The sequence below is a fragment of the Pholcus phalangioides genome, unplaced genomic scaffold (genome assembly GCF_987345545.1).
Source record: "Pholcus phalangioides strain wild (caught in Gottingen) unplaced genomic scaffold, Ppha-v1.0 ptg000039l_1, whole genome shotgun sequence".
NCBI classification, from domain to species: Eukaryota; Metazoa; Arthropoda; class Arachnida; order Araneae; family Pholcidae; genus Pholcus; species Pholcus phalangioides.
The window spans coordinates 20,195,410-20,417,198 of record NW_028301625.1 but is presented as its reverse complement, the minus strand read 5'-3'; the positions used below and the strand labels follow the sequence as shown (position 1 = coordinate 20,417,198).

Below are 221,789 nucleotides of genomic sequence, written 5' to 3'. Positions count from 1 at the left end.
GCGCCGTCCTCTTATCAGACGCGGGGCCCGGTGCGAGAACAATTTTGGGGCACCTTAACCCGGATTTCGTATATGATGTGGGGGGGGGGGGAGAAATTGGCATCCATAGATTCATGCATTATCACAAAATATTCAGAAATGCTGAAAAATATCCACTCAAAAAAAGAATATACATATATACATACATTAGACACAATTAAATATAAATTAACCCAAAAATTAATGAGAATTTTGAATCGATGAAAATTTAGAACTGAAGAAAATTTTAAATTGATACTAGAAATTATTTCAAAACAAATGAAAATTAGGGCCTAATGATTTGCGAACTGTAATGATAGTTTAAAACTGATGAATTAAAAATGAGAATTAATTCTAGCACCAATGAAAATTCAGGATTAGTCGAAAAAAATATCCCAAAATTGATGGAAATATAGAATTAATGAAAGAAAAACAATTAAGAATTAATGGAATGAAAAACAATTAAGAATTAATGAAAGAAAAACAATTAAGAATTATTGAAAGAAAAACAATTAAGAATTATTGAAAGAAAAAATTTCGGACTTGATCAAAATTCAGAATTTATGAAAAAAAATCCCAGGGTTGATTGAAAACTTTTTAATTAATGACAGAATAAGTCTCAGTATTGATCAAATTTCAGAAATAATGAGAGGGAAAAACCTCAGAATTGATGAAAATGCAGTTATAGTATAAAAAAAGAAAAATTCTAGAATCGATGAAAATACAGAATTAATGAGAGAAATTATTTCAGAATGGATATAAATTAAGAATTTATGAAAGAAATAATTCCGGAATTAATGAAAGAAGCAGTACCAGAATGAAATCAGTGGAAATTCGGGTGCCTTATTTTGTACAAAGAAATGCATTTTTTTGAGAGAGATATGCGTATATTTTTTCACCTCTACTACCGTTAGTGCAGGGGGCCCTAACCGCGGGGTCCGGTGCCACCGCACCCGTCCCACACCCCTAAGGGAGGCTCTGTATGTAATTTATTATTTTTAAATTTTTTAAATCATATTGTGTGCTGATTATGATTATAAATATGAATATTCATCCAACATATTTGTCACGTTTAGGCCAGGATTACACTATAAAAGTTTAATAAAAATACTTTTATAAAAACGTTTGTGTTTCTTTTCTTAGAATTTGTTTAAATTTACTGCAATTTGCAGTGTTTGTTATTTGCCACTATTGGTGATTTTTTGACTATTTCAGCAATAATTTCCAAATTTGCTTTGCGAACTCGTTGTCTTTTCAGCGACAATTGGGGATTTTTCCGCATTTAGAATCTAAATAACCCATTTTTTTTGGAGGAAACATGGTCATAATTGTGGAACAAAGCATTTATAAACTGAATGACCATGCGACCCGCATTTTTTCTCGGCAGTCTTTACCGTTGAGTTATAGGGAAACTTATACACAGGGCATGGCCTAGAAATTTTGCAGCCTGGAGTAAATAATTTTTGGCCGCCCGTTGAATACAACAGTCTGAAAAGTTTTCATTCTTTATGTCTATTACCCTGTATTGGGGAGGAGAGAACAACACTGATGATTTTTAGAGTAGTGGTTCTCAAATTTTTCCACTCGTGGCTCCCTTGCTGTGACCATTTATCCGTGGCTCCTCAGAATAGTCTAAAAAAGAATCACTTCAAAGAACTAAATCGTTTCTGGTGATATATATTTTTGGCTATCAAATTACAACAGGGCAATAAGTCGGATCAAAACAAGGAAACTGTGATATCATTTTTGAAGCATCACATAGATCGCCGCAGAAAAATTGACAAAAAACTAGCGGCTTTTTTATGGCACTTTGTTTGCAAGAAGAGGAGACGTCAGACAATTCTTATAACAGACTAAAGGAGAACAGAGATATACACATGCAGCAGTGGATCTCGAACTTTTTTTGCCCTAGCCTAATCAACGTTTATTCATGGCTCCCCAGAGCGGCCTAACAAAGAACCACTTCGAAGCAACGAACAGGCACATATGAATATCGCTAGTTCACCGCGACGCTCCTAAGAGCCACAATGTTCACTTTAAGAACCACTGGTATATAAAAACGAGCAATCAAATCCTAAGCCGCACCAGAAATAGGCCTATCTCCTGTATGGTGTTAGCCGGAAGGGGCATTTGTCGGAGGATGAACGAGGAATCCAAACTTGCCAAGGTATTCGGCCAAAAGGAAAGTCAACTGGAAAATTGTTGATAAAGAGTGAAGATCCTTTACAAAGAAGAGAAGGAATCAAAATTTTCAAAAAAATTAACTTCTGTAGAAACCTGAACCTAAAGAACCAGACGCACCCAAGTTCCCAAGAAGTTGATGCACGCAAATTTTCTAAAAAAGCGATTTTCGAATTTTCAATTTTCAGATAATATGAAATTTTTTGCGTCTAACTGTGTTCAAGTTTTTGTTCTACTTGTACTAGAAATATTTTTAAAATATTTTAATATAAACTGCTGGCAGGTATATATGCTAATATTTTCCACTAAAGTGCTCTCTCTCAAAACTAAGTTTTTTTTAGATAAGGAACATTTTTTTGAACAGCACTCATTCAAATGTCCCTCAACACTATGGTGTTATATATAGGGTTGTTTTGAAAAAAATCACCCGATTTGAAATGCGTATATTACGAAAAATATTGAACTTACGATTAATTTTATATTACATGGAGATAATCATAAAGTTTTTACAAACCATATTAAAGGTGCTCAATATGTCCACCTTGGGATGCACGGCGTATGCCTATACGGTAGTCAAATTTGTCCTAAACCTTTGCGAGCATGTTTGCATCCACTGCGAGTGGATTTCTGTGGACTACGTGCGAAACTCTGTCGGATGCCCTCCACATTTTCGTCTAACATGAGGGGACGGCCGATGGATTTCCCTTCACACAGACAACCCGTGTCTCGGAATTGTTTATACCATCGCCTAATGCCCTGAGCGGTAGGAAGTTCAACACCAGGGTATTTTCGACGAAAAGCACGATGAACAGTTGTTATGGACTCACACTTCGCGAAGCTTAGAACACAAAACGATTTCTGTTGTGCAGTCGCCATCTTGATAAACACTGAAGTGGTGGCCGAAAGAAGAGTGTTTGCGTTATCTGTCGGCAACTGCGTGTGAAACTCGATATTTCCTTTTTCTACCTATGCATTATTCGATCAAAACGGATTAAAAGCTGAATAGTTGTGATTTTTTTAAATCGGATGATTCTTTTTGAAACACCCTGTACTTTAACACAGGGCAGTAACTAGGATTTTTGCCGCCCCACACCTTTAAAATTATATAATTTTGTAACGGTGTTCTCTGTTCCCACCTAAACCTGCCGCACCCTAAATTTTGCCACCCCGGGCAGTTGCCCCTGTCCCCTCCAGTTACAGCCCTGCTTTAATACGAGGATTTTTTATAAAATTATTTAAAAAATTTTTATAGCACAAAATATGGGTAAATTATGGTGATTTTTGAAGTAGTTGCATGTTGTTGAAGTTAAAATTAGAGAAAAAATAACCAACAATTAAAATCCTAAATGAGTGCCTAAAGTGAATAGAAAATTTTTAAATGTTCCTTAAAAGAAGATTTTTCAGGTAGGAAATCATGGGAAGCCAAGATCATGCACGAACCCCCTTATGCGATTTCGAACTTTATCGAAGGATGGATGCAATTAGAAAAGATATAGTCCTACTGTGTGTCTATCTGTCCGACCTATCTGTAGAGACCGGCGGTATTTTTGTAAGTGCAGTAAAGGAAGTGCATTGAAATGAATTGAGCATTGAATAGCAGAGTTGAATAGCATTTCAAAAGTATTGTATTTACTCGAGATTTTTTTTATTTTATTTACTTATTCGCACTTTCCCCTCAAAATGATTTCGATGTGTAAAAATCTGGCAAGACAGAAAAAAAAAAAAAACACGCATCGTTATAACAAACCTCTCATAAAAAAATGCCACCCTAGGAGGCTGCCTCTTTACGTCATGCCTGGCACCGGACTTGCCTATACAGTGGCTCAATGGTTTGGTCGTTACTGATGTGACTATATGACCCGTATTTCCCGGTACTTTCCGTATTTTCACGTACTTGTGTCTAACCCGACATATCCGTAAAAATATTACGTTTTTTCTCGTATTTTCACAACGAGAGAGAGAGATGCTTAATTTTTCTTCTCTCTCTCTTAATTGAAATCGCTGATTAAAATTATTTTTCAAACTTACAAATAATATTATGATAACAATGACTATAAATAGTAATACATACTTAACTTACATATTTACCTCCTCGCGAAGGGGGGGGGGGAGCAGAGGGGTGCAGCCAAGTGGTTAGGGAGCTAGCTTCTGACTGTACAGGTCGGTGTTCGAATCCCGGTTCGGGCATGGATGTCTACTAACACTAAAATTTAGTGTTTCCCAAAGTGGGCAATATCGCCCCTTTGTGGGTGATGGAATGGTCCTGGGCTGGGGGCAATAGCAGCTACGGGTATATCATAGGATCCTATGGGTTCGCTTGAGTTGGGGGCGATGAGAGAAAAATTTCTGAAGAAGGGGGTGATGGAACAAAAAGTTTGGGACACTACGCACTAAATGAATATTCATGTTTATAAGTTGTTGAAGACAGCTGAGATGAGTGATTTTTGTTAAATTTCTTCACCAATATAAGGTTACCCGGGGCGGCTCGATACAAAATTTTCCCTTGTATGAGAAAACGTTTCGGTGCCTCTCCGGTGTGTGTAAGCCGCACCAGTACAACGAAAACTCGCAGCTGTTTTTTTCTGCTAGATGAAATGCACCAAGAACTACGCAGTTTTCTCGGCGAATTATTCTATCCATACATTCATAGTTCGAATTTTTACTGAAAACATTTCTTTCAGAAATTTTCTGCAATTTTTTTTACCTCTGATCTGGCCCTCCTCTTGCCGCAGCAACCTATACGGCCGCACGGATCGTACAGCTATACAGCCGTCCCTAGGGTCAAGGCGGGAACTACAGGGGGGGACGAACGAGGAGGGCAACTGACTAAAAATTTGCACTCTCTGCGAAATATAAATCTCTTTTTTAACACTGTGTGCTTATATAGTTTTTCCTAATATGCTTTGATGTAGTGGTACCAGATTCGAATACTGAGAAAGGAGGACGTCTGCGCGCATATCGTTAATGACGTCACTTATCATAATTTCAACAATAGATGTCGCCACTATTCCGACCAATAAAACTGGCCACACAACGATAATTTTTCCCAACACTAAAACAGAACCACTAAAAAAGCAGAAACAGAAAAAATTCAGGGAATTTCGGTGACTGTTGATGAATGCGTATGGGGAAAAAAAGCACTCATATTATCAATAAAGAAATATATGTTTGAAAGTGGAGAAAAAAAAAATTCCCAGAAAAAAAAAAATTCTGGAAACATGAAAAGGAGGACAAAAAAACAAATTTTTGGAAATGTAGGAAGACACTTGAAATGACATCAAAAAGGAGGACGGTTGGCAACCCTACTTTGATCTCGACATTGGCTTCAATCTCAAGATTGATTAAATGGAAAACTATAAATTGATTCGTAATTTACAGGCGTAAGAGATAAATATATCAATAGAATGTGGCACGCCTGATGGTCAAAAATAGGAATAGCAGTTCTAGTCTTGTTGGAAAATTATTGTTGCGTTTCAGAATAGTGTCGCCATCTGTTGTAGACAGAGGAAGTGAGTCTTTGCCAACAGGGTATGAGCGTGCATCCTCATTTCGGAGTTTCCGAATCTGGTAACCAAGAGCCAAGACTATGACGAAAGATTGCTTTCTACGCTGCTATATTTCAAGTTGACAGCTGTCCAGGAATATGTGTGTTATATTTGATTTTTGAAATACGTACAGCAAATCAGGCGTGATAGATAAGAGTTTTCTCTAACATTTTAACTGGTAAAAGAATATAATTGGTTCGTACGAGCTCTAGTTAATTGAATATTTTCTAGGGTTTAGAAATAAATTACATTTTCTTTCAACGGTTGCCCCGGTCACAGAGACATCGAAATTATTGAAATTTTTATTGACATTCATATTTTTATATACAAAGTAAGCTCGGGCTCACTTGAACTCAAAAGATTGCAAATCGGAAAAGAGTAATAAAATCTTTTTTCTCTTTTTGAATAACAATGCCCATCAAAAATTACGACAGGTGCTGCCATCTATCGAATCTCTCCTTGACTGCCAGTCCTTCCAGGTTATTCAATGGCAACAACAGCCAGAAAGAGATAAAAAATATGGATGTCAAAATACATTCAAAATAGCAACCACAAAATAAAAGCAATTTTCACGAAAAAAACTAAAAGCTATGAAAAAAATAGGAAATACGGCTCTTATAAAAATTGTGGTTGTCTTCAATCCAGGTATGGATTGCTTCTCGATTTATCCCAGCATGATCCTATTTCCTTCTAAGTGTGTTTATTAATTGTGGTAGAATATACGACACCAGAAGATAATCTATTCCATGCATTTAAAATCCTGTCAGAAAATAACTCCTTACGATACAAAAACATTAAATAGTCCCTTATCAATAAAACGCGGGGCCAGGTGCATGGGCGGAGATACGAGGGTGCATGGGGGGACATTGCCGCCAGCGCCAAAAGCGGGCCGACTGATCTAATGTATATGCCAGAAATCTTCAACCCGTTGCTCGCGAGCACCACGGAGCTCCCTTGAAAGTGTTCGATGCTAATGTCCGATTTCGTGCTCGCGAGCACTTGATCAACGTTCCAATTAAATACCTTGGAGGAATCGCATCTAAGGATTGGAATCACCATTTCATGCATTCGTATGTTAAACTTGCCGTAAGGTGCTCTTCTTTTGATGATGGGTACAGGCAGGGCTGGACTCAGTCATTTAGCGGCCCGGTGCAAGAGAACAGTTTTTTGCGACCCTCTTTAATTTTTATATGGGCTTTTACACACACAGATTAACTAATTGTTTCTTACACATTTACCGAAAGTTAGTTTATGGTCATAGGGCCGCAACTAGATGCTTCGTCAGCCGTGGCAAGCACGCATTTTGGCACACCTTAATTCCTGGAATGTTGGAAGAGAGGTTGGGGGTGATATTTGCGCTCCCTCTGATCCTGTACCCGGGGCAACAGACCCACCTGCTTCCCCCGCCCCCAGTTGCGGCTCTGTGTATGGGGCCCTCTAAAGGACTTTAAATTCGGGTCCGTCAAAGAACATTTCCCAGGAAGTTCCAGAGTACATGGCCGGACTTTAGCAGGTGCGAAGGGTGCCGCCACTAAATTTTAGGGGCCACAAAACGAGATAAAAATACTTTGATTGCATTTTAACTTAAACTTCTTAACAAAGTAAGCAGTATCTTGAATCTCTGCCAAGACAGGAAACCCTTAATATTCAGACGTTGAACCCTCAGGACTAGGGTATCGATAATTCCCCTCAATATTATGCTAAGAGATTTTTTTTTTGGGGGGGGGGGGTTGCAGAGGGACCTGATGTCCCGGGTGCTCACCTACGGGGGCACTGAATTCTTCTAATCAGTTATCAAAATTTTTCTCGTGGGGTAGGGGTTAAAATGTGTACTTACTCCAACTGAAAGAATATCCAGTTGTGTGTGGTCGTAAGTAGATTATCGGTTCTCTATCCTCGACAACCCTTCCACTATTTCCACTATGGTTTCCTGCGTACAGATGTTGTAGAGTAATGGTCCTAGAGGACACGCTGGCAATTTTTTCACTGGGCAGTGGGCATTATTGTACAAATTTATTGCCAAATGGCTTTTTATCACCATGGAAAAAATGATAGTTTGATAGTCATCCTCGGGTGCCAGTGAAAACCTGGCGTGCACCAAGGTGTCCATGGATCATAGGCGCCAGAACCTGGGGGTGAGGCTATTTGAGCCATTTGATTCCATAATTTCTGGAAAAAAAACATAGCAATGCACCTTCCTCCTCCTGTGTACGCGTTTGTGTTCAGTATATACTTTCAGCCCTCAAATGTTTTCTTCATGTCGTTGCCTCTGCCATGGGCACTGAAGGAAATGGGAAAACCAGTTTTAAAGGGCAGCAAAATGCTTAAGTCCGTACTTGTGCATAGGCCCACTGGGTCTTTCAGGTGGATAGGGAGAGTCATGTTAACAAAAAATATTATGTCTAATAAATGAAGAAATATTTGAATTGGGGTGACTGGCACCTCAAATCTGAAAGGGAGACGTGCACAGAAAATCCCTTGTCCCGAGGACTCATCATGTATATATTATACATAGGAAAATGTACATTATGTTGCAAGATTAATTCATTTTTGTCGAAACTCATCAATACCAGTGCCATAGGTAGCTGAAATATGCAGTGTAGTGTGAAACATTGTAAAAAATTCATTGTTTATAAATGAAAAATTGAAAAAAAGCATTATATATGAAAAATTGAAAAAAAGCATTATATATGAAAATTGAAAGCTGCTTTCAATTTTCATATATATATATATATATATATATATATATATATAATGCTTTCAAATTCTCTCTCTATATACAGAGAGAGAAACAATTCCCGAACCTAATGAAAATTTTAGAATTAATGAAAAAAATAATTCCAGAGTTAATGAAAATTTAAAACTAACGAAAAAAATAATTCAAGAATTGATGAAAATTCAGAATTAATGAAATTAATAATCATGCAATTGATGAAAATTCAAAATTAACGGCATAAAGAAATTTCAGAACTGATGAAAATTCAGAATTAATGCGAGAAATAAATTATGAACTGGTAAAAAAAGCTCCAATAATTTACCGTAAGTGCGGGGTTCGGTGAGACCGCATCTGTCGCACACCCCTAAGGATGGCTCTGTATCAATCGATGCTGGTATTCTCTTGTCGACGTACTCGATTGACGGTGTATAAATAACTCATGTTCGTGGTCCAGTATTGTATAGGGCCGCAAGGGAGAGTGAAGAAAGCTGTTATGTGGGTTAAAATAACCAGGAAAAGAAAATTGTTTAAATTAAATCTGCGAAGCTCAAGGCCTTGTTTGCTCCCATGTAGGGCCACTAAGATTGTGATGATTCACATAAAATACAGACATTACGGTAAATGTGATAAATCCGGATATTACGAATAATATAACCGATTTATCACTGATTATAAAATCTCTAACGTGCTAAAAAATGTTGAATGTTTTTCAGAATATGTATAAATATGTGATTCATATTTTACATGTGAGTAATTTTGAGGTTACACTTTTTAAATAGCTTTGGAAGCTGTCAAATAGATTTTTCAGAATCAGCTTTCATAATTTACACATGTCAGAAATCATTCAATTTGGTGATTTTCGAGAAACTGCTGATGAGCTCGTCTGCCGGACGCACAAAACAAATTCCATCCTGTTCTAAGAAGACAGTGCTGTGTTACAAATGATGCGCAGATAGGGCCGTCTTAACCAATTACATATATGCCAATACTCTATTTATTTACTTTTTCAAAAATAATAATAAATGAAAGGAAATAATAACATGGATAAAATATGAAAGAAAAAAATGTTTTGAAGTTTTATTAAATTAATTATTATTAACTATATTAATTAATTAGATATTATTAATTAAAACTGTAAAAATTACTGTTTTTGAGCTTGTAACTGTTATAGTAATCGGTTCAACATTTAGGCACAGCAATTAGAAATTAAAAGCTCCACTGCTTAGGCAGAAATAAATAAAAAACAAGTGCCCAAAAAAAGGATAATTGTAAATAATGGGTTAAGAACATTATATATGGGCTCACAGAAACAGAATGTAGCATAAGAATTCATACAGGACAATAGATACTCATTTAGACTATTAGGTACAAACACTTCTGGCAAACTCATTTGGTACTAAATTGCTCATGAGAGATAGACCGGAGTTGTGCTTGGTTTGAAATAAAGAAAGGAACAATAGAGAGAACACAGTCAATGAACTGTGTTGCAGTTTATGTATATGTCGTGGACAATGTCCAAAGTCTGGGTAAATCGCCCATTGTCCGTAACGCAATATAAATATTTTGTTCCATAGGTTCTTCACCTTGACTTTGTGTTCCAGGGACCCTCTGTGTCAATAAGACGGAGGCCAGGAACCCCTTTGACAACAATATGAAGGCCACAAACCCCTTTACGGAATAATATTCAGCATATAATAATGTAAAACAATGAGTTATAATTGTTTTCTCATCAAATCTCACGGACCCCCTGGAAACACTCCAAGGATCCTTGTTGAAAACCACTGTTCTACAGTGTGTAACAGTATTCTACCGTCTGAATGAGAGGGATGATGGTACCCATCAAGACAAACGACTTTTTAAATGGAACTTAAAGCTGCAACTCAACACTCACTTATTCGTGGGGGGGGGGGGGAAAGAACGTACATTACTTCATTATTTCAGAAGCCACCAAAACATGACAACCTGCTCTCATCATGAGGTGTGCGGCTTGCGGCTGGGAAATTTATTCTTTATCGAGTCAGACCAAGGGGAAATAGTGGTATTACTAAGGGCAAAAATATCGTCCCTTTTTTTCCTCTCTATAACGGTGTTATGTGTGTGGGGAAAAATATTTTATTCCTCTCACTTCCAGGGGTTACTTTAGGAGGACCTTTCTTCCCCCTCCCTTTTTATGCTATTGGTTTTAATCCCGTGTTAACACGCGATGAACACAAAAGTCATTTACGACCGTAGGTCCAATTGTAAATGTTTTTTGTCTCGATGTTTACTATCACCTCTCTCATTTTGGCGATATAGTTCTGTATCGTATGTTAGTGTGGGGTCGAATTTCTAAATAAATTTGTGGTATGTCCTAAAAATCTGCAGCTAGAATTAATTTTTTTATTAAGCATTTTCCTGATACTGCTTTTTTAAAAACAGTTTTTTATTTTAGAACATCATGTAGCAGGATTCGATACAAAAATGTGCAATAAATCAATTATACGAGTAGTTTTTATCGCAGTATGAGGCAAAAATATATTTCTGCTATTACTTTAAAGTAATGTAATACAATAGTTAAAAATTATGTTTCTATTTATCGTAATTCTTTCTTTTTTTTGCTCAGAAAGTGAATCAGAAAATGTTCTTTGAATTGCATTGTAGTGGTATCTGGTAAAAATATCTGTTATGGAGAGATAAACGACTAATTTTTCTCCGCTCAAGATATAAAGGAAATATTTTTTTTCTGGATATTATACAGAGGTGATCTCGGAAAGAAAAGTCACCTCAGAAAGAACGTCAGTTGAATTTTCTTTCCGAGTTCAGACTCGGCATAATATCCAGGAAATATCTATTTCCTTGATATCTTGGGCCGAGAAGAAAGCCACATATACATATCTCCCTCTCTTTATTTCCCCCCCGGAGGCTATTTGCTGGAAGTTGAAAGAGGCTACTAATGCCTCTACTTAATTACCTCACGCCATAGTGTGTGAACTAAGGAAGGCAGGGTCGTGTCTCCAGTGGTGTAGATGGTAACATGCTTACCCGGTTTGCAATAGGGGCATGTCCCGGCGGAGACCTGATGCGTTTTCTTTCCGAATTCACCTCGGCATAATATCCAGGAAATATCTGTTTTCTTTATATCTGTTATTATTTCAAACTTCTCACCGGCATGGACGAGATATCTCGCCTTCTTAAAAGTGTTTTATTTTAGCAATGTCCAGTTGTTTTGTAAAGTTGATTTCTCAATGGAACACATTTTTCTGTCCTTCCTTACTTTGTACCTGCTAAAAATCAGAAGAAAGCATATTTTATGAAAAAAGATATAGCATTTTAAAGAAGGGTTAGTGATTTCTGCTATGCTAGATCTCTTCTTAGATCCGAGAACATTGCCAGCGTTTGCTAGCGGTAGGTGTTACTCGTAATTATCTGTAAAAAAATGAAAATAATAGAACCAATGACTGATGTCATGAAATTCGAAAAGACACCATAAAGTATCATATTAAACACAGTTTATATATACCAAATTATGTATGAAATTACGGTACATTGCAGTACATATATTATTATTTTTGCATTTAAAGTCTGTTCTAAAATCACTTTGGTACACATTCGAATAAACCACAAGCACCATTACACTGTGTAATACTGCATCACCAGAAGGTGTTGCTTTACGAAATAAGATAACGTAATTTCCTGCGTATAATCCGCAGATACGAATTTTGCTACGTCAAGAAAAAAATGCTGTGCCAAATTTCAAGGCTTAAACCATGCTGCATAGTTTGCTAATACCACATTGATCTTACACCGAAGTATTCAACAAGTGAAGCTACAGATTTGAATATCCGTTAATTCAAGTTTAAAATTAAATTGGCTTGAAGGTGCAAGATGAGACTGTGCCCGTCATAACGGATGGTAACTCTTTGTAGCAGTATGCATTAGTTTACGACGATGGAATCAAACCATAAGTGGATTTATTTGCTCACTCTAAGTTATTCATTCAGAACAGCAAAAAATTCGGAAGTCAAAACATATACTACTATTCACGTTATTTTCTTCCTCTGCTTTTTATATATATGCCTCCTTTTTTCCCTTCATTTTAACATTCATTGATATAGGTATTTTTTATGTGTGTGTCTAGCTTTTTCTTATTTCGAGTTTTTTACCCCCTTTCGCCATTATTGAAACCCATATCGAACAGAAAGCACTTTCCTTGACATCGCTGACGGTTACATACGACCACGTGGATAGTCGAAGCTATCTAGGTCTACAACGTAGTGGTCTGCAGCATTGTCAAAGCGACATTGAACTACGGATGATAATGGCCTATTTTTTTTCTGGTAGAGATTTATAGCCGCGGGTAATTTGCAGGGCCACTGTAAGTATACTATCACAATACGTAGAACAGTAGCGATTCGCTACTTCCACACTTTGTACGACTGAAGTGCCATGCTGACAAACATAAATTCGAAGTAGTATACTACTGGAAATGTATTGCAGAGAAATCATTCTCGTAATTTTTTGTCTTTGGAGCAAAATGTTTTTCGAAACTTCTGCTTCTCAAAACTTTTTCGAACCATCCACATTGTGAATCACACCAGGTTCTGATCATCATGATAAGCACTCAATTACACCAGATCATGGTTAGACAAAAACTGCATAAGATTAAATGGGTCTACAACCTTCAACAAAACAGAGTTTACATATTTGAGCTTCAATAGAAATATCGAACACGTTGCATAAAAAGAGTAAAAGTTCAATATTGTTTGTAAGAACAACCCTATTCTTGAAATTTCGAGGCTTTATTGCGTAAGTTGAATGACAAGGCTGCAATGTAAAATTTTTCCTGTAAGTATATTGATAAAGACATCAACTGTATTCCAAGCTAATTTGAAACAATTCGTGAATAACTCAAGAATTCATGAATGCACTAATAACATTTCCGATTCAGACTTACAAATCATTCAATATTTGGTTATATTCTCGACACAATCTTCAATTTCGAATTCAGCTTTTTATTAACAAGACTACCAGAACAAACTGGAAAAAAAAACTGAAGGAGTGGCGCTTAGTTTTGCAGTAAATGCTAGAACGAAATTCAAACTACCACACCTATAAACAGTAATCAGCCTGTGTGGTCTTTAACACTATTACGAGATACCGTCATACCGATTGAATCTTATTCATGGTGGTTCGTTCCAATGACTTTAGAGATTATTCAGATTTCACGCTAGTTTTTCTCCCAATTTTGCTCCCTTAGGGCACTAACGAGGCTTTCTTAGAACCCCTCCCTATTATTTTATTTCTTTTTTTTAGAATACCTGCAATTAAATATTGGCATACCAAATATTATGAAAAATTTCTTAATCATTGGAAAAAGATTAGCATCCGAAGTTAACGGAAGCATTGTGTAAGTTAGGGTTTTATTCTTATTGGAAATGAAAAAATTCCCGTGTATCACGGAAATGAGACGAATAATTATTGTTCAAGAAACTTTACTACATTGCATGTCATCCCAAATTGGCCCGATAGGTTTGAGATATGTTGATGCACTTTTGAGTGTCTTTAAAACCCATGTTTGGATGGCTAGATTTGTGTTGTAGCACATTGCCTTGTTGTGTTGGAAACAGTTGAATACACTAATACACACATACTAAGAATGGATTTAGGATATCAATGGGTGTAACTCGTTAGAGAAAAGGCGCCCAAATATTTTACCAGGCACAAATATTTGCAGGTGTTCGAAACTTACTGAATGTATACTCTATACCACATTAAGTCAGCACCGCTTGTAATGTTCTCTGCCAATATGTGAGACTTGGAACTCTCTTTATTCGGTCTTCTTTACGCACGGTTTTTTTTTATCTGCCGAAAGTAGTTTCAAACTAATATATATTCACTCCCTCCGTCTTTTCTCTATCTTTAAGAATTGGTTGCAAAACACGACAATATGCCTGAATAGTTCAGATAATTTTCCCTTGTCTAATTTTAGCCTCTCCCTCGCCTTTTTCAGCTTCCAGTGCCCTAGGTACATGGTTTGGGTGTTGGCTGTTAAAATCCAAATTATCGAGCAAACTTTCCGTAGTGGTCTCACCGATGGCTGTTGAAACCGTAACATTGAAACTTGATGTTATTTGATGCAGTGCTGCGCTTGTATCTATGGAGCAAAATAATTCTTGCAGTCCACAATGGTCAAGTTCATTTAAAGTTTTTTACGACAAAACTATTATTGAATGTTCAATGTTTTTCTGGATTGTTTTTCACACACGGTGCACCCTTGAAATGTGTGTGGTCATTCATAAAAATCCAACCTTCCGTCCCCTCAGAAATGCTGTGACAATAGCCGTATTTTGGCATGAGCAACGTGTGAAGATGCGCGGTGCGGTGAAATTTGAAGGCAGGCAAGTTTTCTGTGGTAATTTTTTTTCAATACTTTTGAGGCTGGATTAAATGATCAGTTCATCTTGAGGCATTATTCTGGATCGGGATAGGGGAAAGAAGACGCAAAATATTTGATTGTGCAAGAGCATAAGGCACTTCAAATACGGTTTTGGCTGTGATCTGTCTCGTAAGTTCCAACAACCAAATCAAGTCAGAAGTCACTTCAATGGAAACAACCCGATACTTTATTGGCAGAAACAGATGGAAAAAAATGGCATCATACATATCTATCATATTCTATAAAAAAAAAAGGAAACAATCAATGACGTTATAGGGTTACGTTGCGGAGGAATTTGGCTAATTTGGTGGTTGATTTTGGTTGAGCAAAACACTGATGGTGATGGAAATATTCAAATCTGTAACTTATTCGTAATTGGCGTATCATGCATCACTTCCCTCAGCTGTTTTCCTTGCCACCCGCAGTTGTGATAATATCCTCTAATGGGTCAAACAAGCTTCATCAGCTTCAAGTAGGCGCAATTTGATCGCCTCTAGCGATTCCTGTTGTAATGCTATACATCAAACGGTGTAAGGCGGTCAGACATTGACCATCTGATTGAGGGTCAGTGGATTTCGCTTCACATGTGCATGCTCACAGTTTAAAGAGCAATGGGTATGATTTTTCCAACGTTTTATCGGAACATAGATAATGTCTTTTTTTTTAATTTATTGTATGAAAAATTGTGTAATAACTTGGTAACTTGGATATTACATTTGAAATGCATACCGCTGTTGTTTTGAATAAAGCGAAAATGCATGTATTGTGTTCATTTATTTTGCATGTCATGAGAGAAGATTCTCGTGTCAAAAATCGAGGACGTTGTCTAGCAAACTGGAAAAAAAGATTCGTCAAGCAGTTCGACGACCTCTTGACTTCGTAGCATTGTGCCAGAGAAGCCTGTCAAGAATATGTCCAAAAGTTACATGTGTGGTTACAATACAATTTCCAAGAGGTATAATTTCTTATTTAACATAGGTAGAGCTCGGATTATATGCACTAAAAAAAGTGGGGAAATATGCACTAAAAAACATTATGCAAATATGCTCTTTCAAATATGCCAAAATATGCATTGAAAAGCCCAAAATATCACTAAAAAAATCCCGAACAAGTTATATATTTCAAAATCTTTGCCAAAAATGAGAAAATATGAATGCAAAATTCACCATGCAAAAAATAAAAGCAGATATGTTCTTAAAATACATATTTTCTATTTCTCAGTGCATATTCATTTACAAAAAATATCCCCACATATGTATGTAGTCTCTGCATATGCAAAAAAAAACTTCTACATATTTTTTATTTAAGCATTTTTCATTTCCAGTGAGTCGTAGCTGCTCATTAACGAAATACCTGCAACAAAAAAATTTCGACACGTTATTTCTAAAACAATTCAACCCTTTCGACACTATCTCTAGAAATAGCGTTACAATAAAACGGTTGATATTTGGATAATATTACATCTATATTAATTCACTATATTCCATTCGGGGATGTTATGAAAATATTATGAGCAATATTCATTTGAAAAATTATAAAAAAAAGTGCTCGAGCTTTAACAAACATTCAAAAATATGCACTTCTACTGAAAATGCTTTGATATTATGCATTTATATGCATTAATACTAAAAAAAAAAGGCCAAAATATGTAAATGCATATGCACATATGCATTTGTATATTTGTCCTCTTAGCAGAGACGAACTTCAAGCTCTTGCTGTCCTAAGCACTACTGATTTTTCCGCCCCTTTCACATGCTTCTATATATTTCGTTTCTTAATTTTTTTACGAATAATCATTTCCTTTCCCTCTTAGCTCTCAATTTTCAAAATAAAAGCCATCTCTTACTGTTTTTTCTGTTCTAAATATGGTTTTGAATGTTGTTTCATGCACACACACTCATAACATAAATGAGATGCCGTTAACATTTTGAAATGTATTTGTTAGACTTCATCGCGACAATTTGTAACTATGATGGATTTCATTCAACAAACTTATTGTGTTAATCAAGTAAAATGCGTTGCAGAATTAAAATCAAAAGCCGTGTTGCAACATGCAAATCTTTCGAAACTTCTGCATTGGAACTGGAAAAAAAAAATCTCATCGCAAAATTGTTGGTGAAATCATTCATTTAAGAGGCCTTTCACACGGAGCGGATGCGGACGCGGGTCCGGTAGAAGTTTTAGCAATTGGAATATACTGCGCCTTTCAGACGAGCCGAAAAATCTCCGCACCTAGGAAATGTTCGTGCGGGTCCGGACGTCGTCCGCATGTGTCAAAACCTAAGTGCGGGCTCCGCATCCGCACATAGAAGTTTTGACAATAGGTTTATTCGGAGCTATTCACACGATGCGGATGCGGAGCGAATTCGCCCGCATCTTTGGCTACTTTTTGAAGGTGATTTTTCACGGAATTTTTTTAATTATTTTCCATAAATACCCTTAAAAACACCATATGATGGTCCCTGCTCATTAATATAATGTACCTACATACGTCTATCCCTCCGTTTTCTTCTGAGGTGGAGATATAGCAACTTTAACTGCCTTTTGTCCATATTTCACAATTTTATATAATAAAACCTGCCAACAACGGCCACTGACGGAACCAAAATTATAAGCCGTTCTGTTCATTACGAATATTTAATTGACTACATACTTTAATAACTTTTAAATTTAATTTAAAAATTTTAATTTTTTTCTTTTTAAATTTTTAAAATTATTTAAAAATATAAATATCTGAAATATTATTTTAAATATTTGTAATTTTTTAAAATTTTTAATCTTAATTTTTTTAAATTTTTAATCTTAATTTTTTTAAATTTTTAATCTTAATTTTTTTAAACTTTAGAAAAAATACTTTTATTAAACAACGTTATCCACGTACGGTGTTCACTCAGGGCCGGATTAAGTCGTTTGAAGACACTAGCACTTGAATATTTTTGGTGGTTCCTCCGATACCTACAAGTTTATTTTACTCGATATAAGTCTATAAACTTAAAAAAATTAAATTTTATATTTCAGAAGTGAGACTAATCTAAGGATGGGATTTCACTCTAAAAGGTTTATGAAAGTTATTTTATAAAACTTGAAAAATGCAACCAACAAACACATCTGTTACATTCGAGAGAACTTAACTGATCCGCCTATTGGTTGCATTTTTCAAGTTTTATAAACGAACTTTTATAGTGTAATCCCGGCCTAAGACAGAATTGTGATGTGAATATTTCTAAGCACAGGCATTCTGAAAGTCTCTACCCCTCCCCCTTTTTACTACTTGGAAATTCTTTGATATCTCCTGAATTTTTTTTTTCTTTTTTTTGGAACATCGAATGTTTTGGATGTTTTTGGATTTGATTTTTCGAACATTGGATGTTTTTGGAATTTTTCTTCCATATTTTTCCGAAAAGACGGATTTTTTTTTTCAAAATATTTTGAAAATATTTGAAGACATTTTCTCCCATCGACTACTTGTGAGGATCAGAATGAAGACATCTTTATTCCCATATTCTATGTGGCTCTAGATTAAACCACCAAAGAATGCCTCTAGGCTGCCTATGGCCACTGAATCAGGGGTGAAGGAGAAAAATAATTACAAAAATTGCGAAAAAACAGTTTTTATGCACGAATTTCGAACTAAAGATGCGGGCGATTCGTCCGTATCTTCAGCGCTCGTGTGAAAGGGTATGCGGACCCGCGTCCGCATCCGCATCCGTTCCGTGTGAAAGGGGCCTAAACGAGACAAATAAAATGAACACAGACGTTGTGCAACTTTGATCAAAACAAAAACATTTTTATTTTTGGGGGTATATATAGAAACTTTGTAAAAATGTAAAAAGTGCACACACACAAGGAAAAAATATGGTTTGCTTTCTCGATTTGTCTTAAAGTTAATATAATTATTAACAGCTTCAAAAACACCAAGTTATACGTTCGGTGAATTTCGCAGGATTATTGAAGTGACGTAATCAATTTTTTAAGCGTTATAACTCCATAATTATTTGTCAAATCAAAAAAACGGAAAATACTTTTCGAAATTAGTTTTTCACAAGGAATCACGTGCGCAATTATTAAGCAGTTGATAGCATTCACCCTGTGTGGACGAAATTTTCACTGAAATGACATTAGAATATTTACTTTATAAAATACCAAAAAAATTGAAAAAGTGGTGGGATAGGTTTTTTTGACTATGTATTTGCCATGTATATTCAACTATATACCGAAACATAAAGGGTTATAGCCTATATCTTGATACATGCATGAGATGCTTAAGATTAAATTCAATATCATTTATAGAATTATCATGCAATAATGGCTTTAAACATTATATAAAACTTTTACATCCTACAGCAAACGCGATAAAATTTATTCACAGAAGATTAAGCTACCTTTAGTAAAGGGACTCGACGATTGCATCAATAAATCAGTAAAGAACAGGAATATTGATAACGATTTGTGTTTGATAAAGAAACTTGGGAAGTAATTAACAATTGCGTGATACACGCTCAATGATTTCTGTAGCTAATTGTTATAAATATAGCACTGAACACATGAACGTACGAAATGATTTAACGGAAATACATTGGAGATGCTTTTTTTTCTTTTAACACAGTGACCGCTTTTTTTGTTGTGTACTTGCTATTTCACTGCCAAGGCAACTAGGCCATTGAAAATAATTCCAAGTCTCTTACCTTTAGTATAAAGTTAGTTGATGAGGAGAGATGGGGGGGGGGGAAGGAAGAGGCAGAGGTGTCCATATCTTTTCTATAGGACTATCACTTTATTTTTCTTCTCTTCTATTATATTGAGAGAGAGTTCAGCTGCCGTCAAACAGGTTAAAATGCCCTTCTTTCATTCTCTGAAAGTTTTATTGACTCATCAATAACGAATTTGATAACTGATCTTGTTTATGGCGGTAAACACAATTACCGTAATTTACCGTAATGGCCCATATAGCTTGAAAAGTTAATTTTTAGCGATTTTATAGCCGATTCGAAGCCGCGTCCTGTCCAATTTTTTGTCTGACGTTCTAACTTCAAGGAATGTTAACGGATTTTTAAATTTTTATAAACATTTTTTACCTATTCTTTTAAAACAGAAAAAAATGATTATTTTCATAGTCCATTATAATGTCTAAATATCGGTAATACTCTTAGTCTTGAAGAAAATAGAGGGTAAGTAAAAAGTAGAAAGTTTAAGTGATATTCAGTTTTTTTTTTAGTTTTTGAATGAAAATCACGTGTGACTTATGCAAAGCTGCTGCGTGTAAAAGCCACGCTGGTTCAATGGAAACATTTTTGCTCTGGTCGTTTTTCCGAAAGCAGATTATTTACTAGAAATTACAGTAATTCCAAATCTTCTGAATCGTAAACGTCATTGATATGACATATTACCTTTCCCCCCCCCCCTTTTATTATTTTTGTATCTTTATGTAGTTGATGTTTATCGCAATTTATTCACTAGTTTCATCTCATTTACATTGCATTTGCCACCATTTATCTTCCTGTAATTGTTTATTTTTCTGTCAGCTTTCGATAAATATGTTATATATACAAAGCATGAAATTACTCATGTGGGAGGAAAGCACTCAAGCGTTTTCCACAAATATGCTAAACCTTTTTCAACACTCAATCGCATTTAATATAATTAATTTTAATTCTCTTGTGCAGAAAATGACCGTAGTGCGACAAAAATGATCAAATGATTATAATTAATTTACATATAATTTTATTTAGGCTTGATAAATGTGCTAATATTCAAATCAACTGGTGAATACAGCGTCCTTTAACTTTTTCCGAAATGCAGAAAGAATGAAATATTTTGGTTGACTGGATTGGATTCCTTCCAACTCGTGTGAACACGTCATCAAGACTAATATGGGTTATTCGGACAGTGAAATGCAAGGAAATACAGAATATCACTTTATCAAAACCAATCATTATCAATCATTGCTCCTAAAACTGCCAAAATATTCTAACGATCAAATCCAAAAAAAAAATCGTCAATCAACTGGAAATGCCCATGACTCCATCTAAATTCAAACCTACAGCAGAAAAATCAGTGAGAAAATCTGCAGTGAATTAGAACGCACATTTCATAGGAAGAAGTTGAATATTTATGTTCTCAATTATAAGATTATACGTATTATCTACAGTGAGATGTGAATCTCTTGGCCTCACGGAATATGTGGTCGAATATGAAGCTTTGAACTGTATTGTAATAAGACACTAACAGCTTCGAAAAACCCTGTATACCCACAATTACAGTGAAGATGGAGAATTGTAGTAAGATATTGCAAATGCTTGAGGCAAACGTTTACAATTCAGAGATTGTAACGTAAAAACTGTCTGTGAATGAGAAGAAATGTTCTTTTGCTGCCACTTGACAGGACTATTAGCCTTGTGTTGTATTGAATTGCACTTTGTCGAATGATATCTATAATTTAATTTTAAAAAACCTATAAAAAATATATTATTCGATTCAAGCTATTATAGCGCAAAGGGTATTGAACTGGTGAAGAATTTTATACGTTTAAAAGCAAAATGAATGAATATATGCATTGAAGCTTTTCGGATAAATTTTTCTTAAGCACGATTTCTCGTATTCAAATGTATAAATATTTTTCATTTTATTGGATGCACGACAAAAATAAGGTTAATTCCGTGATTGACCTTTTAGCAAAGGCCTATTGGCCAAGTTCGTTTTTTTTTTCAATCTTTCTCAGTACTTCACTAATTAGAAAAGGCCACGGTTATGATTTACGGAACAAACGGATAAAAGAAACAAACCCGGATGACAATACCCGGAACGTGCATATAATTCGAAAGAGGTTCAAAACCCTATTGGATGCGCTGTCGTAAATGGCTGCCTAATACAAGAGGAAGAAGAAAGGGAAAGTAAATTGTAGGCAATGACTTTGGAATATAGAATGCAACATACATGCCGTACTAGAAGAGGATATCGGCTTATCGAGAATGTCTAGTGACCCAGAGGCAAAGTAAGGGAAAAAGTGAAAAAACAAGCCAACCAACAGTAAATCCTTTTTCCTATTTTTAGTTGATTTGAAGTTACAACTAATGAGAAAGTTCTTTTCTACCCAGTTATCGAAACCATATTCTTGTTCAAGATATGAAAAGTTATCAAATCCAAGTTTCTTAGTTATTCGTTACTGAACGCCGACACTGAATAATCTGAAAAAATGAGGTATTCCCGCTGGGATTCATGTCCATTTATCGAAATTTTATGTTCAATAATTTTGTAACCGAGAAGAGTTTTTGAGAGCTTTTTTCCTACTGCTTCCTTCACAAGGATTTTTTTTTCGTGCAGAACTTCGTAACGTCAGCCTCAGGCGTCTGGACCGTCCTATATTCTACAACTTCGCTAAGTGCGGAAACTAGGGTAACGGGCGGAACACTCTCTACAGAGAACTGATATATAAAGCATTTTAGCGCTCAGGACCGCTGTTTGCCGGCTGTCGATTTCAGGCCACGTTTAGAGAAAGCCATTGAACGGAGAACAATTAAACACTTTAGAAGAAAAAATAGTATAAGTGAAACTTACAAAATTGAACTCTGGAATTTTACGGAAGATATCTATTTGATCAATATAAGTGTGAAAGACTTCTGGTGAATAGCTGTTGCATGAGTTCCCTTTGCCATAATCACATTACTGATTTGGGTTACTTATAGGAGAATGCTGCTCAGGTATGTGTATATTTTTGATACTGTTATTTATCTTTCAATGTCATTCTTATTTTATAGAAAATATGTCATGTTTTCACTTATAATAATATCTGATGTGTTCTTAGCCCTTAGTTCAACCCTATAAAAACGAATTAAAAAAAAACACTAATGCAAATTAGTGCTATTAGCATATTTTTAATTGAAACAATACATCAACACAGCAGTTTAGTTGATTAGAGTGAATTTAACAATTAAACTAAAATGGTAAATTAAAGGGGAAATGTAGTTTTCCTTTATTTTACTGTTATCTATAATGACAACCGCGACTCCTTTACTCAATTCATGATTCATCTGCGGTCCCCACACAAATCAATAGCAGTCGGCACACAAATCAATATCTCTAGCTCACCGCGACGTTTCTGACAAAAGTTGGCGAAGTCCCTTGGAGCTGCGACGACCCTTTTAGAAACACTGCTATAAACAGATAAAATCTTGCTCAGCAATTTTGAACTGTTTGTTATCACCTTGAATTTTATTTCCTTCAAGTCGGTGCGATTTTAGAAATCTCTGAGTACGTTAAATTTCAGCAGCTCTCAAAAAATGACACTGACAAGAAATCAACTCTTATCATATCCGTGTTTTGTACTGAAATGACACTAAAATATGTACTTTCTAAAATACCAAAAAACCCTGTTTAGTAGGTTTTTTATCATGCATTCACCATATACAGTCAAACCCCGTTGTAGCACCTCCCCCACGATTTAGCGCCAACCCCACTTAGCGCCAAAATTTTTCACTCAACAAATCTCCCATGTATAAAGATTACACACGTTAATTTGTTATTCGATTTAACGCCAATCTTGTTATAGTGCCAGAAATCTGAGAGCAAATTGTGGTGTTACATCGGGATTCGACTGTATATTAAAATATATACGAGCCCATACAAGGTTAAGTACCGTTGGAATTAAAATTTCATGTCAAATCAGGATCAAATTCGTGTACTGTATTTTCCTGCGTATATAACCCGCGGATTTTTATACGTTGAACAAACTTCGGAACTTTTTAACGCTGCATCATAATCTGCAGCTTTTTTTTGAGATGTTGGGATAGAAATAAATATTTTTGAAATTAATTTGTAATAAATAGTTTTTTTAAAGATTAATAGATGGCATAGATGTGAGTAGAAAAAACGACATTGTTTCTCCATAAATGTGACAAACAATCCCCTCCCATTGCTTATGATGTCATTATTGATGAAAGAAATTTTCACATGCGAATTATATGCCGCTGCGAAGTAAATGCAGGAAAATAAGGTAATCAAAATTTCATCAAATATGAAATACTTTATTTTAAACAATTTGAAAAGTTTATCCTGTGTATACACTTATATTTAATCGCACATAGACGATATAAATTTGAAAGAAAAATTATAAATAAAATTATTCCAAGAGTTGTATTTAAAGAGTTGGTAAAGTCTGATATTTTTGAAATTTTTTTATTTCATTAACACCTACAATTAAATACAGTAAATTTAATGATTTTTTAAATAATTGTGTGTGTGATTCAGTCTTACGATGGATATTCAATTAAGACAGAAATTGTTGTAATTCGTTGAACTAATTTGTATTCCATGTTTTTGACAAGGAATACAAAAATACAAGGAATACAAAAACGATTTTTACAATTCGTTCATTATTCAGCTAATCGTATTCTTTGTTTTTGAGAATATGATCATCCAATTTGGGATCTAAAGTAACACAAATATCTTCAATTAAATAACAATTTCAAATATTAATTCGCATAAATAATAGTGTAGCTTATAATGATCAATTTAGATAATTTTGAGCTTTTAATGAGAGTTATACACGTTTTTTTTAGTATGCCATTTTTTTCTTGAACATGGAAGGAAAAGCATTTGCTGACCAATATTTATAAAATTCGATTTCATTGCTACCGTGTTTATAGAAATTTCTTTCATTTTTGGGAATTAAAAAAGTTTCTACCTCTCCATAAACACTGTATTTTTGCTTGATTTGAGGATTTGAGTAGCGGTTCTTTTACAATAAGAATAGTTGAAAAAAAAGTTATAAACACGATTACTTCCAGATTTTTCGATGAATTACATTAACTTTCACAAAAGTTTAGGGAAAGTCAATTTTTGAAGATTAATCCGATCTTTGAAGCGTTACAAAGCTAGAATATACGCTTATTTCCTTACTAGCATTCTATACTTAATCTTGGGATTTCCCATTTGTCTTTTCAACACGTAGCCATACTGTTTAGATGGTGGCGATGAATACAGCAGTTGAAATATGGCGTATCCGAAATATTTAACAACTTTCGTGATTCGATCTCGCGTTCTTTTTCCAAATGTTTTTTTTTTAAATATACTTTTTACTGTAAGAATATTGTTATTTCGTTGTTTCCGGGATAAATTGAAATATCAATACTTTCTAGTGATACGTACAAGGGTAAATCCAAAACTCAATTTAAAGATGTCAAATGTGCTATCGATGACTTGGCACGCCTCGTCGGCTACTCACAATAGTATAACATCTGAAATACATACTCCGACATGTTCGTGATAGAGAGAGAGAGAGAGAGATGTGAAAAATTCGTGACTCACATATCTTTGTGGCCACTTGATACAAATTCAGATGACTACACGATATATCATGATCTATCACGTCACAGAGGAAAACAACTTTACCTTGACAAAAAAGAAATAAAAGATCATGGAACACGAGAACACAGTGGTTTTTTTTTGACAATTTACATATTGACTGTATAAAAAACACATTTTTACTGATTTCAAAACGAAACATATTGACAGAAAAAAAAATAAAATTAAGGAAAAAAACTGTTCAAAAACAAAATCTCCTTCGTTTTCCATATAATATTAGTTTTTGGGCTATCTGTAAAACTGAATTATATGATTTTCATGGATATTTTTCTTGTGAAAATTTCCTTGCAGAAAGATTTGCATTGAAAATGGCATGACAAAGAGTGTATTCATGGTTTAGGATACTTTGAATTTGATGGTGCCATTGCTGTTGTGCATGTATAAGTAATAACTTATGTTGTCGAAACTTTCAGACAATAATCGTCTGTCGTGACTTCGCCGGTGTAAGATACGTTTTGTAGCAAGATAATGCTTCGATTCGTATAGAAAAATATTGGTGAATGTACTTATATACACATTTGTAGTTATAGATGCGTGTCGTTATCCTCGTCAGACTTGCCCCATGTAAATTTTAAGAACACTATCTAAAATATGCGTCCAAATTTCTCATGTCACACTTCACTTTTTTTATGTACTGTAATAATATTAGTACCGCATCTTCGTGGATAACCATAATTATGAATTGAAAAATATTCGTTCTCTGACTAAAGTCATGGTTCACATTAAAGCCTGTGTTTTGGAGTGCTATTTTAATCACTATGATTTTTGACAAAATACTTTGCCAAAAACATAGTTTGAGAGAAAGTACAGACGTACAAGTTATTAGAAAATTGTAGTTTGTTAAATCAAGAAATATGAATACGCAAAAACTATCTCTGTACAGGTTTTCACTCCATTCCTCAGAAAACTGGCTTTTCAGAGATATGTATGTATAAAAAAAGAGCAATAAACGTTAAATAGGTAGAATAACAGAAAGACATATAATTATAAATCTTGTGGATTACACAATAAATTAACTCCTTATCTGTGAAATGTGTTTCGGAAAATGCATAAAAATGGAAGTGTATTTTTTTCAATGAAAAGGTGAGCAAACTCAATTTGGCCTTCAAGGTGAAAAGAAAAACTAATTTTTCTCGTCAAAAAAAAAAATGTCTGATCACAAACATTGTACTTTTCAGTTGCACGAACCCAGTTCGGGTGACACAGGTAAGGGGGTTAAGTTTTAATATAGATGAATATCATAGCTCAGTGATGAATAATATTTAAATTTTTTTTAAACACGTGTTTACTTTGATTTCGATCATTTTTATGGGACAGTTTGTTGAAAATCGTAATAAGAATTAAAATCAGGAAAAATTATAATTATCTATACTGAATAATATAATTATCTATACTGAATAATATAATTATCTATACTGAACTATAATTATCTATACCACGTTGGGAATCACTGATCTATATCAGTGATTCCCAACGTGGGCGTTAACGCCCCCTTGGGGGCGACGGAAAGTTCAGGGACGGTAGAAGCTACGGGTATAACATGAGATCCTATGGGTTAGATTGCGTTGGGAGGGAATGGGAGAAAAAAAATTTCTGAAGAAGGGGGCGATGGGACAAAAAAAAGATTGGGAAACTATGCTCTATATGGACCAAAAAATATATGTAAGCATAAAAATTATTCCAAAATGTTTCAAATACAAATACAAATACAACGCCACAACAGGCAAAATGCCCAAAGAGGTGGCTGAGAAAAAGATGTCCATAAATGAATGCCCATAAAAAAAAAAATGTCATTCTAAAGTTCTTTGTACTGCCCGTATTGTGGTGACAATATGATTGAACTCATTGAGGATGATCGCATAGAATACTCCAGGGCCTAACTAAAATTTTTGCCGCCGGGGCAAACATGATTCAGCCACCCCCTCAACTTTAAAATTCGATAATTTTGTAATGGTATTCTTTGTTCCCACCTAAAACTGCAGCCTCCCGAAATTTCGCCGTTCGGGGCAGTTGTCAACCCCGCCCTCCTCTAGTTACGGCCCTGAACGATTGCAATGACACTAATCTCGTAGTGATCTACTATATGGTTAGCATTAATTCACTTTAATATTCACTTTTATAGAGGGCTTTTAGTCTGATTGGTCTATCCTCATTTTTCGTGTTTAAATATACCAGTTACTCAATACGTTTTGAGAATCTCATCTATACCTACGATCATGGCCCCCACAAGGGGTGGGCTGACAAGGCTCCGGCCCTGGGGCCCGGGAGGATTTTAATTATGTTTTTGTTTTTTCACGCTATAAATTCATCATAAAGGAGGCCCCGTGAAAGTCTGGTCGGGGGGCCCGTAAAAGATCCAAGCCTAGGGGCCCTGCTTCAGGATGTGGGGGCCATGCCTACGATCTAGATGACCCAAATGTGAAGATGATTTGAGTGCGAGTGAGAGAATAGGTATAAGCTGAATTTGGAGCCTACATCTACAAACTATATTCAGTTTGGTAGTGCTTTGATCTAAGGTTTTAGATTAAGAGAGAGAGAGAGAGAGAGAGAGAGAGAAAGCGAGAGAGTTTGTTTTAGGTCTTCGTAGTATTAAGGGCTGTGAAATATTTAATTGGAATATAAATTAAAAAAATATTTGGAAATACTGTATCCATATTTGTTCGGGCTCCGTGGAACATTCTCGTAACCACCAAGAATTCCAGATGAACTAAAACGTTGGGAACCTCAACCCTAGGCAGCTACAATGTATTTTCCCGGCCAGTTCCATCAAATCGTCTTGACCTAAGTAATATACTGTACTTTATTTACTGCAACCCGTAGTTTTCTGTCACGTGTAGATGTCTTTTAAACATTCTCTTATTATTAAAACATTATTTGTTTCTTGTCAATGCCTATGACAAATTCAAAATTTAAACTATTTTCAAATACTTATTCGGTTTTACTACTATTTTTTTTTTCAATCTGGAACTTTTGTATCAATTTCTCTCATTCCACGTAATAGTTATGAAAATTTAATGCGAATAAACTGAATTTAAACAATGGTGATAGGTTGGTTTAAATATTAAAGCCATCTTATGCTAGAAAAATGAATAATGATCCGTTTAGTATAGCGTCATAATTTGATTACAACTGAGAGTCTAGCTGAATATGACGAACTGAAAAAAAAAAGAAAATTAAATAATATATATTTATTATAAATAACTTGATTTTGATGAAAGTAAATACTGAAATAGAAAAAAAAGTAAAAGTCGCATGGAAGAAAAAACTTGATTCATATTCACCGATATCGTTTCAATATCAAATTCTACGCTATTTTTCCATTGTTGGAAGAGTAGGCGCTCGAGTTCAAGGCCCACGAGACCATAAGAGGTATGGTCCGTGACACTAGGCGTGGTTGATTGTACCATAGCGATGACGACGACAATCGTTCAAAATGAAAAATGTATTATCTGGGTGGAATAGTCGAAATGAGAAGCTGACGCCCAGAATACCAAATTTGTAAATGTTGGTTTTTCGACATTGACACTATATTACCATTGCACTTACAAAATCTCTCATTCCAGTGGGAAAACCTACCAGTTTTGATCTTATGAAAATGATTCGTGTTTCCCCTCAAGCCATCAATATGATAACAATGAATAAGCGTGATGTAAATCTTTTACACTACGAAGGTTTTCTCGAATTTTTTTAAAATACAGTACATGCATGGCATGTTTGAAAAATGTTGTAATGGCGATATTAAAATACATTTCGATCAACAGCACTTCACCAAAAGCAAATAACATTTTTGCGACGGATTTGCTGCAATATGTGCTATCAACCATTTGAGGGTGCATATGCAAATTTGGATTAGATTTGAGTTGGTTTTTAATTGGTGCAAGGACCATCAAGGTTATGCAGATCCAAACAATGATCAAGCGATATAATGACTTGCGGTAGAATTTGCGTTACCCAGGTTGCACCACGAGAAGGCCTACTACATTACAATACCCTGCTCCCTCGAATGCCTGATTGCACTTATTGCAGCAAATCCATCAGAAAAATATGATATTTGCTTTTGGTTAAGTGATGGTGTGCAATCTCTAAAAACATCCTCTACCACTTTTGCTACTGCGATTCGACAGCTCATTCTACGATCAAAAATGCTTGTTTAGGAGTCTTATATCGCCTCTTAAAGTTTGTCCCATGAATTCAAAATGACCCTGTATTAAGAAGAAAATTCGGATTGAAAACTTCAAGGTAAAAAAAATATGAACAAAACATTTTAACAAATTTGTGAAATCACAACCGCACATACTCCGCAACAAAAAGAGAAGAACATCTGTCACAGCAAATGAAAAATATAAAATGCAAAGAATATGACCTCACCTTATGTGCAAAGGTGATTCTGAATTTTTACCTTCAAACTGACTGCAGTAATGAGCGTTTAACAAACCCTATGCACACACGGAAAGCTGGGCATTAAGGATTAAGTATTTCTCGAATAAAATTTAAAAAAAATATGCCGATTATGTTTCGAAAATTATTTTTTTCTTGAAACCCCTTATGACTGTTTTTTTTGTTAAAAAAATTAGTCTTTTCTCATGGGATTGATGGAACAAGTAATTTTTTTGAGACATCTGATGTGAAAAACCCATAGATTAACCACAAACATTTCGCAATCAGTTTTAAGACAATAGTTGGGCTAGATAACTCAGGAGATCTGGTATCACAATCTGGAGAGGTTGGCACATTCAACTTGAAAGTCATCCGTGACAACAAAAGTTGTTTAAGCGTAGATTACACTATAAAAGTTTGATAAAATACCTTTTGCAAAACTTGAAAAAAAACAACCAATGTAACCGATACTCTTAATGCTTGTATTTTTCAGGTTTTATAAATGAAATTTTACAAAACTTTTATAGCGCAATCTCGGCTTTAGACAGCACCATCTATAGCAGAAGGCCTACGAGAAGCTCGCGACGTCACTGAAGAAAGAAGGTAATCTCGCCTATAGCCGTTGGATATACTACGAAAAAGGTTAAAAATGGCGCATGCTTTGCCCTGCTATATCCAATGGCTATAGGTGAGATGACCTTCTTCAGTGACATAATGAGCTTCGCGCGGAGGCCTTCTGCTAGAGATGGTGTTGCCTTATAGCAACTGAAAATGCTGGATTATCTTTTATTGTACATTTGATCACATTCCACATCTACATCGATCACATATTTATCTAATTCTATAGTACGCTTAATTATTTCAAGAGTAATACCTAATATTTCCGATAGCTCACATCCAAGGCCAGGATTACACTATGAAAGTTTGATAAAATATCCTTTATAAAACATTAAAAAAAAAAAACAAACATTAAGTATATTGTTTACATTCGCTCGAATGTACCGATACGCTTATTGGTTGCATTTTTCAAGTTTTATGAAAGATCTTTAATAAAACTTTTATAGTGTAATCCCGGCCTTAGTGTAACCATATTGCTCACTAGCATATTTTTGATGCCGTAATCATAAACATGCGCTCTTTTCCGGTACTCTTTTCCGCGTTTTACCCTTATTTATGCACTTTTTTTCCCCCAACTTATCTCTATTTTTGAATTCAGATATCTCAGTGAATATTGCACTTAAAGGAGAAATGCAACCAATCAACGTAACTCGAAGCGATCAGCAGCGCCTATATTAGACAACACGTAGCTAGGGAAGCTTTTAGATCGGTTTCTGCTTTCTAAAATTGCAGGTTATCACGATTTAACAACTTTACGATCAAGGACGTCATACCCCGTGGAATAAACTCAAACAAGCTCTCCCTGTTTTCTTTCTTCTCTCCTTATAATCACAAAGATTTGTTATAACTCTACGAAGTTGTTCTTTTTACCCTTTTATATTTCTATACAATTATTAGTGACTCCCCCCCCCCCACACATGATGTATCCTTCTACTATATACACATGAGAACAAAAGAGAACAGGTTAGGCGAGGGTGAAAAGAGAAATCTATACTTCCGTATATCTACTCTCTCTTATCTGTACGTATCTATTATACTGTTTTCCTCTCATTCGTTTTTTCCCCTTCCTTTTCTTCTACTTTCCCCCCCACTTCTTTCCGTTTCTCTAACGTACGGTCAGGGTAGTACAAGGTTACCATATTTATCGCCCATTCGTCAAATAGAGATCATCCGAATTTCTCATCCATACCTTGTAAGCGAAGGGGTTAAGTGACTTTGAACGTGGCTTAGTAGTCGGCACTTGAACGACGGGTGACAGAATTTATAGCGGTCATATGTCAGTGGTAAGTCAGAGCATCAAACATGTAATAATTTTTTTTTCAAAGTTACGTATAGATAGAACAACAGACGAACATTCCCTAGATGTGATCAACCTTAATCTTAGGAATTTCTTGGGGAAACGTCATCGGAACGAAAACAAAAGTGACGAAAAATCTGTCATTAAAATCGAGGTGGGTTGCTTTTCTTTGACATTATTCTCAAGAGTTAGAATCAGTCCGGACCGGCAATTATTGACGTTATAGCAAAGGTGTTGTTACAACTGAGGTCTTTATAACCGAGCTTAAAAACTTACCAATCTTAGTTAATTTGTTTAGTTCTTGTGGTTTTACGCCATATAGAAGTTAAGTCTATCGGGAGAGACTGTTATATGTTATGTGTGTACTTCACCCCTGACCCAGCCTTTTGGCCATACAGGATAATTCTTAAATCAGACGTCACCATCCCGCCCATCACTCATTTAGACCGACGGGCGAAACGGGAAATAATTCCCCGAATCGAGAGCCGGCGAGAATCTGATTCGAGGTGTGGTGCCAACACTCTTAATGTCCGTCGCGTGGTTTTTAACTATGGCTACAGAGCCAAAGTCGCTGACCCCCAGGGCTTAGTACACCAAGCTGAAGCCTCATCCCACTGTATGGATGTGGAAAGCCCAGCCTGTCAACAGTAGGGTAAAACTAACCTATCTCAGTCGGTCAACTGTTATATATTATACTGCCAAAGCCTGAAATCGGCCCGTTTGCGAACTAGCTGACCCTCTCTCTTTCCTTTCAAACCGAGCACAACTCCGTTCTATCGCCATGGGCAATTTACTACCGAGTGAGTTGTGCAGGAAGTGTGTACTATCTGACTTCGTACATAGTGTTGTGTCTGATTTTTCTCTCAATGCTGCTATCTATATTTCAGAACTAAAGTGAGTGAAGTGTGATGATTGAATTTGTGCAATTGCAATCCTGTTGTTCTCTGAGGCGAGTCTTTTAACGGGGAGATCGGCTCGCATTCGCGCCTTGAAGATGGGTACCACAGAGAACCAACTTCAGCCTACCACCACTGTGGTGACGGTGGGGTTCGAGCCCGGGCCTCGCGATGCGAGTCCATCACTATGACTACTCGACCACCACAGCGGCGGCCCAGTTGACCCTGCCAATGTCCGAATTTCGGGCTTTCGTCGGTCCCTATATATCCCAAAATATCGACCTCTATGATTCGGGGTCATCACCACGTTGGCGTATTTTTTTGTTATAATTATGGTTAGCTATGGCAACCCTAATGATCAAAGGAATCGGAATATCGATATCTTAGAGATCAATGTATAGGGGCCGGCGAAAGCCCCAAATTCTTACATTGGATGAATCAACTGGAACTGGCTGATTTCGGGCTTTGGTAGTAACATGTATATACATATTAATGGTGTTGCCAAAACATATCTTCGAATAAGTAACTGGCAATGAGTGATCGCGTAAAAATGCTGCGAGCGATATTTCGTGGTTTAAATAGAAACAGTTTCCTTGATGCTTTTTGAAAAAAAAAAAAAACCGCTTGCATAAAAAAGAAGCTTTTTTCTTTCATTTCTTTTCCTTGGTTTTTGTTTTCACTGAGTGTCTTGGGTCACTGCTGTCGAAGGTCGCCCTTGTTTTAGTCACCCCAACGTCGGGCTCTAACCTCGAATTGGATAACAAGCGTTCGGGCCACACCTCACTTGTGTATGAACTTGGCGTTATATGCGTATAATTACTACTGACCGATATAGGTCGCTGCAGGTTTTACTTGTGCCGAAAGGGATGATATAAAGATAATAGTTGGATCGTTTTCAGTTACTTTTTCTTCAGTCACGCATATGTTTCTTCTTTCACGCTTATGAAAACATTAAATTTGGTATTTGTTTCGAAACGGTTTCCTGTTTAAATTGTATTCTATAAAATCGTTACCAATCTCTATTCACTTAAATAATAGTAAATATAAATATATATATATAAAGAAAAGAAGTTCAACTATATAATTGGGTATGCAATTTTAAAGAAGCAGTTATTTTTTGAAAACGTTCATTCTGTTCCAGTAGTGAACATTTTTGGCCCTAATTTTGCACGTTGGCATTTAGGTAGATAGGTTCAAGGCCAAGTTTATTTCAAACCTGGTGTGTGTGAGTGCGGTATATCTATCTGCTTTCTACGTTCGATGTTGTTCACCTATTTTAGATTTTATAGACAACTTAATAAATAGACAACTTATTTTTATCCATCTTGTTTCTTGTAAAAATATTTATGATGATTGTCACGGAGAATGTTTCACTTTAATATAAGACTGGATTAATTAATTTATCTTTGGCTATACTGAAGGTTTTTTTTAAAGTAAAACAAAAGCTATATTGGCAATTTATGTATAACTGGAAGGCATTCTATTTGCGTTCAAATTTCTAATTGTTTTTTTTTTCCTGCGATGAACTTACCTTAATATTTAATTTCGTATAATTTTCACTTGACGGATGGACAATATGGAAGCATGACATGGAGTTCAATTATAGTTCTTCGGTTTAATTACCTTTAAAACAAAATATATTTTATTGCAACTTCTTTTTTCAAAGAAATCATAACTGTCTTAATTAAACAAAATTGAGCAGGGTTGATGTTTCGGACCGTAAGAAACTAATTTTGATCTATCTAAACCAAGAAACACTGTAATGTTATCGTTTTTGAACATGGTTATTAGTATACGATTAAAATTCACTTATAACCTGGAAATTTTCTACGCTAGTAACGCTTTCAAAATAAAGCCAGCGATAGATTAAAGTTTTGAACTGGTAAATAATTTTTTTTAATCGGCCAATCGACTGATTAATCGATTAAAAATTAAATCAAATGTTTCCGAATGTTTTTGATTAGAATTTTTTTAATCGGATATTAAATTATATATTTTTTCGAATATTAAATTATATATTTTTTCAAATATTAAATTATATATTTTTTCGAATATTAAATTATATATTTTTTCGAATATTAAATTATATATTTTTTCGAATATTAAATTATATATTTTTTCGAATATTAAATTATATATTTTTTCGAATATTAAATTATATTTCTTATCGAATATTAAATTACATTCTTTCTAATAGGGTTGTAAATAAATGGAATAGCTTACCCACTGGGGTAGTGAATTCTAAAAAAATTGACATGGTATAAAATGAAATACGATAAACATATTGTGGTAAATCGAGAAGCTATCCATTCTTAGATAAGACAACCACAAATATTTTTCATGGACATGATATTTTATGATGTATTGGCCTATATAGTTTTTAGTATTTATAATTGCATTTTTAATTGGGTTGCTGTATTTTAGAAATATATGACATCCATATTTGTTATGGGCATCTTTCTTTCAGCCACCTCGTTGACCATTTTGCCTGTTGTGGCCTTGTATATATTCGTATTTGTATACTTCTTATTGAATATGCTAAATTTTATTCGAATATTTTCAAACGCTTACCTTTCATAACAAATGTAGTATATGAAACTATAAATATATATATTGATACTATAAAATTATATTTTACTTATTTCACGAACCTGTTCGTTAAATTTAACCAAACCACCGACCAGCCGCTGTGGTGGTCGAGTGGTTATAGGGACGGACTCGCGATGCGAGGATCCGGGTTCGAACCCCACAGTGGTGGTCGGCTGAAGTTGCTTTTCTGTGGTTCCCAACTTCAAGGCGCAAAAGCGAGCCGATCTCCCCGTTAAAAAATCTCTCCACAGAGAGCAACAGTCCTACAACGATAAATCACTCAATCATAACACTTCACTCATAGTTAGAAAAACTGGTGGCAGATGGCAGCACTACACATGACAAGCATTACAGAGAAACAAAAAAAAACTTCACGTCAGGTTTCACTACACGTACACGCACATTCCCGCATGTACCGATTCGTTGGGGGTTCCGCGGGGGGGGGGGTGTGCATGTGTGGTGTAGCAGTAGTAGGTAGGGCCTCCAAAAAATGGCTCGGGGTTCCATGATGTTCTTAAGTCAGCCACCTCGTTGGGCAGTTTGCCTGTTGTGGCGTTGTATTTGTAAATACACGGGGGGGGGGGGGTGATTCATAAAGTAATACTGCTGGCTTGTAGCAATTTGATATGTTGTATACATATTTTTCAAACCTTGGAATTTTTTCACTCGGATCTTGTCGCTTTTAAAACATCAGTTATTTTTAGGTTAGTCACTGATTTCGAAACTAATTTCGATCTTCCCTCTGGTGCTTGTTTCCCTGAGAAACTAGGAAATAGACTGGGGAGGCGTTTTGAAATATTGATTGAAATTTTTTCCAATATGGTCACTTATCTAAAATGTTATGTATATGAACATATTTCAAGACATCAATAGGTTTCGTATATAAAATAAACAAAATTCATTTACAAACATTTACAAAGAATTCGAATCGGATTGATCGAGTCGATTAATTCAACTAAAATTTTTAAATGTTATTAACAATTAATCAATTAATCGTTTATTCCGACCATCCCTATTTGAGAACGATTTTAATAATAAACGAAGTAAGTAGTAATGAAGAAATGTGAATAAAAAAAAGCCTTATACTGGCCTAAAAATTTTGAATTTACCTCTCTCTCTCTCTCTCTCTCTCTCTCTCGGTTTAAATGTTTATTAACATCAATAATTCCAGAACTTCAAGCAATCCGACTTGAAAGTATTTTCTGAATATTTATTTCAAATTTTTCGAAAAATTACTGTTTATTCTTCAGGAAAAACTAACAGTATTTTATCCAGTTACCAAATCATTTAAACAACTTGATCATTATCACAATATAATATTTATTTGTCTGCGAGCTAGATGCATCTCGTTTTGAAATAAGTTTCCTTTATTATTGACAAATACACTATTTACATGAACTGCTGGTCTATGTAAACCGAAATTATTTCTTTTAGAATAGTCAGTTTGAATTAATCAACGGATAAAATCAAACACGGTGAAAATCGAAGTACACTTAAACCCTTGGTTTATAAACGTCTCAGTTAGCGAACAATTCGGTTTACGACCTTGTCTCGGTTTTCGAACACGCAAAACGGACTAAATCCCGAGGGAAGTATATTTCAGAAGTCTGTGATGGCGATTTTCTTTTTTCAACAAAAGAGTTGGTTGAAGAATAGATTTTATTGGAATAAAGTTCCCGCCTCTAAATACGACTCCTCTTATCCAGCTCATGAATTAGCAGGTCATTTCAAACTTCATAAATCTCTGAAAAAAAGATGTTTTGCAATCATATAATATATGACACTGACATTGACACAGTCAGTGACTTCTAGAAACATTAACTGTATCATCTTAAATTGCATAGTTCTTATTTACAAAGCTTGCCAACCAGTGTTTTACAGAACCATGAATTTGGCCTGGAAGATAACGGCTAAATTTTGTTGTAGGTGAAGATTTTGAGGGATCTAACACTGAAATTAAAGGTGATATATTCACGAATCCAGACATTGCCCTGTCATCGTTTTCATTTCTTTCAAATTAGGGTAATTTTTTAGCATTGTTTTATTTGTTAATACTGGGTTTACGTGACGCACAAGAGCTGTTATAAAAGTTCACACCGTAAATCTTTGTCATGAGGCCGGATCATGAAATATTTTAGATTAAAATAAAATAAAAACACATATCCAATTAAATCCTTCTAAAACATTGACGTTGTGCCGCATTTAAAACTTTTAACTTAATTTCTTAAACTTCACATACTTTCACCCGATAATTTATCAGTCATAGAAAATTCACCATTAAACATAATTAAAATTAACCAAAATGAACAGATATTTAATTGTGATTTTGCACCGAGATTAAACAAATTGATTATATATTTCGCAAAAAATAAAAGAATAGATTATAGGAATGCCACACACACACACAAATAAATGGACTCACCAAAGGCTGGTCATCACCATCCTCTTTGTGGCTGGTAGCCATCCTAAAAGGCACTATGAATTACATTTTGAATATTTTAAAGGAGTCCCTTGTTCAAGAATCGTGAGCACTGTAGGGGACTACCTAATACGCGAACCCTACGCACGAAAAGCCGCAAAGAAAGTAAGAGTAGCTAAGAAATACTTCTACGTTACAAAAGATACTCTGATTTGATTGTTTAATTGAAGTGTGGGAATGTTATTAAATTTTTATCATGTTTTAGTGTCTGGGTGCCATTCAATATGAACCAAGTCGTGGCTCACCAGTTTTAATCATGTTCATGAAAAAGTGGTGAGGAAGAGATGATTGTGAAAGAGTGAAAGCGAAAAAGTGTTTCTCTATGATTAAAATGAGAATAATTCTGCCTATATGCAATTTAGAAGTTTAATAATTTTGACGGGGAAAATGAAATTCACACAACATCTTCAGAGGCCCAAGACCAAATTAATTCTCTCATTTTACATTGATTCCCTATAAGAGAAATTGTTTCGGTTGACGAACGGACTTTGGGAAAGAATTAAGTTCGTAAACAGAGGGTTGACTGTAGACAATAAATATCTTTCACGAGATGGAATCAAAATGGTTTCCAGATATTCAGTAAGGTTAGAGAGAACAAATCACCTGATTTTTTAAAAAACGAAATACAAAGAAAGGTCATCATATACAGATGGGTGGAGATGAGGAAATGAATGTTGTCATCATCGATCATCGCAGATGTGAGCATTTCTCAAAGCTACATCTTACTTCATTTCAAGACTTGATGGGAGATGGTAACCGAATATTTTCCGCTCGACAACACCCTAACAAGATTTTTATGGGTCAATTATCACTTGGCTAAAAAAAAAGACTACTAGAATGACCTTCTTCAAATTCATAACATAATTCAATAACTCTAAAATGTTGTCTCAGAGATCTCCTGATTAAATTATTTAACATACAGTTATGCATATCAAAGTTGGCGGTAATTTTATTTAAATATTCTAAAATATCGTTTCAAAAAAATTCTGTACTATCACAGTATGTAGGGCATAATTATAACATCAACATTAACTTTAAGAAAAATCGATAATAGAGGACGCGAATCGAAACTGATTTTGTTATTGATATATTGATATTGTTGTGATTGTATTGAAGTGTATAACAATAAATTAAATTATAGCAAGAATAAAAATGAATAAATAAAATGTTTGCGACAAAATTATAAGGCCACCAACAATTTTTCAGGTTGAAAAAACGTAGAAGCTGAAATTACTTCATTAACTTTTTAATACTTTGATTCCATATGTTTGATTACATTATAAATTTGCCTTTTGACATCCATTCAACCATGTTTAAGAATTTTTTACATAAAGTTTTATCTCATTCGGATATAATTTCTTTAGAATGAATAATTATGACTCGTGCTGCAATAATATACAGCATTGTTTCCCAACCTTTTTTTATGTCGCCCCCCTCCCCTGCACTGACGGCCAATGCACTGTGGACCACGTGTAGTGCCGGTCAAAGCTTTGCGGGCCTCTTGTGGTAAAGGTCAATTTCTCGAGCCCCCGTCCCGCTCCCATAAGAACCAAAATGTATTGTTTCTAAAATTTGATGAAAAATTCATGAAAGATTGAAGCAATAAATTACGATTTTACAGCACTAAATGTGTCATTCATGCAATCCAAGCCATCAAAATGACCCCTTGGACTACTCGATCTGTGAGTACTTAGGTTGTACGCAGGTTGTAAAAATAGATATACAGGGTGTCCTGTAAGTCCTAATTCGGCCTTTATCTCATCACCAGTTTATCGTAGTGGTACAGTTCTAATTAAAAAAAATTTCCAAAATATGTTCAGGAATCACTCTGTACCAGTTTCGAGCGGGAAAATACAGTGTGTCATAAAATGAGAAATATAAATTTTTTATACGTTTCACCCCTGTCCTTCCAACTAAAAATTTGTTGCCCTGTCTCTCCTAGGGCAAAAAAAGGAAAAAGAAATCCATTCTTGTAAGTGCAATATTCGCTGAGATATTTGAATTCTAAAGTCGGGAAAAGTTGGGAAAGAACAGCATTTTCTAACCAACAACACTTTCTTTCCTCACTTATATTGTTCTTCGATTTTTGAATCCAAATATCTTAGCGGCTATTGCACTTAGAAACATTATATTTTTTGTGGGAGAGAGAGAGAAACTCCTCGAGAAAGACATGGTAACAACTTTCTAATCGGAAGTTGAAATACAGGGGGACCGTATAAAAATTTAGATTTTTTTATATCATGACACACTGTATCTTCACTTTTGAAACTGGTACAGAATAATTTCTGAACACATTGAGAACTTTTTAAATTTGAACTATACCTCTACGATGAACGGTTGATGAGATAAAGGCTGATTTAGGACATACAGGACACCCTGTATAGTATTAGTAATAATACTCTAATACTGTATAATTATATTAGAGTGATCTGTCTAATTTTTGTTTTTTATTGATTTATTTGATTTTTATAGTTCATAATTTTTATCTTTGATTCTGAAATTTAAGTAAAAAATAATATATATATATATATATATATCAGCAGAAAAAGAGCTGTGATTATTTTACTCCCGTAAAATGTCAATCTCGTGAGAGTTATAAAAATTAAAATTCTGCTACGGCTCCCGATCACAAAAATTTGAATTAGTGAAATCTGCTATTGTCTCTATCACAGAAGCAACAAATAAAACAACCATAACCGACGTATTAAGAGAGATTAATTTTCTATCATAAATTAAGGTGAAAATTTAAGTGAATCATAATATTTTGATTCTCTCAAGGCCTATTTGATTTCAATTATATTTCTTCCTATTACCATTTTACGGACGTGAAATTTGTTACAGCTGAGTTTTTAACTGTTTATGGATATTTTCAATTATTTTCTTTCGATTTTAGAATCAACTATAAATTATTTATGGATTATTATTATTTTCGGACACTTCGTGAAACACCGTGTTGGCATACTTTAACGTAATTAAATGATAAATGACCATCATACTGCTGTTTTTTTTGGGGGGGGGGTCAAAATTTCTTATTTTACAACTATACGACTATTTTTAATATGCAGGGTTTCCCATAAATTTGTAAATAGTTTAAAAATTCATAAAACTTGAAGAAATTGGTATATTTCAATGTGCAGTTTGCGAAAAAGTTATTCTCCCGAAGGGGGGTATTTTTTGGTATGCCTGTAGGAAAAAAATTTAGTTCAAATTTTTGTCGAAAGAGGATGATGCACGAAAGCAAATCACTGGAAATATGCAAATCACAGTCCTATGAAACGTGAATTGTACGATTAGCAACTTACTTCTGAATTTCCCCGTTGCTAGTGTTCACATAAGGTTTTGATTGTGATGTTGACATTGGTGGATAGATCACTCTGTAAAGTTCTAGCCACAAATCACTGGATGAAGCTTTATGAATGTTTCAGACACAGAAGAGATTGAAGAAACATCCATAGGCCCAATCACTTCTGTTTTGCTTCCGTGCAGCTTCCTGTATAGACAAAAATTTGAACTAAATTTTTTTCCTGCACCGAAAAAAACCCTTCCTGAGAATAACTTTTTTACACAAACCACATTCAAATATACCAAAGCCTTCAATTTTTATGAATTTTTAAACTATTTACGAATTTTTGGGACACCCTGCATATTAAATAATACATGACCAACATACTGCTCTTTCTGGAGTCAAAAACTTTTATGCTACAACTATACGACTATTTTTAATACTGTATATAAATTTAGAAAGATTTTTGAAAACACCGCTCAACACTGATGTTTTTCTCAAAGATATTCCTGTGATATTAGGGTATATTGGGGCTGCTGATTCCGAATCTGGCATTGGCTTTGTCAGATTGGTTCTAGTTTTGAGATAAAGGGAAAGTTAAGTTTTAATAGTAATACCATAACCACCGTACAAATCACATTGAAACTGTGAGCTATAAACAAAAATACCAAACCATTGCCAAAGATATTTCAGTGATTTTAGGATGATTTTGAGGAGCTGATTTCGAAACTGGCATTGTTTTTTCCGAACTGGATCTAATTTTTCAGATAATGCATATTCTCATCAATGTGTACCGCTTATGTATTACCATTTACAAATTTAATTTTCACTTTATCTCACAAACTAGAGCCACTGTGACAGAACCAACGTTAGATTCGGAATCGGCGTTCGAAATTGACTCTAAAATCATTGAAATATCTTTCCCAATGATTTACTGTATATATTTAAAACGCACGGTTTCAATTCGATTTGTACGCAGCTCTCTTATGGTATTACCATTGTAATTTAATTTTCACTTTATCGCAAAAACTAGAGCCGATCTTACAAAATGAATGCCAGATTCGGAATCAGCAGCTCCAATAAACCCTAAAACCACTAAAATTTCCTTAAGAGCATGAATTTTTTTTTGTTGAGCAGTGTAATAATTATTTGTTAACGTCTATTTAATTATTTTATCGTCTAATAATTATTTTATCGTCTATAGAATTGTTTTGAATTTTCTGTGGTTCTTCACAGAATTGTGTTTTGCTTAGAAACTTTCATACATTTTTAAATAAAGGCTTGATTCTGAGGGAAAAAATTTTTGAATCGATCAAACTCTTTCCTGCTTGCAATGTTTTGATTTGGCTTCTTTATTTTGTGGTGGGGCATTATACCCGTGGGTATAGTCTAGGTGAATAATATATAGTTAAAACTCTTCTAAGAGGAAAATTATATGAGAAGGGGCGTTCACCTCGTCTCGAGATATTACTTCTGTTCTAATGGTTTTTCCTTCTCGCCTTACATTAGAATTAAGACAAAAAAAAAAAAAAAGCCGGTTGTTTCATGTATTATGTCAGCTCTATAAAAAGTCCCTCTAAATTGATATTCAGATACTTCCCTTGTGTGTAATGAATAACAATGAATTATTATGAACACGTGTTATACGAAAAATACGTTGAAAAAAGATTGACAACGATTACCAATTACTCAAAAGCGCCAATAGCGTATACTAATGGATATTATTATTAGATGCGGTTAACATGGAAGGGGAAAATGATATTATGTTTGTTAACTCAGCGTGCATGCCGAAAATATCACTGAAAATTATGGGTTTTTTTTCGTTTGATGATTATTAATCGCACTAGCTTGATTATGCAGAGTGTTTATGTAATAAGATATTTTTAAAATTTAAAGGGCTTAAGGGGGGGGGGCTAAAAATTAATTTTTTTTCTTAATGATGTATGCTGACTGGTAATTCTGCGTGTAAACACGCTGGCACCTAAATTAAAATCTACATGGGGAGATGATAGCCTCTTTTGAATGCCTGCACAAAAGGAAATCGAATGGATTCAGGCATAGGAGATAAGAAATATTCGTGCGGGGGGGGGGGGGCGGCGGCGGCTCAAACTCAATATTTATATATTTATTTGTTTATACATGGTGTCCTGTAAGTCGTAATACGGACTTTATCTCATCAATCGATCGTCGTAGAGGTATGGTTCTCATTTAAAAAATGCTCAAAATGTGTTCAGAACTCACCGTGTATCAGTTTGGAGAGTGAAACTACACTGTGTCAAAAAATACAAAAATCCAATTTCTTTACATGGTCCCCTGACTTCTAACCAGAAATTTGTTGCCTTCTCTTTTAAGGCCAACAAAAAAAAAAATTCCTTGTTTCTAAGTGCAATGACCACTGAGACATTTGAATTCAAAAATCGGAGAAAAGATTTGAAAGAACAGCATAAACTAACGGACAACGCTCCTTTCCCTCATTTATGCTGTTCTTTACCAACTTTTCTCTATTTTTGGAATTAAAATACCGCAGCAAATATTGCACTTGGAAACGTGAATTTTCTTTTGTTAGCCTTAGAAGAGATAGGACAAAGACGTCCTCATTGGGTTTTTGAGCACAAGGTGTCCGTATAATAATTTAGATTTTTTATTTTTCTGACACACTATATTTCCAGTCTCGAAACTGGTACCGTGTGATTTCTGAACACATTTTGAGCATTTTTTAAATTGGAATCATGCCTCTACGATGATGGGTTGATGAGATAAAGGCCGCATTAAGACTTACAGGACACCCTGTACATTCATTCACAACCGGCACCAGCCCAATTACTGTGATGAAAAAAAAGAAAAAACCATGCGAACACACAGAACATGCAAATATAAAAGACAAAAAAAATCTCTAAATATCTTTGTTAAATATAAATGAAAGAGATAAATCAGGTTATTATGCATAATCGCTGAGTATTTTGGTAAGTTGGATAAATTTACATAAAAATTTATCACTTTTACCGGCGATTATACATAATACCCAAGCGTCGTGCCGTTGGTAAACATGATAAATCGTACTATGATAAACTGCATACACGATAATTCATACATGTATTGTATTATTATATAAGGGTCCGCGTGTATTCATCACACAATGCTAGACTATTTGGAAATTTTTCATATTTATCAAGTTTACCAATTACACTAAGGTATTATGCATAATTACAGATAAAGGCGATAAATTTCAAGCATTTATCAAATTTTCTAACGACACTTAGGTACTATGCATATTCGCCAGTAAAAGTGATAAATTTATCAAACTTACCAAGCCGATTGGTAAGCATGCATAATATCGCATTTACCGTAACCAAACACACACACACACGTACATACAAATACAGGCATACTAAAAATCGACATTACTGTGCATAGAAAAACGAAAAAGTGGGGAATCTTTTATTATATTTGTGTGATACGGAGGAACATAGAATAAGGAACGGTTTCTCAGGTTAATGAGTGAACAATATAAAAAGTGATTATTGACATATATTGTATGGTGAATCAAATTTATTTTTGTTTGTGCAAAGCTTTTTTGACGTCGAGTCAAAATCAAAACGTGTATCATATTGAAATGTTGATCTCTGGATTTCAGTGGACAAGCGGACATTATAAATACAAAAAATTTTGAATAAAAAAACAAAATTTATGAATCGGTTTTGGATACGTTTTATTGTTGATACGTTGAATGCACAATAAGTATATCAAACAACACAGCAATAATTCAAAGCATGTCTGACAAAACTGTTATAAAAGAGAAGGATAGTTTTAGTATTACGGAAGAAATAGCTATTCATCATCATAAGGTGCCGTCTCTGATTCGAAGGTTGGAAATCACGGCTCTCCACCCCACTCGATCTTGAGTTTGTCTCTTTAAAAAACGATACTGTTGTCCACTCCACTCCTTTAGGTCCTCTGTCCACATTCTTCTTGGCCTTCCTCTCTTCTCGTATCCTCTCATGTATCCTAATATCTGTGTCAGGTCATCTCCTTCAAGACCCTCTTAGAATTTGTCCAGCTTAATTCCACTTCCTCTACGCAGCATTTCTTATCAGAGTGACGAGGTTTCCAATTCTCCTCCTGATTTCTCCATTGGTGATTCTTCAGTCCACTTTATTTATAACATTCTTCAGTGGCACCAAACATCAAATGAGTTGATCATACTTTTGATTTCCTTGTTGCATGTCCAGGTTTCGCATGTAAACAGTATGACCGGCCCTACATAGCATCTAAGGAGCTTCGTTTTTAGTTTCATGTTTAGGTTTCTCCTTAAGAATTCCTTACATTTCCAAAAAAGAATCTTTAGCAAGCTGAATTCTCCTACTTACTTCCGTAGTGCCATTTCTATCATTTGTTATGCAACTTGCTAGGTAATTGAATTTTACCACTATTTCAATGTTTTAATTTTCTAAAGTAAAATTGTTATTGCAAGATATACAGAAAACTGGATGTTGTGAAGATATTTATTTTTTGAGATGTTGATTTTTTAAGGAAGGAAAAAATCTCAAAAAATAAATATCTTCACAACATCCAGTTTTCTGTATATCTTGCATTAACAAGTGGAGAGCGACATCATGTAATAGCATATAAAATTGTTATGTCCTTTTTCATTAAAAATCATGATTTTTGTTTTCTCTGTATTTATTTTAATGCCAAAATCTTTTCCTATTATGTTAATGGATTCTATTGCTTTATTCATTTCTGACCTTTTTGTAGTTGACCTTTGTGCTGTGTCATCTGCATATCTTATGTTATTTATATATTTTCCCTCTCCTACTTTAACACCAGCAATGTTTTGGAGTGCTTCTCTAAAGAAGATGTCATTATAAATATTAAGGGTTGGTGATGGAATGTATCCTTGTCGTATTCCTTTTTCAATGTTGAACCAGTTGGTGATTTCTTGGTCTATTCTGAATGCTGTGTCTTGTTGGTAGAAACTTTTTTTTATGATTCTTTTGGTGTATTGATCAATTTTTATTATACTCAGAATTCTGAGAAGCGAATCATGTTGCACTCTATTACGAATAATAAAATATAGGTATAATGGGGCGTTGATGGCAAATATTAGGGGAGGAGGATCTCGGCTCGAGCCCATTGGTCGGATACAAGTTTGCACCTGTGGATGTATGTCTTTGTTGTGTGAAATGCTACACACGAGTGAATATTTTAAACCCAGGCCATCTTATAAGTGTGGTAGGATTTAATATAGCTACACGTAATAATTTCTTCTATTACGGGAGCCCTGATACTTCTTGTTAAGCCTAAATCAAGCCTACTAGCATTGAAAAAGGTGCGCACTCTCGAACACTTGGTAGTTGCGCAATTCTTTGGTCGAGAATCATGCATTTTGCAGCCTTTGGGCATCCCATAAATTTTGGTTCACAACCCTATACATCAGAAATACATCTAAAATCTGAGAATTCATTAGCGATACATGCCGTTGGAAATCAGGGGAGGGAATAATGCCTCATACCACAGGAAAAATATTATCGACTGGCTTAAGTAGGGTCCTCAACCACCAAACCATCCGCTTCGAGATACTCATTCTTCGACAAAACCAAAATATTTATTTTAACCTCTTCTACCTCCCTTCAGCTATTTTACCACCAATTTAAAATAAATAAATAAAATAAGTACTTTTTTTTAATAAATCAACCAGAATACAAATATGCTGGAAATTTAAAAAAAATCACCAGTGGGAGGAGGGATCAGAGGGGACATATGTACATATGTGTCTTATTGGTGTTTTTAGTGGGACACATGTCCCAGTGGTATTGTAATAATAATTAAAATGCAATAAACAACCAAGTTATTTTCTTTCAAATCAATTTTGCGAAAGATAGTGATGAAAAAAACGCTCACTGAACTTATATGTCCCAGTGGTAGCGAAAGGGTTGTAATTTTGCCACCAATTTTCAAAACACCCTATGTTTTCTTTTGTGACCGCATATTTGGTTTTATTGTAACTTAAGATATTCTCATTTCTCACAGTGTTTCATCCAGTCTTGCTGAAATTGATTCCGAATTTCACTCGTAAATTGTAAATTGAGTTATTCGATTTTGAATATGATAAAAGAATGATGGAAAAAAAATACTTTTTAGGTATGCTTTTAGAATATAAATCATTACTTTCAATTTTGAACATTTATCCTTAAAAAAGCCCTGTTTTTGAAACTTATTTCTCTCATCGTGCCCCCCCCGTCCATTCAAGTTCCCCCCAAGGGACGATGTCACCTTCTTTGAGAAACACTGACCCAGAGTAAGAAAAAAGAAAATAGTATTTGTATTCTAGGCCATGAGGGTTTCCAACTGGTGTACCGGGGAACCCTGAGATTCAGTGAGAGCTGTTTTGGGATTCCGCATGACAAAACACCATGGAACCCTTAAAAATCCTGGCAACCGGAGAGATTTTAAAGAGGAAAACTTTCTTGCCACTAATACTTACAAAGCTGTTCTTTATTCTAAACTTTAACGAGATAAGTGTCGTTTAAAAAAGCTACACCGCACATAGAATGACTGAACAACTTAGAAACAGTAGAAAAAGTGTTACATTTTTTCACATCGAATTTTTGAACCAGAAATTAATGAATGTAATTCATTCCGCCTGGCAGTCGAGTGGTTAGGGAACTAGCTTCTTACTGTGCAGGTCTGGGTTTGAATCCCGGTTCGGGCATGGATGTTTACTAACCCTAACAAATTCCCTGGACGGATCATGCTGATCCCTTGGGAATACGTGAGGATCACGTTATTATTAAAAAAAAAATTTCCAGTTCATCAGGAAATTACAAGTTGCAAAAACAATGATTTTTTGGAAATTTTTCATCCACTAGAAGTGAGGATTCTTGAAATGCAAAATTTACGTGTACATTACAGGACACCCAGGGCCATCTTAACGCACGAGTCCCGCCCGGGCACCTCATTTGCATAGGGACTTCCACAATATGATCTGGCTCAATGACAATAAATATGTAAATTAATCGGTGTTGCCTAAGCACTCTTTCATTTTGCTCTGAAGCTATGAGGTTGTTGAGACGGCAGTAGGGACACACTTTTTTCTGGATAAGTATTCAAAAATTTGTTTGAGTGTAGAACAGTCTCATTATAATCAAGGGTTCCGTGGAACATCCTTGTAACTATCAGAGGTTCCGCGAGAAGTCCCGTTGGAAAACCCTGTCCGGAAGACAAACACCAAGTGAATTTCAACATTCATACAACATACTCCGAATTCAACACGAGCTGTGAATTCAAATGTCATGTTTTCAATAACGTAATTCAGCTCAGCAGAGGGCGATAGCTGCCATTTTTTTCTGTAGAAAAACAATTTGTAGCTCTTCTCAAGAGCAATTGACGAGTAATAGATGGGCATGGATAGCTCTTCAAGTAATGCCCAAAAAGGATCTATATCGAATAGAAGTCCTAATATAGTTAGACCTCAGTGTAACGTCACTCTTGGGGACAATAAAAATGGCTAAAGTGGGGTGACTAGATAACGAGTAAGACAAATTTTCTAATTATGCTGGTGGGGACATTCACAACAGACGTTATAAGCGGATTGACGTGAAAAGAGATGGTCATTATAATGAGGTCTGACTATTGTATGTTAGCTTCTGCATACGAGCAATATCTTTGCTTTAAGCATACTCATCCATCAACGAAACTCCATTTAGGTGAGTGTTATCATCCGAAAAATTGATTCTGGACGTATTGCGGGAAAATAAGGACTCATTAGTATCTTAAGCATTAAATAAGAACGTCTTTTTTATATAAAGGTTTTAACAACAGGTTGATACGAAAATGATTTCTGGAAAGAAAATTCAACTGCCTATGCGGAGAATCGAAATCACGTCATCTCACTTGCCGGGTGAGCACACTAGATCACTACGGTACAAAGGAAAGGAACCTCTTTCCTTAGAGCTCGAATGCGCTGAACGGGACGGTACATGGACAGTCAGACCTAACTCAGGCCAAAGCTGACATTGCTGACACTGCCACCAGATGGCGACTTATCCGAAGATAACGTCCCTCTCCGCTATTCATGAGAAGGTTTCAACAGCTGGCTGATGCGCACTTTAAGGAAAGAAGTTTGTTGTCTTTGTAGCGTAGTGGTCTAGCACGCTCCCTCTTCAAGTGAGAGGAAGTGGGTTAGACTCCTAGCAGAGGCAGTTGAATTTTTTTTCTTGAATTCATCTTCGTATCAGTCAGCTGTTGGAACCTTCGTATGGATAGTAGAGAGTGACATCATCTTCGGATGAGTCGCCATCTGGTAGCAGTGAAAGTAATGTAAGCGTTGGTCTGAGGTAGGTCTGGCTGTCCATGTACGGTCCCGTTCAGCGTACACGAGCTCTCTAAGAAAACAGGTTCGTTGCCTTTGTAGCGTAGTGGTCTAGTGCGCTCACCCGGTGACAGGATATGCGTTTGACTTCCCGCAGAGGCAGTTGAATTTGATTTTCTTTTTTTGAAATTGTGTCAAAGTTCCAGAAACTGTACCCTGTTTTCATGAAGCAATAGACGGCTAGAAATGGTTAAAAAAGTGCTCTGACTCTCACAGATCGCATGAAACGAATTTGTGAATTTTTGTGTTGATTGGTGCCATAAAACCTTAATGTGGCCCCTATCGGGAGAATTCGAATTAATTTTTCATTCTGTCTAAAAAAATCCAACTTTTTAACAAGTCTAAGGGCGCAAATTCTGAATCCCGATACGTCAATTGGTTGGTTTTTCATGATTTCTCAAAATTCGTAATAATTTATGTGACAGCCTGTCTCTAAAATCTGTTCGTGATCAAACCTTGCCCCCCAAAAAAAAACAAAGACTAAACTAGCTTACGGAACGTCACTAATACGTTTTCTTGAAACCTTGAGAAGTTTGATTTCTTCGGACAATTCAAAATTCATCAATGCATAAAAATAACCACATTTCATAATTCAATAAAGGCAGAAGAAATAGTTGTCGGTGTTGTTGTCCTTCAAAATCCAAAACAACAGTGCCGTTTTTTCATAAGAAATTGTTGAATGCAAAACTACCATACAAATCAAACACGACTAATTCTCGGGCGTGTTACTTATATGACACGTCTTTATCGCAACCAAACAATAATGTTAATAGGGCTGAACGTGGCGAATAACATCATCATTTTGTACCAAAAAAGGCATTCAAATAAGTGATCAATTGATTGAAAGTGGTAGAGTATATAGATGGATATAGAGTTTTTTCTCACAATGAGAGCAGATCATACCCCAAAGGAGAGTAGTAACCTAGATTCACGGCAAGCTAATGTCAATTTTCAGCTTCGAAGTTCACAAGATCAAGTGCTTAATGGTCATTTTCAAAGAAACTCGTTGACATTTAACCAGGATGACCTTGCCGATGGTGAAGTCATTATAATATTTGGCATGAACAAGCAACATCGCTATATACCACCTGTATTCTCAAATTATGTATATACAACGTGTTTCTTTCTTTGTAATATCTTACCTTTTTTAAAGAAAAAACCAATAACCGTTATTATTTCTTTTTAGCATCAGAAAAATCGAATGCCATTAAGAGACGCGTATTCTAATAATATCTTTTGGTTTTAACATTTTGGTTTCCATCCACGAGATACATTGTTATTAGAGTTGTTGCTAGTGACAAAAACTATGACCTCACTCGTTGCTTGATGTACCCTGTTACCTTTGCCTACCTAAAAAAAAAATCCAGTTTAACTTCTTCCATAAAAAAAAGAAATAATATTCACCAAGATGTTATGAAAGTGGCTTTCTTTTTCTCAATTACTGTACAATGAAGCAATATGCATTTTATATCATGAATACCAAGCGATCGTTTGTTTGAAACTGAAATAATTGTTTGCATTGATATGTGGACTTCAGAAAGGAGCTGAAAAATGATAGAAATGTTAAAATCAAGGTTTTTCATAGTTCCTCGATCAACACACAGACGTATGCGAGATTGTCCTTCGTAGTAAAAGAATAGATCATAAAACGTTTTTGCTTAAAAGTGTACTTGAAAGCATTTTAATTACATTTTTAAATATGAAAAAAAAACATTTAAAAATATCATATCAATTTCGGCCAAGATCGTCAAGATTTCAACATATCAAATATTTTATGAAAATGACACAAAAAGTGAATTTTAAAGATTCTATGTATATTATCAATGGTGAATTTAATTTTGTATGAGATTTCACAAAATTTCTCTGCAACATATTAATACAATATCTGTTAATTAAAAAAGGAACTTGAGACATTCTGTGCACCCAGGACGTAGCTTAAGACTGGTATTCAGGAGTAAATGTAACAAGCTGAAATCTTAGTTATGTTGAAGTCATTTTACATCATATCTGTCTAAGCTCATCAGGCTTGCTTTTTGTCAATGCGCTGAAAAAATAATCGTTTTTGCTTCCCAATCTCTTGATTATTAGCTATGACTAACCTGAAAGTATTTAGCGCTGTATTACTGAATTGTATAAAAGAGTCCTGTCACTGCTTAGTAAACTCTAAACAAATTAGCTATAAAATATACAAAATACACATATTTTCCACAGTTTAACCCGTGTCGGGTATTCTATGATTCTTTCAACCAGCTTTATCAACTGTAGCGAGTTTAATTATTATTTAAATTTTGAATCAAAAATTGCAGCTAAAATTTAAAAGTGTTTCAAAAGTGTCCAGTAATTTCTCACAATAAAATTGTAAGTTACACAGCTTTAAAAGTTAATTTTTAGCTGTTGCGGCAACCTCGGCTTTGAATTCTAATTCAAAGCCGAGGCATTTCCAATAATTAATTTTTCTAGCATTCTTACTTCAAAGGATTCTAATGAATATTTTTAAAACATTTTGTATATGTACAACCTATTTTGTTTATATTTCTTCCTATCATGGCCAAATATTTTTTATTTTAGAATAATATCTAATGTTTAATCAGTGACATTATACAATTATCAAAAAAAACTAACGGTAAGTCAAACACAGTACAAATTAAAGTTTTATTCGAATGTTAGTGCTTTCCAGCTCTCCTTGAATGAAAATAATAAGCGGCTTATACGAAGCTGTGGTGTGTAAAAAGTCACAGCATTTCTACGAAATCTTTTTTTTCCATCCGGTCATATTTTTTTGGATGCGGCTTATTTACCGGAAATTACGGTATTTTAATCAACGACACTATTAAGATTTCACTTTCTTGTGGTGGTCACTGCTATTTGTTAACGTAATGTAGTCAGTAAAGATAAGTCAAAATATATATACAAACAATAGATAATGTTTATCACGACATATAGCACATCTCCTCATCCTTTAAACATTAAAAATTCTAATTTTGTAATCACATGTAACACTACAAGCATAATATTCTCAGTTCATGTCACCACCTCATTCATTATCACAAATGATATAAGCTGGAATTTCATTTTCAGACTGTTTAAAAAAACTTTTTTTTTTCGTTAAAAGCTTGCAGTTTATTTAATGAAACGAGTTGCTATACAGGTAGAAAGAAAAATCGCGTTAACTAGGTCGATATTGATATTTTGATCGGGTTCGGGCGACGCGAAATTAGTGTTTGGTAGTTTGCGACGAGTTCAAAGTCATAACCACGCCCTCTCAACAGAAATCTCTGAAACTAGAACACTCTAGGCATGGCTGTGTAGTAATCATACATCAATTATGATCAGATTCTATTAATCTGCATCAAAAGCAGACGTCTGAAATACGACTACCAATCATTTCACTCGCTGGTCGCTCTAAAATAAACCGGTAGAATTTGTAAAATACGAAACAATAAACACGGAAACCCCCCTTAAAAAACAAATACAGATGAAAAGATAAGCGAAAAAAATAATGAATGACTGAGCAAATAGCTTAGTTGTTGTATGGTCATGAATCATCTAGTAAAATATTGAATTCATTTTTTTTAGCTCGAAACGTCCTTGAGAACGAAAAACTCTATATTTTATAACACACTGTGTAAGGCCGGTATTACACTATAAAAGTTTTGTAAAAGTCCTTTTATAAAATTTGAAAAATGCAGCCAACAAGGTCACCGGTTGCATTTTCTAGAATGTAACCAATAACCTTATTGGTTACATTTTGCAAGTTTTATAAAAGGAATTTTATCAAACTTTTACAGTGTAATACCGGCCTAATACTACTATGCATACAATCAACTTTTTCATTCATCTGTTATTCTTTTTACCGTTTTTAGAAGAATTTATGAATCTAAGTTACATAATGATAATATTTATTGATATTTTAGTGGTAATAGACGCATTTCGGAGATTATACAGTCGAATCCAGTTATAACGAACTCCAAGAGACCGGAGTTTCATTATAAAGGAATTTCAGGTTGTTTGCATTGTTCCTATGTAAACTTATTTGAGGTATTAGAAAAGTGTTCGTTAAAACGAGATTTTCGCTATAACGGTATTCGACTGTATATGTGAAATTTGTTTAAGATGAAGCTATATATATATATATATCTACGTATATACAGGGTGATTCAAAACTCAACGTACAAAATTTTAGGGAAGGTAGAAAACACAAAAACAAAACAGAATCCCATAGGAATGTATGACCGGAAACCCCAACCTGATCAGCTGGAGGATAAACGAAGATGCAGAATTGATAAGCCAATAATGTGTGAAAAAACTTCATTGAGCGATACTCTACACGAGAACAACACGTGTACACATTAAGTTTCACAACAAGTGCTCAAAGTTCTTACCATCCACAGTTATGCACACTTAAGGGCTGTTATCTGCTGGAGGGCGGATTTTCCACCCATTATTGGCTTGTCATTTCTGCGTCTTCGTTTATCCTCCAACTCATGAGGTTGGGGGTTTCCGGTCATACATTCCTATGTGATACTGTTTTGTTTTTGTGTTTTCTAACTCCCCTAAAAGTTTGTACGTTGAGTTTGGAATCACCCTGCATATATATACGAACATGTATTCTGTTTTGCACAAATTAGGAGAAAATTGCAAAATTTGCTATAATTCGTAATCACGCGAACTTCTGGTGTTTTCAAAAAATATACAATATCCAAAAATAGTGACGTTCACAAAGCTTTAATTCATTAGACTAGAGCAAGTAGCTTAAAAACACGTGTTTCAAAATGAAGTTGTAGGTTTATTCGTCGTTATGTAATAAAAAATTTTAGATGATTAATATCTAATATTAACATGACTTCGAGATAGAATTTGCCAGAAGAATCACAGCAAAGAGTCATTGGCAGACTCGAGACAGAAAAAATTCGTTGAATGAGGGCTCTTTTATTTTCCATAGACTTTTGAAATAGATCCGAACTGCAAACGATTCGGCAAAGAAAGACAATACAAGAATGGAAAATTTATATCGAGGCCTAGCCCTCATTCAGGACTATTTGCCGGCTTACAAACTGGGCCGCTCTTGGAGGGACCGTATGAAGGGAAAGACGAGTTGGTAAGTGTATGTGTATGGTGACGTGTATGTATGGCAGCTAGACAGAAAAAAATTGCCTTGGCTCAGAATAATTATACCCAACTTAACCCCTTCGCTTACAAGCGATTGGCAACAAAGTCGGATGATCGCATTTGTTGAATCGCCGATAAATATGGTAACCTTATCCTAACCTAACCGCACGTTAGAAAAGGAAAAAGAAAGAAAAAGGAAAAAAGTAGAAGAGAAAAGGAAGTTAAAGAAAACAAATGAGAGAGAGAGAGAGAGAGAAAGAGTAAAACAGTATAATAGATAAGATGATAAGCGAGTTTTCTCTTTTATCCTTCACCCTGTCTGTTCTCTTTCACTCTTACATGTATACAGTAGAAAGACACATCATGTGTGGGAACGAAATCACTATCAGCGTATAGAAAAAATGAAGGGGGATATAGAGCTACAACAAAGCTTCGCGATGATGAGGAAAGAGGAAAGAAACAGAGAGAACTTGTTTGAATTTATTTCAGTGGCGAATGGACGTAATATTGCGTTCTTGATCATAAAGTGGTTAAATTCCGTGAACATGTCTGGACGAGAGTGTTGGTATTTTTAGTAAAGTTGCTTTTTGTCGAAAAAACACCTGTCGCGAGTCTGGGGGGCCCATAGACCCCGATACTCTATCGCGATTGATCCACTCAGAATAATTTTATGATTGATCACTCTCAATCTTAAGGGTGGGGGGACATGTTAGCATTAGTGATTTTTAAAGGAGGGAGAGTGTATGATTTAAGAAAGATGTTCAGAAGTAGCGTTTATATGAGATTACATTATGCCAATACTGCAAGGTGAATTTGCCATAGGTCTCCTTTTGATAGTGGCTACACAAAAAAGCCAAAGAAAGACCTAGAGTGGCAGTTATATGCATGAAAGAGTAGGATCATAGTCTCGGGAACAGCGGAAAAAATAACGTGCCTAGGCTGCCTGCTCATGATTAGGAAGTCAGATGGCTGCACTTGATGAGTAACACGAAACAAGCATTCCTCAGAAACGAACTTCACGATAGGTTCACACCACATGCACGCACATTTTGACAAAAATCCATTCGTTAGAAATTCCATAGAGGAATATGGACGAGGTTCATATTCGATTTAGTAGTAGTCACGAGATTTATTGTAAGTACTGAAAAAAGCCGATCATACGAAGTTGGAGCATCATCAGTTGAGCACGAAATGGCACTCGGTGCACAAGAACAGAATCAACAGAAATACAAATGCAGAAAGTATTGTATCAAAATTTTTCAATGTTACACAATTAGTTGAATCTAAAGCCGGTTCAACACCGGCCACGCTACGCAATTCTGAGCTGCGCAAAACCAATTTTGGAATGGGTGGGTACTCAAAATCGACTATTAAAATAGCCCGCGCTGTGCTAGCCACACCCCAAAACTGGTTTTCTGCAGGATGAAGGTGAGTAACGCTGGGGGTGTAGATTCGATTTTACACATAGGGGGTTTTCACTAGTATCTAAAACCTTGGGCGAGACAACAAGTGTGATACAAATTAGAATTAAATTTAAGAGTTTTCGGGTTTTTTGGCCGACGTGAAATACAGTTTTTGTCTTCCGACGTTTCGTTCGCACGAGTGGCGAATATTTTCAAGAATTGCGTAACGCGGGCAAAAGTCTACTACTTACGCCTTCTCCCTGCTTGAGTCGCACTGCACTGTTGAGTGGCAGTTAATATATAAATTATTTTTTTGTTTTGTAACACTATTTTCACTCTCAAAACTGGTACAGGGTAATTTTTCAACGCCTTTTGAACATTTTTTGAATTGGAATCATACCTCTACGACGGACGGTTGATGAGATAAAGGCCGCATCGGCACTTGCAGGACACCCTGTATTATTCTCTCTAGCAAAGGACTTAACATTCATACAAAGCGAAATGAGAGAGGATTCTTGAATATTAGCCATAAGGTGATTCATTTTCTTGGGATTTCGGCCGGGATCATCAGAGCGTTAAAAGAACAATCTGGTTGCTCTTATCATGGCGGCATCATCTCGAATATGATAATACAATAATAATAAAAAGAAAAGGAGAATACACAGGAAGCTTTCTCAAACCACGGAATAATGGCTTTTACTAGAACTTGTTCCCATCTCGTATTACGTAATGGATAAAATTGAAATGGGAACACAACCGTTTAATAGCATAACTTTCTCCTCATTTATTTAGGGCCGGAATCTTCTTACAACAATGGGACTCTTCTCGTACTAAAGGACTTATCCTTTGACGTCTTATACGAAGACACAAGCGTAACTTGTTTTATTAGCGGAAGCGCTTACGTTATTACGAAACTTTTCGGCTTTTATCAAGATAAGAGTCTAACCACATGTGTCAAAGTGCATTTTATATACTTTAAATTGCAGGATAAAGCATTAGAGGTTTTTTTTTGTTTGTTTGTTTCGTAGAATTTTTGTTGCGATTATTGTTAGCGCGTGACGTTTTTCGGAAAAACTTATTGATTCTATTCTAAATTCAAAATGTTGCTTGTGTATGTTGTGTGTGATTTAGGAATATAAAATTTCATGAAATATCATTAAAGTATTCAATCACTCATAAACTAAAATATAACCAGTAAAGAAAGGCAATGACAAGCTTGAATTCATGCTTGATTCTAATATAAGATTTATTTTAACGATATCTTAACCCTCTTTGTCAAGGGTGCTCGACATTTTGAAGAGTGGGGGCCACTTCATTCGTTTGAAAACGTGTCACGGGGAACATAAGTTATCTGTAAATGTTCCGCGGGCCACTCAAGTGATCTGAGAATGTGCCACAGGTCACTATAAGTGATCTGTAAATATGCAAGCGGGTCACTTAAGTGGTCTGGGAATGCGCCGTATGTCACTTACGTGATCTAGAACAGTGCCCCAGGTCACTTAATTGATTTGTAAATGTGCCACAGGTGACTTAAGTGGTCAGGAAATATGCCGCGGGTCACTTAAGGATTCTGGTTATGTATTACTTAGTTAATTTTTACTAAATTAAGTTTGAGATAACTTGCCATATGACTCAGAGTGCCATATTTGCCAGCGGGGCCACAGGTTGAGTATGAGCCCTATAGTTTACTCCCCCATAAAACCATATATATTTTTTTTGTTGCACAAACGGAGGTGAATGGGTGCTGTTAGCATATTTTTAATTGAAAAAATACATCAACACAACAATTTATTTGATTAGAGTGAATTTTTTAATTTGCTAAAATAATTAATTAAAGGCAAAACATGCTTTTTTGCCTTGATTTCAATGTTGTCTGTAAACAGATAAAATCTTGCTCAGCAAAGTTGAATAGTTTTTACCTTGAATTTTATTGCCGATTCGATCAATTTGGTACGATTTTATAAGTCCCTAAACACGTAAAATTTCAGCAGCTCTCAAAAAATGACACCGACAAGGAATAAACTCTTTCTAGATACTAAGACTTATCAAAATATTCAGTAAAATATTCGTATTCATACTAATGTACAAGAGCGATGGGCAATTTACCAGTTGTGGCTTTCGTTTTTGCATAGTATTTGCATTTCGTTAAAAATTATGCAGACAATTGCAATTTTATGCTGGCAATTAAAAATATTTTCCTACTAATTCTTCCTTCGCCAAATAAGTCATATTTCACGAAAAAAATCGGTCCAAAAAAATTGTGAAAATTCATTTTAGGACTCTATTGATCTCCTTGATCTATGAATACTGATGATATTTACACCGTGTCGCTAGTCTCATCGAGTGTATTTCCATATAATTTTTTTATTATTTATTTAAATTTATCAAAATTTATTTTTTTAAATCTTCCTGTAAAAAACTTTCAGAGAGGAATATATATGCGATTATGTTCTCATTCTCGAGCTTTTTTTACTCTTAATCCATGTGTGATCATTTGTGGATTTCAGCTTGGGACGAGCTTTCTAAAAACATGTTTAGAAGTTATCATAAAAGCCCCGTTGACATGTGCAATAGTGCGGTAGCATTGGAAGTTTTGGCACAGCGCTTGATGACTTTTTTTTTCTCCTTCGTAGGGAAAACATGTGGGGATGTGCTCTCTCTCTTGCGGATCTTTAGCCCTGTTTACATGAGAAATGGAAAAAGCGTGTTTTTAAAACCAGCTTCAAGGATTTTCACCAAAACCTGTTTACATGAACCGGCACTTTAACCTCCACTTTTTAGATGTCGTCAGAGGTCAAGTGGGTCTTCGCCGCACAAAGGATTATACGAAAAGAGGTTTCACTCCCCAAGTTATCCCCAACAAACAAAGAGCAATTCCTGCTCCTCATTTCTTTTCCCGCGAGGGAAAAAACTCGTCAAGCAGGTGCTAGAATTCCCAATGCTACCCAATATTGCACATGTAGATGGGGCTTTTGAGTGTGTTATAACCTCCTTTCCCCATTATCCTTTGTGCGCGCACAAAACTCTGACGACTTCAGTAAAGTGGGGATGAAATGCCAGTCCATCTAAACGGGTTTTAGCCAAAATCCTTGAACCCATTTTTAATTAGGCTTTTTCCATTTCCTATGTAAATGGGCCTATAGATGTATATCGTAATATTGTGAAAAAGGACTTTTTTTGTAAGGCTTAAAACATTTCCCAGAAGAACTTTTAGAACTATCATTTTTTCCCTCGCTTATGGTTCACATATTATGTTTGTTGATTGTTCCGTTCCATGTTGGACATACTACAACAAAAAGTAAGTACACGGTGGATATAAAATAACTTTGCCGATATACGAGTCCCTGGCGGTCGCAAAAATTAACGAATGCAAATGAAATTTCAGACATAGGTATTTCAAATTATGCGCTCAAGACAAACAAACAAAAAACAAAACCATAGCTCTCGCAGTTGTGGTCACAGCAACAAAATTTCGGAAAATTCAAAATTGCTCTGGAACGATACCTATAGCACCATAAACGCGGGCGCAGAAAGTAGTCAAAGAAAGAAACTCTCACCAAGGAGTTAGTGCAATGACTCTCAAACTTTTGTCACTCGCGGTTTCCTTGCCCAATCCATGGCTCATCTGCAGCTCCATTGAATAATTTATAGTAGATGTCTTCACTTATATATAAAAGAACCACTCCAAAGCATAAATATGCTGACAAATCTATATCTCCAGCTCGTCGCGACGCACACTTTGAGAAACTCTGGGTAGGTGCGATAACTCATCGGTGGAGACTTCCTGGGGCGATAATGTGATCTGTATTGGTTGTATCTATATGTTTCTATATTCATTCTCGAGTGCATACTCTGAAATCCCTACACATATTTCGAATTTCATTCACATTCATTGATTTTTGCTGCCGTTAGTGGCTCTAATATCGACTAAGTTATTTTATGATCACCCTGTAATGAAAGACAGCGAGAGTATGTGTACAAAGCGATTATGGTGTTCCAACGTCTAGAAAACAGAAGTACAAAGCCACGCACTCCCTATCCTCAAACAGGACCCGCTTCCCTAGGCCAAGAAGCATCCCGGTCCTTCATATTCGTTTTCTATAAATTTGTAGTTTTACAAATGAAAAAAATATATGCAAGATTTTTCTCTCTTGGCTCGCAGGCTAGAAAATTTTGGGAAGTCATGAGTAGAACTCAGTTCATTTGCAATTTAATACAGTTTAAAAACGAAAACCGTAATCCTTGACTACTGCATTTATTTAGAACCTCTTCAAACTTGTACGTATGTATTTCCAATCTTTGGCTTGATGACCAAATGATTAGGTTGGTTATCTTTAGATCCATTATGTCACGTATTAACAATTTGGCTGCAGCACGAGACTTATTATAGTCATTCGACTGAATGACTTTCAGAAGGCACGCGAAATCTCTATATGGTATTAATTTGCTCTCGATGTGACAGTTGAACAAACGTCAAGTTAATTTCAACAGTCATGCACTTTTTCAGATATGGATGAAAAAATAATTCGATCCATATGTGTATATATTCTCTCTCTCAGCGCAATTTAATTTCCTTTCACTTAATTATAGCATTCATTAATTTACCGAAATTTCCGACAAACCTTGCGCAATTGGCATAACGAGGCCAGAGTGAGCCTTTTTTTTTTGCGCAAATCATTTGTTAATTCATCAAACAGTAAAAGTGACTAATTCCTTTTAGCACGAAATTTCCCCGATGAGATCTGTGCATTGAAGCATTAAGTTACAGCTCTATCCTCTGCCACTCTTAGATGATGATCGGTAAAATTAATGCGTTAAAACGAGTTTGATGTTTGAGGACAATCGAGAGCTCAGCTACGCTTCAACCACTAAATCACCTTCAAGAACAAAATTTCAGACATTTCCGGGCGGAAATGTCTGATGTTAAAGAAAGGTACGTCTTCGAACAGACCGATTAACTGGCCACTGAATTATTCGTTGATCGATACGTTATAGATAGGATTGAGGTTGAATGTCGTTTCAAATGCCTAACATGTGATTTATAAGATAAAAGAAAGTGACATAGGACTATGATTTTCTATCATCATCGTCTCAATAGCGATTCTACACAGTCGAGTCACACTATTGTGACCACCAACTGCGTGTAGCTAATGAAAGCCAAAGTCGTGAGTTGGCTTAGCGCTAACATAAAGTGAAAAGATAAACACATTTCTGTAAGTGTATCAGTTGTAACTAGCACTTGCTGAAAACGATATACAGGGTGCATAGGAAAGTCTCTTTATCCTTTAATATCCCGCAAATCATTGATATTCTAGAAGCATACTTCCTATTATAAAAAGTATCCAAATAACGCGTAGGTCCCAGATACGCCATTCATGTTGCAAGGAGTTATGTAGATATTCAAATTAAAAATATTAACTTTTTATTGGGTCGCCCTGTCCTAACCCTTTCAGATTCTGGTGCCACAGATGAGTGGGTTGCTTTTTCTCACTAGAATTTTTTATTTTCACCTCAACCTTAACTTAAAGGGTTGTGTAAGTTTTGAGTTAGAAATATAGTGAATATGAACTTTGGGCTTTCATCAGAGAGCAGCAGTGAAAGTTGAAATTTCAGGGGTTTTTTAAAATTGCTTCGAAGAGAAAGTGCCTCCGGGAGAAGTGATTTATTACATAAAATTTGGTAATAAAATTCTGGAAAAAATTGTATGTGAAGATGAAAATACAAATTGCATCATCTTGGCTGAAAATTTGAACGAAGTGAATTATTTCTTCACAAAAAAAGAAAAAAATTGAAAATTTGAAGAAAAAAAATTGAAAAACTAAGGATTTGCTCTCACACACATTATGTTTTTAATGAATTTTTTGAGAATCAAAAATGCAAAACCATTTTGAAAATTCCAAAAAAATGGATGCTCGTTTCTGTTACGGCTAAAAACCCAAATTAGAACGTTGTTGTTTTGTCTCTTATGAGGTTAACAAAAAGACAATTCTATGTTTCTAAGTACAATATTCGATGAGATATTTGAATTTAAAAAATTGCCCAGTTTATGTGTGGTTTCTTTTCTTCATTTTAAGCGATTTTCGAATTCGAATATCTCTAAGCGAATACTGCACTTCAAACATGGGATATTTTTGTTGAGCTTATGAGTGACAGATCAAGAACCTTCTAAGTGGGTTTTTTAGGGCAGGATGACCAAATAATTAAATTCTTAGTTTTTCTAATTTTAATAACTACACAACCCATTTGAATATGAATGATGTGACTGAGTTCTACTAACACCAGCTATCGTAGACTGTCTACCATAGCCGGTGTTGGGTCTACATCTTGTTATTTGGATGCTTTTGTCTAATTCGAAGTACGCGAGTTATTCCAGTTTAAAGGGATTTTTCCTACATATCAGATTGGGGGATAGTTGTCGGCTTTTCAGTTAAGCATCATAGATGTCTGAAACTGGAAGGTTTTTAAAATATTGCTGGTGTCTTTCAACAGTGTAAGCAGACAAATGCGATCAACTGAAGTAAATACAGTGGAGCACCAATTGCTATTGATGCGAGAGTAGAACGTCAGCTGAAAAAATGTGTGAGGGCCGACTGACACAATACATTTGCGCTTGAGTAATCCACTGTCAGAAAGAACTGGAGAGCTACTAGACCTTTGTATAAAATGTCAACGTAGTGAACCCTGTTGTTTATGGTGCTCCAATGTTTCATGGATAGTCACTGCACTTATGTGGTAGAGAAATTGCTTCTGCACAAACGGCTTTAATTTTCAAGGCGGTATCAAATTTGGACTTCTGATTGATAAAGCATTGCCTTCTTAATGGGTCCCATTCCATGCCGTGTAGAATGGATCGCTGCTGTCGTATCCGGGCATGAAAAGCCGATAACAAGCCTCTGTAACCATTACTGGGACAAGATGCGCTCATGACAGAAGTATTATTGTCCGAAAAATATAATTGTTGCCAGGTTCACTGATTCTTCTCGAAGCTACTTTCAACCGTTAATGTTATGAATTTATGCTTGAAGATCATGCATACCAATATATATTTATCTTCTCCACACCTGAGCCAAATGTGACTATTAAAATTTTTTTTTTGATTGGTTTATTTATAGTGTGTCAAATGCCCTTTAAAAGAATAAATAAATAAACAAATGAATTAATTAATTTGGGTCGATATCTTTACTAGGACCATTTGAGTTGGGTGTCAGGCCTCAATTTGAAAAAGAACCATTTAAACCATTAAAAATGAAATGTGTACCTCTGGGGTGAGAAGAGGTTATTACCTCTCTCTGGGGTATATATATATATATATGGAAGTTTCAAAAATGTGTGATAATACAACGTAACATGTTGCCCTAAATTGTAGAAAACATTGTAGAAAAAAGTATAACACTAACAACACATGTTAAAATACTTCTCTGGGTCCTCCAATTACCCAGACTTGAATTCAGTTGTACCAACTGCAACATCATGTTCTCTCCAAAGATCTTCCACCACCTTCTTTCTAGCAGCTATTGAATGGATAGCGTGTCTCTATGACAGGCATCTTCAACCCGTTGCTCGCGAGCACCACGGTGCTCCCCGAAGCACCCAGAGAGCTCGATGCTCGTGTCCGATTTCGTGTTCGTGAGCACTTGATCAGCGTTTCAATTAAATACCATGTACAAATTGCGTTATAGGATTGCATGCATTCGTACGTTGAACTTGCCAAAAAGGGTACTCTTCTTTTGATGATGGATACAGGCATTGCTCGCGACTAGCAATAGGTTTAAGACCACTGCTCTAGGCCATAGTTTTTTCAAACTTTTTATTCCATCGCTCCCCTTATTCAATTTTTTTCTCTCATCACCCCAACTCAAACCAATGTACCGTTCTCTTGGACTATTTCATCGCCCTTCAGGGGGCGATATCGCGCACTTTGGGAGGCACTGCTATACGTCAACCCTTTAAAATTTTAGCATCTTAGCGCTTCATTTCCAGACCATCTTGTTGTAGTACAGACTGCATAAAACCATTTTTCTAGATACAAGCTAGTGACCACATTAATATGACTCTAAAAACAAAGATTTCTGTCACGGTGAGATATTTATTTTTTTATCACATAAACAAATCGCAAAACACAAGCATATATACAAATGTAAACATACTCATAGATACAGACATAAAAACACATACAGTAAAACCTCCAACAACGGCCACTAACGGGACCGTCAAAATGGGGCCACTATTGGGGATACCATTTTATTTCTGAAAAAAGAAACTAAAATTTGAGATCAATATAACATGTAAAATGATAATCCATTCTGTAATTGATTACGATAAGATAATCATATAATTGATTGTATTATAATACATGATTATATTATAATACATGATTATATTATAATACATGGTTATATTATAATACATGATTATATTATAATACATGATTATATTATAATACATGGTTATATTATAATACATGATTATATTGATACTGTAATATTATAATGATTGATCAATCGACAGGACTGCTATTAGAGGGGATCAGGTGGGGCACGAGATTGGGGCGCAAATTTCACCCTTTAAACTATCCTTCAAAATTACAAGGGGGCGCCAAAACGCGTGCTTGCCCGGCTGGCCAAGCCAGAACTGCGATGTTTGTCATGTTCTTTCCTGACAATTTCCACTTGATGTTAAGCACTTGCTGTCATTTCTGTTCAGTGCTTCCATGTACAATGTATGCATGTTTTCTTTCAGGTGGCAAAGGAGCTGAAGCGAGTGATTGGCAACCGAGATCCCACGGGTCCATCTGCGGATGGATTGGTGGGGACGGAGTGCGGTGTTGGCATGGACGGGCGCGGGCTGCCGGAGGGGGACGGACGTTTGGTTCCGTTCTGTTGCTCCTTTGAGCGATGAGTGGCGGACGGGGGTGTTCTCTCGTGGACTAGGGGAGCCTCGGGCCTCGGAATGTTTTTGCTGGGTCGGAGATCTGGCGGGCGGTCCACCTGTGCTCCTTCTTGACCATCGGAGGTATCCGGGAGCTTCCCGGAGTGTGGCTGCTTGGGATGGAGCGGGGTCCCGGCGGGATGGACCCGGTGCCTTGCGAGTCGGGGGATGTTCGCCGGGCCCGGATGTCAGGAGAGTTCTTCCAGCATGGCCCAGCCGCAAGGTAATCCGCTTATATCCCGCAAGGGACAGAGCGGGGGCCATGTTTGGTGTTAAGGCTGACCAAGCCAAGTGTCTAGTTGCGGCCCTGTTAATCGATCTACGGCGCTATTTTGGCATTCTAAAATTTAGAATTGCAGTGCTGAGGTAGAACACAACAGAAATGACTTGGCGAGAAAAACTGATATGGACCAAGACGGTGTGTACCAGCAACCCCAAATAGTTCTTGATTTCAACCCACGATCAACCGACTAGACCATACATGCTCTACCCATGATACGCTGGCCAAATGTAGCTCTCGGAGTCATCTGATGTGGCCCGCGATCTCAAGCTTAATTTTGTAAGAATGAACTAAGTGGCACATTCTCACAGATCACTTAAGTGACCGTAGCATATTCCCTTCTCACTTCAATTAGGCGGTTTGCAACATATTTTATGTTCGGTTAAGTGGCCCGCAGCACATTTACAGATCAATTAAGCGGCCCTTTTTTCCTCTTCATTAACTTCAATATACCCATCTAGGATTTGTACCCAGGAAAAGAAAGCATACATAATTCCCCTCCCACCCATAGAGTTCGGGGGGGGGGGGGAGAGAAAAACTCTCTTACAAATCCTCAAAACTCTCTCAAAAAAATCCTCGTTTCTCTGCGCAATATTCATTGAAATATTCTAATTCGAAAAACGGAGGTAAGTGGGGAAAAAACAGCTGTAAATGCGGAAAAACCGATTTACCCGCATTTAATGCTGTGTCCCCCCCCCCCCCAAATTTCCTCTTTTTTCGAATTCGTATACCTCAGTGAATATTGCAGTTAGAAACGTGGAATTTTTTTTGTTGACATCGGGAGAGACAGGGCAACAACTTCTTAATCAAGTTATGCGGCACACAAGGACTGTATAGCAGGTTAATTTTTTTTATTTTAATAATTATACAACTACTTGAAACATGAGTGACGTATCTGATTACTACACGTTATTTGGAAACTTTCCTAATTGGAAGTATACCCCCAGAATCAACGGTTCACCAGTAAAATGCCATACGCCCTGTTTGCTATGCACCCTGTATATTTACGGTCACAGTATACGTTAAAATGTTAGATTACTCACACACACACACACATTATGAGAGTATTGATAAATTAGCTCATATTTCTTAAAAGTTATAAACCACTCAGACGATTTAAATAAGAAAAACAAAATAGAATTACACACATGCATTGAGAATATTTGAAAATACAAAACTATGTTAATAGTCAGTTGAAAACGAGTTTTTTTGATTTCACACGAGCCAAACATTTTTTGATTCAGGTAATTGAACGCTTCCATTATACCATCATCATAATCGCGATATAGATAAGACAAACGATCTAAATGATAATCATTAATGATGGATTCGGTTTATTTTATTTTTTTATTTTTTGTTGTTGTTGTAAGATCCTGCATAGCTGGAGCAAAGTTCACTGAACAGGGTTATTCTACATAAAGTAGGTGGATAAAAACAAGGTCGGATGCTTATCATAAGGGCATGTGGAGGAAGAGAGTGAAATCATTGTCGTGGGGCTCTTGAGGAAAGTACATAATATAAAAACAGAAAGCCTAATCAGATTTGCTCGCAGTGATGCATTCAAGAAATTCGTTTTCTCGGAAACACAAACTGCATAATTTTATAACGAGGAAGGGGTTTTTTTTTGCTGGCAGTAATGTATTGGCGTGAATGTTGTTGTGGTTGTTAGAACGATAGCGCAAACAGTAGAAGACATCGTTTTCTGAGATAGATGTCTTATTTCTTGTTGGATAAGATTCATTTCTGGAAAAGAAAAAAAAACTGTCTGTTTATTTTGAATTAGTCATCCTTCATGTTGTCCCCTTTTGCATAAGAGCTGTATTTGTCATCGTACGAGCATTACCCCGCAGACAGAAGCGTATTTACGGGGGGCTTGCTTGGCGAGCTATAGCCCAGGGCCGCAAATTTGAGGAATGAGTGGTCAAGAAAATAAGTAAAATGGAACAAGAGTCGAGAAATGTCTGTAGCCCACGGGTGGTAAAACCATAAATACACCTCTGCTGAAAGACTAGGCCAGTGAGTTTTGAAATGAGTGTCGTAGAGCAGTGATTCTCAACCGAGAGCCATATGGCCCACTATTAGTACTGGGATACTTCAGGGGGACCACGGAAGAAAATGGACAAAGGAGCCATGACAGGTGGTTTGGAGGGCTGCAGAGAGCAGAAGAAAAATTAAGGTGTGAAGAAATAAAGCTTTTATATTAGTGACTATACACTTACAGAATCCAACAAAACCACCCATAAAACAAGGGCCGTCTTAGGCCATGGACCCACCCGGGCCCCACTGCCTACATTTTGCAGCAGGTTCCCTAGGATTGGGTTTCTCGCAGGCCCCCGGCTACATTTTTCATAGACTCCTCCTCCTCTATTAAATTATAGTGTGAAAAACAAAAAAATATGAAAACCATATCAGGCCCTGGGCTGCAGCTCTGTCAATCTCACTCCTGTGAGGGGTCATGCCCTGGAAAGGGGGGGGGGTCTCATGTCCATAAGTGATTCCACCTTATGATATTTTGTATAGAACAATAAATTTTGAAAATAAGTAAGAAATATGTAGGTTGTTTATTTCCAGCTAAGTATGGGACTACCATAGCATCACTTTGCCTAAGGTGTGCATGATGTTGAGACGGCCCTGAACAGAACTCGGACTAGCAGGGAGCTCAATAAATTCTAGGCCAGTGGTCTGGAGTCCAATCTTATTTGCAAAATTTTCATTCAGTATAAATTCACTGAAAAAATCAATTCAATACGTATAAAAGGATCTTGCTTCTAGATGAGGGTCGAAAACTCCGGGTAAGACAGGGGAGCCACGAGAAAAAAAAATATGGTTCAAAGGGGGCCACGGGCAAAAAAAGGTTAAGAAACAGTGTCGTGGAGAGTTTGCAAGCATGTGACTGACCAAAAAAGTGAACCAGAGAGTTTGCAACCATGCAAGTGACCAAAAGAGCGACCCGGAGAGCAAGAGACCAGATCAGTGACCGGCTAAAAGAGCCAAGAGAGTTTGCAAGCATGTGAGTGACCAAAAGAGTGACCTAGGGAGCAAGGGACCAGGTCAGTGAGGGGCCAAAGGAAGAAGACCCAGAGAGAAAAAGACGTGAGTTTGCAAGCATGTAAATGACTGAAGGCGCGTGACTATAGAGTGAAAGAGCAGGTCGATGAACGATCAAGGAAGTGTGCAGGCATATGGGTGACAAAAAAGAAACCTAGAGAGTATTTGAACGTGGGAGTGACCAAAAAAGAAACATAGAGAGTGTTTGAGCATGGGAGTGGCATGGAAAGGGAGGGACCAGGTCATTAAGCACCAAAGAGTGACCAAAACAGTGACGTAGAGAATAAGATACCAGGTCGGTGAGCTACCAAAAGAGTGACCAAGAAAGTGTGCAAGCATGTGAATGGCCTAAAGTGTAACCTGGAGAGAGAGGGGCTAGAAGTGTTGAAAGTCCAAGTGAGTCAGTGACCAAAAGAGTGATTTAGAGACAGAGGCATATTTACAGGGAGCGAGGATAAGCGGACGATAGCCTAGGCCGGCGAATTTGAAGAAACAATTGTCAAAAAAACTAGCTAGCAGGTGGCAGAACCATGTATCCGCTTCTGTTCACAGATATTACCTGCAATGCCATCTTAACGCATGTGCTCACCCGGGCACGGCCCGGGGGCCTCAAGAGAAGCGGTGCCTTCCAAAATCCAGCATCGGTTATAACGATATTGAAGGTTCCGTGAAATTATGTGGTTACAACCGAGGTTGACGTTTTCAAAACCTAAAAATGTAATCTGACTCAATAAAATGCTGTGCATGAAATTGAAATTTCATTACGATTCAGGTGACCATATTTTATCGAGAAAAATGTGTGAAATAAGACTCACATAAACACGGACAGCGCGAATTTTCACCAAAATATTGCGGATTGTGAGCGAAATTGCCAATTATTAATTATAAACAGTCCTTGGCTGGAAATAGAGAGCTACAACAAGTCGGTAGTGAATTAAAATGTATTCACTAAAAAAATGTTGAGCATGGCACATATGTGTGATGAATATTTATATTCATACATAATCATAGGAATTATGATAAAATTTCTAAAGCTAGTAAACTATCTTCGTCCCAGATTTTGATGAAAATTTCAAATCCAAATATGGTATGAAAAACACAGAAAAAAACGGAACATTTTGATAATAAAAAAGTTTAAAAGGGCAAAATTACGGTCGGCCTGGAGAAAAAATTATGGACCTTCCAACCGAGTTGGACTGTTTATGAAAATAATTATTTATACTCTTGTTCGTGTTTTTAGTAAACTTGAATCGTCTTAATTAAAATTTTAATGAATCATAAATATTCAAGAAATTTAATTTCTGTATTTCTAATGGATATGGATTCTCTTATACTGGTACTTCATTTCAATATCAGTATTTTTTCGGTACAAAAACTAGATATTTACTTGAGTCAAAACTTCTAAAGCTTGGGATTTTATGGAAGTTTTTGCTCCTGGGCATGTGTGCTTTTAGCCAGCACAATTATACAATTACACAACAAGGCTTTGGCTCGCATAATTATACAATGGAATCGATTAAGAGTAAGTTACGATTTAAGAAGTGGAAATTCGCCTATGAATGAATAATAATAATAATAGGGGAAATCAAAATAATTTAGTAATACTGTATTCTCAGCGCTAAAGCAGTATAAAAAATCCCTCCTCTTATTTCCTCACTAACGGTGATTTCTTGTATAAGAAGGCCAGAAGTGTCGAAACCGCTTAATACATGCAAACAACGTTTAATTATTTACAATGATATCCTAGGCCTGAAAAGAAATACGAAAACAAGTGATAATTGCTGTATATATTGACCTTTGAGTGAAACAGTCTCAGATCACGCCTTTGGCAGTGAAATTCTGTTGATCTCTCTCTATGAAAGGCAACTGTTACACCTACGGGCTTTTTCATGTTGCCTTTTCACTCTCTCTTTGTATGTGCGTGCTCGAATATCTTTTATTCCTAGCTAATTAGAAAGATGCTTTGTATTGTGTTAGTTTGAAAAAAGAGCTAAAAACTTGTTTTTCAAATGCACTGCTTTGTTTTTTGTATTTTATATATATTTTTCGAATAAACACATGAGAAAAGACTCGAGGAAAACGGGCGTGGGATTCTGTTTGACTTAATCTAAATGTAAAATAAAGTGATGACATGTCATGTATCTAGACTCACAGTAATTAATATACCTTGCTTTCATCTTATTTTATCGAAATGTCTGCAAGCATTGAAAAAGAAATTTAATTAATGCTAAAAAAATTATTATAAATTTTAAACTGTGATTGCGATAAATGTGATATCGGACAGCTTCACAAATCGATATAGTAGTTTCTGAAATACAGTCTAACTTGTTTGTAACGCCATTGAAGATTCTACGAAATTTTGTCGCTATAACCGAGGTAGACATATACTAGAATTTTTTTGAAAAAAAATTAGATGAAATCATGAAATTGTTGTCTCACGTGCTCAGAAATTTTATTGATAAAAATACGGGAAAGTAGAATCATGAACACTGAACACTCTCGTCAAAAATATTGCCAATTCTGGGCAAACTTGCCAAATATTTCTTATAAATGACCCTTGATAAAAAATGCAGTGCTACAAGTCTGCATTGATTTAACATGAAAAAAAATTGAACATGAAAAATATGCGAGTTGAATATTTATTTATTTATATTTATAATCATATTAAAAAAACACTGTTTATAAATTATGCAAATATGTCCTTAATCCCTGATTCTAGTAAAGATTATGAATTAACTTAAGCTTTTTGTTGGAAAAACCGGGAAATACGGTAATGTCTCGTATATACGGCTCATGTTGATTAAAACGACGGAGCGCCAAACATATAATATCTTTTTTTTTTTCAAAGTTAAGTATCACAACCACTGACAAACATTGCCTCAATGTCTAGAAATTTCATGGGAAAACGCCATAAAAACAAGAGTGAAAGTGTCGAAAAGGTGTCCTCATATCCGAGATCGTTTCGTTTCTGTCGACCTCACAAACAAGGCTTGTTAATTTATATTATGCTCGTTCCATTATTATTCTCTATGGCAGCGTTTGTAAACCTTTCTGAACCCAAAAACCAGTAAAATATGTAAAACAATTCGACGAACTACGAACTTGCAGAAAGAGTAGCGTGTGTGTGACCATGTGTACCGTATTTTCACCATTCGACTTTTTTATTCCATTGTCCCGTTTTTTCAACGAAGCTTATTTGAATTCGTAATTTTTACTGAAATCGTGACTGAAGATAATTTTGATAACTTATAAATTATATTATGATAATTATGGCTACAACTATTTATAACATATTAGTCATGTTCAACTTTTTTTCTCGCGAACTATATTTCAACTCATTGCGAGTTTCAGTAATTCCTTATTTTAAGCTCATTGGTAATTTTCAGCCATTTCAGCAACGATTGGTGATTTTTCCTACTTCATGGAAACAATTGGCAATATCCCGTATTTTTCCGTATTTCGAATCAGTTTCCCGTATTTGTCTTGAAGAAATATCGTCACCTGGTTGTGATAAATGATTTTTTTTCATGAGATAACGTACATTTACGCTTTCTGTGATTTGACGCAGTACTTTATTTACCTACTATTCAGCAATAATTAGCTAATTCGTCATAAATTGGAATTTTTGGCTACAATCAGCTATACTCCATACTTAATATCGCAATTTACCTTATTTTCCTCGATGAGATACGTTTACCATAAGTATGAAGGTCTAACTTTTATTTGAACCTATAAGAAACTGCTTCCAAACTCTTTCTAAAAGAGTTTGTCCTTTTTGGAGTTTAGATAATTTCTCAAAAAATACGGGGCGAATCGTTCTGAAATTTCGGTCATATATACCTTATATTGGTACTCACCATTTCCCGTGAAAATTTAGTCACGAGTGCATTTAAGAAATCGACAAAAATGTGAATAAGAAAAAAGTTTTTGATCAACCCTGTATCAGATCAATGATTTGCAACTTTCAAGAAATATTTTACAAACTTGGTGCAAAACTTCTGTGCATTTTTGTAAGAATAGCACGTATATTCACGAAGATATGTTTTAAAATAAAAATTCCAATTTTCATCGCATGTTTTTCACATATAACATGCGGAGTTTTCAACCAATTTTTATGAAATTCACAGAAAGTCTGGCACTGTACATGAGACACCCTGTTTGTGAATTTGAAATGTGACAAACCATTGTTCAATCAGATATCAGTATTTTAATTAAATGCGCAAAAAATATGGATTTTACTTTTCATAATTTGATTTCCAGATATATAGTAAAACGTATATGAAAATTCCAGCTAAATGTCGTGAAAACTCAGTAAGATATACGTGATATTGTGAGCTGTAATTTCGAAACTTGCTGAAAGTAACTAAATAATAAGAGATTTTCCACAAATATATATATATATATATATATATATATATATATTGGTATACAATTATTTTCTGTTATTTCATTTTTGACTTCAGTTTGTTTATTTTGATGGCATCATACACGCGTGTTATGCTAAATACTTCTCTCACATGGCATCAAACATGAGCGTCTTCGCTCATTCGCATAATGCTGTGGGATTATTCTCGAAATAATCAAATAACAGAAAATAATCACATACCCAATATATATATATATATATATATATTTGTGGAAAATCTCTTATTATTTAGTTACTTTCAGTAAGTTTCGAAATTACAACTCACAGTATCACAATTATCTTTCTGAATTTTTACGAAATTCTGCTGGGATTTTCATATTATATATCTCGCAATCGAATTCAGAAAAATAAAATCTATTTTTTGCGCATGTGCAATTAATAATCATTAACTAAAAATACTCATATCTCATCGAAAAATGATTTGTCACATTTTAAATTCCCACACAGGGTATCTAATGTGCAGTGCCAGACTTTCTATGAATTTTATAAAAATTGGTTGAAAACTCCGCATGTTATATGTGGGAAAACATGCGGTGAAAATTGGAATTTTTATTTTGAAACATATCTTCGAGTATATACGTGCTATTCTCACGAAAATGCACAGAAGTATTGCACAAAGTTTGTACAATATTTTTTAAAAGTTGCAAGTCATTTGCAGTTTTTTTTTCTGAAACAGGGTTGATCAACACCTTTTCTTATTTAATGTTTTGTCGGTTCCCTATAAATGCTCTCGTGACTAAATTTTCACTGGAAATGGTGAGTACCAATATAGGGTATATATATGACCAAACTTTCTCAGAACTATTCACCCAATATTTTTCTAAAAAATCGAGAAAATGTCTGAACTCCAAAAAGGACACAGACTTTTGGAAACATAGTGTACATTCGTTGCAGAACATACGTTGAGAAAAGCTGCTCTACGGGATCACAATTGGCAATATTATAGTCGTTACAGGCATTTTATGTCGTTACAACCGAGTTTCACTGTATTCATATTCTTATACTGATAATTAAGAAAATAGCATTTCTAATTAATACACGATATTTATATTTGTTCTCCATTATGAAAATTGGAACAGTAATTTTTACTGTGTAACAATGTTCGATTGGATACTCATGGATCTAAATAGGATTTGGTAAAGTCATTGTTTTGTTGTACTAGAAAGAGAAAGTGGTCGTAATGTAAATGTAATAACTCGAGAACAAAACAAAGAAACAAAAACTGCTGAGCTGAGTCAGGGTGGGACACCTTAGTGCCGGTAAAATTGTTCGTCGATCAACACACGAGCGGAAGAGATCACCTACATCTGAATCTGTGTATGGCTCATTATCTATTGTAACACTACATATGCACTGAAACAAAGTCTTTTTTTTTAATGCAAACAATGGAACAATGGTAATCGCTACCGAGTCGTTTCTGAACGAAGATAACATCAAACGATGAGATCAAAACTTTGCTCCAAAACTTGGAAATATGTCTCCAAAACTATTTGGAATTTCGAAAATAATACGAGGAACTAGATTGTTATTTTTAATAGAAAAAACGGAATTTATAAAGAATAATGTAAATTAATTCCAGATGTATACTGTATGTTACGGTAAGCGTGATAAATGTAGTTATTATACATAATAACCGGGTATTATGCATAATCGCCGAGAATTTTGGTAAGTTTGATAAATATCCCTAAGTTAATCGCTTTTATTGGCGATTATGCATTGTACCCAAGTGTCGCGTCGTTGGTAAACATGATATATATAAATCGTAATATATACATCATATACTATACATGATAATTCATACATATATTGTATCATTATATCGGGATACGACTATATTCATCACGCATTCTAGATTCATTTCGAATATTTTTCATATTTATCAAATTTACCAACGATGCTTGGCTATTGTGCATATTTGCCGGTTAAAGTGATAAATTTATCAAACTTTCCAAGACGATTGGTAAGTATGCATACTAACCGATTCATCGCATTTACCGTAACATATATATCTAATCACGGTATATTAAATACAGTACTATAATTATGGTATACCGGGGGTTTCACGAAATGTCCAAAAGGAATGAAAACTCTATGGTTGATTCTAAGAATAAAATAAAATGTGGAAAAAGATAAAAAGAAAAATTATAAAGAAATTTGGCTATGATAGTAGTAGCACTTTCATGAAATAATAATTCTGAGAAATATAAAAATTAAAATTAGAATTTTCTACAGTCTCTGATCAAAAAATGTCAATTATTAAAACCAGTGCATTTCCCTGTTTTTCCAGAAGAAAAATTTACCCTGCAACATTTAGATAAAAATTTATAGAAATGTCTCGATGTAGAAATTCTTTCTTTTTGCCACTTTTTCTGTATTGCTTAAGTGGCCAAGTTTGGAGAAATGCAGGGGTGGTCGCAGAAAGTAGAAAAAAAAATCAAGAAGTTCAATCATTAATATCTCGGGGAATTATTTATCAAATATTACATGGCAATCACAACGAACCACAGAATTTATGTATTTCGAAAACTTTTTTGCGAACCCCTCACCACCATGCAACAAAAAACAGTGCTACGTTAAAATAATCTAAAAATTAAATATTTTAATAAAATTACAACATAAAATATTTTAATAAAATTACAACATAAAATATTTTAATAAAATTACAACATAAAATATTTTAATAAAATTACAACATAAAATATTTTAATAAAATTACAACATAAAATATTTTAATAAAATTACAACATAAAATATTTCAATGTAAGTATTATAAGTATAGTATTTTAATTACTGTTTAATCATTTTGGGATGTTTTAATCGAAATTTTAAATTATTTTGTACATAATCAGAAATAATGATGTAAGCATGAAAGAAGTAATTCCATCACCAATGAAAATTCAGGACTAAATTATTCCAGCACCAATGAAAATTCAGGATTAAATTATTCCAGTGCCAATGAAAATTCAGGATTGATGAAAGAAATAATTATAAAGCATCAATGAAAATACAGGATTAATTAAATAAATAATTCCAGTACCAATGAAAATTCAGAATTAAATTGTTCCTGCACCAATAAAAAATCAGAGTTTATGGAAATTTACAAGTAACGGAGTGGGGGGGGGGGGGGTGGTGATAAAAATTCCAAAGAACTTGTGAAAATTCAGAATTAATGTAAGAGATAATTTCAGAATTGGTGAAAGCCTCCAATACAGTAAAATCTCGATATAACGATACTCTGTGGACCTAGAAAGTTATCGTTGTACAGGGATTATCATTATATCGAGAAGCGGTAGTTGAACGTTAGACTGTCATTTCAAAACAAGACTTGAGAAAATATCGTTGTAGAGGGATTTATCGTTATATCGAGTATCGTTGTAGTGAGGTTTCACTGTAATTTACCGTGAATACGGGGCCGGTGCGTCCCAACTCGACGCACACCCCAGTGCGGCTCTGAATCCAACATCAACTGATCGTGTAAAGCTCATCAAGTTATCACTCACCTGATTGATTAGAATAATCGAGATAGCCTCGTATATATAGGTTGTATTATACTATATCTACATATTTAAATGCTGCGTAAAATAAATACATAAGCGAAATGAAAACGAGAATCACGTTCACCATTATAATAGTAACACCTGATTCAGTGAAACTGCTTATTATAAGTAATATCGTATTTCGAAGGTTGAAGACCCCGCTAAGACCCCGAAGGATGATCGAGCTACTACTAGCAGAAAGAGGTGGAGATGAATCCTTCTATCTACCCGCTCGTGTGTATGTTGTTAGGTTTGTAACCACTGACCCATTTATGAAGTCTTCCTTTCCCAGAGTCTCAAAGTGTTGGGTCAAAGACATCGCTTTGAGAGCGCGAAACGCACTCCGTTAAGACGTTTTACAGTCTCTTGTTGTGTGTGTGTGCTTCTCATAGGAAACAAATTATTTCTGGATTCATTGGATTCTCTCACTCTCTACGTATTTTTTTTTTTTTTTTTAAATTCATTTTTATTTTTCTAAAAAAAAAATTATAGGGTTTAACAAAAATTGTGCCGATGTTCAAGGAGAGTTAGACGTTTCCTACAGATATGTCGTAAGTACTTCTATAGTTTTATTCCGTAATATATTTTGATCATTAAGAGTGAAAGCGGTAAATAAACAAAAATAAGTAAATAAATAAAAAGTCATCCCGAGACTTGAAGAATTTAGTTGATGAAGTTCCCCCATTTGCATTCTCTATAGTATTTACGTACTATGGAAATGGTTGTCTCGTTAAGAATGACTTCGTCTTCTCTTACTGATTACTATAATTACGTATGTTTATTTCTTTCTTTTTTTCGAGTTGTGAAATGAATCACTTTAAGAAAGAGAAAGTTATTCTAAGTTATAGGGCAGACGCCTTGTCCTTGGCAAATACTTGATGTAGGTTGACAAGGACATTATTCCGCGTAAAGACTGGCGAAACAAATTTAAGAGCATGGTGTTAATGGGAATTGGTGGCTTTCTAAAAAAGCATTAACACGTTCCCCCTTCTTTTTTTTTTTATTTCACTGAGGAGTTGGCAGATAAATATGCAAAATATATACAGAAGTCGGTTTATTCCCTGTAATATAAATACGCAACGGAAATTAATTACACACTGTAGAAAATTTTGATAAATATTATTGTTACTATTTTTCTTCTTAAAAATGTGATTATGAAACATTTTGAACATTTCGGGGTCTTTGGTAAAGGAATTTTATTTTCGTATCAATACCTTCAGTCCTGGAATTTTGTAGCCATCTGGAATCGAATTTAATCTGCCGGTTCGGTCTAATTAATTAATTAGTTCGGTCATCTCAGTGCTTATTATTATAGTCATAGTAATACCTCCGGTTTTCGGATTTCGTAGCCGTCTGAAATCGAATTTAATTCTTATATATATTCGATTACATTTATATAGAACATTCGATTATACATTTATATAGAACATTCGATTATACATTTATATAGAACATTCGATTATACATTTATATAGAACATTCGATTATACATTTATATAGAACATTCGATTATACATTTATATAGAACATTCGATTATACATTTATATAGAACATTCGATTATACATTTATATAGAACATTCGATTATACATTTATATAGAACATTCGATTATACATTTATATAGAACATTCGATTATACATTTATAAAAATAAAATTCGAATATTTATGCATTTATACAGAAGTCGATGAATTCTAGAATATAAATATGTGATGGAAATTAATATTATAGCTTTTAGAAAATTTTTTGTAAATATTAGTTATATATTTTTCTTCATAAAAATTTGATTATGAAAATTTTGAACCCCTCGGTTTTTGTTGAAGGAATTTTATTGTCGTATTACCGTCGTATTGTTGTATCATTTATTGGTACGTCAATACCTTCAGTCTTAGAATTTTGTTGAGAATCGAATTTAAACTACCGGTTCGTTCTAATTAAACTTCGAGTATGAACCAGATGCAATATTTGTTGATTAACCGAAAGAACAGCGCAAATCCTCACGATATTAATTGTAATTACACTAAATGTCGCAATTAAAAGTACTATACAAAGCATAATTATTTTTTTTACGAATATTCATTCATTTTGAGCAATTTTAATTAATTCAAGCTATTTAATTAAGCTTTTGCAATTAATTATCCATATAATTTAATGTGTCAGTTATACATTTATAAAATAATTTTTACAAAATTCATAAATACAGTATTAGAATAATTTAACTCCCTCGCAGGATTATTTTTCTTTTGCGATACTGCTAACAATACAATGTCACAACAATAATCTGATTCCGAAATCCTTTGGAACGTCATTTTTTGTCAGAAAAATATTAGAATAGTACTTAAATTTCCCTTAAACTACTTAAACTACCGAAGTTATCACATGATTCTATCATTTTTTATGGATAAGAAACATGATTTTGAGGAGAGCACGAATGTTTCAACGCTCGCATGCGCTATCATAGCTTCAAATATTCTATCCTTCAAAGTTTATGTTAATATACCTCTGGTTCTAAAAATTACACAATAATCGTTGTTGCTAAAACAGGGTGCAGAAATTTTCCAGAAAGGTGTTATCAGAATCGATTCTCAGGCTACTGTTTATGGCTCTGGTTATAGGTCACACGATGTGCTATAGTGAGAAACAACAACTAACCTGTATTTTTTCAATTGAAATCAACATGCTTGTGTAGTCCAATTTTTTTTTCTCCTAAAATTATATTTCGTTTTCTGTGTTTGTTTCAGCCGTTATATTTATTTGTTGCCAGCGACGCCTTCCTCGTAGAGATACGTAAAAAAAAAAAAAATTAAATTTACTTGAAAGCAATTCACCGGGTCTCAAATGTCTTGGTCATGCCTGGCCTGTCCCGGCCAGCCTATAAAAGAAAAACATATGTTTATAACGGGTAAATATTCGCACGCGATTCATTGGTGCTCATAAAATCTGCCGCATTTTCAACAAAACTAGCAAATTCTTCGATTGATGGTGATTACCCATCGTGAGAGGAAAAAAACAACAACAAAAAAAAAACAAACCATCTCATGGTAGTGAAAACTGGACGAACTCTAGCGTAAAAAACGATCATTCATTGTGGGTTCGGTCTAATGAGCTAAAGGAATGTCCCTGATAAGATTTTTTTGCGCCTCGCAACCTCGAGGCTGTTTATAAAAAAAAAAAATCTGATTCTTGTCTCAACACGAACAAAAAGAAAACAATCACTTGAATAATATCTCCAGTCCTTGTACTGGCAAGCCAAATAGATGTAATTTGGAGTCAGACAGAGTTCCAGACATGCGATACATGACTTGATATTGAGTGTTTATCAATCTAATTCCACAGCTGGCTTGACTGAAACTGTTATTTTATTGAAATGAAGATATTTATAGCCTATTATAATATTTGGATATTTACTGTAAAGGCTATAATATCTCTCAAATTCAATAAAATTAATAATTGGGCAATTACTTTAAAAATATTCTAATGAAATCATTAGATTTGATAGTATCTCAAAATGTGCTATTGGAATTCATTCTGTACTGTTACTATGACACTCATTTTTCAGTAGCATATTCCGGAGCTACTTTGTAGCTAGAGGGGGTAACTTTGCACCCATCCTGAAAAAAAAAATCAACGTTGACTAGCAGCTATTCTAATGGAAATTTCCAAAAGATTTTGAATTTTCCGACAAGAGACATCATCAGTCAACTCATGTATTTGATTTAGTGATGCATCCGCCATTTTGGATATCGCTTGCTAAACATATCTGTGTTGGTTGAATTCACCTGGAATTTTTGTCAAGAAAAAGTTTCATTTTGCAGTCAAAAAATTACTTAATTAGAAAGCAAATGCTGTTTATTTATATGTAGAAACTAATTGTCTTTCACATCATGCCTATAAAGTTGTAATTAACTGATAGTAATTGGATGGTGATGTTCTGAGCGGAACTCTCTCTCTGGGCTATTTTGCACCACCTAAAAAGTCGGGTAAAAAAGCAACCCTAGTAGTTTTTTTTATTTCGTTTTAATTTCTTATTAATTCAGTTCAGTGTCAATCCTATTACGTTCAAAATGAATATGCTTGTCTCTGGTTTTTTGATAAAATACCAAATTTCATTCATATCAGTTGCTTTTTCTATATGCTGAAATGAGATGAGTTACATTTTTGTGAATTTCAATTTTTTTTCCATTGAAGACAAAAAATCAATTTCCTGCCAGTTTCCCGCAGTAGCTTACTATACTGTGGCTTCATAATATTTTGTCTGTCTTAGAAATAATCATTATATTAGGTCGTGCAAAGTAACCCGCGCCTGTGAAAAATTTTAAAAAAATCATAACAAATTTTGATGGCTTTTTGTGGCTCTATACCTGTTCTCACATTGTCTTAAAATATGTCAACATCATTTTCAAAAATCATTTTACATATTTTCTATGTCCAACATGAGTTTTTCCTGACAAACTCTCAAAAACGGTGCAAAGTAGCCAGTGTTACGGTATCTAAAGAGTCGGTGTTACAGTTATTAGTATTATTAGTTTTTTTGATAAGAAGAGTGAAGTATGAGTTGTAAATCGGTCTTACAAACTTATTTGCTTTATCGCGGCCTTCCAGAAATCCATCGATTCCCTTGCTTATGCAACCCATATTGTATCTGTGGCTGCTACCGCTCCTCAAGAGGCGACATTGTTCACTTTGAGAAACGCTGCTGTTTAAGGATTTTTCATATAAGAGGTCGCAAAACTGCAAATGCATTCACTTCAATACGAACTGTTTGAAACGATTTAAAGGTGTTTTATACTGCTGAAATGACTGTGTGTTCTGGTATTCACTGAGAAATGTGTATTTTTCCAATCCAGTTACACCAGAACTTCCTTACATCCAAGAATAATGGATATTTACACTCATTTGCCCAACACGCATGTACTGTGTGGAGCAAACTGTCTGCTAAGGTGGTACACAGTTCCAATCTGTTCGCATTCAAAAGGGTCTGAAGAAGACCCTTCACAATTTTTATTACGTTTCAGAGTTTCAGATATTGATAGTAGCCTATATATACGTCCATATGTGTTGTAACTCTGATTGAGTACGAGCCGTTGGCCTTCATAAGCAGTTATAAATGATTATCATGTATAAAAAATACTTCTTTTGTTTGGCGCAAGAAACGAGTAGATCTAAGTTTTGTTGCCGAGTTCCTCGATAATTCTGTTTCATGGCTTGTTGATCTGGATTAAGAAGGAGGCAGGTCCAGAAGCTGCATCTTTCGTAATAAGCAGCATACAGTCTAACCCTTATTAATAAATGCAGCAAAGTATGTGGATGTGATGGATTTTTTGCACGAAAATTAGTCGAAAATTACCGTAGTCAAACAATGAGGCTGCTGAACTGGATGTCACTTAGGATGATTTCAACCAGTTAAAAAAAATTTAAAATTTGAGTTTTAAGTTTAAAAATAGAATACCATAACGATAGTATGAGTTCCTCATGCAAAATTATTTTCCTAAAAATATCAAATCATAATTTTGCAGAAAAATGGAGGTAGCTCCAATATTAAAAGCTCACTCCGTAACTCATAACAGATATTTTTTGCATTAATTTAAAAAATCATGTGTAAAAATAAACTATAACTGAGAAAAAAAAATTCGTGGATGTAAACTTGAAGAGTAAAATTAAAAAAAAAATTGGTTCACCAAAAGTATATATATAGATAAAACGTAATCCATATATTTTTTTTTTTTTGCAGCAAAACCTTTCAATTGTGAAAGTGCATTTGACGGAAGCAACATCAACTAAAATAAATCTGTTGACGAAGTATTAAACAAGGGATTGACAACTTGCGAATTTCCTACTTTGATAATCTCTATAAGGGGATGGGATGAATCAAATATTATGCTAGAGGACTATTCTTTGAATTTTTGATACGTGATGAGCTGTCAGAACCAGTTTTCGTATTCCGTCCGTCAAATAAATCAAGCTTATTTGAAAACACACATATCGAATTTAGTGAAGCACATGAGATGTTGCCCCATTTGCGAATCGGGTCGGGAAAGAGTGATTTTTATTGTCGTTTCAAAAACTGTTTGATCCAACACCATCCAAGTGCGGAAATATATATATATATATATTTTTTTTTTTGTTTTGTTTTTTTTTTGGAAAAAATAAAACCAAAATAATGTGTCTCATCACGACAATACAATAAATATTTATCATCATTATCGTTCTCTTCTACCGCAGTTATTTACTAATACGAAATTTCCTAGTGTTTCCTTGTTTCGTGGATTCATCACAATTTATTTTCCATTTTTCTTATCATCGTCGGAAAACAAAAATTATTTTCCAGTCATAAAAAAAAAATAAACGTGATGATTAAGAGACCTAAATAATTTTGTATGTTTTATCTCGTCAAATCTATTACAAACGCACTTATTCAAATGACTAATGTTTGCGAATTGCGCTTGATAGAGACATTAATGTCAATGCTCGACGATGGCGGAAAGATTTGTTATGCCAACATGTGCAGGATAGAGAATGAAAGTTGAGTTATTGTATGTTTCTTCGTGTATCTTGCTGTTAAGAGGACCTGATGCTGACATGGCTTACGATTCAAGAAAGTTTTATAGCGTTCCTCGTTGAATACTAATTGGTAAATACAGTACATATAAACGAAAGCGAAGTTACTTTTTGCATAATTTCCCGAGGGCATTCTTGTTAATAAACACGTATCGCATTAGTAAATGTAAATGTTTTCTCTATCTTGTTGAGACTCTTTAATGTAGTCTAATGTAGATATTTTAGAGAGGTGATCCGTGTGGACACTCGGTGGTCCTCAAGCGCTTGCTAAGGCGTTAGATGGGTGTGTTTCTGAAAGCAGGATTTTTTTTCACCAATTTAAATTCAAAGCAAAAATTATAGAAATTCTATAACATTTACATTCAGGGCTAAATTTAGACAGATGCAGAGGGTGCAGCCCCATCGGGCCCTGAAACAGAATTAAAGTCCATTGAAAAATTCCTTCTAAATTCATCAACAGCGATTTGTTTGTATCATAAAATCATTTCATTTTTATAACATAAATTTTGTGTTCTAGTCATTTCGTTTTAATTATATGACGTTACAATTTAAGTGAGTTCTTTATTTGGCACAGCACGACCTCAGTGGTCCCGCACCTTTAACCCTCTCAGCAGTACGAACGAGATATCTCGCCTTCTTACAAGCTTTTTATTTTAGCAATGACAAGCCCAGATATTTTGTAAATCTGATTTCTCAATTGAAAACATTTTCCCACCCCTTCCTTATTCTGCACCTGCTGAAACACGGAAGAAAGCCTAATTCATTAGAAGAAATAGCATTTTTTAGGGAGTTTAGTGATTTTTGTTATGGGTTTAAACGATTAAAAGACAAAATCCAAAGTAATCTAAAATATCACTACGTATTTTTGTTTTGACTTTAACCGCTTGACAAAGGCTCAGATTAAATTCTATCAATTTAAAGATCATATGTCATGGAAAATGCCTTCGATCTTAATCTCACCACAGACATACGAATATTCAAGAGAGCCATGAAGTCGTTTTAGCAATAGATCATAAAATGTTAAAGTCGGGCAATTTTTAAACCCTTCTCAATAGCAACCATGGGACAATACACGGAGTCCTTAGTCCTCTTTGTGTTTGACCAAAGGGGTAAGTGTACTTCGGGTAAATGTTACTTGAAAAACATTAATGAGAAAAAATAGGTCTAAAAGTTCTCTTAAGCATTTTTACTCGGGGGTCGGATTCTAGTAAGAATTTCTTGCAATATATATTGTCCACTGATATTTTTTTTCACACTCTATATCAGGTTTTCGAAAACAAACTAATCTTTGAACTATAATTTTTTCCTCATCCATTAAAAGCAGCGAAAGTAAGTTTCCATCGGGAAGTTTTTAAGCAACCTCATTGAGCATTTTGTGCCTGTTGTTCCCGTTGTATCTGTATTTGTAGTTGATTAATTAATTCACTATAAATCTATAATACTTTCAATTAAACTTCATTACTGTCAAAACCAGAATATGAATAAAAAAATTATTCTACCATCATAATATAACCAAATTACATTTAATTTGAGAAAATAGTGTTAGAAAATCGCTCTAGGTATCATGCTTGTGAGTTCGGGAATGTAGCCATAGGAAATATATTCTGCGGAAAAAATAAGAGATTTCACGTAAAACAAAATTGTGAATTAAGTAGAGATAAAAGAGGCCAGAGATGAATAGAAAAAAACATTATGTATTATTTAAAATAAGAGGAAAAGGAAGATAGATGTGGGTAGCTGCCGAATCTAGTTAATGGTTTGCTTAAGAAAGCAGATACATGTGTGTATATACTATACTATATAACGTTGATTTCAATTACTCGTAGGAATAAACATGATGTCCTACCGAAGGGTCAAAACCCCCTTTTTGACTCGTTTCTTATTTTGTTGTTGCGGTTGAGAGAGAGAGGAGGTCAGTTCATCCAATTTTCCTTCTGGGATTTACCACGACTATTCAAAGGGCGGCACCAAATCTAGACCTGTTTTATTCTGAGAATTAGTAAAGATTGTGGTGAGAAAGCAGCAGCTGAACCTGCTCCTTATTTATGTGAAACTCTCCCATTTCTGTATGAATAATTAGCTTTTTCATCATTTTCGAACATTTTCATCATGCCGATTAGATTGTGAAGCACGTATGGTCAAGAAAAGAAATGCTCATTTTTGCGAGTCTTCTGATTTATTCCAAGCACTGTTGAAAAAATTCCATTTCGACGTGCATACATACGCCTCCACCTTCTGAGTTATACAGGTCCCACTCCCGTCATTGAAAAAGATGAGTATTGCAGTGTCGATATATCTACTAAACTAAACATAGTAAATAAAAACACTCAGAGTACCACCGGTTATTTTTGTAAGATTGATAAATTTTGTTCATGAATTGCGAATTTAACATTAACCGGTAATTATGCGTAATCCCTAACTAGTGTAGGTAAATACGATAGACTGTCGATAAATTACTTAATTGACTCTCTATGATCCACTTTACAGTTGAATATACATGTTTAATACATGGTAAAAAAAGCCCATTATACCAGTTTCTTTTCTCGATTATTTAGTAAATCAGAAAATACATCTTTTAGTGTCACCTCATTACAAAATATGGCTATACAGGGTGATTCTAAATTCATGGGGTAAACTTTAAGAGACCCGAGCAAGCATTTTTGATCATAGAATGTGCTGTCGAATCGAAATGACAAAGGTGGTAGAGGGTGTTTTTAAAGAGAGCTCAACAGCTCTTCACCAAAAACAAATATCATATTTTTCCGACGGATTTGCAGCGATATGTGCTATCAACCATTCGAGGATGCATATGCACCTTCGGATTGGAGTTTGTTTTTTATTGGTGCAAGGTACATCAAGGTTGTATGTTGCGCCAAACAATGATCAAGCGGTATAATGACGTGAGGTAAAATTTGCGTTACCCAGGTTGCACCATGAGAAAGCCTACACATTACAATACACTGCACCCTCGAATGGTTGATTACACTTATTGTAGCAAATTAATCAGAAAAAAATGATATTTGCTTTTAGTGAAGTGTTGTAGTACTCTCTAAAAACACCCTCTACCGCTTTTGCTATTGTCATTGATTATTGATTCGACCACACATTCTATGACCGAAAATGCTTGTTTAGAACTCTTATATCTCCTCTTAAAGTTTGTCCCACGAATTTAGAATCACCTTGAATGAGTACACTACTTTTTTAGTCTAAAAAGAAATTATTCTTTGTCGGTGTCATTTTTCGAGAGCTGCCGAAATGTCACTTTTTCAAAGATCTATTAAATCGCACCAAATTGAGGAAATCGGAAATAAAATTCAAGAAAAAACTATTCAACTTTGCTAAGAGCAAGATTTTATCTGTTTACAGACAACAGTAAAATGAAGGCAGACTATATATTTTATCCTAAATTGTTTAGCCATTTTAGCTAACTAAAAAATTCTCTCGTATTAATTAAATTGTTGTGTTGATGTATTGTTTCAATTAAAAGTATTCTAACAGCATCAACTTACATCAGTTTTTGTAAAAAATTGTGTTTTTTCAATACGTTTTTAAGGGGGTGAGCCATAGAGGATCAAATTAACCGTTGCTCAAACTTCAGTCTTGGATGATAAACTTGATCGGTAATTTTGATTATATTATATTTGCACTTTCTGATAAATGTCAAGAAAGCCAACATTACAAGACTGATACATTTTTATACATATTTCTATCTCTCTTCTTCACTTTTTTAATTTAATTTTTACAGCAAAATATATGTGTAGTGCACGCAAAACAAATGAGTGATTTTTCCTTATTTATCAACCTTACCAACTTTTTGGTAATTTGGAAATTGTGAGCATAATATCGCCGATAAATGTTGTGAAATTTAACAAACTTACCGAGACGATTGGTGATTGTTGCATAGTTATCAATTTATCATATTTTCCGTAATATATACAGGGTGTAAAGTCATATCCTTATGCGCCTTTTATCTTTTGAAACGTAGGTGATAGAAACTTACTTTCAGTTAGAAAAAGTGTCCAAATAACGTGTTAATTTTAGATACGTCATTCATTTTACCGGGAGTGAGATACGAGAGTTAATTTTTTATGCAATGAATTAACTTCCAATTGAAAAGTTGTTTCTCTGTCTTTACCGACCCCAAGAAAAAATTCCATGTTTCTAAGTGCAATATTCACTTAAGCGGTCCGCAGTCCTATTTCCACATCACTTAAGTTACCCGCGTCACTCATGTGGCCCGCGACACATTTCCACATCACATAAGTGATCTGTGGAACATTTAAAGATTGCTTGAGGAACAAGCGGTGCTGCTCCGGGTAGCTTAAGTGGCCCGCGACATGTCTACAAACCGATGAAGTGGCCCGCACTCTCTTAAGGGTTGAGCACTTGTCTTACATGCTTACCGCGCAAGAGAATTGAAAAAAGATAACCTTGTGAGAGAGAGACGTTATATCATGTGAACTACCCGTCAAATAAAGATGAAACAAATATTAAACGATAGCTCATAAAATCATTTACACTTAAAGTAAACGTAGGAAAAACAAATCATATTAAAATTGAAAAATAAATGTGAATTTTAAGTTAAATTCCTCAAAAAAAAAATTTTCAAATATTTATCCTCGTAGAAGTAGAAAAAACAATGACCACCCATGGATATCTTATTGAGAAAAATTCTGTGATATATTATTGAGTTCAGTAACGTGTGCAAGGGCCTACAGACTTGTAGATGCATGCAGACGAATCACACAATGTTTTAATACAAAGAAATTATTCAAATTTATAACAACCTAAACACATACCATAAACAATAACCTCTATTACAATAATCGACGTAATATCGTTTGATTCTACATACGAGCAATACTGCATTTATTGTTTCCGAAGTCTCGATTTGTTTTTGCAATCCATTTCTTTATACATAAAAAAGAGCTTTTTTATATGTAATATCTAAACACACTCCGTAGGAATTAATTTTTCGTAACCGTTCGAAAACTGAGGAAGTGTCTGCAATAAACCCACATACTTTCAAAAACGAAACGTGATTTAATAAGAAAAAAAAAAATTCGAATAAATAAATAAATAAATAAACGTTACGCACAGAGAGAGTTTTCTTACTATTAAAAATCGTCACCGAATCCATTGTGGACGCTCTCATTTCATAAATGTGACAGACTTTCCCAGGGCCCTATAGAAAGAGACACGCACAATATAAAAAAACACCCGGATGAAAAAAACGTGACGGATCTCTATCACGAGTTTTAAGGCTGTCCTAGAATAAGAAAAAAAAATTCTCTCTCTATATATAATATCTTCTCACTAACTTTTTGCGGGCATTAGAAGAATCTAAGAAAAAATAATAAATCCCCACAAAACAAGTGTTGTCCGCCTCCTAAAAGGACCCTAAACTAAATACCCAAGACAGAGATTATGATGGCCTTTCGCTCTTGAAATAAATCTAAAAAAGAAAGCGAAATAACAATGAATGACCTCTGGGCACAACACTGTATGTGTCTTATGTTGTACAGGGTGACTCTGACATTTTCTTTCTTAAGTTGAGTGGGAGCGTTTCTATTTCTATGTGAAAACGAGGCCAAATGCGGAAACTTCAAGACCTGTCGACTATTTCTGGCCTAGTAGGTCGTAATACGATTTTTGGTTTTTTTTTCTGTTACTTTTTTTCAAGTTGAGAGAGTGTCAGCGGTCTGGTTTTGTCTATCTGAGGTTGCCGTATGACTAAAATTCTTTTTTTTCTCTCTCTCAAGTCCCTTTTTTTTGTCTGAATCTCGTGTTAGCATATTAATTAACTTACATCGTGTTTACAGGAAGCCTATGCGTGAAATAAAAACTAGGCTATTTTAAATTATGCCTGTAACAAAACTGCACTAGTAACAGTTTTAGAAATGCCTATGTAAGACACCTAAAATATCTTTAATTTTCATTATGCACTGCTGTAAAATTTTTATTTGAAACAAACATTTTGAACGGATTTAGTAGATCTAGGCTTAGGAATTTTTGCAGTCTGGTGCAAAAAATAATTTTGCGGTTCTCTACATCTTTATGCTTATTAATAAGGTTTGTTAATAATGGCATACTTATCTATAAATTTGTAAAATTTCAAGCTTTTAGATAAAATGCATAGACAATGTATTTTAATATCGTTTTACGAGCCCCAATATTTTGTGGCCCGACGCAGTTGAAAAATTCGGGTCCACTTAAGTTTGTGGTTTAGGATTCGATATTGCTCCATGCTAAATCAACATTATGCATAAGTTATTTTTAAATTCCTCCCCAAATATCGTCATTTAGCTATTTAGAAAAATATGCTTTGGATAACATCAACGGCCCAGTTCAAAAAAAGAAAAAAAACAACTCAGAAAATTACATTTCTGAGTTATGCACGGCATGAGAACGGAGGAAAACAGGGCCGTAACTAGAGAGGGCGGGGGGCAACTGCCCCGGGTGACAAAATTTAGGAGGCGGAAGTTTTAGGTGGGAACAAAGAACACCATTACAAAATTATTGAATTTTAAAGTTGTGGGGATGGCAAAATAATGTTTGCTCCGGGCGGCAAAAATTCTAGTTACGGCCCTGGTGGAAAATTCCGCTACATGTTGCAAAACAGCAACACCGCTTATACGCTCCCTACTGTTATTAAATCTGAGTTGATTCTCATTGAGTTCCATACTAAGTGAATCTTTAAAATACAGATATCTCAAAATATAGAATTTTGAGCTGTTGCCTTTTTGAACTGAGAAGTCGATATGATATCTAATTATATTTTCTGCGCTTAAATACGTATTTTAGAGCAGTGTTTTTAACCTTTTCTTGTCGATGGCCCCTTTTGGACCATATTTTCTTCTCGTAGCCCCACCCTCATCCAGGAGTGAGACCACTTTTCTGAGTGCTGACCAGTTTTTCCACTTTTAAATTCTTTTTTGAGTAAATTTATACTGAACTAAATTTTTATGAACGTGGTCGATTTCTGGAACCCCTGGACTTGGTTCAGTGAGCTTTCCTCTTGAAAGAGGTTTCATTCAGGGCCGTCTCAACATCATGGACCTTCCCGGGCAAAGTGATGGTCTCGGGCCACATTCTTGGCTGGAAGTAACAGCTCACATATTCGAATATTTACTCTCGAAAAAATCATGGTATCGATCTCATCATGTAGGCCCACTATAGATATGAGGCCCCCTCAGATGTGTCCTTGTGATAAAATGAACATGATTTTATGGGCGATTTCGTTGGATTCTGAAGTAGTGGCACTTTTTTCCCATCATATTTCCCATTCAGAAGCTTCGTTTCTTTTTTTTTTCACAGCTCTCAGTGACCTCCTTAACCACCAGGCCCTTTCCATTTGATTCCCATCCGTGGTCTCCTTAGAATATTCCAGGACCATGAAGGGTCCGCATGGTCTCAGCTTGAGAACCACTGTGATAGGGTCATACAAGTAATTTTTTTTTTCCAAAATGGTATCGGGTAGTCTTTTTAAATTATAGATAGATAGATAGAACAACTCACAACCCCGGACTGATGCAAAGCACTTTACTTCCGTCCGGGTTTTGTCATCAGTCCGGGGTTGTGAGCGGTTCTATCTATCTATCTATAATTTAAAAAGACTACCCGATACCGTTTTAGAAAAAAAAAAATTTACTTGTATGACCCTATCACAGTGGTTCTCAAGCTGAGACCATGCGGACCCTTCATGGTCCTGGAATATTCTAAGGAGACCACGGATGGGAATCAAATGGAAAGGGCCTGGTGGTTAAGGAGGTCACTGAGAGCTGTGAAAAAAAGAAACGAAGCATCTGAATGTGAAATAATTTTAAATTATATATATACCTGAATATAATAATCATTTAATTCAATACCAATTGGAATGATCAGCTGCAAAATTATTTATTTTTGAATATTGTTCACTTATCTTACATTTCTTAATTTATCACCTCGAGAAATACGCTTTTTTGAATCTTTAATTAGGAAAAAAGAATTTTTAAACAAAAACGCATAGAAACTGAAGAGATAAATTCGCAGTGACATCTGAAAGTCGAGTTAATACGTAGCTTAAAGCGTCTTGTGACGCTTCAAAGAATTTATTGGTCACGCTCTAATAGAGGACAAATTACTGATTTCAGTTGGTTTCACGGATCCAAATGACAGTAATTTACATAAAAGAAATAACGTTTGATTTGCTTTATTGCCACTGTCAGGGAGAGAAAAAAAAGATTTGAAATACATCGAATATATAACGTTATAGCGAAAAAATCTTGTTTTAACGAGGACTTTTCAAATCCTCCAGGTAAGTTTACGAAGGAACAATGCGAAAACCCGGAATTCCTTTATAACGAAGTGATTTATCTGGTCTCTTGGAGTTCGTTATAACGGGATTCGACTGTATGAATATAAAATGGTAAAAATAACTACAGTAAAATAACTTACAAAATTGTTTTTCCATGTGAGAGTGAAAGAATATTTTACTATATTAATACATAAATTACAGTGCTGTGTTTTACTTTTTTTTTTCAGATACTTGGTGGTGACGGCCACTCTGCTGACCATAGGTCAGCCGGTCACCTTTCCAAATACGAGACCTTCTCCTTTAAATCCCAGCTATACGGCAGATTGTGCGTTAATTGTCATGTCTGAGCAGAGACGACGATCGGATAACAGTGGACTTAAATATTTTGCAAATTTTATACCCGGGTGAGTTTGTTTTTAGCCAACATTTTGAAACTAAAGAAAACTTATAGTGGATTTTTTATACTCAGTATTTTTTGAAATTTATAATTGCACTAACGTAAGGGTATTTTTAATCGTTTCAAGATTCGGCATTTTCAACGTAATCAGCATCATTTATTCCCTTTAGTCCTGGGGGAAACTTTGAATTTTACATCACAATTTTCATGATTATTTTTAACTGTGGTACCATAAATATTAGCTACATTGGCCCATTTTTTTAACAAATTTGAAAATTCACTTTCCAATAAACCTGATATTATTATTATATAAACTGAAGAGCCAAAAAAACTGGTACAGGCATGCGTATGCAAATAAAGAGATATGGAACCAATCAGAGTACGGCGCTGGGGTCGGCAACGCCTATATAACACAACAAGTGTCTAGCATGGTTGTTAGATCGGTTACTGCTGCTACAATGACAGGTTATCGAGATTTAAGTGAGTTTGAACGTGGTGTTATAGTCGGCGCACGAGACATGGGACATAGCATCTCAGAGGTAGCGATGAAATTTGGATTTTCGCGTACGACCATTTCACGAGTGTACCGTGAATATCGGGAATCCGGTAAAAAATTAAATCTACGACATCGCTGCGGCCGGAAAAAGATCATGCAAGAACGGGACCAACGACGACTAACGACGAGAATCATTAAACGTGACAGACGTGCAACCCTTCCGCAAATTGCTGCTGATTTCAATGCTGGGCCATCAACAAGTGTCAGCGTGCGAACCATTCAACGAAACATCATCGATACGGGCTTTCGGAGCCGAAGGCCCACTCGTGTACCCTTGATAACTGCACGACACAAAGCTTTCGCCTCGCCTGGGCCCGACAACACCGACATTGGACTGCTGAGGACTGGAAACACGTTGCCTGGTCTGACGAGTCTCGGTTCCAATTTTTTCGAGCTGATGGACGTGTACTGGTATGGAGACAACCTCATGAATCCATGGACCCTACATGTCAACAGGGGACTGTTCAAGCTGGTGGAGGCTCTGTGATGGTATGGAGCGTGTGCAGTTGGCGTTATATGGGACCCCTGATACATCTAGATACGACTCTGACAGGTACGTAAGTATCCTGTCTGATCACCTGCACCCATTCATGTCCATTGTGCATTCCGACGGACTTGGACAATTTCAGCAGGACAATGCGACACCCCACACGTCCAGAATTGCTACAAAGTGGCTCCAGGAACACTCTTCTGACTTTAGACACTTCCGCTGGCCACCTAAATCCCCAGACATGAACATTATTGAACATATCTGGGATGCCTTGCAACGTGCTGTTCAGAAGAGATCTCCACCCCCTCTTACTCCTACGGATTTATGGACAGCCCTGCATAATTCATGGTGTCAATTACCTCCAGCACTACTTCAGACATTAGTCGAGTCCATGCCACGTCGTGTTGCGGCACTTCTGCGGGCTCGCGGGGGCCCTACAAGATATTAGGCAGGTGTACCAGTTTTTTTGTCTCTTCAGTGTATGTACTTTCACGTTCTAGTAAACTTCTTTATATCGATAGGCTATCTTATATTATGTATATGTAAATAAAAAACAGATTTTTTCTTACTCGAGCTCATTTTCTCCTATCTTAACCCTTTTAATTGGCAAGCGTTGAAATATCCATAGGAGTTTATTGTCAATATTTAAGAACATATGAAATGTTGCACTTCAGGAAACATGTTGTAGTTACTTGATTTACGTAGATTTGAATACTTTGAAAATTCTATTTATTGTTCGCCAACTTACTTTTCTATCATTGTTGAAGAATGCACAGCAATATATGTCGTCCACACATGGTATTTCCCTCCAAAATGCAAGGGTCAAAAATAATATTTTCTTTTCTTGTCAAGAAATAGGAGACGTGTGTATCTTTGTGACACATTCTGCTGGCAATTATAGAAACTTCATGAGCAACAAGTAAAAATCGAATGTTCAGGAGAGAGTTTCGAGTTGCTTAGAAGAAAAATATAAAATACGTTTACTTGAAAAATACAGGGTGGGCAAAAAGTCCGTAGAAACTTTAAAAATTCATAAAAATCCGGAAAATAACCGAAATAAAAAACGGTTTGAAGGGTTAGCGTCGCGAGATCACGGAAATTTTTTTAAGACAGGAAAAAACCCCTAAAAAACAGCCGAAGGTGGTGCTGACATACACAAGGCAAAGAAAAGATACGCAAATAACAAACAGAATGCCTCCAAATCGTTTATTATAGCAGTATGTGTTCCACATGACCACCACCACCACAACAGGGGATAACACATTGCAAGCGAGTCACAAATCCAGCAACGGCAGAGTGCAGCAAGTCCACATACACGGTTTACAACGGTGAACTGATTGTGGATTAGCAGCGCAAGTTCTTATAACCGTCTCATTTGTATATTTCCATCGAAATCTCTCTGAAGACAAACAGAAAAAAATTCTGTGACCTAGCGATGCCAACCCTGCAAACCGTTTCTCATTTCGGTTATTTTCCGATTTTTATGAATTTTTAAAGTTTCTACGGACTTTTTGCCCACCCTGTATAAAAATATCATGTTGCTTGAGAGCAACATGGCCAAATAAATGGTCAAAGCATTAAATGAAAAAGCTACGGTATTTCTTGAATCTAGGCACGTAATAAAACTTCAATAATTTAAGAGAGAAAAGAAACATTTGAACTTGTATTGATCATAAAAATAGGAATACTTACATGTTTTTTGAAATTTTTACTCAACAATCTTGTCTTACAAATTGACTAAAAAAAGACTTCTAACACAGGCTTAATTATTAGGAACCCATAATCGTACACCTTTTGTCAACGTGACTAACAAATGCTAGTTCCTCATCGGCACTAAAAACCTTTGGATGACCTGACCCGGTTTGCTAGAAAATACATTTTCAAGTTTGTTTTTAATAGTGCTTCGAGGTATTTTAAAGTTATCTGCAGCTTGTCTTTGGTTTATTTCAATAGACCTAATTGCATGTAAACAGTTTTGAAGGTGGTCAAAATAACTTCGACTTCCAGGCTAATGCTTGTATTACTATGTCATCTTTCCAGTCTGGAAAACAAAAACTTGAAATAGGATAGGCATTTAAAAAATAAATATAATTATTCAATGAATAATTATGTTTTTTATACAAATACAGGGCCACAACATGCAAAATGCCCAACGAGTTGGCTGAGGAAAAGATTCTCATAAAGCATCTAGCACTCATGAACAAATTATGAAAGGTTGGAAAAATGCAATCTACTTTGGCCCATCAAAATGTTCGGCCAAAGTAGGGAGTATTTTTGAAGTTATACCAGAGCTTAAATTTTCCATTAATGTTTTCAGAAAAAATGAAAGATTAAACGCAATTTTAATCATCCTACAGTTAAAAGCATTAAATTGTGTTTCTAATTAGGCACCTACCTAATTTCGCAAAGCTGAATTATAACCCCCCGTAGTTAGAGAGGTGCAATCACAGCCTACAAAACAACAACTGTCGCTGCCTAGTTGGCCATTCGTGAACTACCGATTCACTCAGTTGCCTTGCTTAGTACCGCTTACGTCGCAAAAACCACAAAAACGAGTTTTTCTACAGTAATTAGAGTACGTTTTAATATTTATTTTATGTTTTTTTGGGCCAAAGAGAAGGATCTCAGGGCTAAAGCCGCCCGCGTTTACGGTACTGCCTAAAATTAGTTTCTGTCGAGACAGATGAGTACGAATGATTTACTATAAGAAAAGTTTGCAACATCTAGAACTTATTTTGAGGTCTATGTGACTGTTACATTTTGTCTAGCGCATACATGCTGAACCCATGGTCCACGAGCCAAATGTAGCCATCGGAGTGATATGATGTGGCCCACGACCAATGACCAAAGCGCTCAACTGGCCCACAAAAGATTATCAAATCACTTAAGTGCATTGTGATATATTATCAGATCATTTAAGCTGCAAACGATGCATATCCAGATCACTTAAGCGACCCCCAAGCACATTTCCCAGATCTCATAACTGACCCCAAGTACATTTTCAAATTCTGAGTGACCTGCGACACACCTCCATTTCACTTAAAAGGCACACATGGTACATTTCCAGATCACTAGTCCTACAACGATAAATCATTCAATCATAACACTTCACTCATAGTTAGAAAAACTGGTGGCAGATGGCAGCACTACACATAACAAGCATTACAGAGAAACAAAAAACTTCACGTCAGGTTTCACTACACGTACACGCACATCCCCGCATGTACCGATTCGTTGGGGGTTCCGCGGGGGGGGGGGGGTGTGGGCGGGGTGCATGTGTGGTGTAGCAGTAGTAGGTAGGGCCTCCAAAAAATGACTCGGAGATCCATGATGTTCTTAAGTCAGCCACCTCGCTGGGCAATTTGCCTGTTGTGGCGTTGTATTTGTATTTGTATCACTGGTTTCACTAATTTTGAAAAACAATCAGTCTTATGAGTCCGCGAAGCTGATCCTGTTATGGGTCGCGGCAGAAAAAAGTCCAAAACCCCAGGGCCGTTTTAAGAGCATCATGGGCCCCCGGGCCAAGTGAATTTTCTGAGGCCCTACCAGGCGAATTCTCCAAAATTTCAACTAATTCTCAGTTTTGTGAGGTGCCCGGGTGGGCCCATGCGTTAAGACGGCACTGAAGGACCCTTGGTCTAGTGTCTCCCACAGGTGACGGAGGGATTGAACTGGTTAAATTTACGTATTAAATAATATGCAGGATATAAACTTTTCCCACCTTTTTAAATGTATGACAGTCTAAGTTTCAATAGCCAGGCATGGAAAAAATGTTGCGAAAAAAAATATCTTGCCCAGTTTTATACGTTTTTTTTAAACGTCTACATACGTAGCGTAAGCCAAAGGTATATCAGTAATCAATCATTTTATAATTAATCAGAGATTATGTGTGTGGCATCACGAAGTACTCATTTAAATCGACAGCCTAAATTTCTTGGAATTCAAAACCCAACAGGCTGGATATGATATGGCTGACCTATTCAGTCCATTGCCCCGACAATCGAGTTTTAGCTCTACTAACAGTTTAAACACGACTGTGGGGGCGCGGTGTCCTATTTCTGTCTTAATTGCCGGCGTGACATTCTTCTGAGTGAAACACAATTTGCAAACATCTGCATCTGTGAACCATTTTTTTACTTACACTGAGCTACAAACGGACAAAAACACAATAAAAGTCCCGAATCTGAAGATTGTTAATAACTAATACTTAACGATGGATAACACCTCTTCGGCGGCAGAACGAAAGTACATTTTCATGGCGTTAGACCAGCAATATAAACTTTCCTAGATTTTTTTATAACGTTATTTTAGCCCTCTATGATTCATTCCAACAAAAATTTATTGGAAATTTCTTCAGAAAATACGGATGTAAAAGGGTGCTGTTAGCAAATTTTTAATTCAAACAATACATCAACACAGGAATTTAGTGAAAGTGGATTTTTAATTAGCTAAAATGGTTAAGTAAGGGTAAAATATACAGTTTGCTTTGATTTTAATGTTATTTATAAACAGATGAAATCTTCCTTGGCGAAGTTGAATAGTTTTTACCTTGAATTTCATTTTCAATCCCCTCAAATTTGTACGATTTTATAAATCTCTGATCACGTAAAATTTCAGCAGTTCTCAAAAAAAAAAAAAAAATGACGCTAACAAGGAATCAACTCTTTTTCGAGTGTTGTATTTTGTATTGAAATGACACTAAAATATATACTTTCTGTAAAAAAAAAAAAAAAAATTAAGAAAAGGAATTTTTAATAATGGGTTTTTTGACCATGTATTTGCCATTTACAGCAAAGCCTGTCTAGAACGATACTGTAGCAACGTAAGTAAAAATATTGTTACAGACAGGTTATCGTTGTAGAGAGTTTGAGCATTTGCGCTATTTTCTATTGAATAGGAATTCCGCCGGGACCAGAGAAAATATCGTTATAGGCAGGTTTATCGCTATAGTCAGTATCGTTATACACAGGTATATTCAAATATGCACATGATCAAAGAGGGTTAAAGTTGCTATTCCCTCTGTCATGACCCTATCCATAAGATGGTCAGAATCGATCGCGCATTGCTCATACAATACATGATCCTTTTTTTTTTGTTGAATATATTTTCCACAAATAGCCGTGAAGGAAGTTTCAAGCATTATTTCCGGTAATTTAAAATCTGGAAGACCTGCTTGCGGAAGAAAAATTTATAAATTAGTTTAGGAGGTTAAAATTAACACTAGAATGGTACTGAAAAAATCTATGCTTGTGATACCTATTCTTATACGTCTCTTATACCTATTCAAAACTACTATACTCGACGTATAGGTACCATTCTAGGGTTAATAGCCAAAAGTGTTGCCCTGACTACACTGTTCGGAAAGTAAAATTAAAAAGTAGATGGGTGTTGTGTGTAAAAACCTGTTTATGGATTAGTTTCATTTCGCCGAGTCTGTTATAATAAAGCAAAGAAGGATTATGGTGTCTCTTCATTCAGCTTCAATTTAAATCTTAGCGTTTTTTATCCTGCAATTCACACGCCTTAGAAGAAAGGAGAAGGTTCTTTGTATTTTCTTCACACCTCTTATTGAAGTCTATTGTTAGTTTCTTCTCTCTCAACTTAACGCTACGGTAGCACAATGGAAGAAAGAATTACTCCACACGAGCTTTCTTGAGAATGTTTTTGTTGTTGTTCTTCTCATGTGGTCTTTTGTTGTTTGAAATCGAAAGTAAAGCGTGTAAAGTAAGTCAACTTTACCGGTCTCTTAATCTCATCTTCAGAGTTTCCTTTTCCTTTTCTCTGCTGATGACAAACAACATCTTCCGAAGTTATTACATCATGTGCAATGAAAGGCATTTTTCATTACATCATCAGGATATTATTAGTTTTCAAATTATTTTGTGTATACGTACGTAGATCAAAAAGTGATTTTATTAGCTATTTCTGTCGTGTGAAAATTCGTAGAATGATTATTGTTTTGAAAAAAAATGAATAACTTCAATTCCCAGCCGAAATTGTCCCAGCTTACAAATTTACTTCAGATTTATGAAATATCAAATAGTGCCCAATGAGGAATGGAAAAAATTTCCATTATTAATTTCAAATTAATACTGTAAATAAAAAAATATATCCGTGAAGAGATAGTATCGCACCCGTAAAATGACAAGTGGAGGAAATATAAAAACTATATATATCTTAAATACGACACATAATAAAAAAAATTAATTAGTAAAAAAATTGCGTCTTTCTCTATTTTAAGAAAAAAAATTTATTCCGAACATCAAATGAAAGTTTTTCGAGATTTGAATGATACAAATTCTTGATTACTGCCATTTTTTTCAACTATCTCCCTATTAATTTTAAGACTTGATCATTTCAGCAAATCAGTCTGAAGTAAAAAATTTCAACTACTAATATCTCGACGAATATTTATTGAGCTGTTATGGGGTTTATTGCTTCTGAATAATAGAAAGAGACATAAATTTCGCTAATTGACATTTTCTGATCTGTAGCTGCAATAAAATTTTAATCTTCATATAGTTCCCCTCAATATCTGTTTTGCAGATATTTTCCATACATTAATTACATTTAAAAAAAAAAAATTCAGAATAAAATATGTAATTTTTATTACTTTGAGGCAATCTTCGTGAAACACTCTGTATTATTTCGTAGGGGAAGAAATAGGATTTTTGTCAGATGGGAAGAAATTGGATTTAGCGGCGCCCTCCAATGTCGATAATGTTATTACGGTGGTTCCCCTTAAAATTTACCACCCTTTGAAGATTGCCGCCCGGGCAAGAGTCCTCTTCTGCCCTTCCCCACTTTCTCCTCACATTGTCTCTCGTCTGGTATGATATTTTATGCAATTTTTACTAAAGGAAAAACGAACGAAGAATAAACATTTTTCAGGTGCACCTGTCGAAATCTATTCAAAAATTATTAATCAGGTATTCGTAATCTTCTTTGAAGTAAAGTTTTCAATACAAAAGACATTTTTCAATAACTTTTTGTTATAATTAGTCTTACATTTACGCAATGATTAACCTAACAAGATGTTGTAACGATATCTTTGTTATGTGAAGGTCACACGGACGTTCATTAATGGCGTTAAGTATCAGATGGTGTATAATCGGCATCAAGGACTCATTTAAATGTTCACTTACGCTTTTCACCTCATTTACATTTCAACTTTTTGACCTGCCTTTTTTTTCTCCATTCAAATCAAGTGCTTTAAAATACAACTTTAAAAATGTTGTCTAAACGAACAATTTTCATCACAACGTTAATAATCTCCAATCTTAAATATGATTACTTGTGGTTCTGTCTTTTTACGTGTTACTTTTTACTTGACTCCAACTTGTCTATAATTATAGTTGTTTAAAACCTATTCAAACATTCTATGATCGATGAATGAGTGATATAATAATGAAAACATTCAATTCAATTTGAATACATCGTCAGATAAAAAGTTTTTGGAGTGGAGCGGTTAAAAAATATATATTTACAAAAAATCTAACTATTTGCTGCTTAATAGTCAACACTAATAATAGACTTGCAGCCCTCTTCTATTTAATACATTTTTTTAAAGCATGAATAACTATCTCATCGGATGCTCCGAAGAACTAATATTCAGGTACATTATTCAGACGTCTGATTATAATTTTCGATACGTCAAGAAGAAAGCCAAATCTTGAATAGTTACATTTCTAGTTTAAATTTATAAAAAATAAAAATGGGGTAGGCTGGTGTGTCATAGACACGGTTTTGACGTGAATACGTTCTTTGTACCGTGAATCGCGTGGTAGGTGCTGACTTAATCAAATGGGTATCATCAGATTTGTTAAAAATCAGACATTATCAACGGCATTCGTTTGCGTTGCGAACCTCTCGAGATATTGCTGAAAACAATTTCGTTACGAATGCGGCAAGCGAGCCTGCTGCCCACACCGGAAAAAGTATTGAAACCAGTAAGGTACCATGGAATTTATTTTAACGACATCTATCCGCAGGCATAAAACTTAGATATATTCTAGAACATGGGGTTCTCAAACTGCGCTTCGTGGCACGCTGGTGTGCCTCCAACGTTTTTCAGGTGCACCACAGAGCGGTCACGCTGACAAAGGTTTTTCGAAAATATTTTTTGTTAAAAAGATGTAGGGAGCCGGCAGAGCTCACGGATAGGCATTGAATAGGGAAAAGGGGCACCTCTGGTGGAAAAAGTTTGAAAATCCCTGTTCTCTTAAAAGTTCTTGAGATACGGGCATTTAAAGCATCTCGTTACACAACTTTTTGAGGATGCATCGTGTATCGTCAGATGATTTAAAAAATGTATTCGCGTCAAAAACTGTACAGGTGACAATTCTGATGAATAGGGTTTGTGGGGTATCACAGTCTCACCTTATGTTTGATGAGAAACTGCACCATAAGTATCAGTTTCGCCAAGATCCAATCAAGATGCTCCCCGATTTCCAATCAGGGAGCATCGCACCATTACTGATATGTGCATTATCAGGAGCCCGAGTGGAGTGGCGAGTAAGATGCTCGCCTACCACCATATAGGTAGCCGTCAGGTTCACGGGTTCGATCCTGCGGAAATTGCATATATAACAAGTTCTTTCCTTAACGAACCTGAAGAGACTACTTATAGGTGGTGCCTTCATTTCAGATCCAACTCGATCGGTAGTAAATGGCCAGTTTGAAGTATGTCGATATGACTGGAGTTGCGTAAAGTATTAGTACTAAACTATGCAAATTCTTAGCAAAAAATCTGCGGTCAATGTCAATTTTTTGATGAATTACTGTTCATTTTTCAATGTTTTCCCCGTGACACTTTTACTCATTATCACTCCCTCAGTCTTCGTCTTCTGGTAGCTGGTGGATCTCTTTGAAGTGTCAATAGCTTTTAAAAGACCTGTATAAGAGATATAAAGCCATCTCCATAGACTAGTCACTTGAATACTACACTTTCCGTTCAGAAACAAAATTTGATTGGCAGTATGCTCATATCAAAAAAGTAACGAGGCAAAAATATCCAGATAAATAAACACCTATGTAGCGCCCGTTATGGTAAAGACCTATTCCATTTCCTATTCCTTGGTATATACTCTGTATGGACTATGGGAAAATGTAAAATGCAACAAAAAGCACCATTTTTTCCCTGGTGTTTGGCCGTATTCGGATTAGCAGTTTTTGGGAAAATCTATTCAGAGTACGGGAACTTTAATTGTAATCACCCTGTATTACTCTTAAAAAAAAGATATGAACACAGTTTGTTCAAATCAAATCAAAAATGTATTCATTTTCACACATTCAGAAAGATTTAAAATTAGTTTATGAAAAACGTGTATCATCCAGAGGCATGATGCCTGCACAGATGATTGAAAACTTACATGATATATAATTAAGGAATAAAACAAAAAATACAGAATGAACACAGAAACATTAAAAAGCTATAAAAACTATAAAAAAAAGAAACACATACAACATAAACGAGACAAAATTATGAATGTCAAATAAAGCACATAATGATAAAAATTAACGAAGAAAAAGCATATATACACACAAAAAACACAAAAAAGACAAAATTCTTAATGTATCACGAAAAATATAAAATTAACAAAACTCGCACATACCTATACAACACAAACAAGAGCAAATTTTTTTCAATTAAAAAAAAATATATATATATACATAATTACTATTACAATTTATAGCTTGAAAAAATGCCGTTATGGATTATACTTACATAATAATGCGTGTAACTAACCCTCATAAAAACGCATTGAATTTTTTTTTTACAAAAATGGATTTCAATTTATTATGTTAGCATATTTTTAATTGAAACAGTACATCAGCACAGCAATTTAATTAATTTTTTTTATAGTGGATTTTTAGTTAGTTACAATAGACAACTGAGGGTAAAATGTAGTTTGTTATCTATAAACTGATAAAATCTTATTACGTAAAGGTGAATAGTTGTTACAGTTAATTTTATTTCCTATCCCCATAATTTGGTGTGACTTCATAAATCTCTAAACACGCGAAATATCAGCAGCTCTCAAAAAATGTATTGATTGTATGTATGATTGTATTTATATAAAGCCGTATTTTTTACTGAAATGACACTTTTTGGATACTTTTTTTTTCTGAAATACCAAAAAAATTGGTGTAATGGGGTTTTTCAATCATGCATTTGCTATGTATGTTTAAGTATATACAGGACCATAGAGCATTGGTTCCAACTGGGGTTCCGTGACAGCTTTTTTTTAGAGTTCCGCATGATCAAACGCCATGGAACCCTTAAAAATCCCGGAACCCGGAGAGCTTTCAAAGCGGAAAACTTTCTTGTCACTAATATTTGCAAAGCTGTTCTTTATTCTGAACTTTAACGACATAACTGTCGTTTAAAAAAAATCAGACCACACATGGATGACTGAACAACTTGGAAACAGTTGCTAGTGTTAAACATATTACATTTTCTCACATCGAATTTCTGAACCAGATATTCATGAATGTCATTTTCCGTTTCATCGGGAAATTAGGAGTTGTAAAACCGATGTTTTTTTTTGGAAATTTTTCATCCAAGAGAAGTGAGGATTCTTGACTTACAAAATTTACGTGCACTTTACGGGACACGCAACGCCAACTTGACACACGAGTTCCGCCCGGGCTCCTCATTTGCATAAAGGCTTCCACGATAACAGCTGGTACGAAGACAATGAATATGTAAATTAAGCGTGGTGCCTAAGACCTCTTTCATTTCGCCCTGGAACTATGAGACGGCGGTAGGGACACGCTGTTTTTGGATAAATATTCAAAAATTTCTTTGAGTTCCGTAGAACAGCCTTATTATAATCAAGGGTTCCGCGGAACGGCTTAAAAACTATCAAGGGTTCTTCGGAACAGCATTATAACTACCAAGGGTTCTTCGGAACAGCATTATAACTACCAAGGGTTCTTCGGAACAGCCTTATAACTACCAAGGGTTCTTCGGAACAGCATTATAACTACCAAGGGTTCTTCGGAACAGCCTTATAACTATCAAGGGTTCTGCTAGCAGTTTTACGTTGGAAAACTGCAATAGAGAGACAAAAAAATGGTGGCATCTGATATTGTTAAAACTTCGTATTGTAACATCACAGAAGATTCAGAAAATAGGAAGATGCGAAGAAATGAAAACTTTTTTGTATTAACAAGGAAATGATTGGATGGCCTAGTGGCCTCTCAACGAGGAAGAAAATGAACTTGGCCGAAGAAATACTTCACGAAAAAGAAGATGTTGAAGAATGCGTTGTTTAAACGTTACGCATCGATAGCCGCATTGCAATTTATGCAATGGGAGTGAAAGCTTGAAAGTGAAACAAGAAAGTGCTACAACAACAGCCTTATTCTTATCAATGGAAGTAGTGATGTGAATAGCTAATTATTTTCTTTTACTCCGGATATTTCCGATGCTTCTCCTTCCTGGTTTTTTTCTTTTTGTCCAAATCGATAATTGAATTTCAACTCAAAATTCACAAAACAAGAAATTCTCACGATTTCGTCCAAAAAAAAAATAAATAAAATTAAGGTAAACAACACTACGTTTAAAACGTCGTTTTGGAAGAAAATATGGACTTATTTATTTCAGAACCCCGAGCATTAATTTTTTTTTTCGGAGTTTTCAAGATATTTTTACATTTTTGACACTCAAAAAATACATTAAAACAGAAATGTCAGCAAAATTTTTTTTTTCAAATAAAAACATTTTTTTTTGTTAAGAAATTATTCACTTCGTTCAAATTCAAATTTTTTCAGCCAAGATGACGCAAGCTATATTCATCTTCACATACAATTTTTTTAGAGAATTTTATTGCTAAATTTTATGTAATAAATCACACTTTTCCCAGGCATTTTCTCCTGTAAGCCATTAAAAAAATCGCTGAAAGTTCAACTTTAATTGCTGCCTTCTGATGAAAGCCTCCACACAGTCCATATTCACTATATTTCTAACTCAAGACTTGAACAATGTCAGCGAGACTGACAGTTTTTGCTTATAAATATCCAATGAAGGGGCGCTACAAGTCTGCAGTGAATAAAATTTATTTCACGGGGGAGGGAGGGGGGAAGTACTAAATGTATAATATGGATATTCGTATCCATATTCATTAAAACTTAATTTATAAATCCTGTAAATTATCTTCATCTCCGATTTTATTAAAGATTATGAATTAAAACTTGCAGAAAACGGGAGAAAATATCAAATGTTTATAGTCGGAAAAAGTAAAATTACGGGGAAAATACGGGACACGTCAACGAGCAAGTCTGTGCGTCAAACATGCAATCTTTAAATATCAATAGAATAACAAACACAAACATTACCTTAATGAAATAAGCTCTAATTCTAGGAATTTCTTGGGAAAGCATCTTCTCTGCCGATGTCCAGTTAACTAACTTGTCATCATACGCATTCCATTCAATGGCATGTTATTTTAGTCGAATTTTAGATAAAGTTTTGAGAATGGATCTGTAAAAGTTCACTTTTCTTTTTTTTTAAGACCCTGTCAAATTCCCGTAAAGTAATACATTTATCAGGATATGAATCATGGTACAATATGTTAGTATTTATAAAAATTGGAAGATGATTTGTCAGCATGTTTTTACCAAATTTAATAGGCAGTGAAAGTGTTAGAAACAGCAGCAGAGGCGATGAAAAAGTGCCGTTATATTTGAAGTCATCGCGTTTTTATCGACTTGATAATCAAGGTCCATAAATGAGCAATTCTCTATGGAAACCAGCCCCGTCTGTCAATTATTGACGTTATAGCTGAATTGTCGTTACAAGCGAGTTTGACTATTATATACAGTGAAATCTCACTGCAACGGTACTCGATTACATCGATAAATTCCTCTACAATAAATTCCTCACCAGTTTTTATTCTTTCTCCAGGGGGTTTTCTTTTGTTCTACCGTATATTTTGCACTATCTACTCTTCGAAAGTGTTAATGAAATTGCCGTGCAGATACTTTTTGTGTAACTTAGTAAACAAAAGTGTTGTGCAGTAAACTACTTTACACAGGGTGAAACAACTTACTGAATTTTATTGATCAACTAACCGATTGGAATGTTTTGCTGCAATTACTTTTAATGCATTTTATGGTGGCGTTAATAATGCCAGTTCAAAAGAGATGCCAAAAACAACATAAATTTGGTTGCCCCTGATGATAATGCGGCAATATAACGCGGCAACCTCTCTACAGCAATATTTTTTCTTGGTTCGCAGAGTGTACCGTTATATAGAGGTTCCACTGCATATAGTGGACCTGTTTTGAAAGTTAAGGCTCGGACTACGCCCTTGGCATTACCCACTAACCCCCTAGGTGACGTCACGGGGCCAATCGGGCCACGCGTCGATCGGTTCCCTTGCCGAAAGCAACGGGAGCCTCGAACAAGTTACAACATCAACATAAGCGTGCGAAAATCGCGCCGAAAATTGACAGATTACTCCTGCGAGCAAGACGTTGACTTCGCGTTTATTAATGATTCCTTTTTCATGAAGATATATATTCGGGCGTGGTTTTGAACCATTCAAATGGTTTCAAGGTTCAAACTAACTTCCAAAGAGCAGCTACAACAAGCCCATTTGTACTTTATAATCCGATACCTCAGTTACCCGATTGCGTTACTCTGTTGGATCAGAGATGAAGCGATAACAAAAATTACATCGTAGTCGTAATTCATACGGAGAACACTTTAAACCACTATTCAAACCGCATTTTTATGTAATAATTTTTTTTTTTGAAAAACCGTTATATACATACACACATACATGACATAGACTATACCAGCGTTTTTCAACCTATGGTCCGCAGGCAGACTTGATAATTTACTTCTAATTCAATTGTAAAATTGTACAATTGGTGTAATTGATATTAGTAATATCCCCTTTTGGGTTCAAATAAAAATTACAGCTTTATACTTGGTGCCACCATATCACTTCGAGAAAAATGTGGGAAATACGGGATACCCTAATTTCTAGCCAGGTTTGGGTTATCAACAGTATTTGCTAAGAAATTTCTGAAAAATTACAAATGTAGGAAATGAAGGAGTACTGAAAATCACTGATAATTTAAAAATGTAGCCGTAACTATCATATGATTTATAAGCTATAAAAATTACCATCATTCACGAATTTAGTAAGCATTACAACTTTAAATAAGCTTCATTGAAAAAAACGGGGTAAGTGTATAAAATACAGTAGTAGGAACAGCGAAAAATCTGGCCTTTATGGCAGTCCCGTAAAATACAGGATACCGTCATGTTGTAAGTTCGTGGTCCGTCGAATTGTTTCAAACATTTTACTGGTCCGCAGATTCAGAAAGGTTGAGAAACACTGGACTATACAAATAAATGAAAATTGAAAAACACAAATACAAACATATACTCACACTCTGTGACCCCAAGAAACTAACAAGCCCATCCAGCAGGCCTAAAGGAAGTTTGTTCTTAAATATTGTTTTAGAGATCATTGTTCTTCAACCTTTTTAGACCTGTGGACCACAGAAAATAGTTGAAAAATTTCACGGATCGACAAAATGAGATAAATAATTCTTAGACGAATAAAATGCAAGTAAAAAATTACAGAGAGAAGGAATTAAAAATTAGGTAGCGCTACATGAATTGAGCGAAATAATTTGCGGACCGACTGATGCCGATGGTTTTTGACAACAGCTTTTGAAATAATTAGATATATATGCTATATTTATTTATTTATTTTTAACATAAGGTACACTAGGGTAAATGGAACTCATATATTTTTTAGAATGTTGTTATCTTCTGGGAACAGTTTTAGGTGGAATTTTTCTTTTGTATTTATTATATATTTCAATAAAAAAATGTGCTTGGCGGCTCATAGTAGGTTACGAGCAGATTTCAGAAATTTTCAGATTTCAGATTAGGTTTGAGATCACGTTGCTACCTGTTGTGCTCTTTGAATTTGAACTATTCCTGGAAGTGCGAATTAGTTTGACATTGATATTTCGGGGGCAAGCCCATCCGTACTTAGTTTTAATGTTTTATTTACGATACAAGTATGCTTTTTCTTAAGAAAAAGTAGGAATTAAAAGGGTTTCCACTTCCTTTACGTTTTTCTGGTACTAGGGCCAGTGGAACGTAGTCAATTTATACTTATCAAAAAACATACCACCCTTAGCTACTTGCATACGTTGGCTTCATCAACTGTAGTAAAAAACTGAAGAAAAGTATAAATCTTCCGAGTCAGCACTACTGGCTTCTATATTTCAGCCTGCACCGGGCCTGTTCTAAGACGATGCAATAGTCTTGAGGACAGATATCGGCGTAACATTTTTCTCATTCCGCATTTCACTGCTTCGATAGACTTAAAAAAAAGGAGTGTCGAAAAATAGAAGAAAAACGGAAGTAAAAAATTATATGATTTATGTTCTTTTCACTATCAAATTGATTTTCAGTGTGAAAAAAAGTTTAATATTTTAAAGTCGGTGCACGGGAAGGCTATTTTTACATAATGTTTTATTAGGTTTTGGCATTTCATATTGTCCCCCTCATGCCAGAAGTATGCAGGGCCACAACTGGGGGGAAGCAGGCGGGTCTCGTGCCCCGGGCGCTGGACCCGAGGGCGCGCAAATTTCATTCTGAAACCTCTCCTTCAACATTACAAGGAGGCGTCAAAAAGGGGGGCTTGCCCCGGGTGACCAAGCATCTAGTTGCGGCCCTGGAAGTATGAATGTGCAAATTTGTATGAATGACGCGCTTGAATGTTACTCTACCCATGTAAACCTACTCTACCTATACTTTACTCTATCCATGAGTGTCATTTCCCTAAAATGCTTTGTAACATGCGTTTGAATAGGGATAAAACATTCACGTTTCTGACATAACTTAGAAACGCGAAATACGGATCCAATCAGCTGGTTATTGGATAATCCCTTATTTCGCTAAGGATTGCAAAATAAGGACCCAACCAGCTGATAAACCCAAAAAGTGAAAATGTTCACATTCATGCTTCTGGCATGAGGTGGACGACATAAACTCGGTTTTATTTTGATTTTTCGTTAAATATTTTCCATTTATTTACGAAAATTAATTACTCGGTACAAAAAGTCTTAAGGTTATAGTATGACATTGCATATTGGGGCTATCTATTATAATTTAATGAATAATAGATTTATTGGATACATCATGTTAACCTTCATCGAAAGGACTTCCATCGCTACTTATATATTTTTATGATAACGAATGTTGCAAGAAATTGAATATTTCATTAGTTTAGCACCTTGGCTTTTCCTTGAAAATCGCTTATTTTTTGTCCATCTTGTAATTTTTAGTGTAGGCTGAGAGATAGTAGGATGCTCAGAATAAGGGACTTTGGTGTCGCCGAGCCGTTGTGTTTGCGACATCCGTATGGAAAATTACTTGATAGTTATAGGTCCTTGACCTCAAAAAAAGGGTTGGGAAGGTAGTAAGTTACACTATTGCGGTCACAGGTAGATTAATTACTGATCAACCCCCTTGAGGAAATTTTTCCGACAAAAATAAAAGCGAATTGATAAAAGCGTATTCTGATTTGAATCAGTCGGAATTAGAGAGGAGGCGAGAATACAGATGTGCTCATGATAATTAGTGTAACTCTTACTCTGAGGATGGGATTTGCCTGCTGGTCAGTGACATTAATTCACGACCTCTTTATAACTACATATATGATGACTTTCTATTCGTGGTATAGTTTTCTCATCCTATTTTCTTTTTACCCCCACGATTAAGTTAACTTTCAGAGTTCGCCTTTTTTTAATGCTCAAAAAAAAAAAATTGCTACAGAAATACTTTCTCATTCCATTCATTTGCCTTATACGCTTATACTTATAAATTAAAACTTTAGGATACTGTGGTTGTTCAAACTCAGACGACCAGCTGATCACAAATGCTTGCGGTTGGATTGAAATATAATAGAACAGCGTTTTCAACCTTTCTGAACCCAAGGAGCAGTAAAATGTCTGAAACAACTAGACTGACCACAACATGAGTAGTGTGACTGGTGCATGAGTGTGTGTTTAACTGGTGGCAGATGGCAGCACTACACATAACAAGCATTACAGAGAAACAAAAAAAAACTTCACGTCAGGTTTCACTACACGTACACGCACATTCCCGCATGTACCGATTCGTTGGGGGTTCCGCGGGGGGTGGGGTGGGGGGGGGGTGCATGTGTGGTGTAACAGTAGTAGGTAGGGCCTCCAAAAAATGGCTCGGGGATCCATGATGTTCTTAAGTCAGCCACCTCGTTGGGCAATTTGGCTGTTGTGGCGTTGTATTTGTATTTGTGACCATATGATCTGTAAAACAAGACACACACACACACACACACATATATATATAATAATGCTGCGTATTTTACGTGACATTCCTGTATTTTGACCGTTCCGACATTCTTATACAATTGCCTCGTTTTTTTAACTAAGTTTATTTATATTTTAGATCTTCACTAAAACCGTGAAAAAATGTTCATCTCGCATATTTGTCATCATGCTCAACGTTTTATTCCGTGTACTACATTCAAATGCACATTGATTTCCAGTAACTAGCAACGTTTTTGGTGACAATTGGCGGTGCCCCTATTTTTCCATCTTTAAGATCCCAATGTCCCGTATTTTTATCAATGAAATATGGTCACCCCATCATGATGAATGGTTTTTTTTTCGTGAAAAAAGTTCCTGTTTAGTGCGATTTGAAGCAACCATTTAATTTCCCACCCTTCACCGATCTGCAAATTTATCATAAATTTCATTTTTTGGTAACAATTATTGATATCTAAATAATTCAAATTTTTTTTATTAGGAACCCACTAGGCATTACTATACAACAATTAAATAACTTTTCATTCAATTAGAATTAAATTATCAAATCTGCCTTTGATCATAGGTAAATTTGATCGAAGTAAAATAGAAGAATGAAATACTTGATAAGTTTACACAGACGATTTTTTTTTTAATTTACAGTTTCCTCAAGTTATAGTAACAGATAATTTCTGTATCCATTGTTGAATTTCTCCAGTTGAAAGCTGAATTATTCGTAAAGAATTTTAATTAGCATTAAGAAAGTTTCTACGATTCACAAAAATTTAAATTTTAAGAGAGTTATTTTTACGTCTTCTCCTCAATTTTTTCTTTTACAAACTTGAATCCAGGTTTTTAATGGCATCTTTCTGACAATTCATAATTCTAAGTTTTAGGGTAAAATAGCTTCCTTTTTATACAAGGGTGATATAAGATATTTTTTTTTATTACTGTGTGTGTGGTTAATTGAGCGTTTAGTTAATTTTTAAAGGCGTACGCGACCATGAACTTGGATTTTTATGCTTTTCTATGGGAAAAAATCACCTACCTTTAACCCTCTCACCGGCATGGACGAGATGTATCGCCCTCTTAAAAGCCTTTTATTTAAGCAGTGGCAAGGTCAGACGTTTTGGAAAGCTGATTTCTCAACAGAACACGTTTTCCAATTCCCTCTTAATTTCTACCAGCTAAAAATTGGAAGAAAGCCTACTTCATAAACAAAAATGGCATTTTAGAGGGGGTTTGTGATTTCTGTTTAGTTTAAAGCAGTGTTTCCCAAAGTGGGCAATATCGCCCCCTGGTGGGCGATGGAAAGGTCCAAGGGGGCGATAGAAACCACGGGTATAACATAGGATCCTATTGGTTCGCTTGAGTTGGGGGGCGATGAGAGAAAAATTTCTCTGAAGAAGGGGGCGATGGAACAAAAAGTTTGGGAAACTATGGTTTAAAGGAACACTTAAAAGTTGCTCTTATTGACTTTAAGTACTTAATTTTTACCCTCGAATTTTGTAAATATTTTTATATTATTTACCAGGAGCTTTTAGAATGTTATTGGTTGGTTGCTTTTTTTCAAACATCAATTTTAACAGCTTGTAATTTTTCAAAAAACACAAAAACTGATCAATATCTTGTGGTGTGCTTGAAATCATTGCGATAAAAAATCCTCGCGTTCGAGTATGTTATACACACTGTCGAAATGCATTCAAAGTTTCAAGACATTTGAACAGTGTTCGGAAAAATATTCTTTATCTTCACAAAAAGACATTTTTTGGGGAAAAAAGCATTTTTGAAAAACCTTAAAATAATCATGCATGCCATCACTATATATAGGGTGCCCCATAAATTGGTAAATAGTTTAAAATTCATAAAAATTGAAGGAATTATTATATTTGAAAATGCGGTTTGCAAAAAAATTTTCTCACGATGGGGGGATTTTTGGTACAGAAAAAAATGTATTTCAAATTTTGTCGATAGAGGACACTGCATGAAAGCAAGAAGAGGAATGATTGAACCTGATTCTTTTCATAGTCTCTTCCGTGTCTGAAAAATTCTGAGGTGAAACAACTTCACCAATAGTGCTTTATCCATTAACGTCAACATAACGAAAATCTTATGTAAGTGCCAGTAACAGTAAAATTCAGTAATGAGCAGTAAATCGTACACCGTACACCCTGCATTTCATGGGACTCTGATTTGCATAATTCCAGCGATTAGCTTTCGTGCAGCGCCTTCTGTCGACAAAAATATTAACCAATTTTGTGTGGGGGGGGGAGAGAATTGGGGGGAGGGGGAATAATAATACCTCCCCCCCCCCCTTTGTGATTAATTCAATTCAAATTCCTTTAACTTTTATGTAACCGTATTTAAATATATAATATTAAAAACAATTTTAGTTTAGATAGAACAAAAATTGGAGCATAGACAAAAATTTTTAAATTTGAATTTAAAAATTCAAAAATTGAAAAATTCGTGTTTTGTTAAATTTACGTGCATTAACTCCCAAAAAAATTAAAAAAAATTTTTTTTGCGTTATTTTTAAGTGTTTTATGGTTTCACAAAAGAACGTCCGAAATTCTGCACGTTTGGAAAGTTATGAGGTTCTTGTTCTGGTTTTTGACTTCTTAGCATATTATGGTGATTTGAGGAAGTTATTGAAGCAAACATGCAGTTCTATCCCACTGTGAACATCGTTATGAAAGTGATATGAATAGAAATTACTTTAAAATTTTCTTTACCCATCAGACGGTATCTTCTCATTTAAGGGGCTTCCTACCTTTTTTAACATGGTAAAAACTTTCTTATACAGAAATATTATTAAAAATATTATTTATCCATTAATTTATCTCAAAGTTTTACCACATATTTGATTCTGTATGCTATCAAAAATTTACCTATCTTTTCAAAAAAAAAACCCATTAAAAACAGTTTGCGCGTATGATGAAATTGCATGAAATGAATATATTTGAATAGAAAATGATTCAAACTAAAGAAAAACTGTTCAGTTCATAAAATGACGAAAAAAGATTAGGATTTTATCGACTCGATTTTATATTTACAGAATTAAATTAAAAAAATTTAAAATTTAAAAAAAATTAAGAATTTTTTTATAATTTAATAATATATTTATATATATTATAATTTTTTTAATTTTTAAATATTTTTTTAATTTTTAAATATTTTTTAATTTTTAAATATTTTTTTAATTTTTAAATATTTTTTTAATTTTTCAATATTTTTAAAAATTAAAATTTCTTGGGTTACAAAAATATTTCTTAATTTTTTTATAATCCAAGTATTTATGAGTAGACCTCAAATCTTTCTCGTTATTGTATGAACTCAGCAGTTTCCTTTATTTTTAATCGGTTTTTATTCAATTTCATTAATGTGATGTTATTTTATCGTGCGCGTAAGATGTTTTTAATGTGGTTTTCTTTTTTGAAAATTTGTAAAAAATTTATTAGAGATAATTGTAAAATTTTTGTACTAGCATAGGATATCATATACAATCAAATATACATGGTGAAAATTTGAAGTAAATTAATGAATAAATAATATTTTCAACAATATTTCTGCATAAAATTTTTTTACCAGGTAGGAAATCCCCCCACCCCCGTTTAAACACAAAAAAATTCCACAAGCAAAACATTTAAATGTTAGTTCGTGCTGTAACTCTAGCTTTCTTCCTACGGTGGTATAGGCTATTAGCGTGACATAATTCTCAGAAAAGTTATTAACTTTCCTCTCCCTTTCACCCAGTTTTTTTTTTGCCAAAAAACTGAAATCAACTTTTAGTCATCTTTTTTCACGTAACGTGACCGAAATGTAAATGAAATGCATTGAAACCACTAATTAAAAAAATTATTATCATGTTACTCGGGTTTGTAATTTCAAACCGTTTAAGATTTTTTCCCCCATCATTTACTCAAACTTGCTGAAATGAGTTTCTTCAATTTTTAAGGCTTCTCGATGCAAGAATTTTTATTTAAGGGCCTGTGCTACCTTTTAACATGGTGAAAAACTATGCCCTAGTAGAAATATATCATTAAAATATTATTTAATTATTGATTTATTTTAAATTTGGTACACATATATTTGATTGTGTATTCTATCATGTGCAGTACAAAGTTTCTCCAATATTATTTTTTTTGCAAATTTTCAAAAAAAAAGGAAAACATTATTTATACTTTGCACGTATGATCAAATAACATGACATCAATGTAATTGAATAAAAATTGATTCAAAATTAAAGAAACCTGTTCGCTTCATAAAATGATAAAAAAAACAGATTTTTCATTGTCTCAATCTTATTTAAAATGAAATTTAAAATTCAATTTTTTAATAACTAAAAAATGTATTTAATTTTTAGTATTCATGAATATTCATTTAAGTATTCATGAAGGGGTCTCAAATCTTTTCCGTCATTTTATAAACTGAACAGTTTGTTTTATTTTGAATAAATTTTTATTCAATCACATTGAGGTCATGCTAATTTATTATGCACGCAAGGGGTTAATAATGCATGTTTTTTGAAAATTTGTAGAAAAAGAGATATGGAGAACATTTTCTATTGGAATAGGATAGCATATGCAATCAAAAATGTGTGTAAATAGTTTATAAGGTTTTCGCGGCCATCATTTGATAAAAATTGTTTTTTCGGGTTCGAAGACCGTCGTCCGTTTGAGTTTGTTCTCAACGTTTCCCCAACACTAGTGGTTGGCATCTTCAGGAGAATTGATAAACTGGATCAAAGTCAAGTTTTCCGGTCAAGTTTTCCAAGATCAAAGTCAACTACACTATTGTTTTGTGATTGGTCAGTTGACCAATCACAAAACAATAGTGTAGTTCAAGCCTCTTATGTGCATAAATACAACCTGAGACTCCGGAAAACTTGACTTTGATCCAGTTTATCAATTCTCCTGAAGATGCCAACCACTAGTGTTGGGGAAACGTTGAGAACAAACTCAAACGGACGACGGTCTTCGAACCCGAAAAAACAATTTTTATCAAAAATGTGTGTACTAAATTTTAAATAAATCAATGGTTAAATAATATTTTAAATGTATTTCTACTGGAGCATGGTTTTCCACCAGGCACGCGGTAGCCCAGATCGATAAGATACTCGCCCAAAGTACCAAAGGATGTTTAGAGGTGTCGCGAGTTCGATACCCAGTTCGTCCTTGTCAGAAAAACTTTCCTGACACAGGGGCACAACAGCAACGGCGACATGTGACCGCAGGGAGTCCCCATCGAGGGGTTAGCGCACCAACCTCTCGATGAGCATAATAAAACAAGCCTGCCGTTCGAAATCGGCAATAAATTGTAAATTGTAGGTCTAATTAGCCCTCGTGTGCAGAAAATGACTGTGGTACGACAAAAATGATCAAATGATGATTAGTTTTTCACCATGTTAAAAGGTAGGAGACTCCCTTAATAATTTTGAATTTCCCATGTTAATTCGACAACTTTTTTGACCATGTTTGCAATTTATAATCTACCATTCTACCATCAGTTTCTGTAAACACGAGAAAATGATTAAAAAAAGTTCTTTTCCTCGTGCCATTTAAACATAATAATTGATGATATAGATCGTTTGTAGCTTACCAAATTCATTGAAATTAATTTTATTTTGTTTATTTTTTCTCATTGCAGTTTGAAAGTAGCGGCGACAGGTGATTATGGAGAAATTTGTATTACGTATGATGATATAAATCAAGCAACTTATGAAGCCAGATCGAAAATAGGTATTACATTACGTTATCGTGTGTGTTTTTGAAAGATAATATAGTTATGGAAATGACTATATTATTCTTCACTTCTACTAAATTAACTTCGAACGTTCCCGTATTTTACTTTACAAAGTAAGTGTATCGTTTTCAAAGCTGTACTGCGTTTAGTGAGCAAACCTAAATGGAATCATCCTGTGAAGTAAGTGTATTTTTTGTACTCAAAACAGAACATATATTCCCACCAAAGTATGAGAAAGAGTGAGTATGTACAGAGGGGTACTGAAGATAACGATTTTTTTATTGTTGAGAACAATGTGTTCCACAATTTTCAAAAAGTCAACTTTGTGACCTTTTATACCATTTGCCACACTTGCTATAACATTATAGGCTAATGTCTTTAACAGGTGATGTTCCAAAAGAAATATACGAACTGTCATCAGTGTACCCAGAGTCTGAGCATATAGCTGTTCCAGCTGAAATCATCCAGGAAACCACAAGAATTTTAGCGCATAGGTAAGTAATGAAATCAGGTATAATATCCTCATCAAAAAGAATATGGAGATTAATAAATAAATTGCACAGTCACCGTTGACAAAATTATACAGTCAAACTTGGTTATAGCGACATTTATAGTGTCATAAATATTATGTCGTTAAAACCAAGGTTGCGGTTTTTATGATTCTGCTATGAGATACAGGGTGTTTCAGAAAGGACTCCCCTTACCTTTGAAATGACATAACTTGGAAACAGTGATAGAGAGATGAACATGTAGTTCGTTTAATTGACAGGCCTGAAATCTTAAATATACAGCTACAACTTTGGTTAATAGATGACACCGCTGTCTCGGTGTAATGTCCTTTAAACAGTGGGCGATATTGTTCTTCATAACATAGGCGGAGATAGACATGAAAGGCTGGGGGAGCATGATAATGATGCCAATTCATATATGTGCATAGACATTAGATCATCCGGCTCCGTCATTGACGCTGGGCTTCGCAAACATGGTTCGAATGGCATTGTGGTGGATTCGAAATGTTCATCTTGCCTAGCAATGACTCACAAATAAACTGTTGATACAGCGTTTGAGGACGTTTGCTGTTCGTGACAAATTTGACAAAAACGGACGAGGCATCATGTGGTAAACAAATACAACATTTAATACAGGATAAACATGACAATTAAACATGTATTCAACAAGGGTAAACATAAAAGACAAACGCAACATGCACACACGGACCATCGGCCTGATCAATCTCGCGCCAACTTTTTTCTTTTCCTCAATTTTTGCACGACGCGTGTTTGTCTCGCTCGCAGCGCCATCTCTAGTCTTAAAGTATTACTCTGTAAACAATGACTCAAATGGCCCCACACAAAGAAGCAGTTAAATAAAATTACTGTGCGCTATTTAGAATAGTATTCTACTTTAGACTGTGCGTCCATTAGTTAAAATTACATACAATTTTGAAAATTTGTGTATTTGAAATTTCAGGCCTGCCCATGAAACGTACTTCTTACTATTTCCAAGTACCAAATGTCATGTCAAAGTTAGGGAGTCCTATTTGAAACACTCTGTATAAGGCTCGGAAGTGATTCCCCTCAAACGAAAGATGAAAGGGATCATGAATGCATGGATGAAATAGGATCGTAAAAAAACACATACCACTAAAGAATCCACCGGCTTATGGAAATTCAGCAAATAATGAATCGACAAACACGTAATAAATTCTGAATTGATTGTAAAATGTTTTAAAATAAAAATAAATTTCATAACTAGAACAGTTAATTAATTTTTCATTGCCTTAGTTATTAATAGGAAAGAGCCAAATATTTTATCAATGTATTGAGCTGAAATTTAAGAACTTCTTTAGAAAATCAGATAAAACAAAAATGTTGGAAAAATTGGTCATTATATTCTAGGACATTTTTTGACGTAAAAAGTGAAGTTCATTCACATTATTCTCTATGCCAGCGATTCTCAACCGGTCCTCCGCTGTTGCTCGAGTAAAATAAAATAAATCAGTATAAATTTAATTCAAAATAATAATATATATTTAAAAAAGAGCCTACGGGGCTCCGCCATTGAAGTTACATACCAAAAAAAAAAAAAAAAAAAAAGGCTCCGCGAGTCTAAAAGGTCGAGAACCGCTGCTCTATGCGAATCGGCGGGGACTACCATTCATTGACAGGGTATCGTAACATTCGAGTTAGACTCTAGTTATGTCTCAGTTAACATACAGGGTGGGCAAAAAGTCTGTAGAAACTTTAAAAATTCATAAAAACAGGAAAAAAACCCGAAATAAATAACGGTTTGCAGGGTTAGCATCGCTAGATCACGGGAAATTCTTTAAGACAAGAAAAAACCCCTCAAAAAACAGCCGAAGGGGTGGTGTTTGCCTCCAAATCGTTTATTATAGCAGTATATGTTCCACATGCCCACCGCCAAAGGGTATAACACATTGCAGGCGAGTCACAAATCCAGCAACGGCAGAGTGCAGCAGGTACGGATGTATACATGACACCTCTCGGCGGATCGCATCTTTCAGTTTCGACAGATTAGATGGACCGGGTCGATACACTTTTCTTTGATTTGTGTACGTCAGCGTCACCTACCGGCTGTTTTTTAATTTTTTTCCATGTCTTAAAAAAATTCTCGTGACCTAGCGATGCTGACCCTGCAAAAACCGTTTTTTATTTCCGTTATTTTTCCGGTTTTTATGCATTTTTAAAGTTTCTACGGACTTTCTGCCCACCCTGTAGATATTGCCTGATAAATTGCAGCAAAATTTTCTGGCTCAACAGGTCCGAGAGTTCGTACCCAGGCCATCGCATGATTGTGATTAGCCAGACAGATATATAAGTTGATTCAGAAATTTTTTCTAAAACAAAATGACAGTTCGTGAAATTCATTTTACTGGCGCGGAGTGAAAACGTGAGTCCGTTTCAGCTCAAACAACTCTTGAGCCTTCGGTTATAAAAACTTATCATTTATTTTACTAGAAGCTATATATGTACCGAGATAAAAAAAAATTTATATGACCCCCCCTTATCTTCCAACTTCCATTTAGAAAGTTGTTACTCTGCCTCTCCTGAATGAAACAAAAAGTATGTACATGTTTCTAAGTGCAACATTAGCCGAGTTATTTTTTGAATTCAAGAATTGTTGAAAATGAGATAAGGAACTGCATATTCACAACATTGAACAGGCTTATATCCCATATATGTTGAGATGTCCTCTCCACTTGTTGATACAAGATTCCTCGAAGGCTTGGTTATATTTTGGAGATGAGGATTTTAAGGAAGAAAATTCATCTCTCTCGCTATATATGTTGTCATTTGGTGGCCTATGCCATTCAAGAGCTATTAGTTGATTGCGGCCGCTGTCCATGTCGAAGCCATTCAACATATATATATATACGATCCAAGGGAGAAGTATTCTACCTGTTTCCATAGCTTAGGGGTAGAGCACTCGTCCGGCAAACGAGAGACTGAGGGTTCGAGTCCCCGTGGAGGTAGAGTCGAGTTTTCTTCCTTAAAATCGTCATCTCCAAAATATAGCCAGTCTTTTCGAGGAATCTTGTATAAGCTTATAAGTCTTTCTCTCACTTTCAGAAATTTTTGACTTTAGATATCTCAGCTGATATTATACTTAGAAACGTGGCATTTTTTTTCCGTTGGACTCAAGAGAGACAGAGAAACAGATTAGAAGTTAGAAAGAAGGGGGGACCGTGTGAAATATTAAATTTTGTATCTCGGTAAATATATGATTCCTATAGTGAAATAAATGGTATATTTATAAAATGTGGGAACGTTATTCGAATACTTTTTCTAATTGAACATAAGTTTTTATAACCAACGGTTCACGAATTATTCCAACTGTGAAACGGACTTTTCAACCTACACAATGTCTCTCAGCAATGATAGTTAGGGCCGTATTTACCGACATGGTTTAAACTGTAGTCACAATTTTTTGACAAGAGATCGAGACGAATTGGTTAAATGTAGGTTTTTAACCGATCTACGCTGATCTCTTATCCAAAAATTGTGACTACAGTTTAAAACATGTCGGTGAATACGGCCCTTAGAATTTCCATTGAGATATTTTTTTTTTCACATTTCTGCTATTATTAACAGAAATATATATATTTTTTTGTTTTCAACAGATTCTCTTTATCTCGTGACACAATCGTTCACGCTCTTCCAAGAATCGATACAAGTAAGACTTCCATAAAGGAGATATGCCCTACATTTCTAAAACCCGTGAAATGTGAACTCAGCAGATACAGGACATTGACAGGCATGTGTAACAATCTAGAGCATCCTTCGTGGGGTAGCGCCCGTTCCGCCATGATTAGATATTTACCACCCGAATATGCCGATGGTAAGTACATTTTTACCCGCCCTACAGTATATATTTTTTCCAAAAAAAAAAACAAAAAAAACACCAGTCATATAATTTCAAAGAAGTCTAGAAAATGCTCATCAATGCGACATACATAAAACCAATTTCGAAAATTATTTACGTTATTTTTTCATACATTAAACAATACCATGGCATTAGACTGGAAATTCCACTGTGAGATGGAATGAATGGAATGTCAACCGGGAATTCAAATGTGTAATTTAAATCCAAACAGACGGTTTTTTATTGTTTCTCTCCCCCCCCCCTTCTCTTTTGCATGAAAGAATTTGGATAGGTGTGCACGTGAATACGTGTGTGTTCCGTGTGTCCATTGTCCTTCGTCTGACATTTTAAGCCGCCTTTGACCTTCTTCAAGTGATGATCGCATATTTTTGGTTGAACTGTCTCCGGGTCCTTGACCTCAAAACCTTAATGCTCGAAGAAATGAGATTTCGAGATTTTTATATTCGCGATTTAAAAATCATGGACGTCTGATAGCTAGCTAGTGACATCGTGATGCTGATCGCAAGAAACTGAAAATACCAGATATGATGAATCTCGTCTGTGAAAGAAAAGTGAATCAACGATTTTTATTTATTCCGCCATTTTTTTTTTGTGTGTCCTTGCGAGAAAAAAAAAAAATGTTTAGGAAAACAATAGAATTTTTATCCATGTCCGTAGAATGAGCTAATATCGAAGTAAACGGATGACTAGCCGAAATGGCACAAACAAGGAAAAAAAACTTGTTTGCTTTCATCATTTTTTGGCATATTTCGTGAGGTAAACGTAGGGTAAGCATGACTCACGTAACGTATAAATTGATCAGTGATTAAGGATGGGTGCATATGTTCCTCTAATGCTAAAACGTATGAATCTGTTCTATTTCTGCACAAAACACCAAACAAAAAAAAATTATAAATGATGAGCGAATAGTTTTTTTTATAGAGGTAATTATTTTACTGAAAAAATTTATATGGGAGAAATTAGTGTAATAGTTATTCATAAAGAAGTATAGTTTCCAGATGCTGTGTGTAAAATAGTAACAGTTGAAGACACGGACCATATAACTGCTAACCGTTAGGCAGATAGATGTAGGAAGCCTAGAAATATATACTAGGGCGCTCATCACTAAGGTCGGGATTACACTATAAAAGTTTCTATAAAAGCAAAATTTGTATAGCCAACAGGCAAAAAAAACCCCGCTAAATACGCCTCTGTCAACACCATCTATAGCAGAAGGTCTCCGCACGAAGCTTTGACGTCACTTAAGTCGTCCATTTCACCTGTAACCATTGAATACAGCAGGCTGACGTATGCTAAATCTTTACCTTTTTTGCAGTATATCCAATGACTAGGTGATATGTATATAAATATAGGTGAGATATATATACATATAAATGGGCGACTTCAGTCACGAGCTTCGCGCGGAGGCTTTCTGCTACAGAAGGTGTTATCCTGGTAACGGTCGACGATGCGTCGGAAATCGTAAAAAAAAAATTGAAATTTCACTTACTTTACAAAGACGAGAATATCTAGTAGACGTCTACGTACCAATATTTAACACAGAAAATAATAGATCGAAAAATTTAAGAAATTAAGTTTAAGTGTAGAATAGCTTATGTATAACTACATCGAATGCGTAGCCATCATACCCACCATTACCGAGCACACTGCCGTCAGCATTATCGCTTGATGAGCCCGTGCGTATCTTTAGACGCTATAGGTAGATGCATTAATAGTTTGTGTACCGCTGATGAGGGAAGTGACGTAAGCGATAGCACGTGTGTCATGTGACTAGTCTGTTGTTCTAGTCCTGTGTCCAAAAAAAATATATACAGCCCCCTTTTTTCCACTATAAAACTATTATGGGTAGCTCTTGTCTTTGGTCGATGCCACAGTTGCAAAACAAAAGCGACAACTTCATTTTCAAATTGAATTAAGGTATCCAACTACATTTTTCTATAAAAGTGTACTGGAGTGAACTTTAATAACGTTTTTCGATAAAATGTGTCCCAAAATGGTGAAAACAATAGTAAATTTTGGATTACCTTTGTCATTTTCGATGAAAATGTAATTTTTATGTCATACTTGTATTTTGAGCAAAATTCATGTAATATTCCAAACACGATTGCAAACAATTTCACGAATGTAATGTTGTGTTATTCTCACAGTACATTGAAAAAGTAATGGTGCAGGTTATGGTCCAAAATTTAAAGGATTGTATGGTATGCACATAAGTTACACTCAAATCTGTTAATGTACGTGTGAATTTTCTGAAATTGCATTCTACATATCGTCTATAAAATAGTGATAGACCTTAGATTTTGGTTCATAACCTAAAAAATATATAGCAAAATATCAACGTTTGTCTAAGTAGATATTCGATGAAAATTCGGAATTGACTTTTACAGATTTTGGCGACAATTTGATTTTGCAGAAAAAATCATATAAGGTGATATTACAAGATCATCGACATCTACAGGATATCTGTATTTTAAGAATGAGAAACAAAAAAAATCATCCTTTTACGACCAAAACTGACCAATTTATAGGCAATTAAAGGTACGATTGTTTTGATAAGAGAATTCATACACAATTCTTTCAGAAACTAATAATTTGAACCAATTCATTTTCGAAAGTAAAATAATTCTAAATGTATGATTATTAAATTAAAATTTTGTTTTTGTTATTAGAAATATATTTTTACGGCTCCTTACAGACGTGCCATTTTCTGATGAGAAAATGCCTAATATTCATAAAATGCAATATTCTCTACTATTCGGTTAGTTTTCCTCTTTAAAGAATATGTTTTGCTTTCGTTTGAAATGTCTGCGTGAATTTTTTTTTATCAAAACCTTTTTTCAGAAAGAATATTTTTTACTTAAATGACCGCTATAGATGATGTATTTGTCAGGTTTCAACCCTCTCACCGGTACTGACGAGATATCTCGCCTTCTTTAAAAGCCTTTTATTTTAACAATTGAAAGCTCAGATATTTCGTAAAGCTATGGTATAATTATGGCTAAATTATTTTGTAGCTAAAGTATGGCATTTTATAAGGGTTTAGTGAATTCTGCTATACCGGTTAAAAAGTTAAGGGGCCGTTTAATAATTTATATCTAGGAACCAATATAATTTTTTTGCGATTTTATTTAATGACATAACATTGAGAGCTGCTAAGGTGTTAAATAAATTAAATTAGTGAAAATATTTCTGTCTGAAATAATTTTGTGTAAGACCCTTATTTCTCATCAAAAAAGATACAGCTTCAATTAGCTATAACTCGGTCAGCTTTGGTCATAGAACGTTTTTTTATTTGTTTCGCATGTCAGTGAATGAAGTATTTTCTACTAATAATACAGGACACGAGGAGCGTATTAAAAAACGCCTACATCTCAGGATTCTTCAACGTTTTTACTCCAGTGGACCGGTAAAAACAGTAAAGCAATTTCACGGACCGGCAAAAATGCGATAAATAATTTGTGGACCAGCAAAAATTATATGAACAATTTGCGGACCAGAAAAAAATTGGATTAAAAAAATGCGGACAGGCAAAAAATAAACACGGAAAATAATTTGCGTATCAACAAAAAATAAATAAATACAAAATAAAATCTGTTAGAACTCGCTCTCTTCTCTGAAAAAAAAATAATTAAGGAAAATATAATTTGTGGACCGGTGTGTGAAAGATAAACAGATTGGAGGAATAATTTACGCAAATAATACGTAAATAATTTACGTAATAATACACAAATAAATAAATATATAGGCGAAATAATTTACGGACCAGTAAAAGATGAATAAATAGGAAAAATAATTTGAGGACCGGCTGTGTGACGGCAAAAACAGAAATAAAAACAAATTTATATAGACAGAACCCTTTTTTTTAATTTTAAATTATATATCTGCTACACACACAATAGGGCGAAATTGTTTGCGGACCGACAGCGGTCCGTGGACCAGATGTTGAAGAACATTGCTATAGATGATACGTGACATGATTTGAAATATTTTTGTAATTGGAAGTTGCCTTTAAAAGACTGACAGTATTGGGATATCGGTAAGAATGGACTCCCTGTATATAAATATCGCGATTGAACTAAAAAAGTGCTAAAATTTAGTTACTTGTCTCCTACTATCAAGCTGTAAAAAGCGTCATCATCATTACTGGTTTAGAAATCATTATATGGATTCCGAAAGGTCAACGACCAACCTCTGATGGCGTTATTAACCTTTTTATTTGTCGTTTTTCCACATAAGCCCTAATGAATATGCATACGTTTTTTCACCACCTGTTTTCCTGATGTCTCTGTTAATTTTTGACATGATTTAACGCGTTCTTCAGTAGCTTTTCCATACGACCAAAATGAGCATTTTTGATACTAATGATAGTTCGTCATTCATTCGTCTCTCACCAGGTTACTTAGAAGTAATATTAAAAAAATCCATTACTTATACCATTAGGTGCCACCGAAAGAACTCATCATAATAATTTGCAATCATCTCTTAAAACGACAATTCTACCGCCTAATCTGAATTGCACTCTAATCTTCAGCAGTGCAGGTCTGGAGTCAAATCTTGACTAACGTGTCGCTATCTTTCCCCAGTCGTTCAGTTTAATCAGCCCTAAATAGCACACGCAAGGCCATACTTACTCACCCTATGATCTACCTCCCAAATGTGGCCCTCGGAGTCATCCGATGTGGCCCGCAACCTGAAACTTAAGTTTTTAAAAATGAGGCAACACATAGCAAGATTCCTTAAGTGACCTTGGCACTGTTCTAGATAACTTAAGTGGTTCGAGACATATTCTTACCTCACTTAAGTGACCCACGGCACATTTCCAGATCGTTTTAATGATCTGTGGCACATTCGCAGATTACTCAAGTGCCCCCGGCACATTTACAAATCACTTAAGCGACCTACGACATGTTCCTTGATCCGCTCAAGTGACCCGCAACACATTCCTAGACCATTTAATCGTCCCGCAATACATTTCCAGACCACTTAAATGATCCGCGGCACATTTACAGATCACTAATGTGGCCTGCGACACGTTTTCAAACCAATGAAGTGGAACGCACTCTTCAAAAGGTTGAGCACACTTGCGGTAGGTTCACCATACTTGGAAAAATACAGGAATTACATAGATAGTACTACTACATACGGACATTGCTAATTTACGTCAGAAAATTTGCCAATTGTGGTTAAAATTGCTGATTGTCAGTAAATAGAAATTGTAGGATATTTATTGCAAATCGCAGTGAGCCAAAATGTGTTTTGAGAGAAAACGAAGAACATGATAAATATATGAGTTTTTTCCACAGCACTGGCTACATAGCTGGCGTATTCACACATGGTCCTCACATGGGTGAGACTGATAAAGCTACAGTCCTGGGAGGGCCCCAAGACGATTATTATCATTTTTTGTTTTTATGAAAAATTTAAAAAATATAAAAAAAAACCGCTATAAATTTACTATAGAGTGAGGCCCGTGGAAAGTCTGGACTGGGCCCATCAAAGATCCCAGCCTAGAGAGGCCCTGCAGCAGGATGTGGGGGCGATGAGCGTATTTTAATTTATATGTAATGAAAATTATCTTCATCCAGATTGCTGTTAAGATTACAAATTCAAGTAAATGGTTGAAAATTCGTGGAATAAAAAAAAGAACGTTTTCGTCAAAAAAATCAAGACAGCCAAAATTACGGAAAAATGTGGGAAAGTACCATAAAACACGGGTGTGCTATGGCCACTCTAAGTGCGCCAAAATTCAGTTTAACAGACCTAGCATATACGTAGTATTGTCGCTTACTTTCCAACCGTACACCGTCCTGGTCTTAGCTACAGGGGTACTTTACTACCATTTCACTTCCAAAAAGGTGGCTGTGTCAGAATTGATTATTGTGGACACTAACTGTGAATTTATGTAATTTTCGTGCATGTGTTTTGGTGCTGTCATCTACCCTTTGAAGACGGAACTGGCAATGAATGAAAATTCCGATGTGTCGAAATAAATGGTATAAACTCTGTTGGTCGCTGTGGCAAGATTTTTTCAAAAGGGAGAATGGCTCAGCATTTGCTCTTCGGAGTTTGAGAACCACAGAAAATTAACTTCAGCCGACCACCACTGTGCCGCCAGCGGAGTTCAAAACCAGATCTTTGCGATGCGTACTGTCACTGGAGCATAAATCATGTCTTCGATTAGCCCCACAACTGTAGGATCCCATCTAATATAATTCCGTTTCTGTGAGGTCGTTTGATTGCTACGACGCCCTGCTATTTCTGTGAAAAGGGCAGTGCCGCCTTAAGGCATGGGCTCACCCAGGCACGACCAAAAGTCCCCAAGAAAAAAGGAGCCCCAAAAAAATGAGATACACAGGCGAATACCGTTATAGCGAAAATCTCGTTTTAACGAACACTTTTCTTATCCCCAGATATGTTTACATAGGAACAATGCAAAAACCTGGAATTCCTTTACAACGAAATTTCGTTATAACGAAGTGATTTCTCCGGTGTCTAGGAGTTCGTTATAATGGGATTCGACTGTAGTTGAAATTTTTGAGGAGCATGCATGTATATGCCTGGTAGAGTCTCAGAAAAATCATTTGGCCCGGGGCTCACGGTGCTCTTAAGACGGCCCTAGGTCAGGGTTACATTCTCGTGGCTGTATAGCGGTGGCCAGTGGAATTTTATTGAAGTGCAACTTCTATAGTGACGTAACAGTGAAAGGGACATAAGAGTAAAAGTTGGTGAGTTCATCACGAAAAAAGAAAAACCTCTCTTTTCCCTCTCGAAACCGGGCCCGTAGAATAACTGATTGTGTGATGAAGTCCCGAGAAGCAGATGGGGTGGTGGTGGGTAGAGCGTCAGACATTCGGGACAGTGTAAGAAAATAAAGTTGGGTGGGGGAGTGGTAGCGGATATGGATCGGACCACGGAGCAATGAATATCCTAAAGCGAAAGCGCGTAGCAAGCTCCTCTCTCTCGTGACTTATTCGCGCTATTAATATATTTAATAAAAACGCAAATTGGCAACCGGTTCCAGTGCAGTCAATGGGGGGGGGGTCATTAAAGTATTACGTCAGCATCGATGGAGAGGAGGGGTTTCGGATTTGCTGACTACTGATGACAAGGGGGAAGCGGGGGGTTTGAAGTATTTTCTTCCGGTATTTTATTTATTTTTATTAAATATTTTTTTCGCATCAAAAAATAAATTTTTGATCGTCTGGGGGGTGGGGGGCATAGGGAAGACTCGTGCGCTGCCCCCCCCCCCCAGTGTACGTCTCTGATCCCAATGTGCATTAGAAGGTAGGGGACATGGCTACTACTAAACCAGACATGCACTTCGTCCATATTCCTCTGCGGAACCTCTAACGAATTATTACATGTTGGAATGTGCGTGTACGTGTAATGAAACCTGGCGTGAAGTTTGTTTCTGTGTAATGCTTGTTATGTGTAGTGCTGCCATCTGCCACCAGTTTTTCTAACTATGAGTGAGGTGTAATGTTTGAAGGATTTATCGTTGTAGGCCTGTTGCTCTCTGTGGCGAGACTTTTTAATGGGGAGATCGGCTCGCATTTGCACCTCGAAGTTGGGAACCACAGTACACCAACTTCAGCCGACCACCACTGTGGTGACGGTGGGGTTAGGGGGGCAGTGCTGGCCAAAGGAGGAAGGCTCAGAGATTTACTGTCTTTTTCTAACAAGTGGGGGAAACGGGGATCAAAAATGGCTAAAAATCTACTGGCTTAATACTTGAATGGCCCCATAGAGCATAGGACTCGCAATTCAGAGGTTACAGGTTTTATTCCGGCTCGTCACATCTGTGACGGGGAATCGAACCCCCCTTGCATACCGGGCAAGTGCGCTATAAGGCGTGGTGCGTTACAATATCTTTTTCTTTTTAATTTTTTCGTTTTCTTTTTTCTTACTCTTCTCACTCCTATGCTAGACCCCTGTGTTAGACTTCAGTCCCGATAAAAAGCAACTCCCCCACCCCCTCTGATTTAGGGTCAACCACGATTATCGCTAGAAATGTTTAGTGAACAAATCTGCAACACGTGCGATTTACTATGTTATTATTACGGTAATTAAATTTGAAATGTCTAAATTCAATTTTAAATAATTGAAATTAACTAAGAAATTGAATTTTCTGGATGTTATGCCGAAACTGATATTTGGAAAGAAAAGTGATTTGTCTCCTCCGGGAATCGAACCCCCCCCCCCCTTGCATACCGGGCAAGTGCGCTATAAGGCGTGGCGCGTTATCCATAACCCAGTTCATCCAATACATCTAGTACTGCGTCCTCGTGGGGGCAGTGATGAATTTTCTTCCTTGTAATCTTCATCTCCCCAATAACCAGTCTTTCAATGAATCTTGTGAAACTGCAATTTACGACAAATTTCTTAATTTTAGCTAATATTGCTGAAGGTCGTGGTAATAAAGGACTACTGCAAATCGCAATGAGGAGTTTTGCTTTTTATTGAGGAAAGGACCATCGAGGTTATGCTGCGTCGAACAATAATCAAGCGGTATAATAACTTATGGTATAATTTGTGTTACCCATGTTGCACAAGAAGGCTTACTACATTACAATATCCGAGGATATGATGTCACTCTCCGTTATCCATACAAAGGTTTTTAACAGCTGGCTGATGCAAAGATAGATATATTTTGGAAAGAGAGGAAATTCAACTGCCCCTGCGAGAATCGAACCCACGTCCTTTCACTTTCCGGGCGAACGCCCTAAACTACAGAGGCAACGAATATCTCAATCTTTCCTTGCAGCTCGCGTGCACTGAAAGGGACAGTACATGGACGGTCGGACCTAACTCGGGCCAAAGCTCACAACTGCTGACAATGCCACCAGATGGCGACTTATCTGGTGGCATTGACTTTTGAATTTGGAGTCACCCTGTATAATAGTGGGGATATACATTATGTGTGGGGGAAAAAATCACTACAGGAATATAGAAAAAATGTTAGGGGGAAAAAATTGGTGATGAGAGAGAGGGGGGGGGGGGGAAAGAAAAGACAGGGAACTGGATTGAATCTATTCAACTGGCGTTTGGACGAAATATTTCGTCCATCATCGTAGAAGGGTTAACATAAGAGTGAGGAAAATCTGACAATTTTTGTACTTGAAAATTTTCGGACAGAAAATTAAATTCACAAATTATGCAGAAATAAATAATTCATTATTTAGGGTAAGAATTGTAAAAGAAATATAAAAGTATGCCAACATTTTGTTTCCGTTCTGATCTCATTCTCCGCATAAAACATTAATCAAAAGAATATTAAATACTCTTTTTATATATGTATGCTATAATGTACACCCTTTCCTGATTCTTTTATCTATTAATTTTTTGTTCTCTTGGTTTGGAAACGGCTCTTGCTGCTCAAATAATAAATAATTCTAGGGCAACCTGTTCTTTCTCACGGCTCCAAGTCTAGAGAATAAGGGAATAATTCATTCTGGGCAGCCATTCATTTTCTTTCAAGGTTGCTTATTTAAAAAAATGAGTTCAGTCTCAACGATTTTAATATTAATACCCCACCTTATTCATGGAAAAATAATAGTTGGTACACAATATCCAGTAAGGAACGAGCCCTTTCTTTTCGTACAAAAATACACAGTTGAGTCAAATTAGTGTGACCACCAGTTTCTATCTCGTAAAAACCGCGCGTTTCCCAGTTCGGGCAGAAGTACGATGGTGTTGAAGAAATAAATTAAGAATGTTACGTTTATCTAGATCGTATATGTTGAACCCATGGCTCGCGGGTCAAATGTGGCTCTGGAAGTCATCTGATGTGGCTCGCGACAGATAACCTAACTACTCAAGTGGCACACGAAAGATTATCAAATTACTTGAGTGGCCCGTGGCACATTTTTAGATTACTTCAGCGGCTCGAGGCACAACGTCAGATCGTTTAAGCTACCAACGGTGCATATCCAGGTCGTTTAAGCGACCCCAAGCACATTTCCAAATCTTTAGCTACCTGCGACACATCTCCAGTTCCCTTAAGTGGCATATTTGCAGATGACTTAAGTGGCTGGCGGTACGCTTCGAGATCATTGAGTGGCTCGCAGCACAATTATAGATCACTAAAGCGACCCACGATACATTCACAGTTCGTTTAAGTTGCTCTTGGCACATTTTCAGATCAGTTAAATTGCTTGTGACGTATTTCCAGATGACTCAAGTGGCCTGTGACATATTTTCAGATCACCTGAGTGGCCCGCGACACGTTTCCAATCCAATGAAGTGGCCCCGCACTCTCCATAAAGTTGAACACTCTTGATATAGATCCAAATGGATTGCGGTGTTTCCAATAGCTGATGGAAAGTGCGTGGCGGAGGATCTATAGAAAGAACGTGATGATGGAGTTGGTGCAAATGCATTTGATTGAGTTCAAGTCTGGGGAACAGGGGGACCATAGAAGTACATGGTAGTCTTGATCTTGCTTTTCCCACAATTTTTAGACGACGTAGGGCCACATGGTGTGTCGTATCACGTTCTTGAGGATTCCACGGACACCAGGAAAGGTAATGAACATTGCTTAATCTGCAGGCATGAATTTATGATCATCACGGTTGAAAGTAGCTTCAATAATTATCAGTGGAACCTAGCCACTATAACAATTCCCGGACAATAATACTGATATCACCAATGTGTATTTTCCCAGCAATGGTTACAGAGGCTAGTTCTCTGACCTTCGTCCCCGGATACGACAGCAACAATGCATTTCATGTCGCATAGGATATGGCACATTCAAGGAGACAACCCTTTCAGAAGAGGTCCAACTTTGATACGACCTTGAGATATAAAACCGTTTGTACCGAGGCAACTTCACTACCAGGAGTGTACCGACAATCCATCTGGTCTTGATTACTATGCATTTCGAGGTTCGTCTTAAATGAAACTTTTAGCTCACTGGTTCATTTGGGCAGTAGATTGCGCAATTGTAGCGTGTTGGTCAGTCCTCACTTATCTTCTCAGCTGACTTTCACTTCTCGCATCAATGGTCATTAATTCTCTGCTGCCTTCACTTCAGTTAATCACGGTGGTGCCATCTGCCTAGCTACGGTACATTTAAATGGCATTCCGCAAACCGTTCAATTTCAGACATACTGTTATGCTTGACTAGAAGCCAGACAATCGTCCATAGGCGGAGATAGATTTCAGAGTTTGGAGTCTGGGGGTAACGATGATGATGTCAATTCATATATATCGATATACATTAGATCAGTCGGCTCCACATTTGACGCTGCCCACCCCTGTCCCTCTCCCCCATATCTCGTCCCTCCTTTAAAAAATCTGATTTCGTTTCTAACTATGGCAGTCCCGACTAATACATTTTCATTGCTCATTAAAAATGGCCAAATGCTTAAATCTCATCAAGCCAGCTCGCGACCCTTTTCTTATCACATCAGCCACACGCATTAGATGTCAAAAATGGGAGGTTGTCACGCTAACGTGACTCGATTATGTATGATTGGATACATGAAAATCGTGAATTAGCGAGCAATTATAGCAGTGATATACATGATATATAATATAATAACCTTTGTTTTATTTCAGCTATTTCTGAACCGAAGCGAGCTAAAGATGGTGGTGATTTGCCTAGTGCTCGGATCGTAAGTTTCATGATGCATCACGATGTCAGTGAACATCATTCGCATATAAATATCCTTCTGGTATTTTGGGGGCAAATGATTGATCATGATATGACTCTTGCGGCACAAACTCTTGGTAAGTCGTTTTCTTTATCTTACATACAATTTAAAAATGTAATTGAAATTAAAAATATATTAATGTTAATCAAGTTCCCACTGTACGTTAAATTTTACACTATGTGATGAAAAGTATTTGGAACCACGTGAAAAGTTAGGAATCCTGCAACTGCCGTCACGTAAGGTTACGAACATGGTGGCGGCTGGTTTCCGATTCTGCAAGTCAGCGCCGTTACGGATTTGTTAAAAAAAAAACCTGGAACTTTTTTTAACCTATCAGCAACGGCTCTGACTTGCAGAATCGAAAATCATCGGGCACTATGTTCGTACCCTGATATTGCAGCTAGAGCGCCTTGAAATACTAGGCTGACTCATCCGCCTTCTTTAGGCGAAAGTGTGACGTCAGTATCACCACTTCTATAGCCAATCACTGTTCGCAATCCTGTTTGTTTTTATTTCAATCATTTCTAAGGCATCGCTTTGAGCGGCAAGGTTGTTCTTTACTCAAAGATGAACGACGAGTCTGCTCTTTTTTATAGGCACCTAACCAGGGCCGATGAAAATATCACTTACAGTATATATATAGTGTGAAGCGCCCGATTGTCGCTGTGGTAAAATGCTCATCTACCACCATTTAGGCTGCCGTCAGGTCCACGGGTTCCATACCGGGGAAAGACGTAGACAACAAGTTCTTTACCCTACCTAACATGAGGCGGCCACAGATAGATGTCGCCTTCATTTCCAACCAACTCAATCGGTAGTAAATTGCTGTATGGCTGTATAGCCGGAGTTAGTGTGCAGTAAAGTGGTAGTGTAAAGCAAAAGACGAGTTCGAACCCCACCGACGGTACAATGGTGGTCTGTTGAAGTTGATTTTCTGTGGTTCTGAACTTCGAGGAGCGAATGCGAGCAGATCACCCTGTTGAAAAGTCTTGCAACAGACGTATAACTGCACAAATATTCAGCCATTGCACTTCACTCATAGTTCGAAAAATGGATGGCAGCACAAAAAACATCACGCACTAGATGCGAACTCAGACTGGTAGGTATACATGCACACTTCGGCACAATTCATTCGGTAGTAAATTGCCCATGGCGATAGACCGGAGAATGTTAGAAAGAAAGTAGTGTGTATATAGTGCTCGACAACAATAGATTTAAGCTCAATGGCAACGTGTGGTATGGGGCAACAAATATACTTTTTGGCAGTACAATGAACGCGCGTTTGGCCTAATGACGGAGAGAACGCTTCTTGAAGGAGAAACGCTTCTTCTTATTAAAAGACTATATTTTGCTTCAAGTGAAGTTTGTTATTGGAAACGTAATGGGGTGTTGAACGGTTTCTCGTATCTGCCCCCCTCCCATTGTCATATTCACATATCAGTCAGGGCTGCAAGGGGCACTGCCCCTGGGTCCGAGCCGAATGGGGGTCCCACAAAAGTTTACATTTGTTGTTTTTTTTTTGCATAATAATAACTAGGGCTCAGATTTTTATGCCCTAAAGATGAAACGTCGTCGCTGATAGGTTAAAAACCAGAATTTACCGATCAGCAACGATGTGTCATCTTTAGGGGCATAAAAATCCGAGTCCTAATAATAAACATTTCAACAGGGGCCCCAAGGAAAAGTCTGCCCCGTGGCTCTAAGAAGTCACACTACGGCCCTAATATCAGCGACTCTGATTCCAGTGAAGAAAGCCGTTTGCCTTCATTGCTTAGTTGGTAGAGCACTCGTCCGGAAAGCGAGAGAATGGGGTTCGAGTCCCTGTGAGGGCAGAGATGAATTTCTGTACATAAAAGCCCAACACAGTTGGTGCCCCAAAAAAAAGTGAAAGAAACTATGACCACTTTAGCCTGGCCTACTCGTAATCCAAATCTTAACTCCATAAAGCAATTGTGGGATTTATTTTGAGCTCCTCGACCGCCGCGAATGAGAAACATCGTTTTAAATCAACTGCAACCCTGAAAACGTACCTGTTTGCACGCGCGCGCGCGAAAAGTAGTAAAAACTTCCACCAATAACTTGCCAAAAAATATAATAATATCTTTCCTGATATATATAATGGTGGTTGTAATTTCAATAAGAGGTGGGCAAACTCCATATGCCAAAATTACACTATAAAAGTTTGATAGAAGGTCTTTTACAAACTATAAAACTTATACAAGATCTTTTACAAAAACAACCAATAATCCTATTGGTTATATTCGCTTGAATCCACCCGCTTATTGGTGTTTTTTTTTTTTTTCAAGTTTTGTAAAAGATCTTTCATGAAATTTTTATAGTGTAATAATGGCCTTATACAAATTTTGCAATGAAGTGCCCGAATGCTTTTGATCATATAGTGTAAAGAGAGATTAAATGTAGTATACGCCGTCGTTGGTCGTCAAATGAAGTTTTAAACTTTTTCGTGGTATATTTTTTGCTAAAGCCCGTACCACACTTGCGTCAAGGCTGGTCCAATACCTTCCATGGGCAAGCAGTGTGGCCGCTCCACTATTGGCAATGATCGTGAAATGTTGGTGGCTGGAAGGTATTGGAACGCTGATCGAGTACCTTCCAGCTTCTAGTCTAAGTCGAAGGCGCCGCCTTCTTTCCAGCAATGCCCCCCCCCCCTGTATCTCTGCCCATGTAACAGGGTCGTCTTAAGGGCGTCGTGGGCCCCGGGCCAAGTGATTTTTCTGAGGACTTACCTCGCAAATTCTCGAAAGACTTCCATTTTCTCAACCACTTCCCATTTTTTTGGGGTCCCTCTTCTCTTGAGGCCCCCGGGCTATGCCCGGGTAGGTCCATGCGTTAAGACGGCACTGCCTATGTACGTATATGCTGTAGATATTACTTAAAATAATTAATCAAAAGTATGTCACGAAGCGTTTCGATATTGTCACTCATCGCATTCTTTTTTTACATCCTAATGATTAAAATACAGCTCTAAGGGTTCAAACCACAACCTGTTACATCAATTTGCTGATTTTTTATAGTTTTTTTTTTAATATTTAAAGTGTTTCCAAATTTATGGGACACCCTCTATTATGTTATGCATTGGATGCAGCAAAATTTATCTCCTTAAAAATGATGAACGACAATGTGTCATAAAGATGTTTTATTTAGTGCGATCTTAATCAGATCACGAATAAATTTTGTTAGGTCAGGATTACACTATAAAAATAAGATAAAAAATATTTTACAAAACTTGAAAAAAACAGCAACCAATGGGCGTAGAATGTAACCAACAGACTTATTGGTTGCATTTTTCAAGTCTTGTAAAAGAACTTTTACCAAACTTTTATAGTGTTATCCCAGTTTTACACTGGAATGGAAATTATCCTACGTGATATAACAGTGTAAGACGAATAGTTTCGGATTCGCTTAGATAAAAAAAAAACCCTCAAAAAGTAGAAAAAAAAATGCGTAGATCCAAAAAAAATTTGTTTTTTGCAACATTTTGGTGGGGTTGAACTTTTAGCTCAGAAAAATGGGTATTAGAATTCAAAAATGCGGTCTAATGGTCTAGAGGCCGCTTTTGTCGGTCTGGAGACACGCCCTTACATAGTGTAGGTGTGGCAGCAAACAGCGAGAAGAATGATGAGTGAATGAGTACGAGTATGTGTGTATATAATACTTTCTCTCTCCTTTGGAATAACTTTCTAGCAAACATAACCTGCTGAGCATTGAACGTCTCAGAAGAAGAAGAAAAAAAAATGAAATAAATGCCACAATATCTCATTATCAATGATCGAAGAAACCTTTTGATCCCGGCTATGATAATGCCCGCAATCAAACAAAACAAAAAAAAAAAAAAAAAAATAGAAACTTTTTCTTTTTTTTTAAACGGAACTTAACTCGTGTAAAGCATTTATAACCTAGAGATAGTATTTCGAAATGGTTTGTAGACTAGATCCATTAGCGAACAGTAGTCCATATATTTGCTTATTGTACTATAATTTCCCATCCATTTATGCCCAAAAAGTAATAAAACAAGAGTTTATAACTCTTTTCCTTCTAATCGGTTTCGACGATCATATAGATTCAGATCTTTCAATTCATCTCAATTTGTTGCGCAAAAAAAAAAAAAAAAATATATCTCTTTTTCCTCTTGTTTTTTTCCCCAAGTCACTTATCGCGGATGTGTATTTCGATCATAGAATAATGATAAGGAGATATTTTCCTAATATAATCAATCCATTTGTGCAAAAACAACTTCTTCCGTCAGGGATTAGTTAGACCTATTTAAATATTAGTTCATGTGCATTCTACACACGCATAAATTAGCTGCATTGCTTGAAATCTCCACGAATTTGTGAATAGCGATTGTTGTTGCATGAAAATTTGATGGAAATTTGGTAGCAATATGCAAATGGGGAACTACACAAAAATATTTGATGCTGTCATTGGGCATAGGCGTTAGCAAGATTTTCTCAAGGAGGGGGGGGGGGGGTTTCAATTTTTTTTCTTCTAGGGGTACCCCCCTTGCGTACGGAAATGGTCATGGGTGTCGAAATTAAATAAATACAAATAGAAATACAAAATTAGAAACCACAACAGGCAAATTGCCCAACAAGGTAGCTGGGAAAAAGAGAAATAATATTTAAAAAAAATACACATGTTACCGCCAAACCGCCAAAGCAAAAACTTGGTCGATTCGCGAAGGGGCCAGAGATCTCCGGCCAATGTCCGATAAAAAAAGACGTGATTCGGGATCATCGCCAAGTTTGAGTATTTTTTCGTGATAATTATGTCCACGTTAGCTGTGGCAACGCATCATGTCGCAATCACGAAGCGATAATCGTTTTTATTTTGTTCAAAATTTGACAGAACATATATGTCTATGTTATAAAAATATAAATAGTTTCACTCTAACATTTCTCTTTTTTTTTTCTTTTCGTCACATGGAGCAAATCCAATACAGCTACTATATATATAGCCATGTATCAAACGTTGGCGATGAAAAAAATGGATTTGGCACCCACCGGACCGTCTACATCAGATAAAAAATATTTATCAGATTAAATATTTTCCCCTCTGAAGACGTTACCCATTGTGTGTCGAAAAATGCATTAGGAGTTTTCGTATTTTTCGCCTTATTCGTTTTGGTGACTTCTTAATAAGTTTCGGAAAAGTCTGGAAATAACAGATAATACTGAAAGTCCCATAAAATACGGGTCATATGGTCACCCCGAATATATAGTTTTCTTCTTTTTACGATTCCTGTAACTCTAAAGCTTCACTTACCTTCAATCTCTTAAGAGAGAAAAAAACCGGTAGAAATATTTCATTTGTTGGGCGATGCATGTGTCAATCATACTCCCCCTCTTGACCACTAAAAGGTGGGGCTTCAGATTTACTTGACCTTTTAATAAGAGAAATCTCACGAAGTATCATACAACGTGACTCACGGGGGTATATTATAGGTGGGCCAAATCCGATTTCCAACTGTATCATTGGTCTTTCATAATTTTTGACAAGTCTATAAGTCATAATGATCTGTTACGGTCAAAAGATAGACCGTTCGTGTGTGTTTTTCGTCGTTTATTGAAAGAAAACTCGTTGCGTAACGTCTTCGAGATGATATACAAAAAGGAAAATAAATAAACAATTTTGGCTGTTGCGAAACGGTTATTATTATTTTCTTTTCCGATATCGTTATTTAAATCTCTTTTCTTGAATAAACGTTTAAAATATTTTCGTGCAAATGCTTCAATGTTTCATGGTCATAACAAAAAGAATTCTGCAGTCTCTCTCATTGAATATCTAGGTTTTTTTTGTTCATTCTCGAACATTAATTAACCTACATTTAGTTGGGTTTTTTTTATTATCTGGAAGCATTCATTTCTAGAAGGACATCAATTCATATGCTTCGACCTTTCTCATAACCTTCCACGAGAAGATTTAGTCCAAGTCCAACTCTTATGTACAGTCTAGTGATGTAGATTCAGGGCAGTGCTAGGCCGGTAAACACTCAATTTATCAAGAGCGCTTTCGATTTCATCACAATGCTCACTAATCAATGATAAAGTAATTATACTTGGGACTTATGATATAAAAATAATTTTTGAATCAAAGGGAACAAATTTATTGCGTAATCGCTGGTTGTGTAGTTATTATCTTTTCAATAAATCATACATGCTAACCTTGGAACCAAGCCTTTCCGTAATGGCAATGCTCATCGCCGAGAGGGGGGCAGGGACGTCTCCCCCGCCCCACCCGGAAAAAAAAAATTCGATTTTTTTTTTTTCCTAAATTTAAAAATTCTTCTTCTTCAACTTTTTAGAAAAAAAAATTATGAATCTGACATTCTTTATCGAACTAGCAAAAATACCTGGCACTTCCCGGGTTTTCTGCATATGCTGGGAGTATTAAAAAATTGATAAATCATTGTTTTTGAGAAGGTTTTTCCCACCTATTTACCTCTGGCTTCTGATTTTCCTTTTAAATTGTCCAAGTCAAAACAATCCTAAAAAGATTCTCTAATACGCATTCCCTTCTTGTCTCTGGAGGCTGGAACCTCCCGGGAATCGACTGGGGAAAATATATGAAATCACTGAGAAAAATCGAAACTATAATATTTGGAAAGAAAAGTGATTTGTGTCTCCTCCGGGAATATAAAACACGGGTTCCCTTGCACACCGGGCAAGTGCGCTAACCAAAATTCAATTTCTCAGCATATTTCGGGCCGAAAAAATACCATCTCTTAATATGAAATCACTGGCAACCACCGTATCAACAATAAAAAGAGTCTTGGTCATCTTCTATAAGTTTAATCTTGTCCAATCTATCTTAGTACCTACAAGAATTACAATTCACTCCAGCTCCACCCTTGATCTTATCGCCACTTCTAACCGAATTCAAATTCTTGATACCAACACCTTCGAAGGTTGTTCTGATCACCATATCCCATTCATTGATTTCTCTCTTCATAACTCTATCCCTTCCTACAAACGTCCCCTAATCGAAATTTTAACAAAGCCAAGCCAAAAAACACTTTTTTAGCAAAGAGCTTAGTAAGGATAACTATTAGCTTAATCTTTTCTGTAGAAAGATATGCAGGGTGTCCTGTAAGTGCTAATGCGGCCATTATCTCACCAACCGTCCGTCGTAGAGGTGCAGTTTCAATTAGAAAATTCTCAAAAGGCGTTCAAAAATTACCCTGTACCAGTTTTGAGAGTTAAAATACAGTGTGTCATAAAATAAAAAAATCTAAATTTTTTTACGGTCCCTCGTCTTCTAAGTTTTAATTAGAAATTTTTTGCTCTGTCTCTCCTGGGGTCAACAAAAAAAAATTCCATGTTTCTAAGCGCAATATTCGCTGAGATATTCAAATTCAAAAATAGGAAGAATCTGGAAAGGATATCATAAATGAGGGAAAGGGTCGTTGTCCGTTAGTTTTTCTTTCATAACTTTATCGTGATTTTTGAATTCAAATATCTTAGCGAATATTACACTAAGGAACATGGACGTTTTTCTGTTGGCCTCGGGAGATGAAGGGCAACAACTTTCTTAATGGAAGTTAAAGGAAAAGAGGACCGTATAAAAATTTAAATTTCCTATTTTGTGACACACAGTATTTTCACTATCAAAACTGGTACTGCGTGATTTTTGAACTTCTTTTGAGCATTTCTGAATTGAAATCATAACAATCATAACCCTACGACGCACGGTTGATGAGATAAAGGTACTTACAGGACACCCCGCAGGACGTCAAACTTCGCTAAGTTTGTTGCCAATTTGGCGATATTTACAGAGGAATGCGTGTTAATTTCCATTTTTACAAAAGATAATGACTATTCACAGGCAGAAAATGACCTAATAAATGATAAATAAGAATTATTTACGTAATTTTCGTAACAATATTTATATTTTTGGACTTCCTTTTCTCTAATAAATTTTTAAAACGTGCAGTAAAGTACATAACTAACATTTACATTATGTATAAAGTACTGATCCATATTTTGTGACCAAGAGGTCTTTCTTTCTTTCGAACCGAGCACAACTCAGGTCTTTTTGACCAAGAAGTCACATAATATGAAGAGGAGCGGTTTTCGGTATTAAAATGGTGTTTTTGATGTTTTGGTGGGAACAGGAAGTGACGTTTATAGAATGGCTCTGGCCTATCCTGCTTTTCTGTTATCCGCCCAGCTTTTCCACCAGCCACATTAGGCCGGATAGTCCGAATTTTGATGTACTTAGACAAGTTTTCAAAAGTGTTTATTAATTATTGGAAATTTGTCCAATAAATTGAAATTAAGCACAATTTACATCACAAGTGTTGTATTTTATCATCGTGCTGTGCTCATTGTTAGCTAGCGATCATCTTTTATTAGATGGAACGGTATTTTTTCACATATTTTGTGCCGGGTAATATACAATACTATGAGTATTACATTAGTTGGACTGAAGTATCGCTTCAAGATGAAAATATTAGTAAGATAAAAGAGGAAAGGGGTCTAGAAATAATGTGTGTCCTGTTCTCTGTGGTTCCGCCGTGACTGTTTTGGGGCAGAATAGTAAGACAGCATTTGTGACTCTTGTAAATAAACTATGACACCACCGCATCATCAACAACAAAAACAAACGATGAAATTTTCATTTTTCATTGTCATAGACTCGTTAAATCTTGTTTTAGATTATTTCGAATTAGTTTTCATTTTTAAGCTCTCTCTATCTCTCTATTCCATATTACCACAAGAAAATTATTCTTTCAAATGCTTATTTTCTTAGTTATAATATTTGTTTTTAAATACGAATCACTGTTAAAATGCAAAGAAAAAACCAAATTTTATAGAAATACAGGTTTTGGATTTCTACCTTGTTTCGAATTGGAATAAACGAAAAAATATAAAAGTGGTATTTCATATTTATCGAATGTACTATATTGATATTTCAGCTCAATGCTTCGAGGTAATGACGAAAAAAAATAAAACTGAGCAATTTCAATGCGAAAAATGTTTTTTAATTACTGGTAAAAGGCGCTGGGATGTATAAGCCACATCCAGGGAAAATATGGAAAAAAATATTTTGTACAAACGCCATTGTGTTTGTGTGTGGGAATTTTACACGCCACAGCTTCATACAAGACGTGATTTTCATTCAAGAACCAGAAAAATACACATAATACAGGATGATTCTAAATTCACAGGACAAAGTCTAAGAGGTGATATAAGACTCCTATACAAGCATTTTTGATCATAGAATGTGTGGTCGAATCGCAATAGCAAATGCGGTACAGGGTGTTTTTAGAGAGTGACTAACAGCACTTCACCAAAAGCAAACATCATATCATGTTCATTTTTCTGACAGATTTGCTGCAATAAGTGCAATTAACCATTCGAGGGGCAAGGTACTGCAATATGGTAGGCCTTCTCATGGTAGAATAAATTCTACCACAAGTCATTATACCGCTTGATCATTGTTTGGCGCAGCATAACCTTAATGGTCCTTGCACCAATAAAAAACAAACTTCAATCCAATCCAAAGGTGCATATGCACCCTCAAATGGTTGATAGCGCATATCGCAGCAAATTCGGCAGAAAAATATGATATTTGTTTTTGGTGAAGTTCTATTGAGCAGTTTCTGAAAACACCCTCTACCACCTTTGCTATTGCGATTCGACAGACATTCTATGATTAAAAATGTTTGTTTAGGTGTCTTATATCACCTTTTAAAATTTGTCCTACGAATTTAGAGGGAATCACCCTATATAAAACTAATTTTTCTTAGTTTAATATGTGATTATATGAAACTACAGATAATGTTAATAAAATTTACCTTTGAAATTTCCTTTTAGAATTTTATAATGTACCTGATCAGACATTATCATGGAGTGAAAAATTAATTTTTTAAACGTTATGAAAAAATAAATACATAAATATCATTCATAGAGGTCATTCTGAGTGCCAATAAAAGTTATTGGATAGTTATTGGTAGACCACGACTTTTAATTTTAGCCACAAGAATTCAAATTAAATTTCAAAACAATTCATGAGCCGTGAAAATTATTTATATTAATATATATATATTAATATTATCACAAAAAACTATTACAAAAAAAACGGAAGAAATTGGAGTTACGTTCCTCTGGCTGTATGTGTAGTACAGATTTTAATAAAGTGCGGCTCGGATACGGACAGTAACCCTATAGTATCCCACATTGAGCAAAATAATATTATTTCTTTCTTTGCGCGTACTTAACTTTGAATATCTCAAAACGGTAATGAATGCTTTCACGCTGATGATGGAACTGCTCGTGATGGGTCATGGTACGTTTACGAAACCGTACTAGCACCATAAATGCAGCACTACATCATCACCATATAAAGCTTTCTTTTATTATTTCATCATTAGGAAGGGTTCCTCCTCCTCCTCTATTACCCACCAAAAAGAAATGGTTCCACAACTCAGATATTTATAATACATATAATTCTGAGTTACGTCACAGCAGCTAATTTATTTTTCATTTTCTTTCTCTACACGGTTCTATATTAACTTTTGAATAATTAAAAAAAAAATACATTCACTAGTTGTGAAAAAGGAAAAAAAAACTTTCACCATATAACTAAATCATACCGTGATAGGCTTTCGTTCTTCGGTTGAAGCATCACTTTGTCAGCACGTAATTATTATCATTATTATTACAGTATTTTTCATGTCAAATGAATAAAGCGTTCCGTTTCATTGAAGATTACGAATGATATGCCATTCATATTCCTCTAAGATACGATGGAAAAAGAATCTCACCTCTTTTCTTGAACTAAATTCCATAGTAAAGAAAAAATTATTACGTTGACCAGTAGCATAGTTTATAGTCAAAACTGACCATACAGTATTCGTTTAGTGAATTACATCCATAAAAAAAAACTAAGAAATAGTTTTGATCGTTCTTTGATTTGACGTGGCTCATGGTACTGTTTTGAAAGACTGAATAACCCATTTTTACTGCCGGTTATTCAAAATTTTATCCCGGTCTCCAAAAAAACCATACATTTGGAGTTACTACAATTTGCGATAGGCTTGAATTGAACTATGAATAATTTGAATTGAACTATGAATAATTTGGTATTTTCAGCTCTGAATATGGAATATCGCTGTATACATTTGTTTCAAAATATTAGAACATTTCAGAAACTTGCGAGCGCAGTTCGTAAAATGCTCAAGTGAGAAAACCCCAATTTGCAATATGGCTACGATTTGAATTTTAATCTTCCGAAAGGCTCTTCTTTAGCATATCGGTGGTAAAAAATTGGCGTAAAGTTGACTACATGTGTCTTAAAATGTCAAATTACCTTTTTTTTTCTTTTTGTTTCAAAAAATTAGAACATCAAACTTAAAACGGATTATCACATGAATATTTTCATGCAAATGGGCATCAGCTTGTTTGAATAAGTGTTGTAAATCTCCTCTTGTTATGTATGTTAACCTAAAACAGTTCAGTCTTACCATTACGGGTACAAAAGAGAACAAAGGTCTCGACAGCTGGCTGATGCGAAGATAAATCCAGCAGAAAAAATTCAGAGAGAGTGATATATCATTCGGATAAGTCGCCATCTTGTGGCAGTGTCAGCAATGTGAGCTTTGGCCTGAGTTAGGTATGAGTATGGCTGGCCATGTAACGGCCCCGTTCAGCGCACACGAGCTCTCCGCGCACTAAGAGAGAAATCATTGTCTTTGTAGCTTAGTGGTCTAGGACGCTCACCCGGTAACCGAGAGGACGTGGATTAGATTTCCAGCAAGGGCAGTTGAATTTTCTTTCCTGGATTTATATTCGCATCAGCCAGCTGTCGAAACCTTCGTAGCGATAGCGGAGAGTGACATCATCTTCGGAGAAAGAGGACTCATTTCTGTAAACGCAAAATTATGTATGAATGTGCTTGAACTGCATGAAAAAACTTGCTGATGCCATAAAAATTCATTACATTGAAGGTATTCTTAGCTCTGATCATAGATATTATTCATATCGTTATTAAATGGATAATTATCCTTCACATATCTGGATTAAACCTCAACAATGTCTCCTATAGTCGTTGTTGTAATGTGATAATAGCTGTCTTGTATTTGGATTGGTTTATTTTTTTAAGTATCACATCACAATCTCTGGAAAGGATAAGCATCGGGTGCCATCATCAGATATCACGAAACTAACGAATTATCGATGAAGTTTGACAGACATTGCCGAATCCTTCGTGAAAACTTCATTTTCCATCTTGAAAAAGTCTCCGGCTGCTGAACCCAAAAAATAGAGACCAATGCATCAACAAAACTTCTGTGGACGTTGCGCTCTACTTCTTAGTTCCTAAAGTATGTAAGACTTGTATGGGGATGGAAATTTAATTTGAAATTACCATTAGGAACATGAAAATGTGTAATTTACAGCCTGCTGTATATCTCGGTTTCCCAATTTGAGCATTTCGTGAACTACACTCGTAAATTTCTGAGATGTCCTAATTTTTTTAAACAAATGTGGCCACAAACTGGTAGGCCGAATACAAATACAAATACAACGCCACAACAGGCAAAATGCCCAACGAGGTGGCTGAGAAAAAGATGCCCATAAAAATATGGATGTCATATTTCAAATAAAGTTGTTCGAGAAAGTTGTTTCATAAAAAACTCTAATTTGAACCATGTAATAAAGTTGAATTTATAATTTCTAAACTTGTTTGGTTTTTAAGTATAAAAATGGTTATAATGCGAAATACACACACACGGTGTCTACTGTATAACTATTCACTTAAATCCCGGCAGAGACACTCCATGATAGTGTTCCGATTCTTTCTTTAAATCGAGTTTGTTGTGTTGTCAGTACTAAAAAAATAAATAAATCTTCAATGACCATAGAGAGAGAGAACAATCAAAAGAAGGAAGTGATTCTTAACAAAAATCATATCTGATCAACAACAATTGGAGGTCCATGAGAAGTGTTTAACAATCGCGATGTAGAGATTTGCTCCCACTAACGTTCGGTAGGAAGCGATAGCTATCTACGTCTAAAGACTTTTCTTTCGGCATTTTATTCTTTGAACGAAACCGAACATGGTATTTACTGCGGCTATTGTAAGGTTTACTTTCAGATGACTATCAAGAAGTATGCGAAGTATGAAAAACGTAATTATTGTCTGTCACGTGAGTATCTCTGGAGGGGGAAAGAAATTAATTGAAAGTTATTTCTAGCGGCACAAAAGCTTTTATTTGGTCAATCACGTGCATCGTTGGAAAGAAAAACGAAATTCCTTTCGAGCCCAAGTTTATACAATACATGTCGACTATATTTCTTCCTAAGATTTTATTTCTCAACAAACAGGGTTATTGTTAGATTGTATGAAAGTATTTTGGGCAAAGTTTATTTCACTGATATAAAACAAAACAAAAATATGTGCTCATACACAGGGTGAGTGTACAAAGTTCTAAAACTTTAAAAACTAATAAAAGGTGGAGAAATTATCTTATGGAGATTTTTGAGCATATTTTCGGCAACTGTTTTTTACACAAAATAATTGTTACAGAAATTACCGATAGGTAGTGTTGTGATAGAAAAGCTAATTGATAAATAGAGTCCAGAAGTTTAGGCGCTAAAATGTTCAAAACAGTCAGGCAAAAAAGCACTAAAAAAAGGATTTATAATTAATGAAAGAAAGGAAAAGTAACTAAAAACCTAGAGATTTAAAGTCCGAAAACTTGCAAAAAATTGCCTGCCCTTACTCCGTCTACTGTTTCAATAATAGCTAGCTCATAATAATTGCATTTTTTTCAAAATTAAATTGAGTTCATGCCAAAAATAAAGTGTTTGTGGTTCCTCAAGATTAGGTCGATTCCAGGGCCAGCATTGCCAGACGCGGAGACCGTAGAGAAAATTATTGTGGGACTCCTTCGAGTTACGAATGTGTGATTCTTATTTATTTGTTTGATTATTTGGAAAATTCATTATCATTTTTATAGTTTAAATACAGCTACCATGTTTTATTGTTGTAAAAAAATTAATTTTATTTTTCATTCATATTATTACATATGCGAACATATACTTCAAGGGCAGGGCCTGGTGACACACGACTCTCTGGTCAATTCAATCGAATACTAAATACCTAAAATAAGTTGCTATGGTTTTTTCAGTGCATTTGTGGTGTGAAAAAAAACGTATCCCAATACAATATAGGTCCTAGGGCCAGAGCCCTCTCAATTCTTGCACGGCCTGGGTGAGCCAAAACTTCAACTGATGACTTCTTGGGACCGTGATCTATCAGCTATACATTCACAAAGCCGTCCCGAATGTCTCTAGGGACAGGACGTCGGGTAGCATATATGCATACACAAAGCAGTCCATTGCATGAGTAAGATATTGTCATAAAGAGAAACAAACTTGTAATTTTTCTCAGCTTCTCTTATACATATCTGCGTTCGTCTGAAACAAAAACATTCATCTGAAATGATGCCGCTCTCCGCTATCGGAGTGACATCATTCTCGGATAAGTCACCGTCTGGTGGCAGTGTTGGCAACTGTGAGCTTTGGCCTGAATTAGGTCCGACCGTCCATGTACAGTCCCGTTCAGTAACTCCAAGGAAAGATTCAGATATCCGTTGCCTTTGTAGTCTAGTGGTCTATGGCACTCTCCCCGCAAGAGAGAGGATGTGGGTTCGATTTCCCGCTAGAGGGCACACACACACACACACACAGTAGAATTTTCTCTCTTTCCTAAATATATCTTCGCATCAGCCAGCTGTTAGAACACCTTCGTATAAAAACATTCATGTCTAATGCCATCGAGCCAAAGCAAAGTTTCATGTAACATAAAATTCATGTCGACGTCAAAGTTCAAAATTTTAATATGAAAAATTCTCCTTTAAGGATGAGCTCCTTAACCCATGGGGACCGTTTGTTCTTCTAGATTAGTGAAACCAATGACAATAAGTATATCTTTAACAAACAGGGGCATATATATATAGTGTATTTTAGTTCGGTACTTTTTTTCACCGAAATATTAATTTTTTTCTCTTTTTTTCCTCCAAATTTAATTTCTTTTTTACGCAGGGGCCCTAAGCACCCCCCCCCCCTGCGTACAACTCTGATAACAAACTACAAGGGGATTGGGACGACTCTTCCAGGAAACCTCTGCGAATCAAGTTTGAGTCGTGACCCAATGCTGAAGAGTTCCTGACTATACGCGGATTTGTACGACCCATCACGGAAGCCCCTATGAATATAGTTTGGGTGGGAACCCCGTAGCTCAGGAACCCCTGGGTGTTAGTGGATTTGAACGACCCTTCTCTGTAGCCCTTGAGAAGCAAATATGGGTCGTGAACCATAGCTCGAAAATTCCTGTCTGTGAGTGTATTTGTACGATCACCTCTCACCTCTCGGAATCCCCTGCGAATCCAGTTTAAGTCGGTACTCGTAGCTCAAGAGCTCTTGGCTGTGAGTAGATTCGTAGGATCCATCTCGGAAGCCCCTGCGAATCAAGTTTGGGTAGGGACATCATAGCCCAAGTGCCCATGACTGTTGGTGAATTTGAATGACTCATCTCTTGGAAACTGCAAAAAAAAAACTGCAAAGAAACTACCCAAAAAATATATTTTTCTGACGGATTTGCTGTAATAAGTGCAATCAATCATTCGTTGGTGTAGGGTATTGAACTTATTACAGCAAATCCGTCAGAAAAATATATTTACTTTTGGTGAAGTGCTGTTATGCACTCTCTAAAAACCACCCTCTACTGCCTTTGCTATTTCGATTCGGCTACACATTTTATGACCAGAAACGCTCATTCTTATATCACCTCTTGAAGTCTGTCCTATGAATTTAGAATGACCCTGTAGATGTCATATAGATAAGAGTAGAAAACTCGATATTTTTCTACGAAAACATGATAAACACTTCTTTTATCCCTTAAGACTTCATTATTAAAGAATGAAATTTTCACACGTGGATTATAAACAACTGCGGACACTATACGATGATATTTTTTTCTCATAGTAGCGAAATTTGCATCTGTGGATTATACATTTGTACACTGCTAAATATTGATGTTTTGTTTTTGTGTGTAAAAATTCAGGTTATAGAGAGATTTGTATCTTTTTACCTAAGATGAAAATGCTCACGATGGTAAACATTCGATCACGAATTTTCTGCGTAGAATCGAATTTTGAAGAAGAAGAAAAATCTATACCGAAAGTATCCATCGTGTTGCACGAAACATCATATTAGCTCACGAATAAACCCCGAAAAATGTTTTTTTAAAATCTAACAGAAGAGAAAGCAATAATTAGTTTAATTTCCATTTTTGTCTGCTCATAGTGAAAATTTCGTGAGTTAGGAAAGGCAAATAATTATACAGCGAAACCTCGATATAACGATACTCTTCGGACCAAAAGAATATAGCGTTTTAGAAAGGTTATTGCCATATCGAGAAGAGCGTTAACTGTCCCCAAATTTATGCTGCGGTTGTAATGTCTTCTGAATTGGCGTTGTTAGTAATACCATAAAATGCATTTGTGAGTGTTTGTTCACTGCAAAAAATTATAATTCATTAGTTGATGAATAAAATTCATTTAGAGGTTTCACACTGTAAGGTTGTTTACAGCACAATATTTTTGTGTACTACACAAAAGTAAGCTTTACGTAAATTTCATTAACACTTTCGGAGGGTAGATAGTGCTTTTAACAGGTGCTAAAACACTCTAAAAAGAACAAAAACTTGTGAGGAATTCAAAAACATTTATTTGGTTTGATTTTGAGTGAAATATAAAAAAGATCGTTGTATCAGTTTCAAAATATCAACAAATATCGTTATAGAGGGATTTATCGTAGTAAAAGCTATATGTAATTCCAAAGATTTTTGAAAAAATATCGAGTATAACGAACGTTGTATCGAGTATCGTTGTAGTGGGGTTTCACTGTATTGGAAAAAAAACATGCACATTATGTGATATTTTTGAATGTTTCGGAATTTTCACAGGTTTTTGACTTGAAATTAAATTAACCCTTCATCGTGCCATTTTTTCTAGTAATAGTGTATTAAAGTATTTTTGGGATTTTCAGATTGATTTAAGAAACGAAACGCATTTAACATAATAGATAAAATTAATTTTAAAAAATAAATTGATTAATTAATTTTTTAACCTATTTAGCCAAATTAATGCTCTGTAGTTTCTGAAGTTACTAATAAATTGCAGCTCTAATGAGAGGTGGTAAAACAGCTTGCCATGGACATTTACAAATTGATGAATTTGGTGGGAAGTATACTTCCCACGGCCTTATATAAAGGGTTTAACGACAACACAAAAAAAAAAAATTAAGTTGAGTTTTTACAGACACCCATTTTGTGAAACAAGACTTTCTTCTTTAAAGAGAGCTCTAGATCTAAATTTTCAAGATTTCTCCTTTTGTTTCTATTAACTTAAAAACACAGTTCGATGGATAGAAAAATCCCATGAGAAAAACAAAGTAGGTACTTGAAAAAACAGGTCAACATATCACTTTAACAAAAAGGAAGGTGTCTGCCCTTAATTTCGTGTCTCGAATGAGAATAATTACACATGGTGACGCAAACTGTTAAATACATGATGTCAACTTATGACAGGGCGACAACGACAAAATTACACGCGACGCCTTTTTTTTCTGCGTGTAATCTTTTCTTTAAAAGAATCTTGATAGCACTCAGAATTATCCAGAGCCACCATTTTATCGAAATTTTTATAATATCTCTGATACAAATCTCCGTTTTCAAATTTTTTAATGTGTTTCTTGATTCTTTACAGATCATGAAAAGCAAGACATAGAATGTTGCAAATTCGCTCCGGAGCATCAACATCCAAATTGTATGAGCATTAGAGTTCCTAAAGACGATCCGTTTTATAAATATTTCAACCGACAATGCTTGGATTTTGCAAGAATCTATCCTGGTCCGAAACCTGGTTGCAAATTAGGTGAAAAACACATCAATATATTCTTCTCTATTTATAATTTTTATTAGATTTTAATGAACATGCAAATTGTCACGAAGGTTTCGACAGCTGGCTGATCATTGATCATTTTTGATCATTTTTGTCGCACCACGGTCATTTTCTGCACACGAGGGCTAATTAGACCGGGACCTACAATTTATTGCCGATTCCGAACGGCAGGCTTGTTTTTTATACTCGTCGAGAGGTTGGTGCGCTAACCCCTCGATGGGGGACTCCCTGCGGTAGCAATTTTTGCTGCGGTCATGTCGCCATTTTTGTTGTACCCCTGTGTCAGGAAAGTTTTCTGACAAGGACGAACCGGGTATCGAACTCGCGATACCTCTAAACATCCTTTGGTACTTTAGGCGAGTATCTTACCGACCTGGGCTACCGCGCCCTGACAGCGGGCTGATGCGAAGATAAATCCAGGAAAGAAAATTCGGCTGGCCTTGCGGGAAATCGAACCCGCATCCTCTCACTTGCCGAGGGAGCACCCTAGACCAGTGTTTTTCAACCGCCGGGCCCTGACATCATTCATACCGGGCCGTGAGTGTCTGGCCGTTTCTTTTTTTCCCATTCATTTTCCTTTATTCGTGTGTTTGCCGACCGGGCATTCCACTTAGGTTGATGTTTTATATGAAACCGGACAGCGCGCGCGGGCTGGCAAAGGTTGAGAACCGCTGCCCTAGACCACTTCTGAAAAACCAACGAGTCCTCTTTCCCTAGAGCTCGTGTAAGCTCAACGTGGCCGTACATGGACAGCCAGACTTAACTCAGGCCAAAGCTCACAATTTCTGATACTGCCACCAGATGGCGACTTATCCGAAGATGATGTCACTCTACGCTAGGGTTAGCAGATCGGAAAACTGAGGAATTCGTGCACCTTGACGTCATTTATCCAGTTTCATTATTGATGACGTCACTTACCCCAGTTTCGACAATAGATGGCGCTACTATTTCGATCAATAAAACCGGAACAACAATAATTTTTGCCAACTCTAAAACAGAACCACTAAAAAAACAGGAACAGAAAAAAATCTGGAAATTTTGACGGATATTGGCAAATGCATGCGTGGGAGAAAAAAACACTCATGTCAATGAAGTATGATATATATGTTTCAAACTAGAGAAAAAATATTTCCCACAGAAAGAGAAAAATATATCCGGAAACCCCTGAAAAAGAGCACAAAAGGGCGATTTTCCGAAATGCAAGGAGGACGGTTGGTAGCCCTACTCTCCACTATTAATACGAAGGTTTCGACTACTGGCGGAAGCGAAGATAAATCCAGGAAAGAAAATTCAACTGGCATTGTGGGGAATCAAACCCACATCCTCTCACAAGTGACTTATCCGAAGATGATGCCACCCCCCGCTATTGTGGTTAACTGGGTCTGGATATTTGGGATTTATCTTCGCATTAGCCAGCAGTCGAAACCATAGTAATAGTGGAGAGTGATATCATCTCCGGATACAGGGTGTCCACTCTTATCGTTTTCCAATAGTCCACAAGTCCTGAAAAAAAAAGTTAGGATTACTCTATAAAAGTTTGAAAAAAGATCTTTTACAAAACTTCAAAAAAAAAACAACAAAAAACAATCAGTAATATTGGTTGCATTCGCTCGAATGTACCTGATACGCTTATTGATTGTTTTTTCCGAGTTTTATAGTGTAATGCCGACCTTAAAAGAAATTTCCGATCACAAAAATGTTTCGAAAATGTTGTCTGAAACTATTATCTTAGAATCCATGTAAGTCAGAAAAAAATATTTTTGAAATTGTAGTTAAGAAATTTCAACTTTTATGATACGAAATTTAAATTATATACAGGGTGCACTGTAAGTCCAAATTCAGCCTTTATCTCATCAACCGTTCGTGGTAGAGGTATGGTTCTAATTTAAAAAATACTCAAAATGTGTTCACAAATCACTGTGTACGTTTTTCGAGAATCAAAATACAGTGTGTCATAAAATAAAAAAAAAAATCTAAATTTTTACTGTCCCCCTGTTCTCAAAAATCCAATTGCAAAGTTGTTGCCAACTTTGAGGACAACATAAAAATGTTACATTTCTGAGATATTTAAATTCAAAAATCTGTGATAAGTTGGGAGAGAACAACATAAATGAAGAAACGAAGTGTTGTCCGTTAGTTTATGATGTTCTTCCCCAACTTTTTTCCGACTTTAGAATTTCCATCTCAGCGAATATTGCACTTACACGAACACAGAATTTTTTTTTTTGTTGGCGTCAGGAGAGATAGTGCAACTATTTTTACTTTGATTTTTAAGGACAGAGTGGCCATATAAAAAATTAAATTTTTTTGTGACACGCTGTGTTTTCACTCTCAAAACTAGTACAGGATGATTTTTGAACACATTTTGAGCATTTTTGAATTGGAACCATACCTCTACTGCGAACGATTGACCAGATAAATACCGAATCAGAACTTACAGGACACCCTGTGTCAAAAGCGTACGTAGGGACGAGGGGCGCAGGGGTAACGTGCCCCCACCAAGCCGAATAAAACTCATAAAAAAATTAGTATTTCCGTGTAAAAAATTGAAATATCGAAAGGAAATACCCTTTATATGTTATATTAACCGATTTCTGTTAATTTGAATGCTTTTCGAATTGTGGTAATTCAAAAGTTTTTAAGGAAGAAAATATTTTTGTGCCCCCCCCTCCCTCCCTGCGAAGGTTCATCGATCCTGCGTACGCCCCCTGCCCTGTATAATTTAATAATGTGTCATACAGTATATACGGCCTATAATATTTTACAGCTGCACTCTTCGAACTTGTATAATTCCGGCCGTGCGGTATTATTCTGCTACGTTGTTGATATTGTTCAATAAGTCTTTAATGTTCTAGTGTTATATCTAATTATCGCAGGTCCTCGTTTTCAAATTAACACAATTTCCGCTTACATCGATGGCAATTACATCTACGGTAGTAATCAAGATGTCGCAAGTCGTCTTCGAGAATTTCACGGAGGTAAGGATATCTTTCTTGTATTTTTTACACAAATTTACTTATGTATCGTGGACATTTCATTTTTAAGAGAATTCGGTTACGCGAGTCATGTCAGTTTTTAAACATGACAAAAAACCTTCCTAAGTTCTGCAATGAAAATACAAATTGTTCAATTAACTTTGGAATCCACCTTTAGATGGCAGCACCTACTCGCGCAAATATAAGTTCTGAATTTCGATAATAGATGTCACTACAACCGTGCGTATGGTTTTGGTTTCGATATTTATTCAAGTAATGTTAACATAAATTGTCTTACAACTAGGTCGACCATATTTTATCGAGAAAAATACAAAATGGGTTGGGTCTTAAATACGTTAAAATACGGGAGATCGCCAATTTTGTCGCTAAAAATTTAACCATTTTTAAAATTCCTGAAAAAATGCCATTGGTGGGAAATTAGAGACTACTGTAAATCAGTGGATTAAAATGAATTTCACGAGAGAAAAAAACATAGAACATGAGAATGTTTGTGGTACATTAATATTTACATGCATTGTTACACAATCATCATAATATAAATTACTTTCGGACCCTGATATATATATATATAACTACAACTCACTCCAATTTAATGATATTTTAGATGTCTTTGTATGTACATTTATATTAACTCAACACGGATATATATTATATAACGCTTTTTCTTGATTTAACGAATAAAAATTTCGTTTTTTTTCTGATTTGAGGAATAGGCGTCGACTATATAAATTTTTGAAATTATCTTTATCCGTGATCTCAGTAGTATAATAATTAATTAAGCTAATTCAAGTAAGGCTTCGTTGATTAACGGGACATTTCTATGAAAAAAACGTCGAGGAAGCAAAAAAAAAAACGGGAAATACGGAATGTCCCGTAAAATACAAAGTCATATAGTCGCCCTACTTTTAACCTGAATAAAATTCAAATGAATTTTGTTCATTTTTCGTTACAGGTCGTCTTAAAGCAAACCACATTTATGCTGAACTCGGTTTAAAAGACTTGTTGCCAATGAAAATGGTTGAAAAAGACGTTGGTTGCATGGCTCGACCGAGAAACGTATATTGTTTCGATGCTGGTAAAAAATTTTCTTTTCTTAATCATAATTATTAAGTGAATATGGATATATAAGCAAATGATTAAAATGGGACTTAATAATTTTCAAACATTTTAGGTGATGAAAGGGTCAATGAACAATTGATGTTAACGGTAATGCACACATTATGGATGAGAGAACATAATAGGATAGCGGATATTCTCGCTGCTCTGAATCCTCACTGGGATGATGAAACCGTATACCAAGAAGCAAGACATATTACAGTGGCAGAAGTCCAACATATAACGTACAGTCAGTTTCTGCCTATGGTTGTTGGTCGGCAAAACATAATGAAATATGGTCTAGAACCTCTTAGACACGTATGTATATTGCGGAAGTCTCGATAAATTATTTTCTAATAGTTTTATCACAAAAATGTATAATGTACATGTAGTTTAGACTCAACTTAATATTAGGTGGGGAACAATGTTCTTGCCAGAAATTTATCGTTTGGGAAAAACGATACAGAAGAAAAGCAAGAAATATCTTATCAGAAATATAATCCCCATCGTAATCTATAAAATTCAACCATCTCCGTTTCAATTTTTGGAAAGCCCGTTCAAAAAAATGAGGAGTTTTCAACTCGAGGAAAAACTGATGAACTCAATTTTTTTTCCTCTACAGAAATGTTCGGTTTGCTCTTGCTCAAGTGATTCTGTAGAGACAGAAATGGGTGTGGAAGTTAGTTGGAGCAAGGTCGGGAGAAGTACAGAAGATGGAGGAATGTACAGAAGTTCCCAACCCGATTCTTGAATCTTTGACTTCATGGCTTTCGCGGTGTACGGCCTAGCGCTATCTTGAAGTTAAACAACGTTTTTGCGGTTCACGAGCGATGTCCTTTTCTGCTTCAAAATTTCATGAACGTAGTCCAGATAGTCACAATACATTTTTTCATTGATTGCCCGTCCACCTGGAAGAAAGTCATAGAAGATTATTCCACGGTGATCCCACCAGACAGACCATAGAACCCGTTTGTGGGTCAGTGTGCGTCTGGCGGGACCGTAGCTAGGTTGTGCCCCGGTTACCACACAAAAAATGTACACCTATTTTGCATAATTTTTCCTTTTTTTCAGGGGTTCTTCAAGAAAATGTCTATCCCGGGGCCCCGAGAAGGTACGCTACGGCCCTGGCGTCTGGCAACCTTTTTGCTCTCGCACTGGGCACACTCCAGCTGAATTGCCGAGTGAAATGTCCATATTAGATACACTTCTCATCGCAGGTGATTATGTGATCAAAAAATGGATCGTTTTCCTCCCTTTCCGCAGTAATTGGAAAATCTAAATGCGCTTGTCCATCATCGAGTCAGTTAACTGATGTGGAACCCATTTATGGAATTGCAAACAACTAACGAAATTTTTCATATTACTAGAACACACTTTAATGTTTCCAAAAACACCGTAATTATGCAAATTAGACTGTAAACACGGCTATTGCAGCTCTTCTGGCACCACCTATCATTTCTGGCAAGAACTTTGTTCCCCCACTGTTACAACTGAATACCACTATTACAACTAAAGTTTCTTATTATTCTAATACAACCACTTCCAGACTTACGAACAGGATATTTTCCGACATCATCCGTTAGCCAAATCAATTTAACGCAAACTCGTTGATTTGGGTTCAGGAACAGTCCCAGGAAAGCGCAACATCCATTAGAAACATGGAAATTAAATTTCGTGAATATTTATTATTGATTAAAACTTTAATTGATAGTTCCTTATAATAAAACCGTTGCTTGTAAAGCTTTTTAAAGTTAATTTTTTAGCTTTTTCTGCTAATTCAATGCCGCGGCGTATCCAATAACTTTTTTTTTCTGTCATTGTAACTTTGAAGGATCACGATGAATTTTTATGATCATTTTTACTCCAGGATAATGTATAATGTTTTATCAATAATATTAGGAAATTCTCAAAGGAAACTGAAGATAAGTTAAATGAAAAAAATTAAAATTTTTGGTTCTTGAATGAAAATTAAGTGAGGCTTATACGAAGCTGCGGCGTTTCAACGAACACTTTCTTCCTCTCCGATCACTTTTCTGGCAGCGACTTATTTACTACAAATTATGATACCTGAAAAAGAAAATAAAGGGACCTCATTTCAGGAATGCGAGGATCTAATGACTTCAAAATAAAAACGAAGGAATGAAGGTCTGAAAGTTTGTCAAATATCACCCAGGTCAATCTATGATTTCCCATTAGCATCAAATATTTCGCCTACGACCTGGAAAGTCCTTAAATTGAACGTTCGTAAGTCGGGGAGTAGCGGTATGGCTATATTAGCTTTTTGATTTAAAAAAAAGTTACAATGCTACTTGATCAGTGACATTAAACAATGGTCATTTTCATCGTTTCTACAATTTACATGAAACATGTCTGTGTCATGAATGTCTTTCGAAGTTAAAATAATTTTGATTCAATTATTCTTTCTTTAGGGTTATTATGATGGTTATAGTCCTAAAGTGAACGCAGGTATTAGAGCAGCATTCCAATCAGCGGCATTTCGATTTGGCCACAGTCTTTTACCCGATGTAATCGAACGGTATAACAAATTTCATGAGAAAATCGGTAAGCCCCGTCTCGTCTCTCTTTTTGCAACATAATGAAGAATATGGAAAAATATTGGCTAGCGTAATGAGAGCTAGTAAAATAATCGTAATTTAAGAATTTTCCGTTTCCCTGTTATACGATAAAAAGTTCTTATTATATGCACATGCAAAACGTTATAAAATCAAATTATTCATTTAGGGTTCGGACCTTATTGATCACCAACACATATCATCCTTGATTCATGAAACATTTTTCTTGTTTTAGATTCAATACGTGTATCGACAGTCCTGAGGCAGCCGTTCAATTTATACAAACCTGGAATAGTAGATTCATTCATTCACGGTCTCATCAACCAAAAAGCTAACGCCATGGATCCTGAAGTAACGACAGAGGTGAATTTTTTTTTTCGTAGTAAATAAATTCTAGTTGGACAGGTAAATTAATCACTGGTTGAAATTTTGAATACAGTGAAACCTCGATACAACGATACTGTGCGGACCATGAAAAAATACCGTTGTATCGAAAGGCGGCATTATCATCAGGTGCCATCAAATTTATGCTGTTGTGCATCTCTTCCTGAATTGACGTTGTTAGTACCACCATAAAGTGCATTTAAAAGTATTTATTAGCAACAAAATAAATCAGAATTTATTAGTTGATTAATAAAATTCTGTTTGTTGTTCCACACCGTGAAGTGGTTTACTCTGCAATACTTTTGTCTACTATACAGAAAGCGGTTTCAAGGCAGCTCCATTACACTTCCAGAGGGTAGATAGTGCAAAATACCGATGTTATTAGACACCCTCAAAGAAAAAAACGCCATATTGAGGAATTTTAAAATCTATCGAAGGTGATTTTAAGTGAAATATAAAAACATCGTTATAGTGGTTTCGAAATACACTCATCAAAAAATATTGTTATAGAGTAGTAAAGGATAAAATAATTTATCGTAGTAATTTATCGTTGTATCGAGAGGAGGTTAAAGTTAGACTACAGGCAATTCCAAACAAGATTCGAAAAAATATCACTGTAGAAGTAATTATGGTAAAATCAAGTATCGTTGTAGCAAGGTTTCACTGTATAATGAATACAATAAACTCCCGAATGTTAAACAAGTATGGCCCCGGGATATGTCGTATACTCGGCATCGTCGGGTAACTTGAAAGTTTTACCCGTCCCATTGGACGTTTTCTTATTAGATCGGATATAGCGAACAAAATTTTCCATCCCTAGAAGTTTTTCATTACAAGGGTTTAACTTTAAATAGCTGTACTTATATAAAAATACAGGGTGTTTCAAAAAGAATCATCCGATTTAAAAAAAATCATAACTATTCAGCTTTTAATCCGTTTTGATCAAATAATGTCTAGGTAGAAAGAGGGAAATCTCGAGTTTCACGCAGTTTCCGACAGGTAGCGCTAACGCTCTTCCTTCGGTCATCACTTCAGTGTTTGTCAAAATTGGTTTTTCCTACAGTTAGAAACCGATTCGAATGACTTCATTTTCCAGAGGACCTGACGATTCAATTAAACATCACTGGCCTCCAAGATCGCCGGACCTCACAGTGTGCGATTTTTTCTTGTGGGGGGGTTTATAAAAGACTATGTTTATATGCCTCCCCTTCCAGCTACATTAGCCGAACTGAAGATACGCATAACAGCAGCCGTGGAAGCAGTGGATTCAAACATGCTTTCAAAAGTTTGAGACGAATTTGACTACCGTATAGACATATGCCGTGCATCCCAAGGCGGACATATTGAGCAACTTTAATTTGGTTTGTAAAAAAAGCTTTATGATTAGCCATGTAATATAAAATTAATCTTAAGTGTCTATGTTCAATATTTTTTGTGATATTTCTTTACTTTTCTTTATTATACAGTAATTACATAAATAAAAAACATGTAATATAAATTTTAAAAAAAAGCTGTAATCATCTTTTTATAGTACTTTTTCAGATATATCAATTTTGTCATTTATCCTTTAATAAGGCTTTTTGACCACGTGATATTTCCTTCTTTCTTCGAGGGATATGCAAACCGTATCCAAGGCAACCAACATGGTGACTGCCTCGGCAGTTCATGAAAGATTGAAAAAACAAATATAAATTATACAGAAATGTAGAAATGAAATCGATTTTTTTTTCATGATTGATATGATTTTATATATCTATATCTAATATTTCTATTTTTACCTATACTATACCATATATCTAAAAAATTTTTTTGAAGTTCAATTTATCTATCTGCCTATCCAAATATCTCAATTGCTGCGAAATTATCTCAATATAATTTATAAGCCATTATTAATTTAAAAAAAAAAACTTAAACTATATAAATTGATGCAGTTGAATACAGGGTGATTCAGAAAAGATAGGAAAAACTTTAAGAGGTGATAGTACACACCAATACAAACAATTGTCATCAAAGAATGAATGGTCTCACATGAAACGCCCGCTCCGCAAACGTTAAAACGGCATTCCTGTTGAAATTTATCGGGAGAAAAAGAACACCGTGCATGTAAATGTAACCTGGGGAAGGAGAAACCGTATGCAAATCTCCGTCACAGTGAATAAAAGGCGCGGACGCAAGCCCTGTGAAGTTATTCCAGCGTGCAACCGTTCTAACAGTTGTAACGTGCGGGATAACTTCACAGGGCTGGCGTCCGCGCCTTGTATTCACTGTGACGCAGATTTGCATACGGTCTCTTCTTCTTCCCCAGGTTACATTTGCATGCACGGTGTTCTTTTTCTCCCGATAAGTTTCAGCAGGAATGCCGTTTTAACGTTTGCTGAGCGGCCGTTTCGAAACGCGCTAGCGCGTTTGTGTTTCATGTTAGACCATGCATTCTTGGATGACAATTGTTTGTATTGGTGTATACTATCACCTCTTAAAGTTTTTCCCATCTTTTCCGAATCACCCTGCATTAAAAGGCAATAGGGGGATATTAACTTTCACTTTCATATTCGAGAAGATATATCGAAAAAATTGAAATCAATGTTATTGCATGGATATCCAACTTAAAAGTATATATATATATATATATATAGGTCGGGCTAATTATTTTATGTATAATTTTCTGAGTTTCGTATCTCTAAGCGAACTCAATATTTTGAAAAATCAAGAATTCAATTCAACTTGGGAAAACCCAATTAAATGTCCGTATTTCTAAAGTAAAATCGGCAATTTTAGCACTGATTTATATGGGGAACATCTAGTGCCATCCCTCAAAGTGATGCTGATGATGATTACGACGTCTATGCGAAAAGCCTCATTATGGACACCAGAGCAGTAGGCACTGTGTTTTTTTTTTGTGCCCGAGTGGCATGGTGCTCGTCTACCATAGTGAAGGTTGTTGTCAGGGTCCTGGGTTCGAACCCAAGAGAGGATATAGATAAGATATTTTTCCTAACGAACTCGAGGCGACCACCGATAGACAGCGCCTTCACTTCCAACCCATCTCACTAATGGCAGTAAATTGCAATATAGCGATATGGCCAGGTTTGGTGAAGTGGTGCAGTAGGCACTGAGTCAGACAACCTACTCTGTAGAATGATGGAGAATCAACTGCACAAATAAGTTTCAGCAACAAATATAATATTAAATTCTTAAATACTCCTACATAAGTTTCATTTGGAATTGAAATTGTGTGGATTTTAAAAATTATAATTGTGTAAAATTTCGCGTAAATGTATGAAATAATGTCTAGCAACGATTAAATAGCGATTAGAATTTTTTTTTTTTTTCTAATTCAAGGTGACAAACCATTTATTCGAGAAACCAGGAGCAGGATTCGGAATGGATCTCGCAGCTATGAATGTGGAACGAGCTCGAGAACATGGAGTTCCCGGATATAACAAATTTCGTGAATACTGCGGCTTACCTAAAGTGACAGAATTTTGGGATCTTGCTGGCCTAATCCCAAATAAAACGATTCACCGTTATTCAAAAATTTACAGGTTAGTTTCTTCATTATTTTTTTTCCAAATTTTCAATCGTTTGAGCGCTTTTTGTAGAAAAATATTCAATACAAGTGTACAATTCCAAAAATACCTACCCCAAACAAAACGGTCACGCAAATAAATTTTTCAGCCAAGAAAAATAAGAGAATTTTACAAGGCTTCCACATCAAATGCAAATAACTTGGAGGACAAAAACTAAAACTAAGCTATCAATATATTTGAGAAATTTCAACATTTTTCATTTTTTGAGAGAGTTCTAAAAAATTTAGATATTCAATCATTTATAAAAAAAAAAGAACTTGGTAAAAAAAAAATGTTCTAAAAGTACTTTATAGTACTTTAAAGAAATTAAAAACTTTGAATATGCAATAAAAATATTTGCAATTAACTGAAAAATAAGTTTTGTTATAAATTAAGTATGAAACAAAAAGAAAAAATTAAGAATATTTCGTGTATGTCGAGGCACTGAGAGTAAATAATTTTGTATAAAGTGTCAAAAAAATTAACCTTGCGATTTATATAAAATAGAGAAATTTATGAATCGCCAACGAAATAAAGAAATTTATAAAGTGTCAACGAAATAAAAAAAAATACAAATTGCCAACGAAATAAAAAAATTGCCAACGAAAGAAATTCAAATAAAGTGTCAAAATTATGAATTTTATCAAAAAAGTGTGCCATAATACAAAAGTGTGCCAAAAATACAGAAAACTTTGGTATAAACATGGAATTCTTTAATAATACAAAAAAAATTCGTTAAAAGTAAAATTCCGTAAAGCGTAATGAAAAAAGAATCCAGTGTAGCGTCATGAAAGAATTTAATGAAGCGCCAATAAACAGGGAATCCTGTAAAGCGTCAATAAACAGGGAATCCTGTAAAGCGTCAATAAACGGGGAATCTTGTAAAGCGTCATAAAATAAGGAATGCTGTGGAGCGTTGTGAAATAAGGAATCCTTTGTAGCGGCATGAAATATATAAGGCATTTAGTACAGTGACGTAAAATAGGGTTTCCCGTAATGCGTCATAAAATAAGGAATGCTGCGAAATGTCATGAAATAATCAATTCAATAAAGCTTTATCAAATTGGGATTCCCGTAATGCGTCATAAAATAAGGAATGCTGCGAAATGTCATGAAATAAGTTATCCCGTGAGGCGTCATGAAACAAGGAATCCTGTAAAGAAATCATGATAGATATTCTTATATAAAAGTGTTTTTAGTAAAGCGCAAATAAATAGGGAACTTTGTAAAGCATCATGCAATAAGGCATTTAGTAAAACGTCAATAAAGCGTCAATAAATAGGAAATCTCATATAGCGTCACAAAATTCAGTAGAGCGCTAGGAAATAAGGAATTTAGTAAAGTGATATCAAATACACTGCTCAAAACAATTAGGGGAGCAAGCAAAAAAGTGAAGAAAACCGTACGAGACCGCCACGTATTGGCATACAATGGATAGTACACGCGTATCAATGCGCAATACAGAAAAAAGACGTAAAAAAATTTGGAATTAAGCTTTAATTCTTTGAAAATATGAAAAAAACATGAAAAGATGATTTAGGGCAACAATTTGGTTACATGTAAACGATAAAAAAAAGTACTGTTTAGACATGATGCATGAGTTTTAATAGGGGGTGTGGTCTCCTCGAACAGCTAAGACTGCTGCACACCAGTTTGCCATGGATGCGATGAGGTTATCGATCAGACTTTGGGGAATACTGTCTCACTCCTCAAGAAGTGCAATCTGCAAGTCTCGGACAGTAACAGGCGGCCTTGGTCGCGCAGCAATGCGTCGTCCTTCAGGATTCAATCCTTCAGTCCTTCATGGATTCAGGTCAGGAGAGCACGCTGGCCATTCCATACGCTGTATTGTTTCAGCTTCAAGCATGTTCTCCACCAGACGAGCTCTATGCGGTCGGGCATTATCATCCTGGAAAACAAAGGAATCACCAATGGCTCCAGCGTAAGGGATGACATGAGGTCGCAGTATCTCGTCTGCATACCTTCGGGCCGTCAAAGTGCCATTCGGAATGATATGCAGGTCTGTACGTCCGCCTATGCTGATTCTACCCCATACCATCCAACCAGCTCGTCTGTATTGTGACCTTTCACGAACGAATGCGGGGTTATTTCGAGTGCCCCTGTCCCTCCATACCAGAACACGTCGGGTGTCACACTCCAGACTGAATCGGGACTCGTCTGTAAACAGCACTTGGCTCCAATCATGTTGCTCCCAATCTCGATGTTCAGCAGCCCATCTTCTTCGGGCCGCACGGTGGCGTGGGGTCAACGGAATGCAAACCGTTGGCCTACGTGCATAGAGCCCTCCCTCATGAAGCCGATTACGTACTGTTTGGCTGGACACCCTTCGTCCTGTTGCCAAGAGCAACCGTCTTTGCAGCTGCGTAGCATTCTCTGTTCTGTTTCGACGGGCTGTTAACCGTATATACCGGTCATCAGTTGCTGTAGTGGCGCGTGGCCGACCTTGCCCTGGTCGACGTCTAACATTTCCTGTTTCTTGGAATCGATTCCACAGCCTTGCAACAACACTTCTGGTGACTCCGACAGCGTCCGCGACACTACGTTGTGTTTGCCCGAATTCCAGTCTGCCTATAACACGCCATGCCATGGATTCCGGTAAATCACGTTATTGAGACATCCTCAAGTCACCTTGTCTCAAAAAAAAATACTGCGCAATCGAATTTCACAGTTACGGCAGTAAAACAGACGTTTCTGCAACATCCCGATTTCTGCCCTTATCTCCTTTTTCTAGTTTTTGACGTCGTGAACTTTGATTTGTGTATGAAGTTTTCTTCCGTTTCCTGCTAGGCTTTAAATTATGGATGATTCATTTTATGTCACTTATCGGTATACATCTTTGCGTAATTTTGTTAAAACCATGTGCTCCCCTAATTGTTTTGAGCAGTGTAGATAATCCCATGATCCGTCATAAATTAAAGGATTCAATAAAACATCATAAAATAAGCAATCCTGTGAAGCGTCCTGAAATAAACGATCCTGTGAAGCGTCCTGAAATAAACGATCCTGTGAAGCGTCCTGAAATAAACGATCCTGTGAAGCGTCCTGAAATAAACGATCCTGTGAAGCGTCCTGAAATAAACGATCCTGTGAAGCGTCCTGAAATAAGAAATCTTTTGAAGCGTCACAAAATGAGGAATTTAATAAACGTCACAAAATGAGGAATTCTCAATAAATTGTCAAAAAATAGGAAATTCGGTAAAACGTCAATAACATGAGAATCCTGTAAATCGTCAAAAAGTAATGAATCCGGTAAAGCTTCAAAAAGTAATGAATTCTGTAAAGCTTCAAAAAGTAATGAATCCTGTAAAGCTTCAAAAAGTAATGAATCCTGTAAAGCGTCATAAAATAAGGAAATCACTAAAGTGTCAATAAATAGGGAATCTTGCAAAGCATCCTAAAATGGGGAATATGATGAAGTGTTATAAAATAGTGAATCTGATAATGCGTCACAAAATAAGGAATTTAGTAAAGCGTCATTAAATACGAAAGTCACTAAAGCGTCGATAAATATGGAATTTTAAAAAGCGTAATAAAATAAAGAATCTTGTGAACCACCATGAAATAAAGAATTTAGTATAGCGTCATAAAATGAGGAATTTAGTATAGCGTCATAAAATGAGGAATTTAATTAAGAGTCATGAGATAAAAAATTCACTAAAGCCAAATAAAATAACGGATTCACTAAAGGCTCACAAAATAACGAATTCACTAAAGGCTCACAAAATAACGAATTCACTAAAGCGTCATGAAATAAGGAATCTTCAAAAGCGTCATAAAATAAGGAATCTTCAAAAGCGTCATAAAATAAGGAATCTTCAAAAGCATCATTAAGTAAGGAATTCACTGAAGCGTCATTAAGTAAGGAATTCACTGAAGCGTCATTAAGTAAGGAATTCACTGAAGCGTCATTAAGTAAGGAATTCACTGAAGCGTCATTAAGTAAGGAATTCACTGAAGCGTCATTAAGTAAGGAATTCACTGAAGCGTCATTAAGTAAGGAATTCACTGAAGCGTCATTAAGTAAGGAATTCACTGAAGCGTTGATAAATATATGGAATTTTGAAAACGTAATAAAATAAGGAATCTTTTGAAGTGCCATGAAATAAGGAATTTAGTAAAGCGTCATAAAATAAGGAATTCAGTAAAGCGTCATAAAATAAGGAATTCAGTAAAGCGTCATAAAATAAGGAATTTTAAAAAGCGTCATAAAATAAGGAATTTTAAAAAGCGTCATAAAATAAGGAATTTTAAAAAGCGTCATAAAATAAGGAATCTTCAAAAGCGTCATAAAATAAGGAATTCAGTAAAGCGTCATAAAATAAGGAATTCAGTAAAGCGTCATAAAATTAGGAATTCAGTAAAGCGTCATAAAATAAGGAATTCACTAAAGCGTCATAACATAAGGAATTCAGTAAAGCGTCATAAAATAAGGAATTCACTAAAGCGTCATAACATAAGGAATTCAGTAAAGCGTCATAAAATAAGGAATTCAGTAAAGCATCATAAAATAAGGAATTCAGTAAAGCGTCAAAAAATAAGGAATCTTCAAAAGCGTCATAAAATAAGGAATCTTCAAAAGCGTCATAAAATAAGGAATTCAGTAAAGCGTCATAAAATTAGGAATTCAGTAAAGCGTCATAAAATAAGGAATTCACTAAAGCGAGCCATGAAATAAGGAATTCACTAAAGCGAGCCATGAAATAAGGAATTTAGTAAAGCGTCATAAAATAAGGAATTTAGTAAAGCGTCATAAAATAAGGAATTCAGTAAAGCGTCATAAAATAAGGAATTCAGTAAAGCGTCATAAAATAAGGAATTCAGTAAAGCGTCATATTTAGTAAAGCGTCATATTTAGTAAAGCGTCATATTTAGTAAAGCGTCATAAAATAAGGAATTCACTAAAGCGTCATACAATAAGGAATTCACTAAAGCGTCATACAATAAGGAATTCACTAAAGCGTCATACAATAAGGAATTCACTAAAGCGTCATACAATAAGGAATTCACTAAAGCGTCATACAATAAGGAATTCACTAAAGCGTCATACAATAAGGAATTCACTAAAGCGTCATACAATAAGGAATTCACTAAAGCGTCATACAATAAGGAATTCACTAAAGCGTCATACAATAAGGAATTCACTAAAGCGTCATACAATAAGGAATTCACTAAAGCGTCATACAATAAGGAATCTTGTGAAGAGCCATGAAATAAGGAATTTAGTGTAGCGTCATAAAATAAGGAATCTTCAAAAGTGTCGTAAAATAAGGAATCTTCAAAAGCGTCATAAAATAAGGAATTCACTAAAGCGAGCCATGAAATAATGAATTTAGTAAAGCGAGCCATGAAATAATGAATTTAGTAAAGCGAGCCATGAAATAAGGAATTTAGTAAAGCGTCATAAAATAAGGAATTCAGTAAAACGTCATAAAATAAGGAATTCACTAAAGTGTCATGAAATAAGCGGTGCTGTTCCAGATCACTTAATTAAATTTAGCGTGACGCGTTTGCGAACCAATACTGTAAAACGGTATAACATAAAGGATCCATCCTAAAATGCGGAATTTAATAAAGTGTCATAACATAAGGAACTCACTGAATCGTCAAAAAAGTAGGATTTTAATAGTATCATTAACTACGGAATTCCGTAAAGCGTCATAAAATAAGGAATCCTGTTAACCATCATTAAAATAAATAATTCTATAAAGTTCTTAAAATGAGGAATTTAATGAAGCGTTGTGAAATGAGGAATCTTGTAAAGCATCATAAAATAAGGAAATTGGTATAAAGCATCTTTAAGGAATATAATAAATTTGAAAAGTGTCGAATAATATTAAATTTTTTTAATGAAACGTCGTGAAATAAGGAATTGAATGAAGCGTCGTGAAATAAAGAATTTAATGAAGCGTTGTGAAATAAGGAATTTAATGCAGGAAATAGATAGGAAATTCGGTAAAGCATCCATAAATATGAAAGTCGGTAAAGCGTCAATAATATGGGAATCCTGTAAATCATCAAAAAGTAATAAATCTTGTATAGTGTCAAAAAGTAATGAATTCTGTACAGTTTCAAAAAGTAATGAATCCTGTACAGTGTCAAAAAGGAATGAATCCTGTACAGTTTCAAAAAGTAATGAATCCTGTACAGTGTCAAAAAGGAATTAATCCTATAAACCGTCATAAAATGAGGAACTTGGTAAAGCGTGATAAAATAAGGAAATCACTAAAGCGTGATAAAATAAGGAAATCACTAAAGCGTGATAAAATAAGGAAATCACTAAAGCGTGATAAAATAAGGAAATCACTAAAGTGTCAATAAATAGGGACTTCAATTAAGTGCCATAAAATAATGAATTCTGTCATGAAAAAGGAATGACATTAAGAGTCACAAAATGGCGTATTTGATATAGCGTCATAAAATAAGGAATCCTGTACAACGTCATAAAATGGGGTATTCATTAGCATGTTCTGGATGAGAAATTAAGCGTCGTAAAATAGGGAATCTTGCAAAGCGTCCTAAATTGAGGAATATGATGAAGCGTCATAAAACAGTGAATTCGATAATGCGTCACGAAATAAGGAATTTAGGAAAGCGTCATTAAATACGAAATTCGATAAAGCGTCTTTAAGGAATATAATAAATTTAAAAAGTGTCGAATAATAAGGAATTTAGTAAAGCGTCATAAAATAAGGAATTTAGTAAAACATCATAAAATAAGGAATTTAGTAAAACATCATAAAATAAGGAATTTAGTAAAACATCATAAAATAAGGAATTTAGTAAAACATCATAAAATAAGGAATTTATTAAAGCGTCATAAAATAGGGAATGCTGTAAAGCGTCGTAAAGCAATGAATAAAGCGTCTCAATGAGGAATTTGATAAAGTGTCTTAAAATAAGGAATCCAGAAAAATGACAAATAATGCGTAAAGCATATGAAAATTTTATTAAATAACGATTGTAAAATAAGGATCACAAGTAAGAGTTCTTAAATATATAAGACGTTCTGTAAAGCTTCATCAAATAAAAGATCTAATAAAGCGTCATTAAACTAGGACTATCTGAAGAGTTATAAAATTAGGATATTAAAATAAGAAAATGTCTTAAAATAAGAAATTCAAATACAAATACAAATATAACGCCACAACAGACAAAATGCCCAATTCAGTAGAATGACCTAAAATAACGTAGTTAAGAAATCATTCTCAAATTTAAAAAATTCTCAAAGCGTCACGCACGTAAAATATGGAATCTTAAAGCATCATAAAAAAGAAATTTAATAAAGTGTCATAAAATACGGAATCCCGTAAAGCCTCATGAAAGAAGGAATTTATATCACGAGTTTCTGTGCTTATTTTGTCCAAAACCGGGATTACACTATAAAAGTTTTAGAAAAGTTCTTTTGTAAAACTTAAAAAAATGCAACCAATATACGCATCGGTTACATTCGAGCGAATAAGTTTTCAAGCTTTATAAAAAAGTTTCTATCAAACTTTTATAGTGTAATTCCGGCCTTAGTATGTTTATTTTCCACTGAAATATATTAGATTTTCAACCCTTTCACATCCAGTGAGAACAAACGTGGATTAGATACTCTAGCTAGGCCAGGGTTTTCCAACGTGAAAGCTCGAGCGGAATCCTTGATGATTATGCGGCTATTCCGCGGAAACCTTAACAAATTTTGAAAATTTCTTCAATATACAGGGTGTTCCAAAAGTTGGCATTCACTCTTCGGAACAAGAATCCTCACTTGTAGTTGATAAAAGTGTCAAAAAGTATATTTGTGTGTTACACAGTGTGACCATGTGATCCATATTTTACGGGACAATAAATTTTTCACTATATTCGGCTATTTCATCGTTTTAATAAAAAAAAATTTGTCAAGCTTGCTAAAAAACCCACTTCGAAATTTTTAAATTGTGAATACGTTATTTTAACATCAATGAAAATGTCCGTTTTTTCAGGTTTTTTATTTGGTCATCCTAGTTATACACATAGCTTCCGGATAACTAAAAACACGCTCTTTTAATCCTTTTTTTTACTCCACCACCTTCATTTTCTGCACAATAGGACTAATTAGACCGTTACTTATGTAGTTCACAGCTGATTCCAAACGGCTTTTTTATGTTTCTCACCGAGAGGTTCGTACGCCAAACATTTGGTGTACAGACTTTCTTCAATGACAATGTGATGTTTGATCATCATGCACTGTTTTTGTAATTGTTCCTTGTATCAGAAAAAAACTGGCAAGGATAAAAGAGGGTATTGAAGACATGACATCTCTGGGCATCTTGTGGCAGAGTTCGCGAGTATCTTATCGGCCTGGGCTACCATATTCCACTGCTATGTATAATTAGTATTACACAAATACCCACGGTTTTTTAATCATGACACCTATTACACAAGTATCACTTATTTTTCACTTAAGTATTCCCATTAAAGTTCATGAAATGCAAGAAGCTGTCCAAAGGACAAGAAAATAGTAAAACAAAATGTTTGATGAAATCTGGGCCGGAACTAGGGGGGGGGGCAAAGGGGGCAACTGCTTCAATTTTAGGAGGGGGGGGGAGTGGCAAATATCACGAAAGAACAAGAATACCGTTATGAAATCATCGGAATTCGGAGTAGATAGGGCGGAAAAATTATGTTTGCCAAAAGGGCCGAAACTAGATGCTTGGTCACCCGGGACAAGCACGCATTTTGACGTCCCCCTTGTAATGTTGAAGGAGAGGTTTCAGAATGAAATTTGCGACCCCTCGAGTCCAGCGCCCGGGACACGAGACCCACTTGCTCCCCCCCCTAGTTGCGGCCCTGTTCGCCACTCCTCACAAAAATCTTAGTTATGACCATGGCTGAAGTGGTCTTAAACATCGAGCTTATATTACTAGAGGGAGTATGACGTCAGCCGTCTCCGCCTTGGCAGTGCTGAGAACAGTGTCCCCCCAACATTTCCGTCGGAAGATCACGTGACTCGGTGCAAACAAACACGATCCCCCATAGAGATCAATGTTAAAATTGCCGATTTTAGCATAGAAATGCGGAAATTTAGTGGGGTTTCCGCCACATCAATAATTTTAAAAATTGAATTGAATTTTTATTTTCGAAATATTAAGTTCGCTTAGAAATACGAAGCCCAGAAAATTAAATATAAAATAATGAGCCAGACCCACTTTTGAGGTGGCAAATAACATTAATTTCATGCAATAACATTAATTTCAGCTTTTTATTTACATCTTCTCAAGCACGAGAATGAGAATTAATGTCTCCGTATTGTCTTATATTATCAAATTACATCAATCCATATAGTTTAGGATGTTTTGAAATTCATTATGTGGGCCCATATAAATTACATTGAAGAAATTCCGCAGCGTTAATCAAGCAATTTTGAAGCAAAAAAAACAAAAACAAAAAACAGGCAGATCAATATCTTGAACTTAAAAATTTCAGAATATCTAGCTCCCATAAAAAAGAAAAAAAACGATCTATTTCTATGTTTCTTTAATTTAGATTTGTTCTTTTCATGAGTCACATGTGGCATTCCTTTCATGAGAGTAATTAAAGATAATTCCATAATTGATGAAAGAGATACTTTCAGCATTGACGAAATTGCTAATTTAAAAATTAATGAAAGTGATAATTCCAGAAATAATGAAAGATAATTCCAAAATTAATGAAAGCGATAATTTCAGCATTAATGAAAGAAATAATTCCAGAATTAATGAAAGAAAAATTCTAGAATTAATGAAAGAAAAATTCCAGAATTAATGAAAGAAAAATTCTAGAATTAATGAAAGAAAAATTCTAGAATTAATGAAAAAAATAATTTCAGCATTAATGAAAGAAACAAATCCAGAATTGATGAAAGCAATTGCTCCAGAAGTAATGAAAGCAATAATAATTATATATATAATAAAGGAAATAATTCCGGAATTAATGAAAGAAAATTCAGGAAATTATTCCATCATTAAAGAAAGAAATTATTCCAGCATTAATGAAAGAAATGATTCCAGTATTAATGAAATAAATAATTTAATCTTTTTTCATCTTTAGATGAGTTCTCTATACTTTTTTTTAATCTTTAAAACCCAATATTTAGAGACCGAACTGTACATTTCTATGAGCAAACGAACTTTGTTTTCACCGAGTCACGTGATTTCCTTGCATTTGATGTGCATGCCGTCGCGGCTGCTGGAAGCTCCCTCCAGTAATATAAGCTCGATGGTCCTCAAACGATAAATAAATAATATTAATGACAAAATACAGAACAAGAGAAAAAATTACTACTTACTGGGACTGGGAGTACTTGGTCAGCCGCGTTGAGTGTGAATTTTGGTATGCACCATTCCCATGCGAAATGTAGAACGAGTGATCAAAGGGTGAAAGAGTGCATTTCCCCCCCCCCCAAGGTCCAGTGCGCCAAACCAGAGCCAGCTACAGTGAATATGAACAAAAACTATTTATTATTACGCTTCTGCAGAGTAAAACAAGACGAGCTGAGACGCTTCACACAAATAAGAACACAGCGAAAACTACACCAAAATCGCTAAATCATTTCTCCTCTGATGAAAGAGAGCGCAAACTCTGATATCGTGGTCTCAGAGAAGCAAAAAATTCTAACTTGAGCAAAAACATAAAACATGAAGTGAAATGACAGTCAGTTTTTAGCAATTCACTGTGTAGGGGTTTTTTTTCTGCTAGTATGCTAAATGTTTGTTTGTCACGTGATGCTATATGACCAACACTGATTGGACATTGAGAGCTATTATGTGTTATTATTACTGGGGTGTGTTATTGTTACTCTTCTATGCATGGGATAATTCAAATATAAATTATGGAATATGTGTCTGGGGAGGAGCGTATTGTTAAAAAATACGCAATTTAGACAATCTTTATAACAAATTAAGAGAATTAATAAATGTTACAATAGATAAAACAAAAATATTCAGTTATTCAAAAAAATTCATATTGACACTGAGACAGAACTACATGTACAGAATTTATAAATTTATCATCAAAAATGAAGAATGGTAAGTAGAAAATGAAAATAGAACCTCGAATAGATATAGGAATATTTATCAAGTGCCTAAAAGTAATAAAACATTATTTCAAAAAAGTTTTTGTTACATCCCTCCAAAAATAATGAACTTCTACTCTAATAATCACACAAATAGTAATAGAAATACAGATTATAATATCTTTAGTATGATCAAAAACACAGATATCAATTCAGTGATTTGATATTGTACCAATGCATGTTAAGTTATATATATATATATATATAACTTAACATGCATTGGTACAATATCAATATATAATGTACAATATATATATATATATATATATATATATATATATATATATATATATATATATATATATATATATATATATATATATATATATATATGGTACATCTAATGTAAAATACATCTAATAAATAAAAGATCTGTTGCTTCAGGAGGAAAAAATCAATAATGAACTTGAATATGATTCCAGAAATTTTTTATCTGCACTTTTGTAAAAATTTGTTTTCATATATTATTCTTAGGCATGTAGACGACATTGATTTATGGAGTGCTGGCATCTCCGAGTATTCTCTCCCGGGAGCGATTCTAGGTCCTACATTATCATGCTTAATTTCAGAACAATTCGCTAATTTACGGAGAGGTGACCGATTCTGGTATGAAAACCCTAGTTGGCCGTCATCGTTCACACAAGGTAAAATTGGGTATTATAGACTGGCGTGTTAAGCATTTGTTGGATTATCACGCTTCAATTACATAATTTGCTAAGAAAGAAAATTTTTTTTCTAAAATGTCTTCCATCCAATTTATTTCCAAGAATTCTCCTACTTCGTTATACACTGAAGTGACACAGAATTAGGGATATCTAACTAGATACGAGTTACTTGGATTCAGACAACTTGCGGAAATTAAATGGTTTGGAATTGCTTTCAGGCAGTGCCACGAGATTTGTATGTCTCTACCTATTCCTAATTCCATGCCACTTCAGTGTAGATGATTTTAATTTCAGAGAACATACTTGTATCTGCTTGTTGCATTGGTTTATTGGCCACGACATATTTTTATTATTTCAGAGCAATTGGCTGAAATTCGAAAAGTGAAAATTGGTCGAGTTGTTTGTGATAACACCGACGACACGATGACGTTACCTGCCAACACTTTCATGTTAGCTGATCCTATGAAGTAAGATATATTCTTATTTTATTATAAACTAAGTTTCTTACAAAGTTACTCAATTTGTCTACTTGCAATTACAGTGCCAATCAGGATCGGCAATAAAAATTTAAATTCAAAGCATAGCAGTGCCGTATTAAAGCATGGGCCCACTTGGGCATGACCCAGGGATCTCTTGAGCCTGAATGATAAGAAAAAAAATGCTCAATCGCTTTACGGTTTATCCCGAGTGTACTCGGCTGACGCGTTTGTGGCTCTTTTGATTTGCATTTGTGCCTTTCGTGTGATAATCATTTTCACATTTATAAATAAATATTCAAATGTGAACGTCATCGTCCATTTTTCTTTCAATTTCTGAAATGAAAAAAAAAGAATATCAATTACTGCACCGAATATAATTTTTTGAAAATACAATAATTATGTGAACTGTTAAGCAGTTTATACAGTACACAAGATCCTAAATTCAGGTGGCTGATGCTTTGGGTCTAGGAGGGGGTCGCCCTACGCTCCACAGCATCTACTTAACATCGGGCCGATGATGTTGCCCCTGAATAAATTAAGATGACCTTGAATCTTGAATACAGGTTTCTGATACGTAAAAATATGTATCAAATAAACAGTAGAAAATGCAAAAAGGTGGAAACAATCGCGTTACTTCAGACCAACAATCATAGAAAATTTCACAACAAAAATTGTGGCAATCTAAGAGATTTTTGCAGATTTCAGGTATCAGATCCGTTCGAACAGTTAAAATGTTTCTCAACATGAGACACGAATAATTTATTAGCCATCAAATTCTTAGTATTAACAGAATGAAAAAATGTGTATCTAGACGTGACTAGATGAAATTAAAACAAACATCAATATCAATTATAAACACATGCTAAGTATTGGTAGAAAATAAAGATCTAACTATTATTTTTGACATACTCATGCGTCTGTATTTGACATACTCATTTTTCTTTTCATTAGAGATTACAGCCAGTTTAATATGTGGATATATTAATTTGTTTTAAATTAATTTAATTCCTCTGGTTTGTTCTTTTTTTTCAGAAATCCATTAGTGGAATGCGATAGCCATCATTTCCCCCACCTGGATTTAACGAAATGGCAAGATTCAAGTTATAAAAGAAAATAAAAGTGTCTGACCTGATAATTTATGGAAAAAATTTACGAAATTAGTTATGATGTACTCGTCCAAAGCCTTATGAAGAAGGTGGTGTGCTTTGAACGATTGACATTTGCTTGTAAATAGAATTTATTTAAAAAAAACGACAATCTAGAATGCGTTGGGGGGTTGAAAGTTCTGAAAGTATCATATTTGGGGGCACAAACAGCACAAGAATGTCTAGATGCACAGCCCGCCATGATAGAAGTATGAAGAAGAGCAGTGCTGCAATCAGAAAACGGGACAAGAATTCGTCGAGGAAAAAAAGACATAATTGTTAGATTCAATGGAAATGAATAATACGACGAGTACGAGTCAAGCTTTTTTCTATTCTTCTACCATAATGTTGTGATTGTTTGCACTCAAATCTCGTGATAAATACAACAAAACTCTCCATCTACTCTTTTTTTGACTACCATGCCACGCCATACCAGAGAAGAGAGCTTTCGTGCGTTTTTTAATTATAATTTACACAATTATGAGTATACCTTTTTTTTTCGAATTACACGCTCAATTCCTGGACACTCAAATCGCAAATAAGTGAACCATTTCAAGCCGGAATCTTTCAACGGTATGCAATATTTTAGAATGATTTCGAAAAATTTGGAAAAACAAAAAAGGATTGAACTTCAATATTGTAATCATTTCAAGATTTTTGTCCAAAAAATATTATGCCAATTACGAAATGTGGCTTGAAATGAGCACAAAGCCCTTCATCGAGTCATCCTAGTGAGATTCAACAAGAACTTCCTGCGCCCCGTTGTTTGTGACGTTGTGCCATACAAGTGTGTGAGAGACTGATATATAGATGTTGCGCCTCACTGTTCTTTTTTTTTGCAATGAAAAATTGTAATTAAATGCTGTACAAATATTTTGTGGGTCACTTTTTTCTTCCTCATTTCAGCTTAACCTACAGATTTTGGATGTAATCAGAAAAATAGTGAAAACTCATTCAAGAGAAAACCTATTGATACGGCATTTGAGCATATTAACCTTTTAAGTAGTTTTATAGAAAAAATTCCTTGTGATCCTCATTAAAACTCCCACAGTGGAAGTCATTAAAAATTCTGCAAAATGACACATCTTTTTTCAGGAAGAATACTTTCTTCCGATTTCATACTAGTGAAAATGCTCCCCCACCCCAACTCAAAGAATAATACAATAAAACAAGAAATAGAAATAATCTATCTTTTTCTATTATCCAAACTGTACACGAACGAGGGTCAGTTGCACGGCTCGTAAAATCTGTCAATCAAATCCGAGGGTCAATTGCACTGGGTCTTCTTATCAGATGGATTAGTTGCACTGGAAGAAGCTAGATAAGATTCACCGAACCTTATCTAATCTCATTATCTTATCTATAGTAGATGGTGTTGAAAGCCGCTGCGGTGGTCAAATGGTCATAATGACGGACTCACATTGCGAGGACCCAGATTCGAGCCCCACCATCGCCTCAGTGGTGGACGGCTGAAGTTGGTTTTCTGTGGTTCCCAACTTCGAGGCACAAATGCAAGCCGATCTCCACTTTAAATAGTCTCGCCACAGAGAGCAACAGTCCTACAGACAGTACAAGTATTCAGACATTACACTGCACTCACCTCCCTTCTGAAATATAGACGGCGGCACTGAAAATCTTACACAACGCTAGATACGCAATCAGACTGTTAGGTACTTACACTTCCGGCATAACTCACTGGGTAGTAAATTGTCCATGGCGATAGAACCTGAGTTGTGCACAATTGAAAGAAAAAGACAGTATTGAGAGACGTATGTACTAGATCAGGGGTTCTTAACCAGCAGTACCCACGGAAAGCCTTTTTGGGAGGAGGAGCAAGATGTAGAATAAAAATGTAACATGTTTAATGATTATATTAATGAAAATTGAAATGATACAACACATTAAATTTAAATAACTCACCTCCATTATGGAATCACATTTCTTTCTCCTCTATTTTTTGAATCAGTCGTATCTCTCCCCCTTTATGGAATCCCACATAACTCCCCTTCATTATGGAATCACACATAACTCCCCTTCATTATGGAATCACACATAACTCCCCTTCATTATGGAATCACACATAACTCCCCTTCATTATGGAATCACACATAACTCCCCTTCATTATGAAATCACATCTAACTGCCCTACATTATGGAATCACACCTAACTGCCCTTCCTCATGGAATCACATCTAACCACCCTTCATTATGGAATCACATATAACTCCCCTTAAAAATGGAATCACGTATAACTTCCCTTCAATATGGCATCACATATAACTCCCCTTCAATATGGAATCACACCTAACTGCCCTTTATTATGAAATCACACCTAACTGGCCTACATTATGGAATAACATTTATTTCTCCTCCATTATGGAATGCGTCTAATCTCTATTCCATTGTGGAATTACACCTAACTCTTCTTCATTAGTAAATCAGTCGTATTTCTCCCTCATTATGGAATCACACCTAACTCTTCTTCATTAGTAAATCAGTCGTATTTCTCCCTCATTATGGAATCACACCTAACTCCCCTTCAATATGGAATCACATTTATTTCTCCCCCATTTTGGAATCAGTCGTATCTCTCCCCCTTTATGGAATCCCATATAACTCCCCTTCATTATGGAATCACACCTAACTCACCTTCAATATGGAATCACACCTAACTCCCTTTCAATATGGAACCACATTTATTTCTCCTCCATTTTGGAATCAGTCGTATCTCTCCCTCTTTATCTAATCACACATAAGTCCCCTTCATTATGTAATCACACCTAATTGCCCTTCACTATGGAATGACACCTAACTCCCCATCATTATGGAATCACACCTAGCTCGCCTTCATTATGGAATCACACCCAACTACACTTCACTATGGAATGACACCTAACTGCCCTTCACTATGAAATGACACCTAACTCACCTTCATTATGAAATAACACCTAACTCCTCTTCAATATGGAATCACACGTAACTCACCTTCAATATGGAATCACTTTTATTTCACCTCCATTTTGGAATCAGTCGTATCTCGCCGCATTCATGGAATCACGCCTAATTCGCCGTCCTTATGGAATCAATTGTAACTCGCCTTTATTATGGAATCACTTGTAACTCGCCTTTATTATGGAATGATACCTAACTTCCCTTCATTATGGAATGATACCTAACTTCCCTTCATTATGTAATCACACATAACTCGCCTTCATTATGGAATCACACCTTACTCCCCTTCATTATGGAATCACACATAACTCCCCTTCATTATGGAATCACACATAACTCCCCTTCATTATGAAATCACATCTAACTGCCCTTCATTATGGAATCACACCTAACTGCCCTTCCTCATGGAATCACATCTAACCGCCCTTCATTATGGAATCACATATAACTCCCCTTAAAAATGGAATCACGTATAACTTCCCTTCAATATGGCATCACATATAACTCCCCTTCAATATGGAATCACACCTAACTGCCCTTTATTATGAAATCACACCTAACTGGCCTACATTATGGAATAACATTTATTTCTCCTCCATTATGGAATGCGTCTAATCTCTATTCCATTATGGAATCACACCTAACTCTTCTTCATTAGTAAATCAGTCGTATTTCTCCCTCATTATGGAATCACACCTAACTCCCCTTCAATATGGAATCACATTTATTTCTCCCCCATTTTGGAATCAGTCGTATCTCTCCCCCTTTATGGAATCCCATATAACTCCCCTTCATTATGGAATCACACCTAACTCGCCTTCAATATGGAATCACACCTTACTCCCCTTCATTATGGAATCACACCTTACTCCCCTTCATTATGGAATGATACCTAACTTCCCTTCAATATGGAATCACGTTTATTTCTCCTCCATTTTGGAATCAGCCGTATCTCACCCTCTTTATGGAATCACACATAACTCACCTTCATTATGGAATCACACCTAACTCACCTTCACTATGGAATGACACCTAACTCCCCATCATTATGGAATCACACCTAACTCGCCTTCAACTTCACTATGGAATGACACCTAACTGCCCTTCACTATGAAATGACACGTAACTCGCCTTCATTATGGAATAACACCTAACTCCTTTTCAATATGGCATCACACGTAACTCGCCTTCATTATGGAAACACACCTAACTCACCTTCAATATGGAATCACTTTTATTTCACCTCCATTTTGGAATCAGTCGTATCTCTCCCTCATTACGGAATCACACATAACACCCCTTCATTTTGCAATCTTACCGATCTCCCCTTGATTATATAATCATACCTAATTCCTCTTCAATATGGAATCACATTTATTTCGAGATTTTTGGAATCAGTCGTATCTCGCATCATTCATGGAATCACACATGACTACCCTTCATTATGGAATCACACATGACTACCCTTCCTTATGGAATCACACATGACTACCCTTCATTATGGAATCACGCCTAACTCGCCGTCATTATGGAATCAATTCTAAGTCCACTTCATTATAGCATCACTTCTTACTCGCCTTCATTATGGAATCACACCTAACGCTCCTTTATTATGGAATCACACGTAACTCACCTTCATTAAGGAATCAGTCCTAACTGCCCTTGATTATGGAATCACACGTAACTTCCTTCATTATGGAATCACACGTAACTTCCTTCATTATGGAATCACACTTAACTCCCCTTCAATATGGAATCACATTTATTTCTCCTCCATTTTGGAATCACACCTAACTGCCCTTCACTATGAAATGACACATAACTCTTCTTCATTATGGAATCACACCGATCTCCCCTTCATTATGGAATCACACCTAACTCCTCTTCAATATGGAATCACACGTAACTCGCCTTCATGATGGAAACACACCTAACTCACCTTCAATATGGAATCACATTTACTTCTCCTGCATTTTAAAATCAGTCGTATCTCTCCCCCTTTATGGAATCAGTCGTATCTCTCCCCCTTTATGGAATCAGTCGTATCTCTCCCCCTTTATGGAATCAGTCGTATCTCTCCCCCTTTATGGAATCAGTCGTATCTCTCCCCCTTTACGGAATCACACATAACTCCCCTTCTTTATGGAATCACACATAACTCCCCTTCATTATAGAATCACACAAAACTCCCATTCATTATGGAATCACGCCTAACTGCTTTTCACTATGGAATCACACCTAACTCCCCTTCATTATGGAATCACACCTAACTCCCCTTCAATATGGAATCACATTTATTTCACCTCCATTTTGGAATCAGTCGTATCTCTCCCCTTTTATGGAATCACAATTAAATCCCCTTTATTATGGAATCACACATAACTCCCGTTCATTATGGAATCACATCGATCTCCCCTTCATTATGGAATCACATCTAACTCCCCTTCATTATGCAATCACTTCTAACTCGCCTTCATTATGAAATCACACCTAACTCCCCTTCAATATGGAATCACATTTATTTCTTCTTCATTTTGGAATCAGTCGTATCTCTCCCCCTTTATGGAATCACACATAACTCCCCTGCATTATGGAATCACACATAGCTCCCCTTCAATATGGAATGACACCTAACTGCTCTTCAATATGGAATGACACCTAACTCCCTTTCATTATGGAATTACATCGATCTCACCTTCATTATGGAATCACACCTAACTCGTTTTCATTATGGAATCACACCTAACTCCCCTTCATTACGGAATCACACCTAACTCCCCTTCATTATGGAATCACACCTAACTCCCCTCCAATATGGAATCACATTTATTTCACCTCCATTTTGGAATCAGGCGTATCTCGCATCATTCACGGAATCACACATGACTACCCTTCATTATGGAATCACGCCTAACTCGCCGTCATTATGGAATCATTTCTAAGTCCTCTTAATTATGGAATCACACCTAACTCCCCTTCAATATGGAATCACACCTAACTCCCCTCCAATATGGAATCACATTTATTTCACCTCCATTTTGGAATCAGGCGTATCTCGCATCATTCACGGAATCACAAATGACTACCCTTCATTATGGAATCACGTTTAACTCGCCGTCATTATGGAATCACGTTTAACTCGCCGTCATTATGGAATCACGTTTAACTCGCCGTCATTATGGAATCATTTCTAAGCCCTCTTCATTATGGAATCATTTCTAAGCCCTCTTCATTATGGAATCATTTCTAAGCCCTCTTCATTATGGAATCATTTCTAAGCCCTCAACATTATGGAATCACTTCTAACTCGCCTTAATTATGGAATCACATCTAGCTCCCCTTCAATATGGAATCCCATTTATTTCTCCTCGATTTTGGAATCAGCCGTATCTCTCCCTCATTACGGAATCACACATAACACCCCTTCATTTTCGAATCTTACCGATCTCCCCTGCATTATGGAATCGCACCTAACTCACCTTCATTATGGAATCACACCTAACATCCCTTCACTATGGAATGACACCTAACTCCCCTTGATTATGGAATCACACCTAATCCTCCTTCATTATATAATCACAACTAACTACCCTTCAATATGGAATCCCATTTATTTCTCCTCCATTTTGGAATCAGCCGTATCTCTCCCTGATTACGGAATCACACATAACACCCCTTCATTTTGGAATCTTACCGATCTCCCCTGAATTATGGAATCGCACCTAACTCCCCTTCAGTATGGAATCATATTTATTTCACCTACATTTTAGAATCAGTCGTATCGCGCATCATTCATGGAATCACACCTAATTCGCCGTCGTTATGGAATCATTTCTAAGTCCTCTTCATTATGGAATCACTTCTAACTCGAATTCATTACGGTATCACTCCTTACTTTTCTTCAATATGGAATCACACCCAACTTCCCTTCAATATGGAATCACACCCAACTTCCCTTCAATATGGAATCACACCCAACTTCCCTTCAATATGGAATCTTTATTTCTTCTCCATTTTGGAATCACACATAACTCCACTGCATTATGGAATCACACATAACTCCACTGCATTATGGAATCACACATAGCTCCCCTTCAATATGGAATCACACATAGCTCCCCTTCAATATGGAATCACACCTAACTCGTTTTCATTATGGAATCACACCTAACTCGTTTTCATTATGGAATCACACCTGACTCCCCTTCATTATGGAATCACACCTAACTCCCCTTTATTATGGAATCACACCTAACTCCCCTTCAATATGGAATCACATTTATTTCACCTCCATTTTGGAATCAGTCGTATCTCTCCCTCTTTATGGAATCACACATAACTCCCCTGCATTATGGAATCACACATAGCTCCCCTTCATTATGGAATCACACCTAACTCCCCTTCAATATGGAATCACATTTATTTCACCTCCATTTTGGAATCAGTCGTATTTCGCATCATTCATGGAATCACACATGACTACCCTTCATTATGGAATCACGCCTAACTCGCCGTCATTATGGAATCACATTTATTTCCACTCCATTTTGGAATCAGCCGTATCTCTCCCTCTTTATGGAATCACACATAACTCCCCTTCATTATGGAATCACATCGATCTCCCCTTCATTACGGAATCACACCTTACTCTTCTTCAATATGGAATCACACCCAAATTCCCTTCAATATGGAATCACACCCAACTCCCCTTCAATATGGAATCACATTTATTTCCACTCCATTTTGGAATCAGACATATCTCTCCCTCTTTATGGAATCACACATAACTCCCCTTCATTATGGAATCACATCGATCTCCCCTTCATTACGGAATCACACCTTACTCTTCTTCAATATGGAATCACACCCAACTTCCCTTCAATATGGAATCACACCCAACTCCCCTTCAATATGGAATCACATTTATTTCCACTCCATTTTGGAATCAGACGTATCTCCCCTTCATTATGGAATCACTTCTAACTCCTCCTCATTATGGAATCACTTCTAACTCCCCTTCATTATGGAATCACACCTTACTCGTTTTCATTACGGAATTACATCTAACTCCTACTCATTATGGAATCAGTTCTAACTCTCCTTCATTACGGAATCACACCTTAATCTTCTTCAATATGGAACCACACCCAACTCCCCTTCAATATGGAATAACATTTATTACTTCTCCTTTTTGGAATCAGTCGTATCTCTCCCCCTTTATGGAATCACATATAACTCCCTTGCATTATGGAATCACACATAGCTCCCCTTCAATATGGAATGACACCTAACTGCCCTTCAATATGGAATAACACCTAACTGCCCTTCAATATGGAATGACACCTAACTCCCCTTCATTATGGAATCACACCTAACTCGTTTTCATTATGGAATCACACCTAACTCCCCTTCATTATGGAATCACACCTAACTCCCCTTCATTATGGAATCACTTCTAACTCCCCTTCAATATGGAATCACATTTATTTCTCCTCCATTTTGGAATCACTCGTTTCTCTCCCCCTTTATGGAATCACACATAACTCCCCTGCATTATGGAATCACACCTAACTCGCCTTCATTATGGAATCCCACCTAACTCCCCTTCATTATGGAATCACACCTAACTCCCCTTCAGTATGGAATCACATTTATTTCACCTCCATTTTGGAATCAGTCGTATCACGCATCATTCATGGAATCACACATGACTACCCTTCATTATGGAATCACACCTAATTCGCCGTCATTATGGAATCATTTCTAAGTCCTCTTCATTATGGAATCACTTCTAAGTCCTCTTAATTATGGAATCCCTTTTAACTCGCCTTCATTACGGAATCACACCTAACTCCCCTTCATTATGGAATCACACCTAACTCCCCTTCAGTATGGAATCACATTTATTTCATCTCCATTTTGGAATCAGTCGTATCTCGCATCATTCATGGAAACACACGTGACTACCCTTCATTATGGAATCACATTTATTTCTTCTCCATTTTGGAATCAGTCGTATCTCTCCCCCTTTACGGAATCACACATAACTCCCCTGCATTATGGAATCACACATAGCTCCCCTTCAATATGGAATCACACCTAACTGCCCTTCAATATGGAATGACAACTAACTACCCTTCAATATGGAATCCCATTTATTTCTCCTCCATTTTGGAATCAGCCGTATCTCTCCCTCATTACGGAATCACACATAACACCCCTTCATTTTGGAATCTTACCGATCTCCCCTGAATTATGGAATCGCACCTAACTCCCCTTCAGTATGGAATCATATTTATTTCACCTACATTTTAGAATCAGTCGTATCGCGCATCATTCATGGAATCACACCTAATTCGCCGTCGTTATGGAATCATTTCTAAGTCCTCTTCATTATGGAATCACTTCTAACTCGAATTCATTACGGTATCACTCCTTACTTTTCTTCAATATGGAATCACACCCAACTTCCCTTCAATATGGAATCACACCCAACTTCCCTTCAATATGGAATCACACCCAACTTCCCTTCAATATGGAATCTTTATTTCTTCTCCATTTTGGAATCACACATAACTCCACTGCATTATGGAATCACACATAACTCCACTGCATTATGGAATCACACATAGCTCCCCTTCAATATGGAATCACACATAGCTCCCCTTCAATATGGAATCACACCTAACTCGTTTTCATTATGGAATCACACCTAACTCGTTTTCATTATGGAATCACACCTGACTCCCCTTCATTATGGAATCACACCTAACTCCCCTTTATTATGGAATCACACCTAACTCCCCTTCAATATGGAATCACATTTATTTCACCTCCATTTTGGAATCAGTCGTATCTCTCCCTCTTTATGGAATCACACATAACTCCCCTGCATTATGGAATCACACATAGCTCCCCTTCATTATGGAATCACACCTAACTCCCCTTCAATATGGAATCACATTTATTTCACCTCCATTTTGGAATCAGTCGTATTTCGCATCATTCATGGAATCACACATGACTACCCTTCATTATGGAATCACGCCTAACTCGCCGTCATTATGGAATCACATTTATTTCCACTCCATTTTGGAATCAGCCGTATCTCTCCCTCTTTATGGAATCACACATAACTCCCCTTCATTATGGAATCACATCGATCTCCCCTTCATTACGGAATCACACCTTACTCTTCTTCAATATGGAATCACACCCAAATTCCCTTCAATATGGAATCACACCCAACTCCCCTTCAATATGGAATCACATTTATTTCCACTCCATTTTGGAATCAGACATATCTCTCCCTCTTTATGGAATCACACATAACTCCCCTTCATTATGGAATCACATCGATCTCCCCTTCATTACGGAATCACACCTTACTCTTCTTCAATATGGAATCACACCCAACTTCCCTTCAATATGGAATCACACCCAACTCCCCTTCAATATGGAATCACATTTATTTCCACTCCATTTTGGAATCAGACGTATCTCCCCTTCATTATGGAATCACTTCTAACTCCTCCTCATTATGGAATCACTTCTAACTCCCCTTCATTATGGAATCACACCTTACTCGTTTTCATTACGGAATTACATCTAACTCCTACTCATTATGGAATCAGTTCTAACTCTCCTTCATTACGGAATCACACCTTAATCTTCTTCAATATGGAACCACACCCAACTCCCCTTCAATATGGAATAACATTTATTACTTCTCCTTTTTGGAATCAGTCGTATCTCTCCCCCTTTATGGAATCACATATAACTCCCTTGCATTATGGAATCACACATAGCTCCCCTTCAATATGGAATGACACCTAACTGCCCTTCAATATGGAATAACACCTAACTGCCCTTCAATATGGAATGACACCTAACTCCCCTTCATTATGGAATCACACCTAACTCGTTTTCATTATGGAATCACACCTAACTCCCCTTCATTATGGAATCACACCTAACTCCCCTTCATTATGGAATCACTTCTAACTCCCCTTCAATATGGAATCACATTTATTTCTCCTCCATTTTGGAATCACTCGTTTCTCTCCCCCTTTATGGAATCACACATAACTCCCCTGCATTATGGAATCACACCTAACTCGCCTTCATTATGGAATCCCACCTAACTCCCCTTCATTATGGAATCACACCTAACTCCCCTTCAGTATGGAATCACATTTATTTCACCTCCATTTTGGAATCAGTCGTATCACGCATCATTCATGGAATCACACATGACTACCCTTCATTATGGAATCACACCTAATTCGCCGTCATTATGGAATCATTTCTAAGTCCTCTTCATTATGGAATCACTTCTAAGTCCTCTTAATTATGGAATCCCTTTTAACTCGCCTTCATTACGGAATCACACCTAACTCCCCTTCATTATGGAATCACACCTAACTCCCCTTCAGTATGGAATCACATTTATTTCATCTCCATTTTGGAATCAGTCGTATCTCGCATCATTCATGGAAACACACGTGACTACCCTTCATTATGGAATCACATTTATTTCTTCTCCATTTTGGAATCAGTCGTATCTCTCCCCCTTTACGGAATCACACATAACTCCCCTGCATTATGGAATCACACATAGCTCCCCTTCAATATGGAATCACACCTAACTGCCCTTCAATATGGAATGACACCTAACTCCCCTTCATTATGGAATCACTTCTAACTCCTCCTCATTATGGAATCACTTCTAACTCCCCTTCATTGTGGAATCACACCTTACTCGTTTTCATTATGGAATCACATCTAACTCATACTCATTATGGAATCAGTTTTAACTCGCCTTCATTACGGAATCACACCTTACTCTTCTTCAATATGGAATCACACCTAACTCCCCTTCAATATGGAATAACATTTATTTCTTCTCCATTTTTGAATCAGTCGTATCACTCCCCCCTTTATGGAATCACACATAACTCCCTTGCATTATGGAATCACACATAGCTCCCCTTCAGTATGGAATGACACCTAACTCCCCTTCATTATGGAATCACAACTAACTCGTTTTCATTATGGAATCACACCTAACTCCCCTTCATTATGGAATCACACCTAACTCCCCTTCATTATGGAATCACTTCTAACTCGCCTTAATTATGGAATCACATCTAACTACCCTTCAATATAGAATCACATTTATTTCTCCTCCATTTTGGAATCACTCGTTTCTCTCCCCCTTTATGGAATCACACATAACTCCCCTGCATTATGGAATCACACCTAACTCGACTTCATTATGGAATCACACCTAACTCCCCTTCAGTATGGAATCACATTTATTTCACCTCCATTTTGGAATCAGTCGCATCTCGCATCATTCATGGAATCACACATGACTACCCTTCATTATGGAATCACACCTAATTCGCCGTCATTATGGAATCATTTCTAAGTCCTCTTCATTATGGAATCACTTCTAAGTCCTCTTAATTATGGAATCCCTTTTAACTCGCCTTCATTACGGAATCACACCTAACTCCCCTTCATTATGGAATCACACCTAACTCCCCTTCAGTATGGAATCACATTTATTTCATCTCCATTTTGGAATCAGTCGTATCTCGCATCATTCATGGAAACACACGTGACTACCCTTCATTATGGAATCACATTTATTTCTTCTCCATTTTGGAATCAGTCGTATTTCTCCCCCTTTACGGAATCACACATAACTCCCCTGCATTATGGAATCACACATAGCTCCCCTTCAATATGGAATGACACCTAACTCCCCTTCATTATGGAATCACACTTAACTCGTTTTCATTATGGAATCACACCTAACTCCCCTTCATTATGGAATCACACCTAACTCCCCTTCATTATGGAATCACTTCTAACTCGCCTTAATTATGGAATCACATCTAACTCCCCTTCAATATGGAATCACATTTATTTCTCCTCCATTTTGGAATCACTCGTTTCTCTCCCCTTTTATGGAATCACATTTATTTCTCCTCCATTTTGGAATCACTCGTTTCTCTCCCCTTTTATGGAATCACACATAACTCTCCTGCATTATGGAATCACACCTAATTCCCCTTCAGTATGGAATCACATTTATTTCACCTCCATTTTGGAATCAGTCGTATCTCGCATTATTCATGGAATCACACATGACTACCCTCCATTATGGAATCACACCTATTTCGCCGTCATTATGGAATCATTTCTAAGTCCTCTTCATTATGGAATCAGTTCTAACTCGCCTTCATTACGGAATCACACCTTACTCTTCAATATGGAATCACATTTATTTCTTTTCCATTTTTGAATCAGTCCTATCTCTCCCCTTCAATATGGAATCACATTTATTTCTTCTCCATTTTTGAATCAGTCCTATCTCTCCCCCTTTATGGAATCACACATAACTCCCCTGCATTATGGAATCACACATAGCTTCCCTTCAATATGGAATGACACTTATTTGCCCTTCAATATGGAATGACACCTAACTCCCTTTCATTATGGAATCACACCTAACTCGTTTTCATTATGGAATCACACCTAACTCCCCTTCATTATGGAATCACACCTAATTCCCCTTCGTTATGGAATCACACTTAACTCCCCTTCAATATGGAATCACATTTATTTCGCCTCCATTTTGGAATCAGTCGTATCTCGCATCATTAAAGGAATCACACATGACTACCCTTCATTATGGAATCACGTTTAACTCGCCGTCATTATGGAATCATTTCTAAGCACTCTTCATTATGGAATCATTTCTAAGCCCTCTTCATTATGGAATCACATCTAACTCCCCTTCAATATGGAATTACATTTATTTCTCCTCCATTTTGGAATCACTCGTTTCTCTCCCCCTTTATGGAATCACACATAACTCCCCTGCATTAAGGAATCACACCTAACTCGCCTTCATTATGGAATCCCACCTAACTCCCCTTCATTATGGAATCACTTCTAACTCGCCTTAATTATGGAATCACATCTAACTCCCCTTCAATATGGAATCACATTTATTTCTCCTCCATTTTGGAATCACTCGTTTCTCTCCCCTTTTATGGAATCACACATAACTCTCCTGCATTATGGAATCACACCTAATTCCCCTTCAGTATGGAATCACATTTATTTCACCTCCATTTTGGAATCAGTCGTATCTCGCATCATTCATGGAATCACACATGACTACCCTCCATTATGGAATCACACCTAATTCGCCGTCATTATGGAATCATTTCTAAGCCCTCTTCATTATGGAATCATTTCTAAGCCCTCTTCATTATGGAATCATTTCTAAGCCCTCTTCATTATGGAATCACATCTAACTCCCCTTCAATATGGAATTATATTTATTTCTCCTCCATTTTGGAATCACTCGTTTCTCTCCCCCTTTATAGAATCACACATAACTCCCCTGCATTAAGGAATCACACCTAACTCGCCTTCATTATGGAATCCCACCTAACTCGCCTTCATTACGGAATCACACCTAACTCCCCTTCATTATGGAATCACTTCTAACTCGCCTTCATTACGGAATCACACCTAACTCCTCTTCAATATGGAATCACATTTATTTCTCCTCCATTTTGAAATCACTCGTTTCTCTCCCCTTTTATGGCATCACACATAACTTCCCTGCATTATGGAATCACACATGACTATCCTTCATTATGGAATCACGTTTAACTCACCGTCATTATGGAATCATTTCTAAGCCCTCTTCATTATGGAATCATTTCTAAGCCATTTTCATTATGGAATCATTTCTAAGCCCTCTTCACTATGGAATCACTTCTAACTCGCCTTAATTATGGAATCACACCTAAGTCCCCTTCAATATGGAATCACATTTATTTCGCCTCCATTTTGGAATCAGTCGTATCTCGCATCATTCATGGAATCACACATGACTACCCTTCATTATGGAATCACACCTAACTCGCCTTCATTACGGAATCACACCCTACTCTTCTTCAATGTGGAATCACACCCAACTCCCCTTCAATATGGAATCACATTTATTTCTCCTCCATTTTGGAATCACTCGTTTCTCTCCCCCTTTATGGAATCACACATAACTCCCCTGCATTATGGAATCACACCTAACTCCCCTTCATTATAGAATCACATTTATTTCACCTCCATTTTGGAATCAGTCGTATCTCGCATCATTCATGGAATCACACATGACTACCCTTCAGTATGGAATCACACCTAATTATGGAACCGCCGTCATTATGGAATCATTTCTAAGTCCTCTTCATTATGGAATCACTTCTAAGTCCTCTTCATTATGGAATCACTTCTAACACGCCTTCATTACGGAATCACAACTTACTCTTCTTCAATATGGAATCACACCCAACTCCCCTTCAATATGGAATCACATATATTTCTTCTCCATTTTGGAATCAGTCGTATCTCTCCCCCTTTATGGAATCACACATAACTCCCTTGCATTATGGAATCACACATAGCTCCCCTTCAATATGGAATGACACCTAACTGCCCTTCAATATGGAATGACACCTAACTCCCCTTCATTATGGAATCACACCTAACTCGTTTTCATTATGGAATCACACCTAACTCCCCTTCATTATGGAATCACTTCTAACTCGCCTTCGTTACGGAATCACTTCTAACTCGCCTTAATTATGGAATCACATCTAACTCCTCTTCAATGAGGAATCACATTTATTTCTCTTCCATTTTGAAATCACTCGTTTCTCTCCCCTTTTATGGCATCACACATAACTCCCCTGCATTATGGAATCACACATGACTATCCTTCATTATGGAATCACGTTTAACTCACCGTCATTATGGAATCATTTCTAAGCCCTCTTCATTATGGAATCATTTCTAAGCCCTCTTCATTATGGAATCATTTCTAAGCCATTTTCATTATGGAATCATTTCTAAGCCCTCTTCACTATGGAATCACTTCTAACTCGCCTTAATTATGGAATCACACCTAAGTCCCCTTCAATATGGAATCACATTTATTTCTCCTCCATTTTGGAATCACTCGTTTCTCTCCCCCTTTATGGAATCACACATAACTCCCCTGCATTATGGAATCACACCTAACTCACCTTCATTATGGAATCACACCTAACTCCCCTTCAGTATGGAATCACATTTATTTCACCTCCATTTTGGAATCAGTCGTATCTCGCATCATTCATGGAATCACACATGACTACCCTTCATTATGGAATCACACCTAACTCGCCGTCATTATGGAATCATTTCTAAGTCCTCTTCATTATGGAATCAGTTCTAACTCGCCTTCATTACGGAATCACACCTTACTCTTCTTCAATATGGAATCACATTTATTTCTTCTCCATTTTGGAATCAGTCCTATTTCTCCCCTTCAATATGGAATAACATTTATTTCTTCTCCATTTTGGAATCAGTCCTATCTCTCCCCCTTTATGGAATCACACATAACTCCCCTGCATTATGGAATCACACCTAACTCCCCTTCAATATGGAATCACGTTTAACTCGCCGTCATTATGGAATCATTTCTAAGTCCTCTTCATTATGAAATCATTTCTAAGTCCTCTTCTATATGGAATCACACCTAACTCCCCTTCAATATGGAATCACATTTGTTTCACCTCCATTTTGGAATCAGTCGTATCTCGCAACATTCATGGGATCACTTCTAACTCGCCTTCATTACGGAATCACACCTTACTCTGATTCAATATGGAATCACACCCAACTCCCCTTCAATATGGAATCACATTTATTTCTTCTCCATTTTGGAATCAGTCGTATCTCTCCCCCTGTATGGAATCACACATAACTCCCCTGCATTATGGAATCACACATAGCTCCCCTTCAATATGGAATGGCACCTAACTGCCCTTCATTATGGAATCACACCTAACTCCCCTTCAATATGGAATCATATTTGTTTCACCTCCATTTTGGAATCAGTCGTATCTCGCATCATTCATGGAATCACACATGACTACCCTTTATTATAGAATCACGTTTAACACGCCGTCATTATGGAATCATTCCTAAGCCCTCTTCATTATGGAATCATTTCTAAGTCCTCTTCATTATAGAATCACTTCTAACTCGCCTTCGTTACGGAATCACACCTTACTCTTCTTCAATATGGAATCACACCCAACTCCCTTTCAATATGGAATCACATTTATTTCTTCTCCATTTTGGAATCAGTCGTATCTCGCATCATTCATGGAATCACGTATGACTACCCTTCATTATGGAATCACGCCTAACTCGCCGTCATTATGGAATCATTTCTAAATCCTCTTCATTATGGAATCATTTCTAAGTCCTCTTCATTATGGAATCACACCTAACTCCCCTTCAATATGGAATCACATTTGTTTCACCTCCATTTTGGAATCAGTCGTATCTCGCATCATTCATGGAATCACTTCTAACTCACCTTCATTACGGAATCACACCTTACTCTACTTCATTATGGAATCACACCCAACTCCCCTTCAATATGGAATCACATTTATTTCTTCTCCATTTTGGAATCAGTCGTATCTCTCCCCCTGTATGGAATCACACATAGCTCCCCTGCATTATGGAATCACACATAGCTCACCTTCAAAATGGAATGGTACCTAACTGCCCTTCAATATGGAATGACACCTAACTCCCCTTCATTATGGAATCACACCTAACTCGTTTTCATTATGGAATCACACCTAACTCCCCTTCATTATGGAATCACACCTAACTCCCCTCCAATATGGAATCACATTTATTTCAACTCCATTTTGGAATCAGTCGTATCTCGCATCATTCATGGAATCACGTTTAATTCGCCGTCATTATGGAAGCATTCCTAAGCCCTCTTCATTATGGAATCATTCCTAAGCCCTCTTCATTATGAAATCATTTCTAAGTCCTCTTCATTATGGAATCACTTGTAACTCGCCTTCATTAAGGAATCACACCTTACTCTTCTTTAATATGGAATCGCACCCAACTTCCCTTCAATATGGAATCACACCTAACTCCCCTTCATTATGGAATCACACCTAACTCGATTTCATTATGGAATCACTCCTACCTCCCCTTCATTGTGGAATCACACCAACTCCCCTTCAATATGGAATCATATTTATTTCACCTCCATTTTGGAATCAGTCGTATCTCGCATCATTCATGGAATCACACATGACTACCCTTCATTATGGAATCACGCCTAACTCGCCCTCATTATGGAATCATTTCTAAGTCCTCTCTATTATGGAATCACACCTAACTCCCCTTCAATATGGAATCATATTTGTTTCACCCCCATTTTGGAATCAGTCGTATCTCGCATCATTCATGGAATCACACATGACTACCCTTTATTATGGAATCACGTTTAACTCGCCGTCATTATGGAATCATTCCTAAGCCCTCTTCATTATGGAATCATTTCTAAGTCCTCTTCATTATGGAATCACTTCTAACTCGCCTTCGTTACGGAATCACACCATACTCTTCTTCAATATGGAATCACACCCAACTCCCTTTCAATATGGAATCACATTTATTTCTTCTCCATTTTGGAATCAGTCGTACCTCGCATCATTCATGGAATCACATATCACTACCCTTCATTATGGAATCACGCCTAACTCGCCGTCATTATGGAATCATGCCTAAGTCCTCTCCATTATGGAATCATTTCTAAGTCCTCTTCATTATGGAATCACACCTAACTCCCCTTCAATATGGAATCACATTTGTTTCACCTCCATTTTGGAATCAGTCGTATCTCGCATCATTCATGGAATCACTTCTAACTCGCCTTCATTACGGAATCACACCTTACTCTTCTTCAATATGGAATCACACCCAACTCCCCTTCAATATGGAATCACATTTATTTCACCTCCATTTTGGAATCAGTCGTATCTCGCATCATTCATGGAATCACACATGACTACCCTTCATTATGGAATCACGCCTAACTCGCCGTCATTATGGAATCATTTCTAAGTCCTCTTCATTATGGAATCATTTATAAGTCCTCTTCATTATGGAATCACACCTAACTCCCCTTCAATATGGAATCATATTTGTTTCACCTCCATTTTGGAATCAGTCGTATCTCGCATTATTCATGGAATCACACATGACTACCCTTTATTATGGAATCACGTTTAACTCGCCGTCATTATGGAATCATTTCTAAGTCCTCTTCATTATGGAATCACACCTAACTCCCCTTCAATATGGAATCACATTTGTTTCACCTCCATTTTGGAATCAGTCGTATCTCGCAACATTCATGGGATCACTTCTAACTCGCCTTCATTACGGAATCACACCTTACTCTGATTCAATATGGAATCACACCCAACTCCCCTTCAATATGGAATCACATTTATTTCTTCTCCATTTTGGAATCAGTCGTATCTCTCCCCCTGTATGGAATCACACATAACTCCCCTGCATTATGGAATTACACATAGCTCCCCTTCAATATGGAATGGCACCTAACTGCCCTTCATTATGGAATCACACCTAACTCCCCTTCAATATGGAATCACATTTATTTCACCTCCATTTTGGAATCAGTCCTATCTCTCCCCCTTTATGGAATCACACATAACTCCCCTGCATTATGGAATCACACATAGCTCCCCTTGATTATGGAATCACACCTAACTCCCCTTCAATATGGAATCACATTTGTTTCACCTCCATTTTGGAATCAGTCGTATGTCGCATCATTCATGGAATCACTTCTAACTCGCCTTCATTACGGAATCACACCTTACTCTTCTTCAATATGGAATCACACCCAACTCCCCTTCAATATGGAATCACATTTATTTCACCTCCATTTTGGAATCAGTCGTATCTCGCATCATTCATGGAATCACACATGACTACCCTTCATTATGGAATCACGCCTAACTCGCCGTCATTATGGAATCATTTCTAAGTCCTCTCCATTATGGAATCACACCTAACTCCCCTTCAATATGGAATCACATTTGTTTCACCTCCATTTTGGAATCAGTCGTATCTCGCATCATTCATGGAATCACACATGACTACCCTTCATTATGGAATCACGCCTAACTCGCCGTCATTATGGAATCATTTCTAAGTCCTCTTCATTATGGAATCATTTATAAGTCCTCTTCATTATGGAATCACACCTAACTCCCCTTCAATATGGAATCATATTTGTTTCACCTCCATTTTAGAATCAGTCGTATCTCGCATTATTCATGGAATCACACATGACTACCCTTTATTATGGAATCACGTTTAACTCGCCGTCATTATGGAATCATTTCTAAGTCCTCTTCATTATGGAATCACACCTAACTCCCCTTCAATATGGAATCACATTTGTTTCACCTCCATTTTGGAATCAGTCGTATCTCGCAACATTCATGGGATCACTTCTAACTCGCCTTCATTACGGAATCACACCTTACTCTGATTGAATATGGAATCACACCCAACTCCCCTTCAATATGGAATCACATTTATTTCTTCTCCATTTTGGAATCAGTCGTATCTCTCCCCCTGTATGGAATCACACATAACTCCCCTGCATTATGGAATTACACATAGCTCCCCTTCAATATGGAATGGCACCTAACTGCCCTTCATTATGGAATCACACCTAACTCCCCTTCAATATGGAATCACATTTATTTCACCTCCATTTTGGAATCAGTCCTATCTCTCCCCCTTTATGGAATCACACATAACTCCCCTGCATTATGGAATCACACCTAACTCCCCTTCAATATGGAATCACATTTATTTCCCCTCCATTTTGGAATCAGTCGTATTTCGCATCATTCATGGAATCACACATGACTACCCTTCATTATGGAATCACGCCTAACTCGCCGTCATTATGGAATCATTTCTAAGTCCTCTTCATTATGGAATCACTTCTAACTCGCCTTCAATATGGAATCACATTTATTTCTACTCCATTTTGGAATCAGCCGTATCTTTCCCTCTTTATGGAATCATACATAACTCCCCTTCATTATGGAATCACATCGATCTCCCCTTCATTATGGAATCACTTCTAACTCCTCCTCATTATGGAATCACTTCTAACTCCCCTTCATTATGGAATCACACCTAATTCCCCTTCGTTATGGTATCACACTTAACTCCCTTTCAATATGGAATCACATTTATTTCACCTCCATTTTGGAATCAGTCGTATCTCGCATCATTCATGGAATCACACATGACTACCCTTCATTATGGAATCACGTTTAACTCGGCGTCATTATGGAATCATTTCTAAGCCCTCTTCATTATGGAATCATTTCTAAGCCCTCTTCATTATGGAATCACATCTAACTCCCCTTCGATATGGAATTACATTTATTTCTCCTCCATTTTGGAATCACTCGTTTCTCTCTCCCTTTATGGAATCACACATAACTCCCCTGCATTAAGGAATCACACCTAATTCCCCTTCAGTATGGAATCACATTTATTTCACCTCCATTTTGGAATCAGTCGTATCTCGCATCATTCATGGAATCACACATGACTACCCTCCATTATGGAATCACACCTAATTCGCCGTCATTATGGAATCATTTCTAAGTCCTCTTCATTATGGAATCAGTTCTAACTCGCCTTCATTACGGAATCACACCTTACTCTTCTTCAATATGGAATCACATTTATTTCTTCTCCATTTTGGAATCAGTCCTATTTCTCCCCTTCAATATGGAATAACATTTATTTCTTCTCCATTTTGGAATCAGTCCTATCTCTCCCCCTTTATGGAATCACACATAACTCCCCTGCATTATGGAATCATACATAACTCCCCTTCATTATGGAATCACATCGATCTCCCCTTCATTATGGAATCACTTCTAACTCCTCTTCATTATAGAATCACTTCTAACTCGCCTTCGTTACGGAATCACACCTTACTCTTCTTCAATATGGAATCACACCCAACTCCCTTTCAATATGGAATCACATTTATTTCTTCTCCATTTTGGAATCAGTCGTATCTCGCATCATTCATGGAATCACGTTTAATTCGCCGTCATTATGGAAGCATTCCTAAGCCCTCTTCATTATGGAATCATTCCTAAGCCCTCTTCATTATGAAATCATTTCTAAGTCCTCTTCATTATGGAATCACTTGTAACTCGCCTTCATTAAGGAATCACACCTTACTCTTCTTTAATATGGAATCGCACCCAACTCCCCTTCAATATGGAATCACACCTAACTCCCCTTCATTATGGAATCACACCTAACTCGATTTCATTATGGAATCACTCCTACCTCCCCTTCATTATGGAATCACACCTAACTCCCCTTCATTGTGGAATCACACCAACTCCCCTTCAATATGGAATCATATTTATTTCACCTCCATTTTGGAATCAGTCGTATCTCGCATCATTCATGGAATCACACATGACTACCCTTCATTATGGAATCACGCCTAACTCGCCCTCATTATGGAATCATTTCTAAGTCCTCTCTATTATGGAATCACACCTAACTCCCCTTCAATATGGAATCATGTTTGTTTCACCCCCATTTTGGAATCAGTCGTATCTCGCATCATTCATGGAATCACACATGACTACCCTTTATTATGGAATCACGTTTAACTCGCCGTCATTATGGAATCATTCCTAAGCCCTCTTCATTATGGAATCATTTCTAAGTCCTCTTCATTATGGAATCACTTCTAACTCGACTTCGTTACGGAATCACACCATACTCTTCTTCAATATGGAATCACACCCAACTCCCTTTCAATATGGAATCACATTTATTTCTTCTCCATTTTGGAATCAGTCGTACCTCGCATCATTCATGGAATCACATATCACTACCCTTCATTATGGAATCACGCCTAACTCGCCGTCATTATGGAATCATGCCTAAGTCCTCTTCATTATGGAATCATTTCTAAGTCCTCTTCATTATGGAATCACACCTAACTCCCCTTCAATATGGAATCACATTTGTTTCACCTCCATTTTGGAATCAGTCGTATCTCGCATCATTCATGGAATCACTTCTAACTCGCCTTCATTACGGAATCACACCTTACTCTTCTTCAATATGGAATCACACCCAACTCCCCTTCAATATGGAATCACATTTATTTCACCTCCATTTTGGAATCAGTCGTATCTCGCATCATTCATGGAATCACACATGACTACCCTTCATTATGGAATCACGCCTAACTCGCCGTCATTATGGAATCATTTCTAAGTCCTCTCCATTATGGAATCACACCTAACTCCCCTTCAATATGGAATCACATTTGTTTCACCTCCATTTTGGAATCAGTCGTATCTCGCATCATTCATGGAATCACACATGACTACCCTTCATTATGGAATCACGCCTAACTCGCCGTCATTATGGAATCATTTCTAAGTCCTCTTCATTATGGAATCATTTATAAGTCCTCTTCATTATGGAATCACACCTAACTCCCCTTCAATATGGTATCATATTTGTTTCACCTCCATTTTGGAATCAGTCGTATCTCGCATTATTCATGGAATCACAAATGACTACCCTTTATTATGGAATCACACATGACTACCCTTTATTATGGAATCACACATGACTACCCTTTATTATGGAATCACGTTTAACTCGCCGTCATTATGGAATCATTTCTAAGTCCTCTTCATTATGGAATCACACCTAACTCCCCTTCAATATGGAATCACATTTGTTTCACCTCCATTTTGGAATCAGTCGTATCTCGCAACATTCATGGGATCACTTCTAACTCGCCTTCATTACGGAATCACACCTTACTCTGATTCAATATGGAATCACACCCAACTCCCCTTCAATATGGAATCACATTTATTTCTTCTCCATTTTGGAATCAGTCGTATCTCTCCCCCTGTATGGAATCACACATAACTCCCCTGCATTATGGAATTACACATAGCTCCCCTTCAATATGGAATGGCACCTAACTGCCCTTCATTATGGAATCACACCTAACTCCCCTTCAATATGGAATCACATTTATTTCACCTCCATTTTGGAATCAGTCCTATCTCTCCCCCTTTATGGAATCACACATAACTCCCCTGCATTATGGAATCACACATAGCTCCCCTTGATTATGGAATCACACCTAACTCCCCTTCAATATGGAATCATATTTGTTTCACCTCCATTTTGGAATCAGTCGTATGTCGCATCATTCATGGAATCACTTCTAACTCGCCTTCATTACGGAATCACACCTTACTCTTCTTCAATATGGAATCACACCCAACTCCCCTTCAATATGGAATCACATTTATTTCACCTCCATTTTGGAATCAGTCGTATCTCGCATCATTCATGGAATCACACATGACTACCCTTCATTATGGAATCACACCTAACTCCCCTTCATTATGGAATCACACCTAACTCGATTTCATTATGGAATCACTCCTACCTCCCCTTCATTATGGAATCACACCTAACTCCCCTTCATTGTGGAATCACACCAACTCCCCTTCAATATGGAATCATATTTATTTCACCTCCATTTTGGAATCAGTCGTATCTCGCATCATTCATGGAATCACACATGACTACCCTTCATTATGGAATCACGCCTAACTCGCCCTCATTATGGAATCATTTCTAAGTCCTCTCTATTATGGAATCACACCTAACTCCCCTTCAATATGGAATCATATTTGTTTCACCCCCATTTTGGAATCAGTCGTATCTCGCATCATTCATGGAATCACACATGACTACCCTTTATTATGGAATCACGTTTAACTCGCCGTCATTATGGAATCATTCCTAAGCCCTCTTCATTATGGAATCATTTCTAAGTCCTCTTCATTATGGAATCACTTCTAACTCGACTTCGTTACGGAATCACACCATACTCTTCTTCAATATGGAATCACACCCAACTCCCTTTCAATATGGAATCACATTTATTTCTTCTCCATTTTGGAATCAGTCGTACCTCGCATCATTCATGGAATCACATATCACTACCCTTCATTATGGAATCACGCCTAACTCGCCGTCATTATGGAATCATGCCTAAGTCCTCTTCATTATGGAATCATTTCTAAGTCCTCTTCATTATGGAATCACACCTAACTCCCCTTCAATATGGAATCACATTTGTTTCACCTCCATTTTGGAATCAGTCGTATCTCGCATCATTCATGGAATCACTTCTAACTCGCCTTCATTACGGAATCACACCTTACTCTTCTTCAATATGGAATCACACCCAACTCCCCTTCAATATGGAATCACATTTATTTCACCTCCATTTTGGAATCAGTCGTATCTCGCATCATTCATGGAATCACACATGACTACCCTTCATTATGGAATCACGCCTAACTCGCCGTCATTATGGAATCATTTCTAAGTCCTCTCCATTATGGAATCACACCTAACTCCCCTTCAATATGGAATCACATTTGTTTCACCTCCATTTTGGAATCAGTCGTATCTCGCATCATTCATGGAATCACACATGACTACCCTTCATTATGGAATCACGCCTAACTCGCCGTCATTATGGAATCATTTCTAAGTCCTCTTCATTATGGAATCACACCTAACTCCCCTTCAATATGGTATCATATTTGTTTCACCTCCATTTTGGAATCAGTCGTATCTCGCATTATTCATGGAATCACAAATGACTACCCTTTATTATGGAATCACACATGACTACCCTTTATTATGGAATCACACATGACTACCCTTTATTATGGAATCACGTTTAACTCGCCGTCATTATGGAATCATTTCTAAGTCCTCTTCATTATGGAATCACACCTAACTCCCCTTCAATATGGAATCACATTTGTTTCACCTCCATTTTGGAATCAGTCGTATCTCGCAACATTCATGGGATCACTTCTAACTCGCCTTCATTACGGAATCACACCTTACTCTGATTCAATATGGAATCACACCCAACTCCCCTTCAATATGGAATCACATTTATTTCTTCTCCATTTTGGAATCAGTCGTATCTCTCCCCCTGTATGGAATCACACATAACTCCCCTGCATTATGGAATTACACATAGCTCCCCTTCAATATGGAATGGCACCTAACTGCCCTTCATTATGGAATCACACCTAACTCCCCTTCAATATGGAATCACATTTATTTCACCTCCATTTTGGAATCAGTCCTATCTCTCCCCCTTTATGGAATCACACATAACTCCCCTGCATTATGGAATCACACATAGCTCCCCTTGATTATGGAATCACACCTAACTCCCCTTCAATATGGAATCATATTTGTTTCACCTCCATTTTGGAATCAGTCGTATGTCGCATCATTCATGGAATCACACATGACTACCCTTCATTATGGAATCACGCCTAACTCGCCGTCATTATGGAATCATTTCTAAGTCCTCTCCATTATGGAATCACACCTAACTCCCCTTCAATATGGAATCACATTTGTTTCACCTCCATTTTGGAATCAGTCGTATCTCGCATCATTCATGGAATCACACATGACTACCCTTCATTATGGAATCACGCCTAACTCGCCGTCATTATGGAATCATTTCTAAGTCCTCTTCATTATGGAATCATTTATAAGTCCTCTTCATTATGGAATCACACCTAACTCCCCTTCAATATGGAATCATATTTGTTTCACCTCCATTTTGGAATCAGTCGTATCTCGCATTATTCATGGAATCACACATGACTACCCTTTATTATGGAATCACGTTTAACTCGCCGTCATTATGGAATCATTTCTAAGTCCTCTTCATTATGGAATCACACCTAACTCCCCTTCAATATGGAATCACATTTGTTTCACCTCCATTTTGGAATCAGTCGTATCTCGCAACATTCATGGGATCACTTCTAACTCGCCTTCATTACGGAATCACACCTTACTCTGATTCAATATGGAATCACACCCAACTCCCCTTCAATATGGAATCACATTTATTTCTTCTCCATTTTGGAATCAGTCGTATCTCTCCCCCTGTATGGAATCACACGTAACTCCCCTGCATTATGGAATTACACATAGCTCCCCTTCAATATGGAATGGCACCTAACTGCCCTTCATTATGGAATCACACCTAACTCCCCTTCAATATGGAATCACATTTATTTCACCTCCATTTTGGAATCAGTCCTATCTCTCCCCCTTTATGGAATCACACATAACTCCCCTGCATTATGGAATCACACATAGCTCCCCTTGATTATGGAATCACACCTAACTCCCCTTCAATATGGAATCACATTTATTTCCCCTCCATTTTGGAATCAGTCGTATTTCGCATCATTCATGGAATCACACATGACTACCCTTCATTATGGAATCACGCCTAACTCGCCGTCATTATGGAATCATTTCTAAGTCCTCTTCATTATGGAATCACTTCTAACTCGCCTTCAATATGGAATCACATTTATTTCTACTCCATTTTGGGATCAGCCGTATCTTTCCCTCTTTATGGAATCATACATAACTCCCCTTCATTATGGAATCACATCGATCTCCCCTTCATTATGGAATCACTTCTAACTCCTCCTCATTATGGAATCACTTCTAACTCCCCTTCATTATGGAATCACACCTAATTCCCCTTCGTTATGGTATCACACTTAACTCCCTTTCAATATGGAATCACATTTATTTCACCTCCATTTTGGAATCAGTCGTATCTCGCATCATTCATGGAATCACACATGACTACCCTTCATTATGGAATCACGTTTAACTCGGCGTCATTATGGAATCATTTCTGAGCCCTCTTCATTATGGAATCATTTCTAAGCCCTCTTCATTATGGAATCACATCTAACTCCCCTTCGATATGGAATTACATTTATTTCTCCTCCATTTTGGAATCACTCGTTTCTCTCTCCCTTTATGGAATCACACATAACTCCCCTGCATTAAGGAATCACACCTAATTCCCCTTCAGTATGGAATCACATTTATTTCACCTCCATTTTGGAATCAGTCGTATCTCGCATCATTCATGGAATCACACATGACTACCCTCCATTATGGAATCACACCTAATTCGCCGTCATTATGGAATCATTTCTAAGTCCTCTTCATTATGGAATCAGTTCTAACTCGCCTTCATTACGGAATCACACCTTACTCTTCTTCAATATGGAATCACATTTATTTCTTCTCCATTTTGGAATCAGTCCTATTTCTCCCCTTCAATATGGAATAACATTTATTTCTTCTCCATTTTGGAATCAGTCCTATCTCTCCCCCTTTATGGAATCACACATAACTCCCCTGCATTATGGAATCATACATAACTCCCCTTCATTATGGAATCACATCGATCTCCCCTTCATTATGGAATCACTTCTAACTCCTCTTCATTATGGAATCACTTCTAACTCGCCTTCGTTACGGAATCACACCTTACTCTTCTTCAATATGGAATCACACCCAACTCCCTTTCAATATGGAATCACATTTATTTCTTCTCCATTTTGGAATCAGTCGTATCTCGCATCATTCATGGAATCACTTCTAACTCGCCTTCATTACGGAATCACACCTTACTCTTCTTCAATATGGAATCACACCCAACTCCCCTTCAATATGGAATCATATTTATTTCACCTCCATTTTGGAATCAGTCGTATCTCTCCCCCTTTATGGAATCACACATAACTCCCCTGCATTATGGAATCACACATAGCTCCCCTTGATTATGGAATCACACCTAACTCCCTTTCAATATGGAATCACATTTATTTCACCTCCATTTTGGAATCAGTCGTATCTCGCATCATTCATGGAATCACACATGACTACCCTTCATTATGGAATCACGTTTAACTCGGCGTCATTATGGAATCATTTCTAAGCCCTCTTCATTATGGACTCACATCTAACTCCCCTTCGATATGGAATTACATTTATTTCTCCTCCATTTTGGAATCACTCGTTTCTCTCTCCCTTTATGGAATCACATATAACTCCCCTGCATTAAGGAATCACACCTAACTCGCCTTCATTATGGAATCCCACCTAACTCCCCTTCATTATGGAATCACTTCTAACTCGCCTTAATTATGGAATCACATCTAACTCCCCTTCAATATGGAATCACATTTATTTCACCTCCATTTTGGAATCAGTCGTATCTCGCATCATTCATGGAATCACACATGACTACCCTCCATTATGGAATCACACCTAATTCGCCGTCATTATGGAATCATTTCTAAGTCCTGTTCATTATGGAATCAGTTCTAACTCGCCTTCATTACGGAATCACACCTTACTCTTCTTCAATATGGAATCACATTTATTTCTTCTCCATTTTGGAATCAGTCCTATCTCTCCCCTTCAATATGGAATCACATTTATTTCTTCTCCATTTTGGAATCAGTCCTATCTCTCCCCCTTTATGGAATCACACATAACTCCCCTGCATTATGGAATCATACATAACTCCCCTTCATTATGGAATCACATCGATCTCCCCTTCATTATGGAATCACTTCTAACTCCTCTTCATTATGGAATCACTTCTAACTCGCCTTCGTTACGGAATCACACCTTACTCTTCTTCAATATGGAATCACACCCAACTCCCTTTCAATATGGAATCACATTTATTTCTTCTCCATTTTGGAATCAGTCGTATCTCGCATCATTCATGGAATCACATATCACTACCCTTCATTATGGAATCACATATCACTACCCTTCATTATGGAATCACGCCTAACTCGCCGTCATTATGGAATCATTTCTAAGTCCTCTTCATTATGGAATCACACCTAACTCCCCTTCAATATGGAATCATATTTGTTTCACCTCCATTTTGGAATCAGTCGTATCTCGCATCATTCATGGAATCACACATGACTACCCTTTATTATAGAATCACGTTTAACTCGCCGTCATTATGGAATCATTCCTAAGCCCTCTTCATTATGGAATCATTTCTAAGTCCTCTTCATTATAGAATCACTTCTAACTCGCCTTCGTTATGGAATCACACCTTACTCTTCTTCAATATGGAATCACACCCAACTCCCTTTCAATATGGAATCACATTTATTTCTTCTCCATTTTGGAATCAGTCGTATCTCGCATCATTCATGGAATCACGTATGACTACCCTTCATTATGGAATCACGCCTAACTCGCCGTCATTATGGAATCATTTCTAAATCCTCTTCATTATGGAATCACACCTAACTCCCCTTCATTGTGGAATCACACCTAACTCCCCTTCAATATGGAATCATATTTATTTCACCTCCATTTTGGAATCAGTCGTATCTCGCATCATTCATGGAATCACACATGACTACCCTTCATTATGGAATCACGCCTAACTTGCCCTCATTATGGAATCATTTTTAAGTCCTCTCTATTATGGAATCACACCTAACTCCCCTTCAATATGGAATCACATTTGTTTCACCTCCATTTTGGAATCAGTCGTATCTCGCATCATTCGTGGAATCACACATGACTACCCTTCATTATGGAATCACGCCTAACTCGCCGTCATTATGGAATCATTTCTAAGTCTTCTTCATTATGGAATCACACTTAACTCCCCTTCAATATGGAATCATATTTGTTTCACCCCCATTTTGGAATCAGTCGTATCTCGCATCATTCATGGAATCACACATGACTACCCTTTATTATGGAATCACGTTTAACTCGCCGTCATTATGGAATCATTCCTAAGCCCTCTTCATTATGGAATCATTTCTAAGTCCTCTTCATTATGGAATCACTTCTAACTCGCCTTCGTTACGGAATCACACCTTACTCTTCTTCAATATGGAATCACACCCAACTCCCTTTCAATATGGAATCACATTTATTTCTTCTCCATTTTGGAATCAGTCGTACCTCGCATCATTCATGGAATCACATATCACTACCCTTCATTATGGAATCACGCCTAACTCGCCGTCATTATGGAATCATTCCTAAGTCCTCTTCATTATGGAATCATTTCTAAGTCCTCTTCATTATGGAATCACACCTAACTCCCCTTCAGTATGGAATCACATTTATTTCACCTCCATTTTGGAATCAGTCGTATCTCGCATCATTCATGGAATCACACATGACTACCCTCCATTATGGAATCACACCTAATTCGCCGTCATTATGGAATCATTTCTAAGTCCTCTTCATTATGGAATCAGTTCTAACTCGCCTTCATTACGGAATCACACCTTACTCTTCTTCAATATGGAATCACATTTATTTCTTCTCCATTTTGGAATCAGTCCTATTTCTCCCCTTCAATATGGAATAACATTTATTTCTTCTCCATTTTGGAATCAGTCCTATCTCTCCCCCTTTATGGAATCACACATAACTCCCCTGCATTATGGAATCATACATAACTCCCCTTCATTATGGAATCACATCGATCTCCCCTTCATTATGGAATCACTTCTAACTCCTCTTCATTATGGAATCACTTCTAACTCGCCTTCGTTACGGAATCACACCTTACTCTTCTTCAATATGGAATCACACCCAACTCCCTTTCAATATGGAATCACATTTATTTCTTCTCCATTTTGGAATCAGTCGTATCTCGCATCATTCATGGAATCACTTCTAACTCGCCTTCATTACGGAATCACACCTTACTCTTCTTCAATATGGAATCACACCCAACTCCCCTTCAATATGGAATCATATTTATTTCACCTCCATTTTGGAATCAGTCGTATCTCTCCCCCTTTATGGAATCACACATAACTCCCCTGCATTATGGAATCACACATAGCTCCCCTTGATTATGGAATCACACCTAACTCCCTTTCAATATGGAATCACATTTATTTCACCTCCATTTTGGAATCAGTCGTATCTCGCATCATTCATGGAATCACACATGACTACCCTTCATTATGGAATCACGTTTAACTCGGCGTCATTATGGAATCATTTCTAAGCCCTCTTCATTATGGACTCACATCTAACTCCCCTTCGATATGGAATTACATTTATTTCTCCTCCATTTTGGAATCACTCGTTTCTCTCTCCCTTTATGGAATCACATATAACTCCCCTGCATTAAGGAATCACACCTAACTCGCCTTCATTATGGAATCCCACCTAACTCCCCTTCATTATGGAATCACTTCTAACTCGCCTTAATTATGGAATCACATCTAACTCCCCTTCAATATGGAATCACATTTATTTCACCTCCATTTTGGAATCAGTCGTATCTCGCATCATTCATGGAATCACACATGACTACCCTCCATTATGGAATCACACCTAATTCGCCGTCATTATGGAATCATTTCTAAGTCCTGTTCATTATGGAATCAGTTCTAACTCGCCTTCATTACGGAATCACACCTTACTCTTCTTCAATATGGAATCACATTTATTTCTTCTCCATTTTGGAATCAGTCCTATCTCTCCCCTTCAATATGGAATCACATTTATTTCTTCTCCATTTTGGAATCAGTCCTATCTCTCCCCCTTTATGGAATCACACATAACTCCCCTGCATTATGGAATCATACATAACTCCCCTTCATTATGGAATCACATCGATCTCCCCTTCATTATGGAATCACTTCTAACTCCTCTTCATTATGGAATCACTTCTAACTCGCCTTCGTTACGGAATCACACCTTACTCTTCTTCAATATGGAATCACACCCAACTCCCTTTCAATATGGAATCACATTTATTTCTTCTCCATTTTGGAATCAGTCGTATCTCGCATCATTCATGGAATCACGTATGACTACCCTTCATTATGGAATCACGCCTAACTCGCCGTCATTATGGAATCATTTCTAAGTCCTCTTCATTATGGAATCACACCTAACTCCCCTTCAATATGGAATCATATTTGTTTCACCTCCATTTTGGAATCAGTCGTATCTCGCATCATTCATGGAATCACACATGACTACCCTTTATTATAGAATCACGTTTAACTCGCCGTCATTATGGAATCATTCCTAAGCCCTCTTCATTATGGAATCATTTCTAAGTCCTCTTCATTATAGAATCACTTCTAACTCGCCTTCGTTATGGAATCACACCTTACTCTTCTTCAATATGGAATCACACCCAACTCCCTTTCAATATGGAATCACATTTATTTCTTCTCCATTTTGGAATCAGTCGTACCTCGCATCATTCATGGAATCACATATCACTACCCTTCATTATGGAATCACGCCTAACTCGCCGTCATTATGGAATCATTCCTAAGTCCTCTTCATTATGGAATCATTTCTAAGTCCTCTTCATTATGGAATCACACCTAACTCCCCTTCAGTATGGAATCACATTTATTTCACCTCCATTTTGGAATCAGTCGTATCTCGCATCATTCATGGAATCACACATGACTACCCTCCATTATGGAATCACACCTAATTCGCCGTCATTATGGAATCATTTCTAAGTCCTCTTCATTATGGAATCAGTTCTAACTCGCCTTCATTACGGAATCACACCTTACTCTTCTTCAATATGGAATCACATTTATTTCTTCTCCATTTTGGAATCAGTCCTATTTCTCCCCTTCAATATGGAATAACATTTATTTCTTCTCCATTTTGGAATCAGTCCTATCTCTCCCCCTTTATGGAATCACACATAACTCCCCTGCATTATGGAATCATACATAACTCCCCTTCATTATGGAATCACATCGATCTCCCCTTCATTATGGAATCACTTCTAACTCCTCTTCATTATGGAATCACTTCTAACTCGCCTTCGTTACGGAATCACACCTTACTCTTCTTCAATATGGAATCACACCCAACTCCCTTTCAATATGGAATCACATTTATTTCTTCTCCATTTTGGAATCAGTCGTATCTCGCATCATTCATGGAATCACTTCTAACTCGCCTTCATTACGGAATCACACCTTACTCTTCTTCAATATGGAATCACACCCAACTCCCCTTCAATATGGAATCATATTTATTTCACCTCCATTTTGGAATCAGTCGTATCTCTCCCCCTTTATGGAATCACACATAACTCCCCTGCATTATGGAATCACACATAGCTCCCCTTGATTATGGAATCACACCTAACTCCCTTTCAATATGGAATCACATTTATTTCACCTCCATTTTGGAATCAGTCGTATCTCGCATCATTCATGGAATCACACATGACTACCCTTCATTATGGAATCACGTTTAACTCGGCGTCATTATGGAATCATTTCTAAGCCCTCTTCATTATGGACTCACATCTAACTCCCCTTCGATATGGAATTACATTTATTTCTCCTCCATTTTGGAATCACTCGTTTCTCTCTCCCTTTATGGAATCACATATAACTCCCCTGCATTAAGGAATCACACCTAACTCGCCTTCATTATGGAATCCCACCTAACTCCCCTTCATTATGGAATCACTTCTAACTCGCCTTAATTATGGAATCACATCTAACTCCCCTTCAATATGGAATCACATTTATTTCACCTCCATTTTGGAATCAGTCGTATCTCGCATCATTCATGGAATCACACATGACTACCCTCCATTATGGAATCACACCTAATTCGCCGTCATTATGGAATCATTTCTAAGTCCTGTTCATTATGGAATCAGTTCTAACTCGCCTTCATTACGGAATCACACCTTACTCTTCTTCAATATGGAATCACATTTATTTCTTCTCCATTTTGGAATCAGTCCTATCTCTCCCCTTCAATATGGAATCACATTTATTTCTTCTCCATTTTGGAATCAGTCCTATCTCTCCCCCTTTATGGAATCACACATAACTCCCCTGCATTATGGAATCATACATAACTCCCCTTCATTATGGAATCACATCGATCTCCCCTTCATTATGGAATCACTTCTAACTCCTCTTCATTATGGAATCACTTCTAACTCGCCTTCGTTACGGAATCACACCTTACTCTTCTTCAATATGGAATCACACCCAACTCCCTTTCAATATGGAATCACATTTATTTCTTCTCCATTTTGGAATCAGTCGTATCTCGCATCATTCATGGAATCACATATCACTACCCTTCATTATGGAATCACGCCTAACTCGCCGTCATTATGGAATCATTTCTAAGTCCTCTTCATTATGGAATCACACCTAACTCCCCTTCAATATGGAATCATATTTGTTTCACCTCCATTTTGGAATCAGTCGTATCTCGCATCATTCATGGAATCACACATGACTACCCTTTATTATAGAATCACGTTTAACTCGCCGTCATTATGGAATCATTCCTAAGCCCTCTTCATTATGGAATCATTTCTAAGTCCTCTTCATTATAGAATCACTTCTAACTCGCCTTCGTTATGGAATCACACCTTACTCTTCTTCAATATGGAATCACACCCAACTCCCTTTCAATATGGAATCACATTTATTTCTTCTCCATTTTGGAATCAGTCGTATCTCGCATCATTCATGGAATCACGTATGACTACCCTTCATTATGGAATCACGCCTAACTCGCCGTCATTATGGAATCATTTCTAAATCCTCTTCATTATGGAATCACACCTAACTCCCCTTCATTGTGGAATCACACCTAACTCCCCTTCAATATGGAATCATATTTATTTCACCTCCATTTTGGAATCAGTCGTATCTCGCATCATTCATGGAATCACACATGACTACCCTTCATTATGGAATCACGCCTAACTTGCCCTCATTATGGAATCATTTTTAAGTCCTCTCTATTATGGAATCACACCTAACTCCCCTTCAATATGGAATCACATTTGTTTCACCTCCATTTTGGAATCAGTCGTATCTCGCATCATTCGTGGAATCACACATGACTACCCTTCATTATGGAATCACGCCTAACTCGCCGTCATTATGGAATCATTTCTAAGTCTTCTTCATTATGGAATCACACTTAACTCCCCTTCAATATGGAATCATATTTGTTTCACCCCCATTTTGGAATCAGTCGTATCTCGCATCATTCATGGAATCACACATGACTACCCTTTATTATGGAATCACGTTTAACTCGCCGTCATTATGGAATCATTCCTAAGCCCTCTTCATTATGGAATCATTTCTAAGTCCTCTTCATTATGGAATCACTTCTAACTCGCCTTCGTTACGGAATCACACCTTACTCTTCTTCAATATGGAATCACACCCAACTCCCTTTCAATATGGAATCACATTTATTTCTTCTCCATTTTGGAATCAGTCGTACCTCGCATCATTCATGGAATCACATATCACTACCCTTCATTATGGAATCACGCCTAACTCGCCGTCATTATGGAATCATTCCTAAGTCCTCTTCATTATGGAATCATTTCTAAGTCCTCTTCATTATGGAATCACACCTAACTCCCCTTCAGTATGGAATCACATTTATTTCACCTCCATTTTGGAATCAGTCGTATCTCGCATCATTCATGGAATCACACATGACTACCCTCCATTATGGAATCACACCTAATTCGCCGTCATTATGGAATCATTTCTAAGTCCTCTTCATTATGGAATCAGTTCTAACTCGCCTTCATTACGGAATCACACCTTACTCTTCTTCAATATGGAATCACATTTATTTCTTCTCCATTTTGGAATCAGTCCTATTTCTCCCCTTCAATATGGAATAACATTTATTTCTTCTCCATTTTGGAATCAGTCCTATCTCTCCCCCTTTATGGAATCACACATAACTCCCCTGCATTATGGAATCATACATAACTCCCCTTCATTATGGAATCACATCGATCTCCCCTTCATTATGGAATCACTTCTAACTCCTCTTCATTATGGAATCACTTCTAACTCGCCTTCGTTACGGAATCACACCTTACTCTTCTTCAATATGGAATCACACCCAACTCCCTTTCAATATGGAATCACATTTATTTCTTCTCCATTTTGGAATCAGTCGTATCTCGCATCATTCATGGAATCACTTCTAACTCGCCTTCATTACGGAATCACACCTTACTCTTCTTCAATATGGAATCACACCCAACTCCCCTTCAATATGGAATCATATTTATTTCACCTCCATTTTGGAATCAGTCGTATCTCTCCCCCTTTATGGAATCACACATAACTCCCCTGCATTATGGAATCACACATAGCTCCCCTTGATTATGGAATCACACCTAACTCCCTTTCAATATGGAATCACATTTATTTCACCTCCATTTTGGAATCAGTCGTATCTCGCATCATTCATGGAATCACACATGACTACCCTTCATTATGGAATCACGTTTAACTCGGCGTCATTATGGAATCATTTCTAAGCCCTCTTCATTATGGACTCACATCTAACTCCCCTTCGATATGGAATTACATTTATTTCTCCTCCATTTTGGAATCACTCGTTTCTCTCTCCCTTTATGGAATCACATATAACTCCCCTGCATTAAGGAATCACACCTAACTCGCCTTCATTATGGAATCCCACCTAACTCCCCTTCATTATGGAATCACTTCTAACTCGCCTTAATTATGGAATCACATCTAACTCCCCTTCAATATGGAATCACATTTATTTCACCTCCATTTTGGAATCAGTCGTATCTCGCATCATTCATGGAATCACACATGACTACCCTCCATTATGGAATCACACCTAATTCGCCGTCATTATGGAATCATTTCTAAGTCCTGTTCATTATGGAATCAGTTCTAACTCGCCTTCATTACGGAATCACACCTTACTCCCCTTCAATATGGAATCACATTTGTTTCACCTCCATTTTGGAATCAGTCGTATCTCGCATCATTCGTGGAATCACACATGACTACCCTTCATTATGGAATCACGCCTAACTCGCCGTCATTATGGAATCATTTCTAAGTCTTCTTCATTATGGAATCACACTTAACTCCCCTTCAATATGGAATCATATTTGTTTCACCCCCATTTTGGAATCAGTCGTATCTCGCATCATTCATGGAATCACACATGACTACCCTTTATTATGGAATCACGTTTAACTCGCCGTCATTATGGAATCATTCCTAAGCCCTCTTCATTATGGAATCATTTCTAAGTCCTCTTCATTATGGAATCACTTCTAACTCGCCTTCGTTACGGAATCACACCTTACTCTTCTTCAATATGGAATCACACCCAACTCCCTTTCAATATGGAATCACATTTATTTCTTCTCCATTTTGGAATCAGTCGTACCTCGCATCATTCATGGAATCACATATCACTACCCTTCATTATGGAATCACGCCTAACTCGCCGTCATTATGGAATCATTCCTAAGTCCTCTTCATTATGGAATCATTTCTAAGTCCTCTTCATTATGGAATCACACCTAACTCCCCTTCAGTATGGAATCACATTTATTTCACCTCCATTTTGGAATCAGTCGTATCTCGCATCATTCATGGAATCACACATGACTACCCTCCATTATGGAATCACACCTAATTCGCCGTCATTATGGAATCATTTCTAAGTCCTCTTCATTATGGAATCAGTTCTAACTCGCCTTCATTACGGAATCACACCTTACTCTTCTTCAATATGGAATCACATTTATTTCTTCTCCATTTTGGAATCAGTCCTATTTCTCCCCTTCAATATGGAATAACATTTATTTCTTCTCCATTTTGGAATCAGTCCTATCTCTCCCCCTTTATGGAATCACACATAACTCCCCTGCATTATGGAATCATACATAACTCCCCTTCATTATGGAATCACATCGATCTCCCCTTCATTATGGAATCACTTCTAACTCCTCTTCATTATGGAATCACTTCTAACTCGCCTTCGTTACGGAATCACACCTTACTCTTCTTCAATATGGAATCACACCCAACTCCCTTTCAATATGGAATCACATTTATTTCTTCTCCATTTTGGAATCAGTCGTATCTCGCATCATTCATGGAATCACTTCTAACTCGCCTTCATTACGGAATCACACCTTACTCTTCTTCAATATGGAATCACACCCAACTCCCCTTCAATATGGAATCATATTTATTTCACCTCCATTTTGGAATCAGTCGTATCTCTCCCCCTTTATGGAATCACACATAACTCCCCTGCATTATGGAATCACACATAGCTCCCCTTGATTATGGAATCACACCTAACTCCCTTTCAATATGGAATCACATTTATTTCACCTCCATTTTGGAATCAGTCGTATCTCGCATCATTCATGGAATCACACATGACTACCCTTCATTATGGAATCACGTTTAACTCGGCGTCATTATGGAATCATTTCTAAGCCCTCTTCATTATGGACTCACATCTAACTCCCCTTCGATATGGAATTACATTTATTTCTCCTCCATTTTGGAATCACTCGTTTCTCTCTCCCTTTATGGAATCACATATAACTCCCCTGCATTAAGGAATCACACCTAACTCGCCTTCATTATGGAATCCCACCTAACTCCCCTTCATTATGGAATCACTTCTAACTCGCCTTAATTATGGAATCACATCTAACTCCCCTTCAATATGGAATCACATTTATTTCACCTCCATTTTGGAATCAGTCGTATCTCGCATCATTCATGGAATCACACATGACTACCCTCCATTATGGAATCACACCTAATTCGCCGTCATTATGGAATCATTTCTAAGTCCTGTTCATTATGGAATCAGTTCTAACTCGCCTTCATTACGGAATCACACCTTACTCTTCTTCAATATGGAATCACATTTATTTCTTCTCCATTTTGGAATCAGTCCTATCTCTCCCCTTCAATATGGAATCACATTTATTTCTTCTCCATTTTGGAATCAGTCCTATCTCTCCCCCTTTATGGAATCACACATAACTCCCCTGCATTATGGAATCATACATAACTCCCCTTCATTATGGAATCACATCGATCTCCCCTTCATTATGGAATCACTTCTAACTCCTCTTCATTATGGAATCACTTCTAACTCGCCTTCGTTACGGAATCACACCTTACTCTTCTTCAATATGGAATCACACCCAACTCCCTTTCAATATGGAATCACATTTATTTCTTCTCCATTTTGGAATCAGTCGTATCTCGCATCATTCATGGAATCACGTATGACTACCCTTCATTATGGAATCACGCCTAACTCGCCGTCATTATGGAATCATTTCTAAGTCCTCTTCATTATGGAATCACACCTAACTCCCCTTCAATATGGAATCATATTTGTTTCACCTCCATTTTGGAATCAGTCGTATCTCGCATCATTCATGGAATCACACATGACTACCCTTTATTATAGAATCACGTTTAACTCGCCGTCATTATGGAATCATTCCTAAGCCCTCTTCATTATGGAATCATTTCTAAGTCCTCTTCATTATAGAATCACTTCTAACTCGCCTTCGTTATGGAATCACACCTTACTCTTCTTCAATATGGAATCACACCCAACTCCCTTTCAATATGGAATCACATTTATTTCTTCTCCATTTTGGAATCAGTCGTACCTCGCATCATTCATGGAATCACATATCACTACCCTTCATTATGGAATCACGCCTAACTCGCCGTCATTATGGAATCATTCCTAAGTCCTCTTCATTATGGAATCATTTCTAAGTCCTCTTCATTATGGAATCACACCTAACTCCCCTTCAGTATGGAATCACATTTATTTCACCTCCATTTTGGAATCAGTCGTATCTCGCATCATTCATGGAATCACACATGACTACCCTCCATTATGGAATCACACCTAATTCGCCGTCATTATGGAATCATTTCTAAGTCCTCTTCATTATGGAATCAGTTCTAACTCGCCTTCATTACGGAATCACACCTTACTCTTCTTCAATATGGAATCACATTTATTTCTTCTCCATTTTGGAATCAGTCCTATTTCTCCCCTTCAATATGGAATAACATTTATTTCTTCTCCATTTTGGAATCAGTCCTATCTCTCCCCCTTTATGGAATCACACATAACTCCCCTGCATTATGGAATCATACATAACTCCCCTTCATTATGGAATCACATCGATCTCCCCTTCATTATGGAATCACTTCTAACTCCTCTTCATTATGGAATCACTTCTAACTCGCCTTCGTTACGGAATCACACCTTACTCTTCTTCAATATGGAATCACACCCAACTCCCTTTCAATATGGAATCACATTTATTTCTTCTCCATTTTGGAATCAGTCGTATCTCGCATCATTCATGGAATCACTTCTAACTCGCCTTCATTACGGAATCACACCTTACTCTTCTTCAATATGGAATCACACCCAACTCCCCTTCAATATGGAATCATATTTATTTCACCTCCATTTTGGAATCAGTCGTATCTCTCCCCCTTTATGGAATCACACATAACTCCCCTGCATTATGGAATCACACATAGCTCCCCTTGATTATGGAATCACACCTAACTCCCTTTCAATATGGAATCACATTTATTTCACCTCCATTTTGGAATCAGTCGTATCTCGCATCATTCATGGAATCACACATGACTACCCTTCATTATGGAATCACGTTTAACTCGGCGTCATTATGGAATCATTTCTAAGCCCTCTTCATTATGGACTCACATCTAACTCCCCTTCGATATGGAATTACATTTATTTCTCCTCCATTTTGGAATCACTCGTTTCTCTCTCCCTTTATGGAATCACATATAACTCCCCTGCATTAAGGAATCACACCTAACTCGCCTTCATTATGGAATCCCACCTAACTCCCCTTCATTATGGAATCACTTCTAACTCGCCTTAATTATGGAATCACATCTAACTCCCCTTCAATATGGAATCACATTTATTTCACCTCCATTTTGGAATCAGTCGTATCTCGCATCATTCATGGAATCACACATGACTACCCTCCATTATGGAATCACACCTAATTCGCCGTCATTATGGAATCATTTCTAAGTCCTGTTCATTATGGAATCAGTTCTAACTCGCCTTCATTACGGAATCACACCTTACTCTTCTTCAATATGGAATCACATTTATTTCTTCTCCATTTTGGAATCAGTCCTATCTCTCCCCTTCAATATGGAATCACATTTATTTCTTCTCCATTTTGGAATCAGTCCTATCTCTCCCCCTTTATGGAATCACACATAACTCCCCTGCATTATGGAATCATACATAACTCCCCTTCATTATGGAATCACATCGATCTCCCCTTCATTATGGAATCACTTCTAACTCCTCTTCATTATGGAATCACTTCTAACTCGCCTTCGTTACGGAATCACACCTTACTCTTCTTCAATATGGAATCACACCCAACTCCCTTTCAATATGGAATCACATTTATTTCTTCTCCATTTTGGAATCAGTCGTATCTCGCATCATTCATGGAATCACATATCACTACCCTTCATTATGGAATCACGCCTAACTCGCCGTCATTATGGAATCATTTCTAAGTCCTCTTCATTATGGAATCACACCTAACTCCCCTTCAATATGGAATCATATTTGTTTCACCTCCATTTTGGAATCAGTCGTATCTCGCATCATTCATGGAATCACACATGACTACCCTTTATTATAGAATCACGTTTAACTCGCCGTCATTATGGAATCATTCCTAAGCCCTCTTCATTATGGAATCATTTCTAAGTCCTCTTCATTATAGAATCACTTCTAACTCGCCTTCGTTATGGAATCACACCTTACTCTTCTTCAATATGGAATCACACCCAACTCCCTTTCAATATGGAATCACATTTATTTCTTCTCCATTTTGGAATCAGTCGTATCTCGCATCATTCATGGAATCACGTATGACTACCCTTCATTATGGAATCACGCCTAACTCGCCGTCATTATGGAATCATTTCTAAATCCTCTTCATTATGGAATCACACCTAACTCCCCTTCATTGTGGAATCACACCTAACTCCCCTTCAATATGGAATCATATTTATTTCACCTCCATTTTGGAATCAGTCGTATCTCGCATCATTCATGGAATCACACATGACTACCCTTCATTATGGAATCACGCCTAACTTGCCCTCATTATGGAATCATTTTTAAGTCCTCTCTATTATGGAATCACACCTAACTCCCCTTCAATATGGAATCACATTTGTTTCACCTCCATTTTGGAATCAGTCGTATCTCGCATCATTCGTGGAATCACACATGACTACCCTTCATTATGGAATCACGCCTAACTCGCCGTCATTATGGAATCATTTCTAAGTCTTCTTCATTATGGAATCACACTTAACTCCCCTTCAATATGGAATCATATTTGTTTCACCCCCATTTTGGAATCAGTCGTATCTCGCATCATTCATGGAATCACACATGACTACCCTTTATTATGGAATCACGTTTAACTCGCCGTCATTATGGAATCATTCCTAAGCCCTCTTCATTATGGAATCATTTCTAAGTCCTCTTCATTATGGAATCACTTCTAACTCGCCTTCGTTACGGAATCACACCTTACTCTTCTTCAATATGGAATCACACCCAACTCCCTTTCAATATGGAATCACATTTATTTCTTCTCCATTTTGGAATCAGTCGTACCTCGCATCATTCATGGAATCACATATCACTACCCTTCATTATGGAATCACGCCTAACTCGCCGTCATTATGGAATCATTCCTAAGTCCTCTTCATTATGGAATCATTTCTAAGTCCTCTTCATTATGGAATCACACCTAACTCCCCTTCAGTATGGAATCACATTTATTTCACCTCCATTTTGGAATCAGTCGTATCTCGCATCATTCATGGAATCACACATGACTACCCTCCATTATGGAATCACACCTAATTCGCCGTCATTATGGAATCATTTCTAAGTCCTCTTCATTATGGAATCAGTTCTAACTCGCCTTCATTACGGAATCACACCTTACTCTTCTTCAATATGGAATCACATTTATTTCTTCTCCATTTTGGAATCAGTCCTATTTCTCCCCTTCAATATGGAATAACATTTATTTCTTCTCCATTTTGGAATCAGTCCTATCTCTCCCCCTTTATGGAATCACACATAACTCCCCTGCATTATGGAATCATACATAACTCCCCTTCATTATGGAATCACATCGATCTCCCCTTCATTATGGAATCACTTCTAACTCCTCTTCATTATGGAATCACTTCTAACTCGCCTTCGTTACGGAATCACACCTTACTCTTCTTCAATATGGAATCACACCCAACTCCCTTTCAATATGGAATCACATTTATTTCTTCTCCATTTTGGAATCAGTCGTATCTCGCATCATTCATGGAATCACTTCTAACTCGCCTTCATTACGGAATCACACCTTACTCTTCTTCAATATGGAATCACACCCAACTCCCCTTCAATATGGAATCATATTTATTTCACCTCCATTTTGGAATCAGTCGTATCTCTCCCCCTTTATGGAATCACACATAACTCCCCTGCATTATGGAATCACACATAGCTCCCCTTGATTATGGAATCACACCTAACTCCCTTTCAATATGGAATCACATTTATTTCACCTCCATTTTGGAATCAGTCGTATCTCGCATCATTCATGGAATCACACATGACTACCCTTCATTATGGAATCACGTTTAACTCGGCGTCATTATGGAATCATTTCTAAGCCCTCTTCATTATGGACTCACATCTAACTCCCCTTCGATATGGAATTACATTTATTTCTCCTCCATTTTGGAATCACTCGTTTCTCTCTCCCTTTATGGAATCACATATAACTCCCCTGCATTAAGGAATCACACCTAACTCGCCTTCATTATGGAATCCCACCTAACTCCCCTTCATTATGGAATCACTTCTAACTCGCCTTAATTATGGAATCACATCTAACTCCCCTTCAATATGGAATCACATTTATTTCACCTCCATTTTGGAATCAGTCGTATCTCGCATCATTCATGGAATCACACATGACTACCCTCCATTATGGAATCACACCTAATTCGCCGTCATTATGGAATCATTTCTAAGTCCTGTTCATTATGGAATCAGTTCTAACTCGCCTTCATTACGGAATCACACCTTACTCTTCTTCAATATGGAATCACATTTATTTCTTCTCCATTTTGGAATCAGTCCTATCTCTCCCCTTCAATATGGAATCACATTTATTTCTTCTCCATTTTGGAATCAGTCCTATCTCTCCCCCTTTATGGAATCACACATAACTCCCCTGCATTATGGAATCATACATAACTCCCCTTCATTATGGAATCACATCGATCTCCCCTTCATTATGGAATCACTTCTAACTCCTCTTCATTATGGAATCACTTCTAACTCGCCTTCGTTACGGAATCACACCTTACTCTTCTTCAATATGGAATCACACCCAACTCCCTTTCAATATGGAATCACATTTATTTCTTCTCCATTTTGGAATCAGTCGTATCTCGCATCATTCATGGAATCACATATCACTACCCTTCATTATGGAATCACGCCTAACTCGCCGTCATTATGGAATCATTTCTAAGTCCTCTTCATTATGGAATCACACCTAACTCCCCTTCAATATGGAATCATATTTGTTTCACCTCCATTTTGGAATCAGTCGTATCTCGCATCATTCATGGAATCACACATGACTACCCTTTATTATAGAATCACGTTTAACTCGCCGTCATTATGGAATCATTCCTAAGCCCTCTTCATTATGGAATCATTTCTAAGTCCTCTTCATTATAGAATCACTTCTAACTCGCCTTCGTTATGGAATCACACCTTACTCTTCTTCAATATGGAATCACACCCAACTCCCTTTCAATATGGAATCACATTTATTTCTTCTCCATTTTGGAATCAGTCGTATCTCGCATCATTCATGGAATCACGTATGACTACCCTTCATTATGGAATCACGCCTAACTCGCCGTCATTATGGAATCATTTCTAAATCCTCTTCATTATGGAATCACACCTAAATCCCCTTCATTGTGGAATCACACCTAACTCCCCTTCAATATGGAATCATATTTATTTCACCTCCATTTTGGAATCAGTCGTATCTCGCATCATTCATGGAATCACACATGACTACCCTTCATTATGGAATCACGCCTAACTTGCCCTCATTATGGAATCATTTTTAAGTCCTCTCTATTATGGAATCACACCTAACTCCCCTTCAATATGGAATCACATTTGTTTCACCTCCATTTTGGAATCAGTCGTATCTCGCATCATTCGTGGAATCACACATGACTACCCTTCATTATGGAATCACGCCTAACTCGCCGTCATTATGGAATCATTTCTAAGTCTTCTTCATTATGGAATCACACTTAACTCCCCTTCAATATGGAATCATATTTGTTTCACCCCCATTTTGGAATCAGTCGTATCTCGCATCATTCATGGAATCACACATGACTACCCTTTATTATGGAATCACGTTTAACTCGCCGTCATTATGGAATCATTCCTAAGCCCTCTTCATTATGGAATCATTTCTAAGTCCTCTTCATTATGGAATCACTTCTAACTCGCCTTCGTTACGGAATCACACCTTACTCTTCTTCAATATGGAATCACACCCAACTCCCTTTCAATATGGAATCACATTTATTTCTTCTCCATTTTGGAATCAGTCGTACCTCGCATCATTCATGGAATCACATATCACTACCCTTCATTATGGAATCACGCCTAACTCGCCGTCATTATGGAATCATTCCTAAGTCCTCTTCATTATGGAATCATTTCTAAGTCCTCTTCATTATGGAATCACACCTAACTCCCCTTCAGTATGGAATCACATTTATTTCACCTCCATTTTGGAATCAGTCGTATCTCGCATCATTCATGGAATCACACATGACTACCCTCCATTATGGAATCACACCTAATTCGCCGTCATTATGGAATCATTTCTAAGTCCTCTTCATTATGGAATCAGTTCTAACTCGCCTTCATTACGGAATCACACCTTACTCTTCTTCAATATGGAATCACATTTATTTCTTCTCCATTTTGGAATCAGTCCTATTTCTCCCCTTCAATATGGAATAACATTTATTTCTTCTCCATTTTGGAATCAGTCCTATCTCTCCCCCTTTATGGAATCACACATAACTCCCCTGCATTATGGAATCATACATAACTCCCCTTCATTATGGAATCACATCGATCTCCCCTTCATTATGGAATCTCTTCTAACTCCTCTTCATTATGGAATCACTTCTAACTCGCCTTCGTTACGGAATCACACCTTACTCTTCTTCAATATGGAATCACACCCAACTCCCTTTCAATATGGAATCACATTTATTTCTTCTCCATTTTGGAATCAGTCGTATCTCGCATCATTCATGGAATCACTTCTAACTCGCCTTCATTACGGAATCACACCTTACTCTTCTTCAATATGGAATCACACCCAACTCCCCTTCAATATGGAATCATATTTATTTCACCTCCATTTTGGAATCAGTCGTATCTCTCCCCCTTTATGGAATCACACATAACTCCCCTGCATTATGGAATCACACATAGCTCCCCTTGATTATGGAATCACACCTAACTCCCTTTCAATATGGAATCACATTTATTTCACCTCCATTTTGGAATCAGTCGTATCTCGCATCATTCATGGAATCACACATGACTACCCTTCATTATGGAATCACGTTTAACTCGGCGTCATTATGGAATCATTTCTAAGCCCTCTTCATTATGGACTCACATCTAACTCCCCTTCGATATGGAATTACATTTATTTCTCCTCCATTTTGGAATCACTCGTTTCTCTCTCCCTTTATGGAATCACATATAACTCCCCTGCATTAAGGAATCACACCTAACTCGCCTTCATTATGGAATCCCACCTAACTCCCCTTCATTATGGAATCACTTCTAACTCGCCTTAATTATGGAATCACATCTAACTCCCCTTCAATATGGAATCACATTTATTTCACCTCCATTTTGGAATCAGTCGTATCTCGCATCATTCATGGAATCACACATGACTACCCTCCATTATGGAATCACACCTAATTCGCCGTCATTATGGAATCATTTCTAAGTCCTGTTCATTATGGAATCAGTTCTAACTCGCCTTCATTACGGAATCACACCTTACTCTTCTTCAATATGGAATCACATTTATTTCTTCTCCATTTTGGAATCAGTCCTATCTCTCCATTTCAATATGGAATCACATTTATTTCTTCTCCATTTTGGAATCAGTCCTATCTCTCCCCCTTTATGGAATCACACATAACTCCCCTGCATTATGGAATCATACATAACTCCCCTTCATTATGGAATCACATCGATCTCCCCTTCATTATGGAATCACTTCTAACTCCTCTTCATTATGGAATCACTTCTAACTCGCCTTCGTTACGGAATCACACCTTACTCTTCTTCAATATGGAATCACACCCAACTCCCTTTCAATATGGAATCACATTTATTTCTTCTCCATTTTGGAATCAGTCGTATCTCGCATCATTCATGGAATCACATATCACTACCCTTCATTATGGAATCACGCCTAACTCGCCGTCATTATGGAATCATTTCTAAGTCCTCTT

The 221,789-nt window shown here is 36.2% G+C and overlaps 1 protein-coding gene across 2 annotated transcripts; it reads left to right on the top strand.

Moving 5' to 3' along the window:
• The first annotated feature begins 22,331 nt into the window (after positions 1-22,331).
• On the top strand, positions 22,332-174,168 carry LOC149065669 (salivary peroxidase/catechol oxidase-like). 2 transcript variants are annotated; one of them, XM_089253858.1, is made up of 16 exons: positions 22,332-22,572; positions 90,956-91,132; positions 115,152-115,243; positions 115,633-115,741; positions 119,389-119,606; positions 131,211-131,381; positions 149,103-149,270; positions 152,174-152,275; positions 153,246-153,368; positions 153,465-153,706; positions 155,818-155,950; positions 156,197-156,324; positions 159,685-159,887; positions 171,481-171,650; positions 172,030-172,138; positions 173,183-174,168. In XM_089253858.1, exons 1-16 carry the CDS (start codon positions 22,562-22,564, stop codon positions 173,265-173,267), a joined length of 2,241 nt encoding a protein of 746 aa, XP_089109984.1. In that variant the 5' UTR covers positions 22,332-22,561; the 3' UTR covers positions 173,268-174,168. The 2 variants fall into 2 exon arrangements, with proteins under 2 accessions (XP_089109984.1, XP_089109985.1); XM_089253859.1 differs by lacking the exon at positions 22,332-22,572 and adding an exon at positions 76,195-76,425.
• The last annotated feature ends 47,621 nt before the right edge of the window (positions 174,169-221,789 follow it).

Coding starts and splice junctions, on each gene's coding strand:
- LOC149065669 (XM_089253858.1), top strand. Junction 152,276..153,245: donor TCTTCGAGAATTTCACGGAG/GTAAGGATATCT, acceptor TTTTCGTTACAG/GTCGTCTTAAAGCAAACCAC. Junction 153,369..153,464: donor CGTATATTGTTTCGATGCTG/GTAAAAAATTTT, acceptor CAAACATTTTAG/GTGATGAAAGGGTCAATGAA.